Genomic DNA, 243,836 nt, shown 5'->3' with positions numbered 1-243,836 from the left:
CCATTTCGGAAACGAGCGGCAGCGGCTCCGGAGGAGGCCGCGGCGGCCATCTTGGAAGCGGGCGCCTGGCGTTGCCCGTTGGTCTCCGAGTTTGGTTTTTCAGCGGGGACAACGCGGGCCGCGTCCCCTACCCCGGCACGCCGCCGCGCTGCTGGGCCGCACGCTGACGGTTCCTCTTAGCTCATGAATTCCCTCGCCCTTGCCCAGCAGTGATCAGTTTGCTGGCCTGGAATAGCGCCCGGTATATCATCTGCTTGGTTTCTGTACCTTCTCGAACCCTTATTTTTAATCCAAAGGCACCGCAGGGGCCCCGCATCCCCGGGACTGGGGGCTAACGGCTCCCTCCGCTGGGCCTGCTGCTCTGAAAGACTGAAACACTGACTGAAACATTGGCTCGGGATGGCTCTTTGGCCCTAAATCCTCTCGGTTTTGTGAAAATTTCTTCCCAAATGCATAAACCTCAAGCTGAACCTGTCCTTAATTATATATATATATATATAGGTTATTTTGGAAAATAAACCCCCTAGACTTGGGTTTCTTGAATAAGGGAGGCAGTAGGTGGCGCTGCACCCCGTGAAATGCGTGTGTTCCTCCGCCGTACTTCAGGCTGCATGTAAAAATACTTCGGAAGGGAAGGAAAAAAAAAAAAGGATAGGAATTATCAGGATTTTGGATGGAAGAGCTGCCAATAGAAATGTATTCCTGACAGGGGGAAGGGGCAGGGCTGATGTGAGAAGGAATCATTTAAATGAACGCAAAATTTTTAAAAATGCCACAGAAAGACGGGACTTCCAGTTAGCTAGGAGTTAAAATGAAACGGTCACGGCAGGAAAATTAAGCTCCCGATTGATAAACCCCAAACTGCAGAAGAAGATGAGAATTGGCTTTCACCATACTAGATCAGGTTTTAGGAACATGTGGACTAATATCTCGTTTGCATCTGACATGCTTCCTGGTATTTTATGGAACGAGAGAAATGAGGCACAACGAGCCTGGCTAACAGCGATGCTGCACGTGTTGGCCCTTTTCCACAAGCCCTCAGTAGTTTATAAAGACGAAAGTTGTTTATAAAGATGAAAGTCACCTGGCTTTTGTATCTCCTAAATACCACCAAAAGGCACATCCAGGAAGAATCTTGCTCGAAGGTGTACATTAGGACCACCGAGAAGATGCTAACCTGGAGGCGGAAATCACCCATCATCAGATCAGCACTGGCTGATCCAGTGCTCCAGGTGGGTCAGCGTGAACCTTTCCTGGGTTGCATTTACTCGTGCATTTACCTACAGCCCACCCAGTCTTTAGCCTTTCTACTGCGGTGGCCTGAACAGGTGTCAGCTACAGCCAGCTCTGATGGGTGCAAAGATGGCAGCTGTCTGCTAGTTTGATATCATACAAGTTTGTCTCACTACACAGCACCAGATGGGAGCAACTGTTAGTGTCTGCCAACTGGAGTGTGATTTAAAGTCATGACCTGACTGTGTCAATCTCTTATGTTATTGCTCATCCCCCTGGCGTTTTTTAACATATATTAAGAGATTTATCATCACCAATATCAGCAGTGCTGAAGAAAAGCCAGGGAGACAGTTGAGATGGGTCAAGGCATTAATAGGCTTTGGAGCACGGGAAGTACTAAACAAAATGACTGCAGAGGAGAAATATTTTTGTATCTGACTAGTAAATATGTATGTTTCTTATAGGCTAATAACGTACTAGTAACGTACCAGAGAAGCTATAATACATCAGATACCTGTTTTGCCTTGTACGTTTTGCCTTGTATGGATAAAACCTCCATCTCCTGTTGAGATAAACAGGAATGGTCTGTAGTGTACAGCATGAGGTCAGCCTGTATATGGTATTCATGTATTGCAAGGTAGGGGAGTAAAGTATAGGTTGAGCAGTAATGAAGTAGCAAGGTAATGGCTGAAGGAGAGTGTATCCTGCTGAATATTGCAGGTTGGATCTAGTGACAGGAGAGAAAAAATATGAAACTTCAAATTGTCTGCTCTCTGTGAGGAGAAGGGAAATTTAAAGTTAGTGTGTGGTCTTAAACACAAGCTTATTTTCTGAGACCTTTGCTCAGAGAGATTTATTGATAACAACAAATTGTTACTATCTTGTGATAACAAGTAAGTAATATCACAGAATCACAGAATCACAGAATCGTTTAGGTTGGAAGGGACCTCTGGAGATCATCTCGTCCAACCTCCCTGCTCAAGCAGGGTCACCTAGAGCATATTGCCCAGGATCACATCCAGACGGGTTTTGAATATCTCCAGCGAAGGAGACTCCACCACCCCTCTGGGCAACCTGTTCCAATGCTCTGTCACCCTCACAGTGAAGAAGTTTTTTCTCAGGTTCAGATGGAACTTCCTGTGGTTCAGTTTCTGCCCATTGCCTCTTGTCCTGTTGCTGGGCACCACGGAGAAGAGGCTGGCCTCATCCTCTTGACACTCCCCCTTCAGATACTTGTACACGTTGATGAGATCCCCTCTCAATCTTCTCTTCTCCAGGCTGAACAGGCCCAGCTCTTGCAGTCTTTCTTCATAGGAGAGATGCTCCAGCCCTCTAATCATCTTGGTAGCCCTGCCAGAATATGTATATTCTGTTCTAGGAGAACTGCACATCTGTTGGAGTATGCTGGGAAAAATACTGAATTCTCCCTCTGAATCATCTTTCCAGTGTAACAATGGCTACAGTATTTGTAGACAGGACAAAACAAAGTGTACTCTCCTACATAGGATGGAATTTGACAGAGTACTGGTACCCATGTACATTTATCAGCATAGTATCCCACACCTCCAAGAGATATCTCAGTTCTGATAGTATGCGCTGATCCAAGCAACTCACATATTGAAGATGAACTGTACTGCCAACTTGTGGAATACAGAATTCACGAGTCAGACATGGGAGCACAACAAGCTTATGGGTTGAAAAAGTCACAACATTTTTTCTTAATTAATTTCAGCTCTTCTAGTTAGCCTTTTGTTACTGAATCTGGATCAATAGTTCTAGCTTTTCTCTAGCATCAGAAGGACAAAAAAATTACTTTTTTATATTTTTCTTTTTTAAAGATAGCCAAGAAAAGGAAAACATTCAGTGGCATGGAATTTGCAAAAAGAACGTAAGTTATTATCAAAACATCTAGAACTGGCCTTCTGCCAGTGGCAAAATAAGAATTATCTGCAGAAAGACTTCAACATAGCATACTGAAAAAGAACACATTCCTAAAACTATTATAAAAAATAAGTTACTCATTAAGAACTATCCATCCATGTCCGAAGTTGATAGTTCCTTTTGTAACTACGGTGAGTATTTTCTGTCAATTGTACTTTTACAAATCAATTGGAAAGCAATGTTTTATAAAATGAAAACCCAGAAGAAAACACATCTAGTAAACAGGCTCCTTTGGAAAATATCTTTGTTATGCTTCTCAGACTGGATTTAAATTTGTTTACATCAACCTCTGCTTACAATGTTTATGTTAGACCTCTTAGAATTTGTGGCTGACCTACATCTGCAAACAAAACACTTGCTGCGTACTTGGGGGGAAGAATTTGCATGACAGAAGATGATGAGAATATGCATAATTGCAGATGACATTTTTCATTCCTAAACCCCTGTTGTACAGACCTTTGGAACTGGCCATGCATGAAAGAGGCTTGCAATTCTAATGGACAGATTTCCTGGCTATACTACAAAGCTGAACCTTCAAGACATTAAGCTTCTGTTTCTTCTTGAGAAATAGAAATCTGGTATAATCATCTAACCAAGCAGACCCCGTACTTGCAGAAAGCATATATGACACTGACTGAAGGGGACTGAAACAGTGACAGTGGGGCAGCCTGCGCCACATGTCACTTTTGAGTTCATGTCATGTGGCAGCTTCACAGTCTCACTGAAAGAGTCTGCTCTTGAGTTTTCCCCGTTTTCTTCAAATCCCCAGTACAACAGAGGGTAATATCACACAGTTTCAGTCAACGGTACCTCATTTATCTAAGTTGTCTCCACATTTCATCACACAGCAACATTTATAGGACATGGTTGGTGCCTCCAGGCTTAGGTGGTTAAACAAAGATTTTAGTTTATCACCCAGTGATCATGAGTGATAGAGAGTTATTTGATGTGAACCAAACAAGAGGAACTGCAGGTCAAAACACTTTTCTGAATTACTTCATCTATCTCCTCTTGCTTCCAGATCTTTTTTATAGCAAGGGGAGAGCACAGCTTCCTAGGATGACAGGGAAAAACAGGTACAAAACACTCTCACTTTGCAGTCTTTCTGTACGACAACCTTTCATGCTTGTGCAGAACTCCTGACATGCTACATAGTGCCAGTTAGCATCCCCCTTACGTCTGTGCCTTAACTTTTGATCACTGACCATTTTAGGGCATCAGGAAAAAATGAAAGATTTTCCTGTATAGTAAATACTGTTTAATTTTGCTCCACCAAGGGCTTGAATAAAGGAAGTGATTATAAGGGAAGTAGAACATGTCTCAAATTTTGGAAATCCAACTGCGACATGCAACTTTCTGCCCCCACTAGTAGAGCATGTTATTGCCATAATATGCTGTCCCCCCTTCCCCCACATTGTTCAGCTCATCCTGCTCTGTAGGAGGAGGAGAAACAACTATCTGGTTGTTAGTACTATGCATAAAAACAACTCCCAACTCTTAACTGACGATTATAACGGTTATAACTGAGATAAAATCCAAAGTCATTGAAAACAATGAAAGGCTTTATTGCTTTGAAGCAAGCCCCAGATGATTTAGGTGTATTCATCTTTCTCTCCTATAAAGCCATCAGTAAGTCAGTTAGGTCCCTTGGGTCTTAATCAATGAAATTCTACTGCAATAAATGTGTTTTCCCAGTAACTCTGAATTGGGCGTACTTTGCTTCATTCTGTCACTTTATTAAATTTATTCAGAAAAATACTACTTTCAAGTAAATACACATCTGAAGAGTGACAAGTGAATTCAGCTGTTAAATCTCAAAAGGCTGTCCACCAGCACGCTGCAGGTCGGCACGATAAGAAATGCACCAGCACAGGCAAGTATTAACAATCTTGATAAAAATGGTATGACAAGAACAGATCTGCTAAGATAGTAAAAATACAAAGATCCCTCAGATATAAGTATGATATGGAAGCGATTTCCTGTTAGAGGTTTTCGCTCTCATTTTGGGATGTCTGTCTGGATGTTCTTGCTATGTCACGTCTTATTTATCATTTAAAATCTTCGTAGTTCTGCACTGCAGAAATAAGTGCTTAAAATGGTTAGCAGAAGGGAGGAAAATTCCTTGGCATCAAAACTAGGCCTTCTTTGAAAAGTGTGCAGTGCCTCTGCAACTCATTTATCTGAGTTGTGAAGGTGGGTTTGGAAGAAACCTGACAGGATCACATGGGAAGAACAGCTACCTTCCATGCAAACCAATTGAAGAAACAGTTAAAAGACAGCCTACAAATAATACTCACTACCTGATTTACACCACGTACAAGGTCCCTTCAAAATACGAAGCTATGTAGCAAGAGGGATTTCAATGCAAAGTGAATGTCAATGGAAAGACAGAAACGTGCACATGCGTGAGAGCGAGAGAAGGAAAGAAACCTTGGTAGCCTGTGCCTGAAAAGAGAGCTGATATAAACCTGTTCTCTGAAAAAAAGGCTTGAAGCTGTACGCCAAGAAGCTGACTTTGGTGCTTAACTCCTACTGTGTTCAGAAAAATGGAACTTTCTATGTGTGCTTTGCACATCAAAGGAACAACTAGCTCAGTAGCTCCATCTGATGCAAACACCCTCTATGAATTTTGGCTAACTGAATTTTGACTCCTTCAGATCAAGAAGGAGTAAAGATAGTAGGGGTTTGTTTACACCAAATCTCTGATGACATACTATAGAACCATTTAATTCCATGTATTGGCCAATTTTAATCTCAAGAGAGATTAAACAGATAATTTTTTTGCCCAAAAAAATAGAAAACTAACAGCTTTTTAAATTTAGCAGCCTTCAAATGCCATTCTCAAACACAGATCCAAGCATTAACCTTAGAAGAGCTAAGCCCTATGAAAAGTTTAAGGACCTTAATGAACATGGAATACTGAATACCTCAATTCAATCGTGATATAACACATTCTGGCACTGCAAGCTTTATTAATTCACAATTGCCTTATTTTTCACAGGATTCCTGTGAAGTATTTCTTTTCCCTTACCCAAAGGATTTTATAATCTGTGAGACAGTGGAGAGCATCAGAACTAAAATAAAAAGAACATTCTTGTTATTTCACCCTGTTCTTAAGATTTGACTATCCCACACAAAGTCCGCATCCTCCCACCTTAGCGGTAAGGCTCTTGTGGCAATGGGAGGGTAACAAGGAGGAACTTTCAGCAGCTCAGCACCATGACAGGTTCATGCATGCCCCAACTAAAATGTAATATTGCAGAATCAATGCAGAGACTCACTAGTAGCGGCTGTGTTAGAATTTTTTTTCCCTTACCAGTTGAACTTCACTAACTTAAAGGAAGCACTAGCATATGCTGACTGGCTGGCAGGTCCTCTCTGGGCTTAGGAAAGCCAAAGAATTGAATCTTACTCAATTAGTCCAAGGGCATTTGAACACAAAATCTAGGTTATTCATTCAGGTCAACAGGTAATTTTTAAATCAAGACTCATACAAAATAAGGAGAGTGCCATGAAATGTTTCAAGTATTCAGTAAACAACAGCAAAAAAAAAAAAACATATAAAAAGCAACAACAAAACTAAACTAATGAATTGCCAGGTGAGATGTGTATCTAAAGTAGCACATGGGACAAAAAAACAATATATACATATTTACATACCTGAGACAAATTTCATTTTGAGTTATGCTGAATAGATGAAAGATTAGCATAAATCTGTGAATATTTAAATAGGAAATTAATACAACATTATAACCAGGGGGAAAAAAGAGGCGCCTGGCTGGAAACAGAAAAACTTAGCGAAGACGGGGAAGCCGACCACAGAACTCCCCTGCACACTACAATGCCCGCAGTACCAGAAAGAGCTGCTAATACTACAAAATATTTGAATGCCTGGAATCACAGTCAGTGAACCAGTAGTACTTCTTCAGGCTTCTTCTCACTCTCTTAATTATACGTTTCTGGATTTTTGGCTTTTGCCCATCTCCCACTGACTTCTGCGTGTTCAGAGACGCCAAGAAACCCAGGCTGATTACAGTCATGAGACAGAGACAGGGAGCAGTGCAGGCCTAAATCTTCCCAACGAAATGACACGAAGTGGGAAACAGCTGGCAGAGCAAAAGACAATCCTTTGAAAAAGTCTGAAACTCCTGCTGAAGAGGGGCAGAGCTAAGAGATCAGACTCGAAGGGGAAAGTCTGCCGGTCCGTGAACAAGCCATACTTACAGAGCGAGCGTTTGGTCTCAGCTCAATACGGGGAACTCCCCATCCTCGGGGCTTCAGAAGCGGAGACAGATCAACACCTCGCGGATCACATCCCAGATCTTGGATTCTGTTCAGTGATAAGAAAAGAGATTAACAAAATCTGCCTTGCTATGTAAAGAGCCACATGAAAGGAGGTGCCCAACAGCATCCAAGCATTCAGCTAGGGAGTACTTGTACAATAAAAGGTCATAACTCCATACACAGTGAAGCAAAATTAATTCTTGGGAAACCCCCATGAAACCAATCGGGAGCAAACACGAGCCTCCGCTCCTCGGCTCCTACACGATTTAACGTTTCCGCGGACGACGAGCAGCACGGCTGCGCGAGCAGCAGACACGTCCGCCTCGGGTCTGCCACGGGCCTGTGGCGCATCCCTCACCCGCAGCGGCGCCCGCCGAGAGCCGGCGAGGAAGGAGCTGGCGAGGAAAGGCCACCCCGAGCGCGCAGACGCCGCGACGAAGCCAACCCCCGAATCCCAACAGGGCTTTTCCAGCCGGTCGGCGGACATCAAGGGTAGGGCGACGGGGCCTCGGACGGGGCCGCCTGCTCCTTACGAAGTGAAGGGAAACCGCGTTCGCATTTGCCGCGCAGAAGGGTTTTAGCCAACCGCTGCTGCACAGAAGCTGCAGGGAGGCGCTAGATCGTTTTGCAACCCCCCCCCCCAAAAAAAAAAAAAAAACCACCCAAAAAACAGTTCAGTGAGGATGAAGCTCCATCACGTCGTTCCTCTGCGTTAAAAAAAAAAAAAGGCACCGTCGGGCCAAGATCGCCCCAGATATAGGGAAGCTCAGTCGGGTGGTTCAGTTTATTTTCACACAGGCGCAAAAAACCTCGGAGGGAGCCGCGCTCGCCTCGGGCCGCGGTGGCCAGGACCGGGGCCGGGGCCGTGGCAGGCGGCCACCGCCCGCCCGCCGCCCGCCTCCGCCGCGTCACATGAGGCAACTTGGGGCCAATGGCGCCGAGGCGAGGGGCCGGCGCTGCGCTCGGCACCGGGGCCAGCTCATTCAAAACACGGCCCGGCTCGGGCGCCCGCAGCCCCGCGCCGCCTCCCCCAATGGCTCTGCCGCCGCCCGGGCTCGGGCGGTCTCGGCGGCGCCGGGCGCTGCGCGGCGGGGCGGCGGGTCGGGGCGCGCCCTGAGGAGGGGGCGAGGCGGCTCGCCGCGATGCCGGTGAAGAACCGGTACAACCTGGTGGACGATGGCTGCGACTCCCGCGTCCCGCTGCACAACGAGGAAGCCTTCCAGCACGGCATCCACTTCCAGGCCAAGGTGAGCGGCGGCGGCGAGGGCTCCCCCCCCCCCCCGTCCCCCTCAGCGCCGCGGCGGCCATGGCGGGGGCTCTGAGGGGAGGCGAAGCGCGGGAAGCCGCCGGCCTGGCGCAGCCCCCGCCGTCGCACCCCTGCGGCCCCGGCTCCACACGAGGCGGGCACGTCGCCCACCCGCCGCCGCCCTCCTCCTCCTCCGGGAGCCCCGCGGCGCCGAGGCCGAAGGCTTCGGGCTCCTCCTCGGCCCTCTCCGCCGGGTTGGGGTGGGGCGGGGGGGGGATTAACACCGGCGTCTTGGCCTTGCCAACATCGAAATCAAACAAGTTGCATTTTTTTCCCTAGCGATTTCTCAGACGTTTAATGCTTGGAGGCCTCCCAGTGCCTTTCCTTTGAGAACTGCTCTGGAAAGACACCCCTTGACCGGCGCACGCGTGCCGGCCGTGCCCGCCGGCCTATCCTTGCCCCGGTGGATGGCTGTCCTCGACGCCATCGGGCAGGCCGCCGTCCTTGCCTCCGAGCGCTAGCGGTATTCCCCTGGCAACTGGCAGACTCTTGGGCGCTGCCCGAAGCCGTTCCAGCACCTTGTTCCACTTGGCCTGTTCACTGTGTGAAAACGCGCGTGTGGGCAAGGCCTTTAATTTAAACCCTTGCGAGCTTGAGGTATCGGAAAGAAACACCGATGTCGTCAGGCGTTTCGCACTGATCACGAAGAACGGCCCGGCGTTACAACCTCGCTCCTTTGAGTCAGTGGCTCCGTTGTAGCTGACGCTCTGTAGACAGTACAGGGAACGAGGTTATAATTTAGCTGACAAGAGGAATTGCATTTCGCTGGAGCAACTCTAGGGTTCCCCCCCCCCCCCGCCACCCCGTTTGCAGGTGGCCTAACACAAATTAAAAATGGAATTTATGTCTGCTGCCTCCTGGGCTGTAAAGAAAGGGAGTATATTCAAATAAAGCTTTAAAATATGGATTTTTCTGCATTTCAGTCTTCCTGCTAAAGGAGCTGCAAGTTTTAAACAGTGTATAGGATAGATCTGTGCAGACAGTTAATCACCTATTTTAAAAATCTGTCTCTTCCTTAGGGGAGAAAAGCCATCTTTGAATTGCTTTTTTAAAAATTAACATTTGCTATGCTGCAGACTATGTTAAGGAGAAGAAAAATCCTTATTGTGACTCTTAAAAAAAGTGAAATGACTGTATCTTTAAGTGGGTGAAATGGACTTCTTGAGATTGACAGCTTTAGGAATACAGTGCTATTCAGAGACTGGATAACATGCTGGAAGATGTGTGGGTCGAAGATGAAGTTTGCATTACCTTAGTAACATGCTTGCTCAGTTCGGCTCCAGAGTCTGTCTCCTCCAATTAAGATGCTTATTATGGGTACATCAGTCTACTTGCAGCTCTCAAAATGACAAGGCTGCTAACCAGTTACCCAGGGTCTCACACCAGGCAATCTCACTGATGATGTTCAGTCTCTAATCTGTACATACCAAACTATATTACTTGCCCTATAATCTTCAGGGATGAACTTTAATGCCTTTAAGTTAAGAGCTCAATACCACAAGCTGCTTGTGGAAGGGTTCTTCTGTTTGGGTGGAGCTCAGTGAGCCTGGCTGGGCTCTGTTAAGGCACTCGGGTACCCAAATTCGGTTGTAAGGCCAAAGCAGAGAGTTTGAGTATTTTCTTTCGTGCCTTTTCTGTCGTCAGCGCTCCTCCTGCCCCTACCTGTTCACTTATCTTTGATAGTGTGGACTGTTCCCCACTGCAGCTCTGTTGTTCACAATACAAAGCCAGCCTCATGCACGGAATTGGTCTGAATTACATGTGACCGCACTGACAACCACCTCGGAGTTGGGAGCAAGATGCTTGCAAACCAAACAGGCCACCGCGCTTCAGTGACACTGATATGCCCTCAACAATGAGGGCAGAGGGAAACCCTAGCTCTGTCTCTTCCTTCCCTGCTGCCCTCAAGCTCTTGTGGTCTGAGCGGTTTGGTTCCCCTGTGGTTTACCAAAAGGGTACAGCTGAAGTTACAGCTCTTAAAAATGCTATTTTGCATAGACATTTACAGAAGCATCAGGAAAAGCAGATGACCTTTCAGACTGCTTGCTGTGTTTATTTCAAGGCAGATAAAAGAGCAGTAAATACCAAGCTAGGAGAATCCATCTCTGAAAAGCCCTATTAAGTAGAAGTTTTCAAAATAAAACCCATTACAAGCCACATGATCCTGTGAATTGCCAGCATTACAGGAGAGAAATAAAAACGCAACTATGTCAGTAACAGCAATAGCTATGGAGCTGCTTCTGGGGAAGTACTTATATGTATATTTGTATTTGAATATTTGTAGGGGTCTCCCAACTAGCTGCCCCACTTCCCCCTCCCCTCTCTGCAGGGGAACAACATTCAAAAAGCCCAAGTCTCCAAAGCACACAGTCAAAAACCAAGTGTGACTCATGAACCAAATGCTCTGGTAGAGAGGGACTAAGCTTTGTAAACTGCCCTCCGTCCCCCACTAATCTGCCTGCTACAGCTGCACTGAGAGATGGGCTGCGGGTTTCAGTGAGGGAAGGGACAGACTGCACTGGAAAAAACCCCATGCCACCACGCAGGGAAAGGCAGTCCCAATCCAACACCCTCCTTTCAGCTGCTGGACTTCCAGGGCAGGGACAGCTTCCAGGGTGGAGAGGACAGCATCCCATGCTGGCTACTGCTGGCTGGGGAATTCCCTCCTTCCTCCACTCACAGAGACAAATGGCATTTTTTATGCCCTCCCCTTGCCAACGTGTCCTTGACATGCAAAGTCTTTCCTCAGACCCTTGGTGATCCACACCACTTTCTGTTCACATGCCCCACACGCGATACTGCTGCCAGCAGAGACTGCATGTTTTCCTCATTCCTAGGGCCAAGCTGGCAGCTTTGTGCCCCCCAGCTTGGCAGCTGCTTGGGCAGCGCTCCCGTTTGACAGGCCTGCACCTTGTGTGCTGCCGCAGGTACCCACTGTGCTGCAGCAGAGTCCTGGCACAGAGCTCTTCCTACCAACATGTGCATAACCTTAGTTGTCTGCTTTGGCATATAAGCCTTATAACTGAGCATAAGGGGGAAGTACAGTCACCACAGGGGAACAGCACACAGCAGGGAAAAATGCCAGCAACATGAAGCTGTTGTCCTACAGGTCTTCCCTGACAAACCCGCGTAGCATCAGTGGCATATTGACGCTACATACAAGAGAACAGGCAACCAACTTGCAGAAAGCCGTAGGTGTTGTAAACTGGTTGAGGCGGAGATGCTGGGAACCTGGCAGCTGCCATCTGCCTTGAGTGTTGGCTCCTGAATAAGAGGAGCTGCTACATTTGCTGGAAGGACTGATGTTTACACTTATATGCAGATACGGTATGCCAAAGACAGCAGCTATCATGTTGGTGCAGGCTCAGCTGGGCACCTTGTTCAGGACTGCAGCTCCTATGAGGGTAGCTAAAAACAGCTGGTGTGAGATATAGATTTGAGTGTATTTACTGGGAGTCTGCAGACAGTTCAGCTGGGCTGACCAAGCAGAGAAAAAGCAGTATCTGGAGGGAAGGATGGTCCAGGCTGAAAAGTTAGGCCAAGAACACAAAGAGCACGAACCTTTTCCAGCAAAGCAAAGTTGTTGCACATCCTGGCAACTGTTCCACTCCTTATGCACCTTTAGCTTTGAGTCAGGTGTAGTGGAAAATTAACAAAGGATGGAGCCCCGTTTTCAGGCCTGCAGAACTGTGGTTTGATTAATAACTGAAAGTGCCCTACAAAGCGCTGGTACTGCCAAGTCCTGCAGGAAGCAGTGAACTAGAATGTTTCCACAGAGAATACAACAAATTTAATAACTGATTGTCCGGTGACTCTAAAGGCACATCCAGAATTTGAATGAGGTCAGAGGCTCACACCCAAAGTTAGAAGTCCATTAACAGCTCGCTAACTTTGATATATTATCCACGACAGATATTCCTCTCATGTCCTGTGTCAAGAGAGTTTAACCAAGCAGAGAGATGCCGTTTGTTTCAAGGAAGCCTGTGCCATTAACTTGTGCATTACTTTACAGACTATCTCGCTGTTCTGTCTTTCAGTATATCGGTAGCTTGGATGTACCGAGGCCCAACAGCCGCGTGGAGATTGTGGCAGCCATGAGGAGGATTCGGGTAAGTTCAATAAAGCTGAATCCCATGTGGGATAGAAGGTTACATTCGCTGCAGTGATCTGGTTGCATTGTGTTGTTCTGGCTTTTCCCTTCACCCTTCTTATCTGGGAGCTCAAGTCTCAGCAGGCAGGATGGTAACATGCTTTTCTAGAAATTCCTGAGGCATGCAAGGATTGACTAGCCCCCTGTTCTTTGCAAAGAGATCAGTTAGCAAAGCTTGAACATAGAGCCCTAGCTCCTGTCAAGCAGGTATGGGGATTCTCCTTGAACCTTAAGAGTTTTATTTAGCCTGTTTTTTTGTGAAAAAATGAGACACGCACAATCTGCACCACAGAAGCTCTTGAACTCACTCACTGGTTCCAAATATATCATATTATTATATATATTGAAATATCACTGGCCTAGCTGTTACGATGGATGTAAATCCCACTGGATTAGACTTTGTGGATTCTGCTGCTCCTGGAACAATTTGCTTGCTTTTACCCAGTCCTCCATGCAGTCTTACAGTTCCTGTTTCTCATCAGCAAGTCTACGCTCTTCTTCCTTTAGCCCTTTATTCTTCAAACAGTCTGTGAATGGTCACCAGATTTAGCTGTCATTAGCAGTTCAACTAGCTTAAATATGCCTTCTGTATAACCCCTTCAAGTATATCTACCCCCAAAGGCAGTGCTGCTGTGGTGCCTGGCTGAAGTTTTGCAGGAGTCTTAATTCTGAGGTTGTTCATATGTCTCACATCAGCTGAAGCAGGTTTGAGAATCTTCCATTTAAAGCTTTGAAGGGATTATCCTATTCACCCTCCCCCCCACCATGTTTAAGCATCTAATTTTCATTTAGAATAGTGCTTTTTAAACTTTGTCTGTAACCAGCTGGGGAGCTGATGTATTCAACTCCAGCCAAGCACAGAAATGAGATTCCCCTGCTTTTGCCCGCTCATACTATTAGCACAGCTCTTGTTCAGAACACAGCACGGTAGCAATCTGAATTGTCTGATTATTTACGGAACAGGTGAACATCCATAGGAAGCAAAGGTAATAGGTGAGGGCTATTGGGACAATTTAGATGCTGATGCAACTATTGGTATGTTTTGAGCTGAAGTGAATTTTTGGCACCATACTTGACATTGCATAGCAAAAGTGGCTTCTGATCCTTAAGTAAGTAATACCCATGTAAGCAAAAAAAAAACAAACAAACAAAACAGTTTCTAGAAAGCGTGATATTCTGCTTTCACACCTGCTATTGCTATGATGACATAGTATCCAGCTTGGAGTCTTGGCAGCACTGTAACATGTACTATGTGAAGCATACTATGTGAAGCATATAACAAACCACTCTGCATTCACCGGTGCCCATCAATTAATCTTATCACACAATATTTTGAAATAGGCATCCTGTATTCTCTACTGGGTTTTTAATCTTGGAAGCCCTTTCTGAAGAGAGAGGGCTTCCTCTTCCATGTGTGTATTGTACAGCAGGATCTTATTCAGGCACTTCCTGGCTGCTGAGCGGAAGATGCTCCTCTATTGAAGATAGTTAATTGGCACTGATCCTTAATTAGAGCATAAAGAATGAACTGGGAAGTCTTTGAAGAGAATTCTAGTGCACAGAGTACACAACCTAGGAAGGGAGGGAAGATGGGGGTTATTTATGTAGTGTTCATTTGCATGCAGAGGCCTTGTCTATACCAGCGTTCTTTCCCATGGACTCTCGGCAGCACCAGTTGTAACTGGGAGGAAATACTGGAAGAAGCCATTGGCAGAAGCTTGTATTCTGCTACCATCTTATTGTGAGTGGTGGTGCCTATTTGCACTGCAAAAGTGAGAAAGGTTCTGCAAGCCCTGCCAAGCATTGGCAAGGGCATGTTTTGCAAAAGCTTTCATCCTTTGTGCGCTCCAGTGTTCAACTGGGATTCTCTACTGGAGCAGAAGAGATGAGCTGCACAGTACAAGCCCTAGCACGACATCTCCTATGCTACTCCACATGCCCTGCGACATGGGAGGCAGCCTTAGCCAGCACTGGAGCGGTCCCTGACAGGAGCCGGTGGAGTCCAAGGGCAGCCCACTGGCACAGGCAGGTTGTTACTTATTGCCACTGCCACTCCAAAGGGGGACCAGGGAGGAAGGTGAGGAGTCACAGCTCCGGTCTTCAGGCAGTCCAACCCCTTTGTTTTTTCCAGGCTTTGACAGAGCTGGTTACTCTGGTCACTTATTACCAAATTAATACAGGCTCTGAAATTGCCTGCCTAGTCCTATGTCTGATTCTTGTCTCCAGTCTGTGATTAAAAGCACTCACTGTAGGGAAAAATCTTGAGCTACCTAGCACTGAAAGTTGGCCTCAGACTGTAGGGAGGTGGGGGGGAGAGAGAGAGAGGGAGAACAGCCCAGAAAGCAGCAGCTTCCTATCCAGTTGCTAAGTTTGCTCCTTGGCATCTTACTGCCCTAGTGTTTTGTACAGGGCTCTTTTGCCAGTCACATGTGAATTATGCCAGGAAACCTAGGTGGAGTTCAGTGGTCTCCACTCATCAGCTGAGCAGTCTGCTTACAGACTTCAGGACATGCAGTGTGCACAGGTATGGGACATTACTCCCAGAGAGCCTTGAATGACATTAGCCTGCTGAAACCTTGATCTGTTCTTTTGCAGTCGGGATTTAAGATGCACTCTCATAGTAAAGCTTAAATCCATACTTCTTACTGAATGGATGCTTGTGGAATTACTAGCAATACTCCATTAGTCACAGATTTGATTCCCATTTCACAACAGTCTGGAAAACCTTGTCTCATCATGTTTGTGCTTCCACTTGAGGGAATGCAAACGCAATAGGTAGAATAGGGGAGTTGCTGTGCTTGGTTTCCCATTATGCAGAGCTAGACAACTGTAAGTTTGCTAATCCTCCCAGTGGATTATTAGCTGCATATAAGCTGCCATGTTATTATATGATCCTCAGAGTTCAAGCTAATCCCTCTACCTCCTCTTGCCCTGTGAGGGGAGGTGATGAAATTAGTTTGCTGCTTGAATAAGTACTGAAACACTGTGCCCTGACAGGCATATCAAGTTCCAGTTGCTGTTTATGAGAGTGAAATTTGCCGTGCAGCTACAAGCACCCAGTGTGGGAAGGCGTTCCTCCACCTCAAAAGCAGTGGGAAACCTCTTCTGGAGAAGCAGCATGCAGTAGCTGCAGAGTCTCCTGCTGCTGCCTGAAGCCATCCAGGCCTGGGTGTGTGGCAGTACTCCTTCAAGCTCCTGCATTCAGAGTCAATTTTCTGATGAAGCTGGCTTTTTTTCTGAAGTGGATTCATCTGCAGATATTTGAGCCTTCTCAGAGCTCTAAGGAGCTTATGTACAATACAAGATTTTTCTTTCTGCAGAAGTCAAGTGGCAGCTAATGTAAAGGATGAAAAAGTCCTTCTCAAGGGCCCAAATAGCTCTATGATGCAATAGAGTAAACCTAAATTTAGGCTTTCCCTAAATACATTACTCTTCATTGTCCATTAGAGAACCCTGAGCTAGCCAAGTTCTCCCCATAGCCAGGTGAAGGCCCTCACTGAAGAGGCAATGGAGAGATGCTAAGAGGCCCAGGCAACACTGAGACTACAACGGTAACAGGAAAGCTTTGCTAAAGATGCTTATAGGTACAGGCCTAGGGTAAAGAAGAGTTTTGTAAACCACAAGGCATTTTCTTGAAGATCCTGAGGTTACTTCAAAAATGTTGCCCTGAGAGAGCCCCTAGGGAGCGGATGGCTTTATGAGGAGGGTTAACATGGCAACATCCTATGCATCCTTTCCCCAGCTTCCAGAGAGTTAACATTGACAGAGGAGAAAGAGTCAGCTAATTCCCTTCCTAGTGCAGCACTAACCTTGGTGGAGCACTTCACAGCCAGTCAAACAGCCCTAGTGAAATGCTGCTATTTTGAGGGGTGAGTTGTCCAAGCACGCTTTTGGAGTAGCGTCAGAGCCTGTCATACCCACAGATACAGCCTCTTGCCAACAACTCACTAAGTCACTCCATTTAATTACCTTTAAGGCAGAGAGTTAGTTTCCCTGCAATTTACACTGTAGGAATCTACAAAGCCTAGAAATTTCAGGCCTGTTTGGAAGGTCTGACTGGTGACTGAGCAGGTATTAACACTCAAAAAGCAGCCAGATGTTGGATGGTTTATTTGGTTTAATCATTTCGCAAGGGAACAGCCTACTGGTGCTCTGCCCATCCAAGTACCAGGATGAACAAACTGGAGGCAGGCATACAGGCTAACAAGTTCTTTCTGTTACCTTCATATTTCTTAGTTCTAATTTAATTGAGAAAGCTTTTTTCCAAAGGCCAGCGTGCCAGAGAAGCAGAAACCATTTATAAAAACTTGCATTAGGACACTTCAGAAATGCCTGAGTTGGCCTTGGAGTGGGAACCTGGTTCTTACTCAAGCCTCCTCCTTTTCCTGCTAGTTCTTGCTGCATTTGTGTTCTTAAGCAGTTCTTCGGGCCTCAAGAGTTTCCCAGTTTCTCACTATGGTATTCTAGTGAGGAAGAAGTGCTATCTAACCACACAGTAAAAATCACATCGACTGCCAAGTATCAGCTGGTAGTGCTGAAGTGTGACAAGACATCAGTTTAAATTGGAATGAGTGAAAGTTACAGTCTTACAGTGCTACCTCCTAAGCAGAGGTGGCAGAGACAAGCTCACATAACCTGTCTCTCCTGCACCACAGCAGCGCCCAGTCTGACAGCTGGACTGGCTTCACATGTCAGCTTAAAGTGACAAAGGGCTGGAAACTGCAGTGGTTCAGGAACCAATACGGGTGCCATTTATCTCCTCTTGCTACAGAAGGAGAGGAACCAGGTGGAGAGCTGGGGGAGGGCAGGGTGACTGCCTTCAACCATCTCAGTCTAATTTGTCACTGTGTAGGAGGGCTCCAGAGATAGAGACGTTTAATACACTTGTTCATGGGATTCTTCTAGAACACGCTCCCTTTGGTTTTCTTAGGCAGACACCCTTCTTACTACAGATGAGAATTTGGCCAACCTTGCTGCTGCATAGAGTCCCCTGAAATATTTTGCCTATAAGCCCTTCCTGAGTTATTATGCTTGGGGCTAAACTTTCCTGACAGCTTCATGTTAATCTGCGCTGGAGTTGTGATCAGCACTAAAAAAAGACAGAGGCTGAACTCCCAGCTGCTGGATTTCTTGGTTAGCCTTTACAGCCCCTCCCATTTAATGAAGCTGTTGGCTCAGCTGCAGCTGAAGCACACGCTCAAGCGTGGAAGCTCCCCTGTGCAAAGCAGCAGAGCACTTGCCCTGGTATAGACCTATGTAGCTGCACGCCAGGATGTGTTGTTGTTGGATGGAAGCTTGTTCTGCTGCAGTTCCTGGAGGGCTTTTCCTTTCAGCCTCTTTAGGAGCGCATCCAAGTGCTCAGCTAATGACAACCCTGGGCCATGAAGGAAAACAATGCTAATGTCTAAAAATATTTCAGCAGTCTTTAAACTGCTGGTGTGAACCTTGCCTAATTCTTAAGAGTACCTGGTATTCTAAGGAAAGTTCAAGAAAAATATTACTGTTCTTATAAGGTTAGAGTTTAAAGCACATGCCATCTTATGTATCTACTCCAAATGGCTAGCACACTATGACCAGTCAAGAACACAGCTGATAGGATGGCAGAGGTGGGGGAGAAAATGTTCCATGTGCAGGATGGTAGCAAAGTCCCATTTACTAGATACTGTATAAGCGGGAGGGCTGGGCCATGTCAGTTTACTCAAGGCCGTTAAATAAATATTGTCATCACATACTCAGTGACATTCACTGGACCGCATGAGGAACAGTATTGTTGAAGATGGTCCTATGCTGGGGTCATGGGTCCACTTAACATTTAAATCAGTAAACATGGAAGGAGTACCTCAGATAGACAAGTTTCACCAAGCCTCTACGTTTCTCTTCCTCTCTCTCCTTCCACCAGCAAAAAGACAATGTATTCTCCCCCAGCATATGCTCCAAGAGACTAGATCTTTTTCTAGGATGCCTTCCCTTCCTCTGTAGAGGATCATGCAAGGATTGCTTACACTAATACATATTAGACTGAGCCTATAGCCTCCAGGGGAAAGGAGTGGCTGTAGGTGTCCAAACCCAGCATACATGAGCATGTACACACTTGCCTTGGTACCTTTTGCAGAAGGTCTAGCGTCGGTGCTGGCTGTTCTCCAGAGCAGAGCCTAGGAAAGGCTCATGCAGCTTCACGCTGTCTGTGCATGATGAGGCTACAGCTGACCCTCCTCAGCAAAGGCTGCAAGTCTACATTTCCCCCCTCCTCCCCCCCACCAAAATATATATATCCAACAAGGGACCTGGTGACTTCATCTGGAAGGAGATTTACAGGAGTTGATGGATACCCTTCTGTCCTGTCCCTACTCACTGGACCTTTCTATACTTCTGTCTCCCTGTCCAGCAGGCGCCACACCTTTGCTGTGCCCTTGTCTGTTATCTACTTTATTTAGGGGGGAATACTGGTCAACAAGGCAGAGCTACAGGCATAGAGAAGGATGGTCACTTGGACAAGCAGGCTAGGAAAGCTGCGATCAAGTATAAGGGTAAGAGCAGAGAGGTTGACTAGGCTCAAGGGCTTTCTTGCCACATGTCCCTTCTCTCCTGCAGGCACCTGGTGCCCAGAGCAGGGCTTGGTCCTGTTCCCCTACTGCCTGCAGCAACAACAGGACAGTCACACACAGGATCCCCTGTGCTACACAGTGACAGGGAATTGAGGCAGTTTAAGGTTTCTTTCACACAACATTAGGCTAATTGCTTTTACCTTTCCAGGTCCTAGCAAAATACAGCAAGTGTTTTCAGGATGGTAATTAAGTGTTAATTGCAGCTAAGTTTAGTCCTAATGCCTCATTAGTTTGTTTTCCTCTACTTGTTGCAGCTATAGCACAGTCTCCTTCGAGGGGGGGGATCAGGCTGGGCTTCCTGGGGAAGTGCAGGGGTCCTGCAGCTTGCCAAAAGGGTTTAGACAGTCCTAAGCGAGGCCATGCAGAGAAGCCTTTTACCTCTCATACCCAAAAGGATGAGATCCTGGTGTGGAGACAGAGGGCCTTAGGCCTAAATAGTCTAATTACCATTTAGGCACCAGCTGTGCTGGTAGGAGACTCTGCTGTGCCCAGACACACACAGTAGCCTGATTTTACAGCGCTGGGGATTTTGTTTCCCTTCCTCTTACTCCTTCCCTGGAGCCATCACCAATGCAGCCCCCTTTGCCCCTCGCCTTTGCCCTCTTGCTTGTTAGAGGATTAGTTACTGGGTTCAGCAGATACTGAAGCTTCTGTTTTTCAGTATCCTCCTCTATTAAAAAAAACTTCCTGTGCCACACTGCAAACACCAGCAGAGTTTGGTACCCCACAGCCTCTTCCCTGGTCTCAGAGGAGGTAACAGAGCTGAAAGACATGCTCTCAGGGCAGGGGGTTACATTAGCAGATGATAACCATGTTACAGGCCTTACCTTTCTGCAGCAAGGCATCACTTGTCTCCTGTAGATGAACTCACCGGCAGAAGGCTTGGCCAGAGTCCACATCTCCCTGCAGGATGAATGACCTCAGCCGAGATACCAGCCTGCCCCTACCCTACACTGACACCTCAGTGATGAGCTTTGCTCCAGTGACTTTATAGCCTCTCCCCTGTCCCAGTATGCCCTGCAGCAGCCCTGATTAGCCAAAACTCCTTTGGAGACTACATCTCCCAGAAGTCCCTTGCCATAAAGGGGCTAGGAAGGGGGCAAGCTGGGGTTAGGGAGGCACAGGGTAAACAGGACCATGCTGGTAGTGGGGTTGGCATAGCTCTTTAGACAGTCTTCTCTAGGTGTGTTCTCCAGTCCATGACCATCTTGGCATGTTCAGTTGTGTTTCATACATGTGGCACTTCACTAGACTTTTAGCAAATTTAATATTCATAAACTGAAGAAATAGCTTTAAAAATATGGAAGCTGTTTTTATAGAAGAATGGAGTCTGCTGGGTCTCAGGCTAACCCAAGCTTGTTTTACCTAAATTCCACTCTCCATGCTACCGTAACGCAAAGGGAAGAAGCTCTTAATGAAACTTTTTGCAGTGGTATCATGCACCGTGTTTCTAAGCAGGATTGTGTGGTTGTGATGGAGAACTGACTATGCTCTGCTTGTTCGTCTTGAGTAGGAGGAGAAGAATAAACACTTTTTAGATAGCACTGAGAACCTCGCCTTCTGCTTGCTGCTTGGGAATGTTTCATGGTATAATAAAGACACCTCTCTTAGAAACCCTTACAGATGGCTAGCCTGCTCATCTCCAGCCCAAAATCTTGCCATAGAGTAATAATTATAGTTTTCTTTTGCTGCTTAACTTCTGAGTTGAAATGAGTGGAGACTGGTTTAACTACGAATGCATGTCACTGTAACAGGAGACAGCGTCAAGTTTCTCCTGTAGCCACATGCTACGACCTAGTTTTTCAAAAGTGAATGGTGATTATAGATGCTTCAGTTCTTACATCACGTTCAGAGAGTGTGCTACGTATGATTGATAACAGATGGATGGAGGGATCAGTCAGTGAAATGTGTCATCTCTAAGCAACGGTGACCTTTTAATGCTTTCCTTGGAGTACTGAAAACTGGGTAGCTTCTCCAGTGAGGGGGTGGAACTAGTGAGGCATATTGATATTGTTTTGCATAAGAGTCATGATGGATTGGAGTTTAGTTGAAGACTAATAAAAGCAGCAGTTAAGCAGATAAAAGCTAAATTAAAATGTTAGTACTAAACAGAACAAGGCAAAGCTCTTTGTCTGATGTTAAATCTTGGCACTTAGGTATGTACATTTTAATCATAAAATAAAGTGGCTTTAACAGTATTATCCTTATATTACAGAAGCATTTGAATTCACTAGCTAAAATATCAGCATATGAAATCTGTGCAAAGCTTTTATCTAGTTTCAAATAAAGTAACTTTTTCAACAATTATGTCACTAGCTGTAGAGCCTTAAAGAGATGAAACATAACAGCTTTCAAATTACATTATTGTATAGAACAATGAGCCATGACTCAAAGCTTCTACTGTCTCGGTGTCTGAAAAAATGTAATTGAGATGGCAGCCAGGGTGGTAGTAAGCACACTGGATTTACTTCTTAATGAGAAGGTGCCTTAATCTGAGCAACAACTGCATGGGCAAGTGCAGATAAACTGGGGTTGACCATGGGGTGAAGCGCCTGCGCTGTAGCTGGAAGAGCGGAGCGACCATCCTCCTGCATCTTATAGGAGCTCCCTCCCTGATTTCCTCCAAGGACACGCCTGATCCAGAACAGTTTGGTGTATTTCAGGGATAGGAACAAAACAAAACAGCCCATGAAAAAACACAAACTTTAGCCTGCCCCAAGGGTGAAGCTATCTAAATGCAGGGAAAATCAGCTTGTAGCTATAGTGCTAACCTAGTGTTTTCACGTCAGCCTTTCTGGTTCTTAGGTTAATAGTGTCTGCCCCAGCAGGGGAGGAAGGTGCCTGGTACCGCAACGATGGGTGCCTTTATAGATGCTGTCTTGATTCCTGTCAAGTGCAAGAGCTCTTTATACTATATGGATCACTGTTCTGAGGAAAGGATGCCCTGAGGGACCATGACCACAAAGCAAAATTTAGCCTAGTAAAATATGATTTGCTAACAAGAGCTTGATTCTGTGCTTTCTTTCTTCGTTCTGCTTTTGCTGTGTACTAAACGAGGCCTGAAGGCAAACAGAATCCATGCTGCTTAGCATAATACTCTGACAAGCTACTTCATGTTTTGACCAAATAACTCTGATAAATCTACAGAATAAAAATCTTGAATGGATCCCTGGAGGAAGGGATACCTTGATGAGGGAGCAGAGATTTTTAAAAGGCTTCACACAATTGTTTTCTTCCTTTTCTGTCACACTGATTAGATGTTCTCTGAATGGCCTTTCCCTGGACCAGATGGGTTATTTGGACTAATTGGCAACTGCCTGACTGTACTGAGGGCACCTGAGTCACTTCCCCTCTTCCTCCATCCTTCTGTCACTGCTGCAACTGGTGACTAGATACCAGCACCGGGTGGGTGCTGATAGAAAGGAGGATGCTGCCTCTTGGGCTGCAGAGAACATCCCAGTCCAGGGCTCTGAATCACTGCGCTGTCTGCAAGGCCAAGTCTAACGACATCCAGGGATCCCAAACTATCTGATCTCCAGAGTTCTCTCTCCAAAAATGAGCTCTTTCCTTTTGTCATGGGTAGAAGAGCAGAGAGACTTTTTAAGGCTAGATGCAGTGTGAGGGGAGGACCAGACATTTACAGCTGGCCCAAAAGAGGGTATCTGCACACAGTTCCTGTTCAGGCATGTGAATGCTTCAGTACGACTGGCCAAACTGCTGATGTCTGTCCTCAATACTGGCTGCCTCACTGCGGGCTCGTGGAGGTCTGCACCGAGGATCCAGTATTACAAGGTGAGCTGCCAACAGGAAGCTGTTTGCCAGCTGCTCAGCTTCCTGCTTAACACTCACTTTATTATCTTCGGAGGGCTTTTGAATATTCATTCCCGATAAATCAGTGGACCCCATAAACACACAGGGTTGCCCTCTTTCCTGTAGCAGGGCAGAAATGTAGGTTAGGGCATTTGCTCTGAGTAGGGCAGCTCTGTCCTGCGCCCACTGCAGAGCCATACACAGTTCATGGAGTGCTATGGTTCAGTGATCTCAAGCCATCACAGGCTGGTTCAGGCCTGCTACAGCCTGCACTCCATGCAGTTAATGATTACTGGGCCCAAACTTCCAGCCCTGGAACATTTTGTCCTTTTAACATTGTTGCCTCCCCTGGGGGGAATGCTAGTCTCCTGCGAGTCCTGCTTCCTCATGTCCAAGCCCAGGGCACGACAGCCTGTAAACCAGGGGCAGGAAACACTGCTTGTGGCTAATCATTCACAGCATGAGCACAGCGCTATCACTGCAGGCAACATTAATGTTCCTAGCTTCACACCTCACTGCTAACACAACTAGCCCTGGACCACTGGGATTCGCAGTGGAACGGGCAGGAGGGAAGTGGAACTGGATATGAACACCAACCAGCACCACAGGCCTGGAAACGGCTGGTGAACAAGTGATCTGGTGGCCTCTTTTGTCCAAGAGCCTAAAAGCCTAGCACAGCCTGCTTGCCTCTGCCTTGTCGCTCAGCTGCAATGCTCTGGTACAGTTTTAATTACAGGATCACTGTAACAAACACTGATATGGTAAAACCTTCTTTATCCATACTCTCTGCTAGCTAAACCTGGGCTGCATTTCTTATCATGATTCACTAACCTCAATAGCTCCTCTGAGGCTAATAGAGTCCTTGAACTGCTTGATAGTCTTGAGTTTTGGAGATGACACAATTGGCATCCAATTTTCTTTCTCCGTTTCATGTAATAACACTTCTGTTTCCAAACTTGAGAGTAAGATTTTATGGGCATTTAAAGGAGAACCCATAGACCTTCCTTTAGATTTAGGGATCACCGCAGTCCATTGGAAATTTTATTAACATTCAGTAATTTTTAACCAAAGGCCACTTAGCAAGAAGTAAGCCCAGCTTTGCCTCACTGCTCAATGCCTTCACATCTGGGTAACACGTAGGGTGACTAACATCTGCCCATGAGCAGCCTGATAGGAAAGGTCTGTGCTCATTTGCATTCTCTTTTGCTGAATTCCAGAAACATGCTTGATACAAGAACTCTTGGGTAGCCATTTAGAGATATACGTGCACTTGGTGTATTGTGCAGGACAGTTAAGGTTCCTAAGTCCCACTGACTTCAGAAGGAATCACATGGTTTAGAAGTTGGTCTTACAGGCTGCATCTAAACATGAGACCTGACTCTCTGCTGATTTTACTAGGGAGGCAAGATATTTCAGAAGCAAGGGGTATTGCGCGCCTACAGAAAAGTCTCCTTGCCTGGCAGTAAAGTAGATGATTTTGTGTGAGCATGCGCTGTCCCTGACTGTCTCAGACCAGCATGTAGCAAGCGTGTTTATGAAAGTAGCCAGCATTGAGAAATCGAATGGTTTGGCTGCACCCAGGGCTGGAGCTAGCAAAGGGCGCTCTGCCACGAATGCAGAGAACGAAGCCTGATTGCACCCAGCAAATGAGGCATGAAACATAGCCTGCAAATAGCAGCACACTAAGGAGCTCTGCATCCCTCACATTTTCATTCTGGTCTAGTTTGTAATCAAATACTGTTTCTGAATGCAAACGTAGATCAGTTTTTCATTCTAGCTTGAGTTCTGCCTGCTCAAAAGTAGAGAGATGCCTAGTCCAATTTCCTCTCTCTGCTGCAGATAGGCAAAAAAAAAATGCAGGTTCCTCTAATAGGTGGCCAGGAAAAGCCATGAGGTGCCTGGAAGACAGCACCCAGAATGCATATGATACTTGATAGTGAGTTGGAAGCCAGAAAACGGTCCCTCTCTGCAGAGTTTACCGAAAGCAAGTTTGAGTCATGCAGAGGCAGCATCTCCAAATTTTCTTGAAAACAAACTAGGTTCCTGCTCCTCCTTCAGGTAGGTATATGCCCCAGGTGGGCGTGCTCAGGCTTACTCTCCCCTGACATGCTGAAGTCACACTAGCTTTAAGGAGGAGGCTGCAACCAAGCCATTTCTCCTGGCTGCAGAGCATCAGATGCTAGAGAAGAACCACCAGCAGAGCACCTATCCATCCGGGGAGCAGGCCTAGGTCTAGGTTGATTTATTTGCTGATCAGAACAGGCAGGACTTTTCTTTCTTCTTCTGCATTCTTAACCTCCCCTGCCTCATGCTGAGCCTCAGGAGCACTGACCGCTTCCTGCCCACCCCTTGTTGCCATCTGCAGATGGCACAGCTCATCCAGCCTGACTCACTAGCTGCTTTACCTTCTGATTTGCCATCCTCCTTCATTTTGACTGCCTAAACTAAAATAGCATTGTTACATAACGCAGAGGGAAGTGCTGCATTTAGAGGCCTGAAATCCTGGCATCTGCCTTCTTTAGAGCTTCAGCATGGCAGCAGGACGAGGAATTCCCCCCATCTCTGTGCTGTGTCAGAGCTCCTGTCAGGGCACTCATTAAACACCCTACACACCCCTACACTTGCACTGCAGCTCTTCCACCCACGCAGGAGCAGCATGGTGGGTCCTGTCTGCTCCTGCAGTCCCACACACTGCCTGTGCTCTGAACTGTCCCTCTGCTCCCCGAGGAACAACTGTCATGAACGTTCCTGCAAAGAACCACAGAAGAATGAAATACTGGCTTTTAGTTTATATTCTCTCTCCAAACAAGCTATGTAGTGAACAAACAATGAACACCCGCTCCCAGAGAGCCAGCAGAGCAGTCCTGTTAATCACCACTGTCCCATCCCTTGTCCCTTCTGCCCTCCTTGCCTCCAAGAGCATCAGCTCCTCTCCCATTTCCCCCTCTGCACAGCTCAGCTGTGGCAACATCAAGTGAGAAGTAGGCAAGGAGCATCTCCCCCTGCTCCTCTGATCAGCCTCCCTCAGGGTTGTACGTCTCACCAATGTGTCACCACGTGAGCAGACCTGTGAGGCTCATGGGAAAGAGGGGGGTGGTGAAAGTACGAAAGGGTCTTTGAAGCAAGCAAAAATCCCCAGTTGCTCCCTGCTCATGTATTTGTGCAGACAGTATTTCATGGCCTGGGCTGTGTCAGCTAGGTGCTGTGCAACTTGCTTAGCAGGAGACAAGCTGTAACCAGGACAGTTGATCGAATGCAGTAGAAAATTAGCATCCTTACTTTGTGGATGAGAAACTGATGCACAAAATATTCAGTTACCTTTGCACAACCATGCAGGGGGTCTGAGGCTTTTTCATGGAGCTCTCTGTGCCTGCTGCAGAGTGCTGGCTCCTGTTCTTCTGAGCTTTGTTGTTTGAATATTTATGAACAAAGTTGTAAATAGATTAAATCTGCAAATATATTGTCCTACACACCAGGCCAAAAGGTAACTAGGATATGAAATGTATGCAGAAAATCATCAGGACCTTCTCTTCCAGGGCCTCTTGACACTGATATTTATAGGGAAATACAGAATTATTTAAAGGTGTCACAGTGTATTAATTGCAATTTCACTTTCCAAGGGCTATTTCAGGTGAATCTGACCTGCTTATAATGCAATTAGCACTTTTTTGTCTAATCTAGTAACTCTTTGAGGTAGGAAACCATTTTTCTGTTCATGTGCACTCAGCACCTGGTACATGAGACTCAGGTAGGGGGCAGGGAATCCCAAGACACTACTTCATTACTGAAACTAATTAATCATCTAAGCTTCCCTCTGTCATTGTAAGACAGAAGAACAGGAAAAGCATCCGCTTTACGCAGCAGTGGCAGGTCAGCAGGGCACATGTGAGAGGCATCGCAGAGGTCTGCACGCTGCGACGCTCGGTGCTAACACTGGGGTGGACGTGTACGTTAAGGTTAGACACAGCCTGGAAACTGCAATCCCAACTGCCCTGATGTTTGGCAATCAGAGTACACTGCCACCAGTTTGAAGCCTGATTCTCAGACATGCCCAGAGCACTTGCTCCGGTTCCCAGCCTCCCCTTACAGATGGGTCGCATTGCAAACAGAAAAAAGTAATTTGTTTTCTACTGCTAAGTGAATGGAGGTAGGGAGGAGAACAAGACCAAGCTTCCCTGTGAGCTAGGACCAGCCTACCCTGGCAAGGCAAGGCCAGAGTGGCTGTGTGTGGGAAAGCTCCATATTAGACCTGGGGACAGCAGGGGGTTCCTGGAAGCGGCAGCTGAACAATGGTGCTTTTGTCAGGGAGGCACCAAAGGCCAGATGATGTCACCTTGCGCTGGGCTGTGAGGCTGCTTGTGTCTCTCAGGATGGAGCTCAGCAGCATCACAGTGTCTCTTTAGCAGGGATGAGGCAATGAAAAGGCTGCTTTTATCCCACCCTTTCTAAAAAGCAGGCGATGAAGCTTTGTTCCAGAACAGTTTGTTTCTTTTCAAAGGTGGAAATCTCTAGCAAGAGCCATTGCCTACCCCTCTGCTCCCCACCAGCTCCCATCATGTGAGGGAGCTCTAGTTTCTCCAGGGGTGTTTGGCAGCTCACCTTGCTCCACACACTGTTGACTGGCTCAGAGCAGCAGCTAAACACCGGCTATATCCTTTGGCTTCACCACCTCACCTAAAGGTGAGGAGAATTTAGCAGCTCATCTCTCAGACACACCAGGGCGTGGAAAAGGGTTCCTGAAGGTTTGGCAACTGAACTGAGGCACAGCACACTGCAAATCCCTCAGCATGGTGGCTTCAGCTTGTGCAGCCCTCTTAGAAACTCTGTTTCTTAGGCCAGGAAGTACAATTGACCAATTTTGAGGGCACCAGGCAGATCTTTACTCAATATACACACCTTGCAGCCAAGGAGCTGACCTTAGTTTGTACTGAGGTAAGTAGGTGCCTGTTTGGGTTTCTTCCTCACACTAAGCAGCAGTTTAATGTTTCTCTCCAAATCTACCTGTGCTGTAAATAGGCTCTCAAAGTCATCGAGCATATGGCTCAAGACACCCTGTAGCACAGCCCTCCTTACCAGAGCGTAATGGGGTCTTGAGCTCCTCTGGAGGCCAAAAGCAATTGATGGGTGGGTGTTAGGGAGTACTTCTGGGGCTCACAGGTGTACATGCCATGCAATGGAGATATGTAATGCTCACCAGCAGCAGGTGCCATAAACTCTGGATTTCAACTTCCTGCGCTGTCTTGACTTGCCAGGTGAACCTTTGATGAATAAGCCACTTCCCCCATGCCTCAGTTTCCCAAGCTGAAACTCAACTTAATGTTTACCAGCTCAGAGAAAAGCTACAGTTCAGTACTCATGGTCAAAAAAAGTTTGAAGAGGGGAAAGCAGTGTTCCAGGGGAAGGTCTTCAGATTAGCCAGCTCCCAGTGCTCATTGTTATGAATATTTATAATGCAAAAAGTTGTCAGGAATATTTTGCTGAGCTGTACAGCCCCTTTCCTGAAAGGAACATTTTTCCCAAAACACTGCCTGGCAGGCTTATTTACCCCAAATTCTCCATGAACCTTAACTCCACCAAGGTACCAGACAGGAGGAGTCTGTGACAATAGTGGGCAGGATGTCTGTAAGGCGTTATAGAAAGTAAACAAGCTCTTTGAGCTGAAGCAACCTGGCAGTGCTTCATTTTAATACAGTTGGAGCCCTAAAGCTGTTGCAGGGAGTGCCTGGAAAGCCTGGATCCACACACTGGTCTCCTGTTATCCACAAACTGCTTATCTGTGGCTTCCAGAAGGTGTGGCAGAAGGGTGGGCGCTCATACTGCTTCCTAGGGAATTTTTTGCTAGACCCTAAGCAGTATTGTGGCTTCACTCACATACACCACCCTGTAGTCAGTCTCTAAAGCCAAAATAGGAATTAGCACAAGGCAGGCAGGCCAGACGTGCCCAACATGCCTTTTGTTGCCTCTTTCAGAAACCTCTGTCCCCAAAAGAGCATCCCAAAAAGAGACAGAAAAGGCCTGTGTCTCTGCAGTGGTCTGAAACATGGCCAGAGCCTGAACCAAGAGGAGCTGTGCTGAGCTCACACTCCTATTTCTATTTACAGGCAACTCAAGAAGGAATTTTGAGAACCGCATTTGTGATCTAAGCCTGAGACCTAACTAAACATGGCTGAAACACATACATGCTGGCTGAGGGGTTGTGGGGCACAGGTCCAAGAAAACCACAGATTAGACTAATTAAAATACCACTGACAATGCCAATTTGGAGACTTAAGAAAGGCAAATATTTTCCTAGCTTAATTCAGGATTGTTCTATTCTCTCCACTGCCCTGCATCCCTCACCCTCCTCAATCTGCAGCATGGTTCAACTTTAGCTTCATCAAGAGCTTGGCCACTGAGTCGGACCATTAGCAAGGGGCTTGGCCAACTATCTCATCACTAACAAGGTGCTTCTGCAGCTCCATTGGCACCAAGGAAACTGTGCACATGGCCACACAGTCTGCCCATGGGTGCCAGGGAGCAGCAAGGGCTGGCTCCTCCCTAAGTGAAAGGGAGCTGGAAGCCAGGCATGATAACAGCCAGTAGGGCAGAGACCTCACCAGCAGGTCCCATCCCATAGTACCTGAGCAGTGCAGACCCTGAGATGGCAGCCAGGTTTGACCAAGAGTCCAATCAGGCAAGTCCACGGTGATGAGGCAGCTCTGAAGACAAGCCAGGAAGTCAATCTGCAGGTCAGGACCTGATCTAGTGAGGGTAACTAGGGTCACACACAGTCCTGCAATCACTTGACAGGGACATCCCAATGAGACAGGTCCAAAGTCAAGCCAGGGAGTCAATCCACAGGTCAGGGTCCATGGCCAGGCATAGCTGCAGCTGGAGACCAGCACTCCTACAACATAGCTCAGAAAGAGACTGCAAGCTCACGGCTGAGCTTAAATGGAGCTTGGGGCCCATGGGCAAGACTGTGGGTAGGAACCCCAGGTGAGGCTGGTCAGGGCCATTAAGGCCTATTAGTGCACTCAGGGCCTTGACAGTGGATCTGTGGAAACCAGAAGCATACATCTGTGCAAAATCAGGTGGCCTCAGGCCTGGGCAATAAGCTACAAAGCTGTTAGCTTTACACACTCCTCCAAAGAAATGCAAGCCGCTGCCTCTGGATACTTCTGCCAGCCAAAGTGAAATGAGGCAGAGGTCTCAGCACAGCTCCCCACACTATTGCTCCAACAAGGCAACTGTGCTTGGTGGCGAGAAGCTGGGTATCCTCCAGCTAGAGCCAAGTCCTGGGACTCCACAGTCCTTGAGTCCACTCCCTGCTCTTTGACAAGTGCCCTCCCTTTTCTGCCCTGGATGAGTCTCTTCTGTCTCTTTGCGTCCGCTTTCCACCTCTGAAATAGGAGTAGTGTCTGACCTGCTTGACCAAACCAGTGTTAGGAAGCAGATAATGTACCTTGGATGATGTGTGTCAGGGAAATTCAGAGCTTGTAGACTGCATTTTCCTGTCACCCCTTTCATGACATCTATGCAACAAGTTGTCCCCAGTTCCTGCACCTGAGCAGCGTCTGCGGAGCTGGTGTGTGTAGGACACTGGCTCCAGGTGGGCCTCAGCAGCACTATCTGTGCCTAGGCTAATCTCATACCTTTCTTGTCAACTCTAACCAAAACGCAGGCTGCAAGCAAGTCTCTGCAAGCTCAGGCTGTGGCCAGGGACATCTGCATTGCTGGGCAGGTTCTGCAGAGACTGCCTATGAGCTGGTGGTTTAGGTGGAGTCCTTTGAAAAGGCGCATACAGAGCTCCCCAGAGCCAGCATGCCTGCCAGGGAAGCCCTGTTTTGGCTGCTCGCCTCTCCTGGTGGGTTACTTGCATGAACTGGCTGTGAAGGGAAAGGACTTTCTGCCCTTTCTAGTCCCATGAATCTTGGTCCCCATTTAATTGCCAGGAAATGCTTCCTTCTGCGACACTGCAACGAAGTGGGTGGGAAGCTGCTCACGAGCTTTGCAAGAACGCTGTTAGTCCGGTTTTTGGACACTTACTGTAGGAATATGGGTTTAACTCAGCAGGGAAGTCAGAACTGGAGGCTGCGCTCAGGTAAGAGCAGGGACAGAGAGGGGTACGCTCAAACATGCCCCCTCAGCCCTTGGCCATGGCAACCTGCTCCTGAGTAGAATTAGAGAAAAGGATTATTGGGGTCCGTCAAATGGTGCGGTCAGGGCAGGCCGTGGCACTGAGGTGCAGCGCGTGCACGAACAGCTGCTGAATCCCTTCCCAGCACGCCAGCCCAAGCGTCAGGGCTGGCGTGCGAACACCCAGGCTCTGCCCTCCCTCCCTCCCTCCCTCCCAGCCTCACCAAAGATGTGCGAGCCCTCCCCAGCCCCTGCAGGCGACAAGCAGCGCTCCCACCGCACAGAACTAGGAATATATAAATGCTGCATAATAAACAGCGATCACAGTTCCTTTCTGCCCTTCCTGGGGGCTCCCAGAGGCCCAGCAGGGCTGCGATAGCTCCCTGACTCCCTTCAGATCACCGTGGGGGAACGGATTGTGATATCCACGGGGAATTTGTTCGATGGTGGAAGGAGCTAATTTAAATGAGAAAAAAAGACTTTGGGTATTTTGCCAGCATTCTCCTTGCCTATTGTACTCCCCATTCGGTTACTGCTTTCCACTGAACAGTTTTATGTTTCCAAGGATCATAAATTCTCATTTTTCCACTGGGCAGGAGGTGCGCTCCTGGAATGGGCAGCTTCCTGCATAGCTTTTGTTTCTGTGTTGCCCAGCTACTGAAGCGCAGACCCAGACTATGCCCAGCCACATTCAAGCCTCCAGTTCCCTGTGAGCGTTTGAGCCTGCGGCCAGGCACGCGGAGTTCAGAGGATTCAGACAGGCACATGTTTTCCAAGACGAACAACAGAAAGGCCATAACCTGGTGTCTCCCACACTGAGGCTCCTGAGGCCTCTGTGCGCGGGCTGTAGCTGACCTGTGAAAATGCGCCTCCCTGCTAGTGCTGTCGCTTGAAGGTGCGATGCAGAAGGGGACATGGTGACTCACAGGGGGATTTCAGGCTGGACTGCAGTCCATGGTCCAAAGGGTATGGGAACTGACACTACTCATTTGTCAGATCTGGAGAGGCAAACAGAGCTCCAGTAATCTGCACTGGCTGAGAAAAAACCCCTGACCTTTCTGTAGCATCATTTTGAAGCAGCAGCCCTCCAAGCATCAATAATTCAAGCAGAAGTTGATGTCCTCATGCAATGGGGGGTTGGTTTGGTTTGAATTTAATAACATTCCTGAACTGGAAATACTTGGATTCATCATGGTGTTAATGCCTAAAGTGCTACCTGTGTAGCATCAGAGGTTGCAAATTGCCCTTGCAGTGGGAGGGAAAGATACCTCCTCGCACTGCCTGGATGGGATATGTGTTGTGCCATCACGGTGTGCCAGCTTGGGAGCAGCAACATGGACTGGTCTCATCCTGCTGACGTGAGGCTGCCAGGAGCCACTGTGTCAGGGAGCAGAACCGAACAGATTTCCACCTCCTCATTGCCATGCTTCCTGTGTCTGTCTAGAAGGAAGGTTTGGGAAAGGGCTGGAACCGCTTATTGTTGCAGGGTTGTTTATGGACTCATACATCCTGCCATCCTGCCAGACCAGGGGCCAGGGGAGAAGAGAGGATGGGGACTGGACAGCAGACTAAGGGTTGGCTGAAGCATTTACAGCTGCAGGAAGAAAGAGGTCCATTTCCAAGCTTGTGGCATCTTCCTTTGAGCATGCAAACAAAGTGCTGACCCAGCAGCGTTTGTGGACACATGTGTTCCTGCTTCAAAAACCTAGAAGACCTCTGCCTCAACTTCCCTTAATACAATTCACATTGTACAGTAGCAAACACCATTTTAAATTGTGACACTGAGGTGCGTCCTGGCTCTCATTGCTCTCAAGTCTGGCTCTTCTGCTCTTTGTTAATGAGAAAGATGCATTTTCTTGAAACTGAGGCTCTTTCTAGGACTTGCAAACTCTCTATTTTATGACAGTTTTCATTTGCATAATGAAGGCCCTGATACTTTTAGTAATTAATCACATTAAGAATTGCTTCCTTGAATAACTGTATTCATGCAAGTTGTTCTTAGTGCTGGAAACTGCATATGATTTCAAATGTGCATTAGCCTATCTCTTTCATCAGCAGATGGAAGCTGGTAACTGCATGTGTAATTTATATCTGCTTGGGTGGAATTATGAGATGAAATATGCATTACACAGCTCCATTAACATTTCTACTCATACAGTTTTTAGCTCTTGGGGAAGTTAATATCACATGCCAACAGTGTGTGGGACCAATATGAAAGGCAGAGAGTTGAACACAGGAATTTAAAAGCGCACGCGGAAAGTATTCCAGGTCAGACATATCAGAAATAGAATTAATATGGAGATTAATGAAGTCGCTAAATTAAATCAGATGCAATGCCCTTTTCTGACCTGCATTTCTTTTAAAACATCCCATCTTGTCTCCATAGCTAAGAAAACGGTCAGGTTTGCCCACTGATTCCCCTCTTATAAGGGCAACTCCAGATGCTTTTACATCCAAAAAGATTTCCACCAGAGCACAATCAGCCAGGGAATAACTACTGAACCTTGGGAGGCAGCACAGAAAACAAGCATGGCTGTGTGGGTTTTGATTTGTCAGTAACCTTAACAAATTTGGAAAAAAATCATATCAATGCAATAGTAAGAAAAAAACATTCAGTGCACAGACTTTGCTCTCTGACAACAGTATAAGGTTAACCAGAGAGCCTCGTGTTTGTATGTATGTTGGTTTATGAGCATTTTTATGGGAGATAAAGTGTGCTACCTTGCAGTATATTTTTCATTTGCTTTTTTTGTCCTTAGGTAAACCTCGATTAATTAAAATACCACTCCACTGCTTCCTGCTTGAAAGGAAGCAATTAAATGACTGAAGCTGCATCCCATCTGCTTCTTACGTGCAGAGATGGAGGGAGTATCTTTAACCCAAGCGGGTACAGCGGGGGCTCATGGGGCACTCACCCTGTCCTGCTCCCTGCAGTATCGCTCTCTCGCCCAGCTGGCGTGACTGATCTGCATGCAAAGCAGCTCATCCTGGCAGGGTCATCCTAAGGCCTTCTGCTGTTTGAAGAATTTCACCCTTGGAAAGGCTTTCAGGGCCCAGTGGGCTTTAATTATTTTCAAGCCAAGCTAATTCTGCTTTCCTGCTCTGCTCTGTCATACCTATAGCTGAAACCCTGGCTCCTCTCCCGTGTGAAGCTTGTGCTGCCTTGGCCTTTTGGAGGCGATCTGGCCAGGATGCAGCAGCAAGGTGGAAACTAGCTGTGGCCACAAGCCGGACAGGCTAACTCACCTGCCTCTTTCCTCCCTGATGATGCTGTGGCCACGGGCCGAACCCTGAGCCAAGCCCGCAGGTGCTGCCTGCAGACAGTGAGGGTCAGGCTGTGCAGGGCACGCGCGCAGCTGGGGCAGGGCTTTCTGCGCAGCCCCCAGGAGATCCTCACAGTGCGGCCAGAGCGTGGGCCTGTCCTCGAGCCAGGCCGAAGGGATGAGGGGTGTTAAGCTGGCTGGAGTACCCTGTACTTCAAGAAACATCCCACTCACCCGTGGCAGCATCTGGAGGTACACTGCCGCTGCTCCCAGTTGTCTCACTGCCGCTGCTCCCAGTTGTCTTCTTTCTGCCCAAGACAGAAAGAAAAAACACCTCAGCAAAACCCAGACTTGGACTTTGCTTAAAGCCTCTGACTAAAGAGCCTCGTTTGAATGTAATTGCACCCCTGTTGCTACAAGGGGAAAATACACTGTATTGCTCACTCTTTCTTTCTTGGAAAGCTTGGCTAGTATTTTCCCAGCCATTTGTACATAAAGAGAGATAAATAGAGCTCTTTAGCAGGCAGAACAATCCATCCCAGTTTTACTGACGTTCATGCAAGCCGATGAGGAGACGCAGCTCAGCGGTGCTGAATGTAGGGAAGGGTAAAGCTCCAGCCTCCCTCTGCCTGGCAGCGCCGGATCACCCATCAGAGGCCGGCTGAGGGTGCGCAGGGGACACCCTCCCTTCCTTGGGTGCCTCGCACGCAGGGACGCCTTGCAGAAAGGTGGGTGCTCGGGAACCTCCCAGCTGCAGGACGGGCCAGGGTGCGGGAGCAGGGTGCCGGGGCCGGACATGCTGCAGCTGGGAGCAGCCGCCTGAAGGCTGAGGGACACAACTGCCTTCTCGCCCATCGCTATTCGCTCCTCCCTATAAATAAAAAAAGCATATAGCAAATTTAGCTCTGGCTTCACGTGCAGTGTGCTATAGATAGATTTTTAAAGAGCTTGTCTCAGAATAATAATTCATGGGGAGATGGAAAGGGTAGGGTTTAATCAGGGGTCTGTCTGATACCATAAACCTTGCAGAGTGCTAGGAATTCTGTGAGCAGCGTCAAAAGCCTGATAAACATGAAAGGCAACTAATTTTCTGGCAGTGAGGCTAGTGTGGCTTACAACGGGTGCTGAGGAGCCGCAAAGGCTTGCATCTCCTCTGCAGCGCTTGGGTGCCATGCTGACATGGAGCCACCCACCCAGAGGTGCTCCCATCGCTCCCACTTCAGGCTTCTAAAAGAGGTGCCTTGTCTCCCTTAACATCTGAATTGCTACCTGCAGCTCCACCGGATATATAAAGAGCTAGGGTTTCTAATTAGATGTCTAATTACACAGTGCAGCTAGGCTTCAGTATGCACTCTGCCTCTCAGCAGCCCCTTGTCCTCCATGAATGAGACTCACACAGTCTGTTCTCCAAAAGCCATGTGGCAAAAGTCATCCCAGTAGACTGTGGAGGCTAGAAAGGGAGCGCAGGCATCTCCCGTCCCAGTGGCGCCTGCCCGCGTCGCGCTTGAGCCTCTCTTGTGCCGGTGCATTTTCCGTGGGAGGCCAAGTGGCACGGCACTCCCACCAGCAAGGTGTCCCGAACTCGAGAAAGGGAAGCACCAAGTCCCGCAGCCTGGGACCTGCTGTACGGAAAGGACAGCAAGGCCACAGCCCTTGGCTGGGGAGAAGCTTCCACTAGGGACCACGATATCCCCTAACTGCTGCCGGGATCTGGGTTGATCCTAGGGAGAGATGTGTTGATCCCACAGGCTGGTGCAAGGCAGCAGTCCCTCTGCTCGGGGACTGCAGTGCATGTTGTGCAGGCAGCTCATCTCTGCTGTCGTTTCTCGTGATACTTCGAGTTGCAACTCAGCAGCAAGCTGGAGCAAGTCCTTAGTCTTTGGGGAAAAAAAAAACCTGTTTTAAGTGTATCCATTTTTGTTAATAATGGACTGAATGTGGAATGAGCTAAGGGATGTTTCTTCTCTGAATTCAGGCCTGGCAGCCACCACAGAGTCCTGTCCCGAATGCCTTGCAAGGGGCTGGCAGTACCTGTGACTGAGCCCGACAAGCCGGCAGCCACGTCTCTGTGGCTCTGGCAGGATCCCGAGCAGTTCAGAAGTCCATGTAACATTTCTGTCCGTAGCCTCGCTGCTGCTGTGTACATGGATAGAGCCATCAGGCAGTCCCTGCGCGGCTCTCTTGCCTATTCCCCTAGCTCTGTCCCAGCATTTCACATTATCAAGACTATTAAAATGGGGGATTTGTATTCTCTGCTTTCAAGCTAAGGTAACTTTACGTCAAGTTAATCCAAAGGGTTCTTTTTTAAAAGATGCATGGTGTTGTGGCTGCACTGAGTGTAATGGATGTGTGCTGGCTAAGATAAATTTAGGATCTGGCCCAGGACAGCTGGATTTCAGATGGGGACTGCAAAAAATATGGGTTGCCAAAAATACTGTATTTGGAAGCTGAAAATAATGCCTAACAGGGGGCCAGTAAGGATCAGCACTGTAAATACAGGTCTCCAGAGTGGGAGACCTCTGTCATGCTTCTTAGTTACCATCAAAAGCAGCATTTAAAAGCTGGCACTTTAATTTTTAACACAAATGAAGGTGAGTTCAGACTGCAGATACCTGCAGAGAAGGAGCTGGATTTTTTTCCAGAGGTATTGAGCCCACTGAGGTTAATGTGATTATGTAAATGACTAAGATATAATTACATTATTGCCACCCATCTGGCCCTCCTTACAGTTCATAAGTGATCTTTTATTCCCCAAGCACTGCAGTGCTGCAACACAAGGACACTAGAGATGCCATAATTCACTGCTTAGTTTTTGCTGCAAGCACCATCTCTCCAGTTCAGCCTTTGGTACAGGGCTATTTAAGGCCCTTCAAATGCCAACAGATTGTGAAAGTTCTTCCTGGATGTGAATTAACAGCAACCTGCCATTTCCCCTCTCACCTTACCTAAGCTGCTGGTATTTGGACCGCCATCTGCTTCAGAAGCCCCTTCCTGCTGCCAGCGCCCGCCTCCCGGGGAGGCTGTGCTGGAAGTCCCTCCTGGGTGCCGAGCTCTCCCTGCCGTGCTGCATTTTAACCCTAACTGCAGGCTCGTGCTGCTCACAGCTGCTGGTGTGGCCCTAGGCTGCAGGAAGGGGAAGGTCACAGCTAGATTTTAGAAGATCTGAGTTCCCACTAAGGGCTGGGAAAAAATCTGACTCTTGAAGTCAGGAGAGTCCAGAAGATCAAGCTCAGCTTGACTAGTACTGCACACTGTCCCAGATGTCCTCCCAGTCCTGCATCTCTCTAATCTGGGTTTTTCCTCCCTCAGTACGAGTTCAAAGCCAAGAACATTAAGAAGAAGAAAGTGAGCATCATTGTCTCCGTGGACGGCGTGAAAGTGATTCTGCGCAAGAAACAGAAGGTGAGACTTCTCCAGCACCCGAGGGGCAATCGGGAGCCGGAGCAGTCCTGGAGGGGCAGCTGGCTGTGCTGCATGGCCACAGCCGGCATCGTGCACCACAGCAGAGCTGCAAGTACCTCACAGAACTAGACAAAACCATCTAGTCACTTCCCATGTCTGGAGGTAAGATCTGTCACACCTAAATCATCCCTGGCAGGTATTTGTGAAAGGTCTCATCCCGCTCACACGTAGTCTGGGATTCTGTTAAACTGTTGAACTTGGGGATTAGGAGCCTTTCCAAAATTCAGGTTACAACAAGCCCTGGATGTTCTCACGGCCCATGCAAGAGTCACATGGAGACTGGGCATTGAAAGCTATTGGCCTTGGTTACTGCCTGTGCCTGTTTCAGACAAAGTAGATTTTTTTGGTGCACTCCAAAGATCAGCAGGGAAAGTGAGGCAATGGGAAGCTTTGCACAAGCAGGATTTGCATGTTTGCATCTTAGTGGGGGTTCTGTAATGCTGTCTCAGAGTTATTTTACGTGTAGGCTTTGAATGTGTCTGAGTATTAGAGCTGCTCAGAATAATTAAATAAACTTCTAACCCAAACTGGCATTTTCTTAAAAAACATCCAGAATTTTCAGAAGAAAAAAGTCCATTTTTCACATTTTTTATGAAACTAACAACAAATCTTACTGAAAAAAAGAGTGGGAAAATTAAGAGTAGGAAGAGGATTTAGTTTTTTCTGTCAAAAAAATGTAAAGCTTTCAGGACATACAGTTTTTTTTTTTTTTGGTCAGTATTAGTACCTCTACGTTCGCACCTGAACAAAGCCAGCAGCTGGACCCAGATCTCCTAAACGCTAGCTCAAAGCCTTGTTCCCCAAAATATATTATTCTTCTGCATATTTGATGCTATAAATTGATCTTAGGACCTGTTTTCAGCCCTGAAAGCTGTAATCAGAAGATCAGATACGATAAATGATCCGAGAAGTCTTTTTTTCATCCAAGATACCGACTACATAGCCCATGCTAACATAGTCGAACTATAGCCTAGATTTTGGTTTGGGACAAATGCACTATTTTCCATGGGTCCTGACCATCAGAGTGGTAGAGTTTCATTTTCTCTGATACGCTGCAATTTTGTTTCTGTCCTCTGCTTACAGAGAAAGGAATGGACCTGGGACGAGAGTAAGATGGTAGTGATGCACGATCCTGTGTACAGGTATGCAGCAGGGGATTTACACCAGCTAGATCCAAGGCAATTAATCAAACCAGAGGGGATGCATTTCCATGCTTCTGCTTGCTGAGTTATCACCACCAAGAAGCGTGGCTTTTCCAACGGCCCGTGAAAAATTAATGAGGTGACAAAATTCCTGCAGAGGGAGAATCTTTTCATATGTTTTTGAGAGACAGACAGACAAGCAGGCCAATGTAGCTTTGAAGCTAGCTCTAACTTTCAGCTGGTCCTGCTTTGAACAAGGGCTGGACCAGATGACCTCCAGCCTCAGTTACTCTAATTCTGACTCAGAAGACCAGCTTCCTTCCCTTTGTTTTCCTTCAAAGCATGGCTCGCTGGATGCCATGTGCTTCTGAAGAAAGGCCTCACTCTAGGCATGAGTTCTTACGGGGAATTAACTTGTACAGAGCATGGTAAGATAACAGTGACTTTCCGTAGCACGTACTGTAGTATCTCAAAGTGTTCTGGAGACAAAAAGCCCCACCCACAGGTATCTTCTGGCCTCTGTGCTCAGTGGCAGAACTAGACAAACACTGCAGGTCTCTGTCTTCTGCGAAGCTGCTAAAGGTGTTACTTCCAAGCAGTAAGAGAGTTAAATTTACTCCAGAGAATAAATTTAACATCCTTGGGAGATGTGTCCAGGAGAAGCTGGCTTTTGTCCTATATCATCTGCCTGTCATTGAGGCCTGTGCTCCTGATGGTTCCTCTCTGCTGTTCACTGAGTCACTGGTCAATCTGGTACTGTTCTCCTCTGAGAGTGCCCAGAGTCTCTCCCCATCTCCATCCCCCTGCTAGGCAGAGCTAGCGCAGCTGGTTAGGACTGAGGGGAACATCTGCATGCTGATAGCTGCAGCTGTGAAGAGGAGAGTGTCTGAATGAAGAGTTGGGCAGTGGTACAGGGGAGAGCGGCCAGGACAGTCCCTGCCCCTTTGGTGCAGCAGCAGGGCCAGCAGCTCCCACCTCTGGCACGGTGGGTCCCTGGGTTGGCCACAGCTGGGGCACAGCAGGATTTTGGCTGTTGAAGTGGCACAGCCAGTTCTGTTATACTGCAGCAGGGGCAGAGATGTATTGTTGGGGCTAAAAATAGACACATACTTTCTGCTACTATATTTTTTTAGCTGTTTCACAGAATCTTTAAAAAGCTTTTGCCTACCTTAGAAACCAGAAGATTTTCCATCAAGCAAGAAGTGCTCTGTCAAGCAAGAAGTGGTCTGTCAATTAGCTGCTTCCTTGCCTTGATAACTGTAGGAAAGGCCATCCAGCATACATGGCCTCTTTTCTCTGGCTTTTGGATGCCTTGAACAATCCTAGGGTTTGTTCAGTGAGCACAAGAGCCTCCGAGGTTTGTTTGAGGTTAGAGAATCTGCTGTATGTTTAATTCACTTTGTCTCTCTTTTACCTAGAATCTTCTACGTGTCTCATGATTCTCAAGACCTGAAAATTTTTAGCTACATTGCAAGGGACGGTGCTAACAACTCCTTCAGGTGCAATGTCTTCAAATCTAAAAAGAAGGTAGGATGCTCCCGGGGCCATGGCCAGGTCCTCACAATGGCGAGACATTGCAGGAGGATCCTCGCACCTTGCACTATAGAAGGAAGCACAGTTCACAGTTAGTGAGTCCAGCTCCCTGGGGGAGAGGCTGAGGCAGCGCTAATGCTAGATGTCCCTGAAAACACGTGTCTGGGACCTCTCCCCTGCCTGGCCCAGCTGCCAGGGGACCAGTGCAGCCACTTTACCTCAGACCACACAGAGAGAAGAGCTCTTATCTCCAGGAGCAGACCACTGGGGATGCTGCATGGCTGCAGTGTCCATATTAAAGCCAAATGCTGGCCCTGCTCTCTTGCCAGCGGTGGACAGTGCTGGAGCCTCCCTGGGCTGAGGATGAGGGGTAGCAACTGCACTGGGAAGAGGTTGCACTGAGCTCTGATCCGTGCTGAGACATATGCATCTCAGGGGCAGCCCCAGGCCACCCTGGGGTAGAAAGAGGGGGGAAGGATCCATCTTCTCCCAGCAGAGGCAGGAAGCAGGAGGTGCCTCCTTTCACCCTGGGTGGGAATGTCTCTGTCTCCAGGGCTCTGACTTGCCTTTGGATTTTGCTCTGCAGAGCCAGGCCATGCGGGTGGTGCGCACAGTGGGCCAGGCCTTCGAAGTGTGCCACAAGCTGAGCCTGCAGCACGCTCTGCAGAACGCCGACGGTCAGGCGGATGGCGCCAGTGACAAGTCTGTGGAGGAGCAGCCACTAGAAGGTGACTTGTAGCTCCCCGTGGGGCTTGGGCAGATCCCTCCTTCAACAGCAACGGCGGAGAGGCTTGGGGATGGGGAAGTGCCAGAGTCACTTGTCCTTTGTGGGCCAGCTCTGGTGACAGCAAAAGCTTCATGTCCCTTCAGACTGAGGGCACAGGAAATGCCTGCCTTGCAGAGCCGTGCACGTCCTCTCCAGCCTTTCTGCACGGGGCCTTCCTATCCCAGGCACCACGAGCATGGGCTAAGAGTCTTTTCCCAGCAGGCTGATGGCCTGCACGCACAAGCTCTTTGACTAGCGTGCATCTTTGCTCCTGCCCCCTGCAGCACACAGAGACTTGAAAAAGTCTTGGCTATTCTTCCTAAACCTTCATCTGTGCTGCCAGCCCTGCTCAGAGCCCCGGTTGGTTGCTACGATCCTGCAGTGTTTGGGGACTTTGGTTTATTTTATCCATCTCATTTGAAGTTCACCAGATGAAGGGCTCCAAGATCACAGATGTGGACGAGGTGGGCATCGACACTGATGGCATCTGTGTGTCAGAGAGAGGGCCCGGAGAGCTGCCTACTGCCAGGTCTGAGCTCAGCATGCTGAAGCCTGGACAGGTCTCAAAAGACAAGAGCTGCCAGGTAATAGTGTGTGGGGGCCAGGCTGAAGGGATGGTTCATGCACCCTGCCACTGCTGGGGTCCATCTGCTCAGGGTCATTGTTTTACAGCTTTATGGAGAAGGGCTTTCACGGATACCCCACTGCAGACACCTCCCTTGCTGGTGCACAGCACTTGCTGTCCCAGCCCTGGGAGAGCTCTGCAGCCAGGCCAGGCAAATAACACTTGTCCAGCCTCCCTCCGCTCCAGCCCATACTGCAATTCAGGCTTGTAGGACAAAGCCACCCAGGGCTGAGTCACCACGGTTGGCAAAGCACCCTGAGGTCCTCAGGCAGCCCCTGCTGCAGGATTTGTTAGTAAGCATCCAGTTTACCTGTGGCTAAGTTGCATCTGCCAGCTGGGACATGGAGAGAAGCGAGAGCAAGGAGTGGGGCCACAGCACCCAGCTGGAAACCAGGCAGAATCCACTGGTGCAGGGAAGTGGGGGCCAGAGCACGGAGGGGTTTGGCTTTGTGCGTTTAGAGAGAGCAACCACGCAGCTTTAGAAGGGAGAAATAAAGCAGGGAAACCCCTTTCCTTCCCGCAGCACCCAGATAACAGGCGGAAACTAAGAGGTGTCTCTGGTGAGGAGATCGTTTCCCTGTTGCGCAGGCTGGATTTCTGTGCCTCTAGTGCTGGTCTCTAGCGGTCACTTGTCTGACTCGCTCTGGCAGCAGCCCCACTCCTTCCCTCCCCCAGGGAACTGCGTCCCACGGGGCCTAGAGGCAGCCCTGTCACTGCAGCATAAGCACCAAGGGTGAATTCAGTGCTAGCGCTGGTAGCACCTTCATGGAAAGCTGTTCTGCAGATCTGTTCCAGTGAGCGTTTCCTGGCTGCTTTAATGGAATCATTTCAGTTTAAACAATTGTATCGCTTGCAGAGCATGGCTGAAAACCGCTCCAATGAAATGTATTAAATTGGATTTATTTCTGTGGCTCATAAGGCAGGGATTTCCTGTGATTTTCCTTTTAGATGCTGATCTGCCCACTAACCTGTCACTAAATAGGCAGAGGGCAGGGGAGCAAGGAGAGCTAGTGGCCTTGGTGCCAAGCTCCCCCACCGGGCACTCTGCACAGTCACCTTGTAAAAGCACCATCTTAAAACATCCCTGACTGCCGAGGTGGCTGGCTGCACTCCCCCCCGGGCGAATGGGGTGCTCTGCTCCATGCCTTTTGCTGTGATCCCTGGAGCTACGGAGGGCCCAATGAGCTACACGCGGGCCACCACGCTGTCCCTGTAGCGTGTGACATGGCTGCAAGCTCGCCCGACTGTGTGTGAGCACCGGTGCGGCTCTGCGGAGTGGCAGCCCAGCCTGGCAGCAGGTTAACACCTGGGTGAACGCTCTGGTGAACAGCTTTAGCCCGTCTCTGCTGTTTTCCTTTCTGGCTCAGCCCTGAGAGATAAGCCTGGTGCTTGTGGATTTTTTTTTTCCTTCAGGTTAATGAGTGGCTTTAAAGTAATGTGTCCAGTGAGCTTAGCTGTAAATTGATTGCTTGTCCTTTGCAGAGCCAGCTGCTCTGCGGCATGACAGCGAGGCTGGGGGAGGTGGAAGTGTGAGAGCATTAACACATGAGGTGCGGGTTTCGGCAGGGGTTTTTGAGCTGTGTGCTGTACTGGCAGGCCCTGTGGCTCTGAAGTGCAGAGCAGGGGAGCAGGAAGCTCACGTCTGAGTCAGGGGCAGCTTTTCTCTGCACTGCTCTTCTAATGTTGGGCATCTCCAAGGGATGGGAGAGGGATGAAGGGGGAGACAAACTGCTTTGCTTTATTATTGACAGTGTCTGCCTGTGGTCTTTTAATATGCTAATGGACCTGACACTAGACCACTGCTGTCACTGCTTTAATGGAGGCAAATGCGTCTGATAGCTAAGCAGCAAGAAACAGCCCAGCCAGTGGTCATGGGACAGGTGGTAGGATATCTGAGTCACTCCCTGCCCTGGGGACCTTGCCATTCCTGTTCAGAGCTACAGCCGGGCTCTGACGGTACAGCCCTGTCACCTAGTTCAGACCTGGAGTCACTGGAAAACGTGTTCTCCCTGGGGTCACCCAGCTGGGCAGCGCCTGACAGCAAGTCCCAGACTGCCGCTCTCAATAGCCTCTTGGTGCTGGGGAGAGGACAGCGGCTCTGCTGCGCTGGGGTCAGTGCCATGGGGCTGCAGCTGGGGACTCACGGCCCGAATACCAGAGAAGCTGGACAACCTCTCACAGGGCTATTTCTTTGTGCCCAGGACTCTGAGAACTGCTCCCTCTACCCGTCCGGCTCCCAGCAACTGCTCAGCCCGAGCAGCCCCTGCTCCTCGGCCTCCATCACCCCCCTGGCATCTCAGCACTGCCTCCAGCTCCTCCAGCAGCAGCTCCTCCAGCAGCAGCAGCAGACGCAGGTGGCTGTGGCTCAGGTACCCGTCCTGCCCTCCCCTCGCAGCCTCCTCGGGCAGCAGGGTGGCCCAGCCGGCTCCTGGTCTGCAGCCACCTCCCTGACTTCCCCCTCGGGCAGCGCAGGCCCTTCTCCTCTCTCTGCTCCAGCCCACGGCCTGGCGGCGCTGGGAGGCTGCGTGCCGGTCATCGCCAGTGCACGGAAAGCCAGGGCCGGGCATCCTGCGCCACAGGCGCATCAGGCTTGGGGGAGCTTATGGCACTGCGCAACCACCGCTCTCTTCTCCTAGCACATTCGGGCACAGAAATGGCTAAACACGTAAACCGAGGCCACTCGCACGGGATCGCAGAGGGACCCTCCACAGCCACCAGCTCCTTTCATTCCACTCTTGACAGCTGTCCCATATAGTGCCCCTTCCCCCAAAACAGCATCGGAGCAGGGATGCACCCAGGAGACCCTGGTGCCCAGCCAGCTCCTGCGCATGGTCAGGCACCTCCCCATCCCCTCAACTCCTGCTCTTTAACCCCAGCTCATTTGATATTGCTTGCGGGCAATGAGCTCCCCCCACGCCAGACAGCCGTGGCGGGGGGTCTCTCTGTGGCCCCGGGGCAGGGGGACGCACCAAGCCCTGAGCTCTGTGGGGGCCGGTCTCACCTTAGGGGCTCACCCAGCCCCACGGGAGTCAGCGGGCGCGGGCTCACCGACCAGGGCCGTTGCAAAAAGTGTTTGCAAACGGGACGCCATGGGAGCAGAGCTGAGCTTGCACCCACACCCTGTGCTCGGGGCACAAGGGAGGAGGAGGAGGAGGAGGAGGGCTGGCTGATGCATTCATCGCAGCCTGGGAAGGCTGCTCCGGTGCTGCGTCAGCCCCCGGCCGCCCTCGCACATCCGAGATTCCCCGCGGCTCTGACAGCTCCCCTGGGCTCCTGGAGGGCCCGCTCACACGAGGGGTGCCCCCCGCCGCCGCCCTGGCCCTGCGCCGGGCCCGCTGGCGCCAGGCCGTGCCCTGCAGCTCCCGCCCCGCAGGTGCAGCTGCTGAAGGACCAGCTGGCGGCCGAGACGGCGGCGCGCATCGAGGCGCAGGCGCGAGTGCGGCAGCTGCTGCTGACCAACCGGGACCTGCTGCAGCACGTCTCGCTGCTGGTGAGGCAGCTCAAGGAGCTGGAGGTGAAGGCACAGCGCCGGCAGCCAGGTGAGGGGGCCGGGACACCTGGGCAGCTCTGCCCTGGGCGGGGGGGTCTAGGCCATCCCATCACCCAGCCTGCACCCGCCGTGGTCCCTGGGGAGTGGCCGGGCTGGAGGCCTCAAGCTTTTCACTCATGCTTCGTGTCTCCCCTGCCAGTCGACCGATCCTTGCAGAACCTGTCCCTGGCCCAGTCACTGTCGCTGAACCTGAAGAACCACTACAGCCTGGACATCAACCTGCCGTCCACCTCTACCCCCGCCAGCATCTTGGGCAGCCCCGTGGCCCCCGGCTCGCTCTCAGCCCTTGCCTCGGGGGATTCCTACCTCAATCTCTTGAACCTGGAGAGGGGCGGCTCCTGCTATGACGGCAAGGAGGGGGACGAGTGCTTGGCTGTGCTGGAAGGGCAGGACGGGTTCAGCAGGCGTGTGGAGGGCTCCGAGGTCAGCGAGTTCGCTCCGCTCAACGGGAGCAGCCGGCAAAAGGCAGATGATGTCGACAGCAGGGTGGATGAGGACAGGTAGGGACCTGCTACCTCTGCCTCTGCCAGCCGGAGCAGCCACTTCCCCTCTCTGCTCCCTCCCCCAGCAGGACCAGTCACAGCAGAGGCCACAACAGGCTTTTTGGAGGTCTCGCAGCAGCACAGCCTGCCTCAGGGTGCTCACAGCTCTGGAGGATGGGGAAGAGGGGCTGTGCTCTCGATGCTGCAGCTGAGGGGCTGGGGCAGGCAGCAAATGGTCTGTGCATAGACTAAGACCAAATGAATCCCAAGAGGGCAGAGGTGGGGCAACAGACCCACTGTGTCCACCCATGGGGACAGGGATGGGGGCCTCTATCTGCCCCGCTCCTGTCCCCCTGAAGCAAGAGGGCCAATTCTGCATTGACCCCAGCAAGACCACTCCAGGGTACATGAGCAACGGGTTGCGCTGATGGGCTGTCGAAAAGGCATCTGCCTTTTGGAGAGTCTGGGGCAGCTGGGCTGAGTCCTCTGCACAGATTTACTTGCCTGTCACCCTCCTCTCTCTGCTTTTGCTCCCCAGGAGGCAGCAGCCCATTCCCAAGATCAACCCCCCACCACCCATCCTACGCAAAAGGTCGAGCAAGACCTCCCCAAGCCTGGAGGTGGACGCCAAGCCCGAGACCACTGTCCACGTGAGCCTTCCCAGCCCCAGTGTGTCCAGCCTCACCAACATCACTGCCAGTTCCCTCACCCTCTTGGACCCCGAGGTGAGGACTTCTGCCTGGAGCGCTGCCTCCAGCACGGAGCTCGTCCCTGCTGGGACCTCGCAGCATGCTCTTGGCAAGGACAGGACTGGAGAGAACGGACACGTGTCCCCCCTGTCCAGCATCCATGACGCTGCAACAGGTGAGGCCCTGGGCAGGAACCTAGCCGCCCTGGCCAGCCCCATGGACAGCACGTTGCCGTTTTCCCCGGTGGACGACACCTGCTTGCACATCAGCTTCTCGGAAGATGAGCTGCTTGAACCAGAGCTAGATGCTGCTCTGGGACCTAGCAGGGTCCCCGCTTAGCTGGACTGCAGTCCTCGGCAGCTGGCAGGCAGTCCCAGCAGCTCCATCCACCTCGCTCCACCAGCCTGCGTGGGCTTAGGGGGCCCCTCTGTGCCCAGGCTGGGAAGCAGGTCCCTTTGCCGTCCCTGCCCCATGCGGTAGCTGCCCCCAGTGCATGCAGGGCTGCCGGAGCAGGACCTCCCTCGATCTGCACCAGCTCACATTGCATCAAGCCCCAGGGCCGCAGGGGGATCATCGCTGCCTTCCCTCTGTCCCCAGCCCCCCCACTGGCCCTCGGTCCGCGTGCTGGCTCTTACGCAGTCAGGGACGCAGCACAGGGCCCTGCCGGAGGAGCTCGCTCTGACTTGCTCTGCAGCAGAGGCAACCATTCATGGTCATAGCTACAGCCCGTGTTGCTGGCTGGGCTGCAGACAGTCCCACGAACGGCAGGGCACCGCACACAGGCGCGGGCCGCACTGGTTTGACTCCTGCCAAGGAGCCTCCTTTCCAGCCAGCATCGGCTAGGGGATGCGTCACTGTTAAACCAAGGCATAAATTCCTCCTCTCAGCCTGCCTCCCCCAGAGCTGAGCCCGGGCAGCCAAGAACCGGCTCCCTGGAGCGGTGCAGCGGCAGCCCCGGCTGCGGGGCTGAGCCCCTGCGGACAGCGCCCTGGCGGGGCAGCGCCACGGCTGCAAACAGCTGCGGGGCCGAGGCAGAGCCCTGCGCGGCCCACGGGCACCGTCCCCGGCTCCGACGGCACTGCCGCAGGCCTGTCCCCCCGAACAGCCTCCGCTGGAGCCGCGTTACTCCGGGGCGAGCCCTGTTGGGGGGGACAGCAGCCTCCCTGCCCGCTGCCCCTCCGCTGTGTCCCCGTAAGGCGAAGCCACCACTGCCTCCCTCCCCACGGTGCCTTTCCCCCAGCAGGCTGCCCACGGGCAGCCGGCGCTGCTGCGCCCCGGGCGCTCACTGCCACGCTCCGGCCGGCCGGGGAGGCCACAGATTCGGAGCCGCGTTTGCCCTCTGAGCCCGTTGGTGCGGCGGGTGCACGCGCCGAACGCCGCGTTCCCGGGCCAGGGCAGCCTCGGCCTCGGCGGGAGGCAGGAGCGGAGGCGGCCACGCTGGAGCCCTCCTGTGCCGCTGGGAGCAGCTTCCCGCTGCGGCCGGCGGGCTGCTCCCTCGCTTGGATTTTACAGTATTACGGTATGGTTTGGGTTTATACTTTGAAGCGTGAAAGGTTTAAGGAAGGAAAGGTTTGAGGAGGACGTCGAGGCCTGGGCAAAAGGCCTAGGTAAGGCCGAGGCACGGCCGCCGGCCCCTTTCAGCCCAGGAGCGGAAGCAGGACTCGGGAGGGATCCCAGGGCGGCGTTTTGCCGTCTCGGTTCTTTGCAAAAGGTGGGTTTGTGGAAGTGTCGGCGGGTTGAGTCGGGAAGCGATGGCGCAGGGCGGCGATGGAGACGAAGAGCAGCAGCTGTTCAGCAGCCGCCGCTGCCCTCGTCCGGAGGGCGACGGGACGGAGCGCGGCCGCGGGAGCCGGCGCGGAGCGGAGCGGCGCTGCCAGCCGACGGCAGAGGGCCCTTGTGACCACCGAACGCTGCGTTCTCCCGGCGCGGCGCGGTGCTGCGTGGTGCCACGCGCAGGTCCCTGGACCTGCGGCCTTGGAAAGCGGGTTGGGCTGCGTGTTAGTCTGCTAGAAACAGGCCAACCGGAGAGTAGAAAATAAAATACGTTGCAGTTTGCTAAGAGACTTTTAAAGAGGAAATAAACGTGTCGGACTTTCCAGAGGAAGCGCTGTGGTTTTTGCTAGCTGGGCCCAGGCCCAGGCCCCGCGGGGAGCAGCCTGAGGACCCCCAGGAACGAGACCCCTGTTGGAAACCGAGACTGCCCGGGACGCGAGGACCCGCCGGACGGCGCGCCAGTCCCCGGGGCGGCCCACAGCGTCCCGTCGCGCAGCCCCGGGGCCGGAGCGCCTGCACCCGGCCGCTGCCCCGGCCATGCTGGGCACTAGCAGTGGCCGCTCTGTCCCCGCCGCCTGCTGCCACCCAGGTCCCAGCGCAGCCGCGAGGGGCCAGTCCCCGTCCCGGTGAGGATGGGGCAGTTTTCAGCCTTGTGGCCAGCAGGGAGCCCCAGCGCAGGCGCTTCGGCTCTGGGCTGCAGGCAGCGCCCAAACCACGGGCAGAGGCAGCAGCCCCGAGAGCAGGGGCCCAGCGCCGGCTCCCCTTCCCGGCCCAAAGCGCCCAGGCGGGAGCCGGCCGGCCGCAGCCCCCCCGGCCGGGGCCCCGAGCGCCGGGTCCCGGCATCAGGGCGATCCCCCGCTGCCGACCGCGCGTACCTCCTCGCCAGCGCCTCGGGCCGCCCCTGCCCCGCGCCGCGACCATGCCACCAGCACGGCCCGTGGGGTCTGCACCTCCTTGCCCGTTCCTGCTGCTGAAACGAATCCTGGCTCCCAAACCGGACCCGGGGCCATGGGGGGGACATCGCCAGCCCCGTGCCAGGGACAGCGCCAGCCCCGCCGCCTCCGCCCCGTCTGCAGCAAACCCCGACACGCAGCTCTCGGCCACGTCGGTCCGCAGCTGCCCTCGCCCTGGCAGAGCATTGCGCGGTCACCAGCACCCCGGCCGAGGGCCCGCGCGGAGCGGGACCGTCACCCGCCCCAGACCGCAGCAGCCATGGCTTGGGGCACATCTGAAACCCTCCAAAACCAGGGATCCCCCATGCTCTTACACCCCCTAAGCCTCCTCCTGGCCGGGCTGCACCAGCCTGGCTCCCCCCGGACCTGCTCCAGCTTCTCGACACCCCCTCACCCACCGCCGGCCCCGGCCCGGCGCGAAGCCCTGGCAGCCTCGCGGGGCGAGCAGACGGACCGGCCGTCGCCCCGAGGCCAGGAGGAGCCAGGCAGAGATGCCCACATGCGCTATGGGCACAGCACAACGCCGTCCTCAGCCCGACACGGGTCGACCCGGAGAAGCTGGTGATGGACCTGGAAGTGGACCTGGCCCCTGGGTTGAAGCACAGCACGCAAGACCCCTCTGGGGGTCTCCGGGCCATCCGGCATCCCCCCACGGAAAGGCCGCGGCTCTCTGCTGGCGGAGAAGCCCGGAGAAACAAGCCCTTCCCAGGGGCCTTCTCCGAAGGGTGGCATAGAAAACAGCAGCTGTCCAGGGAGACGTCTGGCCGGAGGGGCCGGGCGGCGCGGCGAGCCGAGCCGAGCCGAGCCGAGCTGCCCGGGGAGGGGGCACTCACCAGCCAGCGCTTTATTGTGCTTCCTTCTCGGGAAGAAACTTTTCCCTCGGCTGTCTGGTAAGCTGCTAGCAATCATCAGGCAGGCAGGTGGTAAAGATGCATATCCATCAAACAATGCCATTTAGTTTGTAACCTGTGACTAAATCTGGTGTTAGCTTTAATTTCAGAGTCTGCTTTAGGGCTCGCTTGTTAATCTCTATGCAAAGCAGATGAAATGAATATGCAGCATTTTGGATGTAATTGTACGGCTTCAATTCAGCACTATAATTTTCCAAACAGGATCTTGCAATCAAGCTCCTATTCATTAGTGTATAAACAATTTAGTTTCTCAGCTCTCCAGTATGCCAATCATCTCAATGGAGTGAGCATCTCCGACAAAAAGAGGAGGAAAGTTTCCTTTGTGTAACGGAGGTAAAAGTTGCTGCGTGCTTCAGCCTATCCCCGCGCGCCGGGACGCCAGGGCTGCCGGGCACCCCCGGGCCGGCGGGCAGCGCTGCAGCCGCCACCCCGCCGCGACGCTTCTCGCGCTGGCCGCGGTGATGGCCGCAGTGCCCGGCCGCCTCCGCTCCCCGGAGCCGGGCGCTCCGCCGGCGGCGGCACCTCGCAGCCCTCGGCGCTGCCGGCGGGTGCCGGACACCGGGACACTGCGGCGGCGGCTCCTGCAAGGCGGCAGCGCCGGGCCTGCGTTTGGCCTCCGCGGCTCGTCCCCGAGCAGGCGAGGTGGCACCGGCGCGGCCGGGACGTCGACAAAGGGAAGCGCTGCCGGCGGAGGCGCTCGGCGCGGTCTCCGCTTCCAAATGAATATCGACAGCTCTAATTACAGGCCGCCACGCAGACAGCTTATTAGCTCGTCACAAGACGACGGCATTGAACTCGGAGCCGGCGGCATTCAGGGAGCGCAGCACGACGCTCCGCAGCCGGCACGGCGAAGCAGGCAGGCGAGCAACCTCCAGCAAAACTAATTACTTCCTGATTGTCTACGGCCACCCACTGGGTATAATAGTATAGACTAAATTTGGCATATACATAACTAAGCACTCGGCACCAATTTGGCGTACAATAATCATCCTCGGTGTTGCATAATTAAAAGCTGATCACTTGCAATAATTATTGCATATTCCCGGTATCGGGGGAGCGCTGCGCGAGGCGGCACGGTGGGAGGGGCGGCCCGGGTGGGAAGGGGCTCGCGCCCCCCACCGCCGCCACCATGCCGGCGGAGGGGACGCGCTCCGGGCCAGGCCGTCCCCGGCGCCCGCGGCCTTCCCGGCCCGGCGCCCGCTCCCGTTGTCGCCGCGCGCCGCCTGCTAAAGGCGTTTGGAAAGAGGCGGCAATAAAAGAAAAATAAAGCAAAAGGCAACGGAACGTATGTGTCTAACGCGTCAGCTTCCTTCGGAGAGCTCCCCGGGGGCGCGGGCGGCGGGGAAAGAATACGTGGATATTGCACGCGCCCGGGCCGGCTGCCCCGGGCCAGCCCGCGGCTCGCGCTGGCCAGGCTCATAAATCACGCGGGGCGACACCGTTTCACAGCTCGCTTCCCAGCCAGGATATTGCCATTCCTGCTGATTACGCGGCCCAGCGCCCGGGGGAAGCTGCATCTCCCACTTCCAGGAAGGGAGGCTCCGCAAGGAAAGCGCATTGATAAAACGCAGAACGAAATCAGCTTTGTTCACGTTGCGAATCCCCTATTGTTCCTGCTGCAATCGTCCGCCGCCGCTGGAGAAAGTATTTCCGCAGCGATAAATCTCCTGGGCTCCTCCGCGGCCCTCGCCTTGGCACCGGCTCCTCCTCGGGCTGTTTTGGAAGAGAGAAAGAGAGAGAGGGGAGGGGAAAAAAAAAGAAAAAGCAAAAGCAGCCGTTTTTGCCCCGGACCCGTCCCTGCGGGAGGCAGCGCCGGGGCGGGCGGCACCGCGGCCCGGAGCCCCCCGAGCCCCCGCTGCCACCTGACTTCCCAGCGGGAGAATCGCCCCGGAGCAGGCGATAAAACCGGCATCGCTCCCCCGGGAGCGACGGGATGATGGGGCCAAGGGGCACGGAGCCGCCGCCGCCGAGCGCTTAGCGCCCGGCAGCCAGGCCGACGGTCGCGCGAGAAGAAGGGATGGGGCGTCCCCCGAAAGAGGGGCGAGCTGGTGCCAGCAGCGCCCGCCGCCGTCCGCACTCCCCCAGGCCGCTCGGCTCCCCGCGGCCTGGGAAACGCTGCCGCAGCCCCCGCGCCGCCCCCCGTAACCAGCAACAGATGCTGCTCTGCCCCCAGCAACTTCCTGGAAACAGGCATTTGTCAAAATAAAAATAAGAAGATTAATGCGAGGAAGGGCCCTAGGCCGGGAGGAAGGGGGAAGGCGAGCACCCCGGGCGGGCGCAGGGAGGCGGCTTTCGGGGCCGGCCGGGAGGGCGCCGGCGCCCCAGCACCGCTCCGTCTCACGCCGCCGGTCACTCGCCACCTCCTTTCCAGCGAGGCGCGCGAAACACGGAGCGAACCTCGAGAGCCGCATCGCTCGCGGGCGACGCGGCGGCCGGAGAAGGCGCCGATGGCTGCACAGTTCGCCAGGCGCCTCGCTCAAGCCGCAGCGGGAACAAGGCGCGCAAACCAAAACCCGTCCTGAACGCTTCGGTCCGGGGCGGCGGGAGACGAAGGGCCGGGCCGCAGCGCTCCCCGGGCCGGGGCTGCTCTGCTCTCGCCGTAAGGCTCCCGGTGACTACGGCAACTCACCTATACGCTTAGAGGTTCTCGCAGTTGGCCACAGGGACATCCAGAGCAACGCGCGGGCCGGGCGGCTTTCGTCGCGCCGGAGCATCGCTCACCTCGGCGCCCCGGGATCGCTTCCCGGCCTCGAAGAGCGGGGCGCGAGCGAAGGAGCGCAGCCGCGGCCGGCCCCCCGCAGGGTCGCGGCCGGGAGAGGGGATCCTGCTGCGCTACGGGCAGGATACAGGGACCGCTCTACTTTGCACCGATGAGACGTTACTTAAGCAAACGGTCTTAGTTAAAGGACAGACCCGCAGTCCGCGCGCCCCGGAGAGCCTGGGGCCAGAGGCGCAGGCGGGCGGAGGGGCCCGGAGAGCTTCCCCGGAGGAGCGCGGGGCAGAGCGCTCGGGAGGAAGGCTTCCCTACAGCCGGCGCCGCGCTCCTCCTCCTCCTCGGCCCGCGCAGCCCTCTCGCCGGCACCCAAAGCCCGGAGGCCGCGGGGCCGGACGCCCTCCCGGGAGCGCGGCAGCTGGCGGCGAAGCAGCTGTGCGGCGGCTTCTCCTGGAGGGGACGAGGAGGCACGTGCAAAGGCGACGGCCTCGGGCCCGGGCGCCCGCTCCTGCCTCCGCAGCGGCGACGGCTGGGAACGCCCGACCCTCCGCGAGGCAGGAAGCCGCGTGCGGAGCGGAGGCTGAGAAAAGACGGAGCGCGATTTGCCACCTGAGGCATTCACTTGCCTCTCTGCCACGGGGGCAGTGAGAGGCAGGGAGCGTTTGGTGCGAAGGAAGGAAAGGGAAGAACTAAAATCCACCGAACTTCCCTGCTTTTGTTCTCCCTCCGGCCCCCGCTCTTCTCCTTGACCATTTGCTCTTCTCCCTGGCTGTATATGGCTTGATACTACCCAAGCAGGCTGGAAATGGGGTTTATCAGCTGAAAGCAATTTACTTTGAAATCCAGCTGCCAGATTTTCCTTCATTTGTTTACTTTTAAATGCTTTTTTAAAAGCCAAAGTACACAAGGCAGCCAAATTGCTGACATGTGTGCCGGGCCGGTACCCCACAAATGCTGCATTCTTTCATGTCCTCCTGGGCTCAAATCCACTCATGTTTATTTAAAATACGTAGAACACTTCAGCACTATTAAGGACCATGTTTTATAGTAAATGGAAAGATTTCCTCACAGGCCAAGGGGAGAGGAAAAGAATCACTTCAATTCAGTTTTGTTCCTACACGACTTTGCTTACCACATAATAGCCCAGCCACCCACATCTCACCCCGTCCAAGCCCGCTTGCAAACGGGCCAGGCCCACAGCCCATTACCCAGTAGCTCCAGTTGCTTTTTACGAGTCACTGGGATCCTACGGCGATCGGCACCTTGGAAACGCCAGAGGCAGGTGGCCAGGGGCCTTCTGCAGCACCGTGGGGTCTGGCCCTTCTCCCCCCGAGAGCCACGCGGCCGCTCGCCTGCAACGGTTCGAAGAAACCCCCAGACGGGGCTGTCACGGAGCTATCCGGGCTCTCCTCTCCGCTGTAGCGCCATCAGCCCGCTACAGCCTGCTACACTGCGCACAGCTGATGCCTCCTACACTGCAGTGACCCTGGCTCTAGCGCCTGGATCCTTCTCCGCCCGTTGCCATCGCGGGCGCTGGCCGGCACGCAGCGCTCAGCGCGTTCTCCTCGCCGCATCCAACGCCGTTTCCTATCACTGTTGTTACCACCACAGCTCACAAAACTCAGGGACACGGAGAGTTAGGATCTGGTTCTGAAAAGCAGCCTCCGCTTAAGCCAGCGTAATTTTGCACCCATGAACAATTGTGGATGCTAAAGCTATGGGTATCACATCAAATTATCTGACTCCAGCTACAAATCCAGCACAACCCTTGCAAATCAGATGAAAGGAACAGGTGAGAGCAGCGTATAGGCAGGCAGATGCGTGTCTGCAGAAACAAGATGTAGCAGGCCTGTCGGCAACACTCACTGAGACGTTATGGATGTCTTGTTTCAGATGATTTATGTAATGACACGTCCTCTCAATAAAAGTATGATAAAGATGCTAAAATGGAGAGCAAATAAATATTTTAAGGGCAATAACAGGTAAATAGGACTACACAGGGAAGCAGATGTTCAAATTCAGAATTTGTGAACGTTGCTAACACAGACATTTTGGGAGGGAAAGAGGGCATATTCACTTTCAACACTTCAGCTAATGTTGCCTTTCCTTACACCACCCCTTTACAACTGACACAGCCTGAACTCCACACGGTAAGGTAAGGATGCGCATCAGAAAGTGATAATGTCAACAAACAGCAAAGAAATCCTCCAGGCTATTGTCACTGCTCAAGCTTACGGAAATGCAAAAAGGGAAGATATCGAAGAAACAAGCAAGAAAGTGACTTACGTTTTTAACTGAATGAGCCGCTACTAACGATACAGAGAGGGGCAGTAGCTTTGTGAAAACACGTTAGCATGCCTCTGACAAACCTCTCTCTACTGACTTCGCCAGAATTGGTCTGGTTAGCTTCCTAGCAAGAAGTATGAGAAAACACAAACCTCCATTATTAACTGTTAATCATTTAGAGTGCAGCGCCTTCTCATAGCTTTATTGCAATTAGCCAGACTAGCAAATCTTCAAAGGGATTCCTCCCCTGGAATTCCCAGACTCCGATTATGTCATGCACCGAACACAAAATCCCACGCCGACTGGTTTCACTCATGGTTAGCCGAAACAAAGGCTCTAAGCAAGCGATGATGGGGCGCAGAGCACAGTTTGCAGGGACGAGCACTTTGCACTGGTGCTACATGAGCTTTTGGGACTTCCGCGTCTGCAACGAACTCACTTGGCGTCCTGTACACCTTTCCATACATCATACTGCTGCCACTGCAGCATGGGTCTGCGCTTGCCATGGCCGTGCAGAGCTTTGCCTAAGGCTCCTCTAAGGCACTTTACAAGGACAAAGATGGGTAAATAAGCAAAGCAAGGAGTGCTGTCGGGTGGAACCACCCCATCCATAGAGAGGAACCAGGGCACGCAGAGGGAAGTGACATGCCCCAAGGCCACACAATGAGATAGCGACAGGAAAGGGAAGTCGGGTCGCCTGTCTCCTAGTGCGGGGCTCTACCCTCTGGTCCACACTGCTCCTGTGTTGCTCCCCTCTTTCTCCTGCAACGTGCTGGGGTAAAAGACAGAGAACCCACACATGAAAGCCTGTTAAAGAACCCAATAACTGATAGTAAAGACTCCAGCAGCTGAAGGGAGCCAAATGCTTCTTGGAGGGGGCTGGATGGAAGCTGAGTTTCCCTCCCTACTTGTATTGTATTTCTTTCCTCTGCCAAAATGTGCTTCCTGAGTCTTGGGCAGAGCTCTCTGCTGCTGACCCTCACCTTCCTCTGTTTAGCCTGGAGCGCAGGCTTGCCACGAGCGCCTGAGGCCGCGCCTGGGGACCGGCGGAGCCTCCCGCTGTGTGCACATGGCCAGGGTCAGGCCTGCTGTCAGCAGCTTCCTGAAAATGAAAGCCAAGTTGGGCCACACCTGACCGTGTCCCCCAGGAGCACCGGGCAGAGCGCTCAGACACAGGAGCCTGGAGAGCGCTGCGGGCTGGGGACAGGAACCGGGGGGATGGTCACAATTGATTTGATTCACGGCTAAGGGCTCTATCCAGTCCCTTTCGCTCAGACAAAAGATGGGTCAGATCCCATTCTCCGCACAGCTGTAAATGGGAGGCAGCAAGAACAAAGCAGAGGTTAGACGGCGCTTTAACCAAAGGGGTAATTCTGACTCCACTAAAATCCTAGCTCCCGTTTGCATGGAAGCAAAAGGCTGTGTTACTACTTATAAAGAGCTGAACCACCCTCAAGGTGACTCATAGCTCTTAACTGAGCTGCCACGCTGGTTTTACAAATATTAAAGCAATACCTTAGAGTCAGTGTTTTGTATGGTTCAGCCTATCAACTTGGGAGCAGACCTATACCTCTTTTATAAAGCTCCCTTTCCCCTGTATTTTATTTCCTTTCTCGGTGCCAGAAACGGAGCCAAAGCTGAGCTTAACAAAGCAACAGGCATGGCTGTTCTTCCCAGCCCTCATTTCCCCTAGTGAGAAGGGAGAAATTAATTTCAACCCTATCAAAACAGCAAAGCTGTTCACCATTTTGTGCTGCAGAACACAGCACGTATGAAACGCTCACTTAAACCATCTGCATTTGCCAGCCCAGACAAGAGCACAGGAACGCACAGGTTGGGAATCCTTTTTTTGGGCATCTGCAATAGACAAATGCAGATGAGCGTGATCCATGCTATTTCCAAGGCAGTGAGGGCAGCAGCAACAGGGAGATGATTGAGATGCAGGCAGAATAAAAGGGCTTTTACCTTATTAAATGCTCTCGTTTCATTTCTCTGAGCCCTCCTGCTCCTAGATCCAGTTAGGTACAGCAAAGCTCTTCATGTCTCAACAGCTTCTGCTTCTCTCCTAGCTCTGCAACAGCCTAGAGCAGCTCTCGGCCAGCTGGGCAGACTCAAGCGCAAAAGCGATTCAGCACTCCTCATTACTTGCTCTTATCCAGCACAGACACATGACAGCCAAGAGGAACCTGTACTGATGCACACATTAGGCTTGCCAATCCTTTTGCAGCATGTGTAAGGGACTAGGGGAACTTGTCCTTGAAGGGGAAAGAAACTGGGAGCAACCCATGCACCAGCAAGTAAGCTGCCTGGCTGACCTTCCCCGAGCGCTCAGAGGTCTCTTTCAGTACCTGCTTCGCGTGCTTATGAGAATTGTGCTGATTTGCTGTCTTAATGCCTGAAATAACACTACAGACCTTTTGTCTCGTTTGCTGGGCTGTATTTTCTCTGCTTTTATCCCTTCACCAAGGTGTAGTTTGTACAATACTTTTAGCCACCTAGGTGCCTCAGATTTAGATCAAGTGTCTACCTAGAAGTTCTCACACGCAACAGCATGCAAACGTAACTTTTCTAGTGAGGACAAGGTCACATTAAGGCCATTCAGTAAAGTCACAGATACTCCTAATGGAATAAAGAAATAATTTCCTTTTACATGAGATTAAATATTGCAATTAATCTGCTTCCTGTGCTTGCCTGTCACAGGCTGCTAGCACGGGCCCAGCAGGTTCAGAACTTGGCACCTTCCTGTTCTCTGCAGGGCCTGGGAGACCCCCTTTCTGGATTCAGAGGGGCATAGGAAGCCAGCAAATATGTATAAGTTGCAACTGGATTTCCCAGCCACCTCCATCTTTGCCCCTGCCTTAACTTCCTTCACTTCAGTTGCACTCAGGGTGAACTATCAGAACTTTCTCATCCCAGTTTTCTTCTCCTCTTACTTCATACCCGGATCAAGACTTTTCCGCATATAAGAATAATCAACTTGAGACAACGCTCAAGTGAATTCTGTAGCAAACATAGAAAATCTACTCAAGTTTCTATCAGCAATGCCCACTTAGCCTTAAGACACACGATGACAAAAATCTTCACACAGATCCCTGAGATCAGCTGAAAGCTGCCACAAGAGGGAGTCTTAATCTCCTATTAATATCCAGACAGATTCTAGTTTCAAAACGTGTCTAAGAGTACATAGCAAGTTCTCAAAAGGATTTGAAAAAAAAAAAGTGGACTCCAAATTTCCTTTCTGAAGTTCCAGAAGCATTCTTGTTCTGAAGATAAAGGTTCTTTAAAAATTATGAATATTAAGTATTAATTTATATAAAGACATAGGTTTGGGGTTTTTTCCTTATGGATGGGCAAAAAAAAAAATCCACCTTATTTATCATAGCTCCATCATAAAACCACACTGCAACTGAATTCAGAGAAAGAGGAACACATGAATGGTTTTTGTCTTTTGTCTTAGCAAATCTGTTTACAAGAGCTTGAAAGGCTATTTCCTGACTCCTAGAAGTCTTTTTAGCAGGGATAATATGATACGCCATACCGTTATAAAACTGGCAACGGAGCTCGATAAAATCATTTCCTTTCTATCACCTTCTCAGGTGAACATTTGGTTACTATGAGTAGAGTGGACTATGCTGTTTGCGCTTCTAGCCTTTTTGGCTAACAGTACATTTTCTCTAGACCCTTTTGCATAGGGAAGTGTAGTAAACAGAACCATTTCAGACCAGTGCATATCAAACTGCCAGATGTGCTGAAGGGGGGCACTCTCCTCAGAAGGATGCTGTCATAGTAATCCAGCTGCACCAAAATGAATTCTTTCCTCACTAAGATTTGAGATTACACTAGGATTTTACTCTTCCCATGCCACAGTCTAAATGAATGTAACAAGTTCTGCTTAATCAGCCTACGATAAGGCCAGATACCATGACACTGGTTAAAGTTTTCTAGCTGCTAATTTCACACATGTGATTAGAAGTTCTGGCAAAGCTTAAACCCTACAATATAACAAACAACACTTTTCACATTGCCAGTAAAATATCTGTGTTGAATCTGTATGTGTCTGCTCTCCATCTGCCAAAATAACGTCAAGATACATTCCTCAAAGATAGTTTTATGGTCTTTACAGAGTCTTGACATTCACTTGTGCTAAACTTTCCAAGAAAACATTATAGCTCCAAAGGGGGCATCTGTGATTGAGTAAAGCCACAGAACAATTTTGAACAGAAATAGCTACACATACAGGCACTGTCCTATGCAGCAAAGAAATGCACCGTATGGCAACTCTTTCTTGCCGATTCAGCCCAGAGATAAAGACAAGAAGTAATCATCTCAAAGAGGTTCATGATAGAAGTGCTCGCAGTACAGCTGAATGCTACTTGACTTTACGATCACCTCATTGCCCTTTTTTGCCTTAGATCCTGTCCTCCTCTGCTTTTTTTTTTTTTTAATTCACCTTCCCACTCCTGCTCAAAACTGAAGTAGGAATCTAGGCAAGCTCAGAAGTTAATTCTCACCTTTAAACATGATCAATGTATTCCTACAAGATTAACAACCTCTGTTCCAAAAGGTAATAGATTTAGCTGTCACAAACCAGATGAAAAATCTTAAACCTGTGAGACTATGGCATAAATCACTTTTTTGCTTACAGTACTAGCCAACTTAAGGGTGGAGTTTATACAAGGCTGTTTTTAAAAAAAATGCCCCCCTATTCATGCATGTTATTCTTTTCAGAAGCAATTTAATGGGGAAAAAATACTCTTTAATTATGATTAGGGGCTGACTACTGGAATGCCCATGCCTGTTTATTCAAAAGCAGCTGTTCAGCAATGCAGTGTTTCATACATTATGCTGACAATAGTAAGTTATTAGCAAAACAAAATAAGTAATATCTAACAAGTCTTTCTGTGACTATTGGAGTTGGTCAGCAACAAAAGATCAGACATGATACATGTGTTAACATCCCAGAATGATTTATCTTCTACTTGGCCAAACCACACTTCACTCACTCATACGTAATTAAGCCTCAGGCTTGCCCTAATTTCAGTCTCTGCAGAAAAGAGGTTATCCTTCTTCAGGAACACGCGGCTGCTCTGAAATGCTGGCAGTGATCTGGAAGGAGAAGCTGCAGAGATGTGCACCATCTCAGATTCAGTCAAGGAGCTGCTAAGGCACATGATACGTATATTAAGATGCAAACATGTGCTACAGCACTCATTTTCTGAGTTTTAGTAGACCCCATGAGCCACATTGCACATAAGGTATTTTAGAAAAAATTATATAATTTTCCTCTCGCTCCATGGATCAGAAACACATGCTACAGAGCCATTTCAGCTTAACTCTACCCTCAGAAAAGGGGATGGTAAAACTTCAAATCATAATACCACAGCTAGTCTACTCGAGGAGTAAAGTACTATTCAAATCTTTGCTATAGGTCAAGCTACCCAGTCCAGCCTTGAGCAAGCAGAACTGCATACAGCTTTGTGAAAGCAAGTTAACTTGTTTTTTTTATCATCTTTGTAGTAAGGTTCTTGCCATTGGATGCAGAGAGCAGAGGAAAGACTAGATCTATTTCCTATGAAACATATTAGGACTACTGATATCATGAAAGAAGAAAATTAGATGGCGAGGAAAACCAATTTATTCTATTATCAAGAACACTATCACAGTGAGACCACAGCAAGGATCTGCCATGAACCCCTTAAGTCAGGGCCTCTACGGAAGATAAGCCACCTTCTTGCATTTCTTAATGGGAAAAAGATATCCTTTAGATTTTTTTTTTTTTTTTTTAAAAAAAGAGGACCTTAAAATTTAGTGCAACTTTTGGACAAAGCAGCTTGTGTCCCCTAGTTTAAAAAGGGAAAGCAGCTAACCCAGCTTCATGAGGAACAAGCATGTGGTAAGTAGAATGAGGATCTCGATGTCAAAAAGAGTACTGGCCTCACAACCAGCAAAAGCCATAAACTCGGACTAAATTCTTGCTCCAACACAGGTCTTAGGTTAAAGCCATACAAAAGAAGTTTCTTGGAACTAAAATACACAATAATCAATTGGAAGACTCTAAGGCAAGACATTAGAGATTTGTCTGTATCAAAGTTTACTCAACTCAAGGGCAACAGGCTTCTCAATAAGCAAATACAATTAGTACATAAAGTCCTCTCTCAGTTTTTGATTGTTTGAAGTAGCAGTCAGAGTATAAATGTAGTCTGAGTCTTTATCTCAGACAAGCTGGTACCCACTCTCAAGCAACATGACATTACTGGTGTTAATACAGCTATGCCTAGAAACAGTTTCCAGGAAACAGCCTGAGGGCTACAGGACTGCAAAGAGCACTGCAGAACACAAGCAGCACAGGTTTTGAGCTGCTATGACATGCAAGTATGTTTAATGAAGTCTACTAAGCCACGTTAAGTGTTTGGGTTTTTTAATCATTAGAATTATACCCAATGCATATTTGACAGTTTACATTTGCAAGCAACGTATCTTTACATTTTAGCTACAGTACAAGCTGCCCACTTTACCAGGACCAGAAAAAGAGCCTACTGCCATACGCAGAAGGCTTCAACTCTCCTTCAATGGGTGGATTTGGCTCCGGTCTAGGTCTAGAGTGATAGGCATTCTCAGGGATAGGTCTGTCTGTCTTCACTTTTGTGACCTGGAAAGGAAAAAGGAACGACAATTTCTGACTGCATTTAATAGAAATATTAAATTAAGTCAGTACTTAAGAGAAGAAGTACCAAACGTCCAAGCCACCATAAGAACAACTGTGTTGCTGATCTGATGAGAGCTCTACTCTCTAGAGTACTTTCCCCTGTTCCCTCAGAAGGAAGAGGGGGAAGGGGGCACAGTTTACTCAGAACTGCACAGTAGTTCTGCAGTGGTCATCTTCATTCCTAAAGGAAGGGTCACTACATTAGGAAGAGAAAAGCAAAAAGCAAGAATAAGCAGAGGTGTCACAGAAAAGCACAAATCATTTGGAAAAAGCAATGCACTACAGGCATTTCCAGCCCCAGAGAACGCTGAAAGTCTCCACTTCTAGTAAAGTCCACAAGACTCCAGTACTGTGTTCACATATTACCTTCAGGGCGGGAAAAGTCTGAGACCTAGTCTGGACAAAACACACATAAGGAGGGAAGAGAAGAATCCGGCCACCCAGTCAAAAAGAAATGAAATCACCTTAGAGAGCTCTCCCAGATCAGGTCGCACCCAACCCAACTTCTCTAGCACACAGCTATCAAACGCTGCCTGCTGTTTTCGGCATCGGCGAAGCTCCTGCATATTGGTATAGTCAATGCAGGTCCAGTATTCAGTAAATGGCTCAGCACAGTGCACCTTAATCTTCCTGTAAAAGATTACAGAAAGAAAATAGCTAATAAGTCATGTAGCGTTAACAGTATTTCTGCCACAATTGTTCCAATCTCAACTTGCAACATGTTTCCATAGTTTTAAGTTCTCAGGAACATTTAAAGTCTTCAGAAGAGTCAACATATAAAGCATCGTTAACAGAATTTGACACCACTATTGGTAAGATTTGTATCACTGTAGCTACAAGCAGGCAGAGCAACAACTCAACCAGTATTCAGAAGACATTCTTGCCAGGTAGATTTACACCGTCTCCCCTGCCATGCAGGATGCTTGTTTTGCTAAGTAATAGCATACATCACACAGTATTCTACTACTTCCAGATCAGTTTGACGTTTTAAGCTCAAAAAAAGTGCTCAAGATAGAGGTTTCTGATGGCTAGCAAGCTGCTACACTGGAAAAGGGCATGCTTTGAGTCAGTTAAGCCAGGCCCTATGCTAGCAAGCTAAGCACACGATAGCGGCGCATGCTTAGAGCTGCATTTTAGACACAATAAATATACTGCATTTACCTACTTGAGCTTTCAGAGTACTAGGCCTGCAGAAGAGAAAGGGCAGGCCAAGCAACACCTACGCAGCGTTCTTGGATGGCCCGATGCAGCCGCAAGCCGCAGAAGCAGCAGGCCTTGCCCCCAGCACCCCCTTTGCTAGCCGAGCAAGCACTCAAACCGCTCACCCCGGAGCAGCCCAGCGTGACAGGGAGAGATTAAGGAGTTTTACCGAGGAACAGGCCGTTCCAACAAGAAAAGAAGCCGCAGCTCCCAGAGCGGGAGGCGAAGAAGGATGAACACGAAGAGGGAAGGCAAAGCGGCGGGGGGGGGGGGGGGGGGTTTAACGAGGCCGGATGCTGCGAGCCCGGGCCGGGCCGGGCCGAAGCCCACAGCTCACCTGAAGAAGTCGAGGGCGCACTGGTTGACCTGGCGGCCCTCGCGGAGGCACTTGCGCGGGTCCTTCTCCTCCCAGCGGCACAGCATGAACTCTTTGTTGGGCCGGTCGCACTGCGAGCCGTAGTGGTGGGCCGCGGCCTTCAGCACGGCCGAGCTGACGCTCACCTGCAGCGGGGCACAGCCGCGCTAGGGTGGCCCGCCGAGCCGCGGGGCAGCCCCGGGAGCCCTCCCCGCCCCCGGCGGCGGCGGCGCTCACTCACCTCGGGCACGTCGAGCTCCTCCAGCGAGGGCACCTGCAAGCGCCCGGGCATGGCGGCGCCCGCCGCTCTCCTTGAGCTCCCCTCAGCGCCCGCCGCCAGGGCGCCTGCGCGCGCCGCCGCCGCCGGGTGGGGAGGGCAGCGCGCATGCGCCGCCGCGCGTGGCCCCGGCGGCGGGGAGCAGCGCGCATGCGCGCGGCGGCGGCGTTGGCGTTGCCGTGGCGACGGCGGCGGCGTTGCCGTGGCGACGGAGCGGCGCCGCCATGGAGGTGAGGGAGGGTGTCGGGGGCCCGGGGCTCTGCGGGGCGGCGGCCGCCGCAGGCCGCCCCTGGGCACCGGCACCGGTACCGGCCACCGCGACCCCCCCCCCCAGCCGCGGGCGTCCGTTCCTCCCCCCTCCCCCCAGCGCCGTGACTAACGCCGCGCTCGGGGCGCGTTTTGCAGGGCGAACACACGTTCGCGGACGGCCTGGAATACAGAGAGAAAAACTGGCATTACTGCGACGGCTACGACAGAAGGTTTCACACAGAAATCTGCTCGGGTCTCAAACCGGCAGGTACGGCGCGGCACCCGGCCGCCACGCTGGGAGCCTGGAAGGAACCAGGCCGACCTGGGGCCCGGAGGAACAGAAGGAGCCCTGGCTCCCTTCTGGCACCGACGAGGCCTCGTCCACCCGAGACGGAGACGCAGACACCAAACGTTTCTGTCCAGCCGATACTCTTGCTAAAGACTTTAATATTATTGTTTATCCATAGGCAAAAAGGTGAAAAGATCTGTACGCAAAAACACCTGAGTAAAACACGTAACACAAGGCATACAGCACTCTTCTTTATACCCAGAACATTTTAGTAATGACAAGCAGTTGCTCAATGAGGCCAGCAAGAGCCTCCTGGCTTCGTTTTGGAGTGTGGGGTCATACTGGTAACATTCACTTAACGGGCTGGATGACAGGACTGTGAATGAGGAAATATAACTGCTGTCTTTTTATTATACACTTCTTGTGTGCGGACTTACCCATTTTCATTTTCTTGATCTGCAAAATGGGCAGAATGTTTTATAAAATTTATTCAGTAACTATCTTTTAGCAAATGCCACAGACATGTGAAGTAGTGTTCATTAGTTATCAAAGGTACAAATGTAGAAAAAAAGCAAAATAAAGCAAACCTTATGGTTTTTATTTTCCAGGCATTTCCCAGCTTACAAATTTGGATCCTCCTCGAAAAATCCCCGAAGGATGTTACGACTGTGGTGATGGATTCTATAATCCTATAACCAGAGTTATCATTGACTACAAATTCAGATTTCTGAGAAATGCAGGTATATTTAACTTCCTTTGCAAAGTAAATTAACGTGAGATTCTCACATTCTCTAGGATGTGTGATTATAGCTAAAACGTCAAAAAAACATGGTCCGGTTTTGTACACACTGACCTAAAATATTGCTTACATATTTGTTTTTGTCAGCTAGTTATATGCTCACAAACTTGTGTAAATAATATTTTACAAAATTACAATGAAGTATTCCCAAGCAGGTATGAATAAATATATTTATATTTTATTACCATTTAGTATCTTAATCTAAGGGAAATCTTCAGTTTCTCCTATTATGATATTAAGCAAGTTAGCAGTTGCAAGGTGTATAGCATTGACCCTGAAAGCTCATAAAATCTTTGTTGTGAACCTGCAAAGTGCTTAAGCATGTGCTTGTCTTTAAATGTTGCGATAGTCCGTTTTATTTAAATGAGTCTTAGGGCTACGTTTAAATACCGTGCTGACTCGGAAACATTCTTGTCACCTTGCAGAACTGTGTTTTGAGTAGAAGCTGGCAAATATGGGGTTTTGAGGATCAGTGCCCAAATTAATAAACCTTGGGGAAAATTAGTTCTCATTAAGCTGAAAGAGAAACTTCTCAGATTAAAAACAAACAGAAAACCCAAAAACGGTTGACATTGGAAGAACTCAAAAAAATTCAGTCTGCCCTAAAATAAATGCGGAGTGTTCTGGTTATTTAACCTTTGTCTTTAACAGCTTTTTTAGCGCAGAAATTTTTTAAATGAAAATGCTTTTTCAAAGCTTCCCCCCATTTTTTTGTTTAAAATCGCCCCAATTCCAGGACCTGGCATTTCTAGAAGGCAGAGCATTTCATTTTCAGCATGCCACACTTTAACAGTTCTGTTGCTTGGAAACTCCATTTTTCAGCAAATTTACTATTTGTTAAAAAAAATTCTGCCCAGCTCTAGTTTCAAGAGCTCTTATAAGTATGCACTGTGGTATTGGAGGAGAGAAGTAAAGGCAGGGGGGGGTTAAATGAATTGGAGATACCATCTGCTATAAAATATACCCTCTGATACATGGCCTGTTTTATAAACGTTGAATAAAAACTGATCTAGATTATTACAAATGGCATTGATCCAAAATACTGGAATGCAGTGGGCCTACTGATGAGGAAGATAAGCAACATGCTTTCCAAAAACACAGGAACCTACATAGATTAGTACAGGAGGGAACGCCTTGGAATTCAATTTATTGTTTTTTAATCTGTTCTTTGAACTCATTGTCCTTTACGACATTTATCTCAAACCCTACAAATTATATCAATCAATATTCACGAACCAGACCAGCACAGCGTGTAGTCTGTCAAGAGTTGCTGGAGATGTGCTTTGTGTGACCGTTGCACTGAGAAGCCCGTATACAAAGTTAAACTTGTTGATGCGAGTGTGAAGAAGGAATGTGTCATGTAGGCCAGACCCTTCCTCTTAAGAACACGAACACAATTGAAAAACCCGGCACTTGTTCAACATCAGAGGAACACTTACTGCCCCAGGAGAGATGATTCAGGGCACAAGGCCACTGCAGTTAAAAAAAAAAATGAAAAAAAAACCAGCTGTAAGCAGAAGAAACTGAGGAAGAGGCTGGAATGACAGGGAACAGATCCAGAATTACTCCATTATAGGTTGGGCAGGAAGGAGCAGGAAAACCTCCAGGCTTCCAGCCAAGTCTTGAAAGCATCAAAAGCAGATGGTAGGAAGCATTCAGGAAGTTCTTACAACAGCTTGACAGGTTTACCAAAATGACACTATCTTCCTCAGGTCTGGAAGCAGGCTTTAAGAATACTCCGGTTCTCACCTTTCACCCCAGCTCTATTATGAAGCAATTTCTGATTGTTTCTCTGCTGTTTGGAAACGGGGCAAGGAAGTGTACTGCCTTGGCATTTACTTTCCTGCTGAACTGGCAGCATCCAGATATCATTCCAGAAGAGAATAGACGCCATTTGAAATCACTGAGTTTGCTTCCACCGCTTCTTTGTCAAGATGAATGCATGCCGAGTACTGTGGAGACGCTTGTTAAATTTGGCAAGACTGACAAATTTCGTTAGCGTGGAGGTCTGATGCTCGTTTACTTAAAGAGCTCTTACTGTCAAAGCAGTGCAAAGGCCCATCAGGAGAATGCAATCAGGCCCAGGGAATGAAATGACAGCAACGGTTTTGTTCTACTTCTTATCTAGTAAAGTTTTCCAAATTCGCATTAAAATCTTGCAGTTGTTACTCCCTCCCTAAACCTCTTTTTCCTTGGAGAACCTCAAATTTCTCTTGATTCTTTAGATGTTCTTCAATGTTTTCTTTCTTATATTGTGACGTACACAAAATTGGACACATAAAAGAGAATATGTAAGAATATTCATTTGTAAGAAGATACGGTGTTTGTTTTGAATAGGTCCTGGGACTAGACTCTTATCCACTCAGAGTATTACTTTTTTTTTTTTTTTTTTAGAACTTGAATTCCTGGCACCTTTGTAACAGAGTTTGGTTAATACAAAGATGGGAGGATTTCCCAATTTTTCAATGGAAAGATAAGACGTTATGTTTAATGCAAAGCAGGGAGGTACAAGAAGGGCGATGATATTTATGATTTAGGACCCCAAAATGTGGAGAGGGCCGCAACTTTCAAAGAGAAAATATCATTAAAAAGAGAAATCTTTTTCTACTGATATTGGAAGAATAATAGGAGGTTTTCATGGATCACCTCTCTGTTGATGAAAAGCAAAGATACTTCTGGTGAAAATTGCTCCATTTCTTCCTTGGTTCTCCTGAAGCTGGGTTAAATGGCATAAATCCAGCTTTTGCTCTTTGTAATATGAGAATATTTGTGCTTCTACTTTCATATTCCATTTTCAGATTTAACTAGTTGGTGTACAGTGCGTAGGGTAGCTTTCTACACTGCGGCGAATATTACCTGGAATATATGCATCTCGTCATATACAGACAAGAATAGGAAGGACACAAAGCCTGCCTTTACACTAAAAAACCTCAGTCAAGTAACTGAATTAATATGCATGGAACTAAGACCAGGATTAGGCCCAGAAAAACAGGACTAGTGTCCTATTAAGAGGAGAGTTTTTGGTGTTGCTGCAGTCCCAAGCCAGCCGCAATCAGCTTAGGTTTTCTACAAGCCTGAAAGTCTTGTAAAAAACAGCAGGAAAACTCCTGCTGCTTCAGCAATCGTTATAAACCAAAAAGCTCAAGATCCAAGAATATTATTTTATTCTGTAGTTGTAAAAGTCTAGTTTTAGAACATCTGAGGTTCCTTGGCATTGCAGCTTACCCAACTCTTTAGACAAAGGTGAGAAGACATTTTATTTCTAAGCCTTAATAATCATAGACTTACAGTTTCCTCACATTGCTGTCTTGAGATGAAAGTTCTCATGCTTGGTCTGAATGAGTTTTGAGGTTTTTTTTTTTTTTTTGGAAAGTTGATAGAAATGTATTCATCTATTTCAGGTGTATGCAAGTATACAAATCCATGAGAGAAATCTCCTACATTTAGACTTTTTTGTTTCACAATTCAAATGTGACTTGCACCAAGTGCTGTTTGAGAAATGTAGACTTTAACTGGTCTGAAAAATGTAGCTGGGAAGCAGAGCCATAACCACTCAATAATTATGCAGGGTAATATTTCTGTACCTACCCCCCAAATACATGCAGATGTTTGCGTGCTCTTTCTCATAAACTACTGGTGAGTTGGGTGTGGGATGAGGACCTGGCAATTTTTCAGGCCTGGAGTATTTCTGGAAAAAAGACAGCAAGTTTAACTTACAAGTAGGCTGTGGTGCAGAAAAAAAAAAAAAAAGACTGTGCTTAGAGATCATGCACTGAGCTTTATTCCCTCTTCTCACTGCAACTGCCCATTCTGATGATGGAGGGAGTGGATGAACAGGCTGATTCCAGGCTAGTCCCTAGTCATTGCCTAAGAATGTCAGAGTTGTTTTGGCAGATGACCTTAGCAATGGAGAGGAAAGCCCCAGCAATACACATGCACAGGGAATATAGTATTTTTGTTCGAATGAATTTAGCTTCCCATAGATTTAAATGTCTACTTATAACACAGGACCATTTAATCTTTTGTACATTTGTTTCTTTTTTATTTGACTTAAGATACTGAATTTAGATGAGGTTTAGTTCCTACATATTGAAACTCTTAAAAGCTCTTCAAATAATTGTTCTTTGGATACTTGTTAAGCTAAAGAAATCAGTTTTGATCGGCAGTAAAAGTTCATGCTATTTTAAGTGCAATGCTATAGCTATTTTCTGTTGTATATTTAATCATTTTGAATTATATGTCATGTAAAAGATTTTAGCTCTGGGGCATTTGCCAGATGGCTGATTCTGCATTTCACACAACAAAAGAAATAATGTTTGTGTAAAGCTCTTAAAAATAGTTGGTAATCAGTATATTCTATAACGAATGGGATCCAGACCTGTTTGGAAAAAAAAAAACAGCTTTTGCAGAAATTAATTTAGAGGATTTGGTCTCTACCTCTGGGCTCTGAACAAAACAAATTGTGTCTATTGTTTGCTGATTTTTTAACGTTTGACAAGTTAACTGAGTTGTAAATTTTATGTATTTTTATGCTAAATGCCATTTATTGCAATTCATTGATCTTTTTCTCCTTACTTTGACTGGCAAACTTATTTCTGAAAAAGGGGTTTTGTAAAATAGAGAACCAATACTACTCTCTTTGTTTACACAAATAGAGCAATACCAATGTGAGTATCCCCTTGCTTTTCTTGCAGCAGCTGAAGTGCTTGTCCTTGTCCCGTTCTCCTTTGACTACTGCTAACTCCTCTTTCTGGCCTCTTTGATTCTAATTCCTCTAAAATACCATAGCAAAAAACACTTTGCCTGTCTGCCACAGCATGCAGCTTGTATTCTTTGCCCAAAAGGCTCTACTGAAGTCCATACAAATTCACCTTTTGGTGTTGTCTCCTCTATCTCCTGTATACATTTTTTCCATTGCATCTAGTCCCAGGACACAGCTTTTTCTGCCTCTGTTCATACAAATCCCCAGTTTGCTGGTGCATACTTTCTAGAATCGTTACATTTATGATAGTCAGAATATTTGAAAAATGCAATACTAAGAGGAAGGTTAGAAATTTTATTACAGCTCTTTCATCTGGATCTCCAGGTGTCCCTCCTCTATCCTTTCCTATTTTTTAGGTAGATAGCTCTTGTCTTGTTGTGAAAGCTTTGGACCTAAATAATCTTCAACGCTTAACAAATAAATTGGTTGAAGAACGAAATTTTGGAAGGAGGAGAGGCAGAAGGTTAGTAAGTATCAATCTGGGGACTGCGCAATGGGCAAGGCAAAAGAATGAATGTTGGTGAGAACATGGCAGAAAGAAATTGAATCTACTTAACAATCTTATGTGATAACATCTCAGAGAAAGTCACTGACTCTTGCAAGAAGTAGCCTCATGCCTATCATCGCCCCAGTCACTTTTCTTTATGCAGGACCCATTCTCGTACCCTTAATCTCCCCGTCATTTTTCTTTATATAGAAATGGGTTAAGATCAGGCACATTTTGAATGCCATTGCAAAATACATACTTATCATGTCTTTCTCGCTGTCAAAGTCTGTTCAGGTGACAGACGTAGCTGGAGCCCTCTCATACGCGTAACCAAGAAATTATTTTAATATTAATGTTGCTTTACACATTTTAATATATAATATACCTCAGTCAGTAAAATAGTTTATGAACCAATATGATTTGTATTCACTACTGTAATTAACAATGAAAATATATGCATCGTGGTACAAATTACTACGGTAATTTCAGTAGCTATAGCTTTTGCAGATATATTGTTCCTTGTGGTTTCCTGGTCTTAAAATAATTATCGTTTTGAAAACTGTGAAGGTTTCAATTCCAAATAGTGACATGCCAAGAATAACAACTTTGTTTGTGTGCTAGCCATCCCATTGTGAATCCATTAGTTAGGTTAGATGCAAGTCTTATAGGCACTTATATTCAACTATACAGTTCATGTGAAAACAAGTTTTATAAGAGATGGAAAGTTCATTTTTGGGCCATTTTGGAATTACAGTAATTAAATTTAAATGGAAGGGTGAGAATTTGTGGGTGGAAGCAAAGGTTAATTGAAAACATATTTTCCATTTTCTTGCCAGCCTTGATGTTGGTGAGGTCAGGTGCAATAAGGAAAGCGATGCTAGGGACCCAGAGAGGGTGGTGGAAATGAAAGGGGTGTGCCAGGCAGAATCCATGGCTGAGATGTTATCGCATATGATTGTAATTGTGTAGTGGAAGAACACGATAAACTGCACCGCGGGTGATGGGAGGAGTCAGGCACACGAAAGAATTAACTGATATTGTTGTTTACAATATTCTATGTGTGCTTGGCCCTCTACAAACAAAGAGGAAACTCGGCTTCTGTTCCAGGAGCGTCTATTGTCTATTGCAAATGCACTCTCTTACAAACTATTTTCATGGCAAGCCACTCTTACACACATGGCCGTGTCTGCGCAGCTAAATGCTGCGCTCTAAGGGGTGCGCTGGAATTGTTAGCCCCTGATTGTCCTGATGGAGGAACATATCAGAGAACATCTAATTCCCTCCTTGCTCACGTGGCCTTTAACAGAAACAAGAGCGAAAGAAGAGATGATGCACACCCACACCTGGTCCCAACACACTGTTGGGCAGTGAAGGAAACCAAGGATCAGAATTGCGTAGTGCACCTGGGAGCACATTAGGCCTTCAGCGTAGACACAGCCTTTAAGACACTGGGAGCACGCATACAACTATGGTGTGCAGGATTAGGTCATAACGCTAAGCCAGACAGGAGTGTGGGGGAGGCTTTTAAGGTGAACAATGCATCTTTTTCCCTTTGTAAACTGCTAAATATTCTAATTTCAATGTGGTGCATCTTCCTGTGCACCTCTAGATGATTTACTGGGGAATAATACTAGATGGAAGGCAAATCCTGAAGCCTTCGGGAGAATATTCCTGTTTTCTAACAGACCCCGTTCTGCATCACGGCAGACACCTAAGCATGCAGAGTCCTAAGAAGTATCTCACATCTAGGGTTTCCAGAAGCAGCAAAGGAATGCTATCGTGAAAAGCAAATCATTCTAAACCTTGCAATATGCATTTAATATAAGAAAATTAAATGTGCTGGATTTACAGTGTATTTTCAAGTTAACCCCTGGAAGGACACTGTAGCCAGCCTACCCTGAATTTTCAGCTATTTCTAATCCCACTTGAGAGATAAATCTGGAGTGTGTAGTTGAGCAAGTCTCTTAGGCCATCGCTTTTAGATTCAGCATTGAAAATTAGATAAGTGGTCTCATTTTTCTGAGGAGTTGGGCGCAAATCCACTGATTTAAGTGGGTAGTGGTTGGAGCACCCCCTGGAATATACCTAACAGCATTTCTGACAGATACCTGTTAGAACTTCTTGTTAGAACTTCTCTAGTGTTAGGAGCTTCCCCTAAAGCCACCCAAAACCAAGTAAAGAACTCGCAAAGCAATAATTACTGAGAAGAACGAATACAAAATGGGCTACTTACAGGAACCCAGTAAGAGCAAGTGGATTAGTTCATTTTTAGTTGCCTAAAAAGTATTCTAGCCAAACTGACCTGTTGACTGTGTAGACAGGGTCTAAGAGTAGCTCACTAGGACTTGCACCCCTGGTTAATCATCCGCTGTGGAAGGATGCTGTTTCTGGGGGTCAGTTGTGCAGCTGGCTACCAGAGATGGCTCCATATGCCTTGGGCCTGCTTAATGAAAACAGCCTGAATTAATTACATAAATAAAAGAGGAGCTATGCCAGTTTGAACTGGCTGAGGATCTAGCCCACAGTATTGAAAATATTTCTTGTGAGTGCTAGAAGTCTGACCTTATTTTTGATTGAGACATACAGAAATAATTTAAAAATGCAGTTAATTCTCACATGTATTTTAACAGCTTATCCAGTGAGATCTCTCTCTCTCTCTCTCTCTCTCTCTTTCAAGATTTCAATTATATGTCATGATAGTGATCATTATATTTCACTAACTTTGGAATAAATAACTTATCAACATTTATTAACTGAACAGGGAGACACCAGATTGCAGTAAAATGTTCAGATAAAGCTTTTTTCTGTACCTTCAAATGTAAACCTGATTAGTCCAGTTTCAGCAAAGTCTGTTCCGTGATTGTATGTTCTACTGAGGAAAATCTAAAAAAATGGATAAACTTTTAAAGATAAATATGCTGACACAAAATTCAGTGCACAACACGAAGAACCCCATACTACCTAATTGTGCACAAGGTGATAATTTACCACTGATTAAAGAGTTTGTATTTTTTTCAAATCTTTTTTAAAGGGAAAATTACTTCTGAAGGTGAAGATGTGCTTAGACAATCATATTAACATATTCAAACAATTGCAATTTGCAAAATAGTAATTACAACTCGCTATCTGGTAGCATTAATCAAACTTCAAGGTTTAATTCCATTTTAAATATTGATGAAATGTGATTCTCCAATCTAACCCTGGTGTTGCAGGGTTATGGAAGCAGCCAGTGACAGAAAAAAGAGGAACGTGTAGTTAACAAGCAGCTGCCACAAAGAAGGATCGGCATCTGTGATTTAAATTGTTAGCTGCACAGTCAGGTAGAGTGTAAAAAGGGTAGTCAAGAGGCTGTTAAGTCCATTGCTGCCAATTACTAACAATCAGGGAGGAGCTTTAAGACTTGTTCAGTACAATAAACCCAGTTTGTCTTGTTTCAGGGGTTACTACTGAAGAGGTTGCAGCTGCACTGATTCAAATAGCCCTAAAACTACAGTAATTATCAACCAGTCTTCTTTAGTGTAGCAAAAGTATGTTTTACCATCGCTTAACTCTTTACATTCTAATATTTCACTGCCTCTTCTCACATAGCTAGCCCTGAAGCCATTCTGATCTCTGGTTTTATGGTTCTTCTAGCTATGCTGGATCAATTCTTTCATTTTCCCTTACCTAGACTGAAGAGCCCACGTATAGCACCCTAGGGTTGGATGGCTAGCACTGGGAATTCTAGGGACTTGCTTTTAGATTATATTTTGGAATATTAAGTCATGATGTCTATTTTTCCTTTTCGTATACAGAGTTGAAATTCATATAGCTCATTCAGTTTTTACAGCTGATTAAATTATATGTAAGTTAATCAGTGCTTATTAACATGTTTTTAATTTGCATGGGATCAGATCACTGCATGAACTGAGACATTTTGGGACTGGTCTGGGAAAGCAAAAATCCTTAGAGCATGCTGCCTAGCCTGCTTTCCTTGGAGACCATGAAAACAGAGTGCAGAAGGAAACAATCTAGGCAAACCAGGGATTTGTTGGAAAACTGCGATTCGAAGCCAAGTGTAGCATCTGCCTTTCTTATTGCTCATAGCTTGGGTGCTCAGCTATGTGACCACTATAGATTTCTCACTAGAAAGGTAGACTGCTTATTTCTAGTATTCAGGTGAGCTATGTATATCCTTACCAAAATGAGATAGATAGGAGGGATGTATAGCACGTGTAAGTTTTGTTTGTTCCTTCACCATGACAGAAATAGACAAAGTTTCATTTCCTTGCAATCACTACAAGCTCAGAAAAACTATTTTTTTTTTTTTTAAGTCAAGGAGATACCAGCTCAAATCACAGATAACTTGACTGGACAATATCTGCTCACATGATCACAGCTTTCCAGTGCTGGAACACCTACCGCATAGAACAAAAGCCAGCACATTGATTACAGCTTTGATGTTATTTGTTAAGAACGTTTAAGGACCGCATTTGCATTTCTGCTGGAGCCTTCAGTGGAATCTTTGCCTGTGTAAGGACTGCGTGGTCTTTAAGCCAGGCTCAGTGTTCATCTTTTTAGTTTTCCTTTTAGCATATTTTCCAGAAGCATTTATTTTCTGCTAGCTTATATCTGAATAAGAAATGTGCCACTAATGGGGTGTTTTGTTATGGACCTATTGATTCATAGAAATAGGGAATAAAAAAAAAAAAGGTATCATATCAGTGAAACACAGAAAGAACTATACGTAGGTACTCTGTCAAAACGGTAACCATTTTTCAGGAGTTAAAGCAAATCTACAGGCTGAGCTGTTGAACCAGACAATGGCAGTACGGCAGTATTCTTGAACCCATTCACGCTTACTGGGGCGCTGCTCAGAGGTAAGCGCTCACTACCAGGAGGGAGCTTTTGCCAGCCATCACCCCAAGCATGAGATTATAAGAGGGTCAGCGGGCACAAGCAACCACTTTGTCTAGAAACCAGCGACTGTATGCAAAGAGCAAACAGGAGAGCAGGCTCATGGAAAACCCCCCCACCGTGACTCACCAGCCTTTCTGACTACTGTCAAGGGTGTCAGGCAAGTGCTGCCATTTAGACAAGGGACAAATGCCTTGGTACATGCTTTACTTAAGCCTGCATTTACCCACATGCCAGTAGAGCTCCTTGTGAGCAGCACCTTATGAGAAATGAAGACCTGCACTCAACTCACTTGAACAGAAATGAGGAAAAAGGAGAGGGCAGCAAAAAAAAGACAAAAGGGAACAGGAAGAAAAAGGAAAGACAAAGCTGACTTCCTTCAAAGCCCACTGGCATCACTGAGATTTAAACACACCGTTGAAAACTCTTGTAAATCAGACCTAATTTGCCATATACCCTTTTTGTGAACTTTCACTTCTTAGACTAGCACAACTCAATTCCCAGGACCTTCCTACTTTTTACATTTCAAATGCTACTACGCCAATTTAGCTTAAAGATACAACTCAACAGTCAAAAGACTTCCATCAGAATTTGACTCCTTACAAGCAACATGCTGCTTTCTTGATCTATTTTGACCTACTTAAGCCCGGCTCACAACTGTGAATGGCAGCTGCGTAAGTGGGATTCTGCGCTATGCCAAGGGATGTTCACAGCACTGGGATTACACTCCCTCTGCTCTATCCTTCTTATAATCCAGTTTTCTCTTTCAGGTAATGACAGCTGCTACAAAACCCTTAACATTTAGATGGAGGCAGGTTAGAAGCATGCATCACAAGCAGCTAGTATGAATGTGTTAAGACAACAGTAAACAGAAGAAGCAGCTCTAATATATTCCATTTATACAAAAATAAATAGAGGTATTGTTTTAAGTAATACTTTGGTTTTTCAAGGCTTTTTGAAGTTTGTTTTTCCTGTAGACAGGCCCTTGAATTAACAGGCCATAATTTACATTTGCCAAGTTTTTTTTTTTTTTGGTAACGATACACAAAATTTCTATGCAAACTTTGTTAGACAATTATTTTCCTACGTTGCCTTTGATTTTTTTTTCCTTCCACACTGTCGTGCTCTGAGGATAAATATGACAGACATGAATACTAACAAAGGACACAGAAGATCGTCTAAAATGCTTCTATCAGCCGCTACATCAGCTAATTGTTATCTATTGTAATGTTCATTTCAAAAACAGCATTGAAAGAAAAATTGGAAGAACCAAGTCTTTGACTATAGATTGTTCTTTACCTTCACTTTTCATAAACTGACAAGCAATGCAAACATAGAATAAAACAATCCGTATCTTCATTTCTGATGCTTACACCATATCTCCTACACATGGCCATGAAAAGTCAGAAAAGAAAGTATATATGTATAAATATTAATAGTCGCACCCCAAGTTAATCTTCTCAAATAGAAGAACCATCAGAGTTACTGCCACAGATCCAGTATCTGCTGCCTTGACAAATTCCAACACAACAGTACACGCAATCCTTGTAAGAAACAAAAAATGCATTCTAGGAGACGCCAGCGGCTAAAAATGGATTCAATTCTCAAAGGAAAAATTGTTTGACAGTCTGTAATGCATCGAACAGATCTTAAGCAGTGATATTTGATGTTCTGTTTTTCTCCCTTTCAGATGACGATGAACATGAATGGATTGTTCGGACCTGCCGGAAAGGTTGAGATAAAATAACTGGAAATAAATTTAAACTATGAAAACAGCTTTTTGCTAGATGATAATATTACAAAGTAGGTAATTTGATTCATGATAAGTCTAATTTGTCCTTGTGGATTTGTATCAGCTTTTCCCTCTATAGGAATATAATCTTTTTGTCATCTTTGTCAGCATAAACAAAAATGGAAATAATCATTTAATCAGTCATTCTGAAAAAAAGCCATGGAAAAAAAAGCAGACTGTACTCATAATATTATTCCTGAGAGGTGTGCAGTGTAGTATACATACACATTATTAAGCCTGAAAACAATTTGTTAAAAAGAGTGCCTCAAATTCAATGTCAAAGTCATTCAAATCCATCTTAATCAACATTATTTTCCCAGATTTTAGTTAGCTGTCCTGGTGAATTCCTTTCCTCTCTTTTCGCTCAGTACTTTGATATTGATTGATCATTGTAATAATGTACACCAGAGGTATTCTTTAATGACTGGTTTGCTAACTAGGAAATTATATCCATTTACTACGAACGTTTGTTGAACTCTCCTGAAGCCAGAGTTTAACAAAATAATAAAAGAGGAAAACTGGGTGGGTTGCTGCTTGATTAGTAAGCCAGAAAGTATTTAAAAATAAAATAAAATGGAATTACATCATTTTCTGGATGTGAGTGCCAGCACTTCTACTTGCATTAACTTTATTTATTACACAAATAAGACATTTACAAAGCACAACATTAAAAGTATGTAACAAAACAGACATTGGTTTTACAAAAAAGTGCTTACAATTTAGTTTTACTTTTTTAAAATAAATATTAGTCTTGACTGTCCACTCATTCAGAGAATTTTTTTAACCATTGTAGCCAAGACATGCATAATTGCAACATGCTACAGCAAAATGATTGGCTGATGAAATAAAACTGATGTGTCTGTAATTGGCATCATACAGCTATATCACCGATAGTAGTGCAGGATTGATTCCCACTCCCCCATCCCAACTAGTGAGTTGTGTAAGCACCTTTAGCTAGGGCATTGGGGTTAACCAGCGTGAGCCAAAAAAAAATTTTGGTAGCAAAACTGTAAACCGTTCCACTTTCAGACCCTCACCATATTTAATTACCATATTAAATGTGAGTGAAAAGCCTTTCATTGGCTATCTTCATTGGATTTTGTCTGCAACAGTTTTTGTAAATAGCAACTGGAAAAGTTGAATACACAGAGTCTGCATTACTGCAGCAGAACCCATTTGGCAATTACTGAATAAACTAAAAAAATGAGAAGGATTTTTTAATTTTTTTTTTTTTTAATCTATAGACAGGAGATGAATGCAAATGACCTGAGATAAGGTTTGGTTCAGTGGCAACAGTCAGTGTGAAATGTGTTCTGAAACAATGTATTGAATAAATTAAAGGATTTCTTACATTCTTGGTACAGTTGAGTATTTTCCATACACATAATTAGCTCTAAAACTGCACAAGCTGAATTGCTTCCAGTTTTTGCAAACAATTTGGGCTTAATATAAACAGAGCCTGATTTCTGAATTAGCAAAGCTGCTCCTGGCTACTTGCTGGGGAAACTGCCCTTGAGCACAGTTTGTACAGTGCAATACACTGCATGTCTAGTGGTGATTCCACTACACATATTTGGTCAGAAACATCTACGTTACCTTAGCCCTGTGCATTGCACGCTGGTCCTGTCAGCGGTATCAGTTACAAAAACTTTGATATACAGTACATTTCACAAGTGTTTTTTTTTTTTTTGATCAGTAACTAAGTTGCTATTTAGCAGATACATACTTAATAGTCTCCCTTTCATTGCATTGCTGAGCCAGAAGATAAATGCATCAGACCATTTTCTCTGTCAGCAAAACAGTTGTGGAAATCTCAAGTACTGTGGGATGTCAGGTCAAGTTACAGCCTGGAGTCTCTCCTTCAGTCTTCCAACGAATAGCTACCCATTAGTTTATAGCACTAATTCCACAACTGAACAATCATTAGAACGCGCAAGCACAAATGGAGGAGAACGTTGGGCCCTGGTGACCCCTGCCAACCACCTTCAACTTCTCACAGCTATTTCAAGCAGACACAGCAACTACTACAACCTTGCAATAATAAATACTGAGAATCAGAACGCTCCACTAACAGCCAACAAAACGCGTGCCAGGCCTTTTGCTCGTTGCTATAGCCAAGGAGAAAAGCAACCAAAACAGATGCAACTTTTGACTGTTCTCTCACCAAAGGGACACTTCTGGAGCAGTGGTTCCGGGCAGGTCATGGCTGCAGCAGTGTCTTGTCATTGTTTGTACACATTGGAAACAATTATTTGCTTGCCAAGAGGTTACAATAATATATTGCAGGCCTAATTTCCTCCCTGCTTTTGAATATTATTTTAAGTTGGGAGATAGAGCTGCTAGCTGTTTGTTGCGGTTAATCAGAATACTGGCCTAACTGTCCAAACTGTTACCATCACTGCATAGATAGATATATGTATTAATATATGTGTGTGTGTGTGTGTGAGATACACACACACACACACACACACACACACACACACACACATATACACACACATATGCATATATAAATATATATATGTACATATATATGTGCAGCTGTTTCAACAAATATGGATAAGTGTTTGTATTCAGTTACTTTTCAGACGGAGACTCCAGCTCTCCCTGCAGCTCGCGCTGCGGTCGTGGTGGCGAGCGCTTAGCTGGAGCAGTCTGTTGCCCAGCGGCATCGCAGCACCTGTAGGGCAGGGCCAGGGAAAGGCTTGCCATGTTTGCAACGCTGCCCGGCCAAACCAGCGGGACGGCTGCCCGCTCGGCCGACGCTGGAGATTGATCCAGGTTCTCCCGGAGAGAAAAACACATGTATCTACAGTCTGAATTAAAAACAAGTTATGTAACTGATGGATTCCTGTCTTCTGTTCCTTGGGCACAGTTCGCTCCCATTACACATTAACTGTGGCTCATAGTAGGCTTTCACATTTTTGGAAATGCTGCCTCCACCAGCGTGCGTACATGGAGAGAGGTTTTGTTATAGACCTAATCTTGGCTTGGTGCAAACTGAGAAGGGTTGGCAAATGTTAGTTGTTTACTTTTTGTTATTACCGTCAATGAAGTATCATTTCAGAGCTTTTTCCCTGATCTGGGGCCAGAGTGCTGAGTACTTCCTTTGTTGTTGCAAGGGGGCTGCCTCCGAGGGTGAGCCCTGCATTGCCTGCTCCTCTGAGAGCAGTCGTTCTGGACTGTGCCTTCGGCCGAGGGCTTGGCAGAAGCAGCAGCGATACGCCAGCAACGGAGAACAACACAAGGGCAGAGGTAAGCAGCCAACGCTGCCAGATGAAAGGACAGGCCGTCACGTTGCTGTACACTCGGCTAGTGACTGTTCCTGCTGGCCTTACAGGCACTGTTGTTTCCACTTTCTTAACCGGTCTCTGATTTCTGCCCAACTGTTTTCACTGACTGAACTTGTTGCTGGAGTCCCCCTCGCGGGGTCCATACCAGAGCAAAACATTTCTACACATTCATGGGCCAGCCCCCACTCAGGATGTCCCAGTCCCAGTGCATTACGTGGCTACGAGGTTTGTGTAGGTGCATTCTTCAATCACCCATTCATGATCCAATACGACTCCCAGGAAATAAAGTAGTTTGTTAATAAGATTTAAGAATAAAAAATGATGATTTGGCAGATGGCTGTGAGATAAGAGATATATTCAGTGCTCTGAGAACAAGTTGGCAATGAAAACCATCAGAGTGCTAAACCTGACTCTGCCACCAACCCCCACTGCCCCTTTCAGTTTAGGACATCTCAGTTTCCCCTCCTAAAAAATGGGGGGGAAAACCCTAAGATTTACTTACCTTACAGAGCGAGCAAAGGACATGTGGTTCTAAAGCACTTTGAGGAGGAAGAGAAACTGCCTACTTCCAGCGGGCATCATGGTTTCCACTTAGTGGAGTCACAGCTACCAATGCACTTGGCTCAGGAAGTTCTGCATATGTATTAAGCTGCTGAGCCAAAGAGCCCATTTCAGATTTCACACGTGAGTGTAAATAAGGAGGGATGTCCTGGAACCAGCAGTGCTTCACTGGTGCAAAAGAGAATCAGGCCAAACCACGTGAATTCCTCCTCTCTTTGTATTGATAGGCGGTCATCGAACCCCCCTGTGACTCGGCATTTACTGTTTTGTTTGTATTCCCATGATTTTGGAAGCAAGATTTTAAGCACAGTAGAGTCACTAATTTTGACTGCGTCCGGCATTGCCTTGGAGAGACTCACTGTCATTCTACAAGTCCACAAGAAACAAGTGAAAAATGTAACTGTGCACTCAACACACACATACACAGAGTGCTGCTGGAGAAATAATAGTGGATGTTAGATGCTGGTCAATGGAAAAAACCGAGAATGCTGGATTTGAGTTTCTCCTGCATGACTGATTACAGTTGCCTTGGATTGGACACTGTATTTCAACGACTGAGGGGCAGTGGTGCTGGTAGCGCCATGGACAGATGAGGAAGAGTTCGCGCAGTCAGTACTGAAAGAGGATGACCTAGTGGGAAAAACGTGAATTGAGCATTAGCTACTTTAAAAGACAAGCAACCCTCACAATGGACACGTATTCCTAGGGAACAGCAAGAAAAGCACATGTGCCTGCCACCGTGGCGGGCTCTCAGGCAGCAAGCTGCCCCGTGGAGCACATCCCTCCTGCAACCACTGTTTGCCTTGAGCGTCCTCAGTCCTGCCCACGAAACAGAGCAACGCGAGCACCATAGATAGATATCCATAGCTGGGATATCCCAAACAAGAGATAATGGGAGTATGATAATACACGTCTTAATTTAAGTGAGAGATGCACCAACAGGCAGATATTTAGCTGTAAAATTGTATGATACTATACGACAAATGGCAACCAGCAGTTATTTTATTTGCTCTGTGATATCCTCTACAACAGCTACCAAAAAGATTAAGATCAATATCAACTATCCTTAATCTATCCACCTCGTTTGTTAATCATTACAGGTTTCCCTCAAACAGTGGGTCACGCATTCAACCTGGCTGCCCCGCAGGTGCTACCTGCCCTCTCCTGCGGCTGGGGAAGCGGTCGCTGCTCCGCTTCGCTCCGTATGCCACCAGGCAAACACCACCGCCACTCGCACGTGCTGGGCGCACCGAGAGGAGCGGAGACGCGCGTGCTCCTCTCTGTGCAGAGGGAGACAGAGACTCATTGCTTACATAGGTTTCTCCAGGATTTTAACTATCATTGTATTTAACAAATTTAAAAAATTTTGAATGGAAAAAGATACTGCTTCAGGAATTCAACGTGAAAGTGATCCCTTGAAAAAGTAATTTGTTTCAGGGGCAGCTCCAGTCCTGCAACATTTGCAAGAACGTAGCTGCATTTAAATGACAGAAACTAGTCGCCGCAATGAAGTTTCTTTGAATGACAGAATCAGGACCAAGGCCATGGTATAATTTTTTGGAAAATCTCAAGTTTTTGTTGTGTAGATATCATGATAAAATGGTAGCATTTAAACTGAAAAAGTAACTTTGCTGTGCCCCTGCTTGTGCTTATCAAAACAGCACTCAATAATCTAGGGTTGCTGCACTGAATAGAGAGAGATGTGGAAAGAGGAAAGCTGATAACTTCTAAAAGTAAAGACAAAAGCTGAAACAAAAACAGTTGCCAAATGCTCCATGTTTTTCAAAATGAAGCCACTTAACTGGATTCCTAAATAAAGTCTTCTGAGCCTAAGCATGGATATGCAGTTTCAGAAGTGAAATGAACTGTGTGTTAGAAAGGACAAATACTGAGTGTTCAACAGAAAAATATTGATATGCAATAGTGTTTCCTAGCCAGAGGTTGCGAAATAACATTTCTCCTAAAGACCTTGTAACAGGCAGTTGTTATTTTTTAAGCAATACTGGAATCCCCAAGAAATGTATCTTTCATGTTAACTCATGGAAAACTGGAAAGTCAGCACATGGCAAAGGTCCTCCCTGCTCAGTTATTAACAGCCGTTCACTGTTAGCATTGACAGAGTGCTCCGAGAGCTGAGTAACCGAGCAGGAGAAGGAAGCGCATTGCCATATAGAAAGGGAAGATAAAGAGGAGTTCAGGCAGGAAGATATCAAAATACTTCCAGGAATCCAAGCAGAGCATCCCAGCACATCCCAACAAGGAGGAGTATTCAGTGAAGAACAAATTGACAGCATTTTTATCAGCAGTTGGCACATCAATCTAGGGCCACCAAAATAAAGCAGACACAGACAAACTGCTGACAGCTGCCCAAGGCTATGGAGAAGCAGTGATGTGGTCAAAAGGAGGCAGCGGCAATGACACGATACAAAAAAATCTTTGCTACAACTGAGGTTTGAGCCCAAAGCCTGAAACAGGGACTGCAATTACCTTCTCACCCCTGTTAGATAGTGGTCCTTCCATGTCCGCTTTGAGGTGCACCGGCGGCGCGGTGTAGGGGAGTCTGCAGTGCACTTGTCCACACTGTACCTGACCTGTGGATGAGAAGAGGCTTCAGCCTCTGTTGCTGCCAATGGCACAAGCCCTCCAGCCTCCGCGGCGGGCTCCCAGGCCAGGAACATCTCAGGGCACCCGTGAGAGGTAGCTGGTAGATCAAGCAGAGGCTTAACAGGAGCAGCGTTTCCCTGAGACCCGGGTGGGTGAGGGGGAAGCCTGCAAGTCCCACGTAACTGAAATGCTCCAGCCTGGCAAACCAGCAGGGACCAGAGCTGTCCCCCGCTTGGGCAGTGACTCCTTGCCACCGGGAATTATTAGAAAAAGCAACTTTGGTCTTGTGAACAGGAAGGTGAGCACCTGACTACCAAGCTAAACAAGCCCCGGTCATGCCCGTTCTCCATGACAAAAGAGAACATAAGGAGAGATAATGACCAATAAAGTAAAACCAATGCGGTGTCTCCCTTGGGGATGAGGCATCCTCAAGGAAGAGGTATTTGGGACTTCCCAGTCAAGGGGCCCTTCAAAACTCCCCAAAGGGCAAAGTCTTTCAGGCCATGAAATGGAAGAATGCACGCACCACTGGTGCCCATGAGCACGGGCATGCCCAACGCGCTGTCACCAGCTCCCAGCCCAGCATCCCGCTGCTCCCGGCCAGACCAAGCCCACCCGGCACCAGAGCCCATCCCGGCCTTGGGCGGCGACCCTCCCTCCAGCCCCGCTTACTTTCGATGTAGCCGTGCAGGGTTACCATCCTGGCCCTCTCCGGGCTGCTGAAGGGGGAGTAGTGAATGTCATCGGGGAGCGAGGAGGGGATGCGGGATGGGGGTGCTCCAGAGGGCGGCACCGTGTGCTGCGGCGTGTGTTTTTTATGGCGTGCTCGGCAGTTTTGAAACCAAACCTGAAACACCGAGAGAAACAACCACTATCTGGGTGAAGAGATATTTGGTCCGAAACACGCTCATTTGCAAAGACCCCAAGACGACTATCTCGTTCAAAGGGAATCAGCCGTAGTCAGAAATCTGAACACTGAAATAATTTCTTGCTAGTGCTCTCCTGCCCATCCACGGCCAGAGCGGGCTCTCTACAGGTCCTCCATTGCAGCAGTAACTCGGGCATGAAGGATTTGGGCGAGTCTTACTTGGACTTTAACCTTCAAACCCAGCTAGCCTGGCCTAAGAGCCCTGCTCTGATCAGCTGAGGGCTACATCTGAGTAGACAAGGTAAGAGACAAAGGGGCACAAAACCAAGGAAAAGCTCAGACTAGGAGAAGATAGGCCTTTAGGGAAGATAATCCTGATGTCGTGTTAATCACTGATGTTTTATCACATTCGAAAACCGTGCCAGCACAACGCTAAAGCAGAGAAAATGAAGGTCAGGGTCATAGGATACAGACCTGTTCCAGCTGACTGATCCTTACCAAAGCTCACGCCTTTTAGCTGGAAGAACAGCTAGGGGATTCTGCTGTCGAGCTAAAACCTGGGGGGCTCAGTTGCCTTTTTGTTGTTGTTTTTAATGCCAGGTTTTCTGTTTTCTTTCTTATGTTTTAATTTCTGAAGATAGCTGGGAGTAAAAGCGTTCGACAGCTCGCGGCGAAGGGAAACTCCCGGAGGCCGCGCGGACTGGATCGCAGCGAAGGAAACAGCCGCAAGCCTTTGACAAATTGTTTCCTGCCCAAAGCACCTTTAAAAAATGTCCACATTAAAAAATACTTGGTCTTTAGCTAATTGAAGGATCTCAATAACTGAGACGTGAGCCAGATTTTCACACACCAGAAATTTAGATGAGTCTTTGGCAAGACGATCCTGGATGAAAGCTCCAAGTTCGCTTTAATTGTTCGTGTTTCTTATTGTATTCAGAAAGTATGTTAGCAGAACAGTAAAGTGAGGAATCGAACTGCAGCAGGGGCCACAGCTGGGACGACTGCGGGAACTGCAAGCTGGGATTTGCACAGGGATTTGCACACATTTTTATCCCGGCCCCTGCCGTTTTGCTTTCCCTTCCCTCGTACGCAGCCCGAGCCCGGGGACTTTGCTGCAGCCGCTGCCGGGATCTCCACGAGCTTCTCCCGGGGCTGCAAAACGTCGTTGGTCTGGCAGCCCCTCAGGCTCGACCTCTCGCGGGGCAGGCTCGCTTGGCCGGCTCCCGGCGGCCGCGCGGGGCAGGGGGCCGAGCGCCTTCGCGCCCGGGGCCGCTCTCGGCGAGAGGCCGGGCGGCGGGCCGGCCTGGTGTGCCGCGACGAAGCAAAGGGGCGCCGGGCGGCGTGTCGCAGGCAGTTTTCTTGAACTGGTTCGGGCAGGCTGGGGGCAGCGTCTTTTTTTTCACTGCGCGGCGCAAGAGAGAAGACTGGAGAAGGGCCGGGGCCTCACCTGGATGACTCTGCGGCTCAGCCCCGTCATGTCGGCGAGCTTCTGGAGCGTCTGGGCGTCGGGGTTGTTGTCCTGAGCGAACTGCGCCTGCATGACCTGGCGGGCAGAGGGAGCGGGCGGTGAGGCCGGGCGGCGGCGGGGGCAGGCGCGCCGCTGCCCGCCGCCCCGGCCGGCCCCGCTACCTGCAGCTGCTCGGCGGTGAAGGAGGTGCGGGCCCTCTTGGCGGGCTTGGGCTGGCTGTCCTGCTCCGAGGGCACGGCCCCCTCCAGCGTGAGCCCGTTGCCTGCGGGAGAGAAGCGGTGACGGCGGGCGCCCAGCGGTGGGAAAGGCGGGGGCAGAGCTTGCCGAAAGCGCGCTGCCTGCCCGCCCCGGCCAGGGCAGCGACGGGGCTGCTACGGGTCGGAAACCCGAGCGCTGCAAACCGCCTCTCCGCGCGACGGTGGGGCGCCCCGGGGCGAAGGGCGGCCGGGCCCCCGCGTGCCCCCCCCCCAGCGCAGCACGGCACCCTCCCTCGGGGGCCGGCGCGCCCCGGCGGCCCCTTCCCCAGCAGAGCCGGCAGGACGCGGCGGGCGCAGCAGACGGGGAGAGCGGGGCCCCTCGGCGCCCGGCCGGCGCGGGGCACGGCCAAGCGCCCCAGGAGGCGCCGGGCAGCGGCGCGCGGCCCGGCCCCGGGATGCGCCGGCTCAGCCGGCGGCCGCGCGGCGAGCTGGACCGGCCGCCGATTGTCTTGGCTGGAGTTGAAGGACTTTCTCGCAGGGTTTGACTCCTTCCCTCGGGGTGATGAATGGGACTGCGACTGGGGCAACAGCTGTTTATTTTCCTTGCATGTAAAACCTCATGTGCCGGCGAAATCGCTGGGTGATTACCGGGGCGGGCGGGCGGGCGGCCCCCCGGCTCCGCAGGCGGCGCGGCCCCCGGCGGCGCCCCCGGCCCCTCGGCCGCGCGCGGCGCTGCCCAGCCCCGGCAGCAGAAACGCTGATTATTTGCACGTCAGGTTGCTGATAGCTCCCGCGCGGGCCGGGCCGGGCCGCGGCGCGTCCTCCCCGGCGCAGCCCGGCCCCTCGAGCCCGCCGCCCCGCAGAGCGCCCGGCGCTGGCCGAGGACGGCCCTCGCTGCCCGGCGCGGCTTCCCGCTCCTCCGGCTGCCGGAGACCGCGGTCACCCGCCTCCCCAGACCCCCTCCCGGTGCCCCGGGAGCGCAGAGCCCGCCGCAGGGCCGAGCGGGCACCACGGGGGCCCCGAGTCGGCAGCAGCATTTATTGCTGGCGATTTTAACTCTGAAGCCTAATGATGGTCGTTTGAAGTCGACGCTTCAATGACTTCAAGCTGCCTCAGCTCCTCGGGAGAAGAGGAGCTGCTCAGAGGCCCCGATGCCCCCGCCGGGGCTGAGGCTCTGCGGCCGCCCCGGGCCCAGCGGCCCCTCGCGCAGCCTGGGCTCCCGCAGCGCCAGCCGGGCTAGCGGGGAGCCCGGGCCGCCTCCTGCCGCCCTGCCAGCACGCGGCAGCTCTCGGCCAGCCCCGGCGAAGGCCGAGCCTCGTCGGGCCGCCAGGAAGGTGGAAGTGAGCTGCTGGGCTGCGCCGTCCCGGCGGCGTGGGGCTCGCCGGGGGGCCGGCCCGGGGGCCGCTGCCAAGCCCCGGGGACGGCTTGTCCCCCCGCCAGCTTTCCCGTCTCACCGACTCCGGGTGCCAGGGCAGGATTAGCCCCTCTGCAGGGCCCGGCCCGGCGCTGCCCGCCGGCATCTCCGCGCGCCCCGTACCGTTTTCGGCCGCTCGCTTGAGGTTCTCGATCATGGTGTCGTAGTGGATGCGGCAGAGCACCTTCTCCTCCACCAGGCCGAACTCCTCGCCGGTGGAGAGCTGCCGCTTGCAGGAGAAGCAGGCGAAGCAGGCGAGGTGGTAGGCGTTGCCGCGGGCCCGCCGCACCCAGTCGCTGGCGTAGATCTGCCGGCCGCAGCGGGCGCACTTGGTACCGAAGCGGCTGCGGGAAGAGGGGAAAGTCGGGGTGAGAGGGGAGGCGGCACCCGCCGGCGCGGGGCCGGGGACGGAGCAGAGTCCTGCGGGACGGGGACGCACCGCCGGACGGGGACGCACCGCCATGCAGGACGGGGACGCACCGCCGGACAGGGACGCACCGCCGGACAGGGACGCACCGCCATGCAGGACGGGGACGCACCGCCGGACGGGGACGCACCGCCGGACGGGGATGAGGATGCACCACTGGACAGGGACACACACCGCGCGGGATGGCGATGCACCGCCACGCAGGACAGGGATGCTCCATCGCGCGGGGACGCACTGCCACGTGGGACGGGGACGCACCACCGGACGGGGACGCACCGCCGGACAGGACAGCGCCCGGGGCCGGGGCAGGCAGAGGCAGGCGAGCGCTGGGGTCATGCGGCGGAGTGAATCACTTCCCGCGTTCATGGCCTTTTTATTTTGATAACCGGCAACACGACACTCGGATGGAAACGCCGTTAGAGCCGCTTTTCCCCTAGTCCGATAAACCGAAACATCTGTTTTCGGCCGCAGCGCGGGCCGGCGCGGAAGGGGGGTCCCTTCGCTGCGAGGCGACGGTGCGCGCAGCCGATCTGCTTGCGCCAGAGAGCTGCCCAGCGCAGAGCCGGCGGCCGGCGCCGCGCGCCCGAGAGCTGGGCCCCGGCTCGGCGCCTGAAAAGCCGCGTTTGTCGGGCGGGGGCGGACCAGGCGCTCGGGACGGCGGCGGCGGAGGAGCCTCCTCCACGCGCCCGCCTGCTCCCGCGCCGTTTTATTCCTACTGTTGTTTAAAAAAAAAAACAATTACATGAAATGAAAAGAAAAATCAGCGGCGGCAGCGGCGGCAGAGCCGGGGGCCGGGTGGGCGCTGCTCCGGCGGAGCCCCCCCAAACCCGCCCGGCCCCGACTGCCGCTCGAGCACTGCCGCCGTCGCTCGGCCGTCGAGGCGGCCGCAGGCGCCCCACGCGCCGCAGCCCCGGCCCGGCCCGGCGGCGCGGAGCGGCCCCAGCGCCCGCAGCGCCTCCGCGCCGGCGCCGAGCCTGCCCGACGCTGCCATTACTAATTGCAAAACTATCCGGGAGGAAAGGAAAAGGGTTGAATTTTTCAGCTGGACCAGAGTTGACCAAAAAGAGGCGGAAAAAAAAAAAAGAAAAAGAAAAAGCAAGCAGGGCGGCCCTGGAGAGGACAGCGCTGGGCTGAAACGGCTCAGCCTCAGCTCAGAGACTTCGCTAATTCGCTTCAGATGGGAGCGCTGCACGCTGACGCCGGGCCAGCTCCTCTCTGCACACGCACAAACAAAAGAGCTGCATTCATTTTTTATTTCGAAGCAGCGATCGCTGCTGCGAGTCGAAGGGCTCGGGGGGCCGGGCGGCACGGACAGGGCTCTCGGGCCGGGGGCCGGCGCCGGCCTGGGCAGCTGCCGTGGGGGAGCGAACGGTGTTCGCACGCGGGGAAGCGCGGGAAGAGGCGAGGTGCCGCCGTGGGGGAGCCGCGCGGCCCTCCCCGGCCCCGCGGGAGACCCTGCGGGGAAGACGCCGCCGCCGCCGGCGCTGGCCGCGGTCCCTGCCCGCGGGGCCGCCGCGAGCCGCCTGCCGCAAGGACCCCTGCTAAGGCGGGCACGAGGCCGCCGGGCGCTGCCGGCGGCGGATGCGCGCATCCGGCCCGAGACCTCGGCCTTGACCGGGGCACGTGCCGCTGGCGGGCGCCCGATGGTGGCCGGGCGAAGGCCGCAGCCGGGTGCCGGCGAGCGCCGCTCCCCTCGGCCGGCCGGCGCTTCGCTGCCCGGGGAGGGTGCCGACGGGTGCCGGGCCCCCCGCGCGTCCCGCCGTCCGCCTCGGCGCACGAGCCCCCCACGTGCTGCGCCGGCTTCGCTGCTCTGCTCTTAACGAACACGCTTCATCTGCTGAAAAAAGGAGGGGGGGGCAGAGGGGGGGCTCTAAAGGGTCGGCTTTTGCCATGCACGGGTGCCCACGGCGCCAGCCGGGCGTCAGGCTCACGGGCGCCTTCGCCAGCCTGGGGGCTGGGGGGACACTCGCCCCCCGGCCGGGAGAGGGGAGACGCAGCCGGGGGCGGCGGGGCCGAGCCGGGCTCCGGGCTGCTCGGCGCAGCCATCACCGCGGAGCGGCCCGGCGGCGGCGGCTGCTGCGAGCCCAGCCGAGCCGAGCCGGGCTGCTCCCCCCCGCCCGGACGCCTGGGCCCCGCGGCCGCGGCGGGACCGGGCTGCGCGGGGAGCCGCCGGCGCCGCCTGAGCCCGCGCGCACTCAGCGCACCTCCCCGCGCCGCGAGCCCGGGCGCCGCCGAGGGGCAGCGCGCAGCGGCGCGCAACGGCCGGCCCGGCCGGTCCCCGGCGCTGCGACCCGAGAGCAAAATTCCCCCCCTTCTCCAAACAATAAAAAAGCTCTTTTTCCGCGCCAGGCAAGGCAGGTTCGGGGGCCGCCACCCCCTGCGCGCCGCCGGCAGAGCCGGCCGCGCGCCCCGCGGAGCCCTCCGCGGTTTTCGTTTGCGGTTGGCGTCGCGGCCGCGGCACCCGGCGCCTGGCTGCGCCCGTCGCGGGGCGCGCAGGCACCTGCGCGCAGGGTGCTCCGCCAGGATTTTCTGTCTAAAATCATTTATTTCCCACCGAATTTGTTCACTGCGCGTCTCAAAGGCGACTGAAAGGCTCAGTTTGCTACTTTAAAACAGCGATGGGAAAGAGCTTTCATTGAAACAAAACCGTTAATGACATCGGAACGGTTACTAGTTAACGAGAAGCGCTGGAAGCGCTCTGGAACGGCACAACGGTGCCTTAGACTTGCCGAAAGCTCCTTGCCGAGGGAGGAGGAGATTTTGGTGAAACGACCGAAAACTACAGTTTTCCAACAAAACAGCCCCCGAGGACCCAAAGCTGCGCGGGGTCTCAGGACGGAGCCCAGCCCGGCGCGGCGGCCCCGGGGCCCCGAGCCGGCCGCCTCCGCCGAGCGCAGACCCCGCGGCCGCCCCGCGCCGCGCACCTGCGAGCGGGGCGCAGCGGCCCCAGGGGCCGGCCCATAATTTAGGAGGGAGCTGGAGACCCTTGCAGTAGCGAGCACCACAGGAATATAAAACAATTTCCTCCTCTTCTTCAGCGCGCACCCTGCTTAGAGCGCTTCCCCCCCCCCCGAAAACCGCCCGAAAGGGCAGCGCGGCAGCGGCGGGACGGAGCTGCCCGGCGCCCCGCTCCCCGCCAGGGTCATTCTCATTTCCTGCCTTGAATTTCCCCTTCCTCCTGGGGGCAAACCATATTTCCTCGTCGTGCCGAGATGGGGAAGAGTCAGAGCTGGGGGCTCGGATAATTATTTAAACCCTAATGAAGAGCTCAGAAATCCTCCATCCTCTCTGCCTCTCTTTTCTTGGGAGATTTCACGGTTTAAGGTTTATAATCAGAAGAGAGTGTCAAAGCCAGAAATATCACCTTGCTTCAGGACACCGCGGGTCTAAACCGAGCCGAGAAGCACCCAGAGAGTCCCCCACCGAGGCCAGGCTTTAACCCTGCCCAAACGCCAGGCAGAGCGGCTCGCGCTGCCGGGAATTTGGTTCAGTTCTTTAACATGCCACCGCCACCGCGGCTTTATCACTTCTGGTGCCCTTCCACGGCAAGAGGTGGTTTTAAAAAACCGCGTCACCTTGCAGCCAGCTAGATACATATTCCCTTTCTTTACAAAAGCCGGGATAAGGCAGCTCGGCAGTTGCTTCGGCGAGGGGCTGGGGAGAGGAGCGCGCCGGGGCCGAGATGCTCGCAGCGAGCCGGGGCGGCCGGGCCCAGCTCCCTCCCTCCGCATCCCCGCCGAGGGGCCCCGTCTGCTGCCGAGCAGCCGCGGACGCCTCTCTGCCTGCGGCTCTAAAGCTCTTTCAGCCTTTCCCCCCCCCCCCCACCAGCACCCGCGCAGGATCCGACCTTCCCTCGCCTGGAGGGAAGATGAGCGCGAAGCCCCGCGGAGCTGCCCCGGAGCCCCGGCCGGCAGCGCCGCGCAGCACCCGCACAGCCCCACGCAGCACCGCATAGCCCCGCACAGCCCCGCGCAGCACGGCGTAGCCCCGCGCAGCACCCGCGGCAGCGCCGCGCAGCACCCGCACAGCACCCGCGCAGCATCGCATAGCCCTGCACAGCATCCGCGGCAGCACCCGCACAGCACCGCACAGCACCGCGCAGCACCCGCAGCAGCACCCGCAGCAGCACCCGCAGCAGCACCCGCAGCAGCACCCGCAGCAGCCCCGCGCAGCCCTACCTGAAGTAGTCCATCTTGCAGAAGATCTCCTTGTTCTTGATGTAGCAGCTGTGCTGCTGGCGCAGCGAGGTGCGGCACACGGAGCACTCCAGGCAGCGGACGTGCCAGATGAGGTTGTTCACCTGGGGCAGAGAAGGGGCCGGCTGAGACCCGGCGCCGCCCGCCGCCGCCGCCCGCCGCCCGCCGCCCGCCGCCGCCGCTCACCTTGAGCAGGTACCGGTCGAGGATCTCCAGCCCGCAGCTGGAGCACACGTTCTTGCCGGCCGACGGCGTGGACGAGGAGGAGGACGGCGGGGAGCAGACGGACGGCGTGGAGGGCGTGCTGGGCGCCGAGCGGGCGTCCTCCTTGTCCAGGGCGCCGGGCAGCGGCTCCCCGTCGGGCTGCGACTGCGGGGACACCGCGGGGGGGGCGGGGGGTGAGACGGGACCCGGCCGTGCCCGGCGCTGCGCTTCCCGGGCTCCCGGCGGCTCCCGACGGCTCCCGCAGCCCCGGCCGGTCCCACAGCCCCGGCCCGGCGGATCCCGACGGCTCCCGGCCCGGCGGCTCCCCGTGGATCCCGACGGCTCCCGCAGCCCCCGGCCCGGAGGCTCCTGGTGGATCCCGACGGCTCCCGCAGCCCCCGGCCCGGCGGATCCCGACGGCTCCCGCAGCCCCGGCCCGGCGGCTCCCGGCGGATCCCGACGGCTCCCGCAGCCCCGGCCCCGCTTACCATGGCGCGGGCGTGCGGGTCGAGGCAGCGGGCGCTCGCCTTGGGCAGCGGCTCCGGCGGCATCACCTTGCGGGAGAGAGCGGGAGAAGGAGGCTGCGGCTCCATGCGCCGGGCGAGCGCGGGGCACCCTATATAAACCGCCTCAAAACAATAAATAAGAACTTTCTAGTGGCCATTTAAATCCTTTGCAACAAAAGCTGCGTCTCTTTAATGAAGCAATTTGAATGTGGATTGAATTCTCTCCCTGCCTGCACTTAACCCGGGCCTCTTGAAGTAATCGCTCGGTTCCCATGCGAGCCAAAGCGCTGAAAAAACCCCACAAACTACCTGCAATTAGAAATTGCCGTAAATGCCCGAGATAAGAGGTACCCAGAGTGTCAATTCCGGCTGTCAATCAGGGAATCCATCAGGCCACCCAAAGAATTGCAAATTTGATTTTTTTAATGGTAGTAATTAAAAATCGAAATTCTTCCCCCTCTCCCTCCGCCGAGCACAAAACGCCCCAGAAAGCGCCGGGATGGAAAAATCCTCCCCTTCGGCGCGGGAGGCTGCGAGCGGCCCCGGCCCCGGCCCCGGCCCCGGCCCCGGCCCCGGCCCCGGCGCGGCGGCTCCGCCGGGGCGGCCCCGGCCCGGCCCGGCCCGGCCCGCCCGACGGCGGCAGCGGCGCTCACCTTGCCCGGCTCGGCCGGGGCGCGGCGGCCGGGCCCGCGGGGCTGCCCGCCCTCATGGCTCCGGTGCATGGGGCGGGCGCGCCCGCTCCGCCCGCCGCCGCGCTCCGCGCTGCGCTGGGGCGGCCGCGGCAGGAAGGGCGGGAGCGGGCGGCCCCGCTCCGCGCTCCGCGCTGCCCGCCGGGGGCGGCCGCGGGCCGGGCAGGAAGCGGCGCCCCCCCCCTCCCTCCCGCCCGCCCGCAGCGCCGGGGCCGCCCGCCCCGCCGGGCCCCGCTACCTGCGGCGGCACCGCCCGCCCCCCCCCCCCCCCCCCCGGGCCGGGCCCCAGCGGCGGTGCGCGCTGCCCGCCCCGACGGGGCGCACGGCCCGGCCCGGCCGCGCACCCCGGCAGCGCCCACCGCCGCCGGGCCGGGCCGCCCGCCTCTGCCCGGGCTCCGGCAGTAACCTGATAATTCCCCGGCAAAAGCCCCAGCAGCCGCTCCGCCATGAAGTAATTGTCGGGCCGTAACGTGAGCTGATGGAGGCTGGGGATGGATACTCGCCGTTATTGATTTTGACAGCTAAATTGTTAACCGAGAGGGAAATCAGATGAAAGCCATTTTAGAATAAATACGAGACGTTAGGTTTAAACATTGAGGTTGTAAGAAAGCCCAAGAAAACCCTAGGAAATTCAGCCTAAGGCCTGCCAGCAGATCCTCCCCTCCATCCCCGGCCTCCGCGGAGCGACCCACGGGGAAGACGGAGCGGCGGGAGGAGCACAGACAAGTGCTGAGGAGCAACGCTGGAAAAGAACAATTTAAACCACTCGCCCAAACGAACAGGGTCTGAACGAGCCGCTAGCGCTCCGGAAAAGCACGTAGGAGTTGTCACGGACGGAGCCCCGAAAGCCGTCTGCCCCCTGCACAGCCCTGGCCAGAACAAGGCAAAAAGGTTTCTGTTTGCACCCAAGAACGATGCCGGGTTGTAACGGCCACCGCACACCGCAAAGCGACACTGGTGGCTTTTTGTACGCTCAGAAAAGCCAGGCGGCACGGGCCGGCAAAGCCTGCTCTGACTCGGGGGCAGGGGAACGCCAGCCCAGGCGCAGCCTTGCCCCGGCCCCGCCATCAAACCTTCCCCCCGGGCCGGCGAGCCGCTTGCTATCGCTACCCCGAAGGCAGGGAGATGGCCGAGCCCCGTCGGGCGCCTGCCTACCTCAGGGTGGCCCAGGGACAAACACACCCGCGCCCCGCTCGGGGAGGGCGAACCGGCCCGCTGGCCACGTACTAGCACCGACTGCGTCCCGGCTCTTGCCCCACTCCCGCCCGAGCCGGCGCGCGAGGAGCTGCGAGCAGGCTGCATCTCCGCGCGCAGCAGCAGAAACCTCCGATGTTGGGGCAGGTATTTCATCCGCGCCCATGATGAAAAGCACAATTTGTATTTGTCCTAGGGGAGTGAGTCTCACCATAAGCACAAAGATTGTTCACAGACTGAGAAAAACAAGCGAACCGTGGACACCACGACCGCTGTCCTCGGCGTCCCCACCTTGCCTTCCCTGGAAACAGCGGTACAGGAGAAACCCCTGACGGGACAGGAGCACCGAGCCAGGGCAAGGAGCAGCCACCAGCCTGGCCCTCGCGAGAGCGAGAGCCGAGGGCAAAGCCCGGGTCTCCCTCACCCAACCAGCCTGCAAACCTCCATACTTACAGCTCCTGAGCACGCCACGTCCTCCACGAAAGGTGTAGGGACGCGATGTTTCCAGGTGCTTTTCAAAGACATTTTATGATGGTCGATACGTAAAGCCCCAGTGCCGACGCTCATGAAGAGCATTACCGAGTATTTACCTCCTCCCAGATCCAGGGTTAGAAACTCCTTGGTTTTGCTACGCTCACGCCAGCCCGCTGCCGAAGGGGCGCGGGGCCTTCCAGACCACAGCGCTCCTGGGAAGCGCGAGCGGCACGACCGCCTGCCAGGCTGGCGGCAACGGGAATGACGGACACAAACACGGACCTGCAATAAGCCTCCCCCAGGTCTGAGTCTGGCCAAAAGATACACAAGGCACTTCTGTTAGCGACTGCGGCAGTGCAAAAGACTACCGCTATTGTACGCAGATTTGTATCAGCGGACCTCGGCTCAGGCCGAGCGTTTACCACCCCTCACGTCCGGCTCATCACCCTCACTTTCCTGGAGGAAAAAAATGCATTTTAAATATTTATTTAGAGCTGTAAGAATGTCAACAAATTGTATTTAAATACAAATAAATATCAAAGTATGTTTCTGAAGGGAACACAACCATGCACCTGACCTGAATTTAGTTATTTTTAAAATTCCTATTGAAAATAGGAATGAGTTTTAAATAATGCCGATATAAATCCCGAAGAATACAAATGTTAGACCACATAAGAAGAACAAAACACAAGCTGTTCATAGAGGAATGTAAATGGGTGTAATTGTCATTCGCAGGGATACAAACTCCAAAGAACACAACTTTTCTCTTTAGTCAGGTATCCAAAGAAAATGAGAAAGTAAATATTCAACAGCAAGAGACCTACTTTTTAAACAATTCAGGCTTTTAACAATCCATCCGTCATGCACACATACAGATTGATTCTAGATACTCCGTTCGGAAGCAGGAAGCGTGCTCGGCCCTGTAAGACAGGCGTACCGCTTCAGGAACACAAACCCTACTTTGCTAGACAAGAGAGCTACATCTGCGTAGAGGAACCAGGGGCTGCTTCAATGTTATATTCTCCTCTTCTCCGAGACCGTTGTTCATCGGTTTGGTGAAGCAGCTCGAGAGGGACTGGCGAGGTGAAGATTCACCACTGAAAGGACTCAAGCGATAAACGGGACATCGGCAAAAATCAAAACAATATCCGCTGTACCCGAGTGCACGTTCTCCAACACCCCTGTCGCGCGCACCGTCCTCAGTGCTATGCACGCAAAGGAGAACACGCTGCCAGACAACGGTCTTTCCCCAGACCTTTCAATTTTGCGGAGCACATTTAGGGAGGAGAACATGCTGAATATCTGATGATTTAAGCAAAATGCTATCCATTAGACTTGTAAATTTAACACCTTCTACAGATAATCCTCAAGCATACAGTAGCATCATTTCACCCAAAACACTTGTGCCACTCAAATTACACCAACAGACATAATCAACCATCTTTACCAGCCAGCAAAAAACAGAAGTCAGACTGGTTGGTGGGCAAATGCTGAGGTCATGTGCCTGACAGATGTCTTTGAGGCAGCAATGTTATTCTCACGCTGTCACATCTGGTTTATGAAGAACTACCACTAAAGGGGATTACTGAATGGGAACACTAGATATGCCACTGCTGCACTCAGAAGCTTACAGCACAGAACGGACCTCAGTGGTGTGTACATTTACTAATTCCACCACAGAGGCACATACCTACAACCTCAATGAAAATATCTGTGTTGTGTCATGACCAACTTGATCTTAAAGCAAGCAAATCAAAAGGCAAAACTAATTTGCTTCGGTGCATATAAATATTGCAAAAGTACAGTTGCTAGAATTGTTGCAAAATCTATTTTAAATGAGTTGTATTGAGATGAAAAAAGAGCTTTCCATGGTAACTACAGAATGTCACTCGTAACCAAGTCCTTTCCCTCCACTAAAAAAAAAAAACACAAAAACAACAACACACACAAAGTGGAATACTCTTTGTTTAAAAACACTTTAAGAAGTAATCAGTTAAACACAACATTTTTGGATGTGCTTTACTCCATACACTGGTTACTGTTTCTAGTCTCGCTATTGAACGCACACTAACAAAAATTGTCTGGGTTGTCTGGGTGTTCATTCCAGGCTTTGAATGGAACCTACTTTTCTGGTCAGCGTTCAGCTGTGAAGCTACACTGGCAATAAGGAGTATTCAGCAGGCCACCTAAGGTGTTATAAAACACTGTGCCGTATTCAGTGATGTTGTGCCCAGGTGGCAGTATCCTTCTCACTATACAAAGTACAAAAGCATTGGAAGATTCCAGGTATATAAAGCAGTGTTTCTTGCTACCATTATCCACTCATAAGCATCATCTTCTAGATTTCCAGGCAGCTCTGGAATAAGGAGTAGTCCTTTTCTTTTCTGGTGGTTTGAAGTAAGAATAAACAGGCGTTGCTGGAAATTCTGCATCTGGATTTTCTGCCATCATTTTCAGCTTGGCTTCAATGGCCTTTATTTTTGCACTGACACTGGAAAGGAAAAGCAGAAGAGAAATTGAGCTTGCTCCTAGTTTCCTAAACAGAGTACAGCAATCCAGAGGGGTTTTTTTGACATCTGAATACTCAGGTACACCAGGAGGGGCTAGGCAGCCCATGTCACTACCTTCATGAGCAGCGTAAAGGTGGGAAGCAGGAATCTACCGCTTAAGGCCCACACTATTTCACTTGAAACCTCAGCATGGATTTGCCTAGGAAAGGTCCTCCAAGATCTATCACAGCACCACAAAATAACGGTCCTTGCACCTACTCAGCACTTTCTTGAGGACTCTGAGCCAGATGAGTACACTAAAAGGCTTCCTACTTCATGAAAAGTGATGTAATTTAAGGAGGTCTGAGCATGTGCAGCAGAGCGCAGCTCAGACGAGGCTGCTGGAAAGAGCAGAGAAATGAAAGCCAGACTTCCTCCAAGCTGCAAGATCGCTTGGGATGGGAAAACCCCAGACTCTAATTAGGTCAGGAAGAAACATTATTTCAACATTACCAGAGTTTATCCCAAAGGGAGAAGCTATCCTAGGTTACACCCCAAATTCCTTGGACTTTTGTTATTAACAATCCTCTAATGGGCATGGACCGAGGAACATTCCCTTCTCCAGTACAGATTCTCATAACATCCATCCTCACTGAAACAACTCCTTTGTGCCAGTGACAGAGCTAACAACATATAGGACTCAAGTCTCTCCGTTCGTTACTTTATACTGTCAGTACCGCTTCTGAATTTCAAGCTCATTTTATCCACAGGCAAATTAATTATCCCCGGTCCTGCTTCCTTATAGCATTCCACTGACAGAACGCAGAGAAAATTCACATACCCTTTCAACCAACCAGGGATATGTGGTTTAGGTAAACAAAGGGGTTGGGAAATTCAGCCAAATCCCACACAGAACAAGATCTTCTGGCCTTAACGCTGGCAAGACGCTTTTAGTTTAATATGAAGTATTACTGTGAATTTGTCTTAAAGTTTTACCATTATGAAAGAAATCCTCACTCAAGCATTTTGCTTAATCAAATTAGTACAGTGAAATACCACATTACAGATTTCTGCTTAATCTGGGATGTTCAAGAGAATTATCTACCCTTCCCATAACAAAGTGTGAATCTCAATCTCTTTTATAATCCAGCATTCCTGTTAAGAACTGGCTAGTAATTTTCTGACTCAGTGCTTTCAGATAGATGAGGAGAAGACACATTTTCCTAACTCAGGATATTTTAAAGCTCTAGATCTCATGGGAGGCAGGGATGTGTTTTTAGACACGTGCTGAGATTACTGCCTCCCTAGTCGGTCTGTCGCAATGCTTCTGCCACAACTGCTGGGAACCAACAGAGGCAGAACCCCTTAGTGAAATTCCTATGAAGCAGCATGCAGCCGCATTCCGGCCGAATGAGCTGCAGCGTTACACGTTCCCAGTTCCTCATCTTACCTCTTTTCCTCCATAACGCCTCCATAGTTTCTCATATCAGAAAACATGTATGAATTCTCAAGAGCGTCCCACATTAAACAAGTTACTTAGCAGCATGCTGCCCTTTTAAAGTGGCAGTAAAGGTGGTTTTAGATTTTTAGCACACAGATAACGCCAGCTCTAGATCTTACAGAAATACAAGAAGTTTGTCCCCTGCCACCCCCACCATTTGGTCACGCTTCACCTGCCCAGTCTCCTACCTTAGGTTAGATTGGGGTGGGTCCGTGCTGGAAGATGGCTCCAGACTGATTGGAAGAATCTTCTCGTTTTTATTATGATCATATCTCTGCAAATAAGAGACCAAGTATTAAAGCAAAGCAGAATTACAATCAAATAAACATTTGCCCGCAGACGCGCTTTAAACTTGGATTAACGTCGCCTCAGATTTTGTGAAGTTTTTGCTACGAAAGATTTTGGTAGCCATGCACTAAAATAAATCCTAACCGTGATGTTTGTTCAGCGTCAACATGGAACGTAGACTCTGATCCTGCATACTTACACACATCGTACTACAGATCCTTAAGCCTTACCCTGTGTTATGGCTTCCTATTCCCCTCTCTATAAGGCATAAAGCAAAGATGTTAAAATTTAAGGCAATTACTCTACTGCATTGCTATACCCTTCACACAGACATTGTGCAGAGTCAGAAGGTAACCCAACTACACAACTGAACAGAATTGTGCAGTGCTGGAAAAAAAAAAAAAAAGCATTCAAGAGCAGTTAGGAACCATCCCCTTTCTGTAGAAAGCAGCTTGTGAGTCTGTCTTCTCTGCGGGCAACGGGCCTCCTGAACTATTCGCAATGTTCTGCTTCCTTGTTTCGCTTGGCACAAGAACAGGTTTGTTTTTCAGCAGAGCTGCTCAAATTGACAGCGTCTGGTAAGCCTTGGCTGCTCATCTTAAAACTACTTAAGCACGGCACTGGTATTGTCTAAAATAAACACTTGCTACAATAAGCCAGTTTTGCATGGTTAAATCTTTCCATTCACACATTAGAAAATGCCATGCAAACTGAACTGCTTGTTTTTGCACGTTCTTTGCCATACTCTGGACTGCTAAGCAGCGGGCTACCCTGCCGAACTCCCAGCTGAGCAGACGCTCGCTCCTCTGGCTGAAGCTCCTTTTATGGCCTGATCATTCTTCAGGCATCCGGAAGCACGTGGCACTCTAATAGTTACAGAACTCAAGAAAATGGAGACTGGATTTACACAAGTTTGGATGTGCTGACAAGAGCCTGGAGCCCTTGAAGCCAATAATTAAAACAGCATGGTCTGCTTTAACAAAGGTACCCGTTTCTTTAGCATTCAAAACAAATACAGCAGTACACTAGGCAAGAGAAAGGGTAGAAAGCTGCATGTAGGATGATCAATACAAGTTAAAAACAAACTACCCAAAGGCAAATAGTAGTAAGCAGCTCCTCCTGCAATCCAGTTCTCTGCAAAGAAAATTTTTGAAAATAAGTTTCTTTACCAAGCACCAGATAGTAAATATCTGTAGGAGAAATAAGATAAGAATTCAAAGAAATTAAAACATGAGATGGTACTGCTTAAATTAACATAAAAAACTTGATGGTTTATGCAATAAAGCAAATAATAAAAACATTTATTTTAGACATGAAATATCTATTTTGAAAGTCACACACACACACACACACACACACAGAGTATTTGAAAGTCACAAGTAATTAGAGCTGCTGCAACGTAAGTGCTTTCAGAAGTGAAACAAAGTACTCAGTAACTGGGAACTTCAATGCATCTCCTATCCACAAAGGGGGCAATATCAGAATCACAGATTGTTAATACTATTTCCATGAGACTTGTTCCCTAGAACAGACTGAAAATTATCTTGCCAGACTAAGACAGCATTGATAAGAATTGTTCCTTGATATTAACATATTTTTAATTTCACACTTTAAAGAATACAACAAGTTTACCTTGACTTGTGCATGCGCCCACCGCACCACCAATTTCTTGGAAAGGGCCAGCTTCCCATTGAGACATTGGATCGCCTTTTCAGCTTCCTGCACAGGAAGACAGTTCAATAAACAAAAACTAAGTCTTCAGTCAAATCTGTTCGAAAGTGAAAGACCCTTTTTTCTTTGTAAGTCAGTCTCGTGAAAGTACAGTTAACTGACAGCACTGACAGTTTACCACATTCTATTCCAATTCAGGAATCTCTCTGGAAGACTCCAACGTCCACCTGAGTAACTGGACTTTTTATAAACTAACCATGTAGACTCTTTCACTTGTTGCGAGGAGGAAACGGGGAAGGAGTTCTGAAAGGACCAAACGCAGAGAGCACTGGAACAGCGTTCCAGAGGAGATTTCTGCTGCAGGAGTCTCTCTAGAAAATGCTGCGATTCATTACCATGATTACATGTCTCATTAACACCCAGCTGTAGTTACTCCAGATCCTGCTAACACACACTGGGGACATTATCTACTTAGTCCTGATCTAGACTCAGCAGTGGAATCTCAGTTTTGGCACGCTCCCCTATTCACAGCAGTTACGTTGCACTACTCTTCCAGCTTGGTACGAGTAATAGTTCCAGTACAGCTTCTAGAGCAGCAAGGGAATGACACTGCACTGTGCCAGGGCTCTGCCTACAACCCCGTCTTCAATTCCCCAGCAGAAGGTGAAGGCACGCAACCAAGGGGGGTCTCCAAATACACTGTTCTTCATAACTCGCAAACAACTTAGCAGAATTATGACAAAAGAAGTCCAGCTCTGATGCTACAGATCAGCACGACTTCAAGCTCTGATTTGTAGCAAGAGTTAACGTCCCCAAAACGGGCAGCCAGGGTCAGTTTGCTTCAGGATCCTGCAGATTTATCATGCTGTGCATCCGGTAGCATCCCATCGGTTGGTGTTTGTGTGCTCATGGAGCCAATCAGCTCCCTAACAAAACGGGGCTAAGAACTGGCCTTTTTTAATAGCATCAGAAAACAGGATTCAGGAAAAGACAGCACAGGATAGAGGAAATCACTATTGCTACTTCCAGATGCTGTCTCAGAGTGGGGCTGACAGAGTAGGGCTGTTTGTATAGACAAAATATTTCAGTCATCCCTTCCTGTTTTATCTTTAAATTGACATAAATAAGTCAGGGAAAGAAGCAGCCAGACATATAAATCAGAATTTTAGATTAAAAGCAACATACCTGTTTGGTTTCAAAGTTCACAAAACAGTAACCCCTCGGCTGCCCCTCCAGAGCACCAGACTTGTGAAAGAGAAAGTCAAATTGCTTTACTTTGCCAAACTTCTGAAGGAGTTTGAGAAGGTGGTATCTGAAGAGGAGAGAAGGCATTTAGGGCACCTTTCACTACTTCGGAAGCAAGTAGGTTGAGAGGAGAACACCCACCACATTTCACATTCAGTCACATAAGAAGTTTTCTGTCATACATACGTTTTCAGACACCTGCAGAGCTGCGTGCTCTCTAGAGCAGCCCTTCAGCATCCACAGCTCTGAGCTGCCCCGAATCAGTGACTGCTCTAAAACCTCAAGGCACAGAGCTTTCCTCCCAGTAGTGCCAGCTGAAGGGCACAGAAGAGAAGATCTATTAATAGCTGGCTTTTGGATAATTATGCAATGCCTCCCCAGGGGCTTGGGAGGACTTTGCCTCTTGCCTTTCTCAATTGCACCTACTTCCAACCTTCAACGTTCCCCTTCTCTAGCCCTGATGCGGCTGCTGGAAGCTCTGTCTCCTCTCCCTGCACAAGAAGCCATAGCCCATAGCCTGCAGGACCCTACTTCCCTCACGATCCTTGCTGTTGCTGCTGCCTTCCCTCTCCCCGTACAAGCACGGCTAGTCCCATCCCTTCTGTGCTGAGCAGCGTCAGCATGCTGACAAGGACGTGGCCAGATGTCACACACAAATGCAGACGCTCTCCCACTGGCTTGGCAAAGCTGGGGAAGCAGAAAGATGCAAAAAAAGCAGAACAAATTGCAACCAGGAAGTGACAGTAGGTCAGGCAGAAAAGGCATCAGACAGGCCTCCGCACCCTCCTGGCAAAAATCTAACAGTGCTTCTGGCTCAGGCAGCACTTCAGTGACATGCCCACAAAAGTCAGACGTTTATTTAGCCAGTTATCTTCCCGCCATCCAGTGAGGAGTGTATCAATTCTAATGAAATTGGGGAAAGCCAAAGTGAATTTGTCTTAGTATATAGTGCACTGAGCAACATAAAATAAGGAGCACATTTGTTGTGCAGGCCACATCTAATTCTGGAAGTTTTGTACAGTTTTTCTGGTACCCTGGATCAAAACGTTTAACAACACTAGTTGACCTAGAAGGAAAGTTCTGTCAACACCCGTCAATATTTCACTGGTTGACCCCATCCCTAGAGTTGAAGTATTGTCTAAGGGTTTAAAAAGGCATCTTCGGACTCTTGACTTCTTCTCCTGATTAGCTGTGCAGCTTTAGCAAGCCACTTATCCTCTCAGCTCGATTTCCAGCTTGCAGAATGAGATGAGCACTCAGAGCTTTGAAAGCTCCGCAGGATTACTGGAAGTGCACACAGACCACCACACACTGGGGGGGGGGGGGGGGGAGTGTCTGTCCAAAAATGAAGGATTGGTAGTGTCCCAAGACATGCAAAGCATCAAGGAACTTTAGTGATGGTCCAGATGGGAAGGGCAGTCAACATTTTTCCCTAATAAAGCCTGGTAGGATATTTGAAACGGGCTACAGCTCTTTGTTAAGCTTCAGGAGGCAGGCAAGAAAGTTCCAGGAATGTGAGTCATCTCACAGGATGGGTCATGGTGGACATTCAGGATATGCACTTTTAAAGAGGTGAAGGTGCAGCAGGCGTTCAGACTAGCAAAGCAGAATGGCCAAGTTATTGCCCAGGGGAATAAACACACTGTAATTGATTATGGAAGGCTTCCTATATCCTTCAGGACGGAGATAAAGGACCAAAGTGTTACCATATTCCAAGAGTCCTACGAACCCTCAATCCCTGTTCACAAGGCAAGAGACAGGAATACAAGAGAGGAGGAAAGGAAGCCAGTCACGCTGTAAGCCAACTTCCACCACTGCTCCTCAAACTACCTACAAGACACAGACACAGACGTGCATGTAAAAACACCAGCTTCGGACCTGTGCGATGTATATATTATACATACAAAGTCCTACATGTTGAACTTTCAGAGCCTCCAAAATACGTTAAGTGCACCTCAGATTTGTTTCTAAAAAGATACTGCTATCAAAAGCAACTTGCAATTTCAGCAGTAGGAAAATAAAGCCCTTAACACTAGAATGTTGTTCTTCCCTTGTGGCAGTTAGAGTCAATGGAAGGGCAATGATGATTCTCATTATATTTTGTTTAGCAATAACAACAACAAAAAAATCTGCAGCTACCCTGCCAAAAGGAACACTTTGTTTTTCTTCTGAGAACCTCTGCATTCAAATAATAACATTGATTTTACTTTCTTGGCAGAAAAGTGATAGTCATTCCTTTAAAATAAATTTCATTTAAAAAATCTAGAAGCAATCCATGCAGAGTCTAGACTATTTAGAATCTTTAGATTCTAGATGATGCAAATATTTTTTAAACCACGCAAACAGTTTCTACAACTGCAAGCCACCTACTCTACGTGGAATAGCTTAGAACTGAAGTCTCGTATACATATCAGGCTCCAATTAGGGTTTGTTATCGTTAACACAGTGGCGGCATTAACAGTAATTCAGCAAGTAGTTCTCCAAGCAAAGAGGGCTTCAGAATTGAAGGGAAATCTATCATGGAAAACCTGAAGCTTCTTAAAAAAAAAAAAAAAAAAAAAAGGTGCGAACATGTGTAAAAAGCTTTACTATGGCAACGATTTGGGTTATCCAGAGCTTGGGAGTTATTCGCACAGATGTGACTCCACAGATCACTGCAGCCAATCTCAATTTCCACTTCCTGTCATCTGATGTGAATGCAAGACAAACCAGCAGCTCCCCCGTTTCCTTTTCCTCCAGCCTTCCTCCTGGCACCCTGAGTGCTATTCAAACACAGGCAATGCTTCCTCTGAACAATGCTATCCCAAGGATACCAAAAAGGTACTGGGCCACATGCTAAACCTATTATTATTAAGAATTTTGCCCCACTGGGAGCCAGGAGGAGTCTGTAACAACAAGTTATGCACACATTGTTTTCTAGGTGAGACTCATCAAGATGGGATCCTAGACAAGTGGCAGAACAGCCAAGGAAGGTGAACATGTACTGTTTTATACCTGGGGGAAATGAACAGTCATTCAAAGGCTACTGAAAACTAGTTCATAGATATGCAACTGTACAGCGCTGAACATGCAACATTTTTTGGACAGATAAATGTTTAAAAAAACCTCAAAGGCTTTGCAAACAAGTATCTGCACAGCAGGCAGCTCTACTCAGCTTACAAGGTGGGAGATGGATGTAACACAAGTCAGGAACTTGATCATCAGCCAGGATCATTAGCCAGGACTACTGAGAAGTGCCACTGTGGCACGGTGCATCTCCTACCCCACTGCACAGTTGGGCGACAAATGCTGCACCAGGCAACAACGTTCATGGCGACAGCGAGGGCAATCCACAGCTTCCTCAGTCAGCGATATCAAACCCGGGACCCGACTACCCGCTGCCCTCCTCACGCACAGCTGAGTCCCCAAAGCAGGGATCGTGCAGCACCGGAAGCGCCTGGAGAACGTGTCCTATGTCAGGAGCAGCTGCTCAGTCACACAGTGCCAGCTTGCCTCCTTCCAGCTGCTAGGAATACATTCAGCTGAGGCCTAATACTATTCTTTTTCCATAAGCAAAACAATCCTACAAGGATGCTTTAAAAAAAAAAAAAAAAAAAAAAAAAGGTCATCCAAGTAAACATTGCCAGTAAGGGAGGAGGAAGGACCAGAAAACCTGTCATACTGAATATGTAGGATATGTCAGCATTTGAGATCCTTTGAGACTCCTGCTTGAGTCACAGTTACTTAATATGTGCAATAACCTCCTGTAAGCCATCAACTTGCAGGCTGTAATTTGTGGGCAGCCCTACATTTATAAATTCCGAGTACTACAGTTTGTGCTCAAATGTATATGTTACGTATTAACTTCCTAGTGCTTGATTGCAGCTATAGGTTGCTCTCTAAATGGAAGTCTTGGATTAATTCAAGACTTTCTGAATGTATTTCTGCTTGAGAAAGTCACAACCAGTTATTAACCCTGCTAACAACTCAATCAACTTTACTCACTCTTAAACAAAGCTAACATAGAAATTGTAGGGGCAATGCTTTAAAAACAGATAAAAGCAGCAAATGAAGAAACAGCTGTTTAGTTTTCAGGGTTTTTTGTTTTATTTTTTGTGGTTTTTTTGTCATCATGATATTAGTATGCTCAACTGGGATAATTCGGTATACTCAACTGGGATAATTCAGATGAGTAAGTATGAGCAGAGATGCAAGTCCCTAAGAAAAAAATAAGGGTGAGGCTGATTTATAGAAATTTACTTATCTGACATAGAAACGCGCTTTTTTTTTTTTTTTGTCTACACTGGGAAGGTGTTGAAAGGAAATTTCCTTTCTTTTATCTTTGTAAGGAAAGAGATTACAATATAGTTTGCAGGAGAAAATTAGGCGTTTTTAAAGGCAAAATCAAAAACAGGACACACTGATCTTAAGCCAGAATAATAAAGCCTAAAACAAGTAACAGGTACAGACAATCAGTAGCAGGCAAGTTTTAAACACTTGTTAGCAGGGAAACGTTCTAGATTTTATGACACTGGCGAATGAAGCCCTCAAAACAGTCCCTCACCCCTTCCCTACAGACACGACGCTGCTCTGGACAGACCGTCTCTAACGGTGAGGGTACAAGGGCAGTGGTACCTGACGCCCAGACTGCTGAATTCCTGTGACTACAATCGGTTATTTGAAAAGCAACGGCCTGACCACACAAGTAGTGTACTGAAACCTGCAAAACATGTTTCATCCAGGCTGTGAACACATTTTTGCCATATAAAGCATATACATCTAGTCATCTAGACTAGATTCAAAGGAATGACCTAGACTGAAAAGGTCTTTTAAAAATGAAATTAAAGATCTTCCCGGGAAGCAAAAGATCTAATCCATTTACGAGCATCCACTATTCCTCCCTTCACACTAACCCAGTTTCCTGAATCTTTAAGGACTCAGCAAACAACGCTTCCAAGATGTCCTATATCTAATTCTACGTGGTCAGTGAATGTGGACAAACCAGAATAACATAGCTGTGGGATAAAAATGGTAATTAATGCAGAAATCACCCAAAGCTGAATGGCTGAAAAGCACAATACATTAATGATTCCATTTAGAGGCTATTAGAAAACTGCTCTGTTAAGATGAACCGCATTTAGAATAAAAACCTAGCACCTGCACACACACAAAAAGAAGCACGAGGAAAAAGTATTCCATGACAGGCACATACAATAGTTAATCAAAAATGCTTGTTTCTTAGAAGTGTAAAACCCCAAATTGTTTTTTTATAAGATCTAGTTATGCTCTGCACACTATCCAAATATTGGACAGCAATTCATGTTTCCTGGATAGTTTGTCTGTTCAAATATTTTATTATGTTTGCTCAGAAGACAATTATTTAGCGTCTGGGGAAACACACGAAACGCATACACACCCATCTGCTTTATGTCCTTACCCACCACGGGGAGCTAGCGACACCGCGCCCTGCCTAGCTCCCGTTCAGGTACTTCAGTTAGGACCTCTCTATTCAACCAACGTCCCACTGCTGGCGCGAGTGAAACAACAAAACAAGCCTCTCAGTCATCCCGAAAGCGCCAGGCAGGTCTAAAATGCTAGAGTGGCGCTGTTTTAGAAGATAACAGAGATGCTTTTTGCCCTTGGGCTTCCAGCCCGGGGGAGGATCCGGTTAGGCGAGTGCCCCCGCGTTGCACGGGGCCCCGGACGCCCCCCGCTTCAGGCCCTTCTCCCCGTCCGCCCGCAGGTGCGGAGGGGGTGTGGAGGGGGTCCGTGCTCAGAGCGGGCCCAGCGGGCTCCCCCAACCCGGTGTGGGGCACCTTCCTGTGCTGCAAATGACGGGTGCCCCACGGAGGGGATGTGGCGTGCTGGGTGGTGGCGGGGGGGACAGAACGGCGGGGGCCGGGGGGGGGCCAGGATCAGGCTGAGGGACAGTGGGCGGGGGGGGGATGGCTTGCCCAGGGCTGCTGGGGAGGGGGCACCAGGCGGTGCTGAGGCAGAGGGAGGGAATGGGGGGGGGGCGGGCGATGGGGCCCTGACGGGGGGGGGTCCCGATGGGGGGAGGAGGGATCCTGACGGAGGTGCTGGGGGGGGGGAGGATGGAATTTGATGGGGGTCCTGGGGGGGTGCCGGGGGGGGGCGGATCCTGACGGGTGTCCTGGGGGGGGGGGGAGCAGAGACCCTGACGGGGGTGCCGGGGAGGGGGGTCGGGATCTTGACGGGGGCCCTCGGGGGGGTCCCCGGGGGGGGGGGTCGGGATCGTGATGGGGGTCCCCGGGGGGGGGGTCGGGATCGTGATGGGGGTCCCGGGTGGGGGGGTCGGGATCCTGACGGGGGTCCCCGGGGGGGGAGTCGGGATCCTGACGGGGGTCCCCGGGGGGGGGAGTCGGGATCCTGACGGGGGTCCCCGGGGGAGGTCCCCGGGGGGGGGGGTCGGGATCCTGACGGGGGTCCCCGGGGGAGGTCCCCGGGGGGGGGGGTCGGGATCCTGACGGGGGTCCCCGGGGGAGGTCCCCGGGGGGGGGGGTCGGGATCCTGACCGGGGTCCCCGGGGGAGGTCCCCGGGGGGGGGGTCGGGATCCTGACGGGGGTCCCCGGGGGGGGGGGGTCGGGATCCTGACCGGGGTCCCCGGGGGAGGTCCCCGGGGGGGGGGTCGGGATCCTGACGGGGGCCCCCGGGGGGGTGACTCACTCGGTGATCTTGGGGTCGAGGTTGCCGATCCAGAGGCGGTGCCCGTCCTGCAGGGCGCCCTCGGAGAGGATGGAGGCGTTCTCCAGCGGCAGCGTCTGGCGCCCCGGCTCCATGGCTCTGCGGAGGGCGGCGGTGAGAGGGGGCCGGAGACCAGACCGGACCGGACCGGACCGGACCGGACCGAACCGAGCCGAACCGAACCGGACCGGGGGGGGGGGCGCACTCACCATGACACCCGCGGGCCCGCGCAGGCCGCGGCCGCTCCCTCCCGGCGCAGGCCTCGCCCCGCCCCGGCGCGCCGCTCTGACGTCACGGCGCGGCCCGATGCCGTCGGCCGAGCGCGCGGGGGCTGCGCCACGGGTGAGCGAGGCGGCGGGCGCCGACCCTCTCCGCCTCCCCCCCTTCCCTTCTCCTCCCGCCGCCACTCCCGGCCCCGCTGGCCACCGGGGCAGCCCGCCCCTCCGCAGGGTACCGGGGGCGGCGGGGGGCGGGGGGGGTGGGGCCTGCGGGGGGCGCGGAGCAGGCCTCAGCGCCCTGAGGAGAAGGGGGCGGGGCCTGCGGGGATGGGGCCTGAGGAGAAGGGGGCGGGGCCTGCGGGGATGGGGCCTGAGGAGAAGGGGGCGGGGCCTGTGTGGATGGAGCCTGAGGAGAAGGGGGCGGGGCCTGTGTGGATGGAGCCTGAGGAGAAGGGGGCGGGGTCTGAGGGAAGGGGCGGGGTCTGAGGGGAAGGGGGCGGGGTCTGGGCGCACGCGTGGCGGGGCCGGGGCCCGTCGCGGGCGCCGAGGCGCGGTGCGGGGTCCCGGGCCTGGGCACGGCGGGGCCGGGCCCCCCCTGCAGCCAGCCAGCCTCCGCCCTGCCACGGAGCGGGGAGGGACCGGCGGCTTCTTCTGCGTCTTCGCGGCGCGGAGCGCGAAGGAGTCTCCGTCTGAGGCCGGAACATCTTACGGTCTTAAACGGAGCCTTTAAACTGGGGGGAGCTTGAGGGTTTTGGAAGTGCCCAGTCCTCTCTGGTGGAAATTAAAGTTGGTACTCAGCTGGCAGGCAAATGCCAGATATTTTGACACGATATCCCTTCCTGAATGTTAAACGTGCCTCTCGCGTCGCAGGCCCCCACAGCCCTTTGGATGGACGCTACGCAAACACCCGGGCTACGATCTCTGTGCCGCTGAATCAATTCTTACACGCTTGTAACTTCTGTAGGAGCAGGATCAGGCCTGTTGCCCCACGTTGCCTGAGCTGTCCACTTGCATTGACAGGTACAACTAAGCCGTGAAGCTTTGAATGCTTTTTTCAGCGTTCAAAGTGGACCACCTGCCTTCTCTCTTTTCCAGGTGAGTTAAAGAGGAGCTGTGAACAATGGCTATGGCACTGAGATGCTTTCGGCAGCTGCAGTCCCTGCTGTATCGTTCTTCGTTTGCAACGAGGGTGTTGCCACGGGCTCCTGCAGGCTGCGCAGCCCTGCTCCTGAACAGCTGCATGCAGTGTGTCCATCAGATGATGCAAACTAGACAGCTAGCTACCAAAAAAGGTAAATACGGCAGCCTTTTTACTAGTGTGTTGCCAGATACTACTTAAAACAGAATTTCTTATCCCATTTAGCTCATGTACCAGCATGGGTCTGACCTAGGCACACAGCACAGCTCTGGAGGAGCTGATCTGCCTAAGTGTATTGCAGTGTACGTGAAATTTTAGTCCTGTCTCTGGGAGAAGTACTGCACGGACATGAGCGTTGGGCTGGGGCAGTGAGTAGTAATCTTCACATTCCACACTGGAGATAATGCCCACAGTGTGACATCCAAATACATTTTGGATTACGTGCTCAAGCGCTGGGCTACTTACTCGTTCTAAAAATATACTCGTGACTCATTTAAAAACATAGTTATTTCAGTTCATCTTAGGCTCAGTTCTGAAAATAACAGCGATTGTAGTGGTTTCTTTCTAATCCGACAAGGAAGTGTTGTTAGAAATTAATTTTGTATGTAATCTGCAGCTAAAGGTAAAGGACAGGCTCAAGCCAGAGTGAATATCAGTGCTGCCTTAGTTGAGGATATTATCAATTTAGAAGAGACCAGTGAAGACATGCAGGCGGTAGTAGAAGCCCTGAAAGAAGATTTCAGCAGAAATCTCAATATTAGAACCTCACCAGGTTGGTAATTTTCTTGTATAATATTGCGCTGTCGATAAGTAAGGTTACTAGTCTTTGCAGCACAGAACTGCCTCTTTAATTTTTTCAAAACTGATTTTCTTTTTATTGAGTTATTCACTAGGCAGCAGATTACAACTTTGACATCCCCAACTAAAGGCCTTTTTCACCCTGAGCTTGACCAGGAAGAATCCATTTTTGTTAATAGCTTCCTGGAAATAGCTTTTGTAAGTGGGAGATGTCAAAAGTGTCTAACTGAACTGTTTGCAGATGTGATGAAGAAGCAGGTTGTCAGCTAATGGTGCAGTAGGGCAGGAAAAATCCAATTGCCATTAAATTAGCCTTTTGGAAATTGCCATCAGGCTGGTGTCTGGCATATACAAACTTTTTTTGCTATACGTATTTGTGGTTAGTGACCTTTACAAGCCCTACTCACTTAGTGAATTTTGTGTTTTAGAAAGAAACATGAATATATTTAACTAAGCTGCAGTTACTATAACACTCTGAACATATGTATTTATAAGTAGTATCAAGTTTCAGGGATAAAATTTAACATTAAACAATGACCAAATTTGAATCATTCACCACTCCAGCTCTGGCTGGGGCACTTCAATCTTTAATGGAGCTGGAAAGTTTATCTCAATCTCTTAACTATTTATTCTAGCCATAGGTATTTTTTTAATCGCGCTGATAAAGTGCCTCTTGTCCCATGTGCCTTTTGGCCTGTTAACGTTTTTGAGCATAAACTAGAGAGCAGATTAAGAGTAGCTCAGGGAGAAACTGAATACTTTAAATTAGACAGCGTACAACACCTCCTCTTGGGACTTGGAAAAGAACTTCAGGGGCTTAAGGGAACACTGCAAAGCTGAAGACGGTAATTTCCTTGATGCTTATAACAACATTTAGATTTTCTTTAAATTGTAAGAATTAAAAAAAACCCTTTTAATTATTCATCATCTTTGCTTAGTTTTCCTGTTCTAATAATGAAAACAAACAAGAGTTTTGTTTTCGCGTTCTTGTGCTCAAGAGTAATGTTGAAATATTTAGCTTGCGAATGCCACAGGGGATGCATAAGTACAAGAGCAAAATTGTAAGTCTGAAAAAAACCCTTTTCTTTTGTAGCATCTGTATGTTGTGTAATGAAAGGAATGCAGGACACTGCATATGTCTTTCTACTACATTAGCATTCTGAACTGCCATGTCATACTGAAATTCCACTGTGTTTGGTTCTTTGGAGGGGCCTTTGATCACATAATTGTGGTGACAAAAGATGGGAAGTTTCCACTGAACCAGCTTGGGCAGATCTCGCAGAAGTCACCTCAGCTCGTTTTAGTGAACATGACCAATTTTCCAGAGGTAAGGAGACATTACTGAAGGCATTACAGGGACATAATTACCAGGGGAACAAACAGGTGGATACTGAGCAAAGGAACATTTAGACTAAATCAGTCAGCTCTGACAGTCGTTGAGAATTCTGACTGCACGGCGTATCACTTCATGTCTGACACGCAACAGAAGTCATGTTTTGCTGCAGATTGCACACCGCACCAGGCAAGTGACTTTCCAGCACTGTCTAGATACAAGATATCTCACATGCGCAGCAGCACTGGGGTCTGCCCAGTGTTACATGCTGCCTGTTAGGCCATGATTGCTCTCAGGCTCCCATCCAATAAATCCCAAGAATATGGTCATTCTGCTTTGGGGACTAGTTTCCCATCCGTTGCATCACTAAGAACTTGATTGAAAGAAAGCATAGAGACTATCATAACTAGGGCAGGGCAGTGCTGGAAGGACACCTAGATAACTGTGCCCTGCTAGGTCTCTTCGTTTCCTGAGCTTTTACTGCACCCAGTAGTCTTGCACACGCATGTTGTCCTTTTGGTTCACCTGACTTGCACATGTGAGAATAATGCTAGATCTGCCCTTTCATATTAATGTCAGTTCAGTTCCTTATGAAGACTTGACCACATGCAAAACCGTACGTGTAGTTAGAATAGCCCGTATTTGTGTTGGGGGCACCATCAGATTTCTATAAAACGTGCTTACTTACCACAGACGCTTGCTTAGCACTCTCTGAAAGCTTACGGAAGAAGCTGCTGACGTAGCCCATGAACGCCTGAAAAGATTGTGCCGCTCCTCTGGTAGCACTAAGCTGGGCCTGTGCTATCACAGGGCCTGACAGGCACTGCTGAAGTTAGTGAGCTCCTCTCTTGACAGTGCCTTCAGATCAGGACCCCAAATTGAAGTGCCCTTTGAGAGAGCCAACTTCCCTTAATTTTCTGCAGGAGCCTTAGTTAGACTTGCCCCTTAAGTTAGGTGAATCCCACCTTCGGGACAAGCATTCGCAGTCCCTTGTAGAGAGGGCTGTCACTCAGAGAGACCGGAGCGGTGTGTGCAGATATAAGCAGTAATGAGCTCAGGGTTAGCAATTCATCCAGCTCCAGGTCTGGAGGTTTGCCAAAGCTTATCTCTATTTATTTTGCAAAGGCTTTCCCCAATTAATTAAGTCAGCAAAGTCTCAGAGGAGGTCAGTGTGAGATACTTGATGCCTAAGTGTTTCTTAAAGTGTATCCAGCATGTGTAATGACTTTGAAGAATGAAGGCCCCTCATCAGTGAGCGCACAGAGGTCCCTCAGAGTGCCAGAGCTGAGAGGGCTGAAGAAGTCACTCCATGACTTAGCCCGTGTCCAAGCAGGAACTGAGACAGGCTGAGAAATAGGCATGTGTGAAATCAAATACCACCAATGTACCATTGCCTACAGTTTTTTTCTAAGCCAGGGACTCATTTTTCACTTGAACTCGAGCTATAACCATTTCTCTCAATGCAATTTTTTTTTTTATAAAATAACTATTCCATGGCTAGGTTGAACTCCTTAACAACGTTAGGCACACGTTTACTTGATGTCATTATTTGCAGCATATAGCCAATACTTGATAGTACTGAAAAGGAAATAGAAATGTCCGAAGAATCTGTGAAAGAAAATAATCATAGAAAAGGATTTGCAGGGCCAAATTCTGTCTGATGTATCTATGCATGAGATTTATAAACACAAACAAGACTTTGTCTTTTAAGCCTGAGTATATATTTCAACAGGATGGGGGCAATATTGCAATATTTTCCCCTTCCTCTATCTCCTCCAATGTACATGCTAAACAACACAGCTTTTACTGAACATTTCCTTCCTACAGGACAGGCGCTGTTCATAGAATAACACGTTTACAGTCCTAACTTGCTGAGATCATCTTTGTTACATTTTCTCTGCCCTTTTTATGTTCTAAAGATCGGCAGTTATGTTTTACAACACATTGGTACAGCATTCATTGCGTTCAGTGATGTCCACAAGCACTGGAGACCTAAACAAATATGCAGAGCCTTAATTTGTGCCTCAGTTGATAAATGCTGGACTTCATAAATACAGTCTACTGTAGTAGCTTGGATCTAAAGTCAATAACGGAAAAGAGTATCAGAATTAGCAGTGTTCCTTGTAGAAAATGCCACGCTAGTGCCAAGAAATATAGACTAATTCTGTTCTGTCATTGTTAACGTCAAAGAATGAAACAAGCTGGCAGGGCACTGTTGGAGTCTTCTGCAAAACTGTGATTTAACCGTAAAGTTTAACACTCTGTAAAGGTACACCAGTGCTCTATGATGGGGAAGGAAGTATTTAAACACTTTGCAGTTTCCAAGCACACCTGTCCATGTCACCTTTTAAGCAGAGTGTCAACACAGCCAGCAGTGATGGAGTCTTAAAAAGTTAATCCTACGTAATTAGCTGTAAAATAAACTTAGAGCTGAGCACAGGCTCTGTTTCTCAGCCAGCTGCTACTGCCCTGATGTAACGTGGTCAGGTTGCAGTGCTGAAGCGGTTAAGTTAGTTAACATTTCTAAATTGGCACTTTGTGATTTCTAGTGGAAAACATTCAACTGGAATTTTTAAATGCTCAGAATCTTTCATCTCCTTTGCCACAGTCAGGCTATGCCTTGGGAATTTATTGCGGTTTCGCTCTGCATTGCCTCAAACCATTCCAATAGTTTCAAAGAAGCAAAACAGTTTTCTTTTGTTGTTGCTTCCCTTCCCCTCTCTCCCCCCTTCATGCCCTCCGTACCCTGATACCGAGAGCAGCCATAGTTTCCCATTCAGTTTGATCAAAGCTCTCTGCACCAATGTAACTTCCTGATCTTACTGGTAACAGAACTAAATGTTTCCATGTTCTGTGGAGATGGATTGCCAACTATTGACAGAGTTCTGGCATATGGGAATAATTATTTCCTAATTCCCTTTACCTTTTGATCTGGTTTACAGAGTACAGCTGCAGCTATGAAGGCTATAAGGGAAAGTGGAATGAACCTAAACCCGGAAGTAGATGGGACAATAATTCGGGTACCAATCCCCAAGTAAGTAATGATGGCTGTCTAAATTCATGGTTATGCAAGACAACATAATAGGTTGCAGCGAGTGCCCCTCATTGTCCTCGGCCGTGTAAGCGTGCATGATTGCTGTGATGTCTTGATGCAGCTACTCTCCACACAGCTACTCTCTTTTTTTTTTTCTTTGGGAAAAAATCTGAGCCCCTAAAAATATCTGATGGAACTTCTTCCAAGTGTCTGAGCTCTAAGTCACCACATTTTGGCATCTCATGCCTGGTCTCATTGTTCTTTATCTTCCCCTTGCAGAGGAAGCTTGGGCCTAGCTGGCTGCAGCACTTTGCAAGAGACAGCCAAAGACTTTGGAAGCTGTATCGCCTTAATTCAAGGGCTGACTCCTTGCTGCTTTTCTGCAATTCCTGGAGTTACATCAGCACTGAGCAGCAGTATTGCAGTAGCGAATGAGTAGTATTAGAGGTGAACAGCACCTTGCTGCAGAGAACATCAAAAGGAAATGATGGAAGGAAGAGGGAGGAAACTGAGAGCTTTGACTAAAAAAGCCACTCCCTCTCCTCACTTAGGACACACCTTACAGCCCGTGGCAACATGGACGTAAAACGTCCATCTGTATGTATATGGCTCGTGGTCAGAAAAGCAGCTGCTCCTGCCTGAGGACTGGGCTTCACTTCCCTCACCATCACAGGCTTCTCCCAGCGCTCAGACCAATCAGGCAGGTGTCTTTACATCAGTGCTTTAGCTGGGATCAAGAGAGTGCTTTAGAAGCAAGTCACCTGATGGTCAGTGCTTAGAAGGCTTTGGTTCACAGCGTGTTGCTGTCTCAAAACACGTGAGTAGGATTCCTTTCAGATGAAACTGAACAGAAAGATATACTCTGGGAGTGCACCTAATGCTCCCCCAGTGCTCACATGTGTTCCCTCCCTGAGAGGAGACCGGATCTCCTGTAGAGCCAGACCTCTGGAAGGCAGGCAGCTCAGAGCTGCCCTGCAGCTCGGCTCTTCCTGTGGCACGTATCTTGCTAGCACGGGCACCGCACCGCCTGTAATGGGGAGAGTAGCGCTGCTCTGCCCGGGTCTGGGTGGTGCAAGGTCAATTCATGAGTTGCTGTGGGTGCTCAGACCCTGCTGGAGCGGAGTCAGATGTGGATGTACAAACCCACCACTGGCCTGATTTCACAACTCCCATAAAGGCTAGAGACGGCTTTTACACTGCGCGTACCATGCACATGCACTGCATTTTACAAGCAGGTGACTTCTGAGTAAAGATGAACTAAGTATTTCTAGTGCTTTAGATCTATGTTAAAAATACTGCTGGATTTTATCTAGCATTTTGATTAGGGAATTCTAATTGCAGCTTTCTGGTGCTGTCGGCGAAAGGGAATGACATTATCATTCTATTTGCTGATTTTCTTTTTCCCCTGTGCTCTCTGCCCTTCCCCCCTTCCTCAGGAGAGGAGGCAGAGGAGGAGGGCACTATTATCTTCATAATTGCTGAGGCTCCCGGGTTGCTGCACAGTAGTTTGATTGTTAATGGGCACTTGGGTCATCCTTGAATATGAATTGCAGGGGAGGAAACTCTGAAACTGCAAATCCTGATCTTTAAAAAAATATATTATTTTTTAAACAACTGTGTATGTTCTGTCACTTTCTTTTGTGGTGCTGTGGAGCAAAACCAGGTCTTCTTTCCCCATGGAAGACCTGTGTAGTGGGCTCTCGTGTTCCTCTGGTGTATCACTATTGCTGCTCTTGTTTTTTTTTTTGCCCTGGGTGGTTGGCAGCCTAGGGAGTCCTGAATTAAAGAGATTTTCCACTTGGAACATGTGCCTTGCAGGTCTGCCCTGATGGGCACCTCAGGTCCCGTTTTCCTCACCCACTCTGTAGTGACGAGACTGGATCTTTCAGAGTTTCATCCACCTATCGACAAGACAGGCAGTCAGCTAGAATCTTTTACAACCTTCTAATGTAAAGGGGGAAAAATAAATCAAATTCTGCTGGAGGCCTCTCTTTAATAGTATATCCCTGAATTACTTTTTCTAATTTTTCAAATTATTTCATTTTCCCAACACTCTAATGATGTTTATGATGTGACAGACAGGAAGCAGTTAACTTACCAAAGTTATAGCAGGTGTGCAAAATAAGCAGACAGATCAGATAAAGTTGCTGTAGGTATCACTTGCGTATCTGGAAGATACAATATTATTTCTGCAGAAGCTGATTCTTTCATGAGGGTGGGCACATCAAAAGTAAAACCAGCAAATCTGAAACGTCTTTGCCTGTTACTAAAAACACTTTTCAGTCCGACGTATCAGCTGGACATGTGTGCATCATATTTTGCCTCATGCAGGTTCAACTATACTTCAGTGCTTGAGATTGTTTCAACTGAGCATTTAAAAATGGATTTTAAATGGCATTTTAAAATTTACTTTTCAGTATTTATTCATTTAATTTTTACATTTCAGTTTAGACAGTAAAAATACACTGGTTTCACTCGTGTTTACTTCTGCTTCCTGCTAGGATCCCCTCTACTCCCCAAGGTATTAGCTTGTTTGTGTTGCTAGCACTGCATGGGCAATATTTATTTGTATTAAAATCATTCTCTGAGGGTTTAAAAAGAAACAAAAAAAACCCAGCCATGGGAACATTTGTATTGGTTGATCTCTTGGCCGAATTTGACCTGACCTTGTGCCTTTTATGGTATTGCCTCATTTTTAGATTCATCTTTTTTGGAACTATTGTGTTACACTAGATATTGTTTGTAAATTAGTAATATTTTTACACATGCTTTACTGAAAGCCAGATGACTCATTTGAAAGTTTAATGACTCATTGTGAGCTTTCTTTTTTCCCTTTAAGAAATATGCAAAGATACCTACTGCGGAGAGAAAGGGCTCAAGAAATTTCATTTGAAAAAAAAACAAAGCTGTTTTTGAGCTGCGTTGCTCCAGATCTCTCATCATAAGTGTCATACGTGCTTTCTGTTGAATAATATCTTTTGCACCCTGTGTTTATCTGCATCTGCAATTATGCATGCAGAGTATCTAGTTAAGCCTACTTTCCTTTAGCTGATCCCTCTCGTTCACAGGAATTTCCTAGCATTTAAGATAGAGAAATTATTCTTACCCGCATAAATGTCTCGTGTTGGAGATCAGATGTGGCCTGCATTGTTTTCACTGTGGGTGCGCTCATGTCGTATGCTGCAAGAGGAGCATCCAAGTATTGCAGCGTTTAAACCACCGGTTGCTGACTGAAGCAGAAAAAGAGGAGACGTTACCAATCGTGTAGTTGCATTTCTAAAACAAACTGGCATTTCCGTCACCAGGGGCCTCTTATGATCACCCCTCATAGCCCCACAGCGCAGGATTGACCCTCTAGAAACAGCAGGATTGGAGCCTGTTGCTTCTTTATATCCAAAGGAGATGCAGCGTTCCCCCAGCGATGTGCGCTGGTCGGGAGAGGGAGGAAGGGGCTACGGGCAGGGACCTTGGCCTCGTTCCCCGCTCCTGGCACCCCTTCCCCAGCTTTACTGCACGCTTTCTGGCTCTAAAGAGGAGGCAGGGACAACGATCATTAGCTAGAAGAAAAACCATATCCAGAACAGCGTGGAAGTCCCAGATGTGGTGGCAGAATTAAACAACTGTTCTTTAAAACCTTGGGCCTGGCTCACGCTGATGGATTTCTTAACCAGAAACAGCATCTGCCTGAAAAAAAGTGCCCGTTTCTGGCATAGCTGGTAGCATTGCTGAGAATTTACACACAGTCTGGTTGGAACATAAAACCCGCCAAGAAACTCCGCGGTGCTGTTCAGTGATAAAAAGAAATTGGTGTTAATAAAGACAGACAAGGAGGCATGAAAGCTGTGACCCTGTGCCAAGAAGCATAGGAAATCTGGCAGCACTGCATAAACAAAAACATTTCCTTAAAGGCTCAGCAGCCCTAAGCAGGCGAGTGATACCCTCAGCACAGCTCACGAAAGACGAACACAAACGGGGAGGTGAATAGCTAACAGCAAACTTGATCTCGCCCAGCTGAGGCAGTCCTGCCGCAGAGCAGCTTGCCTCGCCACCCAGCAGGAAAGCAGAGAGATTTTCTACTCCCTCCTCCAAGTTCAGTGGACGCAGATTTAACACACACGTGCGTACGCACCCGCCCCGGGAGCCTGACCTCCCGCGGACCTCTGCCTACGAGCGGGCTCTGCTGGTTTCGCATGTGCCGCAGGACCTCTGGCTCAGAGTTTTGGAAAAGAGAAGCCCTAAAGGCATCGACGTTGGGATGCACAGGAAACCACAAGTAACCCTGCTCACTTTTAATTAAGTGTCCAGATCCAGGCTCTGGCCTCAGCTGACCAGAAGCCTCTTGCCATATGTGAAAGAAGCGGGTCCGCTCCCTCCAGCTGTGCTGTCTCAGCCGATGTCAGCAGGGAGGAGGCCGGGCCAGGGAGCCAAACCTGTCCCTCTCCCCCAGCTCCCCCCCAGCTCCGGGCTGCGTGGCAGCAGCAGGCGCGACCGTACACACTGTGGCTGTGTCTCTGCTACCTATGTCCGTCAGCTTTTCTAGAGACACCAAATTCCAGTAATTACTCATCACTTCTGGAAAGCCTATTCCCTTCTGCACCTTGAAGTAAAAATAACTGACTAGGCTTGGGAACGGACAGCGCCTCTGCAAACATCTGCTGCGAGTGACCCGACGGCTGCAGGGAGGTATCAAAGCGAATGTGCCTCCTTGGACTGAGAACAAGCTCGGAAAGGGCTCAGAATCTGAGCACGTAACGACAGACTCTTTGTAATGAATACCCGCGAGGGGGCAGAGCTAGCTCTGCCGTGGGAGCCCTCGCCCCACGTTTCCTGAGCTCTCTGTAGGAAGAGCCTTGGCCTCAGTGTTTTGGTGACCCAGCCTGTTGCAGTCAATTTCTAAATGCTCCCGTGACATGTTTATTTTGCAATATCTTCTGCTAGCAGACAGGCGCTCGCTTACGAGTGAGTCTTAGTAGGTACATTGGGCTTTTCATTCGCAAGGCAATCTGGAAACATCAATAGCCGTGAAAGTAATTGAAATATTATTGTTAAGCATTAACAATTAATGCTGACAGCGATCAGCTGTAGATGCTGGAAAGAAGCAGAACAGTACTGGAGCTAAGGTGACCTGTCAGCTGTTCCTGTGTCTTACTCAGGTGCTCAGACTCCTCCATCACCTTTAGTTTTTAGTTTGGGATGGAAAGTTTAGGATTTTCCTGTGGAATCACAGCTGTAACTGGCCCAGTATCAGGGCAGAGGTGGAAATGAAATTCTACTCTGCCACTTAGCTGTGGATCTGCTGAGCCACTAATTTCGGAACCACTTCTAGGATAACCCTCTTGTCAAACAGGATGTTAAACATGATCTTAGTGGAAATGCCTGTTAGTGATGAGCTGGAATAAGGTTCAGTGAAATATAAGCTCTATAGCTTCCAGATATATAATTCAGCCTCTTGCAGTTGCAGGGAGGCTATATTGAGTTTCAGGAACGGACGGAGGTTTCCTCACAGCTTTGCAGGAGGATTACACTTTTCAGCTCTGTCTCTCAGGTCTGGAGCTGGATTTTCCCTCTTTCCCCCAGATGCTTTGGCAGCAGAAAAAAGGAAAACCTAAACATTACAGCATGACTTTCAGGCACTGCACTGACAACCATGAAACAAGTAAGATTCATTGCAAGTCCCTCAGCTCAGAGCTGTGCTGGGAGCTTTCTGCTCTAGGCTTGAGACTTACTTTGCTGAGGTATGTCACCACGGCAGGAGCTGCGCTGTTCTGTGCAGAGGTACCTGAGTTAGCTCAGACTGAGTCAACCAGGGGACGAAAGCAGGATGACCAGTCCCTGAGCCCGCGCTGTTTAGCGCTGCGACCTCGCGACGTAGAGCCTCAGCCCAGAGTGAGCGCTGTCTTAACACACGCTGCTTTGGGGTGTCCCGGCAGAGCCCAGCATGGTGCTGCAGGGCAGATCTGTCTAGGCCGGTCGGTCCCGGAGCCAGGAGAGCTGTCCGAGACCAGCGCGCAGAGGATCACTGGGTTTACCCATAGTCCAGTCTGTCCTTCACAGGAAATAAATCTAGCTGTGCTACACATGACACTGTTTTTTTCCCACTGCTAGGATAACCAGAGAGCACAGGGAGAGCCTCGCTAAGCTTGCCAAACAGTCCACCAACAAATCCAAAGATGCCTTGAGAAAGGTGCGAAGCAAGAGCGTGACCCAAATAAAGAAGTTCAAGAACAAAGTGTCTGAAGATACTATCTGGCTGCTAGAAAAGCAGGTAATTTTGTTCCTTCTGGCACATCCCGATGTTTCACAGCCCAGTGGTGTGAACATTTATCCCAGACCTTGCCAACAGATTTCCAGCGCTGAGAACCTAGTTGGGAGATGGGTGACCCTGGGCTGAATTTTTGGGGTAGATAATGGCTGCTGTTTTTGCCTTTTCTCTGTGCAATTTGGGGCTTGAATCTCAAAGCCAAATTCACGGTATGAACCATTGTAAACTAACACAGGAAGAGTCTTCCCTGAAAGTTTTTGTAGCTCAAGGGACTATTGCACAAGCCAGCTGACCTCAGGGGAGCAAAACTACCCACGTTCACAGTGCCTGGACCTTGCAAAACAGCTGGTGTTAATGAGGATTGCTCCAGTTTGTTATTAATGAAAAGGCTAGCAAGATTATCTCTGTTAGGAGTTTTTGGCTTTGATTCAGGAAAATACTTAAGCACATGCCTAATTCTCTAAGAGCAGATGTCACTAAAGTCAATTACTTGGGCATAAACTCAGGCACAAGCATAAGTGTTTTGCTGAATTGATGCCTCTGAAGGCAGGCCATTACTTTTTAGCTGTTTGTTTATTAACAGCTAAAGCTAGATACGTTGCAAATGCTTCAGAACAGTTCTCTGTGTGCTCACAAAAATAAACATTGATATACAGAGCATTTGTGCAAGCAGGAAAAATGGCCATGCTATTGTAACTGAATCCTGTTGGGAAGCAGTCCTCCCAGAGCAGACAGATGGTTTTCTGTATTTGTAGAGGTAGTGTCTCAAGTCTAATTTTTGCTTGTACCCAGATTTTTCAGCATGAGAAAAGGTCGTTCTCAGATGTCTGGGACCTCAGGAGTCAATGCTGCAAAATCAGTCTTCTAAAACTAGTGTGTGAAAACCTTCGATGTGCTCAAACCTTTATCCACACATCGTGCGCTCAAATAAGCATGCACACACGTGGGCACCGCTGACATGCTTCCCATCTCCAACGCTTATTACCAGGGCAGGGCTTTAGCACTAGCAGTTTATTTATCATTTACAAGAAATAAGTGGATATGTTACTTAGTACACACTAGGAATTCACACATTAAGACTGGCTCCTCCTATTATCCAGTTTGTTGTAATAGTGGAAAGGTTGCAGAAAGTAATGAGATAAGCCCTCTCTTCTCTGGCACTGACAGCAGCAGGTCTCTTAACTCCACCCTCCCCCTGAGGTAGCTCTGTTAAATAAGGACTTGACAAAGTAATGTGTGAGGCTCAGCCAAGATGTTTTGTCAGGAGTCTTTGAGAGAACAGCGAGGACTGCAGCAAACGTAGGTTACGTACAGGGTGTAAGCAGACGCGGACATCTTCAGATGCCAAGTGACTCTAGCCAAAACAGCAGAGCGCCGGTGGGAAGCTCTCCCAGGTCCCTCGCCGTTCTGTGCACCAGCGTTCAAATCCGCATCGGCAGTAACTAGGAGCTGCAGAGAGAATTCATGTTGCACCTTCATTTTCAGAGCCCTTGACTGGTCCCTGTTTTCATCGTACAGACGTAACACTGGCACAGACTTGCCTAGGGCTGGTGGGGAGCCCCTAGGAGGAAAGAGTTGTTGCCTCAGCACTATTTTGATTGTTATTAGCACTTTAGGCTTTGTTTCAGGAGATGATCCAGTCATTCCTTTCCCTTTAAACTCTGGCACTACCTAGCATGTGACTCAGACTTGTGCTGTGTTGCTGCAGATCCAGCAAATGGCAGACAGTGCCGCCGCAGAGATGGACAAGCTGCTGGCAGCGAAGACCAAGGAGCTGCTTGGATAAATGCCATCCATATGGACACGCTCCCCCCTTCTAGCAAGACTGGACTGCCTCCCACCCCACTGGCCATTCCTGCCCAGAGTCGAGCAGCCTCAGGTGATGGGCAGGGACAGCTCTCCCAGACCTCCAGAACAGATTTGTGCTTTGGTTGCTCGAACTGCTGGTCTTTGTATTGGAGGGATAGGGGAACTCTCCTTGCTTTTATTTATTCAGGTGAAAAACAAAATTAAGTGAACCAAAATTAAAAATAAAATAAGAAGGATTGGAAGCTGATGGAAGGATTCCCACAGCAGAAGCTGACACAGGAGGTAAGGCTGCCCTCTGCTTCAGGCGTTAAGCCAGCAAGAACTGGCAAGGCTTAAACCAACCGATGTTTGACCTCCCCACAGGTCTGTTTCCTACCAGGCCTGCCCGGAGCACAGCTGCAGGCTCGCCTCGCTCCCAGCCTGTTTGCTGTTGTAGCAACTCTCAGCCTGGCAGTGGCAGAAGCAAGGGACACAAGCAAGGGGAACCTTCCCTTCTGCTGTCCTGCTGTTAGCCTTGTCACATGTTTTTGCCTAAAATAAAGTCAAAATGCAACATGGAGGGACAGCCTTGGGACAGCCAGTTCGTGGTTGGTCCATCCCCTTGAGTTCACTCTTCTCAAGAGAGCACTTGCCCACTGCCCTTGCCAGCGCAATTATCAGCCTTTCCAGCAAGCGCTCCAGGAAGGTGTGGAGGAGCTCAGCACCAACTGGTGCACACTGGCAAAGCAGACACGAGAGACCGTGGATTTGTGATTCCTTAGACTCTGGTGGGTTTTGTGGACAAAGAATTGAAACTACTGCTGTCAGCATGGCTGTTTTTGCCAGGACTAAGCATACACAGGAAAACCAAAGCCAGCACAGGAGCTTTTTGATGTGAACGTCGGCCCCTGGTATCCCATTTTACAGGGCAGAGGGGAGGAGGAGGTAGAAGCAGAACGGGGTCCTGTGCATGGGGTGCAGCTGAACTCGCTGCTAGCGGGTACTTTCCAACAGCAGCAAACGGGCTTCCCTGCAGCCTCAGTCAATGGTGACTGGTTGCTGGCAACCCAGCTCCATTCCCAAAGCATTTGGGTTCAAAGAGCACCAAGTGCTCTGCAGTCCTTAAATAAACAACTCCCAAAAAGTTAGTTTGTGCACAGCGGGGAGGGGGAGGAGGATGAAGGATTTGCTCTGCTAGGGCCCCACATGTCAACAATTTCTCTGCTTTGTGTATTTTGGCCAAAGTGCCTACCATGATAAATGAATAAAGGAAAATGGCGAGCCCAGGGCGGTTACATGGCTCAGTAAATTGCTTTCAGCTGATTACTGTATTTCTTTTGACATTTATCAACTAGGCTTTTTTGTTGTTGTTGCAGCCTCTGCATCCCAGCAACAGCCTAGGATTGAAGAGCTTCCCTTGTACCTGCCTGGGAGTAATTTCTGCTAACCGTGCCAGGGCGCTTAGTTCAGCGTTTCGGTATGTCGGGGTAGTCCAAGAAGCCGCTGCAAGAGCGGGATCAGGTAGCCAGGGCTGACGTTACCCGCAGCAGTGTCTCCCTGCCCTGGGCAGGGCGGCAGGGGCACGTCCCCGCGGGGACGGGGGCCTCTCCCTGCCCTTCCCCTCCGCCACGTGTTTGAGGCAGTGGCCGCGGGGTGGAGGCTGGACGGGCTCGTGCTGCCCTCGCACGCGGACGGAGGCAGGCCGCGGTGCTGCAGGCGCTGCGGCTCCTCGGAGCCGTTACACGGAGGAATTTCTTGAGTCTAGATATTCCTTCCCTGTAGCATCTGACTGCACCTCACATAAATTAAACCCTAGGGGTAAAACTGCCCAGCGCTGCCCAGCTACTGGCCTTAAACACCTTGCAGAGCGCTTTGCAGACGCGCCCGGGCCGACGCTGCAGCTGCGCTGCAGAGCTGCCGGCCCAGCAGCAGGGAGGGCTCCCACGGGCGCCGCGCCGCACTGCACCGTGCCGGCGCAGGGCCCGGCTGCTCCCCGTGCGGCTGTCCCCAGGTCTCTCAGAAGGCCGCGGGAGGAGACACGGGGCAGGCCGCAGCAGGGAAACAAAGCCAGGTGCAAAGCTAACTTTTAAACATGAAGAGAGACAAAGACCAGTTCTCCGAGCCGCTTTAGCTGATCTTCCCGCGGCAGGATGAACAGACAAAAGCGCCAGCTGCAGCCCTGGCACCCTCCGGCGGTGCGGGACGGTGGCGGCACCCACCACACCTGCTGCCAAGCGCTCAGCATCCTCCGGGCCTGCAACACCGCCCCGCACCGCCTGCCACCACCAGCGCCTGGGCCGCCTGCCTTTTGGATTAGAGCAGAGCAGGGGAGAGGAGAGGAGAGGAGAGGAGAGGAGAGCCTGGGCGTTCGTTCAGCTTACCGTGCCTGGATTCTGCTGGCGCACCTGGGCTGGTCCTGCTTTCCCTTGCGCTTTATAAATCCACCTGCTCTTGCATTGCTGCACGCTCCTGCCTGCCCCAGGGCGAGCAGCTCCACCACCCACTGCGCGTGCAGGAAAGGGTGCTGAGAAAAGGCACAAGACTTCCTCCGCTGGCATCAGAGGAGCCTCTGGGCTGCCTGGGGCACCCCCAGGGCTGCTAAGGGGCCGCAGCTGATGCCGCCGAGGGTGGGGAGGGAGCTCCAGCTGCACCACATAACCCCATCCCGCTGGGGAACGGCCAGGCCAGGCATAACGTGGGTCTGATCTCGGGGACTACGGCGACGCTGCCGCTTGGACGTGGCAGCGAGCACCGCTTGGCAGCGCAGGCCGCCCAGCGACCGCGGGGTCCCAGCGGGACCCGCGAGGGCTCGGCCGTGGCGGGGCGGCAGGCGGCAGGGCCCAAGCGCAGCGGCGGTCTGCTGCACCGAGGCTCCACGGGCCTGTCCAGCCCTGCCGAATTGCTGGGGCTGCAGCCGGGGGGTTATAGCAGGGAGCGGGGCAGGTGCCACCTTGCAGCGGCGCCTCCCGGCCCGCGACGGAGGCGGGGTGCAGAGTGGAAGCAAAAGGAAGGAGAAACTCCAAGGAATCTGGAAGCTCTTGACATAGTTAAAAAACAACATTGCTCTTCAAAATAGATGTGATTGCACTCCTTCTGAGTCATCGAGCAGAGCCACCGCGATTGCTTTGTGCCAGGGACGAGCCTGGGCGCTGATTGTGTGCTTCCCGGATTTGTATAAAACAGAGCAGGGATGGCATGTCAGAGTTTACAGCTCGCATGCATTTTCAACAGTGAGCTTTGCAAAATGTATCAATGTAATCTCTGCCTCCTATATTCCGTGTTGATTAGACACGATTTCTGGCTGGATTTTCAGAAAGCTCAAGTGCTTTTTTAATCACTACAGAAGCTCATTATTGCTTTCCAGTGACTCTTATGTCCTTCACTTCTCCTTTCAGATTAGAGTCTATAGTCAGATGAATATTGGATGATTTCATTACATACAAATGCAATCAACAGTTTTGCATAAATTTCTCCTCTTTTCTTGAGTTTCAATTGACCTCAGCACCCGTGGAGGCAGGCGCAATACACATGTAAATGAGCTGGCGTTGCCGCAAAGACACGGATGCGGAGAAACAAGATAAACTGTCAGATAATATTCAGGATTTTACGAGATCAAAAAATACTTCCTTCTTCAGCCAATCCATAAAAATGGCACCTTCAGCTGCCTGGGAATTTGCTTTTGTTTCGTTCAGTTTCTGGCTGTGGACAAAGGCCAGGAGCGAGCCCAGCAGTGCCTTGTGCCAAGAGACGAACCGCGGAGGCTGGCGCAGCCCAGCCCTGCGCGCCAGGATGCTCGATCCCACACACCGGGATGCTCAGCTCCGCGCACCGGGATGCTCGGCCTCGCGCACTGGGATGCTCGGCCCCGCACACTGGGATGCTCGATCCCACACACCGGGATGCTCAGCTCTGCACGCTGGAATGCTGGGTCCTGCACACTGGCTGCTTGGTCCCGCGCGCTGGGATGCTTGGTCCCACGCTCTGGGATGCTGGGTCCCGCGCTCTGGGATGCTCGGTCCCACGCACCGGGATGCTTGGTCCCACGTGCTGGGATGCTTGGTCCCACGCGCTGGGATGCTTGATCCCGCGCTCTGGGATGCTGGGTCCCGCGCTCTGGGATGCTTGGTCCCACGCACCGGGATGCTTGGTCCCACACACCAGGATGCTTGGTCCCACGCGCTGGCATGCTTGATCCCGCGCTCTGGGATGCTGGGTCCCGCGCTCTGGGATGCTTGATCCCGCGCTCTGGGATGCTGGGTCCCGCGCTCTGGGATGCTGGGTCCTGCACTCTGGGCTGCTTGGTCCCACGCACCGGGATGCTTGGTCCCACGCGCTGGGATGCTTGGTCCCATGCGCTGCGATGCTCAATCCCACACACTGGGATGCTCAGCTCCATGTGCCGGGATGCTTGAACCCCACACACTGGGATGCTCAATCCCACACACCAGGATGCTCAGCTCCGTGTGCCGGGGTGCTCAGCTCTGCGTGCTGGGATGCTCGGCCCCACACGCTGGGATGTCCGGCCCCACACACCAGGATGCTCAGCTCCGCGCGCCGGGGTGCTCGGCCCCGCACGCAGGGGCACCTGCCCGCAGCCCAACGCCTCTGCCCGAAGCCGCCTTCAGCGCGCGGCACAGGCAGGGCACAGGGGAACAATACATTTAAAATATATTTGAACTAACACTCCATGCTAACAATCAGGGCTAATTTAAACAAACTATAATTAAACATAAAGGACCTCTTGGTAGGGAAGTCAGGGAAAACTGTCAGCAGTTACTTTGGACGTGAAGCCCTTACCTTCAAAAGAGTAATTGCTGCACTCGTGCGAGCAAGCCAGCACTCCCACTCGCCCGGGCGGGGGCCAGCGAGGAAAGAAACTCTTGGGTTTCTTTTGATACTTTTATGCGCTAATCTTCTTAACAGATTTTTAATTAATGGGAACAGAGCACTTTGCAGTCGTGAAATCCATTGCTGTAATTGCCTAGTGGATTAGTCCCATTAACCGCGCAAATGAGCTGTCTCCAGGCCTGCCAGCCCCGCCGGGGAGCTGCCTCGCCGGACACGCCGAGCCGCCCCATTCTGAAGCAATTTCGATAAAATAAACTCTCTAATCAGGTAAATAACTCCATAAGGGAAATTGCTGCCTGCCCGCAGCCCCCCACCCCGGCGGGGCCCTGGCTGCTCCCGGGGGGACGAAAGCCGCCTCCGATTGCAGCCCCCTCGGGGGCGGCGGGCGGGACCCCTCGCCGCGCGGCGGCGGCGGCCCACGGATGAAAGCGGTTAAGCTGTCAGGCAGGATCCGGTCGAGCCCCCGACGGCCCGCGGGGGCGCACGGCCCTATTTACGTTTGCGTCTGCTGCAATTTCCTGGCCGCCGGCGGTGATGCCGGTCGGCTCGGGCGGGCGGCGGGGTCCTGCCCGCGTCCCCGCGCCACGCCGGGGCGCCGCCGGCCCGGGCAGGACCGAGGCAGCCGCCCGCCGGAGCTGGGGGCCTCGTCCGTCGCCGGCGGTCTGGGGAGGCGAGCGGGCGCTTCCCCAGCTCGGCGCGAGGTCGGCACGTGCGCGGCGGTGCCGGCCGGCCTTGCCCGGCCCGTCGCCGTCGGCTGCGCCGCCGCGTCTCGCCGGGGAGCTGGGAGCGCTGGCCTGCGGCAGCCCGGCGCTCCGCCGCCCTAACGAGCCCAGCCGCCCTAACGAGCCCAGCCGCCGATGATGAATATGAGTGCTGAAAGCGCCTTCCTGCGCGCCTCTTCCCCGCGGCTCGGGTTACCGGCTCCCAGACTTCCTGTCCGGCCCGGCCTTTGCAGGGCTTATGTGCAGCCCTCCCAGCGCTGCCTGCCATCCCCGGCCCCGGTGCGCGCCCTGCCTCGCCCGCCCGCGCCGGCCCCCTGCCCACCGCCGAGCACCCGGCCCCGGCCGGGCCCCGGGACGCCCCGGCGGGCTGCCCCGGCCCAACGCCGCCGCCGCTCCTCCCGCATCGCGCGCTGTGAAATGCGGCAGCCCGCCTTTTATTTTGCAGGACCGAACCTGCAAAACCTAAAACCTCTGGGTTTTTTCCTGGAAAAAAAAAAAAAAAAACAAAAGGCTCGGCGAGTCCTTCCCGCACGCGGTGCAGGGTGGTTTTAAACTGCGGCGAGCCCCGGTCCGGGCTGCGATCGCTGGGCCGCCAGCCTTGGCCACGCGCCCGCTGCCCTGGCAAATCTCCCCTCCCCGGAGCTGCTGCAGCCTCCTCCGGGCTGAACGGAGCCGTCGGCTCCCCGCACCGTCCCAGCTGCGCCAGGGCCGCCGGCTGCCGCAGGGAGCTCGGCTTTCCCGGGAGCGCCGGCCGGGGAGCGCGGGGACCCCGCGGGCAGGCCGGGCCGCGAGGAGCGGGTTTTGGGGGGCTTTGGGGGTTTTTTTTTTGGGCTATTCTTTGCGGCCGCCGCAAGCTTTTTGCGTCCGTCCCCCCCGTGCTGGGGGGAGCCGGCCCCGAGCCCCGGGAAGGGGGCGCCGGCTCGAGGGCCTTCGCCGCCCGCCCGCCGCGGCATCGGCGGGGTTTTGCTGCCTCCCCACGGGAGGACGCGGCCCGACAGCGCGACTCCGCGCGCAGTTTCTCCTGCCGGCCGCTCGCAGGCTGCTGCCGGCGCCGGCTCTGCCCTCGGCGCTGGCTGCCTGGCACGCCGTCGGGGTGGCCGTGCGGCACGTTGTCGGGGTGGCCGTGCGGCACGTTGTCGGGGTGGCCGAGTGGCACGTTGTCGGGGTGGCCAAGTGGCACGTTGTCGGGGTGGCCGAGTGGCACGCCGTCGGGGTGGCCGTGTGGCACGTTGTCGGGGTGGCCGAGTGGCACGTTGTCGGGGTGGCCGTGCGGCACGTTGTCGGGGTGGCCGTGCGGCACGTTGTCGGGGTGGCCGAGTGGCACGTTGTCGGGGTGGCCGTGCGGCACGTTGTCGGGGTGGCCGAGTGGCACGTTGTCGGGGTGGCTGAGTGGCACGTTGTCGGGGTGGCCGTGCGGCACGTTGTCGGGGTGGCCGAGTGGCACGTTGTCGGGGTGGCTGAGTGGCACGTTGTCGGGGTGGCCGAGTGGCACGTTGTCGGGGTGGCTGAGTGGCACGCCGTCGGGGTGGCCGAGTGGCACGTTGTCGGGGTGGCCGAGTGGCACGCCGTCGGGGTGGCCGAGTGGCACGTTGTCGGGATGGCCGAGTGGCACGTTGTCGGGGTGGCCGTGTGGCACGTTGTCAGGATGGCCGTGTGGCACGTTGTCGGGGTGGCCGAGTGGCACGTTGTCAGGGTGGCCGAGTGGCACGCCGTCGGGGTGGCCGAGTGGCACGTTGTCGGGATGGCCGTGCGGCACGTTGTCGGGATGGCCGAGTGGCACGTTGTCGGGGTGGCCGTGCGGCACGTTGTCAGGGTGGCCGAGTGGCACGTTGTCAGGGTGGCCGAGTGGCACGTTGTCGGGGTGGCCGAGTGGCACGTTGTCAGGATGGCCGTGCGGCACGTTGTCGGGATGGCCGTGTGGCACGTTGTCGGGGTGGCCGTGCGGCACGTTGTCGGGATGGCCGAGTGGCACGTTGTCGGGGTGGCCGTGCGGCACGTTGTCGGGATGGCCGAGTGGCACGTTGTCGGGGTGGCCGTGCGGCACGTTGTCGGGGTGGCCGAGTGGCACGCCGTCGGGGTGGCCGAGTGGCACGTTGTCGGGATGGCCGAGTGGCACGTTGTCGGGGTGGCCGTGCGGCACGTTGTCGGGGTGGCCGTGCGGCACGTTGTCGGGGTGGCCGAGTGGCACGTTGTCGGGGTGGCCGTGCGGCACGTTGTCGGGGTGGCCGAGTGGCACGTTGTCGGGGTGGCCGTGTGGCACGTTGTCGGGGTGGCCGAGTGGCACGTTGTCAGGGTGGCCGAGTGGCACGCCGTCGGGGTGGCCGAGTGGCACGTTGTCGGGATGGCCGTGCGGCACGTTGTCGGGATGGCTGAGTGGCACGTTGTCGGGGTGGCCGTGCGGCACGTTGTCGGGGTGGCCGAGCGGCACGTTGTCGGGATGGCCGAGTGGCACGTTGTCGGGGTGGCCGTGCGGCACGTTGTCGGGATGGCTGAGTGGCACGTTGTCGGGGTGGCCGTGCGGCACGTTGTCGGGGTGGCCGAGCGGCACGTTGTCGGGATGGCCGAGTGGCACGTTGTCGGGGTGGCCGTGCGGCACGTTGTCGGGGTGGCCGAGTGGCACGTTGTCAGGGTGGCCGAGTGGCACGTTGTCGGGGTGGCCGAGTGGCACGCCGTCGGGGTGGCCGAGTGGCACGTTGTCAGGATGGCCGAGTGGCACGTTGTCGGGGTGGCCGTGCGGCACGTTGTCGGGGTGGCCGAGTGGCACGTTGTCGGGGTGGCCGTGTGGCACGTTGTCAGGATGGCCGAGTGGCACGTTGTCAGGATGGCCGTGCGGCACGTTGTCGGGATGGCCGTGTGGCACGTTGTCGGGGTGGCCGTGCGGCACGTTGTCAGGATGGCCGAGTGGCACGTTGTCGGGGTGGCCGTGCGGCACGTTGTCGGGGTGGCCGAGTGGCACGTTGTCGGGATGGCCGTGTGGCACGTTGTCGGGGTGGCCGAGCGGCACGTTGTCAGGATGGCCGAGTGGCACGTTGTCGGGGTGGCCGTGCGGCACGTTGTCGGGGTGGCCGAGTGGCACGTTGTCGGGGTGGCCGTGTGGCACGTTGTCGGGATGGCCGAGTGGCACGTTGTCGGGATGGCCGAGTGGCACGTTGTCGGGGTGGCCGTGCGGCACATTATCGGGGTGGCCGAGTGGCACGTTGTCGGGGTGGCCGAGTGGCACGCCGTCGGGGTGGCCGAGCAGCTGGCCGGAGCCCGGGCCGGGGGCTCGCTCCCCACCGCCGCTGCCGCCTCCTCTCGCCAGCGCAGCGAGACGCGCGGCTCGAGCACATCGCCGCAGCCACCCCGGGGCCCCACGAGTCGCCGTCACCCGCCTGCCCGGCGGTTAAAAAAAGCGGGGGGGGGGGAACCAAAAAGGGAGAAGCAAAACTTAGGAGATCGCGCAGGAAGAATGAGGAAAGCCGAAAGAGGGGTGCCGGGAGCGAGGGGTGCCGGGAGCCCGCCGACCCCGCGCCAGCCCCCAGGGTCCCCCGCGCCGCGCGGCCCGCCCCGTCCTGATCGCGCAGCAGAGAGGCCGTCGCCCGCCGGGCAGAGCGCGGGCGGCCGCGCGGCCGGCCCATCCCGGGGTGTTGACGCCTTCCCCCTCCAGGCTCTCCGAAACCTTCTCCAGGGCTTTCTCGGCGGAGAAGCACCCGGTCCGGGAGCCCCCAGCAGCAGCCGGGGGGGGGTACCCGCCGGAGCGGGCGACCCGCTTCCCCAGGGCAAACCGCGGGCGGCGGAGCTGCCGGGCGGCGATAGCCCGGGGCGGCCCCCACGGCCGCCGCCAGGAAACGCGGCGGCCCCCGGCCCCGCTCGGAAATAGCTCAGCCCAGCTGGGTGCCCCCAGCGCTGCCCTGGCGCCCGCGGAAACCTTTTCCTCCCCGGAAACCTCGCGTGCTCCCGCTCGGCGGCCGGGGCGAGCGCGGCGGCGGGGCGCTGGCGTTTCTGTCTCTGCGCCAGCCGAAGCCCCGCGCGTGGCTGCTCCCGGCTTTGCAGCCCAGCCAGGCCAGCAGCCGCCGAGCCATGCGTGCAACGAGCCCGCCGGGGCTCAGCCCCGCGCGTTGCAGACGGGCGGTAGCGTTGCGTTGCTCCCCACGGAGCCCGCGTCCTCCGGAGGCCGGAGCGGGGAGGCCGGGGCTGCCCCCCCCCGGGACGCGGCGCTGCCCGCCTCCGCTCGGCCGTGCGAGCTGCCGACCCCCCTCCTTCCCAGCAAAGCCTGTAACGTGTCTCGTAATCGCCCCGAACGCTTTGTTTGCCCTGCATTTTTGGACATCTGCGAAAGCTGTTTGCAGCCTTGCAAGGCTTCTCCTCCGCGCCGCGCCCGGGAACGCCAAGCAGCTGCGGGGCAGCTGCCGGCCAAGCCGGCCGGTTTTCGGGCGCTCGCGCGGAGCCCGCCGGGACGGGCCCCCGATCCCGCAGCCCCGGGAGCCCCGCGGGCTCGCGCGCGGCCGGTGCCCCGCGGCCCGGCTGGAAGCACCCGCTGACGGTTTTACGGATCAAGTCGCCTCTTTGGCTCGGTTCTGGCTGCCGGCAGCGGGCGCCGGGGCAGCCGGACAGGGCGCCGGGCTGTGCCGGGTGCTCCGGGCGCAGGCGGAGGAGGGCGCGGGCACCCTGGGGACCATGGGGGCCAGGGCGCCTGGGGGCGTGCGGGGACCACGGGAGGGCTGTGGAGATCCTGGGGGGGGACGTGGGGAGCGGAGGGACGCAGGGAGGCGGCAGTCGGCTTGGAGGGCCAGGGATGGGGATCCCGAGGGACGAGGGGCTGGGAGGGACATAGGGACGGGGGGAGAGCCAGGGGGATCCCGGGGGGGACATGGGGTGTGGGGAGAGGTGGGGATAGCCGGGGGGTCCCGGGGGACACAGGGGGGACGTGGGGAGGTGGGGACGGCCGGGGGGTCCCGGGGGACACGGGGGGGGGGCATGGGGAGGTGGGGACGTGAGGGAGGTCCCGGGGGGTCCCGGGGGACATGGGGCGCGGGGGGGACGTGGGGAGGTGGGGGCAGCCGGGGGGTCCCGGGGGACACAGGGGGGACGTGGGGAGGTGGGGACGGCCAGGGGGTCCCGGGGGGTCCCGGGGCACATGGGGTGCGAGGGGGACAGGGGGAGGTGGGGGCGGCCGGGGGGTCCCGGGGGACACAGGGGGGACGTGGGGAGGTGGGGACGGCCGGGGGGTCCCGGGGGATCCCGGGGGACATGGGGTGCGAGGGGGACAGAGGGAGGTGGGGGCGGCCGGGGGGTCCCGGGGGGTCCCGGGGCACATGGGGCGCGGGGGGGACAGGGGGAGGTGGGGACGGCCGGGGGGTCCCGGGGGACACAGCGGGGACGTGGGGAGGTGGGGGCGGCCGGGGGTGTCACGGGGGATCCCGGGGGGGACGTGGGGAGGTGGGGGCGGCCGGGGGGTCCCGGGGGACACGGGGGGGACGTGGGGAGGTGGGGGCGGCCGGGGGTGTCACGGGGCCGGGGGGCGGAGCGGGGCGGCGCGGGGCGGCGCGGGGCGGCGGGGCGGGCGGAGCGCGGCGGGGCCGGGGCGGCGGCGCTGCCTCTCGCCATGGGCGCTGGGTGCCGAGCCCGGACCCCGGCGGCCCCGGCGGCCCCGGCGCTCCGCTCCGCGCCGCTGCGCCCGCGGCTGCTGCTCGCCCAGGTGATGCTGCTCTGCGCCGCCCGGAGCGCCGGCACCGGTACGCGCCGTCGGGCCGGGGGGGGACCGGCACCGGGGCAGCGGGCGGTCCGGTACCGGGGGAGCCGGCACCGGGGAGACGTGGGGCGAGCGGCGTCGGGCGGTGCGCGGGGAGCGGCCGCGGGGGGCCGGTACCGGGGCCCCGGGGCAGGGCCGAGGCTCTGCGGGGAGGGGGCCCGGGCGGGCAGAGCCCCCGTCTGTCCCGGGAACGTGCCGGAGCGCCGCGCTGCCGGCTCAGGGCTGAGCCCATCGCTGCTCCTTGCCGGCTCCCCATCCCATCCCACCTGTCCCATCCCACCCCATCCCACCCCCCTACCCATCCCGCCCCATCCCACCCCACCCACCCTATCCCACCTACCCATTCCACCCCATCCCATCCCACCCACCCTATCCCACCTTCCCATCCCACCCCATCTCATCCCACCTATCCCATCCCACCCCATCCCACCCACCTACCCATCCCACCCCATCCCATCCACCCATCCTATCCCACCCACCCTATCCCACCTACCCATCCCATCCCACCCCATCTCATCCCACCTATCCCATCCCACCCCATCCCACCCACCTACCCATCCCACCCCATCCCATCCACCCATCCTATCCCATTCATCCCATCCTACCCACCCCATCCCACCCATCCCATCCATCCCCTCCCATCCCATCCATCCCACCTACCCATCCCGTCCTACCCCATCCCACCCACCTCATCCCACCCATCCCACCCAATCCCATCCATCCCATCCCACCCCATCCCATCCCACCTACCCATCCCATGCCACCCCATCCCATCCATCCCACCCCACCCACCCCATCCCATCCATCCCATGCCACCCCATCCCATCCATCCCACCCAATACCATCCATCCCATCCCACCCCATCCCATCCCACCTACCCATCCCATGCCACCCCATCCCATCCATCCCATCCATCCCACCCAATCCCATCCATCCCACCCCACCCCATCCCATCCCACCTACCCATCCCATGCCACCCCATCCCATCCATCCCATCCCACCCCACCCCATCCCTCCCCTCCCCTCCCGTCCCCTGCGCAGAGGCCCTTCCTCGGCAGAAAGCCGAGAGCCAGGGCAGGGCAGGGCAGGCGGCAGCCCGGCAAAACCTGCAGCAAAGCAGGAGCTGGAGCCCGGCTCTGCGCGCCGTGGCGCCGGGCGACGCGGACCAGGACGGCAAGTCTCCAGCGCAAGGAAGGAGCAGCAGGTTTCAGCCTGTCGTGCTTGGCCGGAGAGCAAAAACTCCCATTAAAAACAAAACAAAACAAAACACAAAAACAAAACCCAGCTTCCCTTTCTGCCTCCTGCTGCGGCCTCCCGGGGACCACACGCGGGGGCTGGCCGGGCCGCGGGCGTCCCCGGCCGCGGCAGCTGCAGCTGGGCGCCCGCCAAGGCCGCCGGGACGCTGCTCGCACCTCGCAGCCGGCCGCCGCCGGCGTGGGCGCTCGCAGCTCGGCCCTTCCCCGCGCTCCCCCCGGCCCGGCGCCCCCGAGGTAGCGGTTGCGCAACGGCCGTGGCGGCCCGAGCCTTCGCTGGGGCAGGCGACACGCCAGCCCGCCTCGAGCCCCGGCGCGGCCCGGCGCCACGTGCTGCCGGTTCCTCCGAGACCCTCGGCGCGACGGTGGCTCGAGTCGTCCCTCGGCGCGACGGCCGTGCTTCCCGCCCGCCGGCGGCGGCGTTCCCGGCCCCGGCCTTTCTGCGCTTCCTCGCTTGGGACACGCTTTTCTCAGCAAAACGAGAGCGAGAATTTGTTCTACTTTTTGATTAAGCTCCCCAGACGGTCCCAGTCCTTCGGCTCCTCTTCTCCCGCCGCAGCGCGCGTCGGGTCAGCGAGCGGGAGCGAGTTGGCGGCGCCGCGGCCCCGGGCTTGGAAGCGCTCGGCCGCCGGCGCCGGATGCTCTGCCGGCGGCGGGGAATTCGGTGCCGGACTCCTGCGCGGGGCGGGGAGCGGCGGCGAGGAGGGGGGGGTCCGCGGCGGCCTCGCGCCCCCAGGCTCCCGCCGCCTTTCCCACCCTCGGCCCGCCTGCGGCACCCGGCGCCGGCCCCGGGGGTGCCCGGCCCCAGCACGCCGCCGAAGCCCCGAGCCTGCTCCGTATGACACGGCTCAGCTTGCAAAAGTTTCCCTATTGCCAAAAAAAAAAAAAAAGGGGGGCCCAGCAGCGGTCTGAGGTCAGTCCAGCTGCGATGAATAAGAACCTGCTTCTGCCTCTGGGCTGGAGGCGTAGTGGCGGCTGGATGCTTGAAAAGGTTTGAGGGGGGGCCAGGGGGAGCCGAGCTGGGAGCCGAGCTAAGCCCTGGCGAGCCGGCCCCAAAACGTGAGTGTTGGGGGTCGCCGGGCTGGGGGCTGCTGAGCCCGCAGCGGCACCGACCGGTCCCCCCCCCATCCCCAGCTGCAGGAGCTGGCTTGGAAACAAAGAGATTTTTTTTTAATTATTTTTTTTTTTGCAAAATTAGGTTTATGTTTTAAAGATGTTAACTTGGAAGCAGAGTTTCCTAGGGGGGAACGCGCTGCGCGCTCGGCACATCTGCCCGCGCGTCCCGGCGGCGTCAGAACCTGCTCCCGCGTTCCTGCGGGCCTGCGGCAGCCTTGGCAGCGGGCGGCAGCGCTCGGGCGTCGCGCAGAGCCGCAGCAGAGGCTCCTCAGGCAGCCGGGAAGAAGAAAGGAAAAAAAAAAAAAAAAGCGCAAGGGCGGCCGCCCCCCCTTGGCCCCCCCCGGGGCTCCCCCGGGGCCGGGCCCCTTATCTCGCGCCTGCAGAGCGGCGGCGGCGGCACCGGCGCTGCCGCGGAGGAAGCGGCCCGGCCCAGGGCAGGGAGGCGGTGGGGACCCCGCGCTCGGCCGTTTCCCCCCGCCGCGGCCGCGCAGCCGCTTGGCCAGAGCAAACTCGAGCTGCGGCGGTGGCTGCCGCTGCTGCGCTCGATCCCGCCGCTGCAGGGGTGAGCCCCGCTCCTGCAGCCGCAGGCCCCCCGGCGCCCTGCTGCGCCAAAGCCACGCTCCCGGCCAAAAATTCCTCGTCGGGGGGGGTGAAGGGAAAAGCCGAGCGCTGATGTTACCCCCCCCCCCGGAGCGGCTGTTGCAGCCCGCCGGGGCGGCTGCTCCGGGGCACCGGGGCTGGTGCTGCTCCTGCGCCGCGGCGTGAGCCGGGGGGCAGCGGGGGCCGGGCCCCCCGGGAGCTGCTGCCTCGCACCCCCCCGCCCCGGGGCAGGACGGGGGAGGCGGCGCGGGTCGGGGGGGGGGGGGGCAGCGTCGTGCCCTAACCCCTCCGCCTGGTCCCGCAGCGAACCCGTGCTGCTCCTACCCCTGCCAGCACCAAGGGGTGTGCGTGAGGGTCGGCCTCGACGGCTACGAGTGCGACTGCACGCGGACCGGCTACTCCGGCGCCGACTGCACCTCCCGTGAGTGTCTGCTCCGGCGGCCCCGTGCTGCTGCAGCCGGGCGAGCCGGGGCCGGGCCCGGCCGCCGCCGCCGCCGCGGGGGGGTAACGCGAGGCAACGTCCCCCTGCAGCCGAGCTCTGGACCCGGCTCCGCGCCCTGCTGAAGCCCAGCCCGGCCGTCTTCCACTTCCTCCTGACCCACTTCCGATGGTTCTGGGACATCGTCAACGCCACCTTCGTCCGGGACACGCTCATGAGGCTGGTGCTGACGGGTGAGGAGGGCGGCTGCGGGTCCCCGGCGAGCCGCGGGCAGCGCCGCTCTCCGTTACCCCGCGGGCCCCGAAGCCCCCGCGCAGCTTACTCGCTGCCGTCCCAACGCTTCCCACGGCGCGTACTCACGCAGGCTGCACGCCCGCGAGGCGCCAGCCGCGGGCTTCACCGTTTCTGCACCGTTTCTCCTCTAGTTCGTCATCCGAGACCGGGCGTCGCGCGCCAGGCGGGTAGACGGGCGCTCGCCGCGGGCCGGACGGGCGCGGGATGGGGGGGTGTCTCTGCGGTGCCGCCGCCAGCAGCGGGGTCACTCCGGGCTGTGCCCTTGCAGTGCGCGCCAACCTCATCCCCAGCCCACCCACCTTCAACTCGGCTTACGGCTACGTCAGCTGGGAAGCCTACGCCAACGTCAGCTACTACACCCGCGTGCTGCCGCCCGTGCCGGACGACTGCCCCACGCCCATGGGCACCAAAGGTAGGGGGTGGCCGCAGGGCCACCTCGGGGTGCGCGGCGCCTCCCAGCCCGCCGCGGGCCACCAAGCGAGCGGTGTCCTCCGCAGGCAGGAAGCAGCTCCCCGACGCTCAGCTCCTGGCGGAGAGGTTCCTGCTGCGGCGGAAGTTCGAGGCCGATCCCCAGGGCACCAACCTGATGTTCGCCTTCTTCGCCCAGCATTTCACCCACCAGTTCTTCAAGACCTACGGGAAGATGGGCCGCGGCTTCACCAAGGCGCTGGGGCACGGGGTGAGGGCTGGCGCTGGGGCCCGGCTGCTGCTCCAGCCCCGCCGGCGACCCGTCTCCAGCACCTCCGGCCTTTCTAAATCTTGCCAACGAGCTCCTGCCCCGCGGCGCCGCCGGGCGCGGGGTGGGCTGCGGACCTGCAGCGCTGGGCGCCCGCGGCCAGCAACCCCGCCTGGCTGTCGGGGCTGCGAGCGGGGCGCCGCGCCGCAGCGTGCGCCCTGGGCAGCAGCGGGGCGACGCCAGGCTTTTTCTCTAGGTGGACCTCGGGCACCTGTATGGGGACAACTTGCAGCGTCAGCACCAGCTGCGACTCTTCAGGGACGGGAAGCTCAAATTCCAGGTACCACCAGACCCAGCACGTGCCGAAAGGCAGCCTCTGTCCCACGCTCGTTTTTTGTTTGAAGCCCGTGCCTCTCTGGAAGCTGCTGGCCCAAGGCTCCCGGGAGCTCTGGGAGACACCAGCCCTCAGGACCACACACCCAGCGCTGCTGGGCCCCACTTTGGTGATTGCTGGCTGGAGACACCTCTTTGGGCAGGTCCACAGGGGACGTCCTGCTGCCGCCCTCCGGCCTCCTGGGCAAAGCAGAGACCCTGGGCTCTGCAGGCACCTGGCGTACAGGGTCTCGTGCTGCAGCCCTAGCTTGTCACCACCACGCAGGGTTGTCCCTGAACTGTCCGACGTAGGTCAGAGAAGAGCTTCGGGGGGGTCTAGGTGCTTGCCAGCGGCGTCACGTGGTGGGGGTTACAAGAGAGAGGGGTTTTCCCTGGTCAGGGCCGTGCAGGGGAGCAGCTGTGCTGCCCATCGAGAGGTAGGTCCTGCCCGCACAGGCTGTTGTCGGGACGGTTGTGTCCCCTCCTCCGCTTTCTGCCATGGCGCTCTTGTCTCTCCAAGGTGGTGGACGGAGAGGTGTACCCCCCGACGGTTACTGATGCTCCCGTTCACATGGTCTACCCGCCTGGCATGCCGAAGGAGAAGCAGATGGCCATGGGGCAGGAGGTGTTTGGGCTCCTGCCGGGGCTCTGCCTGTACGCCACGCTCTGGCTCCGCGAGCACAACCGTGTCTGCGACATCCTGAAACAGGAGCATCCTACGTGGAGCGATGAACAGCTCTTCCAGACGGCTCGCCTCATCCTCATCGGTGAGGACCAGTGCCGCGGCTGGGCACGGGCACGGGGCGTCCTGCATGTCCTGCCTCCTTGGGCAAGCTCCCCAGGACGGGTGTGTTTGTAGGTCTCTGTTTCGAGGGTGGTGGCCAGTTTAGCTTTAATTGTGGAGTATTTTTTCCGGCAGCCGTCTGGGGATCATATCTCGCCCTGGCACAGCGTCCTGCTATTCAGCATTTCACTTATATTATTTTCAGCCCATTTCCCAGAACTTCGCCATGTGGAACGGTCTTATCTGGCATCCTTTGTTGACCTTATTGTGGCATATCGTGACATTCATGCTGTTTAGCATGACTGTTCCTCAGTGGCACCGGTTACATGTCCTCAGAAAATATCACCTACAGGGCTTGGCCTCAAGGGCTGGACTGACAGTAGCTCATCAGAGGATCTGTCTCCTTGCTTTGCTGTGACAGTGTTAGCAAGGACAGCACAAAGACAGTGTCCAAGGTTGTGAGCAGCTCACAGCAGCTCTCATCCTCCGTGAATATACATCACTTGTCGAACGTATGCAATTTTTTAAAAAATTGGCCTTTGCCCATCAAAAAGTTTAACTGTCATAATTTTTAATTATGTCATTTTAATGTTCTATTATAAATTTACTATAATCCAATGAAATATCATTTTCAACCAAAATCCAGAAGTGGTCCATGTCCCCACACTGGAAATCACCCATTTTTAATCTCTAAGAAGTGTATCAAGGTCAGCTTGCTCATGAACGATTTTGGTTTGGGCAAACCAACCTTTTGACTGGTGAAAAAAACAGTTCACTGAAAAAACTCCCAGCCATCTCAACAAGCCAATGGTCAGAACGGTCCCAGGTGGTTCAGGGTGCTGAGGCCCCCATGGGCCTCCTCGAGGTGCCTGAGGGACACGCGGCCCTTGGAGAGCCTTGCTCTGTGTGTAGCACTGCAGCATGCGGGTGACATCCCAAGGGGCCGACCTGGAGCCCTTCTCCAGTTGCTGCCAGCTGACATCTGCTTCTCTCGTTTCCTGCCTAGGGGAGACCATTAAGATAGTCATTGAAGATTACGTGCAGCACCTCAGCGGGTACTTCCTGAGCCTCAAGTTCGACCCCGAGCTGCTCTTCGGGGTGCAGTTCCAGTACCGCAATCGCATTGCCGTGGAGTTCAACCAGCTCTACCACTGGCACGGGCTGATGCCGGACTCGTTCGTCATCCAGGGGAAAGAGTACAGCTACGAGCAGTTCCTCTACAACACCTCCATGCTCATGGACTATGGCGTGGAGGCCTTGGTGGAGTCCTTTTCCAAGCAGATTGCAGGCAGGGTAAGGTCTTGCTCTCTCCTCCGTGCGGGCACGTCCTGGTGCCCTCTGCGGTTGGTGCAGTGGGACGCTGGGAATCGCAGGTGGATGCTTTTGACGCCTTGAGTGCCCAGGTTGCTCTGCTGCCTGATGGTGGTGGCAAGCTCTGGGACTTGCAAGGCAAGCGGCAGAGTTTTGAACTCCTCTTCTTACCCTGGGCAAAGCTCCGGTCCCTGGCGTCGCCGGTCCCAGGTCTGCCCTCCTCCCAGCAGGGCCTTGAGCGCAGCCGCTGACCGATGCCTCAGCCCAGCAGCGGGGCCGCGCGTGGCACGTTCAGCCCGTCACCCGGGGTGCGTTCAAACACCAACCAGCCCGGTGGCACCCAGCCTCCGTGCCGTGACGCCTGCCCACAGGCAGCGTAGCGAGGTTGGGTCTCGGCGGCCTCGCCTGCTTGACGTGGGACCTGGCGGCAAACGTCCTGATGGCTTCGGGAGCCTGCGGTGAACCCGCTGGCGCAGCCAGCGCAGAGCGCGTTACGGGGCCAGGGCCCGCGACGGCCGCCGAGGCGCCCAAGCAACGCGCCTCGCGCTGGTCTTTGCTGCCATCGCATGGAGGTTTTCTTCCACGCGCTTGCGTTGGTGTTTCTGGCTGTTGTCTTGCCTCAAGGCTGACACGCAGACCTGCCGCTCTCTGGATGTTCAGGTTCCCCCTGTGTCCCCCCAAAACCAATAATCGCTCCCCACCTCCCCGGCCGGTGCATAACTGTCCCACCTGGGCTTCTCACGTGCCTTCCTCCACCCCTCGCTGGAGATGGGACAGGCTTTGGCCCAGGCTGCTTCTCAGCAGCTCCGCTGTCCGGCGATGCCCCCGCTCGCTGCCCGACGCGGCCGCTCCAGGGGCGGCAGCCCGGGGTGGGCAGGTGCCGCCCTGGAGGTGATGCCGGCGCTTCAGGGTGACCACGCTCCTCGGGTTCCCCCCTGCAGATCGGCGGGGGGCAAACCATCAACGCCAACGTCTTGAAAGTGGCTGTGGGGGTTATCAAGGAGTCCCGGCAGCTGAGGCTCCAGCCCTTCAATGAGTATCGGAAGAGGTTTGGCATGAAGCCCTACAAGTCCTTTCAAGAGTTAACAGGTAGGACGGCACGGCTGCCGCCGGCCCCTCCGCGCTTGGCCGCAGCAAGGCTTTTCGTTGGCCCGCACCGAAGGCGGACGGGGCTGCTGCCTGGCTCGTGGGCTTCGCTGTGCAGAGGGCAGCGCCGGCCGCCGGGCCGAGCCGGCGCGTCGGGTACGAGAGCTGCCGCGGCCCCGGCACCTAGAGCAAGGCCAGGCCTTGCCCTGGGCTCATCCTCTTACTGAAGCGCTCTGACGTTCCCTTGATGCAGGAGAGGACGAGAAGGCGGCAGAGCTGGAAGAGCTGTATGGAGACATTGATGCTCTGGAGTTTTATCTGGGCTTGCTGCTTGAGAAACCCCAGCCCAATTCAATTTTTGGGGAAAGCATGGTGGAGATCGGAGCTCCGTTCTCCCTCAAGGGGCTTCTCGGAAACCCCATCTGCTCCCCCGAGTACTGGAAACCCAGCACGTTTGGCGGAGCAACTGGCTTTGAGATCGTTAAGACAGCGTCGCTCGAGAAACTCGTGTGCCTCAACGTGAAGAAGTGCCCGTACGTGTCTTTCCGTGTGCCGGACTCTGTGGAATCAGGAGCAAGCGGGAGACAGCAAGACGGCGGACGATCTGCGGAGCTCTAGCACCAGGACAGCCCTGCGCAGGTAGGGACCGTCCCCTCCCCGGCCCCGGGGCGAGACACCCGCTCAGCCTGGCCCTGAACCTCCGGTTCGCTCTTGCAGAGAGCCGAGGGGAAGGAGAGGAGACCTGCAAACTCCCTCTGCCGAACACCGGCAGGACAGAAGATCGCGCGGTTCTGGGCTTTCTCCACAACGTTGCTGGAGCCTCGGGGGAAAAAGCTGGTTCTAGCTCTAGGAAAAGCTAAAGTGCCTCCAAAATTATAGCTGCCATGACCTGTCCTCAGTAGACCGACTTCTCTTGCTAGCAAATAGCTTGCACTGAGTTGCCTTAGTGCAACCCTTGGGGTTGTTCAGGGGACTCCCAGGTTGCTGGGGTGCTCTGAATCCCCTGCTCTGTCCCCCTCCGACCGCCACTGCTTTTCAGCACGCGAAGCGACCGGAAGCATCGTTTTTACGCACCCAAACTGCAGGGTTTTTTTTCCCCACGTCGGCCACAGAGGAGCAAAGCGCACACGGAGCGCTCCCGGCTGGGCAGCGTCCGCCTCGTCCGCACCGGGCTGAGCCAGCGAGCTGCTGCTTCCCAGCGCTGCCTTTGGCAGTGCCGTGGCGGAGCGAACGTCCCCATCGCAGCTGGAGGAAAGCATCCGAAACTAGGCCAGACCAAGAAAGTAGAGCGCTATGTCTGCAGCCGGAGAGCCGAGGGGAGGCATTAAGCGGCACCTCGCAGACCTCCTCTACCTGCCGCTCGCGGGGCCGGGAGCCCGGGACCTGGCGCCCTCTTCAAGCACTGCCCCGTGTCTGAGCGGCTCGAAGTCGCCGGGGGCCGCTCCAAGCAAGGCGCCACCTCCAGCGGCGTCTGGCTCCTCCAGCCCGCGGTCCGTGACCCCTCCTGCCCGCGCAGCTCCCCAGGTTACGTCCCCAGGGCGCAGCGCCTGCTTCTGCTCCGCTCCGGAGCCGCGCGCCCTCGCAAGCCCCTCGGGCCCTTGCCACCGCCACGTGAGCGCTGGCAGCCAGCGCCGACCCCCCCGAGACGGCCGCAGCTCGCCTCCAGGAAAGCGGACGTTCAAAGCAATAGGTGATTTTTGAAGCGCGGCTCATGCCTTGCAGCAAGTTTGCAAGCTTTCGCTCGGCAGAGCCAGGCGGCGCGCCGGGGCAGAAGGAAGCGGAAGCTGGTGCAGGACAAGTCGCTGGTGCGTCGGTGAAAGCCAACGGCCCCGCGCGGAGCGGGCCGCGCTCGCTGGCGCCGCAGCGGCTTCATTTCTGACCGCGTCCGAAGAGATAAAGGGCGCGACCCTCCGCAGGGAGCGCTTCGGAAGGGGCGGCCGCGAGCCCCCGTCTCCCCGCGGGCGCGCGCGTGTGCTGCTGCTGCTGCTGCTGCACCGCCGGCCGCCGCTGCGCCACCGCTTCGTGCTTTAGCGCTCCAGATGCTGAAAACCCAGTGCTTAAATCCAACGTTGTGTATCTCTATCGCATAAAACCTCTCCGTACATAACTCCTTCTGCCTGGCTCGGTGTTTTCGGGGGATGAGACGGAAGAGGTGTCGTCCGGTTGCGATTTCCGGCCGCGCTGAGCCGGGTCGAGGAGCAGGAGGAGGGAACCGGCCCCGCTCCGTCCCGGCGGGACTTCCACCCCGGGGGCGGCCGGGGAGGGAGAGGGCAGCGAGGCGCCAGCACCAAGCGCTGTAAGCGGGCAGGTGGGACGGGGCTCTTGTCCTCGGCGCGTCTCGGAAGAGCATCCCCGGGAGCCCCCCCGGCTCGCAAGGGAGGCAAAGGCAGGATGAACGAGCGAGCGGGCACGGAGCTGCTGGGGTTGCAGCCAGACCTGGCCGCGTTTTCTCAGTGGCAAAAAAGGCCCTGGGTCCTGTGAAGGCAGAACAGCGTATTTTGGAAACCGCACGCGCGAGGGAGTGGCCCGGGGTTTAAGGCGCGCGGTAAGCACCCGCCCGACGCGCAGCCGCCCCGCGGTGCGGCCCGGGTTCGGCAGCCCCCCGCGGCGGCGCGCGAGCGGCCGGCGTTTCGGGGAGAGGCCCACGCGGCGCCCAGCCCGGGCGTCGGGCCGCGGTCCGCAGGCAGGGTCGCCCGGGCTGGCAGCGGGGCCCCAGCTCTGGGGGGGCTCCGCGTCCGCAGCGGCGCCGGACCCGGGGCATCGCCCGGCACGTCTTACCCCGGCCGCCTCCGCGTCCTCGGGGAGGCTGGCGAGGGCCCGCTCGGCCTCCAAGGCCCTGCGGAGCACCGAGGCGGCGGGAAGGTGCTTTGGAGGGAAACCAGTGTCACGAGTTTCCTTGAGGACGACTCCCAGCGTGCTGCCTGCAGGCCGGCACCGCCGGGCGCCCATCACCTCCCGCCGCGCCGGGCTCCGTCATCTGGCTGGGGAACGGACGCAAGCGAGGAAAGCTCCCCTGGCGCTGGGGGTGCACGCGTTGCCCAGGCTGCAGCTCGCGGGTGACATCCCAAAATGTTCCTTCCCCCCCTCCCCCCCGCCATGAAGCAGCACCAGGGAGCATCGCCACCTCTCGGGTGCATCAGGGGAGACCAACCCACCGGTTTTCATGAGCTCCAGGCCCCTGCGGGTAACTGCTTCTTCTCTCGGACGTAGAGGATTTGGGGGAATCTGCAAAAACACCAGGGCGCTCGTCCCTGGGTGCAAGGCGGTCCGGCACGGCCTCGCAGCCCGGGCGAAGCGGCTCGCTCCCGCGCCTCACCCTGCCGCCCGACAGCAACAACGGCGCTCGTCTGCCTGCAGCGCTGACTGCTGCCAACGCCGGCCGCGTCGCCCGGCGCGCTACGGACGCCTTAGAAGCAGCGCCCGCGTGGCCTGGATCCAGCGGGAGCCAGCGCTCCCCTCCTGGGCTGGGAGCAACTAAACATGGGGAGAATTGGGGTGATTTGACCCTCCTCTAACTGAACGCGGTATTATGCCCTCCTGTAAAAATAATCGTTTCTGGCTGGCCCCTTTGTCGTAGGCTGCTTTTTCTAAAATAAAGCACTTCCTAAAAGCAACGGCTGCTCCCTGTCAAGTGTTGTTTCAGCTATTTATAGTAATTAATGAAGATTAAAATCAGACACGGAGATGACTCAGATGTAGCGCAAGTATCTTCTCGACCGGCAAGGTGCGTCACGGAAGCGAGACGAGGCCGCGGCCGAGCGGCCCTCCGAGCCGAAGGCGCAGAGCGCCGGTACCTGCCGGCAGAGAAGGGGGGGGAGCCCCACGCCGGGAACGAGCCAGGAAGGGCTCCCGAACTCGCCCAAACGGCGGACCTGGGGCCGTCCTCGATGAGAGAACCTGTCACGCTGAACCTCTGACTCGCCAGAAATAAAACATCAAGAAATCGTAACATAGTAATTTACTTTTGGCGTCATTGCAAATAAAAACAAAGCCCTTCAAAAGGGATGGGACGTAGACGAGGGGCCAGAAGAAGCAGATGAAGGCAACGAACGCGTTCCCCAACAGAAGGGCTGTCACAGTTCCCACACCCCCAGGTCGACACAGCACTAAACAGAGCTGACACACCAGAAAAGCCAAATTTATCTTGGCCGTGTCCGCACATTCCAGGAGCAGCTACTCTCTTTTTAAGCTCCCCTGTCCTGTTGGAAGTACTAGATTTCAGAAGATCTGCCTCTGTTTGCAGCCTTTAGATGTGGGCAGAATTGCATCAGCAACGTGGTTAAACCTTGCACAGCTCTGCACAAAAAGGGGAGAAGTAGCTAACTCCAACAGAGCTTTGCACCAAGCCTCCAGGCTGCCCGACTTGTCCCAAGCAGCGGTTGTACCTCAGACCAACATCACCCTAGGCTCCACAGACGGCGACAGATCTGCTGGTCTCGCTGCCGCCTGGGAGGGAGCAGGAGAAGCAGCAATGAGACACTGAGGAAAATAAACTCACGTGCGGATACCCGTCCCGTTTCACAGCCCGGCGCTGCCTCTGGGCGCTCCTTCTTGCCGTTTGCTGCCTAGGGCTCAGGTAGATCCACACGCAGGAGAAAGCTGGGTGGGCACCGCCGTGGCACCACCAAACCGAGGTGGCAGGGCTTCCCCGGCAGACAGAAACCCCTTCAGGTGAGGCTCAGGGTGCTGTTGCTTAACTACGGGGCAGAAAGGCTGGGCAAATTAACTCCTCCTGAGCTTCAGCTCGTGTCTAGCAGTTCGCAGAACACCTCTGGCCGAGTCAATATAAGGTCTGGCAGTAGGGACAAAATAGTCGAGCATTCAAACACACTTTAGTCATCACAGTTGACGACTGTTGCCATACCAGAGCCCTTCACAGGACGAATAAACGCTACTGCAGTCCAGCAGGTTTCTGCAAAGAGCAATGTTATGTGCTAGGGAAGTCTTCGTGCCAGAAAAGCTAGAGGAAACATCTTTGACAAAACGGAGAAGCATCCTTTATTCAAAACCAAACGGTCTAGGAATGCATCAATTTAAATGAAGTCTTGACAGAGTAGAATGCCTGTGGGGGACAGAGAGACACTGAATCAAACTGAAAACCTGACACTCTCGATGCAAAGTTGGTTGTTTCGGAACAGTTTTATTTCATGTAGGTGTTCATACAATTTCATTTCAGTCCTCATATGCATATATAAACACAATCCAATTCTTAATCTGCAGGTCAGGACATCTAAAATTAGATAAATAAAGTAGACTCTAGCCCTTCGACCAACACATTTACAGATACAACCTTAGTATGAATTGTAGTTTTTATTTGTATTGCCTAGGTAGGGGTCAGACACTAACAAATTAATAACCAACCTATCCTAAAATTAATTTTATTTTATATTTAATGAATATTAAGAATGCTGGTTTTCCTTCGGGCACAATTACTAGTTGGTCAGTTTGGAAGAATTTAGCTTTGCTCACGGGCGGCAGCGCTGCCCAGCTCTGCCGCGACGCTTCTCAGCAGACCTGCGACGCCTTCGCGCATTTTTGTTGTCTGTGTTGAGAAAGAAAAGCAGCATAACACATCTTCTCTCTACCCTTCTCTCCCTTCTGCTTTTTATGTTCTTCCAGATCAATCATTAATTGGATTTGGACTTTTTTTTTTTTGGTGCTATTGGCACTGTAAATCATCTATCATACACCTTAGCACCATATATTAATAACCAGAAGGGTCACCTTGCTGCAGGCCATCTGACAGAGCACCAGGAGAGGTTTTGATCCTATTACAGCTTTGCTGCCATGCAGGGAAAAAAGCACTTTATAAACGTAAAACTTAAAGCAGTTCAAGCAGTCTGCTCCCTCCCCACACCCCTCCAAGCCAGGTTTTATTATGATGCTAATATGCACCCTGTCTGCACAACAGACTCCACTGTATCTCAGCCTGAATACAAATTACAGCTACTTTGATTTTTTTTTCCTTAAAAATGCTGATACCCATTCTCAATGATTTAATTTCATTTAACTTTCATGTTCTTTTCTGCAATTCTGAGATGGAAAGAAATAATCTCTTGGAACATTTTCATTCTGTTTTTCTTCCAGTTTCCTTAAAATAGCTACAATTTGTGCCAATTCAATAATTTTTAATCACAAATTATTTATCTTTGTGCTTCTACTATCTTTTAAAACAGTTCAAATAGATATAATTAAGGTCAACTCTTCCTTTTCTATTCTAAGATATATTCTTATTCTGAATCTAACGCTTACACATTCACATTTCTCCACAGTGCTCCCAAGTGCCTTACGCAAAACTTGCAATTAAGTTTAATCATTAAATATAACATTAAATTAGGTACTGTATTTAGGTAACTATAGTCTACTTTCCTCAAAATTAAAAAATAACAAGCAAAGTAAGTAATGCAAGAGAAAGCAAACTTATGCTGTAATAACAGCTTAAGTATGTAAAAGACGCGTAGCTCAGTAACAGCTAAGTAGAGCGCATACGCTCAACGCTCGGTTGTGCTAGGTACACTAAAATCAGCCACACCACAATCTGGCCAGCAAAGCCTTTGCCTCACTCCGCATCGTTGTAAGTTTTTATGTACATGTTCACCATAAATTGCTAATGGTTTCTAATGCTACTCAGGATATCTTACACTGGTGTAGTACAAAACTTGATAGAGTCAGAGGGAACTATCATATAACAGAAAACCTGAGACTTACTTCCCTGTACTATGATCTGATTTATGAAGTAAGTAGAGCACAAACAATACAAACACTTTTAATAAAGCTGTGATCAATGACAAACAATTATGACAAAGATGCTGCAGGAGGGAAGCATAATACACAGCTGTAGCATTCAGTAGGAAAAATGATCATGAATAAACAAATGAGCTCAGCCAGTGCTACATGCCTTTTTTCTGTTTCCTGAAGTGGGAGCTGCCCTGTGTTTTTGGGGAAGATGAGAACTTTTGGACCTACGTTGCTGAGTAACTGAAACAGCAGTGGGGATGCTTTTAAAAAGGCCTTTGTTGTTTGAAAAAAAAGACAGAGGAAAAAACTGCAAGGTCTCCTCAGAGATTTCACTCCCACCCTACAAGATTTTCTTCCATGTTTAGTGAACTCCACCGACGTACTGTACAAAAACAGACTCCCAAAGAGCTGCCATGAGAGGAAGAACAGGATAGTGACACCACTTTTGATCCAGCTGAACATTCTGTGCAGAAACTAGATACCGAGCTTCAAACAAGGAATGAGCTGCAAAAAAAGGGGCCTGCTACTGAACACCCGTACGAGGGACTCAGCCTCTTTACTGGCTCAAGGCTGATTTCCCACAAAGCCTTTCAGTCATCTGTCGGGGCCAGGGGCTATTAATATTCAAAATGCGTCTCACAACTCAGCTGAAGCAGATAATATGAAGGCAGACAAAAATGAATTTTAGCGCTGGTTTAATAGTGTTAGAGAATATTACAGGTACTAGGTGAAATTCTGATGCTATCAAGACCTAATTCTACATTTTGCTAACAAAATTCTCCTTGATGCTATTCAGCACGCATGTTAGAGCTCTTTACAGCCTGCTTTTAGAGATGGTCTCCCTCTTAAGAGGCAGAAGTCATTTTCTGCTTCAGTAAGCACTATGAACTCTAAGGGTGAGTATTTTAAAAGCCCAAGAACGTATTAAGAACTGTAATTGAAGAAAGATTTTCCTCATTTAAGTCTCAGGCAAGATCAAAGAGCGAGCCACCCTCCCCAGCTGAAAAGTAATTTTCAGGATGAAGTCAGGAGCTGTGGTTATTTGTAAGGGAGAAAGGAACAACAATAACAACAGTTAAAACAACAGTGCCGCCAAGAAGGGGTCTGCAAATCAAGGACCGGAAGACAGGACCTAGTACTGTTAACTCACTGGCAACACTTCAGCTCCAGATTAGTAAAAGTCTCGAATGCTTAAGAACTTCTTAATCTGTGGTCTCAATTCTTATCTTAGTGAGTAGGCACCACATCCCGATCTCAACTGGTATTCGCACATACTGCTTCAGCAAACCTGCAAGGAGACTGACCATACATAGCTGATCTGACAACAAAATGCTTAGAAAATCTAAATGATTTGGAGAACAGAGATGACAATATAAGACGCAACTCACTAAACTTACTGGATTGTAACTTCATATTTAGTAAAATACATGTGAACTGCGTAAGAGCTAGGCAGTTTTAGTGTACACTTTATTAAATTAATTTAGGAAAACGTCAGGAACTCCTTATGTTAACCTTAACAAAGTTTTAACGAGCAAATTCAAAGTGCGTGGAGGGGAAGAATAACATATCAACACAAAGAAAGACAGAGAACAACCTCTAGCACAAGAACAACCCACAGCTAAACCTACTGGCCCCTTGGTAGAGGTGGTTCAGTCTATTTCCAGATCACTGTCTTCGCTGTAACATGCAGATGGATTATGTATAGAAGTCAGAAGCACTAAGTCTTTTTCTGGAAGCAGACCACACTCCTGCAAAAAAGCCTCCAGGTCTACAGCAAAAAAATCTTCTCCGAGCTGGTCAGTGATTCGCACAAAATTGCCAATGAGCTCACCTGCCTTATAGATCAGCAAAGCTGGCAGAGCGTTATTAGTAAAGCGAGTGCTGGCACCAATGAGCGAACTCTTTACTCGGCAAAATTTAACTGTTGGATACTCAGCAGCGAGGCAGATCATACAGCCGTTCAGGGACTCAGTGCCAGGGATATCATCTTCATAAATATGGATCATGATCAGCGTGCTCTTATGCTCTTTATCAACTGTGTCCAAAAACGCTTCCCCGCTGGTAATCTCAAAAACCTGTTTAAATTGCTGCCCACTGTATAACTGCTGTCTCATCTCCTCCATTCGCTGCTTCCTGTATCGCTGTAAAAACTCCTCATCATCTTCATCATTGTGAATCATGTTATATTCTTGCAACGTCATCTAAAAATACATACAAAGATACACGATAAAGAGAAAAATAAAAGCTCTGCATCACTATATGGGTCACTTATATAATTAGAATTTAAATCAAAAGGATTAATCTGGGTCACTCATTTTAATAGCAGCAAAGTACAGCTCACGAAGGCTGGAGCACTCTCTATATATTACACTCCATTTCGATCCAATCATAAACCACGTCCAGTGGGAATACTGATTCCAGCCTTGGGTATTCTAGTTTCCACAGACTGCACTAGTAATGCAAGTGCTCTCACTTTAATCCAGGTTAGTGGTGGCTACGTGCCATCAGGCACGGTATCCAAATCAATGCTGATAGCTTAGTGAAAGCACATAGCCACCATTAACCTCGATCTCCCCTCATCTTTTTCATCAATTTCTCACTGATTTAACATTTTCTGGGCAAAACAAACACACAATATCATCCGCAGAACTGAAGTTAACAGGATTTTATGCATTTCATATCGGTTCACCAGATTCATTAGACATATTTGCGTCACTCAAGGTACAGGACAGTGTGGCCAATTTTTGCCACCTGAAAGCAAGGCACGCTATGTGCTAAATTAACAAGTTCTGCCTAGAAACATAAGAGCGAGTTATACAGCCCAGGTGATCAAAACCATTCACCGTTTCCAACGCTTCCTATCTCTGGGGTGTAAAGTCTTTCCGAGAGCAAAGCTAAATTCTCAGCATCCACTTACTACATACTGAAATCAGTAAGGACTCCTGAATTTGTGTTTTATGCAACTCTCAGTCTGGGAGGTTTGCTGTGTAATTCTTTATTTTACTTCCTGAAGTTTGACTTATTTGATAGAGAGATAAGAGAGATCTGGGAAAAGGATTTGGACTTCTTCAGTATGCTGGCTAAATCATGTTATCTGTTAACACGGACAAACACAGCGTCCCTAAAATACTACTCGAACGTGAAATAATTAAACTTGACAACACCTGGCAAATAATACACTACTTATACTGTGTTCCCATTCACTGGAAAGGAATAATACACATCTCCTAACAGAACAAGCATTCCCATCTACTTCACATATGCAAATCAAGAAACAAAAAACATTAAAAATTCAAGTGGCATCTTTGTGCTGCTACCTTTCCATTGATTTTTTCCTGAAGCTCTTTCTGCTTCTGCTTATCAGCCTCTTCATCCAAGTGAGATCTACATGTCATAGATAACTTTTTTATGAGTCGCTCCATTTCTCTGCGCTGCTCCTGTCGCTGTTCCGTCTCCAGTTGTTTAAATCTTCGCCAATCATTGATGACTCCTTTTGGACCTGAAATTAAATATACAGGCACTTAGTGCAAAAGAGTAACAACATTACATCTGCTGTTTAAAACGTTAACAGTAATTTGTAGGCAATCAGTAAAACATTAGCCTCCTCATAAACTTTTCGTATACTGTGCAAAATGTTGTAGTGAAACAAAATAACAGGATTAACTTGGCATTTACATGTCCTTGAACTAGTATCTGTTTTCTTATCTGTGTAACGTTAAAGCTTATCTAACTAGGCTACTCTCAGAACTGTCCCAAAGGCTGTTCTAAAGATTCCTATCTGTGTTCTAGAAATAAAACCACCAGCACTCGAGAACCCCCCTGTTGTTAGCATGAGTTTTCATAAGAACAAAATAATATGATGAGAAACCATCTCTGAATTAAGTTTGCCTATGCTCTTTACAGAAATAAATTTTATGATACATAGTAAGCGTGGTTCTTACAGATTTCACCTTGCTATTATCTTGCGGCTGGGGCCCAGCGGAAAAAGTTATTTTTTCAGGTCTACATACGCCAGTTATTGCCCTATAACTCTTCCCAAGTAAAAGATGGGAACACGTGCATGAGAATTTTTCATCACTCTGAGAGAAACCCTAAAATATAGAGGGCCAGTCTTTCATAAAAACTTAAGAAATGCCCTCTGGCTCACACCAATGCTCCACATATTCCAGTACTGTGACTCTGACCATGGTAACAGAAAATGCTACTTTGGGAGAGCCTGGCCACCTTCTATCAATTTCTCAAAGCCTCGCCATTTTCTGTCAGTTCCTACTTTTTCAGCACCTACATCTGTTATATGAGGACTGCTGGAGGTTTACAGCTGTGTGGCTTACAGGAAATAATTTTATGATTTATCAGCCAATGTGCCCCAGCTCCACTTAATCTGTTTAGCATGCAGAGCCTAACCGCTTCATATATAGAGCTGAAGTCTCCCAGAGAAGTCTGGGAGATTAAATATCGTTAAAATAAGGAACAGGCTTTTAAAAATAAGGTTAGACTGCAGCCAAGAAATGATTACTCTCTGGCTCAAACATACATCAAAATAGGATTTTTTTTTTTTTAAACCAAAAAAGAGGATTGTAGAAAACAACACGAATCTTCCAATAAACAACATATTTTTAAAGTAATTAATTTGACCTGACAATACCTGTGTTGATAGCACTGCCATCGCTGCTAAGCTCTACTTCCCCAACACTTTCAGGAAGGGTGCTCTCCCCATCTTTGTCTTCTTTCTCACTGTCTTCATCCTCACCCTCACTACTGCTGTAATAATACTGGAGCTTCTCACCAAGTAGTTTATCATCCAAAGTAGTCATTGCGTTCTAAAAAATAAATTAACAAAACAGACAATGTATCTCTTCTTCACATATGCAACAAGAGACTCCACTTTAAACGTGTAGTGACAGTCCTTTACTTCTTGAGAGAAGTTTGTTTTGCTGCAGAAGAACAGTTTATGGCCCATTATCAAACACTACAGCGCAGATGGTCAATTGCTTTGTGAATTAATTCTTAGTTGTCCTTTCAAATGTATTTAGGCTAAGAAACTTTATGAATAAAATTCCGCTTTAAAGCTCACTACTGAAAAACTTACCCTCCTAAAAGCTGTTTCTGCACTAAAATATATTTTAGTATACATGTAAATATTTTTTCCACTGAGAATGAGTTTTTCTAACGGCGATTCAGAAGTCTCGTCACCCTCGCTCACACCGCCCTGCTAGGCTGACCTCCCCAGTGATGTAAATTTCAACTTCCAGTATTATTTGCATTATTTTAGCAGTGATCAATGCAATGAATTAAATTCAAACGTTCTGACCTTTACTCCTTCCTAGTCTTTCAGAAACAAGCTTCTAACAAAACCTAGGAGAAGAAAAATCTAAATTATATTCAACTTCAAAATCGTCAGAGGATCTCACAAAAACTTTTGCAAAAACTGTTTGCACATTTAAAAAATAAAAAGCACACAAAGGAAAAAAGGTAGAAGAAAATGCAGCTGTGCTTGCAGTTTTTAATAAAAAAAGGTTACTCTCAAACACAGAAAACACACTTTTATGTACTGAGATGGATTACATGAACACTTAGTGCAGACAGTGCCTCAAGTTCATGAACATCATCTCCTCCAGGCTAGAATGTAACACGTGAAAAGAAAGAACTTTATGCCTCTCTTCTTTTCACCTGCCCACTGACTACATCAGTCATCTTCCCAGAAATCAACAGCATTTGTATTCACAACACTGAAAGTTAGCCGCTGACACTGGTAAAGTAATCACAACCATCCTCAAAGCGCTGGCTTCTCCTGAGCCGCTTTCTTTATTCAAGGACCTTCTGCTAAACAGAAATTAACGGCAGCAGACTACGTGCTCCTTCGGCATCCACAGTATCAGCACTTACAGACTTCAAAAGCCTCCCACATCACGAGAGCAGAAACGTCAGATGTTTCCAAGCGAGGAAAAGCCGAAACCAGCGCAGCACCTCAAAGAGTTTGGGGACCTGCCTCCGCTGGCTCCTTCCGCCGCAGTCCGCTGGGAGAGCTGCTGACCAGACCTTATCCTGAGGGGGCTGCTAAGGCGGCAGGACTGCTTTCCCTTCCTGGCTGAGGGGCGAGCTGCTGACCAGACCTTATCCTGAGGGGGCTGCTAAGGCGGCAGGACTGCTTTCCCTACTTGGCTGAGGGGCGAGCTGCTGACCAGACCTTATCCTGAGGGGGCTGCTAAGGCGGCAGGACTGCTTTCCCTTCCTGGCTGAGGGGCGAGCTGCTGACCAGACCTTATCCTGAGGGGGCTGCTAAGGCGGCAGGACTGCTTTCCCTACTTGGCTGAGGGGCGAGGGCTGTAGGAAAGAGTGCCGCTAAGGGCAGGTACCTGGCTCTTGACGTGCGACCCATCAACTACCTCTAAAGCGTCCAGAAAAAAGTTGTTTACAAATAAAATAAAATAAAATAAAAAATCAAGACCGCTGTCCGCCGATTCGGGCTCGCGTTTAAACCCCGCGGGACCCACAAGCCCAGAGGCCCCGCCAGGACGCAGCGCGGCTCTCCCTTCTCCCGCCCGGCGTTAGCAGAGGTTAAAAGCGGATTATTCGGATTACCGAGGAGACAGCCAGATGGCTGCGGGTAAAAGGCAACGGCGGGGGATCGCCGGGACTACTCGAGGCGCCGCGGAACGACGCGGCTCAGACGCCCGCTCTCACCACAAGCACGGCGGGCGCAAACGCCGCGCTGCTCCCAGGCCGGCGGCGCCAAGGGGCGGCCGGTTCCTCGCCGTTGCTCCCACCCCGGCGCCGCGGGCAGGGCCGCAGCCGCCCGGCCCCGGCTCCCCCCCGCCCCGGCCCCGCTACTCACCCGCTCGCCGCCGCCTTCCGGGGAGCCGCTGCCGCGCAGGGCAGGACGGGAAGGGAGGGCGCAACCCGCGGGCAGCTCCGCCCTCCCCACCCGTCGCGAAATGGCGGCGGCCGCGGGCGCCACCACGCGGCGCTGCGGGAGGGGGGGGGCGCCTGTGTAGCCTCCCTTTCCCTCCCCCCCGCCACTGTAAAGCCCAGCCCCGCTGCCACCCTCCACCCCCCGCCCCCGCGAGTGGTTCCCCCCGGCAGCCGTTGGCAGCCGTTGGCGGCGGAGAGGGTCGAACGCACACAGGCGGTTAAGGTGGACAAATAATTTTATTCGTGCATGCAAATACATGTCAAATACTGCAAACTTCTTCCATCAATTCTCTCAAAAACACTGAAAAAACCATGATGCTCTACTCTGTGACCAGCCAAAAAAAGCTAATACCTCTTCACTTCAGTGCTAACAGCAAACACACACAGTATTCACCCGCGGGGCGGCGGCACCGCGCGGCGCCCGCCCCGGCCCGGCCGCCTACGTCTAACACAAAGGGAAACATCACGACTTGGGAATCCAAAACCGAAATAAACGGAATAGAATTTATTCCCCCATATATTCCCCCTTTCATTTTACAGATTTTTTTTTTTAAATTATAGTTTTAAATAGAAGCTGAGAATGCGCCATAAAAATGAGCATTAAATCCATCGTAGCGATGGTGCCTGCTTTATACATGATGGGTGTACACCATCTTTTATTTCATTTACATTTCAATCGAACAATAGATTTGCAAAGAAAATGTCTAATACAGACGTAAAAATATTCACACTAGAGCTTCACAATCGGTTGTACAATTGACAAACAGGCCTCTTTTCCCAAACTTTCCAGCTAAGCAAATTTATAAAATGTAATCAATGCAACAAGAAAAAAAAATTTTCTTCTTCTTTAAAACTTCCAGGGAAAAGAATACGCAGTAAACAGTATAGATGCGGACAGCAGATGCTGCAAGCTAACCACAATACTTCTGAGTGGCTGTACAGTGGGTATGTGCAGTACAAATAAAAGCCACATGTGTTGTATCACAACTACCGTAAAATGTACTTGTTTGCCCAGCTAAGAAAATGCATGCATTTCCATGCCTTGGATTAACTGAGATCTACTCTGGAGAAATTGATGGCCTATGTGCAAATGACCTTGGCTTTTGGCAGTAATAAATGCAGCCAGGCTCTGTTTTATTTCAACTTTTACAGCGGACTCTTGATTAAAAGCTTCCATAAGTATTTTCCCCTCAGATATCAGGGTATAGTTTTATGTTTGGGTATGGGGAACGTTGATCATTCGGATTCATTTTATCTCATCGACATAGTTCTTTTTCTTTTTCTTTTTTTTTTTTTTTTTTCCTCTTTCCTTCTTGTGCTCCCTTGCCAGCAAAGAGATACACAGTGGTGACTACTGCCAGAGTCAGCTGTTCATTTATACTGGAAAAATTGGGTCATTTCAAAAGCACATTTATTGTGTTCTGCTTGCAGAAGAGGTCCCTCAATGAGAGGGAATTTCCTAACAAGAGGGATTAAACTACAACAAAGAATGGATTTTTTTTACATACTATAGATAATTCATTCATTTCTCATTTTGTTACACTCTCAAATCCAACATCTTCCTTTAGTAACAGTCTAATAATAATGAAAAATCTGTTCACAAATATGATCAAGGAGCTGCTGGCATACAGTGTTTATGTACAGCAACAGGTACAACTTGACAACTTGTGCTTTAAAAAAGCAAACAAAAAAATGTTTGGAACTACTCTGAGTTTCGATAAAAGTTATTTTTAAGCATTCTTTCCTCAGCTCTTTCTGACCACTGTGCATTGCTTATTTTGTACCTCATCCAGCCTAGTACGCTACTATACAAGAACAGCATTCAGCTCTTGAGTACAGGATAAATTAAAATTTCAATTGTGTTATCAAAGCACTAAAATCTTCCAAATTAGATTTCTACAAAGAGCAATTAAGAGCTTATTTAACACAATCAGCTGCATACAACTGCTTTTCTTATCAAGTGTCAAACTTCAGTGTCCCTGTACTAGACTACCAAGAACCAACGCCAGTTTGCTTTGCAAAGAGTCTAACCTTTCCTTTGAAGGGTCTAGTATACATTCTACAATGCAAAATCTGCATAAACACTAAGATTCATTTCTTGTCACCTGTTTACAGGAACGAAATATCAGCAGCAGGGCAATCACTCTGCTATAAATTATATGTTAAGAACGTACAGATAGTTACTTTCTCACACAAGCATTCTCCCAGCACAAGCATTAGTCTCTATTAAGACCTATGTGGGAAATGAGGCAAAACAAGGAATGAATCCAGGTAGTGAGGCAACACAATTAACTTAGATACTAATAATTCCTGTATCTCTTGCATGTGAAATCCCTGCTGTACCCCTAGTGGGGGAAAAAAATAAAAATAAAAATAAACACCCCAAAACGCTTGTCCAAGCAAAGCCGAAGAGCCAATCTCTTCTCCCCAATCTGCTACGGGCTTTTTTTCTGACAGCAAAGTTAGGCCAAAAATCACTGGGAATCACTGCTATTATGCATGAAGATTAGTCACTACGTCAGTGTCAGAAAATAAGCCCTTCCATAGCCCAAAGGCACCTGATTTGCAACTAAACACATGAATACATACTTGTTTGTTTAGGGTCAAGGGATGAAACTTCACCAAAGAAGAAAGCCAGAACTAGGTTCCCACCTGTAGCTTCTACTCATCAGGGCACTGGAGGGCATAGTTTCATGGCAAAAATCACACAATCAGTGTTAAAACTGTAAGACAAAGCTGGCATGCTATTAAAACCCCCAAATAATTCTTTTGCCTGTCATTCTATATATTAAAAATTTAACAACGACAAAAAAACCTAGCCTCATCTAAGAGCCAACTTTCCATATGAAGTGTATGGTCATCCTAGAGAACTGTTATATCATGGGACCTCCTGCTGCAGACAAGAGTATATAAATACATTTGTTCTTAAATATGCCAGTAAGGTGGCAGGAATATGTTAGGCTTATGTAATTTCACTGGACAAAGAGGCAAATGTGTGTAAGCAGCTTATCCCAATCCCCCTCCAGCAGAGCACAACCAAGTTTTTAAAATTGCAATTTTAAAATTAAAAAGTTAAGGTAAATACACAATCAATTTATGTAGTATATATTCACCCTCAGATCATGCTGAAGATGTTCTGTGGAGTTCTGGTGCACAGAGGGCTCTTTCCCTGAGGGCAAATAAGGACTTCTCGAACCTTTATATTTTCTCTATTTTTGTAACAAAATAGCAATTTAAAATTTAAAAATCTTTTTAAAAAAATTACATCACCTTCAACATGGAAGATCTCACTGTTTTAAATATCCATGAAAGAGACATACTTGTTTGCATATCTGTTTTGGAATTACATTGTACAGCAAATAATATTATCTCAGAAGCATTTCAAAAGTAATATAAATTCATATTTACAGAATGGTCTAAGTATAAAATATACAACAATCATATTTATGTCTAACATTCTAAGTTAAAGTTAACATCAAGAGGAAATAAGTTAAGGTGACAAAGGTGGTCTGGTTCTTGTATCCATTCACTTTGAGTTGCAAGTGAAACAACACAGTCTAATCCTAGCTATGAGGTGGCACTGGCTATATAGGAAGGTACAGCAACAGCCAAAGGAAACTAAGAAAAGACTACTTGACTGTTCTTCTACATACATTCCTTTACATTTGAGTATTAAATAGATGTGTAAGATCTTCCATACTGACACCAGAATATCAAAACTAACCCTTGGATTTTTAGGTATATTTACAACATAATTATTTCATGGACAGGTTTCATTAGGAGAGATATCAAACACCAATATTTACTTAGTCTAATCAGTAACCCTCAGGGAAATGCCAACCCCCACCCCCCAGAAACGTGCACAAAACAGTTATCAAAATCTTACCCGACCACATAGCTGTGATTTTTGTAAAATAACAACTCAGACGACCAGTAACATGATCCTCTTTAAGCATTTTGCTAGCAGGAAAAGCCCTTACATGCAGTACACCTGGTGAAAGATCAGCTTGGCTTAAAATATTCCAGTACAATTTTCAGAGTAAACAACTTCACAGAAGTTAATAAAAACATAAAAAAATGTAAAACTTGTCACAAAGAAAAGGAATAGGTCAAAAAAAAAAAAAAAAAGGAGATAGTAATCATCAGGAGGGAGAATCCTGCTTTCTCTTCCAAAAAAAAGTGGATTTTTAAGCTTTCTAAAAAATATGCCCAGGGCTCTAGTTTGTATATATTTATGAAAACCTATTTTTCGTTGACATGTCTAATATGATTTTCAGTAACATCTTAACAGGGCATAAATTCATACACTTTTCAATACTCTGAAGGTCAGATAATGCTATATTATTGTATTTTCAAGGTCTTTGAAAATAAGTTGCCATTGAACAAGCAAAATTAAACCTGAATACAAAATTATTTTTAACAACATTTAGCAAAGGTAATACAACTGCCTTAAATTTCCAATATTTAGTTTAAATTAAAAACAAAACAGTACAAAAAACAGCAATACCATCTTGTTAGTCAGTGCAAACACTACATACAGGGTTTTCAAAGGAAAGCCAAGAGCACCTGATACTTTTTGCCAAGTCATTTGGAGTCTATAATCTGCAAGTTGAGAACTGTTAATAAACCACCCCCCCCCCCCAAATTGCTGTTACATTAGTGCATAACCTCTCAAAACGGCTCAAAGTTGTTTCACGTCTAACTTGGGGAAATCAAATGCTTAGTACGTTAGATGGAGGACTTAGGCACTTGGTTTACTTTTAATAACGTTACTTTGACAAGTAGCCTACGTACGTATGTATATCAACAGTACTAAAGCAGAAATTGGGGGAAAAATATTAAACTAAAAAGCCGCAGCAAAGCACTGCACCACAGACCTGCAAATAATGCAGCAGTGCAAAGCTAATGGTGTGTTAACCCTGTAAAAGTCACAAGTCCAAATCCCCACCTCTCAGTCTTCAAACAGGAAACAATACTCCATGCAAAGTTCCACAACTAAAGAAAAAGCAGCTGCAACAAGACACAAGTTCCTCTCTCATGAAACAAAATAGAGACAAATAAGTTAGTTTTCCTTTCACTAGATGTATCATTGTAGGATCCTGCTAGTTTAAATAACTGAGTTGTTAGTTTTCTACAGAAGCCATTTTAAACAAGAATGGCTCAGATACCGCACCGGATTGCTACAAACTCATAAAAAGCTGCTTTAAGCTTAAGTAAAACAATGTCCAAATTCCATTCATTTGTGGAAAGTGAACGCCTTACCCTAGTAAAGTAAGTTTTTTTTCTTCAGAATGCTAATGCGAGAGGGGCTTGAAGTATCAAAGAGTCCACAGGAAATGCATGACCCCAATATTATTTTTTTAAAAAAAATATACATTATATAATATATATTATATATATAAAAAGCTAGTGTAAATGCTTCCATGGTGTGGTCACAAGCTGGAAAGATGAATGCCTTTCAGCTGTTAACCATCCTGCCATTTGCAACAGGCTTTAAAAAGTCATTTTTATCCTCGGACATAATGTGAGCAGTTTTCAAAATGAGGCTGCCAACACTGACTGATGTGCTGATGGGCAGGCAGCTTGCATTGCTAACAGATGTTGTGATCGGCTGACTGAAGCAAGAAGTTACGGGCAGGATTGTTTTCTGTTCCTCCCTGAGGAGAAAAATAAGTTACACGAATATTAAACAAGTTCACGCACAAGTATCTGTAAATGAATCGTGTGCATTAAATAAATACGACAAACTGATTTTTTAGCAACAGGCAAAACATCTTACTACGGAAGGGTACGTTCAAGACGTTAAATGCGGTCTGCCCAGTTTTCAAAGGCTGTATTATATGTTAAGAACTACAGTCCATATAAACCTAAAATAGTGTTAAACCTAAAATATTTTTCAAAATTACCTCTTTATGGAGATCTATGCAAATAGTCTGACATTTAATCTTTTGAAACTTTCCTTAATTTCTGGTAATTATAAAAATATTTTTGCATTTTTCGTTTACTGAACACATGAAAGTATTTAACAGCTGTGACGTGTTTCAGTATATATTAGGCTACAACAATGCATATGAAAAATGGTATGCTGCAACTTTCATGTTTATGAACTAATTCTATTTCTTAAGTTTCTTCTCACTTGATCATGCATATACAAGGCAGATGTCTAATCCAAATCTGAGTAGGTACATAGTTCATCCTTAAACAATCAGGCTTCAACTATTCTGATGCTGCTGTTTTGCCTAATACTGGCAGACACTGCTGTTTTGTCTAACACTCACAGAATCACAAGGTCTTCACCTAAACTTTGTCTCTTCTGTTCCATAGATTCTTTCTGGTGCTGCTTTAGCGGATGCCCATTCTCTACAGTTGTTCCATTGAGCAGCTGATCATCTTGAGAACTAATACCTAGCTGTATATCCAGAATCTCCTACAGGGAGAAAGGAGAAATGTCCATCAATACTGTCACTACCAGCTTTAGGTTTTCCCATTACGTTTCACTACATACAACTGATGGAAAAAATAACTGAGGAGTCTTACTAAAAGACTCCTGTTAATTTCATACCAATGGAACATATCCCATTTTACTCCAGGAATGCTCATCACATTTCACTTTTGCCTATCATATTATCACAAATATCTTTAACTTAAAATTTTAAAGTAAACTGATATAAATTACAAATTCCCAACAGGACTGAAATTCAACTGGAACTTTTTCAAGAAACTGCCTAGCTGCATATATTTCACCCTCATCAGGCATTTCAGAGTGCTTTTGCAACTATAAAGATGACATAAGAAGAGGCAGATTCTAGAAGAGATCATAAATCATATCTAGATTTCACACTGACCAACTGTTTGAAAGTCTAGAGAATCCCAGGAACCTATGCACCCTATTCCTCTTCTGTGTTACACAATAATTTGGGTGAGAGGCAGGGAACACAGCTTGCAAATTCCCTTCACAGTCCTTTTCCGATAAACAGCATCAACAAGGGGAACACAGTTATTAGAGGACAGCAGTGAAAGACAACAGTAGTACGCTGGTCAGCGGAGGGGCAAAAATGAAAGGTTTATAAGGTAAGATACTAAGGAGGCAATAAAGACAGTGCGAACTGTTTCAAAAATTAGGGGTAGAAAGACAGACCAAAGATGCAGGTGTCCCCCCTGCAATGTAGTGACAAAGCACAGGTATTCATACTATAGTACTGCAGCACATACCAAAAAACAGAGCAAACAAAAGCATAGAAGCCAGTACTGGAATGTATTATGTAACGAGTTCAAGGTAAGATCCTTCTTTTTTTTTTTTCTTTTAAAGTGTACAGGTTTTGTTTTGTTTTTAATAAAGATAATTCATTGTCAGGCTTGGGATGAACACTGGAATGTTTTATGACCGCACAGCAAAGCGGGAAATAACAGAAGAAACCGTAACACTCTCTCTACTCCAACAAAATACGAAGTAGCAGTGAAGATAAAAGAAGAGTGAATTACAATAATATGGATGACTTGACTATTAAAAAAGTCAGGTGAGTGCAAAATTCAATTACACGATCACACTTAAGTGTGAACTTCAGTTTAAAACATTCTTAAACTGTAATTTCAACAGTGTGGGGAGGGAGATCCCCCCCCCCCCGCCACACACACATTATTTAACTCTATCAAAAGATTAAGAGCAAAAAGCTGAAAGCTATCACAAGGAACACAGCAGGGTTTGTTTTTTTGTTTTTAAACTAAGTTAATACTGACAGTCCGTTACCTGAATTGCAGAAGTATGAGATCCCCTAGTGTTAAAACAATATTAAGTGTCAGAAAATTTGGTGTCAGTATAACACTGAAAATAAAAGCCTTTGCTATCAATTTAAACAAACTTAATTTAAAAAGACAAGTTCTGTTGAATAACTAATAAGACCCAATGACTCCTTCAGATGCGCTTTTTTTTGTACTTACTTCTATTTGTTCACCCTGCGCGTCAGGTTCATCTGTATCAAGGGCTGACAGCTCCAATTCAATGTCTCGATCTGGCTTTGTATCTGCACAGTCTTCAGTATAATCAGTCTGAAAAAAGAATTAAATACATTATTTAAGCATCAGGTAGGCTTTTCACCTGCTGCATATAACACAAGTACAAAAAGTGAAAATAGAAGGTGCATTTCTAGGACACAACATTTCTAGGCTACAAAAGAGCAAGCCAGACACAAACAGAACTTTGGGTATAGACAAAATAGGATACACAGCAAAATCTGATTGCATTAAAAGTACTGAAACAGAGAGAAAAAATGAATACTATGAATACTGGAATGGTAGTTTCTGTAGAGTCCGTTGCCAGAGGATTTATATTTATAACATCTACAACTAGAGCAAAGAATAAGGATCGTGTGAAAGATGGATGGTCACATTCTTGCCATTTTGTAAATGCAGGATTGGAGAAGCATCATAGCAGGTGCACCTACTTCATCTCAGGGAAGTAACTGAGGGCAACAACTCAACTTGCACAGAATGTGTTATAAATATTTAGGCATGTTAAAACTAAGAGCGTGTGTCTGTGTGCATACATAAATCCCCCGTATCTCAAAGATTTCTTTCCTCCCAGTCACCCCTTTCTTTACCTCACCATTCCTCAAATCAATTTCCTTGCTTAAAAGATTTAAGGTAAGGCGACTGCCTTCATCTAGAGAATTCCACTTCTGTTGCATGGCTAGTGCATTCGCCTCTCTCTGAAGTAATAATGAATTACTTTTGGCCTATGGAAAGAAACATATCAGTTACCTACAACTACACTTAACTGTATATTGTCAAATGGCAAAATAAATCAGCTCACAAAGAGAACAGTCCTCTCTCTAGATGTACAACTACGTATTCTTTCAACACACCATATTTATTTTGTTCTGGATTTCTGACATTTATCAGGCTTCCAAAAAACAGTCTTACTGAAGTCAATGGAACAGCTCACAGTAACAGTTCTCACGCATCGTACTAAGTGTTTGCAGTACTAATGTCCAGGTAACCTTCACTGACGATTTTGTCAATTGTACTAGTTAGTTCTGTTAAGTTATACAGAAAAACAATTTCTTTAAAGTCACTTAACCAAATGAAGTTTTACACATGGCATAACTGATCTTACCTGCTGCAATTCAATGCTCAACAGATCTCCAGTGCTGGAATGCTTTCTGTGACCAGACAAATCTGTAACTATGAATCTGTCCCTTTAAGAGAAAGTAGATATTACATCAAGCAGGTGAAATTAGGGATTAAAAACAAGCCCTCTAAGTCACAGGCCTCTCAAACTTCACTCGCCTGTCATGTTATTTTTTTTCCACATAGTTTATGTCCAAATGCATAACAAGCTCTTCATCCAATAATAGTACACAATACTCCAAGGCATTATATGATACAGACAGCCTTATTTTACACACATGGAAGATGCTGCAGGAAAATTTGAGATAACTCACTCAAGGTTATAGATCTTGAGATTACAGCTCGGCAGTACCCAACTCCAGTTCTTTGATTAGGCCTCTCAAGCATAATGCTGCTAATAAGCGAGTTACTAATAGCTGCATTAGGTTTAAGTACTACACAAGTTTTAACCTAGTTTTTCCAAGGCCTTATGCTGGATAGGAAAATCCGTTACCTTTAAAATGAAGACGGTCTATTAAGCGTTTCACGTGTTTTTCCACGTTCAGGATTTTTAAGAGTAACAAGTTATAGCAAATGCTTAAGAACAAACACACATGGAAATAAAGTCCCTACCGTTCTGGGTAACGTGCTGACGAAGTGGAATCTGTGCCATAGGAACTCCATCTTGAATCAACAGCATTGACATAAGGGACATAATCTGCAACAGATTAAGATACAATTCATTTTCTTCTCCATTCTTAAAGCAGGATATACAGATATTTTAGTTCTTTCCATCATCAACAAACGCTCTTGTGAAATGTGCTCTACTGGCAATAGGAAGCCTATACTTGTACCTGATACACTGATGGGCTTAGTAGCACTTCCTTGGGAAGCAGTGGCTTGAATAGGATCTGTTGTGTGATAACCAGTGCGGGATGACCTGGAGATTGCACCCCACTTGGAGATGATCGGTCCATCACTAAATGGGATTATAGGATCTTCCTCCTTTGCCCTTCTCTGAGTTTCAAATAAATGTACTCTCCTTTTGACATCCCCACTGTCCAAATCCTACAAGTTTGGGAGACAGAAAAATATAAAGGGACTGATTGGAGGTTGCTGGATCATTCAGATGGCCAATGACTTTCTCATTATCATTACTGAATACAAGGCTGCTAATTTGCACCAAAATGAGACACAATGATTTAACTAATGCCCTTTAATGGCAAACTGACCATTAGAAACCTACAGGCAGTGTTACAAGTAGTTTTGCTTTTCAAGCTAGTGTTTCTAGTTGGAAAAAGGTCCAGTATGCTTTAAGACGACAGTCTTATGTCCTTCAGTACCCTTTTCTATATTTGAAGGAGGCAGTATCAAGCAGGTATAGGATGAATTTGCTTACATTTGTTACATAGACTGCAAAGGTAATCTGCTACGCTATAGAGCGGAAAGCCTCCAAAAAAGCATGAAGACTTACTTATGCAAAAATCAATCTGTAGTCTATGATTCATACTTTTTTTTTGGCTCCCTAAAGTATTTCAATTAGTCTTTTCTTTCATGGAAATTGGGCAATAAAGTCATATTTTTTTTTTTCCTCCACAGATTTATTTATATTGAACTGTTCACTGCAGGGAGAACGTGCCTTCTACCCAAGAGCATATTCTAGGGAAACAGTTCATACAGATGCTCTGCAGGTACACAGCAGCCAAGATTAAGGATCATGCTGATTATCCTGGGTCCACAATATTTTAGCTTTTTTCATGTCATTTCTGTAAAGCCTACATTGCTCCTGGAACTAACTTCAAAGTAAAGGTTCCCTGAAACAATGGTAACATAACAAATCTTAGAGTCCTGAAAAGCCCAGTAATTTACTCATGCAGCATAGACTACTCTCCATTGAGAGACTTCTGCTCTGAACTGGCCACAGTGACCCTATATTAACCAGTCAAGTCTGCCATTATAAAATATTCTGAGACTATTTCAGATGTTTCACATGGTAAATATACACATAAACATAGACACCCACACACATATATATGTAAATAAGAGCAAATACATTTCTGAAGAGACATAAGAATTTCCCATCTTATTTTTTTTTATCCCATCGTTTTAACAAACAGATCTGAGAACGCATTTAAATGTAAGGAATTCTTATCAATTTACAGACCATGAACTCGATGTTTTGCCTACAAGTTCAATTTACACAGAACTGTTATTAAAATAGTTATTTTAAACGTTTAAGAATATTATTCATAGCACTATATTCTGTCACTGAAACATATACAGTTCACAAAATTGGGAAAAGATATTCCAAACAATTTCAAACAGGTAGAACTACCTTAAACTACAATGTCGATGCTATCAAAAAAAAGGGGGGGGGGGAGGAGGAAGGCCTTGCTTAATCAAAGAGAAGACACTTCAGCATGCAAGTCTCATTACATTAAGGAGGTAAAAGGCAGAAAAGCCCTACCATCAGAACAGCGTTTGAGTTGGCAATCACATCCTTGGGCTCCGAGTCAATAGCATTTATACAAGAGCCAATAGTGCCACAAGACCACGGGGAATAGTGGGAGAGATGATCTTCCTCAAATTTAGTTCCACTCAAATCACTGACGCTCTCCGAGAACTACGGAAAATGGAATAAATAAGTAGTAAATATGAAAAACAAGGAATTCAGTCTTAAAATAAGGAAAGACATTTGCTGCTACTTAATGAAATAATCTCAGAAGTCAAATCAAGAAGTTCTATGCATGTTCAAAACTTGACTCAGGAACCGCATAACCGATTCACAGTCGATTTTTTTTCAGTGCAGCTGACAGCTAGTCAAAGAACGGTAAGCTTTGCCACTAGAAATCAATGCCTGTCCTTCCAACACTGGAGGGTCAAATCAGTGCTATTATGTTAGTGGTCAGTTTCTTGAGACAAGTTCCTGGACCAATTAGAGTGGAAGTCGTGAATTTCTCCTTTAACATAGAAATCAGTGGCAGACAGAAGTAGAACTCAGAACCTTCCAACCTGGATGAAGACCTAATCCTGACATACCTTGAACACACCCAAAGAGAGACTTCAGGTACACCTATCGTGCAAAACCTACTCTTCCAAATAATCACTGTATCACATCTCAAATGTCAACAGTGTCACTTTTATAAATGAAATCACAGCAGAGACCAGTTTGAGAACCACTGCTCTAGGCATTTTCTAGGTTGCATTTAGTTTATATGTATATAAAATAAATACTGCAAGACTGACTTTTATTTTACTTCAAAAAAAATACACATCCAGCTTCTGTTGGTAATTTTCCGTTCTTGCTTATAGAACTGTGTCATGTAGGTATATAATATTCTGCCAATGCCTTTTGTCACTTTTGAAGAACATGTATTCTCTGGGACTTGAGAAGCATTTGCAGCTTGATTCAGTCTATTCATCATGTTATCATGCCATTAGGAGTATAAAAGAGAAGGTGGTTCTTAATGGAAAACACCTGTTGTTCCCTACATAAAAATCTGGAGGCTCACAATGCAAGTTCAATAAAATGACATTTCCTTTAGAGAGGGTAAGTTAAATCACTTCTTTACTTCTTGACCTTCTGTCAACAGTCATGCTTAGCATCAGCTTAATACCAAATTGAAAGCATTCTTTATTAGATATTACTCTCCTTTTGCTACAAGATTAACTTTGTTTTATGAAAAATAGATGGCACACAGAAAATCCTTACTGGAAATACTAAATGTCATCTTACAGAAGCAGGAAGGGAAAATAAAGAAGTTCTTTGGCTTCCCACCTCTGTGCTGAAATCTACACTGAAGAGAGGAGACGGCGGTGTTGGAGATGGTGTTGCCATAGGAAGGGTTGAGGGCACGAGAGGAGTCTTCTGGGTGTGGTACTGTGCCCATTGCTCCGGCTTCCGTCTTAACTGTTCATCATAACCAGTCTTCAAGTGACCACAAGGCTCCTAGCAAATAAGACGCGTAAGACTGTATATCCTACCATACTCTAAATGGTAAATATTTGGGATGGAAAAAAGGATACGGACAGGAAGAGAGATTCAGTACTTGGGCCAGGACATACACTTGGACCTCCATATTCTCTTGGCTCTGTAACCTTCCACTGATGTCACTGGAAAAATCTCACAAGGATTTGAAGAAGAATTTGGTCTTTTGTAGGATAACTCAACTCTTAAGTGTTTAATTAATTCAAGCAACATGCATTGGAATTAGAGACAGTGGGGCTCTAATCTTAATTCAGAATGTCAGCGATCTATTTTACAGGCCTATTTTATTAGGGTTAAAAACAAAACAAGAGCTTTGCCCAGGTCATGTTTCTGGATTACTGTAACCCCAACCAAACAGAAGAGGTCTATGATAATTGTTTATCAAGTTTTCAGTCATGACCTTTAGAATCAAGCCGACAACCTTCCCTTCACCCCCTGCCCTTACTTACTCTTGGTAAAGGCACAGTCCTCTGTTCATTTGGAGGTTGGCAAGCCACAGAGTAATACCCATCCAAAGAGTTGTATCTCTCACGTAATGACGTCTGATAGACGGATGAGTGCATCACATCCATAGGAGGTAAAGAATTGCTCCTAATAATATCATCTCGTGGGTACATCTGTGGGCGCCAGATGCGCCTGCTGTCGTAAACTGGAGCATACATTCCAGAAGGGACAGGAGGAACTGGTCCATACGGCTGCGGAGGAGGAGGTTGGTAAGGAGAATTCAGTCGATCTCGAGGGGGAAATGTACTGTAATGATCGGCATATGGCACGGAAGCAGGTGGGAGGGAGGACTCTGGAACATTATTGGACCTCACAAAGCGAGGAACACAGGGAGCCACACCAGCTGGTACTGTTGGAGGTGGTGGATAATATCCTTGAAAATTGGAAAAAGGAATATTTAATGTGGTCACAAACGACCCAGAATTTTACACCTTCTAAAACTGTAAATAGTGTTGGTAAGTACCTTCAGAGAGCAAAGCGACACCTTTCTACAAACCCCACCATTTCTCTGTGAATGTATAGTTTCACGTTATCATTACCTCTGCAGAGGCAGTGCTGACCATTTACCAACCTGACCCAATTGCAAACAGTGGCAGAGAAATTCCATTTACCAACATATTATGTTAAAATATACATACAACTACATATTTTACTGAGAAGATATAAGTATTTTCTCTTTATACATGAAGTTAAATAGCTACCTCCAAAATAAAAAGCTATATTGCTTAAAAAAAAGTTAGACTGTAATAATTCCAAAGGTCCGCAAACAATTATTTAACACTTCGCTTGTTCTCCCCTCCCCCGCCTCGATAGCTGCCTGAACATCTCTACCTTTTGTTTTGAGAGCTTGGAAACCACCTGATGCTAGAGTAAGTTCTTAAGAGTTTGCTTGAATAATCCCATATGCAGTGATGGAACCAATTACTGTTATATAAAGTGCAGATTCAGTTGATGCTTAAATAAAAGCCACAGGTTTGAAATAAAAGCTATTTCTCAGCACAAATTTAGGTTGATCTAGATGAAAGTTCAGAGCTTATTTTGAACTATTCGGTGCTCAACTCACTCACCTGTCTGTGGGTACTGTGGAACTTCGTAGGACAGCTGAGTCCTGGGGTCTTGGAAATACTGAACGTTATCAGAATGTGGAGGGTAGACAGGTACTCTGGGAACAAAAGGGCTTGATTTTGGAGGCACAGAATTCACTTCTGTCCCAATGTTAGGAGGACCAGCTGAGGTAGCTGCTGCCTGGCTTACAGGAGTCTTGGGTGGAGAACCAATTTTACTGAAAAGGATTACCAACAAATCATTAAGGAGATCTTTGCTTATTTCAGTTAATCAACTCTTAGTATATACTCCAACGTAATGTGGAACTTTAGGTCGTGTCACCTCCTCTGGAATTCTATTTTTCATGCCCCAAACTGATGCTATTATTAAAACCTTGGAACAGACTTCCTCTTAAGGAAGCTCAAAAGCTCAGGTAAACGTACTCATATGTACCCAGAAGCTTATATACCACTTGTAAGTGTATTCCGGTAAAGAAATAAAGGCTTTGAAAAGTTGTTTGGAGGCTCAATGCTCTACGAAGAAGTATCTAAACAATTTTAAGGGAGACCTCCACATCTTCCAGGATTATAAAGGGATTTTATAATGGCTGCTGATAAAAATCACCACATAACTTGGTAGTTCTTAGCTGCGACAACAGTGTAAGTGCAATTTTTTTTTTTTTTTTTAATAACCCAATACTAGGTTAGATACTAGGCTAAGAATAGGTGAATAAAAAGATACACAGAGATATTAATGGCTTTATCTATGTTACACAGGACTATTTAAAAGCTAAAACAACTAAAACCGGCCCTGACAACTTAAATTCACAGACTCTGAAAAACGGTATCTGCACTGCAGTATGAGATCTTGCACGACTCCGTAGCCAGTAAGCATTAATAACAACTGCAAATACGGACTAGACTTCCTTGTGTATTGTTTGCCACGATAATCTAAAAGCAAAATGTTGTCTTTAGTCATTTTAATGCAAAAGCTTTACCTACTTTTCAGGTAGTGATTCAGTAGGGGATCCAGACACATTCTGGCCATTGGCTCCAGCCTTCCCTCCCTTCTTGGCGTTCTCCAAAGCTCTCAGGGATGTGTCTGCACAGCGAGGAATCAACTGGGGAACACCACTTTCTAGATTAGCTATTCCATTAGTACTTGGCACCATCTTCCCTGTTGCTTCAGGGCTTCCTATGACAGAAATTACGTTTCCTGTTGTGGTTGAGACGGTGCTATTGACGCCAACTTTATTTAGAAGGGGGAAGGTTCTCACAGTTGCGCTGATTTTTTTGTTCCTCAAACGATACCTATATAGAAATATACGTGCAAACACAGAAAAGACAGATGACAGTGCATACTGTGCAGTTTAAGGTATTTGTAAAACTGACAGAATAGAAGAGATTGAAAGGAACGCAACACTCAAAAGTTACAGGATTTTAAGTTGGTGCTTATTTTCAATAATTTAGCTTAATACGCAAGCAGAGAATCAGTCTCCTCCTTCTAGCCAAAGATCCACCTCCTCTTAGGAGATCCACTTGAGCAGTTCTTTGGAAATACTATTTTCACTCAAATCCTTTAAGGATGCGTGCATTACATACTAGCTAAACAACTCACTTTATTCCCCAATTCAATTCAAATCGTTGCAACCATCATTCGTTCTCCTGTGGGTGGCATAACAGATCAAGGATAGGCCCTGAGCCTAGGCTTTGTTTCAGAAAAGGAAATTTTGCTTCATATGGAGTAGAATACAAGGTAGCATTGAAATTAATTTACAGACAATGCTTTAATGTACCTCCAACTTTACATACAGAGCTGTAACTTCAAGGAATTCACAGATCCTCCAGAACAGATTTATGCATAGAAGCAGTCATTTTCAAAGTTTTATGGAAACAGTTTGGATTTAAATCGAAAAACATTATCTCCCATACTCACTTTTCAAGCTCTTCCTGAGAATGAGCAAACGTACAGTTGGTACCTCTTGGGCATCCCCCTTGCTGTCGAAGGTCTCGGCACATACTTGTTTTGTATTTGCTATTTGGTTGTGGCTTAAAACACATAAAAGTCATTCCACTTACAATCTAATAGAGTTTTACATAAAGAGAGGTTTACAATACACATGCACACACACTTAAAACACATCCATGACATGTTTTGACGTTTTGCATCTTCAAACTAAGGAAGTTGCTTGCTGAAGGGCTAAGTATTATGTCACTGTACTGAGCTTGCTGCAGTAAGCTCTGCTGTGTTCCACATTCAGAAGTGTTAAGTTCTCAAAACCTGAACCCAGCAGACAACAGTGTCATCAATTATTTCACAGAAAAGGCTGTAAATATTTCAAATCAACAGCTATCTTTTCCAAGTTAGATCTTTTAGTAAACGTACATCAAAACACAGCAGGCAACAGTCAAATACAGTTACCTGTGGAGTTTCATGGCCTTTTCTACTATAATTCTGGATGAAATCTACCAGCCCATGTACCACAGTCTTTACAGCCACCATTGCATTTTCCAGCTGCTCCCATGTTGGGGATGCTGCATCTAAAATTATTAAGAACAGGCTTGTCAATCTGTTAGTAATTCCAGTAGCATCATAAATAAGAAGCAACTTTTCTAGTTCCTCAAAACACCAAGTATAAGGAAAGAATCCGGGAGAACAGTTTATAATATGCCACAAAAATTATGAGGAATTTTGAAACTGGGAACAGAGATCATTACCTTAATTTATTTGCCTAGATATGAAAAAACGTAAAGTTTTTTTTTTAAAGCCTAATTTGCATACCTGGATTTGGATCTATGTTTGCTAGAAGCTCTAAATGAGGCCTTAGCCTGTTTAAGTTTGCAGGATCCCCTGTGCGCTGCAAGACAATTGTCAACTCTTGTACACTCTTCGCAAAAGATTCTGGAGACTGGAGCTGAGAATAAAGGGAGCGTTAGTGTGTTGCTTCCTGTAACTGGGAACCTATTGGTTTTAAAATGGTTTTGATTGCATTTAGAAACCAGTGTAATAAGTTGTGTCTTCAGATGGCATACAGTGAATATCAGTGGAGAGAGATTTCATTTCTCAGCTCAGAATCTGCCCTATGAAGCTTCATCATAAGACACAGACTTTAACTAGACTTTAACTACAAGAAAAACAAAACGTCTTCATGTAAAGGTTACACTACAGCAGGGGAAAAAAGTCCTTCATTCTAGTTTTAATTAATATTTGATACAATTAAAGACAGAAAGGTAACTGTAGTGGTTCTAGGATTTTTATTATACCATTTAACAGTCATAGCTAATCCTACTAGGATACTAAACCATCTCTTCGACGAACCTTGTCAATAATGGATTGCATGTGCGATTTATGCGCCAAGTCACCATAAAGAAGGGAAGACCATTGTTCTGGTGATATTCGAAGTCCTGCTTCCATAGCAATGTGAACAATTTGGGCATCGTGCTCTCTCCGCAAAGCCTCGTAACTCCGAAACTCTTCTTTAAGTTGCATCAGAGAAGAATCTTCATCCCTTTTAGTGACCTAACAAATAGTAATGCTCAAACACTCTTTCTTTAATGCTATCCAAGTTCAGCAGAAAGATAGCTACACAGCATAAATTGGAAAATTATACTAATCTTGCATATTTAGAATATACTTTTTCTGCAAAAACTCATCCCTTTAGATACCAGCACACAGGCAGAGCAGCGAGCTACCCAAGTTTTTAGGGTTGCTAATTCAAAACTGTACTATCAACTCCACTATTTCCAGCTAAGAAAGTAATAGTTCTGCTTAAGTCACAGAAGATACAAAGCAGTCAGCTGATACACAGTTAGAGATTTCGTTGTTTAATTCTACTACTTTTTTTTTTTTTTTGGGCCCAATGTTAAAAGATGACCCAAAGAAACAGGAAAGTCTCTAGAAGAGACTTAAACAATACAAAGGAAGAAAAACGTTTACGATTTTGGCATTTAAAGAACAGAACGTTTAAACTAAGAGCCCACTACAGATGTTAAACGAACTCCTAGGTTACACACAACATTTGTCATAAAAGAAGGCAACGTCTCATTATTTCAGCGTTTTGTTTAGCAATACTGTACACCCACTGAATTAATTTTTCATTCTTCTCCAGATATCTAGGGTAGGGGAATATTCAGCTTAAAAAACACTCCTATAAATCAAAAATAAGGCAGATGTTCTTCAGCACAAGACAGCCAGACACAGACAAGAGAAAAGCGAGGGTGTGAGTTTGGGTTAAGAGCACATTCCCTGCGTGGCGCCCCCCTCTTACACCTAGAGCTGGAGCTGGAGAAGTTCCCAGACACTACAATATTTCAAAAGTTTTCTTCATAAAGCTGGGACCGGATTCTAAATTTTGAGAGCATCCTAGCCAATCTGGCACGTCTGGTCATGACCTCCTCTTACGAATCTAATTAAAGCAATAATGGATTATATTAAAATATTTAACTTCTCCCTGAAACAGACTATCAGGGCCCACAGAGTCATGTTCCATGTCTCTTTTACGGGAGGTAGTTTCCAAATGATGGGCAGCAATTAATAATGAGGGCAGTAACTTCAGACTCCATTCCCGTTAGCTCCCCAAGTGCACATCTGCTCTCTTCGCAGAGAACTTAATTAGACAACTACTTCAGGTCAGTTTCAACACATACAGTGGGATTTGCCTTCTAGAAATTTCAATCTCTACAAAGATCAGCTATTAAACAACATAGTGTGGACTATCAAGAATTTATCTAAAACCAGTTAACTATTTGAACAGGCAGAATCTGAATTTTCATAACATCTCACAGGTGAAACATACTGATGCTGAGGAAGGGTTCTTTGCAATTGCACTAATTTAAATATTTGCATTTTACCTTAAAGCATGATGCTCTATACAGTAGCTGCACAACATGACCAATGCTTGTTTTGGAGGCCTGAGGAAATCTTGGTTCTAGCCTTTGCACAACAAAAAGTACCAGAACTTTTCTCGAGAGTGCAGAGCCATCTTCCAGTGCCAGTAAAACAAGTTTTAGTGCCTCCTCTTGCATAGCTTTAACACACAAAAACATAAGGTAGGCATAAAAATATATTACCAGGAAACAGCAAGGCTATCATATATTAGCCCCGTAAGTCGGAACATCTGAATTTTCTTGAACACAATTCCTTGCTACTTTTTACTTTACTAATCATAAGAAAAAATAAACAGTGAAAATATAGCATTAAGGAATATGCTAATTTAGAAACAAGGGAGTATTTAAAAGCACTTAAAGCACAGCAAAATTAAGGTTGAAGATTGATTTTAAGTAATACACTCTTCAGTAATGCAGTTTTTATACTTTTCTGCCCTGTGCGGTCTTGCAGCCGTTATAATTTTGGACATCTCATCAATGCTATACCATGATGCTGTGTAAAATAAATATGGGAGCAGTATAGTAATGCTACCATCAGCCATGGGATCAGGAGTGGACTATTTACAATTTAAACAGAATTTGCTGGTGATTTCTGTGCTTAGTCGAACAGCATTCTTAACTAGGAGCGTATTACTTTCAAAAACGTAACAGATGATCCTTGTAATTTTAGCTGCAGCATACTTTAAAGTTTAGGCTGACCGTATCTACAATGAAAGTATTAACAAAAGAGAACATTTACACTTTCCTATCACTTTCCAACCAGAGACCAGTACCACCAGCCAGCATTAGTTACACTGCATTACAAACAACGCAGAAAGCATGTTTGTTTATTCTTTGCCAGAATGTGGCATTCTTCCTCACAATTTCTAAGAACAGTATCAATAAGGAAAAAACAAACAAACAAACCACAGAAACCTAAGTCAGCAGACTTCACTAACTCTTCAGTTTTTCTTCCGCTTCCTCCCTGCCATAAAGTAATCACATCTTTAACGGCACAGAAGAAATTTCCAAGGAACACTTCTGTATTAAGAAAGAGTAAAGACCCTGCAAATACCTTACCTGGTCCTAGAAACTGGCATCCTCGTGCCCTGACAGCAGCCCAAAGATTGGCAGAAAGCTGCTGAGGATTTTGGTGCTGTAAAATCAGTTCTGTAACAGTTCTTTCTCCCAGGGACCGAGCTGCCCTCATGGCTCTAACCCGACCCTCTTCCTCCACCAGCTGACAATTCACCAGTGTCACAAGCTTCCTTTGCATTGGACGGCTCAGTGCACTCTGATTCAAGCTAGCAACACCTTTAAAGAAAGGGACAAATGATAAACTGTTAATTCATCTATGACCAATTTACCTGCATAAGTTAAGGTAAACAAAAAACGTTTGATTGTATATGTATATAGTCCTCTAGGACTTAGATACTTATCACAAACATCTTTCTTTATGTTAGGGAATTTGCATTCTGCAACACATAAGAAGTCTTCCTCCTTGGTCAGGCATCTTTTAGGTGTTGTACTAAGAGAGTTCCTGGCTTACTATAATCGGTAATGAACGCGGATGTTTTCAAGTAGCGTGTTCATCACTTCTACCCTCAAAGACAAGTTTAAGGCTACTAAGGATTCCTGTCTTTCCTTCCAGAGCGCATAAGCCTTCTGAAAGTTCCTAGTAATGAACAGAGAACTGCCCACAATTACTTGCAGATCTGCAAATATATCCATGTAGTTCTTTATCAGAAATAATTTTGAAGTCTTAAATTGATGTCAAACCTATCCTTTATGGAAAGTTCAACTTTAGTACAGTGCTGGCCCAAAGAAATATTACTAAATTAAAAAAAATGAGTCGTTTATAACGTTAAAATCAAAGATGGAACTGTCACAGGCACGAATGAACTTCAAAGACATAAGGGAAATTTTAATCACAAAAGTGAGAGGATTATCCCATTGAGGCCTAAAGATCAGTCAACGCGGAAAACAAACGCTGTTAAAATTTAACCAATCTGCTACATCAAAATTCCTCCGTTCAGTAAAGACTCACCCTTTCCTCCACTTAGTGGCTTTAAGTAGAGTGCCAAATCCTCAACACACTTCTTTGCTACTTCGTAATGTTTGTTCTCTCCTACATTACTCAACTTTACTGTCTGATGATCAGGTACCTAAGAAAACGCAAGGGGGGTGGGGAAGAGAGACGAATTATATATACCTGGCTGACCTACCTGATACGCCTATGATGGTACGAACATCACTACTATTAATTATATAACGCTGCAGACGTATACCGCTTTTTAGAGAAGTGAAAGACAGGATCCACCCGAGGTGTGTGGAACGTAGTAAGATGCAATGCAAAGGACTAAAGATGAGGATCACAGTGATGAAAGACTGTTTTTATCTGTACTCAACACATTAAGAGCAAAGCAGGATAAAAGAAACAATAACCAAGGTCTAACCAACAGCTGAGTGAAGAACACAAGAACTGAGAGGATGATCAGTGTACCAGATCAGCATGATTTAGCACAGAGAGACAAAGGAAGTCACAAGACAATTAACTGGTAAGAGCATTATATGAAAAACCCCCAATCAGAAATCAAAAAAATAGTTTAGGCATGCAAACAGCTCCAAAGTCTTCAAAGAGAAGAATGACAAACTTAACTTGGTGAAAAAGCTAGCAGACTAACAGGCCAGACTATGCAAATAAAAAGGGTATTAGTCACAATATATTAAATTGTTTAAGAGATATTGCAGGAAGTGAGGAGATCGGGAAAATAACAGTTGTAAGGGTAAGGCAGTGATTATGACAAGTTTAGAAATAAAGAATGAAGGAACAGGTGAACTTGCGAAACAAAAACACCTTGAAATATACAGTAAGTGTAAGGAGAACAGACTTATTTAGTCTCCAGGAAGTGAAATACTGATTATACAATCACTGTTTTGCCACTGTTACGAGACGACACAGGGAACGTTCCCGGCTGGATGAGCCAGTGTCTGAAAGCGCAATCGAAAAGCGATCATCATGCATAAAAAAACCCCCCGTATCTTAACCTTGGTTAAACAGCTTGCTACTTTTGGACACATGACATGTATAAATGTGATTCCCCATGACAGTACAATGAATGAGCCACGATCTGCAGATTTGCTTTTTCTAATGACAACTGTGACACACAATTGTCTCGTTCCTAATTGGTATTTTTCGCCAGTCGCAGCGCTATCCATCTCACCATGATGGAAGCCTCTCCCAAAAGCACACGTTAGGCACTCATTGTGCGAAAACTCTAGATAGCAAGAGCCTTCTTAAACCAGAATTCGGTTTACACACAAAGCTAGAAGATCTTTTCATTTTATGAGAAGGGGACAGTCCTGAAAATGGTGTGATTTCTTTTATGACATATATGGATTTCAAAATACTACAAAGAGAAAGTCTTATAATTTTTAAGACTAAAACGAGGGCAAAATATTAATGCATGCACTGCAGCCGGAACATAAACGGTAATAACTTGAAGTGGCAAAACAAAGACCTCCTTAAATCATACCTGGGCTCCAACTAACTGGAGGAGTGCAAAGTTTACAGGAAGCACATCGATGTCTGTATTGATGGCAGTCTGGTCGAAAGGACATGCCTTGCGATGGAGCTTGTTCAGGCAGGTCTTACAGACAGTGTGAGAGCAACCTAAGCTGATGGGTTTATGCACATTCTCATCAAACTCGTTGTAGCAGATTGGGCAGGACAGAAATTCTGTCCACTGAGCTGCCTGCACAGGCATTGTGGAAGCTGGACACTTGTTTAGCAGGCTAGCAGACCATTATTTCACTGTATTATGTTTTGGCAGCTGTAAGTGAATAACAGAGTATTTAAAACATGCTTTCTAGCCTTTAAGAATTATTTTTAATTTTAAAACCCCACCAATTCAATATTTTACAGAATAAAACCACAACCACAGGCTGAAGCGCTCAAAAACACAAACCCAGCTTTGTGTTAGTTTAATAATAGTACCCAGAAAGGCTCATAAACTGAATTAATGTAGACTACTGTAAAAAAATGTCGCACTTATTTACAAAAAATATTATTAAAATTCTTCTCACAGGATTAAATACACCTTCGTCACGAAAAAGTAGAGGAAGTCACTTGTTGGCACAGAAAACTATGACATGAATCATACTAATCGTATCTCGCACAACCTCATCTAAATTCAAAATTTTAAACCCCCATGCTTCTCTATTTCACACAACAATGCAATCTACTTCAAAAAACTCAGAGCAAGAAAATTCTCGACGCTCTGGAAATGCAGGTATTTAAGACAAAACTTGTTGAAGATAAAGCAAGCAATAGCTTCAGTTGATTTGTTATTAACAGTCTGCTTTCGCTTGAAACATCTCACTCTGTACAGAAGTGCCATACAAATCATTTTACCCCCCCCAGAACATACAAGAGAAAAGAATTTCTAGAAACTGTTCTGAAAAACATCCCATCTTACATAACTAAGTTCTAGAAAAAAAGATAACAGGCCTATGAAGTTCAGCTAAAACATTTACATTCAAACTTTCCTCATCCACAGTTTCATCTAATGGCTAATCAGCCCCACCCTTTGCTGTAACACACAACAATATTGACTTTCTATGCAACCTAGAGACCAGTTAGTTTACTTCAAAGCTATGGACAAGCCTATCCTAGCAGCTTGTTAGAAGTGCAAATACAAGCATTTTAATTCCTTTTAATATTGTAATTTTTTCCAGTGATGGAAAAAGGTAATTGTTTTGAGGGAGTCAGGCTCTGCCTCTGAATTCAGAAACTCTTTGCTGCGATTCCATTGTTGGCTAATCTACAACTTCATTAATGCTAAAGTATTGGACCATTGAAATAATTACTGGAACACCAAATAGACTCGATGCGTAGATATATTTTATTTTAATTATGACCATCTGTTTAGAAATTCTATTTAGCACTATGAACATTCATTGCCCTTTAAGTAACAGGATACTTGTACAAGATGTCCTCATCTCAGGGAACTTTTCAATGTTATTCAGAGATTCCCCCCCCCCCCCCCCGCAACGAATTCTGATAGTAAACACAGAACAAAAACTGAAAGTTGGACCTGTCCCTTCAAAACCAAACTGCTGAGGCAAAGCTTTCAACATAAACCAGAACACTCACGTGCATTAGAAAAAATGGATTTGCATCCAACTTCTAGGAAAAGCACCAAGTCAAAACTTTTCCAAGGAAGACAAGAGCTGCACTTCTGCTTAATCTGCTATTGCTACATGTATCTTTTAACCAAGGAAACACAAAAGCAAAACAAGTAACCGCAAAAACAAATCATGAGTCAAAATGCCTGAAAAGTTTCTTAATTTCTCTATAAAAGAATCCTACCACTTAACGCATCTACTTCAGCTTCCCTATCAAAACAGCAGGACAAGAAATACACAGAATTGTAGCGTAAAGCTTTCCAGTAAACACTTTCCTTAAAGCTTTTTTGCCAGCATTACCAGAAATGGTAAAATATTAACACCAATGTTACTGCTGACCTAGTAAAGGTATCAGTGGTTTTTCATCTGTCTGACTGCACGATACAGGTAGCAGCACAAACTAGACTTCTCCAGGAAGTGTGATATCGTGACTCACAAATGGGAAGGTTTAAGAAAAGGCTAGTACACAGACAGCTCAATTGCTAATATGCTATGGTCACTGACAATCTCCTAATAAGCAGTCTTTATTTTCACACTTCTCACTAGTTAATTCAAACACAGGGATCTCTACTTGGTGATAGCACTCGCATTTAGTATCCACAGATACTTCAAATACTTGCAAAAAATAACCACCTCCCTCTTTAGAAGCTTTTAAAATAGTTATGCTCTTTGTTTTCCTGATCGGCATAGAAATGAAACAAAAGAGATTCCTTAAAGACTGCACCACCCATTTTTAAAGATCTATTTTTGAATATTTAATCACCATAAGTGACAGATTCTACTGAGCATGTATTGACCTTCAGATTTCTTGACAGGAAGATATCTAATTAAATCAGCAAACAGCTGGGAAAAGCTCTCAACTCTTCAAACTTCCAGCAGTCACATACAGAGGAGGTTTCCGTACTCTACCAAGCATGCCAGCTATCCTACCATTCTTGCACTCCAGTATGTTAAGAAAAAGTGTTAATACCCCCAAATTATTGCATCAACTTCTACAAAAAGCATAAGCCAACTATTTAATAGACTCCTGCTCCTTGCCAAACATAATGTATTTTAGGGATGTCCTCTTGAAGAACAAATTGCTCCCATGCTCTACACTGAACACACACAAGAAAGCAAGCATACTAAAGAATGTCAGCTAGAAATCACTTTGTTTTTTAACAGAAAGTATACTCAGTGCAATTACCCTTGTTCTTCCTGTTCATTCTGGTAGTCATGCTATCTATGTCTATGCATGTACAGGGCTTCTCTTTCCTGTCAAAGTACAAGTACCTTGGAAAAAAAAAAAAATCCAAGGAAAAGGCTGATAAACTAGTCAAACATACAAGGTAAACAGTTTGAAAGGAGACGGTAGTTTTTACTTAAATAGGTTTATGTAGTACGGCTAGAAGAAATTTTATAGCATTAGCTATTAAAGGCAACACTTCAGATGACAAACTGAAAAATGCTCATGTCTAAGCTCAAAAGTTAAATAAACAAATAGTTACAGTTCAGTCTCATTTGCTGTTTCTACTGCAGTGGCAAAATGTTATTGTATTAATGTTTGCAAGGCAGCCTAGTAACAATAATAAATCATTGATTTTCTCATGATAATTTTAGACCAGCATATTCGATGGAATTGGGGGGTCGGAGCCTCGAAACCTTTATCAAACAGCGGTACCATTTACCAATGACGGACGTTTCAGATGTTCTTACTTTAAATTAACTTTTAACTACTTAATCCCATGATATTCTTCACAACTAATCCAAGTCACTGTACTGATTCAACAAGCTTTGGACAGAGACCCATAAATACCACGTTAAGCCTGTTTTCCTAAGGAAACCAAGCTTAGGCAATCATGCTGTTCTGTTAGGATGTTCCTCTCCCACAGCAACTTTAGAACCTGCAGACGATTTTCAAGCAAACCTGGTAAGGGATACTTCCTATATGAAGTATATATTCATTTCATGAAAATCAGTATCTGGAAAAAGGTTTGGGTAAGTTCTCAAGACACTCTGTAGCACATCCTCAGCAGTGGTCTGTTTTGTCTACTTTTCTAGTCAATCAGCGCGTACATACCAGCCAACCGGGACCCAGTCACAAAATACATTTCATTCAGATATAATAAAGGGCTATTTGGAGGGTAGGGACTCGACACAAATCTGCAGGAATTCCAGCTTCTCTTGTTCTACCTGTCATAGAACAAATGGCTAGTTTTCTTATTAAGTACAACAAACCTTTAAAGGCAAGAGGGCTTGATCTCTGATGAGCAATGTCATCCACTTGGCACCTGGCCTCCAGAGCTCAGTACTAGTACTCATTAAACAATGCAAGGAGAGGTTTTGAAGCCCTGCGACAGGATACTGAGCCAGCACACTGAGCAGAACATTGCCTAGACTAGCTAATTAGAAACTCAGATGACAATGCTTTATCTTAAAATCTACCCTTATCCAGGGCTTGGAGGCTAACACCAGAAAGCAGATGTTTACTTCTTCACAAACAGAAGTTAATGACCTCAGGAATTAAAGAAGATGACATAAGAACAGAAAAGGGGATATTCTTTTGTTAGTGGTGGTGGTGGTATTTCCTTACATCTTCTTAATTCAGTAGCTAGGTTTCTCAGACATGCCAAGAGATACAAATTCAATTCCTTTTGAATGGTTTTAATTCACATTTCCACCTCACAAAAAAGCATCCAAACATACCACATTAAATGCTACTGTAGAGTTGGGACATCTTCAATCAAGTTGCAGCTACTCCTTGCATAAAAAAACGACTGAAGATTTACCAGTCAAAGAGGACTGCAGCCTAGTGCTCAGCTGCCCGAGCAGATGACTTTTGGATTCTGCTTCATTCTCAAAGATCAGTTGTTCATTTTCACTCATCAGTCATTGGATCAAATCTAGGAATAGTTCTTAGAGCAAAATTCAATGCCTCTTCCCCAGCTACATACTCCGGTCACTAGATAACATGGTGAGCATGGGTCTCAATCTAAGATAACCTTCTTTTCTTCAAAGAGAAACAGGTTCAACGGGAGACAGAGACAGTGATCCCCATCAAAGCTGCACACTGGGGTTAGGGCATTTACCAGAAGCAGATATGCAAGTTTCAGCCCTTTGAAACAGAGGAGTTGAAGACTTGAACTTGATTCCTAGGCAAGTGCCTAGGAGAAAACAAGAAGCAGAAGTATCACCAGCAGCCATGTTTCTGAACAGAAGTGGCAGCCTTGTAGCTCCGCATTAGGTCTGTTCTGCTCATGCCTACTCGACCAGGTCCCCTGTGGGACACAGGCAAAGGAAACTCTAGCAAGCAGATCTTTTAAGAGAATGAGACACAGAATAATTCTTCCGGTGCTAAACAAAGGAAAGTCTTCTCCATAGATTAAGCAAAATCTTGAAAAAATTATGGGATTACGTGGAGCTTTCACAAATTAAAGTAGCCCAGTTACAATCCCACTGTGGATTTAAGCCTAAATTCCTTAGAATTCAATTGATTTTTAACTACTAAATTAAAAAGCCCTTGATATTTACTCGCTCTTGAAGTTGATTGCAGAAATCATGGGATTTTCTTCTCCTTTTTAAATAACTGCCATTACAATTTTCTGTTGATGTAGATTAATCATTTGTTTGCACTACAAGGAGGTAGTTTTTTCAAGCCTTCCTTCTCAAGTTTTGCAGTCTGAAAGCATCTTGCCTAGGTCATAACTTAGTCAAAGTATCAGCATTAAATTATTTTCTGAAATGGCTAGTCTTTTATTCATATCTCTTCAAGAACCAGCATCTACAGATCTTAAAAAAAAAAAAAAAAAAAAGAGCTTCAAAGGCTTAGAAAAGGGCCATCCCCTAATAGCTTTGCATCATTCAGCTATGAGGACCTGAAGTTAAAATAAATTCTCTTTACATAGAGTAGGCATGCTTATTTCTACATTCCATATTGCATCCGTCACATGCAAATCTCTTAGATAAATTCTACATATGAAGAGATTTTTGTAATGACTGTTACACGCATTATTTTGATCCAAATTTTTTTCACCAAAAATTAGTGCTACTGTCAGTACCTACAGCCCAATTCAAATTTCAGAAGAGTCATTATCAGGAGAAAACTCGGTGACATATTAGAATACATATCTCTATCCAGACTAGGTTTTGTCAGAGCAACTACTGAATGCTTCACTTGCTATCTTCTTAAGAAATTAAAGCTTTAGATCACCTCCTCTGCCTCCCTAAAACATGTGGTTGAAGAAGAATTTACTATGAAGAGTGATAAAATTCACCAATACAAATTTAAGTTTATGGTTGCTCGGTGACTGCCAAAGTTCACTCCATCCAGAGTGAAATCCCCTCCTAGTCAACACTAGAATGGGTACATCCCCAATAAGTAACACCTGCTCTTTCCCACTCAAGTGTTGCTAGCAAAAAGTCACATTACTAGACTTTAAAAGTTTCCTATAGACTTACGTAACTCCATTGTGGTTTTTTTGTGTTTCACGGGTGTCACTGAAAGGAGAGTCTGTCCTTGCCACAAGCCTGATAGGAATTCAGCTCCTGTAACAGTATTGACTTTTCAGGAATAACTGAAGGGCAAGTCCAGAAAAATTTTCTTTGCCACCAAAATCAGTTGAACTTACTCCGAACGTAGAGAAGAACATCTACCTCTAAACAGGTCAATTTTGACACAAGTACTTCTAGAAGAGATATGCTAAAGAATTCCATGCTCTTCATGAATATTTATCAGAGAACGAGGACTCTTACATTCGGCTTAGTTCCCCATGTCTTTCAAATCCTTTTTTTATCACCATCTCCATTGCAATGCTCAAACCATATATTTTACACAAGAGAAATTCCATACACTAACATTTTGCAAATAACTTTAAGGAAATATTAATTCCGCTCTCTCAAACATCAGCAAGAACACAGAAGATTTTTTTAAGAAAAAAGAAAGCTTGTTAGAGTTTGTGGAGAATAACTTAGCATACCCACACGTATAGATACTATTCTTTTCAATAGGATTGTCCAAGCCAGTAAAGAGTGACTGTTTCTACTCATCTCATTAAAAGGTATACAAAAGCTTACCAAATAAAGTTTAAAGTATACCTAACAAAACAAATGCTACTAGCAATACCTTCTGTGTACTACAAATATTGTGTTTGTTATAAATCAAGTCCATGAATAGAAGTGATCAATGCTCAAGATCAGGACTAAAGTTTGAGATATCTCAAGGACTACCACTAAATCTGTTGGAATTTAATTGCTGGACAGAAATGAATGCAACAAGACAGGAACGTAAGTTAGTAAGAAACCTTTTCTTGCTGAAAGCTTTGCTCACGTTGCAAAAAAAAAGAGAGTTCGTTACAAAGGCACACAGGTCTTAGGAATGTGATGAATCACAATAATTAAGAATACAATGTTTCATGGAATAATACTTATGCTAGTAATAGAAGTTTCAAGTTCTAGAATTTCCACTTATATTTAGCACAGACTAAAGGTCAAATAACACTATTTTGATTCAGAACATTCACAATTGTACTTGTAGCTTGTCATTTAAAATATCAAGATCTCTTCTGCCTCAATAACATTATGATATAACCACAACATGTATTTTCATTTTAACATCGTGATACAGCTACAACAGGCATTAAAAAATGATCATGAGAGTGACTACGTTACAAGAATTACAATTAAACCCAGCTTTTTCAAGAGAAACCTTAACTTTGCGCTGAAAGACATAACAGGGGGGAAAAAAGATAAACAAACCTACATTGCAGATTTTCCCGGTTGCCAACCTAGACTTTGTTATTACTTTATCTCATTAGAGGCACCAGCCATCCCACTTTGAACCCTGACAGTAACTCAGCGCTCATCCCTCTCCAATCGCACCGCTACCCTTCCCTACGCTTTGTGCTGACTTCTACGCTCGACTTAAAACCCTCAACGCGTCGCGAGCATCAGCAGAACTAAGGCAAGCTTTTCCTGCTCAGAGGTTTGGTGCTTTTTTTTTTTTTTTTTTCGGCCTCCGCTTTACTCTTTAGATGCGGCACGCTGGGTGCAGCTTTGGGGCCTGTTTTCTGCCTCCCTTCAGGATTGCCTGAAGCGCAGCTCCGCAGCGGGAGCGGTGGGAACGCTCACTGCTCCCCACGGAGGACGCTCGGGTTTGGGGGGGGGGGGGGGGGCGGCTGCCGATGCCCTGAACGGGCCCTGCGGGCGGCAGCCGGGGGGGGGGGGGGGAAGGCCGCTGCCCTTCGCCGCCCGCCCGCCCGGCGCAGGGGAGGCCGCCGGGCCCGGCGCGGCTTCGCCCCCGCGCACCAGGCCGCTGTCAGCGGGCGGCGCCGCGCACCTGCCCCGCGGCCGCCACCAAATGGCTGCCCCGAGCGGCCCGGCTTGGCGAGGCGGCAGCAAGGCCTCACCCCCCCCCCCCCCCCGCCCCGGCGGGCTCCGCAGCGCCGGGACACCGGGAGGGAGGAGGAGGGGGGGGGGGGCGGCGCGGGCGGGGCCCGCCGGGTCACCGCGTCCGCCGCGCCCGGCCCGCTCCTACCTGCGCGTCGCGGGCGGCGGGGCCGGGAGCGGGCGGCGGCGGCCTCTCAGACGCCATGGGGCGGGCAGCGCGGCGCGGCCCGGCGGAGGCAGCGGCGGGGGCCTCGGCGGCGCCTCCTCATCGCGCTGACAGCCGCGAGCGCCGCCTTCCCCCCCCCCCCCACCCGACACCACCACCTCCGCCCCGCTCTCGCGAGACCCGCCCGCCGCCGCCGCCGCCGCGCCCTTGCGCGCGCCCCCACGTGACCGCCGCCGAGGCCAACGGCCGCCCCAGGGCATTGTGGGCGCCGCGGCTGGAGGACTACCAGCGATAGGGCGCCGCAGACGCGCCCTCCGAGGTGCCCCGCCGCCTTGCGAAGCGCAGTGAGGAGGGACCATAGAGCCGGCGTGGCAGACAGGCCCGCGCCGCCGCGCCCTCTCCCCCCCCCCCCCCCGCCTCGACGGCCGCGACCACCCCCCCAACATTTTACTCTTCTCATTATTTATATATTTTTCCACTGTGTATTTTTTTTTAATTAATAATTTTAATATTTTCAGTGCTGAAAATGAAGAGGGGAATGGAGGCCGCCTCTGGCGCGCATCACCCGCACAGAGGCAGCCAGGCCCGGGAAGAGGCGAAGCTGCCACACAAATCCCCCAAAAAGAGAGGGGGGGGGAAAAAAAGCCGTCGCGGGGCTCTCCGAGGCCGAGGTGAGGACAGAGGCAGCCTGCCTGGCTCACAGGGCTGCAGGGACCTTGTTGGTAGTTCCGGGGTTGCGACTTTATCGCAGGCCACCACAGAGCGAAGCCCGGGGGCCGCATCCCTTCGTTAGCCTGGCCCCTGCGTCGTGAAGAGGCTCAAAAACGGTTTTTAATCAAGGCTGAGATAGCGTGTATTTGTCATCTTTTTAGGATAAATCATTCATCGGTCTAATAACTGCTGATACGACCCTTCTGAGGGGAGGAAAAGGCAAATTGCTCACTGGCTGCCAGTTGAACACCGTATTTTGTTTGCATTTTTGTTTACTCGCCATATGTGGTCAAAGTATTAAATGTTAAGGTATGCACAAAATTATTTTACTGAGGTTAGAAGAAAGTATATGTGATTCTAAAAGAATGTCTTATTTGCATTTTCTTTATTAACGTTATGACTAGACAAGTGGTTACACGTAAGGAAAGGGGAGAGGAAACACCTTTTATGTGAAAATGTGCACAAAATCAGTTTTTGATAACAAAACTTATCAAGGACACACTCTAGCCACTGAACAGAACATGCAGTTGGCCCATCACACAACACAACTCCCTCTCATGTTTACATGCAGTACAACAGCAGAAAGAAAAACTAGCAGTCCTGCTCCCACAGAAGATGCACTTCAAAAGATCAGCCTCTATTTCCCCTTTGTCACATAGGGAAACGTCCATGCATACGCCTACAAGAATCAGTTAAACAAAACCCAACAAATGATCGTTTGGAGTGCTATCAATGAGAACCATACACTTACCAAAAATGCGTAGTAGCTGAACAAATTTAAGCATAGTTAAAACAAACCTGTCCCACAACTGCACGATACATTTATTTATTGAACTCCAGTTAACAGCAGCCCAGTGTAAAAAGAACGGGGGGAGGAAAACACAACATTTTCCTTATTTTATGACCTCTTCCAAGGATGAAGGACTTTATTTTAAATGAAGTGATGAAATTAAAAGCTACATACAAGCCTGTACATATACCCAAGTTAACGTCTGTAAATACAGGAATTGCAAGGGCATGATATTAGCATGCTTTTGAAAGTCAGGCTCTTAATTTTGATGCAATTAAGAACCAGAAATTAATGATATTTTGTGAAATACAAGCAAACTCGGTGCTAATCACAAGGTCAAAAAGGCTGTAAACACTGACTGATAATCACAAACAAAAGAAAACACTATGAAATGCAGTTGTTCCAAAAGGTGAGGCAGTTGCACCATAAGCAAGCTGATTCCCAAACATTAGCATGACAGTTACCGCAGCTGAAATCACCAAAACAAAGCAGATGATAAACTTTTAATACAAAGTAAGAGCAGAGACTGTGAAAGGTTGGGGTTTATGCCTAAAGTAATAGGTTCAATAGCCAATTTTAATTCACAGTTACACTACCTACTAACCTGGGCGTGTCATTTTTGTCACTATTCATAGGGACACACTGGTATGCAGACTTTGCATGCGTGCCTTTCTGATGAATCAGTACAATGAAGGAGTCCTTCAGAAGTCAACTGTATATGTAAAGTCAAGCACTTTTTTTGGTGAATTTTTGGAGGAATACAGCACTAGTGGCTCGCTCAGCTTCAGATTGGTGACAGAACATACTACTAGTCTATCTAGACTACGTTCCTTTTGAGGAAGGCATACACGACCAACCATAATAAAGCCTAGTGTGAACTGGGACCTGCAAATATCACTGCAATCCAAATAATATGCATTTATCAATAAAGCACTGAATGATATCAAATGAAGAGCTTAAAAATCCATCCTGAAGCAAGACTCTTCATTTTACGCTTCCGATAGATAAGACAGTAGTAACACTGGCAGAGCTGACCATTCCTATTACAATAATAGGAAACAGCATAGTGTGTGTTCTACATACCCAAACCCTCAAGAAGCTGATGCATAAAACACCAAACAATGACTGATGCACTCATAGATACATGCGTGGAAAATAAGTTAAGCCCGTTAACTGACATTACAAACTGTTGTCTTACATTTTAAAAACAGGCAAGTTATGCAGCACAAGTGGCAGACTTCTGCAGCAGACGCGCTCAGAGCTAGAACTTCACAACAGCTCCTCTGAAACTTGAGGGAAGGTATTAATCTCGTCTGTATCACGAAAGGGTATAAGAACTACTGCTTCTGCTGATTTGACAGAATGTAAAGTAAGTAGCATTATTCATAGTAACAACTGCATTGCCTGTTCATTCATATCACAGTAAGCGGAAGTAACATATACCAGTCAAAAACAGGTACGAGATAAAGATTCTGAGTTACAGGGCTTTCGATGCTTGTGATGAAACTGAAATGACCCTTGACAAAGTACAAACACACCTACCCAAACACACACAGTACTGTTTTACTGTATCACAGAATTAGAGTATGAGAAAACCGCTACGTCTTAACTCTTCCTTTTAAGATACAAAGGATGATTTTCAAAATGAATATAGTAACCGCTATTACATAACAGCGCACAGCTCAAGTTTTCACATTAGTGTATATATCCAGAATTTGTAAAAAAGAAGACAAATATAACAGTACACCTCAGCAAATGGGACTAACTTAGAATTAGTCAAATAAGGCTGCTAAACACCACCATGACAGAAGAAATGTGATCAGAAGAAAGTTTAGAAAAATTCACAAGTCATTCATAAAACTGAATGCAAGTCCTTCTAATGAGGCTATCCAGTTAAAAATGAATTTCAAGGCAATAACGTTTGCTTTTGTCTTTTACCAGTTCTCTATTTGTAAAAGGCAACTTCAAAGCTTCCTTGACTATAGTTTGTTTGCTCGTTGGTTAAATATCACAGACTTGAGTGAGACAACATGCTTTCTTTTTGTGGAAAGAACCAGCAACATTTGGTCAAGTACAGAGCTGATTTCACCATGAAATGATACATGAAATGGGTACAGGTGATTGAATAAACATCCCCTTTCCTTAGCCATTATGGATCAGGAACATCATGGCTCAGGCTTCAGCTTATTGCAGTATCAACAATACTTTGAAAACTGGCAGCACCTGCCCTCAAAACAGCGGAGTGCAAAACGCAATTAGGGGAAAAAAAAAACAACGTGGAACAGATATCCACATCAGGGATAGTAGAAGAGAAGCATAAAATCATTTCCCATATTTTGTGGTTTACTTTCAAATACTAAACACCTTCTGAACACTTACACCAATAGCAGCCTAAATACAACAGGCGAGTTCACTACGAGCAAGGCCTGTCTTTGATCATCCATCACATATTTATGCTTCTGTCTGTTAAGGGGGGGATCCATTGAACATCTAGAATATCACTAGACAGGAGCATCTGGTGGAGCCTGGCTCCACATCTGCCCATCTATTAATCATAGTCTATTTTAACTTTTGTAATACTGGTCAGGTTTGGTTTTTCACTGCTACTCCTTCCATGAACAGAAGTCAGGTGCTTTTTAAGAGCAGACTTGTGTTTAAAGTCCATGTCACAACAATGACACTTGTAAGGCCGATCACCGCTGTGTATATTCAAGTGGTCCTGCAGCGTACTTTTGGCAGTGAACGTCTTCAAGCACACCATGCACTGGAAGGGGCGGATACCCATGTGCCCCCGGATGTGTCTGTTGAGATTCTTTTTTTGCGTAAATGTTTTGCCACACTGCAAACACAAGAAGAGTTTGTGCATTTTCAGATGTCTCAGGTAGTTCTCAAGATGCAGAAACCCCCTCGGACACTTTGGACATTGGTGCCGCCATGAATTACTAGCATCATCCAGACTCTGAAACCCATTCATCACGCTAGAAGTTCCTTCTGGATTATCACTGACAAAAGCCTGAAAGCGATTTCCTGACATTTCTGTATTTCTGCTTTCAACTGTAGAATTTATCAGAGAGTGCTGGGTTTCTGGAAAATATAAGCTTGTTTTAGAGGAAGTGCAAGGCTGAGGAAAATGATCGTTTTCTATGTTAGCTGCGCCCATAGAATCCATTCTGAAGATACAAATTTCATCATCCTTATAACCTATTTCAACCGTGGGTATTTCTGGGGTTTTGGCGTCCTTCCTTTCTGACGTTAAGCTCTGCGCTGCAGGCCGCGAGCTATCCCCCTTCTCCTGTTTAATGGCATACTCTAAATTAACCGGGCTATCTTCAGAAATCTCAATTATCTCACAGTCTTGATCTAAAGCATCATCCCTACTTCTCAGCTCGGCGTCTGAGGAATGACACCTTTCCGCGTCCTGATCGCCGCCCTCCACGGACGCGTCGATTTCCAGGTATTTGGAGAGCGCTTCGGTGCACTTCTCCACGATGTGCACCATCTGGAGATAGCTGGCGGCGGTGAGGTACTTGAGCAGCTCCTTCTTCTTGACCTCCAGCGCGCCGGTGTAGCAGGAGAGCAGCAGCTTCCTGCCCACCTCGGCGCTCTGCAGGATGCTGATGCGCACCTGCCGCGACTGGTTGAGCAGGAACTGGTCGCGCATGAAGGCGGAGCAGGCGGCGAAGATCACCTTGTGGCCGGGGAACTCGGTGTCGTTGATGTAGACGGAGACGTCGCAGAAGAGGTTCTGCTGCCGCAGCAGGTTCATGCGCTGCAGCACCGCGTCGCCCTGCTGCGCGAACTGGAAGCGCAGCACCTCCGAGTCGCAGGCCATGGCCGCGGCCGCGCAGCACCGCGCACCCAGCCCCGCTGCCGCCGCCGCCGCTCCGCGCTCCGCCGCGCCCCGGCAGCGCTCCCCGCGCCCGCCCCGGAAACGCCGCCGCCGCCGCCTTCCGGGGGCGGGGGGCGCCCGCCCGCCCCCGCCGGGAAATGAGAGCCGAGAGCAGAGTTAGCAGCACGTTTATTGAGCACTTGGCACTGCTACAGCGGGGGGGGGAGCCGGGCGCGGCGGCGGCGAGCCCCCCCTCCCCGCCTGCTTTGGTGAAAGGACTTCTGCCTGGCCGCTGAAGAGGTAGCTCATGCTCCGTCTGCATTCGTGCAGTCTCCGCGGAGAAACCTGCCTTCTCCACCACGAGCCAACTCCCCCGCCCTCCCCCCTGTTTGTGTTTTGGGGGGCGGAGGGGGGGGGGGAAAGCAGGATTTAACACGACTTCAGATTTTTAACACGACGTTGGAGCTCTCCGCTTGCCTCGCCTTTCGATTCTCGCGCCTCGCCTTCGCCTCCTCCCCGTGACTCCAGAACCAAACCAGCCCCGCGCAATCCATTCTTACGTTATTTCGGCGGCAGCTAAGTTTTGCCGAAAAGCTAGGGGAGAAAGACTGACATTTCCGTTACATCAGTTACGAAATTGCAAAACATTTCTTCTAAAAAGAAAAATAAATTAAGGAAAGACTCGTCCCTGATCTATATAGGAGGCTGTGTAGCTGCGTCGTTTTCTCTGGGAATGTACGCTACACCATCCAGAAAGGCAGTAAGCCTAAGCCCCTGGCAAATCTAAGTGTTCTAAGAATTATCTTCTCCTATATCAAATAAATAAATAGAATGCCAAAATAATAATAAAAAAACCCTAAAATATATTCAAGGAGTTATTTAAGTATTTTTGTAATAGACCTCGGCTATTTTTAGGATATGCAGGAAGTTTTACAGCACATTAAACTGTGAGACTATCCACTTACCAGCAAATAGTATTCTACACATCAACACACAGATTATGGTTAACTGCCATAGGCCTCATCTGAGTATGTAGCATCAGTAGCAACAACCAACGGATCTAGTCTTTCGCTAATCAGAACGTTGCAACAAAGACAACATTTTACATATGTGAACGATTAAGTTCATCTTATTCTATCACCAAGCTGCCTCTGGATATTTGATTTATCATAATCCTCGCTCCATTTTAATCCATAATTCAGACAAGAAGTGTTAGCCAGATGTTTTCTTCCTAACACCTCTTCTATATTCTTTACTTGTTTGCCCCGTAAAGGGGCAAACTTTACATAAACTCTACCACCAGTGTACGTTTATTGTGCCATCAGCATATTGCCACCTTAGACCTCCTCCTTCTGAAGTCACGTAGCCGTCTCCTGCATAAATCTTTTGCTCTGCACCTTTTTGCCAGGCCAAAAGCACAGACGTTAGTAAGAAGTCACTCTTCATCCAACAGATACATCCATTGTCATTGAAGAAGCAGTCTTCTGCATTTCTCCTTTTTCCTATTTATTTCTGCCATAGTCTCACCAAATGACCACAAGCAAGCTTTTATCTGAAAGGCCAGCAGTCTCAGCCTTCTCAACAGTCGACACCACCACAGCACAGGGTGCATTCAAAACCTATATATCTTGACCAAACCATTTTTTGTTTCGTAGGAGAACCCCTTGTCTCTTCATATCAGCTTCAGTTCACCCACGGCTACTTCAGTATGCTGTATGCTCTTTGCAGCTTCATAATTCCACGAGGAACTTCCCAGTTAGACAAAGCTCTCAATACTGTCCATTTTGTTGCCACTTTTTCCTAGCCTTTGTAGAGTTTTATTCCTTTCTCTGGCAGAAGACCATTTTCTTTATCAAGTCCATACCGATACACAGTTCACTAGTCCCTTACAGCATCTTGACCTGGCTCTGCAAGCTCTTATTCTCCATATCTATCTTCTTTTTGATGTTAGAGCTATAACGTGTTTCCATATAGTGAATAACATATTATCAAAATGTTTGAACTACACAGAAGACTCTGCCTGAAGTCAGAATGCAAGTGTCAGATGTAACTACCACAGTCTTACTTAGCTCAAAAGAATTCTGAAAGCAAGTTACTTAAGAGGAAAAACAGTTTTGCTTCCCATGCAAACCTATTTTCTGCCCCAGGAACCTGAATAATAATTAAAAAAAAAAAACCCAACAGTTAGATTTTTAGACCTAAGTATATTTGCTACAACTTGAAAGGTGTAATGCCCTGACTCCGTTTCCATTGCTTACTTCATAGCTATCCATCTAACAGTCCATGTAACAGTCAAGTACAGTAGTATAAAACTCAATTGCGAAAACTGATTCACAGAATCACCTTGCTTTTTCTACTTGAGGGTATGTGGACTTCTGAATACGTTTTGCAAGATTAACACTTTTTACAGTCCATCAGTGTAATGTCTGCAGTAAGGAACTTGCGGTTTCTACATACACATATCTGAAGATCAAGACCAACTTTTGATAATTACATACAAAACATTTTTTGCTCTAACACACCTTTGGTCATACCTGTTTAGCATTTTTAACCGTACAATAGCAGCCTTACCCCTTCCCTCCCTCCCTTCTTTCCTCCCTCCCTCCTTCCCCCCCCCCCTTCAAACACACAAACAGTACTACATTTAGTAGGAAGCATAATCTCAGCCTCATGGCAAACCTTGTGGAAAAGAGCTGCGTTGGAAGAGATACTTATTCCAAATATGAACAGCAATTCTCTACTGAGGGTTAGCCATTTGATTATTGGTCTATGCTACACTTCAATATAATAAGAGTGCTGTTCTACTGGGAATGGTGTTCTTCAGATGAGAAATTAGGTTCTTTCAGCCTGATTGGGATGCGGATAATTCCACGGCACTTTTAAGTTATACAGTGTAATTCCAGAATCCCAATTACCATGCCATTCCCGCTATGTCTGATGTTTAAGGCGGTATATAAGAGGTATTGCTGAGTAATAGCTGATATATTAACCTATAGAAATTGTGCTACCTATACCTCATCCTAGGCTCTGTAAAACACTAACGGTCATGAACTCTGTAGGTCACTTAAAAACAAACCCCCCCCCCCAAAAACGAAAAAAACCCTGCATTCTTTGAATGTCCAGGAAATCAAAAAAACCTTTACGTTAATGTTCTTACGGCAGGTTTTTTCTTTGCTTTTTTTTCCCAAGTTTACTGATATGCGACCCTTATTAGATATCGAGGACAGACACACAAGAACTGAGGGGGAAAAAAGAAAAAAAAGCATGGAGTTATACCTTGCAGCTTTTAAAACAGATTCTTTTCACAGTGTCAAAAAGTAGTATTTTTCCACTCCAGCTTTGCTCTAAAACCAATTCTGAAAGTAACAATTCTTTTTTGTTTATATGAAGCAAAATTTATGGAAGATAGACAATAATGTCTAGTTTTGAAGTTTTTCGTTTGTCTCAGTACATACAGCGGTGAGTGCCCTTGAATAATCCTAGGTATGACAGCATAAGAAATAGGCCACACCTGGACTCTAGGCAGCCAGCCTTATGCATTCCAGAGCTGCAATTTATTCTCAATTTGAACAGTTCTATGCAATGATCGACTAACCCTGCCAAAGCATTCAGGGCTTTATCTTTTTATAATGCATATCTAGGTTAAAAACCCTGAGAGCTTTTAAGGTAGTGTTCAGTGACAACAGGAGTTTCTTGAAATAGTTTAGAAAGGGCAAAAAAGTGACATAAAAATACTTCATTTTCACTGTAGGGGTCTAGGGTAAGATCAGAGAAAGGTAACTTTTAACAGGTAAGTTTAAAACAAATTAGCATTTAACTATATGGAGTGCTTTCAGTTATCCAGTGCTTAAAAAAACAAAAATTAAAAAAAAAAAACAACTGGGTTATCTCACAGACTTGTCCTCTTTGCTCTTTCCTCCATCTGCCCAGACACAGAGAGGCCTCTAACTGTACAGCAGATGGTTTACTTGCAGCCCACAGCAACAGTCTTTCAAAAGGTGTTAGTCTTGAGTCTCCTAATCAGAGAGAAATGAAGCAATTAACCCCATAATCCACAGTAGAGACACAGACAGAAACCTGAAGGAAGATTGTTATTCACAGAAGATATCAAGTAAGACTACGAACGATGGCTGAAGACCTGCCAGGTTTTGCAATCTAACCCTCCATCCATCCATCCATCCATCCGTAGCCTCTCAGGGCATACCACTAGTTTAGGTAAGAGCCCAAACCAACTGTTTGCTCCTCTCACTCATGATCCCTACAAAGGGCTGTTTTTAATTGCTTAGTTGACGCAGGTACTATCATTTCTTAAACTCAGCACAGCCTGAGGCAGTTTCCCTGCATCCAGTACCTGGCTTGCATCAGCTTGCTGACAGACCTTACTGTCTGTAGCAGTGCTACATGTGAATGAATCAAAGTCCACTGTTATATCTTGAACGTTTCTTTCATTGGCATTGTCAAAGCTATTTTTACCATGCAGCTGTTTAAGATGTTTCCTCAAAACAGGTTTATGTGCAAAAACCATGTCACAGTAGTTACATTTATGGGGCTTGTCCCCACTGTGCAGGTTGAGATGGTCCTGTAAGGAACATTTCTGAGAGAACGTTTTCCCACAGATCTTACATTGGAAAGGTTTGATGCCTGCATGCACTCTCATGTGCCGATGGAGATTGCCTTTCTGAGTGAATGTCTTGCCACAGAGAAGACACATAAATAGTTTATGCATTTTTAAGTGATTAGCATAGTTTTCCAGATGCCGAAATACTCTTGTGCACTTTGGACACTGATGGTGCCATTGGAGACCTTTGTCTATACCTCGGTTATTAGGCCCAAACATATCTTTAGAGGCCAGAATGATGTTGTCACTGCCAGCGTATGAAAGGGCATAGTTATGGAGGTGGTTTTGCTCCATTTCGCTTGCTCTGTTTTCAACAGTGGAGTTGATTAGAAAGTGTTGAGGCTCTGATGAATGCAATGCAGTTTGTTCAGAAGAAATAAACTGGTTCTGATCTTTCTTATTCCTAACTTCTGTTACCTCCCCAATAGACTCCACCTTGATGATCTGAATATCACTGTCCTCCATGTCCATACTGTCTTCTGAAGGCTGAATACAAGGTGAATCTTGTTGTAGAGAGTCTTCATCTCCTTGATGTTCCTTCAACTCAGAAGAGTCGCTCTGCTGTTCACACTCCTCCTTGCTCTCCAACGGCTGCTTCGGTTTTATGAACTTCCAGAGTGCCTGTGTACATCGTTCAACAATATGGCTCATCTGCAGAAAGCTTGCAGCAGTCAAATAGTTTACCAGTTCCATTTCAGGAAACTCCAGAATGCCACTGTAACAGGATAAAAGCAACTGCCTCCCCACTTCCGAACTTTGCAGTATGGAGATTTTTACCTCTCTAGAGTCATTTAATAAGAACTGATCTCTTAAGAAGGGAGAGCCAGCAGCAAATACAATTTTATGCCCGTGAACTTCAATGTCATCTATATGGACCACGACATCACAAAATTTGTTTTCTTCCCTTAGTTTGTTCATTTTCTGTAACATCGAATCCCCATAATTGTCAAATTTGAAGTGAAGAATATCTGATCTTTCTGACATTTTGGCACACCTAAGAAAAAGCAGCAAGGAAAAAAAAAAAAACAAATGAGAACTTTTTTTTTTTAATGTATGCAAGTTAGCAGGGTCTAAAGTAATGATATGAACTGTATTTAATCTAATGTTAGGTTTAGTCATAGTTAAAACACTCAAATCCATAAGAAGTTTCAACTCAAGAAAGCAAGCTTACTCCTCACTGTGCAGTATTGTTTTCTGAATCTGATGTAGTTTGAATATGAAGTAGATATGATAGGATATAAATTCTATCTCAACAGAAGTAACTATAACTTCAGCTAACTTGTCTGGATATTTCAGTTTACATTGCCTTGAAGTTTTTTTTTTCTTTTTTTTTTTTTTTAACATCAAAGAGACAAACTTCCATATGGCCCCTTGTTACACAAATTATCCCTTCTAGGCTCTCTCCTTTGAATACCTGGGGAATGCAGGAAGTCTTGTTTCTTGTCTTCTTCTTTGGAAGATCACTCCTTTAGGAAGTTTGTTCTTGTTTGAAAGTATTTGGAATGAAGAACAGTAGATCTTCCATAAACCAAATATCAATTTTTTGTCTTTCTACAGTTCTTGTAAGAATTTATAAGACTACACTGATTCTTGATGAAACACTGTTCATGCAATCCTGCCAGAGAGCAGGGATTGCAGGAAGTGAAGAAATCGCAGCAGACTAAACGATGCAAGATTTGGTGAGATAAAGAAACAAGACAAAGTAAAACTTATACCTCACAACTATTAAACACCCCCCATAAAGCTCAAAAGGAAGCTTTGAGGTTTATAGATAAAAGCAAATACTGCTCTCTTGGGGCATGAAATATTAGCTCAGCGTAAACAACAGGAAATGGAGTCGTGCCTAGTGTAAATGAATGAATACATAAGAAAGGGTTCAAAGAAGAACATTTTTGAAAGTATCTGCTGATAATCAGGGTTGTTCCAATTTGCTTATCAGATATAATTCTGAGACTTGAATGTTGAGAGCAATCAGAAAATCTCCTTGCTATGTGAGTCCATCAAGTATATCTTCCAGTATATGACACGCTAGATCTACCAGAGGATTTCAAAAAACTTCACAAACAAGGGACCACTGAAAGTTCAGAAACAGATGGTAGCATCATCCTGTATGAATCTATCGAAAGTAGAGCCACAAGTGTCAAGCAGTCATCCCGCACACAGCGCACCTAACTTGTCCCATTCCCAGAGTAAAAAGATCAACTTTGTGAGGCACTATAGCCTTTGGCAAATCTAAACTGTAGCAACAGAACATCATGAAATATCTTCAAGGAACTTCAGGCGTTATAAAACTACTCTTTTTTGTTTTTTTTTTTCCCCTTGGCCTCGATGAAGGCAGTCTACCTGCGAGCATGCTTTTTCTACAGGTAATTAGGCCCTACGTGAAGAACTACAATACACGCGGAGTTAAAGCGCCCATGCCGAAATCGCAGAGTATGATGCTGCTGACAGGCACAACTAACCCAGCCGCTTCCCCTCAGCGCTCCTCGGGCGGGTTATAAAAGCCACATCGCCAGAAACCGAAAACGGGTGACTTGCCTCTACACACTACTGAACTCCAAAAAAAAAAAAAAAAAAAAAAAAACAAACCAAACCAAAACCCAATGAGCCCCAAACCCTCCCCCCGCGGGAGCGGCAGCCCAAGCCAAACTTCTGGACCGGCTTGCTGGCCGCCCCGGGCCCCGCGGAAGGGCAGGGCAGGTACCTGCAGCGCCGGGCCGCGTCCGCCGCCGCCGCCGCTCCGGCTACTCAGACCTGGAGAGGGAGGAGAGGCGCCGTGAGCCGCCGCCGCCGCCGCGCCCCCCTCCCGCCGCCCCCCGGCCCGCGGCGCAGGCGGCGGCCGCCGGAAGCGGAAGCCGCGCCGGGCCGGTCCCCATCCGCTTCCGGGGCCCGCCCGCTCTCCGCCCCCGCGGCACCTACGGCGGCGGCGGCCGCAGCAGTAGCAGCAGCCGACGACGACGACGACGACAGCGACAGCGGCGACTCGGAACCGCATCGTTCCGCCCCCGGAAGCGCTACCCCGCGCCCGCCCCCGGAAGAGGAGCCTCCCGGGGCCGCCTCCCCTCCGCTGGGGTCACGTGGTGGGGGCGGCGGCGGCCGGGCCCGGCACCGGCACCGGCACCGGGGGGCGGCGGCGGCCGGGGTAGGTGAGGTTCGCGCTGCGCGGCGGCGGCGGCGGCGCCTCAGGCCCGCGGGGCTCGTCCGGTGCCGCCGCTCTCCCGCCGCCTGTCAGGGGCGGGCGGGGGGCCGGGAGCGCCGCGGCCGGGCCGGGCCCGTCGGTGTCCGGTTGCCGCCGGCTCCCCCTCACGCGGCGGCCGCGCTGGCGCCGCGCTTCATCCCGCGGCGACCCCCCCCTTCCCTCCTCCTCCTCTCCATGTTTTGTTTTGTTTTTCACCTGAAACGCCCCCGGAAGGTAAATCCTGAGGGCCGGCTGGGTTGTTCGGCGTGAAAACGGAGGGGAAAGCTACTCTGAAAACAGGCGTTAGCTTAAAAACAGCAAGGAGAGGTTGGAGGCGGGCGCGGTGGCCCCGGGGGGGTTTCGTCCGAGCGGTTCTGCCTCCTCGAGTTATGGGGGGGGGGGGGGATCCGGGAGGAGCTCGGGGGAGAGGGAAAAGACGCGTTTTTGTCCCTAAAACGCCAGTTGGAGATCAAGTACTTGTTCGGCTCTGTCGTCGTGCAAACGCAGCTCGGTCTGTGCTCTTGGTCTGCAGTCCCGCAGCGGTTTTGCTTGCAGGGTTTTGTTGAAGCTAGCTCGACGGGACTCCTGAGATTTTCTCTTTTAGCCGCTTTGTTAGCGGATGCTGAGCGGCACGGGCTTCCCCGTTGCTGATTAAATTACAGAGGCGCCATCATTTTGTTTGAAGGCTTCTGCTTATCGTTAAAAGGCCAAGGACCTGGGCAAACTTATGCTTGTGCGCACAGTAAACAAATTAGCAGGGGGAGCTTGGCACAGGGGTTTCCTTTTGCTCTGCAAATCCTAGCGCAGACAGCTTTTGGTAGCGTGTATCAGATGTAACTCCCCTTTTCAGTTCTGTGTTAAGATTTCACAATATATTTTTGAAGTGCTATGTTTGTCGGGTAAGCAAAACTGTACGTCTCCATTTGAATCTTAATGAAAGCAGAGAGGAGCTGCAGAAGCGTTTACAGCAGCATCTCCAGGGTTTCTTTCACCTTTACCTGGTGTCCCATCCACCAGCGTCTGTTGTGTCCCGGCTCCCGCCGCGCAGACGGGCGCGGAATGCGCTGCAAGCGTGGACAGAGCGTTCACGGTTAATTCATTGCAGTGACGTTCTTGTGATGGTCGAGCTAAGGCAGTGTCAGCGTTTCTTTTATAAACCACTGTTTCCCAGGACCTGCGGGCTGTTTCTGGGGTTGGGGAATTTGCTTGATACAGGAGCCTAACGTTAGACTTTTATCCTCCGAGTGAACGGTTCAAATTAACCTTCAAAGTAAAATTAACAGATTTACAATTGTTGCCACATTAAGGTTTGTTAACAAAGATTGCACTAGCTTAACTCTTGCCTGATTCCTGGGTTTTTATATACTGGATAACAATGCAGTCAGCTTCCTGAGGTCTGTACTAGTCTGCTCTGGAGCAAAAAGAACAGGGGCGCTGAAATTTGAGGCAGCATTGTCTTCCAATAAATACCCTGTTTTCATCTGGCTCTTGAGGTTAGTGGGAACATCTGTGGCTGTCAGAGTATTTCAAGATAAACGGAAAAGTTAGTACTGTTGTTGCTGTCTTTTTTATTCATCATTCTCTTTAGTCATTTTAAAAATTTATTTTCACATGCAGTATTCCAGTGGCTTTCTTGCTTCATTTTGAGTGCAAAATACTTCTTATTTCTTTTGAGAATATGGTTTGCATGGGGAAGGAAAGACTGTAGCTGTTTCCTTGAAAGAGAGGTAGGTAAAGGTCAAACATGATAATGCAGACTAATCATGTGATATGTGAGAGGAAAAAGGTTGCTAGCGATTCATCTTCCTTATATGTTTTTTCCCCAAAGCTTCAATAAAAGGCAGCCTATGTGTATGCGCTCAGCAAAAGTCAAACCACAGCTCCTTTTCCACGTGTTTGTCAGTGTGACATCAGATTTCTTTTGCTGCTCAGACTAAAACACCTGGTGCAACTGCCTGTAGTTACAGCAGCGTACTGTAGCATTTGCCAGTTTTTTTTCAGGACTCACTGTGTATTTATAAAACAACAAACATACACTGTTTAAATTGTGAAGGAGGAAAAAAACCTCAAATGTCAAAGAATGTGAACTGAGAATTCTAAAGAATGCTGGCTGGCTTGTCGTAAAAGAGCTTTGCAAAACATATCGCAAAACTTCTGAATTCTGCTACAGATTCCACTTACTCATGCTTGTTAAGATGATAATGATGCAAACTAGGAAAGCAGAATTTTATGTTTAAATAGAATTGTACTGAATATTATTGGGGAGTTTCACATACAGCTAGAAAAATAAAAACAAAATGTGTTATTTTCAGTGGATGAATTTGATTTGAGTCAATCACCTCAGAGTCTTGGCTTTATGCTGTCCCATTTTTTTTGTTTCCACGTAAACTTAATGTTACACTTAGTGCTTTTATATTTTAGGAGGCAGAGGATATAGATTTATTCTGCATGCCAAGATTTTTTATGTTGTTGTTCAAGGTTACTAGAGAATGCAATAATTCAAGCAACAGTTTCATTAATATTATTGTATCGTTCTTCTGTGTGTTCTTCATCAGCTATACTATAACTTTCTGGAATCACTACAGGAGCTGCTGCTGAAGTGTAGAAGTTGAGGAAGATAAGAATGGGAAAAAAGTCACCTTTCTTCTCTAGTTTGCACACCTGTTCTCATGCTTATGCTCTCTCCTGCCTTGAAAACCTAAAAACTTAAGTTTACAATTGGTTAGTACCAAATAATAGTGTAGCATGTTGTGGTGGTATCCGTTTCTGTCTTGCATGCCCCTCTGAATTCTGTGCTAAGGGTGCTACGTCTACTCTTCATTTCAAGGTAACTTCTGTTTAAACGGTCAGAGAAGTTCACAGCAGAAATGTATTGATTTTTTTGCTCGTCTTGCGGCTTTAATGTGTAGCTATGGATGTTCTAAATAGTGAAAAACAGGTGCTCCCTTGGAAAGGCAATGAAACCAGCTGTAGTTACTATGCCTCGCTCGAGCTGTTGTACATGTCTCAAAGTGGCATTCAAGCATCAGTGTTTTTCTACAATAGTGTAAAATGGAAGGTTTCTTTTTTTATATGCTATCTACTTTGAGCTCTTAAACTAATTCTGGCAGTACTTGTGAGGAAAATCTTGCTCACAAGTGCAAGTCATACACCAAATACTTGGAAGCAGGTAAGCAAGAAAAGACAAATATTTTAGAAAGCTATTGACCTAATCTTGAACTTTGATAGGTTTGCTTCCTGTGGCTTGAGATTTTAGTGTGGTAAGTGGTGTCTTTGCTGTTTGTTTGAATGTGAACAGAGGGAGTGAGGTAAGGTGTTGCTGCTGTTTGATTGCTTTAGACAGAAACAAGAATGTTTAAAAATGATAGTTTGATTCCTGGCCTTGCGTTGTGGCCGCGTATAATAACAGCAAGCATAGAGTGAACATGAATTGTGTTCAGAATTAGAATTTAAAATAAAACTAAAAACAGTGACCCAGGAGCCAGCCGCGTTGCTCTTCTCATTTTGCAGCTTTTTCCAATGGTCTTTTGTGTGAGGAGAGACAAGGGTACCCTTTAATTACATAGGTGAGCAAAGAAATAAGTTAATAAAAATTAGCCTCTTAGTTTTACCTAGACATTCTGTCCGCGACAGAGGCGTAAAGACACCTTCAGGCAAATACTGCATTACTGCAGTGTAGTTTTATGTCAAGAACTAAACTATGCTAAATTTGAAAGCTCATTTTTATTTATGTTGAAATGAACCAAAGCTGCTTTTGTTGAAAGGAATAATACATTGGCTCTCCTGAGAAATATTAAAACTTGAGATCTACGTACGGCTGGGGGTCTCTTCTAGATTGCTAAACTGTGAGAACAGAAAACTTAAGTTTCTTAGAGAAGTTGCAGATATCGCTAAAGGGCACTGCCACCGCTGTTGTTTTTTTGTGCTGCTTGTTTCCAGAAGAGCTGTAGGCCTGCCACGTTTAATTGCTCTGCTAGTCTTTGATGTGTGCCCTTCTTGACTGGCCTTATTTTAATGAGCTCATGGGCTTTCTGTTGTGGATTTTGCCGTTGTGAGTTTTATGGTTTAGGTAAAATGATCAGTGAGGCAATCTGCACAAAGCAAAGTGATCTAAAGTAGCATGTAGAGGAAATAAAATGCATGCAAAGTAAAGTGTGGGAATATGGAAATTTTAGTTAAGACACGATTTTAGTATTTTTGGTATTTTAAGATGGTATTTTTACAGCTTGGCTATTTGAGCATTAATTCTGTGAATTCTGTGGTTGATTCCCCAGCGGCTGGGTAATTGTGCCTAGCCTGCTGATACATCACTAATATACAAAAGCTTCTTACTGTAGTCCACTACACAGTCCCCTTCCCAGTGCTTTTTTTATCTCATGTAGTTTCAGTAAGACTTTTGCTCAGTATAAGGTTGGCAGAACTGGGCTAATCAGGACCTTCTGTTGTTGCAATTCTGTATTGTGAAACTGCTGTAGGGGTTAGACTAAGCCCAGCTGTGTTCCAGGATCGAGTGTGGTGTCTGTTTACACACCACACTGTACTAAAAAAAAGGAGTATGCAAAAGCACAGCATACTTTTTTTTTTTTTTTCTCTTTAATTGAAGTTTATGCTGGTGAGAGGTGCCAGAATGAAAGAGTTTGGAAATAGATGAAATTGACGTTTCAAGCCAGACACAGCACACCAAAATAAATTGCTGAATTGATCCTTGCCTAGATGATCTTTACAGCTGCTTATGATCAAAGCCAGCTTTTCTACTCATGCTGTCTTACAGAGCAGCAGATATGAATTTACACTGTTTGAATGAAAATAATAAAGCCAAAGGGTTATCAAAAGTTTGAAGCTTGTTTTTATTTTGTGTTTCAATTTATTCAGTTTAGTTATTTTTAGATGATCTGTGTATAATAAGGAACTTCTACAGAAATGTGTTAATGTGAATTCTTTAAATAAAATTGTCTTTAAAAAATAAGAACTGTGTCCCACCTTTAAGGTGTTAGCAAATAATACCAAATAGGCACATACAGTGGGTAAAACTTGGCAGAATATATAAATTTCTCAGTCACTAATTCTCATTGAAAGTCAGTGGATTTTATGATGTTTTTGAAAGGGATATCTAAATATCATATGTGCTTTTGAAAATTATACCCAATAATAGCAGGTGTATTGTTATTCACGCACAACCCACGTCTGTTCTTCCTCTTGCATGTTGCTGCCTCCCTCAGTTGTGCCAGTGTAACATGTTTTAGGGCCATGAAGAGACTTGATCAGGAAAGAATCGGATTTAAAAATAACCTGAGGGGAAAAAAGATTGTTGATCTCCTGGCAGGTTTTCAAGTCATATTGGTGGCTGTGGAGGAGAAAGATATTGACAGAAATAAAAACAGGCTTTGCTGTTTTCAGCTACATTGTTCTTGGTTCGGAGGGGAATGTGATGAGCTGTGCTTGTGGATGTGGCAGGTTTCTTCATTGCTTGGCAGCTCTGTTGGGAGCCAGACTGGGACAGTGCTCCACCGAATGGGAGGCATGCTTGAGGCCGAAAAGCGTCCAGGCTTGGTCACGCTTCAGAGTATGCGAAGACCTGAGCCGTTGTGATAGTGGTAAAATGGGGATTCTGAGAAATTTAATCAGCCATTTTTATCATGACATTCTGCTTTGAGCCAGTGATTCTGAGAATCGTTGCTGTAGAGTTCAAGGTGTGCAGCTGAACTTCACCTTTTGTTCCTTTCTTCAAATGTGTCTCAGTGCCAGTTCCAGCTTTTTTAAATCCTCTGTTGGCTCTGACTCTCAGTACAGATCCAACCTACGCTGTTCCTCCTGCTTCCTGGAAGTCTTTTCTTTTATTGTTCTGTACAGTACAGAAGATCCAGCATAGATACATGCAGAATACTGCATGTCCCAAGGTTTTACAGTGTCTTTAGCCCAAAATATCAAGAATTAGATCTAACTATTATTATTTGGGGAAAGAGAATGTGACGACAGCATAGTAATCAGTGTGCTCTGATATCTACAAAATTAATTTTTGCATGAGCATAGATGAAGGCGGACACGTTATCTGAATGAATAAATGAACTTTATAGTTCTGATCCTAATATAAGTCCTTTTACACCAGGCATGGCATGTGTTCTGAGGGCCTGCTTTGGGTAGAACGGTGTCTGACATAATCATGAAATACTGAAAAAGGATGTATTGACTTCCCATGTGTGAGCTGTGGAAACCAGTGCTTAACAAGTAGTGTGTTTCATAGCAAAATCAAAACAGGACCATGGATGAGCACTAACAGAGGAGTTGATGCGTGGTTATGCTGTCAGATGTGTTACTTCTTATTTATTTTTTTAATAGTCAGGAGGTTTCAGAAAACAAACATTTGAGCTTTTTAGCATGAAGTTTATGTAAGTATTTTTATGATTTTTGTTTTTCAGGAGTTTATAAAATATTTAATCTCATTCATGAGTCGAACTTCCTTTTTAAGTCATGGATGACAAGGCTTCTGTTGGAAAAATCAGTGTCTCTTCAGACTCGGTATCCACTCTTAACAGTGAAGATTTTGTCTTGGTTTCCAGGCAAGGGGATGAAACACCATCTACAAATAATGGTAGTGATGATGAAAAAACAGGACTGAAGGTAAGACTCAATAACTTGAGTTTGTTCTCTGTTCTTCTAAACCAGACTAACCGTAGAAGAGCTTAAAGAGGGACTTCTTTATTGTGGAAAACTTGACAGCAGAGAGAACTTATTCAGGAGTCGATTTTGCCAGTAGTTTCTGCATTACTTTTGCTGATGTCAAAGGTGATAATTAGGTTTTGAATAAGAGCTCTCTCCATCACTGCCTGTGGATTTTTTTTTCCACTTGCTCAATTCTTCACAAAGTGCTTAGGATGAAACAGACTGTGACTGTCAAAAACTTGCAACTGTGACTTCATCACAGCTTTCAGGTAGAAACCAGTATTAACATATACTTGACTTCAATGAATCCGTTAATTCAATTGTACGTTAAAGATTTCCCCAATGTGAAGTGTTCTCTTTAAGAAATGTAGAGTACAGTTATAACTAACAACTTGGCATGGATCTGAGAATACAAGCCTGTGTGAGTAGGCTTGTGTGAATTGGAAGGGCATTGTCATCTTCTCACTTTCGATAGTGCTATTCTGGAGAGAGTCTGGAGAGAGGCCCTTGTTACTTTTTTTTTTTTTTTTTTGGCTACCTACAGAAAACCTTTCATCTGATTCCCTTTTTAGCAGTCTTTAAGTAAAATGACACAAATACAGTGGTCACTCCAAATTCTGTCATTTTAACGTGTTGAAAACGGAATCTTTCCTATAGCTGACTCAGGTTAGTGTGTTCTTTGTGGGAGATGGGAAGAGAGATTCCACCATCAAAAGAGACTGAGATCTCCAGTCAGATCTACATCTTCAAAATCACATTTTCAAAGATGATAAGAAATCATGTGTTCTTTCTGCTGGACTGGATATTTGTCTTTTCCTTAGCTGCTGTTGGAACAGAGACTTTACTGAACACTTATTGATGCCTTTACTCATCTTTCTTTTACCTCCAATTGCTTTGTTTGTTATTCTTGCATTGCTTTGATACCTGAACAAGATACACCATTATAGCAGATATTTTCTTCTACACAAGACTCTTAGCGCTAAATCTGATAGTCAGGAGTCTCCAGATCTTTGTTTAATCTGGCAAAAAAGTTGACTTCACTTTTATTGCAATTGCAGAAGATTGGTACTTCACGTCACAGGAGGATAGTCTAATTTGAAATTTGGATTATTCTTGAATAATCAGCTTGATGTTCTGTAAAACCTACTGAAAGACTGGAACCTCATGTTTATCCTTCTAGAATCTGTATACCAGCAGCTTTAAATACTTAAGAGTTCAGAATACTTTACATAGTGGTTCTTACCTTCTGTACCTTGCTACTTATCTTTTCCTCCTGTTTACTTCCAAAGTGCTTTACGAAATACTATCTACAGGTATGCTCTCTCTTGCTGAGGGAAGAACTTCATCACTGCTACTTCCTAATCATCAACGATTATAAAATAAAGCTATGCTGTTCCCTGACTTAGCACTGAATGTCACAGAACTTTTGCAGGTCTTAAAGATAAGCATCTTCATGAATTTGGTGCCAAGACTGTGCACAGTCCTTGAACAAAGTGATTCACCTTGAGCCTTTCTGTATTCCATCGCTTGAGAGTATGTGCTGTTTCTTTATTCACTGCCATCTGAATGATTAATGGAAACGCTGCACTTCAGATAAACAATCAGCACCCAGTCTGCAATCTCTTATACAGGAGTTTCCTTTTAACCTCGCTCCTTCTGCTTAAGGAGGTAAAAACTGTTAATGATAGAACTGGAGGATTTTTTTTAGGTGTCCTTAGGGACAGCAATCGTCTTCTGGTAATAATCTACAGAAAAAGAGAGAGACTACACTAGGATACAACTCTGTTGTTGATGTCTCTTTTTAGCTTGCAGCTAGTCATTCAGTAACCAATTGCACTGTATTGTTACACTGTCTCTGTGAGTGGGTAAGTGGAGTTGTGAAGGTTGTCAGAGGTATGTTAAAATATGGTCACAGCAGCATCTGAAAGTGTCCAAGTAGTATAAGGAAAATAATTTGACAGTACAAAATGAGAACCAGGGTTATGCATTTCACAGGGATAAATGATGAGAAGAGTTTTTTCTGGGAGGAGGAATTGCTTTGCTACAAACTGTTTAACTTAGTTATTTATATATATCAAAACCTATTTGTTATGATATACCCACCAAGGAAAGCAGAAAATAAGCTTCGGATCAAATTTGAGCAAAAGTCCTTCGCTGGTGTTCTGTTTAACTCTAAAAAAGCAGTTTGTGGATCTTAAGGCACTGCCTAAGCACAATCTGAGGATGGCGCTGGAAGTTTAGGCTTATGTTTGCTGAATGTCGTAGGTTGTGAAAACTGTAGATTAGATCCAGGGCTCTCATTTTGAATTCTTTGGTATGCTGTAGTCCTAAGTAATAGAGCTCTGGACTGAACTAATGCACACTTTTATTTTTGTTCTTTCTCGAGTCCAGACAGATAAAAAATGGCCCAGGCCTTTATTCAGAAGAAATATTTTTCTTCTCTTGGTCATAATTCATAAATATTTTTTTCTTTTTGTCTATGCTGCAATACACAATGCATACATTTTACAAGGGGATTGTCACTGATTCTTTTCCAGAAATACCATTTGTTAGCTATTTCTACTTTCCAGTATTTCTTCTGTGTCTGCCAGTTAGGCTGAGCTGGATTTATGCAGGTCCCGTTTCTGGAGCACACTGTAGAACAGGTGTTCTCTGAATACGCTGTATACCGGGACCTCAGACAGCAGAAGCCAGCAACACAGGCATAACAGAATAAGCTGCAGTTTTAATAAATCTCCCATGATGTTGTAAATATGGTTTTAAAGAAGGCTACAAACTATTTAAAAGTTAAGTAAAATTGGTTTTCAGTTTTGTGAAGACCGGAGGAAACAATGATTAGACTAAATTTTTTTTTTTTTTTGTCTCTATCAAATAAACCTACGTGAAGGCATTTATTAACGTACCTTCCCTTCTGCCCTTAGTTCTCTTGCAATCGTCATGCTGCTTCTTACTGTTTTCTTTCTTTATTTTTATTTTTTGGTGCTGCAGCAAAGTTTCAAAAAGTTTACATCTTAACGTTCAATATTTCTGCAATGTAGTCAATTTACGTGGTAAATTAAGAAGACTTTTTGGTTGACATGCATTTGGTCTCAGTTTGTATTTTTGGTCTTGTTCCTTGGGCAGCTGGTTCGTTGCACTTACTCTGTTAGGACTGTGGGAACAGCAACAGAGATCCTCCAGTCCGGAAGTGTATTTGATATTCCTCTCTGAATTCTCTTTTGAGGGCAGTCTGGAAGAAGAAGGAAGGCTATATGTAGAGGGATTTTTTAAAATTACTTTTTAAATAAGGATTTTGGTTATGAATTTTTAGAACGTTTGCTAGGCAAGACACTGTCCTATAGGCTGTGCTGCTGTGGACTTTGCAAGCATATTTTCATGTTATTTCTGTCTACTTATCTTTGAGTTTGTTAAGGCGATTAAATCTAGATTTACCTTGCTTCTTAAAATACATGCAAACAGGCAATGGTTTTGCTTGTCTTTATGTAAAAATTAAATATTTCTTTGGATTCGGGCAATACTTTCAAACTGTCTCCTGTTGCTCTTAGGTAATGTTCCATTTTATGTAAATCCTCCCTCCATTTCCCCCATTGTAGTGTGTGTGTGTGTGTGTGGTTTTTGGGTTTTTTGTTTTGTTTGTTTGTTGTTTTTTTTTAACATGCCTGTCTGCTCTGCTGTCACACTGTAAAGAAAGTGGACTTGTGTTTTACCCGTTCCTACTACTTTTAGGAACTTCTTTTATCTTAATCACTGTCATCTGTCAGCAAATGCATTTGATATGCAGATTTTTGCCACAATGAATTTTAACTTCAAATTTCATAGAAAACAGGTCCTGTAAAATGGAAGTTACTTCAGTATTTTTAATATACAGGCTTTAATGGGGGCTGCTAGGATATTACAATTGATTCATTATATCTTGTTGCAAAATGTGTAAACTGTGTACAATAAAATAACATGTGGCATCTTCCAACATCATCTTTGAGGAAAACCTGAATAAGTCTGGGTAATAAACTTTATTCTCAAAGGGATTATGCCTTTGATAACCTCATGCCTGAGCAAGATTGCTTCTGTGAGGAATCATGCAAATGAATTTTAGCATGATGCAACGGGAAGATGCGAATCTGTGGATTCTTGTAACTAGCTGCAGGTTATTGAAGCTTCTGTGGACGTACAGCTGAGTAAGTTACTCTGTTCTATTCCTGGCAGGTGATACCAGATAGCACATGAATATGTTTTCATCCGCACTAGAAAAGTAGTTTCTATTTGAACATGATTTTCTAGACCATAAACCGCTCCAAGTGTTTTTTTTCCCTCATTTGGATTCTGCAGTGTAACAGTCACTAGATCTTTTGTCCCTCCTGCCTCTAGGTTTGTGTGTACTTGCTGATTTCTCCGTTATCTGTGAATTTCACTTTTTGTGTACAAAGAATGGGGATGTGCAACGTCTCTTATCTTACTGTGTGAACCCTAGGTCATGCATTTTTGTTCTTTGTTAATATTCTCATATATTAAACTGTTATTTTTCACAAGAAAACTAATTTGCAATTTACACCTTTAATGCAAACTAGATAGAGACTACCAATTCAGATAATTATTTTGGCAGTAGGGGGTCTGAGTATGACAGAGAGAGAAGACAGCAGGTAAACTTGATGGGTTGTTTTTTTGTTTTTTTTTTTTACTTTTCCCCCTGAACTGAGAGGTTTGTGTTTGGAGATGGGATGGAAATGATCATATGTCAGAATTCTGACCCAACAGAGAAACCTCTAAATAATCTCACTGTAACTCTAATCCTGAGACATGCCCAATGGAAATGCACATACAAATATTTAAGTGACATCTGATTTTACTTTCAGAGTATATTTCAGTTATTTCATGAATTGTAAGGCTCTTCAGCGTGTATGAAAGTGTTCTTCTACCTGTTCCAGAGTTATTTGAGCAGTCTTAAGTGGACTTCAGGTTGCCTTATTTAGTGCTTAAATGCAAAAATCTTGCCCGTTGCTTCAGATACTTTAAAGATGGTTTAATGGTCTACTCTGAGATACTGGTCGTGAGGCAGATGAAATTTGTCCCAATGCTGAGATTGTGCTGTGGGCAAGTTTGTCTGCTCTAGGTTCTTCCTACTGTTTTTAACCACTTCCTTTTTTTACTATCTTGTTTCCAAGAGTAAAGAAAGAACAACCATTTTCTTTAAATAAGATTTCTTTTAGAGTTTTTTTTTTTTTTTAAAGGAACTGGAGTAGTTGCACAATTTAGTTTTTGTTAGCTTGTGTATAGCATCTTAAATCAGTAAGCCTGCAGAAATGAGAAGGCTATAGAAATAAATAAACGTTCATAGGGAAGAGATGGGGTGCCAACAATAATAACTGGCAGCCAGCAACTGAAGTATTGGAACTCAGGTATGTTTCTGTCAGTGCCATCTCGTAAAACGCTTCCATAAACTCCATTTCCATGCTTAGTCTCTAAATTGTGTAAAGCATCAGTCACTTCCCTGTTCGTTGCAGAGGAATGAGCAAAGAATTTCCTTAGATGCAATATCTAAGAGTTTTCTGACATATTTTGAAACACTACAGGAACACGGTAGTACAGGACACTACTGGTATGACTTGTCTTTCGTCTATGTCACTTTGTTCCACAAGTACGTGCTTCCAGTTAGACAGGCTGTAATAGCACCTGCTTCTAGCCAGGCGGAGGGCTGTGCTCAGAGGATGGCTATTCATTTCAGGTTAAAAGGGGCCTCTGGAGGTCTCTAGTCCAACCTCCTACCTCAAGCAGGGTCAGCTGTGAGGTCAGACCAGGTTGTTCAGACTGTGATCTAGTTGGGCCTTGACAACCTCCAAGGATGGAGAGCGCAGTGCACAACCTCATCCAGTACTTGACTGTCCTCGTGGTAAATACATTTCTCCTGATATCCAGTTGGAACCTCTCTTGTTTCAATGTATGCTTTTGCCTCTCATCTTCCTGCCGTGCTCCACTGTGAAGAGCCTGGCTCTGTCATCTTGATGAAGTTCTTGTAGATATGGAAGGTTACTGTTAGGTCCTGTGAAGCCCTCTCTTCTGGGCTCATTGAGGCTGGAGCTCTCTTAGCCTCTCCTCGTAGTGCAAGTGCTCCAGCTGTCTGACCATCTCGGTGGCCTTCTGCTGAACTTGTTTCAGTTTCTTGATGTCTTTCTTGTGCTGGGGGATCCAAAACTGGATGCAGCATTCTAGCTGTGGTTTAATGGGTGCTGAGCAGAGAAGGGTAATCACTTCCCTTGATCTGCCAGCTATGCTCCTGTTAATATTGCCCGTGTTGCTCTGTAAGGGCAGAACCTCCTATATCTAGATTGTCTTCTGTTTCTTTGCACAAAGATTGAACCACTGTGTCCAGTATGTGACTAGAGAACACCACAGCCAGGTTGTCTTTGTGTTTGGGAGTCAGAAGGAGAATTCTAGTTTCTCTGTCCCCAGGTTAGGTACACTTGACTCATCCCTGCATATAGCCTACAACTTTTCAGAATTTTTTTTAGATAATTGTAAAGCAATAAATGTTATCTCCATCTTCTTTCTGGCCTAGGACCTGATTTTTACACCACTGCGTTGCTGGGAGCTTTCTTGTGGACTTCCACGCGTGCAAAATCAGGCTGTAGATGAGTTTAAGAAATAAAACAACAGTACCTCTTCTCAGCATGATAGCATAATCCTGTTCCATATTCTTCTTTTCCTATGAAATATTGCTATCTTGCCCACGAGCCATGTAGCATATTTCATTATATTTGGCACTTCCTGATACTCTTCTGAGATTAATTGTAGACCACTGTACTGTGGACCTCTGAGTTTCTTGTGTCATAAGCTAGTTTACGGATTCTGTAATCATAGACTAGTTTTAAAGTAATCTCTTAATTTTTCCCAGCACTAGAGAATTCCTGCTTTGAGCACCCTTTGTTAGGTTTGTTAAAGTACAGGGGATATAATCTGAACTGATGAGCATTTGCACATTGCAGTTTGTGTTAAGATTACGGTTGTAACTAGGTTAAATTTGTTAACTACTGTTTTGATTGGCAGAAGAAGCCCTATGACAGACTTTCTCTATGCATGAGGGTTTTGTCTTCATTTGAACAGTCTCTTTTGTGTCCCAACTTTGTTTGTGGCTCTTAGATTGTGGGGAATGGAAGCGAACAGGAGCTGCAGAAGGAACTTGAGGACGTGCTGATGGATCCACCCATAGAAGATCAATCAAGTGACCGGGAGCATGGAGAAGAAGTTAGGACTGATGGAGATGGGGAAGAACCTGTTGTCCTTGAGGCTTCAGCATCCTCTACCGTTAACCCAGTGTCGGTGGCAGGACTCCAGAAACCAGAAATGAGTTTGCCAGTCAAACCATCGCAGGGAGGTTAGAAAAAAATGGGGAATACCTGGTGGTATCTTCTCAGCTAGCTTTATCTGGGGAAAGGAAGAGTAATTTAGGTGCAGGTGCGTCTACCTTCCTTTCCCCATTTTTCCTACTCTCATCACCTAGAACAGTAAACTGCAGGTTATGTGATGTGAGAGTTACCATATGCTGAGCTATCCTCTCTTCTGAAAACACTTGCTATTAGCCTTGAGCTGTGTATTCTGCAGAAATAAATGGTTACTTGCCTAGCTGTATAAAATGTTAGTCTGTTTAGCTTATCTGTGCATCTTATTTCAGTAGTGAAAATTGGTGCGCTTTTAATTAGCTCATGCCACGGGACATTTATAAATCTGTAGAGTGTGGATAGCTGTGTTGCTCTCTGCTGTCAGGAACTCACTTTCAGGTAGGGTTTTTCTGTAGTATTTTGACCTGATCTGTCTTTTTGTAACATATTTCTTAGTCACTAACAGTATGATAAAGTGACTAATGCATTCTATAATAATTTATTTATGTATACTTTGTCTTGCTTCTTATGTTGTAACTTTGTGTCTTACCCTAGACTGTGAGGATTTGAGCCCTTTTACACCTCTGACAGATGAGGACAGTGTGGTGTTTAGCAAGCTCACCTACTTAGGCTGTGCCTCAGTGAACGCTCCCCGGAGTGAAGTGGAAGCCCTCAGAATGATGTCCATCTTACGAAGTCAGTGCCAGATTTCTTTAGATGTGACTCTGTCAGTGCCTAATGTCTCTGAAGGAACAGTGAGGTACGAAGCTCCTTCAGCTGTGCCCTGTGACTTTGTGTATTTAATCTTATTTCCTCCTAGTCAAGGAGGAGATAACCCCCAGTTTATTGGGAGGCAGGGGATGGGGGGGACGGAACATAAGCAAGTTGGGATTTCTTCTAGTGGAAGAAATGAGTCTAAGGAGGTCTGAGAAAAGTGATGATTTGAATTTGTTTGCCAAAGGCATTTCATGCCCAAGGATCGGTATCAAATATTGTTATGATGTTGTGTGCCCGAAATGCAATAGTGGGAACAGCCTGAAATGTATTCGTTTTTTAGGGCTGGAAAATGGCTGTTGTGCAGCTACTGGGAGTCTGAGAATTGCTAGCCTAAATATTCTTCCATTGCTGTATGTTAGTGTAGCAGTTTGAAGGTTAAGCCCTGAAAACTGTGAGGAAATCATTGGTGAAAGTGTGTTGCGTTGTACGTTTTTATATTCTTCAATGTAAATATAATTATTCTGTTCAAGCTTTGTAGTAAATGATAATCAGGGGTTAGTGTCTTTGTAGCGTACTCTCTCCAGTAGCTATGAAGTCTTTCAGGCTTGCAAGTTAATAGCTAGCTGAAGTAATTCTCCTAAAGTTGCAAACTCTTTTTTTTTTTTTTTTCCTCTCTCTCTTTCTCTCTTTTAACAGACTCTTAGATCCTCAAACAAACACAGAAATAGCAAATTATCCAATCTATAAAATCCTTTTCTGTGTACGAGGGCATGATGGAACCCCTGAAAGCGATTGCTTTGCTTTCACTGAAAGCCACTACAATGCAGAACTCTTCAGGATTCACGTCTTCCGATGTGAAATCCAAGAGGCTGTAAGTTGATTTTTTTTTTGTTTGTTTGTTTTCCTCCCCCCCACCCCCCAATGGTAACTACATCTTAAATGTAAGGGTTATTACTGAGCTAGAACTGAGATTACTTCTGGATTAAAAATGATGTGGTTATTTCAGGCACTTTGGGAGTAATCTGCTTTGTCATTATTGGCTTTTTTTACACTAGGTTAAGAAAATTATAGAAATCTTGCTGTGAAATAATGCGGATTTAATAGTTTATCCTTTAAAGAAGCATATAAGAATACTTAATTAGATGTTAGAACCACAGTCATTTTTACAGTTACTTCTCATTCTATTTAGTGAAAATGCAGGTAGCTTTTCAGCTCTTGCATCCTCTATACCCATACCTTTCTGATCTTTCTTTGGTGTCATGTAAATGCAGGTGAGCCGAATACTCTACAGCTTTGCCACTGCCTTCCGTCGTTCTGCCAAACAAACTCCGCTCTCAGCCATTGCCACCCCACAGACTCCAGACAGTGATATTTTCACCTTCTCTGTGTCACTGGAAATCAAAGAAGATGACGGGAAAGGTTATTTCAGGTATAGATTCTTCATTTGCTGTATAGAGCATCGGTTTCTGTTGTTGGAAGGTGAGTGAATGGAGAGTGTGGGTCTGAGATGTTCCTAGACTGCCCTTTCGAAAGTTTCCTATTCTAGTTTAAACAAATCACTCATGAGTGATGTCTCTCTGAACTCTTCTGTCTTGTTCACTGAATTGAATCTGATGCTGCCTGCCAATTGCTTTTTCTATTTTTTATTCCTCTTTTGTCTTTAAAATCTTTTCTGTGCAATGCAGCTTAAATCATGCTCACCTGAACCACTATTGAAGCTGAAAATGCAACATAGTGACTCTGTGCACAATCCTGGTAGGAAAGCATTTATGGCCAGGATTCCAAAGGTTCTGTGGACGTGTGTATGCTACAGGAGGCGCAAGGGTGCATATTTTCAATAAAGTCTCATAAGAGAAGACGGAAAACGTGCAACGGTGAAAAATGGAATTTTCCAAATCATTTGGCTGATCCCTAAAGACAGATTATTCTCCAGAGAAGTATTAGGCAGATCCTGCTTGTCAAAGGACACGTTTACTATTCAGGATGTAGTATAGGACTATTACCACTTTGTCAATCGAAAGCTTGATGATCAAGATCTCAGACTTATTCCCACATTGTTATTCTGAAACTGTATAAAAACGTGGTTGTCCATAATGTATTCTTTGTATTCAGAGGTCTGTCTCTGTACAAAACCTGATGCGAGAAAGCAACAACATAATAATGAATTTTTGATCAGCAAATCTTTAGATTTTAATGTTAAATATTATTTAGAACAGTTTCTTAAAATATTTGATTACTTAAGGTCATAGGAAAGGGGTTTGTTTAGAGGCAGAAGCAGGATCATAGAAGACTGCTTTGCGTTTTAACTTTGGTCTTTAGGTTTGCTTTTGCTCTGTGAATGGGATAAATTCAGTTAACTCTATTAAATATGCTGGACAGAAGTAATTCTCTGGGAAGTTTGAAAGCGGAATCAAATAGCAAAAATAATACACTCTGGGCTTTTTCCTCTTTACATAATAATGTTTTGGAGTTACTGGAGCTGTATAGTCCAAACTGAAATCTTGCAGTGCTGCCCAGGGAAACTAAATGTCTTGAATGACATTGCCCATGTAGACCTGCAGTCACTCTCATCCTAGCGAAACCCAGCTTTCCTTATTCCCGCCACATCTTTGCAACTTTTAGCTACGTTATGCATTCCAAAAATATGAATGCCTAATCCCTCATCCTTATCCATTTCCTCATGATTTCTTAGAGTTGATCTCTGCTCTATTGAGAGCAGAAAAGAAGGCAGAATTCAAATCTGTTATCAAAGGTCACCAATATTAATTATCCTTGGTGCTGTGATCTATTACATTGAAATACTAAGCTATTCATCTGTACCTTATCAGCATCAGAAAAGCTATATGAACAGAGCTTGCCCCGTCTCTAAAACATTTGTGTTCTCTGTCCCAGTTCTCCAAATTCAGTTAATCTTTTCCCCATTTTTTCCTGAGCCAGGCGTTATTAGAAAGCGGTGGTAGTGGTGTGCATGGGGGTGTTAGGGCAGCTTTTCACACTGTGTCAGGTAGCGCTGTTTTCCTGTTATATCTAATAATGGAGAACCTTGGTTTCTAAAAGGCGGTCTTTAGCTTTTGCTAAAAGCTTTGCACGTGGATTGCACATTGAACCTCAGCCTTTGCTATGGACATGTACCTAAAGATCTTTTCGGCCACAAAAATGTGGTTGCATTAGGGTGGAAGAGCGCAATTGTTTAAAAACCATGTACCTACTCTATACAAAGTGAAGAAAAGAAGGTTTTGTCTTGGACTATGCAGAATCCTAGCTAACCTGTACGTACTGTACAGATCAAGCTTCAGTTCAAATAGCTAGCTTTAGCAGTTTGACACTAACCTGTGTTTAACCCTTGAAGTGCAGACCCCTACTGACGTAGAAGTTAAGAGAACACTTTTGCATGCGCAGTCTCTGATCTTAGTCTTTAACGTACCTGACCTTGTCTTACCTCATCTACCTCCATTTGTCACCCTGGGTCACTGGTAACGCAGTTCTGTCGTACTGAGAACACGAGATCTAACTGCATGCACTGGCTGCAAGGATGTGAATCTGCTGTCCTGCCGCAGCACATGGAACTGCTGCTGACAGTTAAAGGTAGTTTGCAGTTCCGTGGCCTGGGTAAGCAACTGCTGTCAGGAAATAAACCCAAATTTTGTTGGAGGTGTTAAACTGTGGTTTATACTGCACAGCCCGTTTTGCCAAACCCAGAGGTTGAGAAGGTCTGAAATAAAATAAAGATAATTTTTATATCCAAGGGGAAAGTGAGCAAGTGGATTCTGATTTTCTTTTAAATCATCTAGCAATCTGATTTGTCCAGGATTTACTGCTCTGGCACTGTTCAAAAGGGACTATTGATGCTGAAACTTCAGCATCTATATTGACATTGAAGTATGATTCTAGGTTTTCCCACCAAAGCACGCTCTCTCAGCTTTGGGCAGCATTTAGGAGAAGATGCCCTCTCCAGAGGGAAGAAAAAAAAATCCTCAGTCTAAAGATTGGTGCATCCTTTTGTCTTGTTGTCTTATCATGTGCTCCAGTGGTCACCTGCCTTGTGAAAGAAAGTGGTGCACAGTTTCTCATGAGTAATTGCTCAAAAAATATTTGCGTGTTATGTAGGGAATCAGTATTTAGAAACTTTCTTCAACTGCTGCTGGAAGTCTCACAAGAATAAGCCTCAGAGTATGAAAATACAGTAGTGTTTATTTTGAAAACTAAGTGTCCTTGGTTTTCGCCTAATTGTGATAAAATACCATCACCTAATTATGTTGCCATTTCTTTCATGTTACTAATTGCAGTGTGCAAGGAAGAAAGGTCTTGAGTGCTTTTGTATAAGAAGCTGACTTCACCGAATGTCTGATGCTGTTTTTGATACATGCAAGGAATACAGATAAATGACGCTCTGAGTTTTTTTTCCTTCCCTGGTAAATAACAGTGCAGTTCCCAAAGACAAGGACAGGCAATGCTTTAAACTCCGCCAAGGGATTGATAAGAAGATAGTGATTTACGTTCAACAGACCACTAATAAAGAACTTGCTATTGAGAGGTAATTTAATAGATTTAAAAAAAATTCTTTATCTGTTTGATGTTTACTTATGGAGCTGTTTCTTCTGAGGCAGCAGATTAGTAATTGTTCTATGAATACTCCATTTATGTAATTTAACCCCACACCTCTCTGTTGGGTGGGATGTCGCAAAAGATCTGATTGAGACGTTCGGTATGTGTGTGTGGCGGGGAGGGGACAATCCAGGCTCAGTGAATTCTTGCACGGACCCGACTGTAGAATCAGTGCTTGTCTTCTGTAAGTGTCTATTTCCGAAGCTTCTTATAAAAACTTACTGCTTTTAGTTTAAATGGTCAATTTGTCTGAAATGCTAAGGCTATAATCAGTGATGGAGTTAATTTCGGATATTGCTTTCCTCTCATTTCTGTTGCATCTGAGAGTATGCCTTGAATCTGCTGTGATATAGAATTCCAGAATATGAAATGTCTGTGTAGGAAAGGGGAGAGTTAAGACTTCAAATATCTCACTGCTTAGAAATAAACTTAAAATTTTTGACTACTGATAGAGTTCAGTGCTGCTTATACTACACAGACAAGATACAGCTTCCGCCAGCCTTTGTAGTCTGAAATGAAATACAGGAACTTGAGGCAGTGTGGTAAACCAGAGGATGGAGTGGAATATACCTCTGTGGGCCAAAAGTCTCTGAGAAGTAAAATCATAAAGACAGGTCCCTGTGCTTCATTTGGAATTTCTTGGTTCTCATCTGTATGAGAGGGTAAATAATATGCAAATCTGTCTCCCAAAAAAGGCAGGGGTGGGAGAGGGAGAAGAATACGGGAAACTTCATCCTACCTGCAGAATATGGAACGCATGTTAGTTGTGTGTGTTTTATACTGTTCTGGCAAATGAAGATAACTAAACAACTTTCTGACTACTGTAGGCAGGGTAAAATCATACTGTAAGCATGCTGATGAAATCTTGCTTGACATTGTTAGTATTGGCTTGACGTCGTTTTGCCTGATGTGCTTCATGCGATTTCAGATATCAGAATTTGTTGATTTGTTCTAGTATTCGTGGGCTGCTTGTGATGTATGTCAAGGAGTATTTGAACAGAGAATGCTGATAGTTTGTTTATGAGTAGTAAGTCTAAGTTTTGCAGGTTAATTTGTTGCCTCCTTTTGCAGATGTTTTGGCCTCCTCCTTAGCCGTGGGAAAGATGTTCGGAGTGGTGACATGCACCTTTTAGATTTGGTAAGGTGTTTTTTTTTTTATTAGCAAAATTCAGTAATTACGATTGTGTGTGATCTCAGAACAGATAGAGAAGGTTTAGATGCTTGTGCATACTTGTTAATGTGGGTTGATGCTGTAGCTTATGCTCTTGAGTGGTGCCCTGGGGAACTGGGTTGAATCCTTGCCTCTGCTACGAGAGTTATGATGTGACATGATGCTTGGGCAAGGGATTGGCCCAATTTTGCACAGCCAGGCATGACTGCTCTCATTTAGGGGACTGGAATAAGACATATGGAGCCTTATTTTCAGAAGTGCTGTACCTTGAGCGTATAACGTGTTGCAGCATACTTATCACTGTGTAAAATGAGGCCTAGACTGCTTTAGAGATATCACTGAGAATTGCTGGGCACTTTATTTTTGTGATTCAGTTTTCCATCTGTGAAATCGTCTGACTTCACTGGTGTATTGTGAAAATAAACTTGTTCATGTTAATGAAAACATACTTGTTGCAGTAGCGAGTACATGAAACGGTCCAGTGGTCCAATAGAGCAGTAGTGAGTACATGAATGATTTTACTTGCTGGACAATAAGAAGCCTGCTAAAAAATAAAGTGGGTTGGGTAATAGATACACTGAATACTGAGGATAAAACAAAACTTTGACTTGTTTCTCGGTAGCTGAATAACATGTATTTTGTATGCTGCGTGAAGCTGGATCTCAACAAAAGTCTGAGACCATATAAAAAATATGTCATAGTGGGTCTGCAGAAAAGAACTAAGTTGTAAGAACTGTGCTTTCTTGCACAACTCTATTTTTATTTTTTTATCCTTGTTTTTACAACATACTTCATAAAATAGCTACTTAGGATTAAATAGCACACAACTGGTTTATTAAAACATCACAGTGAAGTAGAAGGTATGTTAATGTAAAACACTTGCCAAGTTCACAAGTTCAGCAGCTTGTAAGGCAGTGTTCTGATGTAATTTATTTTCATGTATTAGAGGCAATGAACTACATCCCTTAAGTGCATGATCAAAGCCTTGTCTGTTCAAATGCTTTACCGTTCAGGTTACTGTTGTTCAGTGACTGCATGGTACAAAAGGAGGCCAGAATGACTGGATTGCCTTGAATTTTACAGGACAATTCTTAAAAAGTTAAAGTTTTGTTTTGTTTTTGTTCTTTAACAACAACAAAACTCCCAAACATTTGCAACTTGGAGTACTGTCCTTCTAGGTACTTGACTGTGATCTCACTTAGGCCTTTGTGATCTAAAAGTTGCTGTCGGATAGCCATCTCCAAAATGAGCTATTGATCTTTCTTCAGGTCTTGCTTGTTACATGTACATACACGTATAACAATTAATGTTAATTGGCTTTTTTATATTATCAGCCAGGAGATCAAAAATTGCGTGGGAACTCTTATTCTCAGAGTCATCTCTGTTATAGGACAATATAACGTAGACTTCAGATGTTTGCCCTTCTCTTGCTAGTGCAGCAGCTGTTTTATGGGGCTGAGACTTCATAATATACAGATTATATTTATTTATATAGTTTATAGCATATATATTATTACCCTGTTCACAGGAGTCCATGGGTAAAAGTTCTGATGGGAAATCATATGTGATCACTGGGAGCTGGAATCAAAAATCTCCACACTTCCAATTTGTAAATGAAGAAACACCGAAAGGTATGAACTTTGCCAGATTTTGTTCCTAGGCAGGGCAAGTAACTCGCCTAGTAGACATTGTGTCAATTCTTGCTTTTTAGGATGAATCCTGCAAAAAGACGTTTTTTCACTTTTCTTTTAGTAGCATGAACGTAATAAAATTTATATTGTGGGCCTCTGAATTCAATTGGTTTGGCATATGCTCTCAGAAACTAGGGCACCAGATGTAATGTAAAAGTCAATCCAACAGAAGGCTAGAAAAGAGATCCTGCATTTAGTAGTAACTCCTTGTAAGAATAACTGTATGTCCCAGCAGGTTATATAGACTGAGCACGGAGACAGGTTGCAGAGGCCTTGTCTTTCATTATACTTCTTCAGAATGCCATTGAGAATTGCACTAAATGACTACTGCAGCTTTCCTCTTTGCTTAGTTTGTGTGGCCAATTCAGATTTAAAAAAAAAAAAAAAAGGCATTCTTGTACCTATGAGAATGAAAGTAAAATATTCCAAATGTAATCTGAAAATAACTGATGCTGCATTGCTCTCTAGAGTCCTGAAACAGAGCTGTAATTACTGCAGCTGAATGATCATCATCTCAATCTGTTACTGCACTTATGTACCAAAGGTTGAGGAAATTCATGGGAATTGACAGGACAAAGACATCGCTTCTGGGGCGGATGACTTCTCCGGGTACAATCTGCTGCTAGGTGGAATGCTATCCTACCTAAAGGACACAATTTCTCATTTAGTACTGGAAGGGATCTCATAGGTCACTGAGTCCAGTTGCCTCCTTTTGGGGACGCATAGTGTATAATCCATTTTCTAAATCTTATAACTGAGATGATTATCTCAGTGTGTTTAATGTGGTGGAAATTAAATGTCATCTTAATAACTTAAATATAATTAAGAAAAAGTAAAATGTAATTAGGCCAGATGGCAAGAGATCTGCACTGTGGAGTTAAGTGTACAAATCAAATCATTGATCAGTGTTTAATGAAAGACTTATTTTGATACGTTTCAGTGTGAATTTGAAAGAGCGCTCTCTACTATGTAGTGCGTAGTGATCTTATTTTCTGGTTCCATGTGCTTGGAAACTGCTGGGCTTTGAGGTGTTGTTAGGCAAAAAAGGAATTCTATGGAAAACTTTATTTTTAATGTTTCTAGGAAAGAGATTAGAGTATTTTGTTTGGATGTTTCTTTTAATGCTAATAATATTGCCTTATTTTTTCTCTCTAGATAAAGTACTGTTCATGACTACTGCTGTGGATTTGGTGATAACTGAGGTTCAGGAACCTGTTAGATTCATTCTGGAGACTAAAGTCAGAGTTTGCTCACCTAATGAGAGATTATTCTGGCCCTTCAGCAAACGTAGCTCTACGGAAAACTTTTTCCTAAAACTGAAGCAGGTAACACTTCTGTTTGTTTTTTTCATCTACAGTTGATTTGGTATTTGTCGAGGTTGGTTTTCAGGTATAACAGTGGTATGGTTGATTATGCTGTTTGGAGACTGGAGGGGTAGGCTTATGGTATAATGTTGAATAAATACACGTGTTGAAGATGAATTTTAGTTACCAGGGCCTGTCCTGAAACTTCTCTGGTCCTACTGAGACCAGTGGAATGAATTGTGCCCTTTTATTGTACTGCAGGCGGGTGTCTGACTTCCTCTAACGTGAGGCTGTTTGCTGTATATGCATCATGCGTGTTTATTTTCCTCATCTTTCATTATGATGTTTTAGGTGGAGAAGCAGGTTAAAGTCTTGTTTTGAACAGAGGTGTGGGAACTCCAGGGGAGTATTTGCACCTATTCCTTTACCCTGGAGTTGACTGACTGGGAGAAGGTCAGAACTTCAGTGTAGTTGTTTCTCTCTGTGACTGGTAAAGCCTTTACTAATGTGATTTTTGGATTTCAGTGTTTTGCTCCTGAATCAAAGAGGTATGATAAATACTGTTCTATTCTAGGGAAAAAAAAAAATCTTTCATTATGGTAATTGTTGCTGATTGTCTAAACTTCCCATAAAGAACTGGCTGTCCTCATTTCAAAACAAATTTTGACAGTTCTGATGAGGCTGCAAAGTTATACGGAGGCTTAAGGATTTTTCAGACGAACCTTGAAATAAATAGAACCAAGGATTCATCTGCAATCTAGGGCTATGCCAAGGGTTGGTTTTCCCTTGGGGGAAAAATCCAACCAACCACAAAATCCCTAGAATTTGTTAAAAATTATTCTGTTTTTCCAACTTCCTTTTTACCCTAGCTGTTAAAAAGGAAAGAGATATTTCCATCTAGGATATTCATAATAACAATGCAAGGCAATAACCTATTCTCAGAATAAGCCTAGAAAGTTGAAGGTACAAATTACTAAGGAGGTAATGCATTTGAAGCAGCTGCTGTTCTCCTGTCTTAGAAATTATTGTTCTGCAATGAAAGTGCTGTTCAAAGGAATGGAAAGATACAAAAGCACGCAGCAATGCGGGCATGTGTGCTTTCTCAAGGCTTAGTAATTCTGGGTGGAGCCCAAGAAAGCAAGATTAAAGTCTTTCTGATTTCTTGATATTTCTTCTTTTTAAAGAGAGTTGGAATGAAATCGGAGGCTTCTCTGGGTTGTTTTTGCACTTGTCTTAAGGTGCTAGCGAATAGTGGCACTATTTCTGAGTGGTAGCAAAGATGGAGTTCAGTGAGAATTCTTTTTTACGTATGTCCTATTTTTTTTATGTAAAACTCTAAAATCTGCTAAATAGCTGTATAACTGTTTTGGACACAGTTATGAATAAACATTTTGGAAACTTTCCTTCAAAATACAAGGTGGAAAAAATCTTCATGGATGAGATCAGTCTTTTTATTTAGAGTATTTTTGAGGTGGAGCATAGAGATGTTGAACAGTTAAGGCTATTTAGCTATAAATATCTTGCTACCTCCAACAGGCGCCTTTTCTGCTTGGTAGTCTAAAGGAAGCTTATCTTGCTTAGCTAATTCTGTATCTTTTGTCTTACTAAATTCACATGCATTGTGCCTTATCTTAGCTAATTTTTTTTTTCTATAGGCCCTGTCAGGTTATCCAGCTTCCAGTGTTTACTAATGGAAGATTATCAAAATTCATAGTGGAAGCAACAAATGAAGTGTACTGCCTGATAAGCCTGGAAGGGAAACGTGTTTCTATAGAGGCATAGTTAGGCTATTAAAAACATAGCTGCGTAGAATTGGCTTATCTTACTTGGGCAATGTTTCTTTTTTTGGAAATGATGGAAACAGCAGGATTTTATTTTCTCAGATTACATTTAGTGATTTAGTCTTTTTATTTTAGTTCCTCTTAATATTAGATGTCCCAAAGGATAAAATTGAGCACAGCGAGTTTAGAGTATAATAATAAATTGTATTTCCCTCTTTTCATCACCTTTCCTTTTCTACTCTATTTTTCTTAATTTGTGGAGGAGGAAAAAAAGTTCAGTTTTTCTGAACTGTGTTAAAATTTTGGAACCACTTCACAAAGAAAAAGCTTCCTTTTAAAAGAAATAATGGAATGGTTTGATGGAATGGTTTCAGTGGCAATCAATGGTTTGATACCATTGAAAATTAAGGAGGAAATAAGACCACGTAGTAGACCTTGGGACCCAACAATTTGTGTGCCTGTGTTCATGTCAGCAATGTACACACAAATAGATGACTTGGAAGCATCACTAAAGACAATTACCGTAGTGGGAAAGTAAATATGAACAATTTCTATAAGAACTCTCCTTTTGCCCCCACCAGTATCCCTGGAAAGTTCAAGAGAGAAAACGGATTTAATTTTAGATGCATTCACAGCTTTGAAATCTATCCCATCTGTCTCCAGTCCATGTATGGTGGAAAAGATAAGCTTGCCTAAGTATGGCAGACCTGAACGATTCCATTCATTCTAGGTAGAATATACTTACTGTTTCTTTTAGGGCAGTAGGAATAGAAACTTTAAATCACAGAAGCACTTGCAGGCCTGAGCAATGCCTTGAGTGAATTGAACATTGTTCATTGTAGAACGTGATGAAAATTGTGTCTCTTTGTCAGCTCCCTGCTTCCAAAAAGAGAAGTAATCTGGATGCTCATAAAGCTTTTCTGAATAAAGTGGAACTTCTTATATTTCCCAGATAAAGCAGAAGGACAGAAAGAATAACTCAGACACGCTATATGAAGTTGTATGTCTGGAAAGTGAATCAGAAAGGGAGAGAAGAAAAACTACAGCAAGCCCCTCTCTTCGTCTGCCTCAGTCTGGGTCACAGGGCTCAATGATTCCTTCTCCTCCTGAGGATGATGAAGAGGAAGGTAAGATGTGGGTTGTGTGTTTTGTATATTTTGAAAGAAATGGAGTTCTTTGCCAGGGTAGTCAGTAAATAACATAGTTAATGAAACATGCTGAATCCTCTGAATCCTTTCCAATCAGAATCTGGCTTGCTGATGGGTGGTGGTGTGTGTGTGGTTTTTTTTCTTTTTCTTTTTTTTTTTTTCCCCTTGCTTTAATGCTGTGAGTGTTCGATAACCAGTACCCCTGCATTTCTGGGTCAGCCTCTCCCTTGCCTGACACTTCTGTGGTCTGTCTACGCTTTGTTCAACTCAGGCTTCGTGAAACCTTGAATGTGATATATCTCGAACAATGTGAAAAGAGGCTGATATAAATTGGGGGTTTATGTGCGATTTCTGCCCCTCCCTGAGCAGCTGTAAACAGATTTGAGAGTAAAAATGAGAAGCTGACATTAGTTGGAAATGTATGCAAGCAGCATGTTTTCATGAGAAGGAGAGTATAGACAACTGTAATACAGAAGAACTACACAAGGACCTGCTGAACTTGAAACTTAATGTATTTTCAGTATCTTTTTTCTGCTTTTTAAAAATCTCTTAACCCAAGCTATGAAGTAATTTTGCATCTGGCCCTTATGGCTTTGAGCTGAAATGATTTGAGTTTCTGGTTTTTGACTTTGCCGCTGGCCTTAGATGTGACCTTGGGCGAATTGTTTCGTTTCTGTGGCTTACTCTTCCCCCCCCCCCCTTTTTTTTTTTTTTAAATTAAACAAGAGGTGACTTGAAATTTAACTCCTTTGCAAAGAGTCTTCATTAGCAACTGTACCCACTATGCTAACCACAGTGGTATTCTTTCCTAGACAAGGAACATATGTATTTTATTTATAGTAGATACCACTTGCAACATTGCAAATGGGTGCTGGCAATTTCAGGTGTCAGCTGAGATAGCATAGATTTAATAAAAAAAAAATATTTCCTTGATAATGCAAAAGCAATGTTTGACTACTATATCAATGAAATATATAGCTTTTGTTTACAGTACCTGCTGTGAGTGTGTTTAAAGGAAAAAAAAAATCTAGAAGTACATCAGTTGTAGTATTGGTTTCAACTAAGGGATTTTCATGATTATGGTAACTACCCTTCCTCCCTCCCCAGCAAATTGAATGTACTTCATTCAAAAAGCTGTTTAATTTAAGCCAGGGAAGTTATCAAAAAGTACTAGCGTTCAAAGTGAAAGTACAAAAGAATTAATAAACAGTTCAGGTTGCAGCAAATGCTATGACACTATGACCTCTCACATTGTATTTCATAAAGGAAATAGAATTCTTTAGTCTTTTACTTGGATTATTGAGTTCAGGATGTTTAGGTTGCTGGCAGTTCCAATAAGGTATTTTCTGCTTGCTAATTTAGAAAAACTATTTTGTCAGTGATAGAAATGCAATGCAACTGTTGAGTGAAAGTGATGCAGTGCTTTTATTTCAGGGTAACACCTAAGCGAAGTTTTCATTGGTAATGTGTAGGTTAATACCTAACACTTCATGGACTCTTATGGGTCTGTGAGAGCATGGCAAGTCTGCAGCTGCTCTGTGAAAGTACATTGCTTCTACTGTGTTTTCAGCTTTTATAGTGTTGTAGCTTTTCAAATAGGGAAAGCTGTGCTCTTTGACAATTTTTGTGGTCTTCCAAAAGCTTGAGGTAGAAACATAGAATTACTTATGTTTCAAGGGACCTCTGGAGGTCTCTAATGATGCATCCCACTCAAAGTGGATCCAGCCAGATCAAGCTGTTCAGGGCCTTGTCCAGTTGTGTTTTGACAGTCTCCAGTAATGAAGTTTCCACAGCCTCTCTCGGCCCCTGTTTCAGTATTTAGTCTCCCTCGTGGTAAATTTTTTTCCTTATATTTAACCAGAACTTCACATGCTGCAGCTTGTCTTTTGCCTTTTGTCGCGTCACTGCACACCTTCAAAAAGAGTCTAATTCTAATTCTATACCTTTCCATTTAGTAACTGAAGACTTCCGGTAGCCTTCTCTTCTTAAGACTGAACACACTCAGCTCTCTCAATTTCTCCTCTTAACCTGCTGCATTGATGCTTTAGTTGTCTACTCTGTCTTGTTCTTGGTTGTTTTCTGAAGTACCTGGTGAGTTTTTAGTGCTTTGTTCAGCACACAGGCAGTGCCTTCACAAGCGATGAATTTCTTCTTCCCACACACTGATACAGTTAAGAGAGTAATGTTTAAATCTGCAGAGGTAGAAAAACGGTTGCTGATCCCGTAGTTTCTCCTTTGTTCTTGTATTGGCAGACAACGATGAACCTCTCTTGAGTGGTTCTGGAGATGTTTCCAAAGAGTGTGCAGAAAAAATTCTTGAGACATGGGGAGAGCTGCTGTCCAAATGGTAAGTGGCAAAATCACATTCTGAAAATCACAGTTCTCAGTATTCTCAGACTTTGCTCCTTCTACTTGGAGCTGTCGTTATTTCTGGAAGGCACTTGAGATGAGATTAGTATGGATTTAGTCCTCCTTGATCCCCCAGAATACCCCTTGTTCTCTGGCTTCACAGTGTCCGATTTCTTCAGGATGGCGTTCTAAGTATTTTCACTTTTGAGTACGTGTTTAAAAAAACATCTAGAAATTCACTTATGCTACTTGTTGCTGATGGCCATCTCTTAAAATAATGGTATTACTTTTCTGTATATTTTACTTTTTTTAAGAAAAATCTAACCTCCTAAGTAACGTAAAGAAAATGCGACTTTTGTTTTGTGTTTATTTTGCGTACATCACTTCCATTCTACTTTGTACCTCCTGTGGAGTTCACAGCCAGTTTTTCCTACAGCTGTTGTGTCTTAGTTACTGTGGCTGAAGAATATGGGAGATTTGTACTTGGATTGCAAAGATGCTTTTCTTCCCTTCAGCTAAAGGAAGATGGATCCAGAGCCTGCCAAAAAGGAAGTGCATGAGCTGTTCTATTTTTTTCATAGAAAATGCCAGCTTACTGAGAACAGTGTTTCTTGACAATCAAGTTGCTAATGCAACACCTGTTCTTCTTTCCTGAGGGAACTTTTAGTCATCTTGGAGTAGCCTGAGCAGCTCTAAGAAACTGATGCTGATTATTGCAAAATTCAGTATGGGTTGGGTTTTTTTTTGTTTTTTTTTTCTTCTTCCACAAAAGGGGCAGACAAGCCCAGCATCAGCAGATTGAGCTCCTGTATGCCTCATTTTGACTCTGGCTTTAGTTGCCTTCTGCTCCCTAATATTGAAGAGCAGGGCAAGGAGTATGCAGCGATCAGAGGTCTGAATGAAATATTAGCTCTAAGGAGCAGGACAACAGAGATCAGATTAAGCCACACGCACTGAAGTGACCTCTTAGCCAGGTTTCTCTTTAAGCTTATCACAATCAAGTATTAGTTTTATTTTTCTACACTTATTAAATACTTTTTCAAAAAGGTACTTTTGTTCCAGTTCGTTTCTAGGAAAGTGAACACCAGAAACTCAACGTTTGTGAGAAAGAAGGCTGTGGTATAATGATATATAATCCTGTTTCCCTCTCTCCCCCCTAGACTTTTAGAAACATCTTTAACAGATGAGCTCTACGCATCTGCTGCTATGAGAAAGTTTCTTTCAACTTGAATTTTTCTGTAACTCTTCCAGTGGCTGAAAGATAATTGAGCCACCTGACTGCCATTGAAAATGTTTTGGCAGCTCTAAGAGGATATGGAGTGCTTCTGTGCTAATGCTGGCAACAACAACTTTAATATGTGTTGAAGGGCTTTCCTTCTTAACAAAAAATGAGTGTTTGCAAGTAGTGATCCTTGAGCTTTTAACAATAAGAGGATTGAAAATTATAAAAATCAGAGTTCAGGTGGTTTCATGCTAGGTTTTTAGAATCCTATAATTAGATTTGTATGGCAATTAAATATGCATTGGTATTTTGTGATTTCTTAATAATATTTGGCTCATTTTTTAACTGGTGAGTCACACAATTTTCTCATTTCAAAATCAAATAGTTTTGAAAAAATCTAGTAGTCTGCTTTTAATTTACAGCCCAACAGTTCATGGTCATATTCATTAGAATTACTGTTATTCTGATCTCAGGCTAAGGCAAAGCAGTTTTATAGATCTTCACAAAGGATTTGTATGTTTATCTATAATTATTTTATATAAATAGTCATATAACATTTATATATCATCTGATAAATACAATAAATGTGAGATAAATGATATATACACAGAGAAGTATATACATGTATATATAGATATGTAAATATTATATTTATTGTGGTTGGTTGGGTTTAGAGAATAGATTTTCTTCTAAATTAAAAGTGCCTGGAGCTCTCGCTGCAGTGAGGTTCAGGTATGCATCTGTTCTAATGAAGAAGATTCAGATATTTAAAATTTTGGGGAGTAAGATGTAGAATTTCAGTAACACTTACACCTGAAAGAAAGCAAAGGGGGAGATTATGGTAGTAGCTCTTGTGAAATGTATTCTGATTTGGAAGTCCACCACAGCTAGTCTACAGATTATTGTGCTGGAACATTGTAGACCGGAGGAAGGCAACGAGGAGTCCCAAACTCTGTAAAATTATCATCCACGTGTCTTAGACTGTTAAGAAGCATTGTTAAGAATCAGTTTATTGTTAGGAGGAGCATGTGATTAATATGACTACAGTTCAATTTTTACCTATTTTAGTCTGTCAGTCCTCTTAATCATTTTAGGTAGAAGTTTTCTTGTAGTCACAGTAGAAAAACTCTCACTATTTTGATTGAAAAACCTGTGTCGTCTGGGATTTTACTGCATGAACCACGAATGGACTGTCCAGCTTAACTCTCAGTTACTATAAATTATATTTAGTTTTTATAACTTACATTGCTGTAATTTGTGAGCTACTACCAGTATAACCAGAAAAAAATGTTTAGACAGTACTAGCTTGTGTAACAGGGGAAGCTGTTTAATTGCATGGATGTAGTTAGGAAAGCACGTGAGCTTTTTGACAGCTCTGTTTGCCTGCCCTCCCTCCTTCTCTAGAAGGTTACCTGCCTGCTCTAGTGCAGACGGTCTGGAAAGCAATATGTGCTTCTGTAAACTGATTCTCATTTGTGGTGTACTTTGAGATAAATCCAAAAAACTTTGTTAATTTTAAAGCTCAGAGAGAGATCTTTGGATCTTACACAATGTAGTATCTGTTCTCCAGTTCTAGTTTTAGCTGTAGACTTTTGAGCTGTTGAATGTTTTATAACAGATGTTTATATTCTATCTCGATTTAATAGGAATCAAGGAAATAGTTTGGAAAGTGCTTCTCCATATCTGTTTCTTTCATAACTTGAACTCGACTTACACTGGCAACACAAGAACTATCTTGAAATTCCTATCCTTATACGTGTTTGATGTTGCACATGAGTTGTTGCTTAAATATTCATGTATTTGTATTTGGATCATGGTAACATACCTTCGCCCCCACCCAGGCACCTCAATTTGAGCGTGAGGCCAAAGACGTTGTCAGCGCTGGTGAGAAGTGGCGTCCCTGAGGCCCTAAGAGGGGAAGTGTGGCAGCTGCTGGCAGGGTGTCATAATAACGATCATCTGGTGGAGAAGTACCGAATTCTCATCACAAAGGTAGAAGAATGTGGGTTTTTTTGTTTTTTTTTATTATTATTTTTCCACATCTGAAGGAATGGAAATATAGAGACTTCCAAGTGCATGCTCCCTTGCTTAAAGGTTCAGGAGTGCATCTGACTATAATGAATCAACTAGCCATTATAATTCTTTTTTTTGCTGGAGGGAGGATTGAATTAGCGTACAACATTAGTTGTTGCGTTATCTCTACTTAAATAATGCTTTCTTTTAATATTCCTACTCGGATGAATTCTGGGCTAGGTTGTTGAAAATGAATATTCTATTAATTGTTTCATCATCAACAGTGATCGGGGGCTCATGTCCTTTGCTTTCTTGAATTTCCTGTATGGAAGCTGAATTTTGCCATATTACCTTAATGTTGTTGCTGAAAATCCAATGCTAGTTGATATTGCAGCTTCTTTTTTGACAGAAGAAACACAGCACTCTAGACGTTTTTGCTCTGGACCTTTTTTTTTTTTTAAACTTTGTCAATGCTGACCTCAATAACATAGGAAAAGAAAATACAAGTCATATATGCAGTCAACATTCAGTGTCACAAAATGAAATGTCTCTTCCCTCCCCAGAAATTCAATGTACTAAGTTTGGATTTGATCGTTATCTGTGTAGACAAGTTGTGTTTTACTGCTGTCATCAGATGTGCAAGACTGTGTTAGAAATGGCTAATGATGCAAGTTGAGTAAAGAATAACAATATAAATTAATTGTTCACCAGTTAAAAAGCAAAATGACTGAATCAGTCTTTGTATATCTATATTCTGATGACATAGACTTGCAAGGAGCAATGAAAGACCTTATTCTGAGGGGAGGAGGGCTTCTGAAATAAAACTCAGTTTCTGTTGGAATCATGTAGGATCCTACATGTTTCAAATGAATCATGTAAGATTAGTTAAAAATGTTCAGCCATGGATACTTTCACATACTCTTACTGAATGTAGTAGAAATTTGATCTGAATTCCTGATTATGGTTACATGCATAGTAGAGCTATAACTTTGATTTATGGTGCATAAATCATACAAATAATATAGCGGTTGAATGCTCTGGCAAGGAGTGTGTCGCAGTTACTCCTGTTGTGTTATTTTAATTGCCTAGTGAGTAGCTGACAGTGTCACTTGTTTTTCTGTTCCGATATTTTGGTATCGGAATGAAAGAAGTCATCTCTGCGGTACATTGGTGACAGCTACTGCTACTGTCTTTGTGATCTAAAACGGAATCGTGTAATTGATTTTTAAATCTGTGAAACCTTCCCAGTCATTTGCAATTGGCAGAAACAAAGGAAACAACCTGCCGTTAGTGTGTTGGAAGTACCTGTAAAGCCCAAGAAAAAGGGAGAGTTTTGAGCGAAGCGCTGAGCTTTGCGAACTGCACCAAAGGGCTGGCTACCCAGCAATACCTGGAATGGTCATTCAGCATTGGAAATTAAATCAAAAATTAACTGCTGAAAGCAAGTTAGCAGTGAATGACCACTTTGGGGCTCTGCTGCACTCGTGCAAGATCTGTAGTACGCTACCAGCTCAATACAATAACCTGCTCAAGCAAATGAAAACAGTCTGCTTCAATATTGAAGTGCCTTATTGGATCATCATTGTGGCTGTTTGCTTTTTTGTGACTTAAATATAAACTACGTGAAAACATAGAACGGACAGAGAAGAATGGTGCTCTGAGAGCAAAAGTATCTGTTTAGTTGGTTCACGATGCAACCATATTTTCTTCAGTCTGCAGGCAGTGAGAGAAGCAGAAGACTTCAAAAGAGTATTAGGGGCTGTATGGAAGTGCTAAAGATTAGAATAGGCAAAGCATGCAAAATTTGTTTGGGAGGCTGATGAGAATACAAATTCAGGACCCAGGAAGATACCATTTGCAGACCCATTATATACTTGCTAACTCTATAATAATGCTGGACTGCACCTAGCCGTAATGTTTGGCTTTCATACCTTTAATAGATTATCGATAATTTGAGAGTTCTCATGTGATTAATTGTTTTTGCTGTTCTGAAAATAGCAGCTCAGTTATACTCAATATGAAGCAAAGCACAGGAGTGAATGTGTCCCCCTCAAAGAAGAGTCTGTTCATCATATGACAGCCAGATGTTTTAGTATATACTGCTTTACCTGCCTCGTAATGCTCTGCTGTGTTTTATATGTCACTTATACAAACTCTGCTCTGGCAAGTGCGCAAGTTATTTGCGTTGCAATGTATTGAAAAATGGTATAACTGAGAATAACCTTTGCAGCATGGTGTGACAGCCCGAGGAGTTGATGTAAAACCTTTGCTCTTCAGTGCAAGCAGGAGATGCAGTAAGCCTGTTTGAGAACCTGTGATCCAGTGCCCCTTCTCTCTTAATTTTGACCTCTATTTCTGCAGCTGCATTTGATTTCTGTCAAGCTTTTCATGATCCTATGTGGCACCACAGCCTCAAATTAATAAGGATTTGTGCTGACAGCTACTTCAAAAGATTCTGACCTTCTCAGTGATTTTTTTTCTTTTTTTTTTTTCTTCCTTGAGAGCAGGGTGATGGATGCAGGCTCCTCAGTATCTCTTCTGCTGTTTGATTGCTTGCCTATGGAATTGTAGCACATGCTGCTTGGGGAATCTATGGGTTTTGTCTTCTGTTGCAAGTTAAATGCTGTAAGAATAGTTGCTTGCTTGCTGTTGTTGTGTGGCTCCTGAGCTATTGAAAGTGAAATGTCTTGTGGTGTTTTACCTGTGAAGGCTGTATCTAGTTCTGTTCTTGAATCCGACTTAGGCATAGGAAGGAGCTTTGAAACTGTGCCTCAAGGTGTGTTCATTGCATCTTACAGTCATCACAGCCGTGTTTATTCATAATTTACTCTTTATGGCTTTGATAAACACTAGCCGGGTCTGTACACTGTGCTTTTGTTATTGCAGTAGTGTCTAAGTTTCACCACTGTGACGCTTCCGCAAATTACTTTTGAGAATTTGTGCACCATCTGTGTGCAATAATGAAGCTTTTAGCAGCTCCAGATTGCCACAGTCATGGTGAGGAGTGTGGACGAAAGCCAGCCCAGTGAATTAAGGTCATGTCCCTGCTGGGCACAGGAAGACAACTCTAGGTAGAAAGATCTAGACAATCCTTGTGAGAGGCATCTGTTCCTGCTAGGACTTTGGCAATTGTGATTATGGCTGATAATCTTCAGGCTTCCAGCCACTGAAGGTAGGAGGAGAGATGTGGAGACTCACTCCAGGCATTAATGGTTACCTAATGAAAAAATACTTCATGCTTTTGACAGTCATAGTTGGATATACTGTTGAGTGGGAAACTTGTAAAGCTAACTACACAGGTTAAAAATACCATGATATAAAGCAAAATAAACAATAGCCACTTTTCAGTCCGGGTTTTTAGAAGAGAACTAATATAACTGTCTCGCAGATCAGTGGTGCTTTTTTGAATTACATCCTAATACCAAAAATTTGAGAACCTGGCATTTACAGTATTGAAGGAAAAACAAATGCCTTTGGGAGGGCAATAGAGGTCTGCGTGGGAGGAAATAATGTCTAAAGGGAAAAAACGTGAATGGCTGTATGAGATAAATACACTGTATTAAGAAAGATTTGACACGAGAGGGATGTCTTGTAGCACAAACGGAAGAAACGGTGGCAGGAAAGTTTCCTGGGATGTTACCCCAGGGTTACCATTTCTAACAGGAATTTTAATTTTAATAGGAGACTAATTTCTTACAGTTCTTCTTAGTGCCTTTCAGCAGGACTCTTGCTATTACTTTCTCTTTTTCCTACTGTTTTGTTTCCTTGAGCAGAAGAGTGCAATACACACAAGTTCCACCAAATGCAGCCCTCAGTCTTGGTGCAAAAGATACTAATTTTTACTGAAGAAATAGATTCAAATGTCACTATCATCATTTGACTGAATGTAATGCTTCATCAGTGGGATAAATGTAACAGTGCTTTAGATGTGGGTGGTTAACGTTTATTTTCCACTTACACTCATGGAAATCTGATTGTGATATATCTAAATTGAGAAGAATACATTTAAGTTTCTGGAGTATAAAGTGCCACAATTTTGCGTGATCGATTGAGAGTCAACTTGCGTGCATCTGTGAATCACGGTAGAAGTCATATGAAGGAGCCTTAGCGACTGTGTGCCTAAACCTGTAGGTCCCTTGTTTGTTTAGTTTTGATCATACGGCAGTGTAATTTCACTATCTTTTTATAAGCAGTAGTTCTCTCAAAAGGTCTCATTTTTAGTTTTGAATCACTTCTCAAATACCTTTTAGCAGCGCTAGGTGAGATTGAGTTGTGTCACTGAATCAAGTGGTAGAAATACGTACAATACAAAAATATTTTCAATGACTGGTACTTGTAATCGCTTAGCTACCCAAAATGTACGTTTTAGTGTCGTTTAGAAATGATTCTTCTTGGTAGATTGGCTGTACACTTGACCAGGGAACTAGTCGTTCACGTCTGGCTAAATAGGTGGGTTTATATCCTGCTCAGTTATCTTCTAGTTGCAATTTATACGCTTCCCAAGGCACCGTGGAGTTTGGCGTGCCCGTTGCCTTCGGGCGCAGAGATGCTTGAGTATCAACGTGAGATATTGCGGGTTTGGTTTTGGATGCGCTAAGCGGGGGTAAGTTGACGTGAACTGGGAATAGACTTATTGCTCTTAACTTTGAAGAAACAGTAGACTGTCAGTTAAAGGAATAAACAGCACACGCTTTCTCTCTTTTAGAGATAGAAGTACCTGTCAACTGTATAAGAGAGAAGTTTGTACTTTTAATTAAAAAAAAAAAAAAAAAACCATTGAGGGGGGTGTTTGTTGGCATATCTTTTGCTTTGAAATTTCAACAATCAGATTTTGTGTTGATCAAGCGTTTAGGATTTCCATTACTACCTTGTTTTCATATATCTGAGATATATTTAAAGTTCAATATGTGCTATTTTCTTAAGGTGTTTAACAATGCACCTCTTCATGCCTAGGGACCCAGAAACACCGTTTGAACCAATCGGTATGTAAATCTTTCTCTGCTTTGGAAAGATAGGAGATCATTTCTGCAGCAGTAATTCAATCGTAGCTCGTTTTCTGTATAGCCACAATACACTTGCCTAAATTTAATTCAAAGTTTATGTTTCCTAGCTACAGTTCTAGTACTTCATTTTCCATGAGCGGAAATGCCATCAGTTATAACAGAAATGAAGGACAACTGTAAAGGGATCTTTTGTGGGGGAAAGATAAGGAAGAAAAATCAAGGTTTTCAGGCTTTCATATGAGATTTAAAACCTGTCAGATCATGCTATTGTCCAGTATAGAATTTTGACCAATATAAATGCATAGTTAAACTTTTTTTTTTCCCCTAGTAAGTGTCAACTGAAATCCTAACTGCTGCAGTGACTGCTCTGGGATCTATACCTTTCAGCTCAAATTCATTTCTTGTTAGGTATCCCACAGTATAACAGAAGTTTAGTTCAGATTAAGATTAGGTTTGTTGGTACCAAATGAATTCAATGTGTGAAGTTAAGCTAGTACAGATGACAGTCGCCTGCTTTCGTTTTTGTTAAAACGGCTGTAGCTTGTCGAAGAGCCTCGCTCCAGCCTCGTAGCAGCGGGCCGAGCCCGAGCCCGGGCTCTGGAGCAGTCGGGAGTCGTGGAAGGAGCTGCCGCGTTTCGTGGGAACGTGTTCTCTGACACGTCAAATCAGTAAAATGCTCTTGGCCGTCTTTCTCAGGTCTTGCCAACAGGATACGGGCGTTTTGTCGCGGCATCGACGGCTTGTGTGCGCAGTAGAGGTTTCCCCAGTTAAAGGGGTGTCCGGTATCGCTGTCTGATGCGGATTCAAATTCAAGGGCCGTGCGGCGGGTCCCTTGCCCGTTTGCTCTCTGGCACGTCATCGGATTTTCCAGTTTGTCTCGGTTGCCTCGGGTGTTGTCAGTGCCAGCGACACCTCTGGGTTTGGGGTACGCTTGTGCGGGGGGTGACTTCCCTGCCCGAAGCAGCGCCCGAGGCGCCGGCGGGTACCGGGATACGCGCCTCACCCCGGCACCCTGCGCCTCGGGTGTTTCCTAAGCAACACGAACTACGGCGGGGGGGGAAGCGGCTCGCTTAGCGCGGAACGAGCCCTTCCCCGAAAGAGCTCGTGCCGGAAAAGCTGTGCGTTAAAACGGAGCGTTTTCACCCCCCCCCCCCGCCGCCGCCGCCGCCCTTGCTCGGGCTGCTGCTGCTTTCAGCAGAAACCTGCGTTTCTGGGGCCGGGGGCGGCGCCGGCGCGGAGCCGCCGGGCCCGGTGCGCGGCGGCCGGCGGGGACCCGAGCGGGGGCCGGCGGCGGCGCCGCGCCCCTGCCGCCGCCGCCGCCCCCCTCCCCTCCCCCTGCCGCCGCCCTCCGTCCCCTCCCCCCGGCTGGCGGCGGGGCCGGAGCGCGCGCCGCCGGCTCCCGGCCGAGGATGCGCCGCGGCTTTTGTTCCCGGCGCGGCGGCAGGTAGGAGGGCGGCTGGGCGGGCGGCGGGACCGGCGGCTCCTCGCCCCGGCAGCGGGGCGGCGCGGTCCGCGCCAAAGCGCTGAACAAAAGCGCGCTGCAAGATGGAGCCAGGAGAGAAGGGCTGGAGCCCCCCCGCCGGCGGCCCGAGGCTGAGGATGGCGGGGAAGGAGGCGCAGCCGGAGCCGGGCGCGGAGCGGGGGCTACATGGTGGCCGGGAGAAGCCGTAGCAGGGCGTGGGGAAGGGAGGAGAGCCACGGAGGTGGTGGCACGGGGTAAGGAGCACTGGCGGGGGGCGATGCTGTACAACACTTTCCCCTTCTCTTCTGTCAGCTTTTGGGAGGACTCTCACCCCGACTTGCTGGAGGCGCCTTCTCCCTCTTCCCCCCTCCGGTCCCTCATCCCTCCTCAGCGACGCAGCCGACTCGGGCGGGCTTTAACATCAGCCCTCTCCCGTGGGTTTGTGTGAAGCTGCTGACATGACCGCTGCTGGGTCCCGGTGCAGCAGCAGGGAGCCGGATTTAAAGGGGAGTTGTGCTGCAGACAATGCACAGCAGCAGCATCTGGAGCAGCCGTGGGGACTCGAGCTCCGGTTTTGACATTGCTACACACACACAGAAGCAGCCGCAATGACAGCAGCTGCCTGGAGTGGCTGCAGGCAGCAGGCAGGAGCGTGAAGTGGAGAGATCACTGCAGTGCTCAAGATGAACTCCTCTTTGGTTGGCAACCAGAGTGGCCGGCCGTTCTGTCTCCTGGCCATTAGCTATTTGGAAACCATCAATTTTTGCCTCCTGGAAGTGGTTGTTATTGTGTTCCTCATGGTGCTGATTATTTCGGGCAACATTATAGTGATATTTGTCTTTCACTGTGCACCTCTACTGAACCACCACACCACCAGTTACTTCATCCAGACTATGGCGTATGCTGACCTCTTGGTAGGTGTGAGCTGTCTGGTGCCTTCTCTGTCTCTGTTGCACTACCCTGTTGTTTTGAGTGAGTCCTTGATTTGCCAAATCTTTGGTTACGTGGTATCAGTGCTCAAGAGCGTCTCCATGGCCTCTTTGGCATGCATTAGTATTGACAGATACATTGCCATCACTAAACCACTGACCTACAACACCCTCGTGACCCCGTGGAGACTTCGAATCTGCATCCTGGTAATTTGGCTGTACTCCTGCCTAGTCTTCTTACCCTCCTTTCGCTGGGGAAAGCCTGGATATCATGGGGATGTGTTTCGATGGTGTGCCGATTCCTGGAACACTGATCCCTATTTTACTCTCTTCATTGTGGTGATGCTCTATGCCCCTGCCGCTTTCATCGTTTGCTTCACTTACTTCAACATCTTCCGCATCTGCCAGCAGCACACCAAGGAGATCAACGAGAGGCGAGTGCGCTTCAGCTCTCAGGACGGGGAGGCTGGGGAGGCGCAGCCCTGCCCCGACAAGCGCTACGCCATGGTCCTTTTTCGCATCACCAGCGTCTTTTACATCCTCTGGTTGCCCTATATAATCTACTTTTTGCTGGAGAGCTCCAATGTCTATAGTAATCGCGTTGCGTCCTTCTTGACCACTTGGCTTGCCATTAGCAACAGTTTCTGCAACTGTGTCATTTACAGTCTCTCCAACAGTGTCTTTCAGAAGGGGCTTAAGCGTCTCTCGGGGGCTATTTGTGCCTCTTGTGCTAGACCGAGGGTAGCTAAGGACTCCTCTACCTCTAGGAGCAAAAGATCTTCCAATGGATGTCACGTCTAAGAAGCGTGTCGATGTGACTGGGAAGTGCAGGGACAATTCTGTAAATTGCAAAATAAGTTAAATATGGTTTTGAGATGTCCAGATTTGCAAAAAGGTTTCTGAGAAATGCTGCTGACATAGAAGAATCAGGAGCACATATCATTGTGATTTCACTTTAAAAATTTATTGCCATGGAGGAGGCTGTGGAGTTTCACCTCCGTATTCATTTTTAAGAATAAAGCTGTATCTTGACACTTACCTCTCCAGCTGGTGTGACTGAATGGAGTGGGTGTCTGAGAGCTTCAGCAAAATGTAGTCTTTCTTACAGCTTTACTAGGTTCTTTCCAGATTCGTGCTTCACATGTAAATGATAAATCTGAAGTGGAAATGTCACAGTATATGGTATATTACAGGGATTTTTTTTTAAATATATGCCAAAGTATATTGACACAATGTTCCAGCGTCATAATAGAAGGGGCCAAACAATTTGTTTTTTAGTGCTACCTAGACAGGACTTCTAGAATAGTAGTGAATAATGTGAACGTTTTAGTGTGGACTTCAACTCTTAATGAGCCATGAACGCAGTAGTGTGATCTGAACAGGCATACGCTTAGGAGGACCGATCCGGCTTCTGTGCCCCATTTCACTAGGAGAGTGCTTGTATGTGATCGGAGCACAGCATCTGCGTTTTCCTGCTTGTTGTGAAGGAATAAGAAAAACTTGGATCAGACCAAATTTAGCAGTAAAATAAAATGTGTTTTGATAAGCTAAGAGAAAATACTTGTTGTTTTATGATACCAGAATTGTGGCAGCCACTTGAGGATGATGCCAACATGTGAAAATTATTCTCAAAACAGTGGAGAAATGCCACATTTTTGTGTGTGGAAATTTTCTCAAGAACAACTTTAAAAATAACATGGCCCCCCCCCCTTTTTTTTTTTAATCTGAATTCTTCTGATATTTTACATACTGGAACTTAAGGGGAAAGGAAGGAAAACAATTGTCTTCTAAACAGCTAAGGGAACTATGTTGTAAATTTAACTGTAGTATTTGAGTTATGAATAAGTGCGCAGAGCTAAATCAGAGACATTTTTCTTTAGGCTTCATGGGCTTAAAGATGGTTCGAATATAGCAGGAGCTAAATCCTTTTGGCAAACATGTATCAAACTGGTCAAACAAAGTACAGTATCTGAGAAGCAAAGTTTCACTGACTGCAACTTTGTGGAGCTAGCTTAGATGAAATATTTGAGTACTGTAATGCTGTTCAGAATGCAATCTGGTCCTCAAACTGATTTATTTTCTTGAGGAGTATCCTTGTCTTTCTACTGATGCATAAAATGGCATTTTGGAAACTAAAAAGTATTTGTGAAGCCTGTATTCCTGTAATAATGGATTACAATCTGCATTGTGTTTTTCTAGCTCTGTCCTTGGTACAGAGATATTCCCACGACACGCATCTCCGGTCTGAAAGCAGACTGTAAACCGTAACTGTCTGCAGGTCACTTCCTTCATTGTGCTTCCAGGCTGTGCGTTTGATGGAGTGAGTTTGGGGGATTCTTTGAGCTCTTGTATTTGGTTGGTATATACTGTTAGGCATAGTGGTGATGAAAGTCTTCAGGGAAAATTAATTTAAGAAGAGGTTTTTAGAGCTTGTGGCAATTCTCTGGGCCAAAGGAAAGACTGTAGTGTGTGTGTGTGTGTGGTTTTTTAAAATGATTTTTTATTTTTTATTTATGGTTTCAGGTCCACTGTTCTTGTAGACCAAGCTTATCTTTTTTCTAGTAGTCTATCCTGTCCCGCCCGGGAGCATACATATGCCCTCCTCTGTGATTTGCGTTGAGTTCTGGCATCTGATCTTCCACACTTTGCCCTGGAGGATAACAGTTCGTCTCTGCGTCCCATGTTTGCACATGCAGAAATTACTCTTAGTCCTGCTTGCCTCCTGTCCACGTTTGCTCTATTACATTTTTGTGAGGATGCTAGCGAGGAAACAGAGAAGAAAAGAGACAGGAGCTAGGTGAAGCACCCCTGGTATGACTTGTACTTATCAGGAGTAAATGCAGATATACGCGTGCTCCCCTCAGGGATATGCACATGTACCTGATCCTGCGGACGGTGGGGCAGAGCCCTACTATCGCTGCTAGTTTGGGTTTGAGTGCCCCTGTTACAAAGCATGTTTAAATCGTATCTTGGTTTTCTCTCAGAGCGTTTCATCCATAGTCCAAACCTGTCCAGATAAACTTCCTCAGTTCGTCTGAAATTTTAAGAACGTCACCGTTGTCTCGAGCCTGACGCCTTCCCAGCTAAATTACTTGCTGTCCTTTGTATTAAGACAGTGTCGAGAGCCAGGACTTGCTCTGTAGTCTTTGCACATACGTAGTAGCAGCGATCTCTTCTACAGCGCTCTTGTAGCCTGAACTGTGGGTAGAGACAAGACGCGAACGTGCCA

General features: G+C 47.7%; 12 protein-coding genes, 1 long non-coding RNA gene and 1 other non-coding gene across 36 annotated transcripts in view; 6 read left to right on the top strand and 8 right to left on the bottom strand.

Annotated features, from left to right (window-relative positions):
* The first annotated feature begins 8,536 nt into the window (after positions 1 to 8,536).
* LOC104148077 (carboxyl-terminal PDZ ligand of neuronal nitric oxide synthase protein-like) lies at positions 8,537 to 49,063 on the top strand. 2 transcript variants are annotated; one of them, XM_068914540.1, is made up of 11 exons: positions 8,537 to 8,705; positions 12,802 to 12,873; positions 38,020 to 38,112; positions 39,256 to 39,314; positions 40,733 to 40,841; positions 41,434 to 41,575; positions 42,037 to 42,197; positions 44,440 to 44,607; positions 45,612 to 45,777; positions 45,928 to 46,288; positions 46,809 to 49,063. In XM_068914540.1, exons 1-11 carry the CDS (start codon positions 8,601 to 8,603, stop codon positions 47,296 to 47,298), a joined length of 1,926 nt encoding a protein of 641 aa, XP_068770641.1. In that variant the 5' UTR covers positions 8,537 to 8,600; the 3' UTR covers positions 47,299 to 49,063. The 2 variants fall into 2 exon arrangements, with proteins under 2 accessions (XP_068770641.1, XP_068770642.1); XM_068914541.1 differs by having other exon boundaries at positions 8,574 to 8,705; positions 38,020 to 38,274.
* A 12,933-nt stretch (positions 49,064 to 61,996) lies between these two features.
* On the bottom strand, positions 61,997 to 64,251 carry NDUFA8 (NADH:ubiquinone oxidoreductase subunit A8). The gene is made up of 4 exons (XM_068914789.1): positions 64,098 to 64,251; positions 63,839 to 64,002; positions 62,766 to 62,931; positions 61,997 to 62,244 (listed from the first exon to the last, which is right to left on the bottom strand). The coding sequence occupies exons 1-4, from the start codon at positions 64,146 to 64,148 to the stop codon at positions 62,107 to 62,109; spliced, it is 519 nt and encodes a 172-aa protein (XP_068770890.1). The 5' UTR covers positions 64,149 to 64,251; the 3' UTR covers positions 61,997 to 62,106.
* A 78-nt stretch (positions 64,252 to 64,329) lies between these two features.
* Positions 64,330 to 79,302, top strand: MORN5 (MORN repeat containing 5). The gene is made up of 4 exons (XM_068914973.1): positions 64,330 to 64,363; positions 64,539 to 64,650; positions 65,280 to 65,411; positions 77,306 to 79,302. The coding sequence occupies exons 1-4, from the start codon at positions 64,358 to 64,360 to the stop codon at positions 77,350 to 77,352; spliced, it is 297 nt and encodes a 98-aa protein (XP_068771074.1). The 5' UTR covers positions 64,330 to 64,357; the 3' UTR covers positions 77,353 to 79,302.
* Positions 76,926 to 93,885, bottom strand: LHX6 (LIM homeobox 6). 2 transcript variants are annotated; one of them, XR_011135645.1, is made up of 11 exons: positions 93,799 to 93,885; positions 93,128 to 93,268; positions 92,622 to 92,804; positions 92,418 to 92,539; positions 87,936 to 88,156; positions 86,363 to 86,463; positions 86,181 to 86,276; positions 84,538 to 84,712; positions 83,749 to 83,852; positions 81,203 to 81,891; positions 76,926 to 81,037 (listed from the first exon to the last, which is right to left on the bottom strand). XR_011135645.1 is itself a non-coding variant. In XM_068914972.1 (10 exons), the coding sequence occupies exons 1-10, from the start codon at positions 93,865 to 93,867 to the stop codon at positions 81,871 to 81,873; spliced, it is 1,233 nt and encodes a 410-aa protein (XP_068771073.1). In that variant the 5' UTR covers positions 93,868 to 93,885; the 3' UTR covers positions 76,926 to 81,870. The 2 variants fall into 2 exon arrangements, 1 of the variants encoding a protein (XP_068771073.1); XM_068914972.1 differs by having other exon boundaries at positions 76,926 to 81,891.
* Positions 93,886 to 96,197: 2,312 nt separating this feature from the next.
* RBM18 (RNA binding motif protein 18) lies at positions 96,198 to 109,704 on the bottom strand. 2 transcript variants are annotated; one of them, XM_068915253.1, is made up of 7 exons: positions 109,591 to 109,704; positions 109,364 to 109,480; positions 102,637 to 102,763; positions 101,413 to 101,499; positions 100,870 to 100,914; positions 99,681 to 99,766; positions 96,198 to 97,993 (listed from the first exon to the last, which is right to left on the bottom strand). In XM_068915253.1, the coding sequence occupies exons 2-7, from the start codon at positions 109,474 to 109,476 to the stop codon at positions 97,834 to 97,836; spliced, it is 618 nt and encodes a 205-aa protein (XP_068771354.1). In that variant the 5' UTR covers positions 109,477 to 109,480; positions 109,591 to 109,704; the 3' UTR covers positions 96,198 to 97,833. The 2 variants fall into 2 exon arrangements, with proteins under 2 accessions (XP_068771354.1, XP_068771355.1); XM_068915254.1 differs by lacking the exon at positions 100,870 to 100,914.
* On the top strand, positions 109,656 to 125,261 carry MRRF (mitochondrial ribosome recycling factor). 5 transcript variants are annotated; one of them, XR_011135659.1, is made up of 9 exons: positions 109,656 to 109,723; positions 110,470 to 110,619; positions 110,695 to 110,891; positions 111,354 to 111,509; positions 112,744 to 112,862; positions 115,811 to 115,902; positions 122,008 to 122,167; positions 123,873 to 124,255; positions 124,337 to 125,261. XR_011135659.1 is itself a non-coding variant. In XM_068915249.1 (8 exons), the coding sequence occupies exons 3-8, from the start codon at positions 110,720 to 110,722 to the stop codon at positions 123,948 to 123,950; spliced, it is 777 nt and encodes a 258-aa protein (XP_068771350.1). In that variant the 5' UTR covers positions 109,656 to 109,723; positions 110,470 to 110,619; positions 110,695 to 110,719; the 3' UTR covers positions 123,951 to 125,261. The 5 variants fall into 5 exon arrangements, 4 of the variants coding, with proteins under 4 accessions (XP_068771350.1, XP_068771352.1, XP_068771351.1 ...); XM_068915249.1 differs by having other exon boundaries at positions 123,873 to 125,261; XM_068915251.1 differs by lacking the exons at positions 122,008 to 122,167; positions 123,873 to 124,255; positions 124,337 to 125,261 and adding an exon at positions 116,182 to 119,035 and having other exon boundaries at positions 109,669 to 109,723.
* Positions 123,400 to 126,396, bottom strand: LOC138061750 (uncharacterized). The gene is made up of 2 exons (XR_011135660.1): positions 126,334 to 126,396; positions 123,400 to 123,613 (listed from the first exon to the last, which is right to left on the bottom strand). It is a non-coding gene; the product is annotated as an uncharacterized lncRNA (long non-coding RNA).
* Positions 126,397 to 135,072: 8,676 nt separating this feature from the next.
* Positions 135,073 to 145,291, top strand: PTGS1 (prostaglandin-endoperoxide synthase 1). Of its 4 annotated transcripts, none has more exons than XM_068914652.1 (11): positions 135,073 to 135,236; positions 138,527 to 138,643; positions 138,754 to 138,894; positions 139,224 to 139,367; positions 139,453 to 139,634; positions 139,888 to 139,971; positions 140,524 to 140,770; positions 141,794 to 142,080; positions 143,040 to 143,187; positions 143,438 to 143,823; positions 143,902 to 145,291. In XM_068914652.1, the coding sequence occupies exons 1-10, from the start codon at positions 135,107 to 135,109 to the stop codon at positions 143,800 to 143,802; spliced, it is 1,845 nt and encodes a 614-aa protein (XP_068770753.1). In that variant the 5' UTR covers positions 135,073 to 135,106; the 3' UTR covers positions 143,803 to 143,823; positions 143,902 to 145,291. The 4 variants fall into 4 exon arrangements, with proteins under 4 accessions (XP_068770753.1, XP_068770754.1, XP_068770755.1 ...); XM_068914653.1 differs by having other exon boundaries at positions 135,077 to 135,236; positions 139,087 to 139,367; XM_068914654.1 differs by lacking the exon at positions 135,073 to 135,236 and adding an exon at positions 138,030 to 138,184 and having other exon boundaries at positions 139,087 to 139,367.
* A 3,008-nt stretch (positions 145,292 to 148,299) lies between these two features.
* Positions 148,300 to 188,209, bottom strand: RC3H2 (ring finger and CCCH-type domains 2). 5 transcript variants are annotated; one of them, XM_068914614.1, is made up of 22 exons: positions 188,039 to 188,209; positions 179,877 to 180,173; positions 178,388 to 178,505; positions 177,421 to 177,654; positions 176,326 to 176,501; positions 174,794 to 174,994; positions 174,257 to 174,389; positions 173,897 to 174,015; positions 173,411 to 173,523; positions 172,477 to 172,785; positions 171,499 to 171,713; positions 170,377 to 170,804; positions 169,718 to 169,888; positions 168,407 to 168,562; positions 166,794 to 167,007; positions 166,573 to 166,657; positions 165,947 to 166,028; positions 165,432 to 165,566; positions 164,773 to 164,880; positions 154,568 to 154,742; positions 153,240 to 153,421; positions 148,300 to 152,123 (listed from the first exon to the last, which is right to left on the bottom strand). In XM_068914614.1, exons 2-22 carry the CDS (start codon positions 180,105 to 180,107, stop codon positions 151,572 to 151,574), a joined length of 4,137 nt encoding a protein of 1,378 aa, XP_068770715.1. In that variant the 5' UTR covers positions 180,108 to 180,173; positions 188,039 to 188,209; the 3' UTR covers positions 148,300 to 151,571. The 5 variants fall into 5 exon arrangements, with proteins under 5 accessions (XP_068770715.1, XP_068770716.1, XP_068770717.1 ...); XM_068914615.1 differs by lacking the exon at positions 165,432 to 165,566; XM_068914616.1 differs by lacking the exons at positions 148,300 to 152,123; positions 153,240 to 153,421; positions 154,568 to 154,742 and adding exons at positions 157,053 to 162,491; positions 163,113 to 163,261.
* On the bottom strand, positions 174,479 to 174,595 carry LOC138061766 (small nucleolar RNA SNORD90). Its single transcript, XR_011135678.1, has one exon. It is a non-coding gene; the product is annotated as a small nucleolar RNA SNORD90 (small nucleolar RNA).
* Positions 188,210 to 189,137: 928 nt separating the features above from the next.
* Positions 189,138 to 193,465, bottom strand: ZBTB6 (zinc finger and BTB domain containing 6). Its single transcript, XM_009689877.2, has one exon. The coding sequence runs from the start codon at positions 193,387 to 193,389 to the stop codon at positions 192,106 to 192,108; it is 1,284 nt and encodes a 427-aa protein (XP_009688172.2). The 5' UTR covers positions 193,390 to 193,465; the 3' UTR covers positions 189,138 to 192,105.
* Positions 193,466 to 194,226: 761 nt separating this feature from the next.
* Positions 194,227 to 201,552, bottom strand: ZBTB26 (zinc finger and BTB domain containing 26). Of its 4 annotated transcripts, none has more exons than XM_068914659.1 (3): positions 201,399 to 201,552; positions 200,709 to 200,758; positions 194,227 to 198,998 (listed from the first exon to the last, which is right to left on the bottom strand). In XM_068914659.1, exon 3 carries the CDS (start codon positions 198,986 to 198,988, stop codon positions 197,669 to 197,671), a length of 1,320 nt encoding a protein of 439 aa, XP_068770760.1. In that variant the 5' UTR covers positions 198,989 to 198,998; positions 200,709 to 200,758; positions 201,399 to 201,552; the 3' UTR covers positions 194,227 to 197,668. The 4 variants fall into 4 exon arrangements, with proteins under 4 accessions (XP_068770760.1, XP_068770757.1, XP_068770758.1 ...); XM_068914656.1 differs by lacking the exon at positions 201,399 to 201,552 and adding an exon at positions 200,924 to 201,026; XM_068914657.1 differs by lacking the exon at positions 201,399 to 201,552 and adding an exon at positions 200,920 to 201,010.
* The window catches only part of RABGAP1 (RAB GTPase activating protein 1), a 79,246-nt gene continuing 36,426 nt past the window's right edge, over positions 201,017 to 243,836 (top strand). For 2 of the 6 annotated variants that reach the window (XR_011135623.1, XM_068914629.1), the window contains exons 1-13: positions 201,017 to 201,146; positions 207,599 to 207,800; positions 214,974 to 215,208; positions 215,768 to 215,972; positions 216,626 to 216,800; positions 217,201 to 217,358; positions 220,353 to 220,463; positions 221,606 to 221,672; positions 223,234 to 223,336; positions 224,552 to 224,721; positions 227,434 to 227,608; positions 229,883 to 229,976; positions 233,042 to 233,192. Coding sequence is in view for 5 of the 6 variants with exons in the window: in XM_068914629.1 (XP_068770730.1) it covers positions 207,651 to 207,800; positions 214,974 to 215,208; positions 215,768 to 215,972; positions 216,626 to 216,800; positions 217,201 to 217,358; positions 220,353 to 220,463; positions 221,606 to 221,672; positions 223,234 to 223,336; positions 224,552 to 224,721; positions 227,434 to 227,608; positions 229,883 to 229,976; positions 233,042 to 233,192 (1,794 nt within the window). In the remaining variant the exon portion in view is untranslated. Of the gene's footprint in view, positions 201,151 to 202,890; positions 202,910 to 203,767; positions 203,904 to 207,598; positions 207,801 to 214,973; positions 215,209 to 215,767; positions 215,973 to 216,625; positions 216,801 to 217,200; positions 217,359 to 220,352; positions 220,464 to 221,605; positions 221,673 to 223,233; positions 223,337 to 224,551; positions 224,722 to 227,433; positions 227,609 to 229,882; positions 229,977 to 233,041; positions 233,193 to 243,836 lie in introns of those variants that run through there. The other 4 variants (XM_068914631.1, XM_068914632.1, XM_068914630.1 and 1 more) reach the window with 4 other exon arrangements.
* Positions 239,574 to 243,836, top strand: part of GPR21 (G protein-coupled receptor 21) — a 12,083-nt gene continuing 7,820 nt past the window's right edge. Inside the window, exons 1-2 of the mRNA XM_068914660.1 lie at positions 239,574 to 239,660; positions 239,991 to 243,836. The exon at positions 239,991 to 243,836 is cut by the window's right edge and continues 7,820 nt beyond it. Coding sequence (XP_068770761.1) covers positions 240,362 to 241,408 — 1,047 coding nt within the window. The 5' untranslated portion in view covers positions 239,574 to 239,660; positions 239,991 to 240,361 and the 3' untranslated portion in view covers positions 241,409 to 243,836. The remainder of the gene's footprint in view (positions 239,661 to 239,990) is intronic.

The sequence above is a fragment of the Struthio camelus genome, chromosome 20, assembly GCF_040807025.1.
Source record: "Struthio camelus isolate bStrCam1 chromosome 20, bStrCam1.hap1, whole genome shotgun sequence".
NCBI lineage: Eukaryota > Metazoa > Chordata > Aves > Struthioniformes > Struthionidae > Struthio > Struthio camelus.
The sequence above is the reverse complement of the archived record's forward strand: the minus strand, read 5'-3'. Positions and strand labels throughout refer to the sequence as shown.

What these genes read in the sequence shown, in the direction of transcription:
- LOC104148077 (XM_068914540.1), top strand. Translation starts at nt 8,601, where the DNA reads ATGCCGGTGAAGAACCGGTACAACCTGGTGGACGATGGCTGCGACTCC. An exon ending in CGCAGGTGGCTGTGGCTCAG is followed by an intron (nt 44,608 to 45,611) that starts GTACCCGTCCTG and finishes CCCGCCCCGCAG; the next exon opens with GTGCAGCTGCTGAAGGACCA. An exon ending in AGCAGGGTGGATGAGGACAG is followed by an intron (nt 46,289 to 46,808) that starts GTAGGGACCTGC and finishes TTTGCTCCCCAG; the next exon opens with GAGGCAGCAGCCCATTCCCA.
- NDUFA8 (XM_068914789.1), bottom strand. Translation starts at nt 64,148, where the DNA reads ATGCCCGGGCGCTTGCAGGTGCCCTCGCTGGAGGAGCTCGACGTGCCC. An exon ending in AGGAGCTCGACGTGCCCGAG is followed by an intron (nt 64,003 to 64,097) that starts GTGAGTGAGCGC and finishes GCCCCGCTGCAG; the next exon opens with GTGAGCGTCAGCTCGGCCGT. An exon ending in ATCTGGGAGAGCTCTCTAAG is followed by an intron (nt 62,245 to 62,765) that starts GTGATTTCATTT and finishes TTTCCTTTCCAG; the next exon opens with GTCACAAAAGTGAAGACAGA.
- MORN5 (XM_068914973.1), top strand. An exon ending in CTCGGGTCTCAAACCGGCAG is followed by an intron (nt 64,651 to 65,279) that starts GTACGGCGCGGC and finishes TTTATTTTCCAG; the next exon opens with GCATTTCCCAGCTTACAAAT. An exon ending in CAGATTTCTGAGAAATGCAG is followed by an intron (nt 65,412 to 77,305) that starts GTATATTTAACT and finishes TCTCCCTTTCAG; the next exon opens with ATGACGATGAACATGAATGG.
- LHX6 (XM_068914972.1), bottom strand. Translation starts at nt 93,867, where the DNA reads ATGCACCGGAGCCATGAGGGCGGGCAGCCCCGCGGGCCCGGCCGCCGC. An exon ending in CCCCGGCCGAGCCGGGCAAG is followed by an intron (nt 93,269 to 93,798) that starts GTGAGCGCCGCT and finishes TATTGTTTTGAG; the next exon opens with GCGGTTTATATAGGGTGCCC. An exon ending in TGCAAGATGGACTACTTCAG is followed by an intron (nt 88,157 to 92,417) that starts GTAGGGCTGCGC and finishes CTCTTCCCGCAG; the next exon opens with CCGCTTCGGTACCAAGTGCG.
- RBM18 (XM_068915253.1), bottom strand. Translation starts at nt 109,476, where the DNA reads ATGGAGCCGGGGCGCCAGACGCTGCCGCTGGAGAACGCCTCCATCCTC. An exon ending in CTCGACCCCAAGATCACCGA is followed by an intron (nt 102,764 to 109,363) that starts GTGAGTCACCCC and finishes TCTCCTCTTCAG; the next exon opens with ATACCACCTTCTCAAACTCC. An exon ending in TGAACTTTGAAACCAAACAG is followed by an intron (nt 101,500 to 102,636) that starts GTATGTTGCTTT and finishes CTTCCTGTGCAG; the next exon opens with GAAGCTGAAAAGGCGATCCA.
- MRRF (XM_068915249.1), top strand. Translation starts at nt 110,720, where the DNA reads ATGGCTATGGCACTGAGATGCTTTCGGCAGCTGCAGTCCCTGCTGTAT. An exon ending in ACAGCTAGCTACCAAAAAAG is followed by an intron (nt 110,892 to 111,353) that starts GTAAATACGGCA and finishes TGTAATCTGCAG; the next exon opens with CTAAAGGTAAAGGACAGGCT. An exon ending in TCTGGCTGCTAGAAAAGCAG is followed by an intron (nt 122,168 to 123,872) that starts GTAATTTTGTTC and finishes GTGTTGCTGCAG; the next exon opens with ATCCAGCAAATGGCAGACAG.
- PTGS1 (XM_068914652.1), top strand. Translation starts at nt 135,107, where the DNA reads ATGGGCGCTGGGTGCCGAGCCCGGACCCCGGCGGCCCCGGCGGCCCCG. An exon ending in CGGCGCCGACTGCACCTCCC is followed by an intron (nt 138,644 to 138,753) that starts GTGAGTGTCTGC and finishes GTCCCCCTGCAG; the next exon opens with CCGAGCTCTGGACCCGGCTC. An exon ending in CCAAGCAGATTGCAGGCAGG is followed by an intron (nt 142,081 to 143,039) that starts GTAAGGTCTTGC and finishes TCCCCCCTGCAG; the next exon opens with ATCGGCGGGGGGCAAACCAT.
- RC3H2 (XM_068914614.1), bottom strand. Translation starts at nt 180,107, where the DNA reads ATGCCTGTGCAGGCAGCTCAGTGGACAGAATTTCTGTCCTGCCCAATC. An exon ending in ATGCCAGTTTCTAGGACCAG is followed by an intron (nt 176,502 to 177,420) that starts GTAAGGTATTTG and finishes TGTGTGTTAAAG; the next exon opens with CTATGCAAGAGGAGGCACTA. An exon ending in TTGATTTGAGGAATGGTGAG is followed by an intron (nt 164,881 to 165,431) that starts GTAAAGAAAGGG and finishes TTCTTTTTTCAG; the next exon opens with ACTGATTATACTGAAGACTG.
- ZBTB6 (XM_009689877.2), bottom strand. Translation starts at nt 193,389, where the DNA reads ATGGCCTGCGACTCGGAGGTGCTGCGCTTCCAGTTCGCGCAGCAGGGC.
- ZBTB26 (XM_068914659.1), bottom strand. Translation starts at nt 198,988, where the DNA reads ATGTCAGAAAGATCAGATATTCTTCACTTCAAATTTGACAATTATGGG.